This window comes from Podarcis raffonei, chromosome 6 (assembly GCF_027172205.1).
Source record: "Podarcis raffonei isolate rPodRaf1 chromosome 6, rPodRaf1.pri, whole genome shotgun sequence".
NCBI lineage: Eukaryota > Metazoa > Chordata > Lepidosauria > Squamata > Lacertidae > Podarcis > Podarcis raffonei.
The window spans coordinates 39,405,852-39,617,808 of NC_070607.1; the positions used below are offsets into that span (position 1 = coordinate 39,405,852).

The following is a 211,957-nucleotide window of genomic DNA, read 5'->3' on the forward strand; positions in this document are numbered from 1 at the left end:
AGATGTCTTCTAAAAGTTTGGTAGTTATTTTTCTCTTTGACATCTGGTGGGAGGCCGTTCCACAAGGCGGGTGCCACTACTGAGAAGGCCCTCTGCCTGGTTCCCTGTAACTTGGCTTCTTGCAGTGAGGGATCCGCCAGAAGGCCCTCGGCGCTGGACCTCAGTGTCTGGGCAGAATAATGGAGGTGGAAACGCTCCTTCAGGTATACTGGACCGAGGCTATTTTTCTAGAATAATAGCACTGATGACAGCACATGTGCAGAAGGCAGCCTAATGAAGCAGAGTTTGGCAGGAAGGTGTGTTTTGGGTGTAGAAATGCCAAACAGGTAATGTGCATTGGGCTAAGGCATCCCTGCCTCCTCTCTGGTGCGCACAACAGCATGCTTTAGGGTTCTTGCCCTAAATAACTCAAAACATGCTTCCTTTTGCTGGGCATGTCTAGAAGCAGATCAGAGTAAGCACTCCCCTGCCCCCATTTTTTGGTAAGAGTTTTTAATGGATGCTCATTACGGGCAAAACCCGATAGCTTTTCTTAGCCTGCACCAAGTTCAGCACCCTCACAGATGGCTTTGTAATAAAAGCCAGCACTGCCTAACAATAAAGCCTTCACAGATATAGAACACTACAAGGTTTGAGGCCTGGGCAGTGTCTGAGGCACAAGTGTGTTTTGCAATAGATCTCTTCAAGAGGCAGTATGGCGGTCAGCGAGAACTTGAAAGTGACACACACATTTTGCTTTTAAACAGTTTAATTTTCACAACCTGAGGGAAAATATGGGCAATTTTTTATATCACACTGTGAATAGCATCTGAGATAGCTAAAAGTGCCAGATGATGATGATGATTGATAATAATACTAATAAATAATGTAAAGGACCCCTGGATGGTTAAATCTAGTCAAAGGCGACTATGGGGTTGCGGTGCTCATCTCGCTTTTCAGTCCGAGGGAGTCGGTGTTGGTCCATTTACTGCTTTCTGGGTCATGTGGCCAGCATGACTAAACCACTAGTGGTGCACAGAGTACCGTGACAGAAACCACAGAGCCTTGAAATGCTGTTTACCTTCCTGCCACAGTGGTACCTATTTATCTACTTGCACTGGCGTGCTTTTGAACTGCTAGGTTGGCAGGAGCTGAGACAGATAAATGGGAGCTTGCCCTGTTGCACAGATTCGAACTGCTGACCTTCTGATTGGCAAGCCCAAGAGGTTCAGTGGTTTAGACCACAGCATCACCCACATCCTAACAACAACAACAACAACAACAACAACGTTTGTGGGATGTGGCGTATGAGCCACTCTTCCTTATTGTATTAATGTAATATTATTCATTTATTTATCTGTTGGGTCATGGCTGATATTAAGGAAGCCACACCACACTGACCAGGCCTGAGGTACCTAGAGGTAAGGGGACTGAAGTTCACTTCATTGTTTTCTAAGAGCCTCTGCTCTATACTGAATAAATTCAATACACAAATTTTCATAATGGATACCTGGCACTAGAGGGCACCAAACATACAAGACCTATACCAGTTCACTGTTTATGCCAATTTTTGTATAATACTGAAACAATTTTTTCCTTCAATTACGGTAGCTTTTGAGGGATTACCCAGATATTTGTGGGAAACCTAGTGACTTCAGGCAAGACTTGCTGCTCTTGAATATAATCCTAAAATAATATTAAATGCACCCACCCTTTGGCTGCCATATGTCCAGAGTTTCCCGGACACATCTGGGAATCGAGCTGAAAAATGGCATCCGGGTGGATTTTCGCTAAATTGACAGAATGTCTGGAAAACCCAGACATATGGCAAATAGGGCCATTTTAAAACAAAAATTGCTTTAAAAATCCCCCAAAACTTTAATTTGGGGGGAGATGTTACCTGAAAAAGCTCAACAAAGGGGAGCACATGAAAGAGGGAGTGAAGAGGGGGCAGGGGAGCAAGGAGCGCTGAGGCACACCTTGTGGGGGCAGCTGTTGCCTCCCCTCCCTCCCCACTTGGGAGGGCAAGCGCCGCTTCTTGTCTGAGGCAAAGCAAAGCCAGAGGCTCCTTCTCCTGCCGACCCCACTCCTCTCACTCGGTGCATTGGGTTTTAGTGCCAGACACCTCCACACAGCGCCAGGCTACCGTCCTCTTGGTCAGGGGTCGCTCCTTCTTCTCTGAGGAAGGGCACCAGGCGTTTTCCCTTGCTTCGCCCCGTTGGCACCGTGGGACATTTGCGTTTTCGCCCTCTGAGCCTTTTTCAGCTCCCTCTGCCACCTCAGTCAGAGAGCTCCTCGTGGCCAACCACCACTGTTGCAACATGAGGCAGCCAGGGCTGGATTTAGGTTTGCTGAGGCCCTAAGCTACTGAAGGTAATGGGGCCCTTTATATGTCCAGCTGTTCTTTTGTCAACAACAAATTGTTGCTGTTTTTTGTGTTCAGTATATGCTGTATGGTAATTTATGGACCTAATAGGTATCTAAAGCCATTTGCACATGTTGCCACACAACCAGTCCATGCAGAATGTAGACAACCTATATACAGAAATGAGCAAACCAGTGATATTTTAGGGAGCCGGCTAGCAGGCGGGGCCTATTACTTAGTATTTTTTCCTCTATAAGACTCATTTTTTCCCTCCTGAAAAGTAAGGGGAAATGTGTGTGCGTCTTATGGAGCGAATGCAGGCTGCACAGCTATCCCAGAAGCCAGAGCAGCAAGAGGGATTGCTGCTTTCACTTCTGAGATTCAGGATATTTTTTTTCTTGTTCTCCTCCTCCAAAAACTAGGTGCGTCTTGTGGTCTGGTGCACCTTATAGAGCGAAAAATACGGTACATCATAGGAGCCCACACAACACAAAACACTGTTGCTATATGTAGGTTTTTATTTGTTTTTTATCTTATATTTTGGAAATGTACATCCAGTTTTTTTCCTTTAATTTTTTTGGGGCACCCCCAAGAGAGTTGGGCCCTAAGCTATAGCTCGGTTAGGCAGCCCTTGTGGAGCCTTGCTCCTGTGTGCTGCTCTGGCAGATGAGCCGGGGTAGGGGGTGGTTTGAGGTGGCCCCCGATTTATTTTCATCACTGCATCTGTGACCGAGGCAGCAATGGTGAGAGCCCCTTTCTTCGCTTGTCGCCTTGGTCCTAAAGGATTGACTGGACGAAGAGCTTGCCTTGGGGGACTGGCAATATGGGAATATGGCCACCCTAATCTGGACGCGGGTGGCGCTGTGGGTAAAAGCCTCAGCGCCTAGGGCTTGCCGATCGAAAGGTCGGCGGTTCGAATCCCCGCGGCGGGGTGCGCTCCCACTGCTCGGTCCCAGCGGCTGCCAACCTAGCAGTTCGAAAGCACCCCTGGGTGCAAGTAGATAAATAGGGACCGCTTACCAGCGGGAAGGTAAACGGCGTTTCCGTGTGCTGCGCTGGCTCGCCAGATGCAGCTTGTCACGCTGGCCACGTGACCCGGAAGTGTCTTCAGACAGCGCTGGCCCCCGGCCTCTTAAGTGAGATGGGCGCACAACCCTAGAGTCTGGCAAGACTGGCCCGTACGGGCAGGGGTACCTTTACCTTTACCTTTTTAATCTGTCCACATGGAACTTGCAAACTTCCAACACTTTAATTGTAAAGCAATGGGCTTATTGGCAGGGTTCCTGGCAGCGGTGATTATATTTGATTTGCCAGTAAAGAAATATATCTTTCCAAGACCATTTTGCGCTCAATAATAATATATTCACTTTTTACCTGCTTTCCAAGATAGAGAGGATAGACCCGCAGAGAACATTAATGGTTCATAACTGGAGAGTTATGGGTAGATTTCCTGCTTATCTGGCAAGAATGCGAAAGCACAGAGCTATAAAGACAGATAAAATTGTCTCAGCTGAGCATGCTCTTCCAACTCAATTTCATAGAATAAGATTGCTTTAACAATAAGAAGTTGAAGATAATAGAGAAGTCGTCCCACTTTGTGATCTTAAAGAGAGGTAGGTCAATGTGGAAAATATCTCTAAGGGTGTGTTTTTGAAGCAGGAACTCAACATGGAGAGCCTATGATATGCCCCTCATATGGCACCGAGTCTCACTTTGATATTACCTTGGGGCTTGCAATACAAGCTTCTGCTTCTGAAGCCACATAGTGGAAATAATTGCTTCTTGGCAATGAAATTCTTGCCATCCTCCTTATCTTTTCTTGGTTTGTATTGTTCCGTTCCTTCTATCAAACTGCTTGTAGGTGTAGGGCTTGTAAGGCTGTAGGAAAAACAGGCACACTCTTAGCTCCCCCCACCCCCCGGTTCAGTCAGCAGAAGGCCAAGGGCACTGAGCGAGTAGCAATTTTACCAGCTCATACAAATATTTTATTTTCCTGCAAAAGCAGCTCCAAAAGCCAACATAAGGATGTGGATAGCTGGAGCATATGCTATATAGGTGTGACTGTTGAAAGAGCATGCCAGTGTCACTCTAAAGGGCAGCCCCACTTGGTCACATGAATAGCACTTTTCGCACTTGAAAAATGAATTTTAAAACGGGCACTGGTGGACCTACTGCTCAGAAAGACCATCAAGACTGGATGCTTTTAACATTATACACCTGGTCTCTGAGCTATTTCGGCAGGCAGAAGTTCCTTGGGAGGGGATGCTTATTACCTAATGAGGAGTCATATTGCTGATCTTGAAATTGACCAGAGGGCTTATTTCAACAGATTACATGCTTAATCTGTTTTACATTAAACTGTTCCTATTGCCATTGGCTGCAAGATAACATTTGCCTACAAAGCAGTTTTAGCTTTCTTCTGTTTTCAGTGTTATTTCCAAGGGTCCAGCATATATGACTAGGTATGCCCTAGAACAGATTAATAACACAGTGGGATCTCAGTTTACGAACTTAATCCATTCAGGAAGTCTGTTCTTAAACCGAGGCGCGCTTTCCCGGCCTCCAGCCGCCAGTGCCCTTCCACCGTTCAGCTTCTGTTCGTAGACCGAGGTAAAGTTCACTAACCGGAACACTACTTTTGGTTTTGCGGAGTTCTTATACTTCATAAACAGGGCTGTTCTTAAACCGAGGTACCACTGTATTCTTGCTGTGTTGAGGATGGACAATGCCATGGTGAGATTTGGGCTGAATATAGCTACCCTACTCTGCAATGGTCTGAGATGGTCTACCCTCAAAGATGGATGGATTCCTGAACGCCCTGGGGGGATTTCCCAGCTAATGTGGCTGGCACTCCTGTTAAGGCTCTTGTCTCACTGTGGGATGGGGAGTTGTGCTGAACACGTGACAAATGCTCCCGACTGGCCTTGCTTTCACTGTGGAGCATGTAGATCACCTTGGTACGGCAGTGACCTGCAACCAATGAAATGGGAAAGTTGAAGATTAAGTGGTTTAAGGCCTGGCCAAGAGAGCATTGCTCCGACGCTCTCACAGGCCTGCTATAACAACTTGATACAATATTGTTTTTAATCTTGTGTTTTAATGCTATAACCCACCCTTGGACCTTAGTGTGAAGTGCGGGTAACAAGTAAAAAAAATAACAACTTAGCAAGGGACAAAATTGCTAAGAATCAACAGTCCTTAGCCCATGCTCCCAAATGATACTCATTTTTAAGTGTTTGTTCCAGGAGTCTATTATGCCTTTTAAGGAAAAATGTCATCTGGGATGTATCTTTTCTCTTCTAAAATAAAGTTAGGCTTCTGTGCATTGGTGCAATATTGACTCTGCTCCAGTATTCCTCCAACTTTTTGCAAGTGAATTTTATTTCAAATCTTTGGAAGTCGTAAAACATTTTATTTTACTGCCATACATAAATGAACTATATGTTTTGTTACCTCCCACCCATATCACAGAAGTCAGCATTATTAAACAAACCAAAAGCCCATATACTAAAAAAAAAAAGCATAATGCAGGCTTCATTAAAAGAACTGAGGCACAATCCATTGGGAGGTTTTCCTGCCCTAAGCCCTGCCCACACCATGTTCAGACAGTTCCCATTCATCTCAACAGGGCTCAAAGCAAAGAGAACTTCCTAGCAGATTGTGCCTTTTTATCTTTTACATATAGCACTTACTTCCCTACCAGCTCAGTTGCAGGTTGCAATGCAGTTTTTGGCAGTACTATATGTGGCACACAGAAGAGTGCAAGTTACAAGCAGCAATCATGTGATCTCTGCCTTGAGCCACAGGGAGTGCAAAATATCTCAGTTATAGCTCATCATTCTTTATATCAGAAACATATGCATAAAAGGGCAAAAGCTGGGGTCAAATTGAAAAGAATGGTTAGGAACTGTCAAATTACACATTTTTGGTCAAAACTAAACTAGAACAATCAACAGATTTTGGTCACAATCCTTAAACAAGTCTAAAATGCTTTTTCAAGTTTAATTATGGGTGTGCAGTGTGAACTTCAGCATATTTTATCAAACAGAATGCCTCCAGCCTTTAAAGTGTTCTTCAGTTTTCTTCCTGGGACATTTTCTTAGCATTTCTTAGAAATATTACTAGCATTAATCTGCACACTGATGTGTAGAAATCCTTTAAAATCTTCTTCCAGGCACTATTCAAGGAACACCCATGAAAGTATTCCAGTAGCTTAAAGCACTTTGTGATTAGCTAGATCCAAACATAGCACATAAAACAAAGACAATAATCTTAACGAGACAAAACCACCTTTTCTTTGATTACTGTGTCACCTTTGACCAATTTAGCACATATACAATCAACATGAACGCTATTGCATTCTAATTGTATCATACAGTTTACATACATTCTACAGAAATTGCAGGCTTTAGATAGAAAATTGTCACTTTGTTTACTGATGACAATGACATTGCACTACATAAATTTAACTTGAGCCACCAGGTTTCTTTTGCTATATTGTCATTATAAATAATGCGTAGCCCTATTTGAAGTTAAGGTGCTTCCTTCTGCCTCTGTGCAATTAAGCTTTATACTGTACAAACCATCCCTATCACTGAACCAGCTCCCATGAGACAGCCCCTTCAAAAGGCTCATGCCTATCCATCTCAAGAATTTCTGGGAGCCAGCCTTTAAAACAATGGCACACACAAACTAAGGAGAGGCTGAAATTGACTTGTCATGATTGCCACTAACTTACAAATATCTATCCAGAGAGATTAGACAGGGAGGGTTGACATTTCATGATTAGAACACAGTTTACAATTAATTTCCCATGGGAGAATCTGATATTTCATCATTTAGAACAGCAGTAATTGAATTACATTTTTAATGTTTTCTGGAATGGCTGAAAAAAAAAAGAATGAACATAAGTAAACCATGAATGAGATGAAAAGCCACTCTGTAGTTATCTCTGTGCATGAGATGGGATCCAACGATAAGCTAATTTCTTTCTTGTGTATAAGCTAATTTTTGTTTCAGTGACTTTACTTCCTATTGGTTGATGACAGTTCTGGGCAAAGCAGGAGCCAGGAAGCACATTCAAAGGAAACCAGGGATGAATGGGGTTGGGTGGGCTTAAGGATTTCACAATTAGTTTCAATGACTAGGCAAAACGAACATCTACAATGGATGTAAACAGCACAGGCAACATGATTAATGGTGTGCTAAATTTAGACAGAGTTGGGTTTTCATCCCACACAGGATTGTTTTATAGCAGCTCTAGCAATGCTCAGAAATAAATTGCATCCAGCCCAGATTGAATTTGCAGCAAAATCTCATGACAACACTGTTAGTGTTACAGTCCCTTTTTGGCGCTTCAGAATTGCTACAGCTTGCTCATGAGTCACGCCTTCCAGAGTCTCTCCATTAACTGCTAAAATCTGATCGCCACGCTTCAGTCTGCTGTCATCTGCAGCTGCTCCCTGAAAAAAACCAGAAATGGCACATCAGAGGCCAAGCAATTTGATGGGGCTTAATTAAAGAAGAAGAAAGAGAGACATACACAAACCACCCTCAATGGTGACATTCCATTATCATTATTAATGCTTCTCGGGGCATTTGTGGCCATTAATGCTTCAAACACTTCACAGATGATGAGGAAGGGGGGTGGAGAGAAGATTCTGCTCTAGACCAGCCTGCCCCCACCTCCAAGATTAGGCGTGTCAATGGTACTCCCTGCCATTTTTGTTCTTTTTTGATAAAACCAAACAGAACAAGATCAAATCAACTGAATACTGATTACTGACTGTAATAAAGAGATTGAAGAGGAAATCAAGCGCACATGTAGGTGTGTGTGTCCCATATGCCATCAATGGTATAGAGGCACACATTCATTGCTCTAGACCTGGTAGGCTGCCAACTGGGCCATGCAGTGTTTGGAAATGAGATCTTTCCATAAGGCCTGATGCACTTCTGAGAGCCTCTCACTGTGTGGGCTAGTTCTTGCATATTGCAAGTATCCATAAAGTTGTCCTTTTGAGATTCTCACACACACACCCCGCATCTTGTGCTGCTGATTTAGCTTTCCAGAGATTGCTATCGGCCACACAGTGGCTAGCCATCTGCTTTTAGGGAAGGGCGAGGAGAACTTCCTTTGCTGCGCTATTACTCAGCAGGCTGCTGTTAGCAGAAGCACCACTTTTCAAAAGATGTGTACTGATAGCCCACATAAGAACTCTGGAAGGAATAAGTCATGCATCATAGGATAAAGATTTGCACACATGGCTTCAGATCACAGACACACAACTTGTTGAAAATGTGAACTGATGATGTAAAATTGTCCCACTTTTTTTTAAAACTAACACAATGCTGGCCAAGTAGGTCAGTGTTACCAGCTTTGCAAGATGAGATAACTGATGTATACTATTTGTGTCAGTTGCTGGGTGAATCGTTGAGTTGCTAGGTCACAACAAGAGCCCCCCTCAAGCATAGCATTCCAGGGGGCCATGGCAGGACTCCTGATTTTTTTTTATAATTAATGTCTAAACTAAGTACCTGAAGCTGTGCTAACCAGATTGCAAACAGTGTCCCATTTTCTAATACTCCCCTTTTAACTTTTTTCTTTCTTAAAAAAACTGATTGTGGGCATCTTTACATGTTCTCAGCTCTCCAATATTCCACATGCCTGTCCATTTATAATTTCTTGACAGAGACATCTTTTTTTTAAATGTCTGTTTCGCATTTCAGATTCTGCACATCTAAGCAAAGATTGAAACAAGATATGCACAACGGGCTGTGCATAAAATCTGATGCAACCTTGTCATATAATGCCCCAAACGGTTCAATTGGGAGTAAGAAACATGCAAATACGGAAAATAATGCAATGAACAAAGAATATGATACACCAGATCAACAAAGAGTAAAACACCCAGAAACAGGTACGTGAACACTTATTTGAATCTTTAAGTGGGAGAGGAACAAAGGATACACTTGATGCCAGAGGTATCATGGTGAACTAGGAGTGACGATAAATGCATGGCTGCAATTAAAACGCATGGCTTTGAAAAATCAAAATAGCAGCTGTGTAAACTTCTCTCCTGGTAACAGTAGCTCGGGAAGGGATTTGCACTGGTACCAGAGTTAAACCTCCCTTTCCCATGCGCTGAGATCTCAATTCTGATCAGCTCCTCCCCACAGCTGCTATTTTAAAAAAACTTGACATGTTATCACACATTAATTGCGAATTGGACCTCAGACTGGTGCTTTTAAAGGGGCCTTCAGCATCTAACTTAGGAAAATGACTTGTCTTCATTCCAAAAATGAGAGCTTGAGAGCCCAACACCTTTCTGAACTTTAAAGGGTGACTGTAAACACACCTTACATTTCAAGAACCTTTCCCGCTAAGAACTGTACATTGTTAAGGGTGGGGAGTGGACTGTAGCTCTGTGAGAGCTAAATTTTTAGCAACAGCCTGCTGGGGGTGTAGTTCCAATTTTCCAAGATATGGAAACTCACAGACTGCCCCCCACTTTCCCTAATCAAAGAGTGGCTTTGATCAAATTAAAATGAAATTAGTTGTTACAAATGTATTTTGAAGCAGCGAAGATACATGCATAGGTTCATCTTTTCTTGTCGATTACCTTTGCAAAAATGGTCTTGACATAAATAGGGAGGTCTCCATGGGGACTTCCATAGCCCCCTACAATACTAAATCCCAATCCATCTGAGCCTTTCTCCAACACAATAATCTTAGGCTGAGGTGATCTGGAAAACACAGCAAATGCCACTTAAAACAGAGCTTATTTAATAAGTGGAAAGGTAACCTAATTGAAACGGCTGCACACTGTCAGATCAATGGTGTGTATTGATCTAGTTGGCAGTAGCTCTACAGGGTATCAGGCAGAAGAGCCTTTCCAAGCACTGATATTGGAAAGGCCAAGGTCTGAAATTCAGATCTTGTGTACACAAAGGATACGCTCCACCACTGAGCTACTGGGCTTTCTCACGAATTAGCTATGTGAGACTAGTGCTGGCTCTAGGTTTTTGAAGGACCTTTGTAAATATGTCCTCAGTGAGACCCCTCCTTCTCACTGATGGCAATACTGTCCAATCCTTTGCACTACACTTTCCCTCTGGGCCTAATCCTCTCAACTTCCCAAAGTTGCACTCTAACAAAGACATGTGAAGGATACTGGTCTATCTCCTCAGTCTTCTCACTGGTTACATGCTGAGAGGGGGCAAATAAACAGACAATGACATCAAGGAGGCTGACACTGGGTTCCTTGCTGGAGAAAATAATAATAATAATAATAATAATAATAATAATAATAATAATAATAGTAAATTTATACCCCACCCATCTTGCTGAGTTTCCCTCAGGAAGTATGGGCCTCAGGAAGTGCCCAATGATGGCCTATAATAGAGCTGTTAAGGTTTCCTCCACCTCTGACTCTATATGCTTTTGTCAGCAGCATAAGAGGTAGGCATTGGCCAGTTGAACTTTTTCTCATCAGTGAAAACTAGAAAATGTTTAACTACTGATGTTTTTAGCTGTTCACAGAGGAGAACCATGGCATGAAGAAAGCTCACAAAAAGTTGGCAACACTAGGATAGCAGGAGTGCATAAGTGATTTGCTTTGCTTGATGCATGTACTTTTCAAAACAATTATATCTAGCAGAAACCTGTGCTCTGCTTACAGCAGGCAAGGACTAACCTATAGATTGTTGAATGGTATTGAAGTGAATTGCTACTCAGAAGATCCAGGCTGGAAGGAAAGTGGTTGTATGAAAGATGTTTGTGGCCCTGTGATTCCACAGTATATGTATTTTAAAATGAAGCTCACTATCTAAGAAGTGAAGCTACTAATGATGGCAGCTACAGATGAAAGAAGACAGTCCCAATATTTGTTTAACCACGACCAACGTGGAAGAGAATAATACCAGGGCAGCCCCCTTTGGAGAGGAGGTCAGCAAACCGCAAATCTTGAAGTTTTGAGATGTGCATCTGACTTGCAATGGAACCAACAGCAGAAATGAGCCCCCCCCCCTTTAAGGAAATAGATAAAACACCAATTGCTGAATTGGAATGTTTACAAGAAGACTGGGGAGTCATTTGATAAGAAATAACCCAGCACCATTCAATGAAACAGATGCAAAGAGTAATCTGAACTTGAGTTTTGGTGACTGGTGTTATCATGAATCAAAGGGGAGAAAAGACTAAAAGTAAAGCCAAAGAGAAACTTTATGGAGCATGCATCTACAAGCTTTTTCAGGAAGAGTGGGCAAAGCTGTTCTTCATTTAATTTCTCTAAGGGCAGATCATCTGGAATTGTAGTTGTCATAATTCAGCTCAAGCGAAAACGTAGCCAGATAAGGAGCAGAATCAACATGACAACACATCAGTGGAGGAAACTCAGGAGGATTGGTTGTCACAAGTCAATCAGAATAATAATAATAATAAAACCCTCCAAATCTTCTGGCAGCCTGGAAGATTTACATTTGCATATTTTTGTGTTATTAGCAATTATATTCAAGACTAGCAGCTGAAAACAAAAATGTTTACATAATCTATCAAGGGAAGAGGCTGAGGACAGCCAAGCATTTCAACAGGTGCTCTTGAACAACAAAAGCATATCTAACCCTTGTTCCTAAAATAATAGAGATGGGATGTATCATTGGGTCTACTGACATACAGGCAGGATACTCCCTACGCAAGTTCTAAAAAGAGCAGCGACCCTACCCAAAGTCTATACTAAGAAAAGGAGAATGATACAACCCATACCATGTAGGAAATTGCATAGTTGCTTATATGCCTAATTTATAGGGCTTCTTTTAGTCATGAAGAAGGGCAAGAAGCAAGGTAGGAGACTGAGGTCCAACCCACCCACCCTGCAATGCTCTGAAAACCCCACTGATTTTCTCTTTCTCTTGCTGATATACTCCTCCCCTCCCCTCCTTTCACAAGGTCTAGAGATCACATGTTGTATGAAAAATTCTTCATTGTGCAATACTTATTCAGAATCACTGGATAAATACAACCCTGACATTATTCAGACTGAAAGATGTCACAAGGAAGCAGCAAAAGTAAGATGCATAAGGCAAGAGGTACATTAAGGAAAAAGACTCCCTAAATAGAATAGAATAGATAATTTATTACAGTCGGAGACCAGCTTATAAAACACACTTGGACTCCCTAAGTATTTCAATCAAATGGACAGGGTGGCATTTTACAAGGAAAATTCCAGTGCATTTGTGGATCTTGACTACAGAGAAAAGAATCATCTGCCCTTGGTGTGATAGTCTATTAGATTTATGCATGAAGACTGATACTGCACATGCCTATTCAAATGTAAGCCCCACTAAGTTCGATTACTTCCAAGTAAGATGGTATAGATTGCAGGATAAATCTTTCATCCCACCGAATTTGGAAAATCTAACAATGTGTATTAAGCTACAATCCACCCCCCTCTACAATCCATTTATATGCATCTCCATTATTTCAGACAACATGGGGAAGAACCAAGATCTAGACAACACCACCTCAAATACTCAACATACCATAATGAAATCACCCCAGCTAAACCATTCAACTGGCTTCACTAGCAGCCATACCATCTGCTGCACCTAACTAATGGCAATTTTTGACAACAGCATGGAATTCAAAATTTTGGAGTTATGGAAGCTCAAATTGTTACGGCAACTTAAAAGCCTTTTAGCTATAGAAAACAAGGGACAAATTATAATGCATGCTCAAAGTCCAAAGTAATTTGTTAAAACTGATCGCAAGTCCAAATATCAATGCCATTAAACTGAGAGCATTCTCAACTTCTTCAGAGCAATGTTTTGCTTCCTCTAGAAAACTTAAGTATCAGCACAACATGCATACTTACTCTGGGTCTTCAGGATGGTTTTCTGTAGGTGGGCTAAAATTAGTGCTAGCAGTCATGCTCTCTAGCTGGCTGGCGATGGCACTGATGTTGGTGTCAGCTACAACCTGCAAGACAAAGTGAAAGTGACAAATCTATACATATATCTTAGCTAGCATATTATCAACCAGCAAATTCTGTATTCTTAGAAAGCCACTTTTCCTAATTAAAACGGAACTTTAACTGATGAGTGAATTGTGGAAGCACTCAAGACTGTAGCATTGTTAAAGCTAAGTGGATAAAGACATCATTTGTGCCTAGAGAGAAGGCTAATGAAAGCCATTTATATAACCTGGGACTCAGCTACATTAGTAAAGAAAAAGCGTTTTATATGCGTTATAACAGTGTGACACCAGATGGCGCTGTGGAGTCCCACCTTTAGCCAACGTGATTTCCCATTATGAAGTTTACAACACGTTTTCCAGAAACACTTTTTGTTGTGTCTAGATCTACCCCTATTCAGCTTTTCAAAAGAAAAGAAGGTATGTTTGCCCAGAAGTAAATCCCCTGAGTTAAATGAGATTTACTTCCAGTTAAGCATCTATAGGACTGCAGCCTGTATAAATGCACACATGTATGATGCTTATTTTCTTCTAGACTTGGAAAGCAAGTAGATGAACATATTAAACTCCTACCCCTTTTGCCTTACCTGTATTCATTGCAAGAACGCATTAAGCTTTTTGCACATGCTATTTTTGGACACAAAGATTAGCGAATCAAGAAGGGGCTCAATAATGCTTACCTCCAAGAAGAGGAACAGCATTAGAAAATTATCCGGCTACAGGGAGCTGGGTGTCAAATGACCACTCCTACAGGAGATTGTCTTGGCCAAAAGTCCTCTATGGGGGTTTTCTTTGCCTCCCCTCCAAATTTTATTCTTTTACATCTGTGTTGTTTTGCTGAAAGCTGCTTCCATGAAAACTTGGATTGGACTGGCCATAAATTGAGCTACTTACCAACTGGGGGGTAATAGGTTGGTTCATTTATAAGATGACCCAATGCAAGAATGGTGAAACATGCCTATCTCTAAAAGAAGCCAGCATGTCTTTTCACCCAATTAATGTATTACTGAGTCAGCTAATAAAAGGCTACTTTCTCCTCTGAGTGAAGTTGGTTCACATAAGAGAAGAAATCTAGTGGCATGGTCCAGTTTTGATATCCTAACCCTCAGTGTTCTTAAAATAAATGGTCCAGATTTCAGAATCACAGCGTATTGATTAAACAGCAGATAATATTTTATATGCTTGTTCTGTCTTACTCATAAGGCAGAATAATACTATAATTTTCCAGTAGGATGGGAAAACAGCTAAAATGCCCGTGCTTTGTGGTTAAAAACAACAGCAAAACCTGGCAGGAGAACATATCTATATTCACCCATCTGTGGCTGGCAGTAAGAGCATATCAAAGTTCAACAACCTTGCAAAAAGCTTCCCCTTATCTCATTACTACACCTGCAGACAGCTGATTAAATTAACTAGCAGCATCCAAACAGCGAGGAGGGATGAAATATTCCCCCAGGATCCTAATCTCCCATTTGCAAACAGCATTAACAAACTCCTTTGCCATCCTGCCCCAGGACGTATCGACTATAAAGCTTTCCACACCAGTGGATACAATTATCTGACCTTTCATAGCCAGTGACTATGAGGTGGTTTAGCAGATAATAGAATTACTTAATGATGTGTCACTCATGATTATCAAATTGATAGGATGAGTTCACTTCTGTGGTGCGAATTCATCAATGGGCAAATGAGAAGTACAGTTATTTAAAATGAAATATAACTATTTCCTATTCATCACATCCATTTTTTTTTGCTGATCTGTTTGGATACAGGAACGTAAACAAGACAAGTTGCACAATGACTCTTAAATGTCTTTTCTACAAAAAAAGATTTTTTTTTGGTAGAAATTTTAATTTTAATGCATATTTAATGCAAAAATTGAAAGTGAATAAATAACAAACAATTAAAATATGTGCATTGTATTATTTTTGTAGGTCAATTATTATTAAATAAGAACCATACTGCAGGGGGGAGAGGTAGCCTTTTAAAAGATGAATAACTGAACAATCTGCTTTTCTGGAAGTGTTGATATAACAGACATGTAATGAGTAACAGACATGTCATGAGCAAGCATATTTAATCTTGTATCCCCATAGAATCTGGTTTCCTGCCATTTTAAAATAATACTGTTCTCATTTTGGGGACAGTGTAGGTATAATCACAATACTTCTGGAGTGACAGCAGTAGTATGGTCATATGCCCAGCTCATGTCAGTGCTATTTTCTATTAACTTTCAAAGATGGAAACAAATGTCACTTCACTGTTTATTAACAACTATGGCATCTGCTCATAAAGTTCACCATCCAACTTCGGCTGGGATTTTTATTCTGGGCTTGTTCATGTGGTGATAATGGTGACCTCAGTTGCATTAGATTGGCTCTATCTATCAAAATTATTTTTGTTAATTTGCCAAGTTTCAGTATTTTAAAATCTTGCTTAGCACCTGTTACTATCATTAGAACCTATTGCCCTGAGCACAGGCAGGCCTTACCTTATCAGACTAATTTCAACAAAATCTACATAAAGCAGATATGCTCCCCCAAACCCTCTTTGGGCTCTTTTCTTAAATGGAGTTTTGCCCCTTACATTTTTTAAAAAAAAGATTCTGTAACGTTCTGCAAACATTTGGGTTTCCCTGAGAATCCTGATAAATTGCCTTCTCCAGAGGGCCCCATTTTGGCTACAATCATGGCAGCATTCACTATATGGAGTGAGTCTAACATAACCTCAGATAGCAGCTTTAATTTGGTCAGTTTACCATTTATTGCACTAGCAAAGGCATTCACGGATAAGACAAGAGCTAGAACAGGGGCAGATGAGGGATGTTTTTAAATCCCCATTTATATTCCTCCTGGAATTTGTGGTTTTGCATTCCTCTTTCTTGTGGAGTGGCACCAGTGCATTAGAAATTTGCCTTTCTTCTGTTTTGCTATGCATTCATAACATTTATTGTTCTGCCCCCATATGGGTTATTGCTGAGAATGAGCGCTTGTGTAAATTGCTTAAATCCGGGAGTGGGAGGTGGTGTGGTATTTAAAAGCGTTTAACTCCCTGTCCCATTATTTCCTTCCTTTATCACGGCAACCCTGTGAAATAAGTTTGGTTTTATTAAGAGCATGCCCATATTTTTTTTTTTTAGATGAGCTGTAAGCATGTTCATTAGCTCTACTAAGAAAATAAATGCTTTTCCATACAAACACGAAGGGAGTCATCTTACTAGATAACACACCTTTTCCCTTCCTCCTGCCAAATTAAGACGATAGATCAATTGTACTATCCAAGTACTGCCACTTGGTTGATAACCAGCCATATATAGCGGTTCAAAATAAGCAATGCTATTTCTCGTGCCCCCTCCTGCTTTGAAGAACAAATAAGGTTACAATGATTGGCAGCTCCATCAAACCTATGTAGCAAGAGGGGGGAATTTGTTTTTGTTTCAAAAGTGACAGAAACTGAAAGCCTAGATGATTTTTCATGTACAGCAAGAAGTCGTTCCCTCTCCCCCTCACAGTTTTATAGGATCATGTTCTCAGTGTGTATGGACAAGAATAAAGCACTCTTGAATGAAATAATTTCTTGCTTTCATCTTGCATAATTCAAATCAGCAAGAGCCTTGCCGTGCTGTGATGCCTTGCGCCACTGATGCTCAGCCTTTTCTTTAAAAACACCATTTATCTATCCTTGTGCAGCCGCATGTTCAATTTATCATCATACCTGCAGGATAATGCTCCCGAAAGCACTCTTCAGTAGATTAACTACATCAGCGTGAGACAGCCCATCCAAAGGCTGCCCATTAATACTGACAATCCGATCGCCAACCTAAAAGGAAAAAAGAAAAGTACAATAGCTACAGAAAAATTGCTGGCATTAAGGAAAATTGGAAAAAAGCTCAATGTTTCTTGCAAGTTCTGACTCTGCATACTCATGCTTCCCGGTTATAGAAAGACAATAGAGATCTGCTATATTTTCACTGATCATTGAGTACTTTTCATAGGGAGGATAAAACACTCCTCCTGGAAGTAGTAGAACACAAACAAAGAGCTCCTACTTCACTGATAAATTTTGGAAGCAGAGAATTACACCAAAACACATCCTAAGTAGCAAAAGCCTACAGCAGTCCAAGCACATGCATGTGGCGCACAAAAGCACATTCTTTCAATATGCAGCGTCATGAGAGAAATCACATGATCTCTGGTAGATAATATATCTGTGACCACAGATGTCAATGGGGTACATAGGAAGCAATACTTACCTTGAAGATATAGGGTTTAGTATTAATTTTCTGCAACAGCCTGTTTAATTTTCCATTTGTCTCACTTAAATAAAGTGTGACATAAATGGCATGACAGTTATCACTGGCCTCATCACCTCCACACAGAGTCCTAACATTCACCTAAAGAAGCAGGTCGACCCAAACAGTCTTACAGCAGATCCAGATGAAGTTCAGTCTTGAGGCCAGTTCACACAGTGAAAAGGCAGCTTGTTTCCCCACACAATCTTCTTCCTATACACAAATTCATCCCTGACATGTGATACGGAGTAGAGTACTACTGCTATCATGGAAATCGCTGTAGGGTACATATGTGTACCAGTGGTGCACACAATATGGCTCCCCATGTTCCCAGGATAAGTTGTTGTTTTCTGAGTGGGAAGAATTCCAGAGCTGTATAGTAAACAGTTGAAACGCCTCTCTGCGAGCTCTTTTTCTTTTAGCAAGAGTGCATGAACAGTTCAGGAAAGAAGGCACTTATAACTTATCTTGCTGTTTTTAGGTGACCATAATCTTTATGGTACTTATGCTTGCATCTTTACATCGCTATGGTTAAGTATATTGATACAAAAGCTACAAAGATATTCTACCTTCAAAAATAAAATGGTACTATTAACCAAATAGTAGGCACTAAATCTCGGAGCCATTTCAGGCAATCAAAACATGCTTCGGCTTTCCACGGGAGACATTTCTTTTTTTTTAAAAAAAGAGGTTATTTCTATGCATATCTTTACTGAATACCCTAAACATTTAGGGCCAAGTAAGACTTTCAGGATCTTTGCCACCCAGTGTATTCTTTGGGGTCCCTGGGGACTTGGGCTGTTTGCCATGGCTTGGGCTGTTTGCCAAAACAGCTGCTGGCACTTGGAAAGAGTTCCTATGATTGCAGAAGCTGAAAAATACATGGTGGCAATGACAGAAATAATTGCTTTGAACCTATGGCTGTACCCATGGATTTCCCGGGTCACAATTTAAGTTCTCTACACACATGTTTCATCAGGAAAGTCAAATAACATAGTGTTGAGCACATTTTAAGTGTCTGAAGTGGCTGCTCAATCACCAAATACTTGGTTAAATAGAAATCATCTTTCTTAGAGTTTGGCAGAGATGAAGGTACATAGAAGACACAATGGCCCAGTTTGCAGATCATCTTAAACCAGAGTTTAAAACTAACTATCATTTAATGTGAGTGAAACAAACTGCCAAATCACAAGCAGTAAGTCAAGAACAATACTTATGTTTTGTTTGGAGGAAACATGAGCCCTGGTCCAGATGACATGACAAGCCAGGCTTTGGCTTTGCTGTGCCTGCAGTGCAGGATCAGGGGTGCGACACTATGGGAACTTCTGAGCAGTGTGCACTAGCAAACTGCTTGTTCACATGACATCACAGTTTGCTTTGAACTATGGTTTAATGTGAAGCACAAACCAGGACAGTGGATCTAGCACAAGACAATCCATATGGGTTTTAAGTAAATTCATAGAGACAATTTGTGTTCTTTCAGCTTCCTTGCTTTGTTGAAATGGCAGATTGCATGACATGACTCACACCCTTGGTTCCAGAAACCAGAGTCCATTTAAAAGGCAATTTTCTATTATTACTCTTATACAATCTCTCACAGTAGTTGACACAGGTTGTTTTGCTAATCAGAAGTAAGAAAGAAGCACATTTCACAGTTGGAAATAGAATGGAAATGCCTGTCCGAGTATATCCAACAATATATAACCCTTGCAGTTTTCTTGGGGGGGGGGGGATAAAATCAGCAACAAGTAAATAAAGACAATATATATGGATAATTTTATATTTTTCACTTACTTTTAGTTTATGTGTACGTGCTGCTACTCCACTGGCTTGAATCATGGCGATGAAGATTGGAATGTCTCCCAATGGGCTTCCTTTGCCCCCAGCTATACTGATACCAAGAGCATCATTTGGACCCTTAACAGAGAGGTTAGCAACATAACTATTTGTGTTGACATCATTCAAGACATTTAACACATGGGCCTTAGTAATAAATAAAACCAAGCATGACAGTGATGCGAAATTTCTAGCAATTTCCTGTGCATCATTCAATATTGATTTAGCAACAACTAAGTCCAGGAGATAATCCTTATGCGTGTATGGAAAGCCTGTTCAATTGGAGAAGTAAAACACAACCTAAAGGCAGCCACTGGTTCTTTTATATGAGACTCCTATTGATCCACAGAACCCTTAATTTGGTAGCAACTCATGCACATAAGCTGTGGAAAGATGATGGCACATACATCACATACAAAGGCCACAACAAATACTACACCACTAGTAGGTATTAATATAATTTTACTAAGGATGGGTGAGCAAAATGGCCAAACTCTGTTTTGGTCCCATGTTCACATACAGCCCAAAGCGAGTTCATCACCTCTCATTAAAAAAAATAAAAATCTGAAAATAAAAGCTGAACATTTTTTTTTTAGAAACAAATGTAGAAATGTTTTGAGTTTGTTTTTTTTAAAGAAACAAACGCAGCTAACTTTTACACACGGAAAGAACCTTATGTAGCTCCTTTCACTTAAAATAAGAACTAAATGCTTTGAAAAGTAAGAAAAGCTACTCACTCTTGTTATTTCCACAGTCCTCGGGCTCATATCTGTCCCAACTAATAAAGAAATGAACAATTAATTTCTGTAATTAAGAGATAATGCCATCAGGAGATTATAGTCCCTGGTTGCCGTTTCAAAATTATCACAATTGTTTATTATCAAAATTGTTTATGCCAGAGCAAGAAATACATTATGCAACTGGAAAAGGACTTAGCGCCTGCCGTTCACCGAGCATGGAAGTGGGGAACCCATTATCCACTGAAGTGTGTTCAAGTGTATACCCCCAATAGACACAAGGTGACTGTTGCATATCTTTGCCCAGAGATGGTGATACAATATGGATGTCCTTTGCCTAACTTTTGCTTTATTAGGTTTGTTGCAAATGACAAATACTAGGGGTGTGCAACTACAAGCCTTGGTCTGGAACCTAATTCAGTGCTTTGGGAAACAGCAAGCCCTGATCTGAAACGCTTTGTAGGCTGACCAATGTAGTTTGGAGTCTGTCTGAATTTGCTCTCTGTCCTGATCACTATTGGGAGATTAAAAACTAGCTATAGGTTTTCTTGACAATGGGTGAAATGTGCAAGCATAGTTGCCCTTGCAGAGTGCATAAAGTCTGCTACCTTATAGGCAAATATTTTGGTCAGTGAACACCCCAAATAAATACCTTACAGTGCTTAACTACATACACTAAAATGTTCGTAACTAGAATTAATTGCAGATATATTGGGGGGGGGGGGGAACCATATAGCTGAAAAATTAAAGTCTTGCCGGGCTTTTCCTTCAGTATTTAGAAATGAGTTGGATATGCCAGTTGCCCATTACAAATTAAGTAGTTTATTGGGCCCTGAACCTTAGTAGGTAACAGCCAACTTTAGATGTTGCACAAAGTGGACTCAAAAAAGGAAAAACAGGACCTGGGCCACTTCAAATACAATGTGAGAAACTGTAATTAGCACATTAGGAACTCCTAATCATCTGCTCCATATTTCACAGGACTATTTCATATTTAGGAGTTATTGCTAAGAATTGCTTCCTTGCTACATACAGAAGTAAATACCTAACTGGGTTTTATAAATAAACAGAATAAGATGGCAGTGAACATTCAGCATAATTCACAGGGTTGTATTGGTTTGCAGGTTCTGTCCCATACCCGAGTTTCTGTGAGAGGAATCAGCAGACGACCTCTTAGTGCTGACAAAATTCTGTAAAGTGGAGATAACTGGAGCAAATGTAGGGTGAAAGTGGCTATGAACACTGTGTTGGCTTATCTGAAATGCAAAGGCAAAACCGGTAAGGATGAAGGAAGGAACCAAGTTGTATTTTGTATCTGCAGAAGCTTCCAGTCCTCTGGCAGGCCATCCCCCACACAATGTATTACAGAAATCCAAAATGGAAGTTATCAGAGTTTTTCTTGTTCAGTATCCATCCATGGCCTCACTAAAGAATGAATAAATAATATCTGCAAACCTGCTCCCCTCACTATGACATTGGATGAGAACTTCCAGAAGCACTGACAGATTGTGCTACTAAGAACTCTCACAGACAGCTGCTGACACTAATGTTCAACAGATAAGTCACATGGAAGCACTCGTTTTTCTTTTACATATGGATGCCCAACATCTGTGTTTAAAAAAGGTTCAAAGAGACTGGATGGTAGACAGACAACACAATTCTGCTTGGCTTCTTAACTAGACCAAGTAAGAGAGAATTTACAGAATAAACTCCAGGAAAGCTTTGAGAGGTTAGAACTCCTATGTGTTCTAATACAGCAAGAGTATTTCACCGAAACATTTCATTTGCCAACCAAATCTGGTGCCCAGCTGCCAAGTTTTAGCTGTGCAGTCTTGTGTGTGAAAAAATCGAAAACCTCCTCTAGCTAAACAGATTTTTAGGCCACAGAGTGCTAATGAAATTTCTGCAGAATCTGGATTAGTGCTCCTCAGGGTGCATGGAGAATTCATTAGCAGTAGCTGTCAGTTCTCTAGAGTTCTCTTCAAACTAGCAGGGAATAAGGCAAAGGAATAATACACATGTTGACTGGGAAGGTTGCAGTGCAGCAGTTCAGGTGAAGCAAAATTAGAGCTTGGCACTTGGGTGTCTGCGACAGAAGGGCACACAGGCTGGAAAATGACAGCAAGCGGAAACAAGAACTGGTGATAAATGACTTAGTTAACAATCTCCATGCTTTCCTGTGAAAATCCTAGCGATTGCTGGCCAGCTCTCTTAAGTCAGAATACAATACAGCCTTTTCTTTAGTATTGGCACATGTTATTTGCATAATGTTGATACATGACTTTTTTCAACTGTTTCCCACATATTTTATTGCTGAAAAGCTTGCTAGGCATATTGGTGGCTCCAAGTGGACCGAAGGGCAAGATAAAAGTGAAAACAAAATCTATTGTTCGCAGCCTGTCGGTGCAATTATTGATTTCATTTTAAAAAAGTACATGTGCACAGTAAAATTGCCCATGTATTATGAAATGGAATGCCAAGCCATTTTCTGTCTCTTAAGGTGGATGTATTGTCCAATGGTTAATACACAGACATATGGGTCACCCAAAATATTGAAACAACAACCTTGACTCTCTGGGTTACAACTATAGCTGGGCTGTAAGACCAATTTCCAGAATTACAAGGTCAAATCTTCACATCCTGAGTTTTATATCATCAGCTTCCCATTTCTTATTAATGCACCATCTGCCACTAACCTGACTGTTTTGAGATGTCTTCCGTGATGACAGCCAAGATCCAGCTTTCAGTCGTCCAATCTCTAGTTGTACAAGCCCTTGGGCACACTTTGGATATGCAAAGAAACATACAGCATTTACACCCTGGTGGCTTTTTAATTTCCCCCCTAGATATATTACCCCCACCCCCATGCAAACAATCATACTTTTGCCTAAACCACAACCACATGGTAACGTAAAAAAAAACACCGGTTTCCAGAAACCTTGCAAGCATGATTTAGTGCTCAAGAATACACTATGCACTTACCTTAAGAATTGTAGCAACCACCTCTTGTGAAGCATGCCTTACATCCTCCCCATTGACAGACAAGATCTGATCCCCTTGAATTAGCCTCCCATCAAGGTCAGCGGCTCCTCCTTTTACGACGTCAGAGATAAATACTCCACTTCCATTTCTAACAGTTGAAAAGAAGCACAGGCATTGCTGCACCACTAAAAATATTTTCTAAAAACAATTTGCACATTGTATGTTCTCTGTTGCTCTGCATTTTAGTCTAGGTATCTAATGATATCCCCCCCCCCCTTCTAGACTTTTTATCTGCTCTTATTCGATTTTTATGGTTGTACTACTGCTTAATGTGCTATGTATACTGGTAATTTTCAGTTGTGGGTTTTATTATTATTAACCAGTGGGATATAACTGTAACAAGCAAATAAATAGTTGTTAAAAGGTACATACAATTCCTAGGAATATAGGCATTTAGATATTGCTATCCAGGACAAGCTCCTGCCAACCTAGCAGTTCGAAAGCACATCAAAGTGCAAGTAGATAAATAGGTACCGCTCCGGTGGGAAGGTAAACGGCATTTCTGTGTGCTGCTCTGTTTGCCAGAAGTGGCTTAGTCATGCTGGCCACATGACCCGGAATCTGTACGCCGGCTCCCTTGGCCAATAAAGCGAGATGAGCGCCGCAACCCCAGAGTCGGTCACGACTGGACTTAATGGTCACGGGTCCTTTTACCTTTATCCAGGACAAGCAACACAATACAAATCCTGTCTTGAGTTTTAAGGAGCAGCTACTTGAATCACAGAAGAATTATAGAGTTGGAAGGGACCATAAGCATCACCTAGGCCAACCCACTGCTGCTCAATGTGGGGCTCAAACCCACAGCTCTGAGATTAAGAGTCTCATGTTGTCTACCGACTAAGCTATTCCTCTTAATGCTTGTTCATCAGACCACACACTGGTCTTAAAATGAAAACACTGGTTTTCTTATGTGGCTAAATCATTCTTGCTATCAGTGTACTCTCAGAAATCGATTTACGGCGGTCAACATTATTACTTCCATATTTTAGATAGGATGCTGAGAGACTTAACAGCTTGCCTAAGGTTGCCTCGTGAGTCAGAAGCTGAGGTGACATTTTGGAACATTCTGACTGGCAGCTGTCATTACACTACAGTAGCTCTCAGGTACTAGGTTTGTCCTCCTAAATGTAAAAGGAAAATCAGATTCAGGTATAATGCATCTAATTGCATGTTTCACCCTTCTACTTGTAGAAAAGCTAAAGGTGTAACCACCATTACAAATATTGCACCTGTTCTGAAAGAGCACATAATCTTTGCAGCTTATTCTGTGGAGGGATCTTCAGTTTAAGAGAAGACAAGGCTCTGTAACGTTCTGCACACAGAGCTATGATTAAGTGTAACCCTTACCGTTTCCCAACAATGCTTAGCCCTAAGCCTCTGCCCATTTTCCTTTGTAAGTCCACATGGAAAATTTCCAAATTCTCTTCATCTTTATAATGAGCTTCATCTCTATACACAACCAGTTGTACTTTCTGAGGCGTCTGTCTCAAGGCTGTTATAGCATCTTCATGGCTGGCATTCCTCAAGTCTATGCCATTAACCTAGAATAAAACAGCAGCATATTATATTCTTTGCTTATTGGATTTTAATTAGTCTAGCAAAGTAATACTTCAGAACAAATCACAATTTCTATCGTTAAAGAAGTCATGTGAATAAAGGAAGCAACACTTTAGCAGCATTTCATGCGCAAAATCATGTAGCCAGGAGGTCTGAAAGAGTCCCACTGCAAAATCCCAGAACTTCCACTCTATGCTAGTCATTCTTGTTCACTGATTAATACAATTTATTGTATTATTTCATTTTAGGTTGCAGTTGTAGAAAAGCAAGGTTAGAAGAGGCCAGATGTCCGCTAGCATACTATTGTCACATGCCACCCTGATCTCCAAACGCTGCAAGATTCCAGGAATACCAGGCACGCTGGGACCAGGGTATGTGTTTCCTTTTGGACAACGAGGCACAGCAGAATCTGTGGTTATTTACACATATACAGAACCTGTGCCTAGATGGAGAGTGCAGAGCATTCATATCCCGAGAGGGTCCTGTTCCTTCCACTGCTGCACCCTCAGATCCCAAACATTGTGTCTGACCCTCTCTGCAGTATAAAACAAGACAGCCTGCCTTGAGCTCTAGCCCCCACCCAGCTTGCAAAACTCACATTTCCCCTGTTAGCTTACATCATCTAAACTAAAATCCTACACCCTTTAAACCCCCATCGTCTCTTCCCACTAACACACAGCTGGAGGAGGGGCCCCACCCCTCCTGGTCTGGCATACCCTAGTCTTCACCCTCCTAACAGCTTTCTGGATGGGTCAATAGCTCGGCCATTAATATCTTTGTTCCTCCTATGACCCACACTCAGCTGGCTATCCCAGGCTGGCCTGGCTCATTAGCATAAGATGAATCCAGTGGAGTTTGGCACAGTTTAATAAAACCTTGATTAATTCCAATTTTTAATAAATCCAGGAATTATGGGGAGAATCTAGCAGCCAGTTTAGGGGATCCTTGCCCCTTCCCCCAATGTATAACAGTACTCTGTAATGTGGTCAATTACCTTTATGTTTACTACCTTAACTGAAGCAGAACCATTTTAAAAAATGATTGGTCATGAACATACATAGTATCCATTTTTAGTTTCTGATGACGTAAGAATTTTTAAGCATACATTAGGAAGAACTATCATCCATGGATCCTCATACAAGTTCCATGGGAAACTTTCTTAGCATTTTATAGTACAAATTCAGCATGTCCGAAGTCTATTCAGTAGAATACTTTTTGAAATATAGATTAATTATCATCATCAATCACCCACCCTTCATCCTAAGGACCCAGGGTGGGTAATAAATTTAAGCAACAATGATTTACACTAGCCACCAAAACAGAGGGATGTAGACTTAATATCTGCTTATGGTTTGGAGGGCTAAGACTCTTCATTTTTGTAAACATGTTAGAACATATATACCAGTAGCTGTTTAGCCATTAATTTGTAACCAGTGTTCTTTTTCTGTTAAGATTTAGCAATTCGATAATTTGAATCATAAGAGAATAATTTTTCTAGATTCCAATAGATGGCACACCAGACCACCACTGCAACTTTAAATTGCTCTTAAAACTAATGCTACAGTTAAAACATTTCAGTTTAATGAACAGAGTCAGGATCACTACTTTATTTTTAAACATTTTCTTTAGTTTTTACCTGGACTAATTTTCTGTTTGATTTACCCTGGTAAATCTAGTAACATGAATCAAAGCCCACAGGAGCCTGATTCCCGGAATTTCATTCTGGACTGGTAGCTATGTTCTTCTCTTAAACTCACAGGTCATGTAGTTAGGATAGATGGGATTATGCAGTAAACTTTAACTAGGGGAGTTTTGGTGGAGCACTGCAGCCCTCAGCAATGGTTAAATTGTATATAACTTTAATCTTGCATATTGTAAACTTCATATTGTATGTAATAGTATTTTCCTTTCTCAATAATTCATTCATGTATAATGTGCCCTTGATACTATTATGCTTATACTTTGTATAAACCAAAATGCATTCGCCGGTTTTCTGATGATGCATTTAAAATAAATCTTTCCAAACAGATTTTGGCCTATCGGTCACCACCCTCTTGCCCACCAGGCAAAATTAAAAACCTTGTTTTTATAAGGCACATGGATGTTGGCTTCCTTTAGATGAATAGCACTTGATTTCACCTTGAAATGTTGCCAGGTATTATCCAGGTGCCTCATCCCCTGTTTTCATCCCAGGACCGCAATGCCACTGGTTACATGATTTCTCTGGGAAACAGTGGAGAATATGCAACAGATACCCGATAACCCATTTTATTGTTGAACCTCTTCCGTACAAAAATAACTTTAGCCTTCATCATAAAATGAGCCACAAAGCCTGCTCAGCCTGTGCTGATCTAGCTCTCTGTGGTATAGAGAGATGGAGGGCCAGTGTTGGCTGAAGACTTTCGTATGTGAAGACTGCAGCAATTAGACATACACCTGACAACCTGCAAAATCTCAGTGCAAACATGCACTGTGAAAAGAAATATGCACATGCACCTAGTGATTTCAGAGAAAAATAAAAAGACATGCTACCTACAAGTACTGCAACCAGAAAGTATGGGGTGAGGCATGGGTGTGTATGTACATCATGGATGTGTGCGTGTTCATGTGCATACAGACATCCATGCTCATATGCCTGGCTTTGACAAGGCAAATCAATAAAACTTAAATGAATGTAGTGCTGTACGCTGAATTCTTACATGAGTTCTAATGGCCACAAACTGTACCAAGCACCAGGGCATGCAATGGCCACATACCTGAGACTCCAGGGGATTGGCGGTTTGTGGTCTGATACAGCCCAGTCTTTGGGCCAAATTCTGCACAATGTGGCCATTGGGGGACGCCAGAGCCTCTCCGCAGGGCCACACTGCTTGGTGGGCCCATTTAAATGGGCCAATCATAGTGAGCTGAGGGGTGTGCTTTCGGCAGCAGTTCTGGCTTCACTCAAGTTTGCCTATTCATTATACAGTGGTACTTCTTTTTTTCAAGCGTCTTGGAAGCCAAATGTTTTGGTTTTCAAACGCTTCCATTTTCGAACGTGCCCTGGAAATCAAACAGCTTCTGCTGTGTGTTTTTCTTTTTTCTCCATTGACTTTGCCGACCGCCCTTTGCGCCGCAGTTGTCAAACGTTCCGGAAGTCGAACGGTCTTCCGGAATGGATTACGTTCGATAGTCAAGGTACCACTGTAAGTTATAGGCCTCCCTGCTCAGATCATTGCAGGATTTTGCATCCACCTGCCCTGTTTCTGATTAGTCCACCCAAAGTTGAGTGAGCAGGTGGGGTGAACCTTGCTATGGAATAATCAATCACTGAATTTGGGACCAGGGAATAATTTTGTTCCTGCAGACCAATTGGCCAGGCTTTGGGTTTTTGCCTACCTCAGAGCAATCATCACAACTTTGGGCAGATAAGTCACTGGGTTGGATCATTAGCTTATTGTATACCCCACTAAAGCAAACTGGGAAAACGTGCTTCTGCCCAGGAGTCCACATGGCCACTGATGGACCATAGCACCCTTCCAGGTGACGGCCCTAATGGGTTCACCCTAATTTGATGTATGGCATAGGTTGACTCTCGATCGAAGTGGTTTTTTTAATCAACCAGCAGGAGGGTTGGTTGATACCCATTGCCTTCGTCAAAGCCTACCTACAGCTGTAATCAATAAAAGTTGTGGCCAGTTTCAATCCAATACTGATGTCCTGTGCCTTATTTCTACCCTTGGCTGGCCCTGCGCCACGCCACACGCACACGATTTTAGCACCTGGGTCTGCAAACATGTTTCCTGTATGGTCCATTAACAATTTATTGGTTGATATATCCATTCTGCTATTAATGACACATTACTGTGATACACAGCTGTTATTTAAGAATAGCAGCCAAAACAAGAAACATTCGGTGAAAGAGCTGTTAAGAGTAATTCCCAAGCAGCTCTCAATGTTTTCCTAACCTCCTTACATGGAAGCCCTAATAGGTGGACTGGGAATTTCTCTTGACTTGACAGTGAGGTACTTCTATCCACTCTGCAACCATCATGAATGGACTTCCTTTCTAAGCTACAATCAAACGCCAGCTTTTTTGCTAACCCTTCCTTACCTGACATCTGAATGCAAGACACATGAAAAATCAGTAATGTTCATAAAGTGGCTTGTAAAAAAAACACACCCTCAGTTGATATGAAGATGAGTTACGGAGGATAAAAACAGCTTCTGTTAATTTCAGTTAATAGCTACAAGATTTTAAGGGTTCAGAAATAATTTTAAATACAGTGGTACCTTGGGTTACATACGCTTCAGGTTACATACGCTTCAGGTTACAGACTCCGCTAACCCAGAAATAGTGCTTCAGGTTAAGAACTTTGCTTCAGGATGAGAACAGAAATCGGGCTCTGGCGGCGCGGCAGCAGCAGGAGGCCCCATTAGCTAAAGTGGTGCTTCAGGTTAAGAACAGTTTCAGGTTAAGTACGGACCTCCAGAACGAATTAAGTACTTAACCTGAGGTACCACTGTACTTAAATCAAAATGGGCTGGTTAAATAAAGTTTGAGATTTGTTATCAGTGGTTAAACTGACAGCTCATCAAAAAGAAAGATGGTAAATAGAAATAATTTTGTGACATATGGTGACACGTGATATAACATTTATCATCTCATGACACTAATGCCTACTGTCTAAATTTTTAAATCGAACATGAGAATGCTGTTGCATATCTGATGAAAAGCAAAAAGTTGTTTGGCAATGAAATTTATGTTTACAATATGTTCATAATTTGCATTAATATGTTTTGGCCTGTATTTTATATATTTGCAATGTGATAAATATACATATGCATTTTTTAAAATACAAAATATTAAAGAAATCTGATCAATAGATGCGTATGGATCTCAACATTTTAAGTAGATGAAGTAGATCAAATCCACATTATCTATTATTATTTAGAGGAATAAGTTGATTATTTCAGCCATGTTTCTTGCACAATGCATGGTTTTCCCTCTGAAAATATTGGTTTTGTATGGAACATAGAAATATTTGCAGAGTTAAATAATGAATCTTACCTCAAGGATTTGATCACCAGCCCAAAGTCGGCCATCTCTAGCTGCTGCTCCTTCTTCATATACTTCATGTATCACAATAGCATCCTAACAGAACACATAATCTCAGTATCAATGCTTATACATTAAAAGTAAGTTCCGAGACTACAGTCCAGAATGCAGAACTGACATGAAAATACTGTGACCTTTCCTATCATCATCATTTTCATGTACCCCACCTATCTGACTGGGTTGTCCCAGCCACATATATTACGCTGATGATCTCTTAACCATTGTTGTAAAATACCGAGTGTGTTACAAGATCACTCACAGAGCCACACATTTCCCAAGAACAACTATAACCACACAGTGGGCAACTTTAACCAGCTTCATACCATGCTTTCACATATTTGTTAAGGGGGAAACCGGATCAGTAAGTTTTAATCAGGGTTAGTATTGTTGAAAGAGGATGGAATTCACTTTGAATGGAACATGCAGTTCCATAGCCTCAAGGTGTACTGTGATTAGCAGCACTGGTTGCCAATTTGTTTCTGGGTCTAATTTGCAGTGCTGGTTTTGACATTATTTCAGACCTTAGGATTGTCATCTGAGGCTCTTCTTTGGGTGTCAATGAAATAACATTTCTCCCCTGAAGTAGTTCCTTGTCTATGGAATGCTCTCCCCAGAGAGGCCCGCTTGATTCCAACTTTATCAGCATTTCAGCATCAAACAAATATGTTTGGGGTGGTATTTAGCTGCCTAGAGTGGCTGGGGAAACTCAGCCTGATGGGCGGGGTATAAATAAATAAATTATTATTATTATTATTATTATTATTATTATTATTATTATTATTATTATTATTTCTGAGCATTTTGGCAGCACCAATGACTAGACATTTTTACTCTATGTATTTTTAACACGCTTGTGTATTTTTATTACAGCATTATGTCTGCCACAGCCACTAAGGTAAAAGGGGGTTTCTTCCTCTTTCCAGTGCAAGAATCCAGATTTTGGCTAACATTAGCCATAATTGGGCTAATTATTCTGTGTAATACTTCCACCATATTATACACAGCTAGGCATGAGTGAAATCTGAACTCCAAGTCAACTTGCATTTTTAGTCCTGCATGCTTAACTTTTATAATTTAATATAAACTTATAATATATAATTTAAAACCATGGTGTTATGAGTAATGGCTGTTTTAAGGCCTTCACAGGGGTGTTCAGCCTTGTACAGCGTGGCTGCAAGTTAAATCCACCACAATAAATGAATTTGAAAAATATATTAACTTTATTACCAAGGCTGGAAAATATAGGCAGCAGCAGATGTTGCTTTAGGGAATGTTTCTGTGATATACAATTATTGTCAGGAGTAGACCCCGCCCCAAAGGAGGGAGGGAGACACTTCAAACAGCATATTTTTTATCATTTCACCAGCAATGCCATTTGTTTTGAAATGGAATGCCACATACTCCCACGGAATATTCCCAAGCTATCAGTTTTAACAACCAGCCATACAAAATTGAGAAGGATGCACATACTCTGGAGGATAAGCTAAGAATTCAAAAACTGTATATAGAAACCGGAGAGCTGTGCAGATAGCAACAGAAGGTTAAATTTGGCAGGAAGAAAGAATATGGGAAGAAATGCAGGGACAAGTATAAAATAGGAATAAATGTCTAGGCAGCCACATTTCTGACGTTGGTTTAGGGGTTATAATGAGCAAAGAACTGAGCATCAATCAAAAGCATGCTGTATCATGACAAGGTCAACATCGTTCTAGCTTGCATCAACAAGAGCACTGCTTCTAAGACTAGGGAGTGCCTATAAGGTCATAAATTGAGAGTGCTGTCTGTGTCCCATCCTTGGTACTACAGGTAGAAATAAGATTCTTGACAACCAGGATGCTCATGTCACAAAGCTCTACTTCTCCATAACATTGGAATCAGGAGATTGTGAAAGCTCTGGATTGGCGTCTGAATACAGTAGACTGGATGAGGGCTTATAAACTATGCTTGAAGAAGGAGGCTCTTGGGTGGTTCCCAAGTTTGGGAACTATACAAGGTACCTGTTCTGGATGGGGCTGCACTCCCTCTGAAGGAGCACATGTGCAGCTTGGGGGTACTCCTAGTTACATTGTTGTTACTAGAGGTCCAAATGTCCTCTGTGACTAGGATCGACTTTTACCAGCTTTGCCTTGTTCACCAGCTAAAGCCATTCCTGGACAGAGATACCCTGCCCACTTTGGTCCATGCAGTGATAACCTCAAGACTGGATTACTGTAATGCGTTCTATGTGGGGCTGCCCATGGGTCTGGTTTGGAAGTTGCACAGGCTGCTCATCTACTACTGAGGCAGGTTCATGGTCCTTGCCTTGATTTACATAATTTACATCACCTGAACCATTATATCCTAGTTTGATTGTGGAGATAATCTGCAGGAGCACTGTTGGTCACTCCCCGAGTTGGAAAGGCTCATTTGACAACAACAAGACACAAAGCCTTTATAACTAGGATATAATGGCTCTCCCAGTGGAAATTGGCTCTACCGGTGGAAAGCTTTACCAAGAAAGATTCAGCAGGTAGTTTCTGTTTCAACTTTTAAAGGCCAGCTCACAACTTTTCTATTCTTCTTCTTCTGCTATTCTTCTTCTTCTTCTTCTTCTTCTTCTTCTTCTTCTTCTTCTTCTTCTTCTTCTACTACTACTACTACTACTACTATTTGCTGCCCATCTGACTGGGTTGCCCCAGCCACTTCTACTCCTAAGCAGGCAATTAAGAATAAATCTTTCCACAATAGTTAATTGATGTCTGTTTTAACCTCTTTATGTGGTTTTTACTGTACAGGTTTATGTATTTTTGTTATCTGCTTTGATCTTTTCAACAAAATATTGATTTATAAATAACTATGTTTTATCATGTTTTTACTGAGCCTTAAGCACATAAGCATGTGATAGGAACAGTAAAATCTACACAAAATAATGCTCCAGAGTGGCTTTCAGCAGCTAATTCTAATGAAAATGAACAGGTTTCATTTATTCAGTAACATGGAATTTGCTTTCTGTATAAAGTTATTCATCACAGGAAGAGCAGTCAGCAGGAGGTCACAGAATGTGCTCAGTTTTAAAAAACATTTAAAGCAAAATAGCACTACATCACTCAGGGCAAGGTGACATGAAGTGAGAAAGACATGGAGGAGGAAGAAAATATTAATATCCTTGCCTGAAAGCAAGTATTGTGATAAAGATATGGATGGAGTTGGGTTTTTTTGAAGCTTCCTCCTTTGCAGTCCCACTAACAGTATTTACAACCACTCTGCTGTAGCGAAAAGTCAAGGTCTCATGTCAAACTTCTGGTTTGTTTCTATGGCATGAGTGATCATGTATTCACAGAACACTGGATTCATTTGCAGTACAAATTACTGCTGAATGAAAAAAATGCTTAAGGCTGCATACAGGAAGAAGGTGTGTGGTCAAATTGCTAATGCATTTACCGAATTAAAAAAGCAGTTTAAATTTTATTAAGCATGCTCCCATAACTGTATAATTTTCACAAGAATAGTGAAAAATGCAGCTGGAATGGCCACAAAGCAGGAGACGGATTTCTCTTACAATCAGCTTTTCAGACTCCCTTGTTATATGAAAGTCGTAAGATCCAGTCCTACAGCCTAATGTTAGCTGTGGAGATTCACTGTTGTACAAACTATACTTTAGTCTTCAACAGGTGAATCAGGACCAAATACCAGGTTGCAGCTTGACCTAAAATGGCTCGTAGCTACAGCATTCCTATCATACAAACGAATGATTTTTTAAAAAAATTAAGAAGTTGGTGCCCAAATGCTTGTTTGGACTACTGAAGGTGGGCCCCTGGTCTCAAAAGGATGAAAATTGCTAAACTGTAGCTTCATGACATAACAATGGGCAAAAAATATGAACCATATTTTTCCAGTCTTCTGAGACATGCCTGTGGAGAGCAAGGAGGCAGCAGACAGGAAGCTGGTAGAAATTTCATTTCTCCTGTACAAAACATGATTATTTTGTAAAAAGCCCAACAATACCCAAGTAATATCATCTGATCAATCTGCATTTTGACAATAAAAGTCAAAATTTCAAAGAGGGATTTTTCAATGAAGAAATCTGTTAATCCATGGGAACAGTTTTCACATATTTCTAATAAGAACCTACATATGTTTTTACACCTCCAGTGATATTATGCAATTTTCACACTGATATTGAAGTTCACACTTTCAAAAGCTTATCTTTGGTGCAAAAAGCTATTATATTTAGTCTCCTGCCCCTTTTCACCATATACTTAAGAGAAAATCTAAGTGCACGTGTCTGGTACTCAACATTCATCAGAAAAAGGAAGCATCAAATATGCAACAGCAGATCAAGCAAGGTGCATAGTTAAGGTTAAGCTATGCTGCGTTAAGGGAATTTATGCGCAACTTAGATAGCTTTAAGAGGGGATTAGACAAATTCATAGAGGATAAGGCTGTCAAAGGCTAATGCTCATGATGGCTATATACTATCTCCAAGATCAGAGGCAGCATGACTCTGAACACCACTTGCTAGTGAATCGCAGCAGGAAAGAGTTATTGCCTTCATCTCTTTTTTGGGTGGGCTTTCCATAAGCATGTGGCTGGCCAGTGTAGGAACAGGACACTAGCCTCTGGGTCTTTGGTCTGCTCCAGCAGCAATCTTCTTCTAATGTTCTTACGAAGAGGATGGCAAGCAAATGAGGTTATGTGATTTGGTATATTGACTGCTGCTTTCTCTCGTATACATTTTAATTATAGCTGTTGCTTTCCTAGCCATATTATGTGCTAGCTAGCCAGGCTGAAAAGCCCAAATCAAATGGAGTGTATTCTTCATTTTCTATAACTTTTCACACTGAAATTTCTGCTAATTCTATATTTGTAATAGAATTCAGTTTTGCTTGCTTCAAACAAACCATTTACTCAAGATAAGGTCTATTCTTGACTTACCAACTAAAATGCTTGTTTGGAGCAAAACCAACCAAAATCGAATTAGTTCAGGCATAACAGCAAGTCAAAGATTACTCATAATGCATAGATCATTAATGGCTTACTGTATCTACCTAAATTACCATTTTTTATTATTGTAAGTCACATTGAATTCATTTTAATAGGTGGGAAATAAGCTAAATATATAAGCAATAAGCAGCTTCTTTTGTTTTAAAGACATGCACAACAGAGAATGCTTAGAATATAAGAAGGTGATCACACATCTACTCATACATATTGGCCATGACATGCTTTCATTAAATTTGTGGCTATATTAGTATCCACCAGTGTCCTTTGGAGAGATTAAAGGAACATCCAAGCATACACGTCAAACATGTATTATGGATTTTCCACATTTCTTTCCTTCATTGTACCAAAAATGGAGCAGCTTTGAGATTCATGAAAACTTGAAATAGTATTCCAAAACCACCAAACAACTTACAAGTGGTGTATCCTTTCCTCCTACAATACTGAGACCAAGGCCTGATCGCCCCTTGGAGATTTCTATAGTCATTTCTTGTCCAGGAACTATTGGGCATGTCGCTGGATCCACCAGAGGAAGCGGAAAGCCACCTGCAACAAATGATAAAATGTACCAGTGAACAAAAGCACAATTGCCAAACAAAGAAAGAAGCTGCACAGGAATAAACTCAGTGTCGAAATTTGGTGTGCACCTGCATCAAATTCTTGTGATTTGAGGTCTGCTGCTTTGGATGCAATTTCACAATTCACATGCAAGTTAATGTTTAGGGAAGGTGACACACCATTCTGATAAGCTAGGGCACTCGTTATATCTAGCTGCACACACATGCTTGCTCACACTCGCACATCAGATCCTCTTCTGGATCTTCTGCTACCCGAAAGGCAGTCAAGAGCTTGCTTTTCACCGCTGTTGACAAGTTTCTTCACTCATAATATTGGTTTATTCATACAAGTAGTGTGACAGAAGTTCACAATTATCAGCTGTGGCAACCTCTGTTATTTATTAATACATTATGGAATTTTGGTGACTGCAGAATTAGCATGGCTGAGATTTCTGAGCCCTGATCTCAGCAGTTATACTGCTCATGCATCATTCTTATGAGTGAAGGAGGACAACAACGCCTGGCCTTTCCATGCAGCAGAGTGAGGTGGTAGATAAAATAGGTTTGTCACATGAAATGTTCTAAGAAAAAATACATTAAATCAATTGCATGTAAAAGTAAATGGCATTGTAGCTGTTAATCTAGACTTTTAAATTAAAATAAAAGAAAACATTGCATGCTACTATCATGCTAAAAAGCTTTGTATTGAATGAAAGGTATTCTTCAGATAGAAGTAAGAAGTTCATACTTCTGCTGGTGAACTCTGTCTCTGAAGAATAAGAAGGTGCCGGAGCCAAAGATATCTTGTGTAAACTGATAGGGATTACTGTTGAAGACTTTGATTGCTTTAATTGGTTACGAAACTGGAAGGGAAAAGGGGGGGGGGAGAGATAAATCAAAGACATTGAACTGTTAAGCCTCCTAAAATCCAAACAAGAAGTTGAAACTACAGTACAGAGATTTTTTATATAGATCAAAAGTGGGGAGCATAAAACAACATTTAACAACTTTAGAAGTAATAATCTACTTACCTCCGATGCTGCAATTTCAAAAATTTCAGTCAGAGAACATACTCCTGAAACATTATTTACCATAAGGTTTAAGAGCTTTGGTAAAATCTTGACACGTGTTTTACAACAATCCCATGTTTTCCATTATTATTTCTGGCTGTTTTACAAGGTCATTTAAAAGCTTGCTATTATAAACTAAATAAAAGTGTACTTTTTCTGAGCTAAAAGAGGTCTGCTACAAGAGCCCACAACTGTACCTACTGTGTGGTAGTAAAAGCAACAAAGAGGGGCCACTTCATTGCTTCTACTGTCGCGTCTTTCAGCCATTTGCGATGGAGTTTGTCAGGACGGTTCTTAAGTCTTGACACTTATATTGGTGATGGAGCCCAGGACACCCCAGAAACCCTCTGTGATTTGCTTGCTGGGCATTTTGAGGAAGAAGTTGTTCACCTCTGTAGCGAGCTAGATGCCGTAACTGATGCAGCTTTGAGTCAGCTGTGCTTTGTGGGATCAGCTTTGGGTTTTGCAGCCTGATGACACTGACCAGGTGCTTGAGAGTAAGCTCCCAAGGATGTGCCCTCTTCACCCTTGCCTTTCATGGGTCATTAAAGCTAGATGGAAGGGGCATGAATGGGTGGGCCCAGGGTGTGATAAATGTCTTGCATTGGGGGGTGCACTTGCCTCCTTGAAGGTAGCATTAAGTAAGGACACCCCTGAAAGGAAGACCCTCCCTGAACTAAATAGCAAACAACTACTGTCCAGCTGCAAATATGGCCTTTGGGGGCAAGGTCCTACTCAAGAGGATTGCAGTCATTATTTGGGGACATTTTAATCTGGTTTCAAATCCAGATTTGGGATTGAATCAGCCTTCGTTACATGGATGGATGAGGGAAAGAGAGGGAAAAGGGGCACCACGCTGCAGCTCCTACTCAACCTCATACCAGCTTTGGATAGCATCTTCCTGGACCATCTAGGAGAGATTGGGGCCATGGTTCTGCAACAGTTGCAACCTTATCTCCAGAAAACATCACTGGATGCCTATTTCACCACCCCAACTGGCTTTTGACCTATGTGGTGCCATGGAGCACTGCATTGTCTCCAGTGCTATTTAAGAACTAGATGAAGTCATTGAGAGCTGTCAATAGGAAAATTGGTGTAAGGTGTTATCAGTACATGGATGTTACCAAACACTATTTCTCTGTTGACACTTGAATGAGGAAGGACTGAGAAGGCCCTGGATTGAGGTCTAGATGCAGAGGTTGGTTGAATGAGGGATAACAGTCTTATTCCTAATAAGATGGAGGCTTGTAGCTAAGTGGATGAAAATGTATTTGCCTTAGGTGTTTGTTTGCAATTTTTTAAAACCTTCTCCATTGTTTTTTCTCTCTGTCATTTTTACTTTTAAGTTCGTAAATCACCTTCAGAAACATGTTAAACCAGACTCACATATACATAATAACAATAATAAATTGTTAATAATAATAAAATAAATGAATAAGAAACCATTTGGAGTATAATACATACATTTTCTGTAGGTTGCTCTGCCGTTATTTGCTGGTTCTCTATCACCTGCTTGTCAAGCTTGGCACCGACATCCTATCAAAAACAACCCCCAAATTAAAGGTTTATCTGAAAGCAAAGACCTCTGCAAAGATACACACTTTCAAGTGTAACCTGTTTTATTGCAGCCCTCATTCCCTGAAATAAATCGCCCCAAACTGAAATACTCAATTCACAGTTCAATGCACTTGTAGACCAGATAGATTACTGGTCCGTGTTAAACGCTCTTCAGGTGAAGCTTAGTATCATATAGAATTAGGAATATATTGCTTATTTTTTTCATGTGGCTCATTTAAGATTAGACCTCTCTTACTACATTTAAGTCCCCCTGAAGGCCTACCTTGTCATCATTTTCTTAGACAGCAGGCCAAACTGAGAAAAGGCCATTTAGTGTGAGACCAATCAAAATCCAGTTTACTTCTTTGGGAACACAGCCAAGTACCCTAACTAGATAGCTGCTGTGTCTGTAGGAAAACTACCACAAAATGCTTATAATGCAGATGCCTCAATAAGGACAAGAATGCACAACTTAAAGAAGATGAACTGCAAAAAATGCTCCCTTTATTTCTTCAAACCTAAATATAACTAATTTGTCTGATTAAATGTGATACCCATGTTTGTGACATATTCTGTGCTTCTGCAGTTACACCTTTAATATGTGAATTTTGTTTTTAGCATTCTAAGATATTGCCTTTTGCAGAAGAATAACAAAAACACCCATTTATCCCTTATGGTTCGGAAAATAAGCTTGTAAAAAATGTTTGGTGAAATATCAGACATTAAAGGAGAATGAGGTAGACTTCCAATGTTCAAGGGATAGTAATTTTGTACTAGCTTGTGTATAGTAAGCTTTTCTTATTACACAAAATAAGCAATTTTCGAAGCACAACGTGAGACACCATAGCATAACTTCCAGACTTTGAATACAGTATGCTTATTCAAACAAAAATCCTGCCAACGAAAGCATCGTTTTCCACCTGCTTTTACAAAATATCATAACAGTGGGACAAAACAGATAAGTTAAAAATTGATGTTTAGTATTATGAGGAATGTTTAGTATTATGAGGAATGGTTGAGCTGAAATACTGAAAAGATGCCACAAGGAAAACATCCTTCAAACATTTGTTTCCCACACACTGCCAGCTGCGCCCTCCAATACTGTATTACACATGATTATATTTTAAAGAGACAGATTATGCTGCTGAAAAATAAAAATAGAAACACCCCACTGGATTTGTGTGCTCATCAGTATTTTATTTGTCACAGAAATATCGGGAAATATTAGTATGAATCTCTCCTTTGAAGCCATCAACTTCAGCTGATGCTTGACAGTAGGGCAGATTCAAGGACACCTGCCTTTCAGCATTAATAGTGATCAAGCTGAAAAAGCCTCCTGCTGAACAGAACATTTGATTACCCTGTATGTACAGTGAAGCAAAGTAAGAACACACATCTAAAAACCACACTGGAGCTATCACTCATGCTATTTCCCTGTTAAGTCAACACGGAAGGTTTAAAATCACTTGTTTATTGGGAAGGGAGAACCTTCCATCTGCCTCTTGTGCAATGCATCAAAGGCATACCCTTCAAAATGTAACAAAACATTTTCTTGGGTCACTTTTAATACATAACACAGCATTTCTACTAGTAGCATATACACTGTGAATGAAAGCCACAGTTGCATTTGTCTCTGCATGTACAAGTTCAGGATCCTTTTGAAGGTGATCGCTTGCAATTTAAAGGACCCAAGAACAGATGCCTTAGACTAGCAGCAGACCAGGGTGGAGAAACCTTTGGCAACTTCCATCAACCCTGATAATTGGTTATGGTGACTTGGCTGATAGGAGTCAGAGTCTAACATCTGGAAGGCCATAAGGTTCCCCAAGCCTGCAAGGAACTTTTTCTAATAGCTGCTAGGGATAGATGGATCATTATATTTCTGATCTGTTTCTGCTTGTCTGTGTTCAGCCCCAAATCCATTCCATCCCAATTCCACATTTCTCTGCAATTAAAACAACAACTGCACAACATTTGTAATTTTGTATGCAATCAAAACACTTTGTGATAAATACATTAAAAAATGTTATCACTGTGTGTGTGTTTCAGCTGAAAACTGTTTCATAAAATTCAGGGAGGAGTGACATAAAAAATACTTAAGTTCTGATCTGCACACCTGAGAGGTGCAAATCAGATCATTTTTTTTTTTTGTAGAGTCAAATTCCTCAAGGATTCTATTGTCTTCTTCAAGCCCCTATGAGCATAGAGCTCCTACTACCCACCTATGCAAAGTCCAAGCTGCACCAGCATGGAGGGAACTTTTACTTTCCCAAGCCAACAATGGAAAAGTCCAGCTTCACATAAATTACTGCTTCCTGAAGCCCACCTTTGTGATCCTTGATTCCATCATATTTTCCCATTATGATTATGGATAAAAGGCTAACATATTAAGCCAAAAATGTTCAAGATTGGGAACTGATTTTTTAAAATTTATTGTTATGTCTGAATATAGCCACTCAGAAGGCAACATTCGAATAGTATTGCAAAATAGGCTGTGCACAGAGGAAGAAAACAGAAAAACCAGCCTACATAATAAATTTCTAGGCATTTGTACTGTAGCTAATAGCCTAACTCTCATTTCTGGAGTCACTTTTTGCTGTCAGAGGTAAAACAAATGTAGACCAGAGGGAGGGTCTTTTCACCCTGGATTTTGATTTTTTCCCAGAGTGGGGAGCAGCTTGACATCCTTTTCTCGTGCCAGGGAAAGCTTTTAAAACACAGAAATCTCCCAGGCATTGGCTTAACTCCAGTTTTACCAGTCTATGGTCAGCTGTGCCGCCATCGTTTTAATTGTTTTGTGTCTAATTATTGTTTATTGTAAGCTGCTCTATAAGAGTACTTTTATAGATTGAATATTAAGAAATTTTATATGTTGAGGAAATAAATCCAAAGCATTTTGCTGTACTTTAACCACTTCCATTTGCAGAAGCTTTAGTATGTAGAAGTGTGGTGTAGTGGTTAAGAGCGGTAGTCTCGTTATCTGGGGAACCGGGTTCGCGTCTCCGCTCCTCCACATGCAGCTGCTGGGTGACCTTGGGCCAGTCACACTTCTTTGAAGTCTCTCAGCCCCACTCACCTCACAGAGTGTTTGTTGTGGGGGAGGAAGGGAAAGGAGAATGTTAGCCGCTTTGAGACACCTTTAAGGGAGTGAAAGGCGGGATATCAAATCCAAACTCCTCTTCTTCTTCTTCTTAGAAGGTAGCTGAAGACTTGCAACAGTGACCCGTTACTAGTCTCAAAAAGGGTTTGTGACAAATTAAAAACAGGGGTGTGCTGAAATGGCTTGCTCTCTTCTCTCTACAACTTATTCTCATTTTAGTCTCATCAAGGTATTTAGAGAGTGGCACGTCAATCAGTTTCTCATACACTGTGTGTCACAGTGCAAGCAATCAATGTCCTGCTCGAGGGTGGCCTTAAACCCTTTGGATCAAAATCTGTCAGAAGGGAAGAGAGCTTGACAGAGAGGTGAAGAAGTCTCCACAGGCTGCTCCAGCTAAGTGGGCAACAGGCACAAACTGGCCTGTGGGGAGGGACAAAAACAACATTAAACGCATGTTGCAGTTCCCGCTGGATTGCACCTTCCCCCACAGAGCCATCTACTGTCAACTGCCCTGTGGGAAGGATTCCAGAAAAGTAAGGGAGGCAGCCAGAGATAATATCAGGAACCCATGCCTGTTGCAGCTGGACTGTTTCCTCCTTTTATGAGGCTGTCTACCACCAGCTGCCCTACTAGGAATCCTCCTTATAATTTGCTCTATGGTGATACTGCTCATTCCTCACCCCCTCCCCTTCTCAAAATACACACTGGTGTTACTTATAAGCAGCAGTCAAAGGATTTGCAGCCTCAAAGATGGGATATAAATAGCTGTAATAAATACATGAAAGAACACTGACATAAAAAGGCTTCCTGAAATCTCAATAATTTTATACTATTCGTTTAAATCATAAATACAAAATACCCATAACTGTATGCCTAGCACGATTGGGTTGCCTTAAGTTGCTTTGACATAGAAAGCAGTTGAAATATATTGGCATGCTGAACAGCTGAGGCACTCAAGCATCCATGTAAAAATGTATTTCCTCAGTACTACCAGAGAACAGATGTGTGCCACTCTTCCTGACTGCCAGGTGGATGAATTCATCTATTTGAAATATTTGTATTTTACTCTTTAGCAAATTTTCTGGGGCAGTTCACAAAAATGAGATAATAAAGTGAATAAATAAAATATAAACAACAATACCTTAAAAAGACAAATACAGTGGTACCTTGGGTTAAGTACTTAATTTGTTCCGGAGGTCCGTTCTTAACCTGAAACTGTTCTTAACCTGAAGCACCACTTTGGCTAATGGGGCCTCCTGCTGCTGCCGCGCTGCCAGAGCCCGATTTCTGTTCTTATCCCGAAGCAAAGTTCTTAATCTGAAGCACTATTTCTGGGTTAGCAGAGTGTGTAACCTGAAGCATATGTAACCTGAAGCATATATAACCCGAGGTACCACTGTACATTTAAAAGCCTGAGAGTGCACAAGTGCCTGGCATTGAAAGGATAGCAATACTGACATCAGCCAGGCCTCTCTGGGCAGGCAGGGAATGCCACAAATAGGGTGCCACCAATGAGGAGGTTCTCACTCTGGTAACCAACCACTTCACCTCAGTTGGCAGAAGCACTTGAAGAAAAGCCTCTCAAGATTACCGCATTAGACATGCAGAAGGGCCCTTCAGCAGGCCTCTCTCTCTTCTCTAACATTCTCCGCAGGGAATAAATGGCACTATCAAAACACTACTAGGAACTTTATGCTAGATCTCATTAGCAGAGGGGTGTGTGGTGGGGGTTGAGATGATGTGAGTTTCAGAAGAGCAGAATTCATTATTTGAATTCAGAATTGAGACAGAATTTATCATATTGAGAATCTCACAATTCCTTAACTTTTTCAAATGTCAAGTTTTTAGCTCTTACAGTTATAGCTACTGTATACACTTGAAAATACAAATCCGGGTGAGTGGAAATAAAGAGGGACTTAGCAAGATCTCTAAACAGCTATGGTCCTCAATGCCATGCATGGTTCTGTGCCAGCTTGACATCATTTTATCCTCTCTGTCTAATTTACACTCACCAAAAGTATTATGGTTTTGATTGTTTGCCCCATCCCAACATGAGAATCCAAGGTTCAATTCTAACACACATATAGGGCACCAAAATTCAATTATAGTTTCTCTGCTGTTTGGGGCTAGTCTGTACAGTGTGCAAAACTGCACCAATGTCATTTCCTGCTTCTCTTTCCTTTTCAAGTTTCCCCCCCCTACTGGAACCTTGACTCTGTAAAGAAATTTGCATATTTCTTGCAGCGCATGCTTACTAGTTTAGTGTACACATCATCCGTTGAGCTTTTTGTAAGAAATTCCCAACTGGTATCTTCTTCACCACTTGCAGATTCGGTGGTACTGTGGTCCTGGTGAAAAAGTTTTGTTTTTGAATTTAGGAATGTGAATTTCACTTAAAATTTTAGCAATAAAACTACAGAATATATTTCTTTGGAGGGAGACTCAACAAATCAGCCTTGCTTTCATGAACAGTGTTCAACTGGTCATCTGGGCTATGGTCCACAAGGCTCTGGAAACACAAATATCCACATATGACCATTCAGATCACTCTTGTTTTCTGTCACTGCACTGCAATCCCAGCCTTGGCTTAGATGGCACATTTCCCACAAAAAAGCATGCTGTATAGAGGTTAGGAACCAAAAAGCAGCAGTAGGAAGAGAATAAGGTACAAAACACTGAGTATTTGGGTTTTTCACTCCTTTGCAGAGAACACACGTACATTTTCAGATTTTGGTCCACCAGCACAACAGTTAGAAATGTGTCTCAAAAGAAAGAAAGAAAGAAAGAAAGAAAGAAAGAAAGAAAGAAAGAAAGAAAGCTGAGATTCCCGGGAAGTTTAATAAATCCCAGATCCTGAACATGCATCAAATGAGCCACGCTCTGTACACTCACAAACTCTTAATAAAACAGCAATGGTTAACTGGCTGTTATGGTTTAGTTTTCTGCCTGAAGTTTTATTGTTGGTTTTAAATATATGTAAGTTTTTAAAATTCTGTAAACTACCTTGGGAACCAATTTTGGTTGAAAGGCAGCTTATAAATAACAGAAATGAAAAATAACAGGTTTTCAGAAGATGAAATCTTCCATTCAAATTAACTGGAAAGTATCCATAGCCTTCAAAGCCAGACTTTCTAGAGTTATCCCTGTGAAGTCTGCTCTGCTTCACTGTGTACACACACAGGGCACAGGGCACCAGCACACCCCACATCTTTAGTAACATTTTAAAAACCGATGGTGTACTGCAACATGATTAAACTATGGCATAATGTTACGTATTTCACCAAGTCATTACCAGAATAATGTTGTTTGGGTATAAAATACACACAAAGTTGGAAAAAAATGGTATAGAGTGAGAAATCACAAAAAAACTAAAGCAGAAGAACTGGATAATACAGTAGAAGGAAATACTTGACTCAATACCAGGTAACATCAATTCAGCAAAAAAATAAAATACAATCAGGGAAACAGTAATTATCCAGCAATTTACACACTACTCCTGGGTTATGATAGAAAATCAACTCTCTATAATAAAAATGAGAACAAGGGTATTTGAAGAGGGCATGGACCAATGTGAATGAAGGAGGAAAATCTTTTCTCTTATTTATAAAGTAACCATGCATTATCATTGGGCTTGCAAGTCAAAACAAAAGGCAACATAATAGATGCTCATTATCAAACTTCTGGAATTCCATATTATGATATTTCACCAATATAGATACACCATCTTTTTGGCCTGGCTTCCAAATAAGTTTGGCAGCAATCCCAGGGTTTCCTGACTATAGAAACCTACTTTCTCTGTGAGTCAGATACTGTTTTGTTTTCAATGGATGCTGGAAGAAACTGGCCATTCTCCAAAATGGTGGTTTTCCCAAAGGCAACTCAATGAGGTTCAAATGTGAAGTTGGCATAAGACCAGGTGTAGTTGTGTGAAGAGGTCGAAATGTGACCTGCAGTTTGTAGCCTGGCACATTTTCTTGAATTATTTGCTATGTACATAGGATTTTCCGGCTTTCTGATTGTCTGGATTGTGCTGTGGATGGCACTATTTTGAGACAGAGGACTTGTAAAGGTAAAAGGTAAAGGGACCCCCTGACCGTTAGGTCCAGTCGCAGACGACTCTGGGGTTGCGGCGTTCATCTCGCTTTACTGGCCAAGGAAGCTGGTGTACAGCTTCGGGGTCATGTGGCCAGCATGACTAAGCCGCTTCTGGCGAACCAGAGCAGCGCATGGAAACGCCGTTTACCTTCCCGCCGGAGCGGTACCTATTTATCTACTTGCACTTTGACGTGCTTTCAAACTACTAGGTTGGCAGGAGCAGGAAGCAAGCAACGGGAGCTCACCCCATTGCGGGGATTCGAACCACGAACCTTCTCATTGGCAAGCCCTAGGCTCAGTGGTTTAACCCACAGCACCACCCGTGTCCCTAGAGGACTTGTAGGCACATGCAATAGCTGCATTTTCTATGGACATATGCAAGGTCTACCTCTGGATCCACTCCATGAATCCATGAATTGTTAATATTCATTAAACCCAGAAGAAGAATGTTCTATTGTTGAAAATAGTTGTTACGTTCGGATAGGAATAAGTACAAGTGAAACTCTTTCCATTGTCCTTGAAAATTCACACTCAATTCTGCACAAGATGAAAAGTTCTACCTGATGCCCTAGCATTCAAGGGAATACCACTGTTGATATTTCTCCATCTCCAATGTCATGTTGACTCTAGCAACGTGATAGAAGGTTCCTGTTTTAATGGATGGCATGATCCATTAAAAGTGATAATTAGACCCTAATTTGGAGCTGGAGAGTTTGGATTCAAGTGTTTGCCTGGTGACTAATTTACAATTTTTGAGAAAGGTATTGCAGAGAGTAGCAGCCTTTTAACTCCAGACAGTCTTGAACAAAACTCATTATTATTTGGATCTGTTCTAGCCTGCCTTCCAACTGAGTTAGGAAAGATATGGCTGTCAGCTTGATGGATAACTTACATAGGGGAGTGCACAGGGCGAGGGCAACCCTGTGAGTTCTCCTGAACCTTTCTGTAGCTTTTGATATCATCAGCCATAGTATCTTGCTGGGCTGCCTAGCTGGAACAGTTTCTGAAGGCACAATGTTATGGAGGCTTTGACCCTTTCTGGAGTGTTGATCTCAGAAGGTATGTGTTCCTAGACTCAATGCCCAGGTGGTATTGATGGACAAGACAATTGTTTATGAGGAGCTTCTACAGAATGCAGCTGTGAGAGGACAAGGTAGATGCTTGGAGTCCACAACACCTATACTGTATCATTTGAATTTGCTGCCTATTTGTCTCAGAGCTTCATATAAAGAGATTGTGCTGACCTACACAGCGAGCCCCTTTATTCTCATTATGCCCTTGAACACACACATATGCATCAACAAGACCTAGGATGTCACTCCAAAAAACACTGAGGTTGCCCCTGTGTGAACTGGAGTGCTCCGTCCTTGGTTTTGGGAGAGAAAAGTGCTTCAGGTATCAGGTTTTCAGCATAGTTCATCTCTGTGTTTAATGTTTCAAACTTAAATAGAGCTGATTTTGCCTCACTGAAAAAATGCAGACAGACGTGCACAACAGTGAACCATGCCAGCTATTGCATTATGAAGGGAAATTCATGCTCTGTTGGCCTTCTGCTGAATGTTTTTTTCTAGAGTTTAATTAGATGAATGCCATGGTTTATATTAATCTGCTAATTATGATTAATTGCTTTCATTTAGGAAACACTAATCAGAAAGTATCTTACCTCAATGGAAGACTGGGAGCTGGAGGGTAATGGGAAAGGAGCAACAGCCATCTGGTTAAATGCATCATCATTGCTGAAAAACGAGCAAGGGAGAGATGAGAAGGAATCAATACATTAGACAAACTGCAAAAACATCTTCATTTTATCTTATTGGTTATTTTAGATACTCTTGCATTTATAATCCTCCTTTAAGGTGGTGTACATAGAATTTCTAGGTGGACTCCCAACTATGCACTGACCAGATCCAGATCTGTTTAGCAAGAGCAAGAAAATTGCACCTTCAACACAATAAAATACATAGCCCTGTAAAAATGTAAGGCATTTAGATACTGACCAAATAATGTACCTGTCTCTTTATTTTGCTTAAAACAAGGGGGCAAGAAGTTTAGCACTAAGAAACACATTGGAAATGCGTTGTAATTTGGAAAGCTTCCATATTTTAAATTGCATGCAAATAACCCAGCACCACTTAATAGTATGATTAGGGCTACAGTATTGCCTAGTGGGGCTGGCCAGCATACTGTTTTAAGAGGCCTACCTAGAGGCACATCAATTTCCTGCTTATGTTTCCTGCCAATAGCTATTTCCAACCGTGCTTTCAATACTGCTCTCTCCTGTAACGTTTACATAGAACGCTATGCTCCCATCAATTTTTTGTACGGTAATTTTTTATATCAACATCTATTTGCAGCTGCTGGAAGTGCACATTGGAGGGTTTGGAGAGAGGTGTGATCAGTATGCTGATGATACCCAACTATCTTTCTCTGTACAACTGAGCCAGTCGAGGCTGTGCAGGTCTTGGACTTGTGATTAGATACAGAGGTGGTCAAAGGGGGGCCAATAAGTTGAATGTAAATCCTGATAATGTATAGGTCTGGAAATCAGGGAGGTTTTCTGTTCTGGACAGGTTGCACTCTTGCTGAAGGAACTGGCATGTGACCTCGGAGTGCCATCAGAGCCATTATCATTGGAGACTCAAGTGACCTTTGCAGCAAGAAGTGCCTTTTACCACATTTGGCCTTGCCAAAGTACATAAGAACATAAGAAGAGCCTGCTGGATCAGGCCCATGGTTCATCATGCCTAACCAGATGCCTATGGGAAGTCAAAAAGCAGGAGCTGAGGTCAACAGCAGGCACCCAGCTTGTGATTCCCACCAACTGGCATTCAGAAGCTCACAGTGAAACAAGAGACCTCAAGACTAGAGGCGCTTTGTGTGGGGCTGTTCTTGAAGAAAGCTTCACTTTTGGTGGCTACACTTTTATCTGGGGTGTCCTGTCACAAATACGTAATACCAATTCTGAAAGAAATATACAGACTCTCTATATGTTACCACTTCAAGGTACTCCTATTGACTTACAAAACCCTATGGGGAAAAGACACCTGGGAGAATTCCTTATCCTGTCTATACCTGCCTGCTTGTGAAGATCTGCTGGGGAACCCTTCTTAGCTGAGCTATAATGGGAACATGAGAAGAAAGCCTTCTCAGTGGTGGCACCTAGTTTGGAACTCCTTGCCTTCTGAGATATGGATGAGGCCTACTCTTTAACCTTTCGATTCTTGCTGAAGGCATGGGTATTTGGCCATGTTTTTGGCGGCCTAAAGTACCAGCACTGATATATTTTTTTATTTGACTGGTTGTAACTATCCACATTGTTTATAGTACTGGTACGATGCATCTGGATTTGTTTTGATTTGTAAGCCCTTCTGGATTTGTATTTGTAATGAAGAACATATAAAAATATTTTAAATGAAGTATAAAACTTTGTAAATCAAAAGGATTACTACTGCTGCTGCTACATTTATATCTCATCTTTCCTCGAAGGAACTCAAGGGGGGGGTACATAGTTCTCCCCTCTCCATTTCATTCTCACAACAACTCTGCAAGCTCAGATAGGCTGAGAGACTCTGATGGGCCCAAGGTTGCCTGACTGAGTGAGGGATTTGAACCCTGGTCTCCCAGGTCCTAGTCTGACACTTTAACCACTATACCACACTGGATTGCCATGCCATGTTAAGCCCCCCCAACCGGCCTAACAAGGACTGATGCATTTTCTTCAAATAACTAGTGATGTAGTGCCTTTTTTGGGGGGGGGAACGATGACGCAGGGGTACGCATACCCCTAAACATTTTGTGAATCTAAGTTTGGCCTCATTGAGGGGCCGTATTTCAATATGAGTAGGAAAATGAGATGAAAGTACCCCTAAACATTTTTTTTTGGGGGGGGAAAGCACTGTAGTGATGTACTAATATAGTTGATAGAAACAGTTTCTGATTAAGGCCATCAATATTCTACTTTCAACCTCTCATATTCTTGTTTAGCACAAAACTTGATGGGCTGGGCAGCCACAAATGACAATATTTGAACAATGCATACAGAAGTGCACAGAATATTCTTACAGATAAATGATACTCAGCTGTACTTCACATTTCCAAGAACCTCCCTTTAAAACAGTGCAGCATGTTAAACAGCAATTTTCTAGCTCCTTTTGTTTTCCCAAGCATACAAACCAATTATGATGTAGCTCCTGCTGATGAGAATTAATCAGCATATCTAAAAGCTCCATAACCCCTGGTAATTTCTGTCTGGTGCCAATTTAGGTTTTGCCAGTTGTTGGGTTTAATTTTTTTAAAAAATATATATATAAAACTGCTAATCAGCACAAGTAACAAGGAAATCAGCATAAAGCATCCACAGCACTTGATGCAGCCTCTAATGAGATCTGTAAGCAGTGAAACAACTTCAGGCATTCTATAAAAGTCCTCTCTTTTGATTTAGGCAGCAAGAAGGCTTTGTGGCGAGTTCTGCACATACAGCAAAGCTATTCCCTTTCCCCAGCCTCTCCTAATCTTAGGGAAGGAGTGTGAAGAGCTGCAGTTTAAAGGCTGGGGAGTTGTTGGAAAATCTTGTGCCTCAGGGGGAAACCAGATATCTGAGCAGCACCTTTGCACAGTAGTTTAGGAAGGCTTACACAAGTTGTTTCCCCAGTCTTGAAAGTAATGATACTGAGTACAGAGAAATGCACAATGTGACAATGCAATGCAGGGTTGCCATTTCCAAAAGAAGTCCTGTGTAGGGAATGATGCATAGTAACTCCACCCTCAAGTGCCCTTTGGATCCTTGCCATTGTTTTGAGCAATTTTTAAGCACACCTCTGCCACCTGCCTTTCCTCATCACCATTAAATCTGCACCATAGGCAATTTTAGAAAGAGATGGTAATTTTTATTCATATAAAGCAACTCTCTCTGAGGTAAGAGAAAAAGAAAGAAAGAAAACTAGGTGAAAAGAGGTTGCCGCACATAATCTATTCCTGCTGTGACCGTACATATTCAACACAACTTTAGTCCTGCTTCAAAGGAGGTTGCTTCAAAAGTAATGGCGTGTTTTAAACGGCACCACAGAAAATAAATAAATGGACTTTTGTACTACCATCTCAGCAGCTGTAAAACAGAATATATTTATTTTACAATGGAAAGTAATGGCAACCTCGCTTTCACGATAAAGCAGGCCAGTGAGGGGGCCTGAATACAATGTTGGAATTACACTGCATGACAATAAAAACTCAGCACAAACGCAACCATCTGCCACAGCCTTTCAATTCCCAGTAGTACTATAGTAAAAAAAAAGGTGAATTTCCACATGCACGTTTCTCAAGTTCATAATCAGTTTGTGACTCCCATGTGTAAAATGATGATCACGGACACCAAATGCTATAATTTATCTCCAGGTGGAAGTGTGAAAAGCCCCCATCAAAAAGTCCCAGGTTTTAATTCATTTTTAAAAATACACTGGGAAAAGTGTGTGAATATGCATGTCAGCTAAAGGATCATAATACGATGGAATACATAGGATTTATTTCAGAAGTACAGGAACACAGGAAGCTGCCTTATACAAAGTCGGACCATTGTTCTATTTACCTCAGTATTATCTACATTGATTGACAGCAGCTCTCAAGGATTTCAGATGGTAAATTCCAGCCCTACCTGAAGATGCCAGTGATAGGACCCGGAAATATTCTGCAAACAAAGCAGGCGGCCTGCTACAGAGCAGAAAATAGGAGGAACTAAAATTCGAACTGGATCCAGTGGAGATCCTCCACAAATGGAAGGAATCCCTCAGTTAATAATGGCAATGTCCCTTCTGTTTGCAGAAGCGACTAGGATCTTTCTGGTAGAGGCTTCTGTCGACAGAAGGGATGGTGGAGGCACTTTTTACTAATTCCTCTTCCTCCTCTCAGTCCCCAGGCCACATCCTGCACTGTTGCAGAGGGTATGTCAATTCTCCAGAGCAGATTTTTCAAGGTCACAGCAGACTGCAGGGAAAAGGGACATCTTGTGAAAATCACTTCTCCCCTAACCCCTTCCATCTATTGCTGGAGCTCTGCTTTACAGATCTCTGCATCCAAGTGCCTATACTCTCAAATTTAACTGTATCTCATTTGCCTACTTTATCATCACAAGTGCCAGCTATTATTATACCCTGTGGTTCAGTATTTTATACCATACATATCCGTATAATGAATACAATGTTAATTAACTACAATATTTGGTTTGTTATTATTTAAATCCTAAGATATCCACGTATTGTCTTGGAATTTATCAATTCATGTCACATTTTTCAAAGTTACATTTTAACAGCTTATCAATCCATACCACATTTTTCAAAGTTACATTTAACAGCTGTTAAATAGATAGATGCTTCATCTATCTAAACAAGAAAAACAAGGAAGAGTGGCAATCCCATGCTTTAATAAGCTTAAGGTACAGAAGACATCAGGAAAAGAGTTTCTTTTAAGATCAGAGTTTTGTGGTTTACAAAACAAAACAAACAAAAAACTTGGGGCCAACTATGTACACACCATTTCAATACACACAAGTATACAGAATGGAACAAATGACCACACACAATGGTCCTTAGGCCTCCTTCAGACCTGTCATTCACAAAAAGTACTTTTCGCACATGAAATTTATAATGGTAGAGGCAACCTGAACTCAAGTGGCTATTATTACTTTTTATAGTGCTGATTTAATCAAGCTGAGAATACATGTGGCTCCAACGTGGACATTCACTCTCTCTTTCCAGAGCAGCTAAAACCCCAAAGCTGCTGAAATGCCCTTCCTGAGTCAGGGAGAAAACTGAAATCCCCCTGCCATGACCCTAGCCACTGCTGCTGCTGCCTCCTTCCTTTCCTAAAACTTCCTGAGTTACACCATCAGTAGCGAGAGGGGTTCTTAAGAGATCTAATTCATATCAATTTATGAACTGCTTTACTTTTAAGGCAAGTAGGACAAAACTCCCCCACACACACCTTTTGATATATAAAGGTTTGATTCCACTCCTCCTGGTTTTAAGTTTATTTTTAAATTTAAATTTTATGTTTATGTTGAGGGCCCTCATTAAAAGGCTATTTATATATGTGTGTGTATAATATATAATATTATATGGTGCTTTTTTTCTGGGAGTACGCATACCCCTAAACATTTTGTGAATCTTTGTACTTTTGTCCATTTAGTGTATTTATTTCCCCCCGATTTGAACTATAAAATAGTGATTTTCTTGAGTCAAAATGAGAGTAAACATTTTTTAAAGAAAAAAGGCACTGATATTATATATATGTAAAATTCAAGTATCTGTTAGACTGTTGTCTAAATAATTGGAAGAGGGGAAGAGAGAACCGCAATTCCTATGCAAAACTAACCATTCTTTATCATTGGCCCCATTTTATATTTATTTAAATAAACCAATCCAATCTTTCTACAGAGCAGGGCAATCGCCAACCCCACTTGGATCCAGTTTCATATATGATTTTTCTACTGTCTGAGCAGCTTTTCCCAGACACATTTTCAAATGCAATTAAGTAATGGAGAGTGAGCTGCTGTACACGACATTTAATTTCAGTAACTGAGAAAAGTAAGAGGCTGAAAGCAAGATCATTAATCTCCTCTGGTTGCCTTGCACTGCCAAGGATAACAACTAATTTTTCATTTTACTAGGTCTGCTCTTCAACCATCGTCACATATGGTCAAACTTACCGAGACTTTAAGATCCAGACACAGTGTTTCTAAGGTTGATTTTCACTTATAATGTATACGGAGCATAGATTTAGTCACTGCTTATATTTTTTAGAAAGCAGGGTCAGTAACAAACAGTGGGTACCAGAATCAAACTTCAGTATTCATAGGGTTGCCATATTTCAAAAAGTAAAAACCAGGAAACCCCAAAAGTTGTTGAGCTTTTTAGGAAATCTTCAAAATTATTCAGCTTTTTTTTTTACAAAAATGCCAAAAAGAAAAGAAACCCTCCTCCCCCAGATGTCAATTTTTCCCTGACCTATACTACAAAAGAAAACAAGGATGGATGTGGTATCATTTTCACTCTTGATCACCAGTATAGATGAACACAATTCTGAGATGGAGATGAGGCTACCATTCTGGCTACAAACCAGCGTGAAACGTATAAAATACACATTAAAAATTGACAAGCACCTACAGAAATAGCTGGTGCATGATGGTTTTCAGAATACTGTACTGCAAAATCTGATAAATGGCTGAACATATAATAGAAAACCATAATGTTAACTGCATAGGCAACAGATTTTAACAGTCACTGGCACATGCCACAGCCAAACTAAATCTGTTTGCCTTGAGGGGGAAACCATTCCATAATATCCAGCTAAGAAGAGAGAATCTGAACAAGTGTTAGTCTTCAAATCCTAAAACTGGGAAACACGTTTCCATGTTAATTCTGTAGTTGGTTGCCACAGGACATCAAAGCTTGCTTTAAAAAAGGTGTTGTTTTTTTACATACAGCAATAGCCTCCTCACAAAATTGTCCCAATGGTGTTTACATCAACACTGTAAGCTAAGCCAATATTAATATCCCTGCCTTACAGATGTGATAAGGGCAGAGTAAAGTGAAGCCTTTTAGTAAGTTCATGCCTGCGGTGATATAGATCAGCCAAAGGCAAGGTCTGGGAGAGATTAAAGGACATGCTTAATTGTTTGGCTGGCTGGTGTTCCTAGCGAACTTACCGTATTTTTTGCTCTATAAGACTCACTTTTCCCCTCCTAAAAAGTAAGGGGAAATGTGTGTGCGTCTTATGGAGCGAATGCAGGCTGCGCATCTATTACAGAAGCCAGAACAGCAAGAGGGATTGCTGCTTTCACTGCGCAGCGAACCCTCTTGCTGTTCTGGCTTCTGAGATTCAGAATATTTTTTTCTTGTTTTCCTCCTCCAAAAACTAGGCGCGTCTTGTGGTCTGGTGCGTCTTATAGAGCGAAAAATACGGTAAGTCCTCTATACATCCTACAATATTTCACCTCTCAGTTCCTTCTCCATTCACCATATTCCCATGCCTCTCATGTATAGTCTAATTTCTTTCCCCAGTCTCTTTCAAAATGTTATACCAGATCATATACAAAACTATGCTTCAAAAAATGCTTTCCACATCTATCAGGCTTGTCCGCTGCCTACCTTTACCCTGTGGCAGCCAACCTATTTGCATTCCACAGATGAGGCATCCCATCTGCAATGTGAGCTGTTTTGCTACCAGCCAAAGTGATGACAAAAGTCCTGAAATGGTCTTCCTTGCAGTGAACCAACCAACCAGTTTGCCATTTGTTCCCCAGTCACACTATCAGCAAAGGCCAAATAATAATAACATGGATCCTAAGAATTGCTAGTGGTGTTCTCACATAGCAGAATGGACTTTCCTGTCTAATTGCATTCCCTCATCTTCCTGGAAAACCTCTCTTGAGGGTCAGTGAGACCCTTCAGAATGGTGTTTGATTCAAGACAGGGTTTGGCACTTTCAAAAACTGGTAGAAAATGGAGACCTCCTGGTCTTCTCTCTCCTTCTCCATTTCCACACAAACACAAGCATCTTTCACTTGCACCAGGGCATCATTACATCCGAACTAACATGTCACAAATACATTTTTCTTCACCTAAAAATCTGCTGGGCACTCTACCTTCTTAAAAGATTGAATAAAACAATAGTCTCAGCCACAGGTCTAAAATCTAATTAGGCAGTACGCTAAAAGCTGAACTAAACACACAGTCAGCAAAGCTTATTGTAGCAGTAAAAGCAAAACATGGGTTTAGTAACTAAGCCGGATTCCAATCCTGTAGAGCAGGGATGGGGAAACCCTTTTCAGCCAAAAAGCCACATCCCCTTGGGGGCAACTTTCTGAGGGCTCCATGCTACTGATGGGTGACAAAAAAGCAGACAGGGCAAGTGATTATACAGCCACTGAAAAGTCAGAGGTTTATAAACATGCGCCTCTCCATCCAGACAAGCAAGGACACATTTCTTGCATGGTTTCGGGAGGAGACCTGTGTGGAGAGGGCCAGATAGAGGCCTAGAGAGCCACATTTGGCTACCAGGCCTCAGATTCCCCACCCCTAGAACCCATGGCGTGGGGTGAAGCACCTGCCTCAAGTGGTGGAAGTTCAAGAGAACTTCTGGCATGCAGCGTTGCTGCTCATCTTCCCCACCCCTGGGTGGAGAAGCTGAGTGAGTGGCAACACTATGAGGAGTACCCTGGCTCCCACCGAATACAGTGAGAGCTGGGGCACGGTAGCAGCGGAAGTGGGGCATGGCAGAGGGGCAGGAGGGGTAACTCCCATTTTGCCTCAGGTGGGGAAATGGGACAGGCTGCCCATGAGGAAATGCTGGCTTTCCTGTTTGTTGCCAGCTTGAATTACTTTCCTTGCTTTAAAGAACTGCCCAGGGACTGGAATGGCAAGGGCAAGAGCTAAAGAGAGATGTACTCCTAAGGTCAGCAGGCCTTTCTCTTCTTGTACCTGCTTTCTCTCGTATCATGCCAATGCTACCTTGTCTTTCCTCCTTTCTGCTTGTGTAATATACACAAATTAAAAAACCAAACCTGGTCATTCAGTTGCTAGGCAATGGCCTCCTGTTCTCTCTTATCACTTCTGGGACCACCCAGCAGTATAGACATTAATGCACCAACCCAACTGAGCTTGCATAAATGAGAGTATCAGATCCACCTGTAAGGAGCTCTTTCAAAAGGTTAAAATGCCACCAGCCGGATTCTTGGCAAGGAAGGAGAAACAGGAGGGAACCATTAAAAAACGAGCCCCCTGCGCCTCTCCTTGAACAGCTGATTGGCAGGGTCTTTCTGAAAGGTCTCCATGTGTACAACCCCAACTACCTGATTTGAAAGGTTAGCCGCCTGCCAAGGTAAAAGACCGAGAATTAGATTTAAATTGTTAACGGACAGAAAAGACAGAGGAGGATTCTCGGTCCCAAATCTGAGACTGTATTATGAAGCCTCGTGCCTTTGTTGGCTTAGAGAATGGGTCACTTTAAAAAACACAGATCTGCTAGATTTAGAAGGCTTCGATTTAAGATTTGGTTGGCATGCTTATCTCTGGCAGAATAAGGAAAAGGTGCATAAAGGCTTCTCAAACCACATTATCAGAGGAACATTGTTAGAAGCATGGGAAAAGAATAAAAAACTACTGGAAAAAAATACCCCCTGGTGGCTATCCCCTATTGACATATTAACTACCAAAAAAACAACCATGGAAGGTGAGAGATTGACCTATGAAGACCTCCTGGAAAGATCGGAAAGAGGATGGAAAATTAGATCTTATGAAGAGTTAAAAAGCAAATTAACAGGTTGGCTGCAGTATCATCAAATTAATGCCTTATGGAAGGAAGATAAAAAGATTGGAATGAATGAGAAAAAATCAAAGTTCCAGGTAGAGATAATAGAAAGTAAAACTAAACTGCTATCTAAAATGTATAATCAGCTATTAGATTGGGACACCAAGGACGAAGAGGTTAAAGAGGTTATGGTAAAATGGGCAATAGACATTGGATATAATTTGGATTTTGAAAAATGGACGAAGTTGTGGACTAAAGGAATGAAATTTACAGCCTGTACTGCCCTCAGAGAAAATATGGAAAAGATGATGTATCGTTGGTACATCACCCCTGTGAAATTGCAAAAAATGTATAAGACTGGTGACAAAAGGTGCTGGAAGTGTAAATCTAAAGAGGGAAGCTTCTACCACATGTGGTGGAAATGTGAAGAAGTTAAAAAATTTTGGGACTCCATCTACAACAAACTAAAGAAAATACTTAAATACACCTTTGTCAAAAAGCCCAAAGCCTTCCTTCTGGGAATGATCGGAGAGGAGATTAAGAAAGAAGATTATATAATGTTTCAATATGCAACTGTAGCTGCCAGGATTCTGTTAGCGCAAAATTGGAAAACCCCAAATACCCCGACCGTTAAAGATTGGCAAATTAAATTATTTGAGTATATGGATCTGGCAAAAATGACGCAGAACATTAGACAGCAAAAAGGTACAAGGTTTACCGACAATTGGTCTAAATTCATAACATATATGGAAACAAATTCTAGAGATATAAAAATCACAGTAGGTTTAATATAACCCTTGCGATGTGTTTACGTTAAAAAATGAAAAACTGCAGAATGGATTTAATATTCACATAACCCAAAACCGAGATGGAGGGAAGTCAAACGTTATTTATTGTTAATTAATGTTTGTTTTTTGGTTGGTTTAGGTGTTTTGTTTTGGGTGATGTTTTTTTTTTGTATGTGTTGGCTATTTTTCTTTTTCTCTCTTTGCTGTTGTTTGGTTATAGAAAATGAATAAAAAGTTAAAAAAAGAAAAAAAAGAAAGAAAGGTTAGCCGCCTGCACAGGACCTGTTTATGCACACAATTCCCCATCCAGCTGAGGCCATGGAAATGGAAACCTTCTTTTGAACACACTATACCTGCTGGCTAGAGTACAGTGATTGCCTTGCTTTTAACTGAATGGATATATGTAATAATCAAAATATGGCAACAAAGGCAAATAAATGACATGAACACAAATCGCCCTCATGGATTTCATCCAAGGAGTCTCCAGACTGGGGGTGGGGAGCCTTTTTTCTCTTGAATGCTGCATTCCCTTTAGGGCTAAAGTCAGGGGCCACATGGCTCCAGTAGGCAGAGTCCCCCCCCCCGTTCTTTTTCTCTCTCCATCTGACTTCTCCCTCCCCCTTCTTTCAAGTCCAATGGGCTGCTGAGGGAGGGACTTTGGTTCTTGCCAGAGGCCTGAACTAACCACAGAGGGCTTTACCATTCTCCTTCCACCTTCTTCATCTCCCCCAACCTCATTTCTCCTCTCCCACCCACCTTCTGTCCCCTGGGCTCCCCCCAATCACATGAAATTAGGCAAAGGGCTGCAGGTTCCTCATTTCTGTTCCAAACTGGAGCAATTGTGTACTGATTTAGGTTTAGATAATTCCGCCCCAAACCCCCCAGTGTCAGGGTATTTTCATGTCGTTTCCAGTTCCAGGATCTCTCTACTTCCGCACAAGAAGCCAGACATATGGCCTATACCAGTGGATAAGGGAGTTGTAGCTGTCCAGATATAGCCATGCTCCTACTCCCATTAACCCAAGCCAGTGTGGTCAAAGGTGAGGAATGATTCAAGTTGGAGTCCAGTGATAATATGGAGAGCCACAGCTTCACCTCCTCTGAATCAGGCTTGGCTTATATGAGAAAAAGGCGAGAGTCTGCTTTCATTTAGTTGTTTTCCCTTCCTACTTGGATCCTGAATTGCTCAAGGAAGTGACACAATATCCAGTTAGTTTAATATTGTCCAATCTTCCATTAAACTGAAGAAGAGCACCTTGTTCTGTTTTACTTGGATTGCCTTCTACCAAACCACCTTATGATCTGTTCTAATCTATCACACTGGTCTTCCATGACTTGCTAAAATATGAAAGTAATTTAATTTCGAGGCATTGACATATCAGTTTTCAGTAGACTCAGATGAGGGCACCACCAGAATGAGAGGTTACATCATGGGAAAAAAATGAAAGAAAGGGAACTGTGTGACAAATGAAGCACACTTCAGCAGCCCTCAATTTCATTTGAATACTGAATCTTTCTCATTTTGCGGCTCCCCCAAGTTCAGGCCACTAATGATGAGCACAAGAGTTAATGACTATGCCATTCTTACCGTATAAATACCAGCTTGACCTTTGACGGTGCCGTCTTAATGATTGCAGAAGCATTCTGGTGACTTCTTCCATACAAGATCTGGTTATTTATCTGTTTTATGAAGAATATTTGAGACAGTTACAAATTAAACAGTAACAAAAGGTTAAGTATTGTTTTCTAATTTTATTACACCATCAATAACTCTGAAGGAAATATCCTAACCTTCTTTTATGAAGCTTATCTTCAATATCAAGAAAGGAGAAAGTGAAGGAAATAGGCAAGGAGGGATTATTTTTGTTGCTTGATTTTCCTTGATTGCTCTTGGAGGAAGCTGATTTTCTAGGTCCATTTCCAATAGGGTTTAGGCCCAGTCTTGGCACAGAAATTGCTTTGACCTCTTTTGGGAGATGGCCATGAGAAATGTGTCTCTTATTCTCCTCAAACTCTCAGCGGCTTTTGATACCATTGACCATGAAATCCTTCTGGAGCGGCTGTCTGAGTTATGGGTGGGTGGCATCATTTTACAATGGTTCTGGTCCTACTTGGTTGGTCGTTTCCAAAAAACTGAAGCTCAATCCAGAGACTGAGACACTGTTAGTGGACAGTTCCCTAAACCAGATGGATGGGAGGTTGCCTGCTCTTAATGGGGTTATACTTCCTCTGGAGGAGTGGGTATGTGGCTTGGGGGTACTTCTGTATCCTTTGCTGTCAGCTTGAGGCTCAGGTGGCCCAGCTGTGCCCCTATCAGGACAAGAATAGCCTAACTACTGTTGTCTATGCTCTAGTAACCTCTAGGTTAGATTACTGCAACTTGTTATATGTAGGGCTGGCTCTGAAGACGGTTCAGAAACTTCAGCTGATGCAGAATTTGGTGGCCAGGCTGCACACTGGGGCAAGATGGTTTGAGCATATTATACTGCTCCTAGCCTGACTGCACTGGCACTACCAACCTTACTGTTCACTTTTGAAACATGGATCACTTATAAACACCATCTCCAACTCCTCAAAAAATTCCATCAACAGTGTCTCCGAAAAATTTTACACATCACTTGGGAAGACAGGCGAACTAATACCAGTGTACTAGAAGAAGCAAAGATCACCAGTGTCAAAGCAATAATTCTTCAACATCAACTTCGTTGGACTGGTCATGTTGTTCGGATGTCTGATTATTGTCTTCCAAAGCAACTACTCTATTCTGAGCTTAAAAATGGAAAGTGTAATGCCGGTGGCCAGCAAAAGAGGTTTAAAGACTCTCTCAAGGCAAACCATAAAAAATGTAGTATAAACACTGACAATTGGGAAACACTGTCCTGTGAGTGCTCCAATTGGAGAACAGCCTATACCAAAGGTGTCATGGACATTGAAGATGCTCGAACTCAGGACAAAAGGGAGAAATGATCTAAGAGGAAGGCATGTTTGGCAAACCCTCACCATGATCAACTCCCACCCAGAAACCTATGTCCCCACTGTGGAAGGACGTGTGGATCCAGAATTGGCCTCCACAATCACCTACGGACACACTTTTAAGACCGTGTTCATGGAAGACAATCTTACTCCGCTACGAGTGATCACCAAAGAAGAAGAAAGAAGCACTGGCTGACGATTAGTTTCTGAACCCAACGAAGTGCTGGTTTTGACCTATAAAGCCTTAAATGGTTCAGAACCAAAATACCTCAAGGACCAGCCCTACCCATATGAACTGACCTGGATCCTACAATCATGCCCCCCCCCCCCATGAGAGGTCCAGGGGTAGCAACAGGGGCCTTTTCTGCAGTAGCTCCTCATTTGTGGAATGCTCTCCCCAGGGAGGCTCACCTGGTGCCTTAATTCTATATCTTTAGGTGCCAGGTGAAATAATTTCTCTTCAACCAGTCCTTTGACTGAAAACATTCTAAATGTTAAATGTGTTTATGGGAGGAGACTTATTGGTTTGTTTTCATTTTATTATGTATTTTATATTCTCATTCTGCATTTTTAGCCTGGCATTAGCTACCCATGTGGGCAAGGGTGGTTATCAATTGGAATAATTATGCTACAACAACCTTGGGAGTTAAGTTTAGTTGCATGAACATAGTTTGCATTGTCTACCACTTCAAACAAAGCTACAGAATGAAAGAGAGATAAAAACTGCACACACTGTAGAATTGAGGCAGTAGAAATCCCATTTCCTGTGAACCTATTACAATGTCAAACCATATCAGACTTTTACTTTACATTACTCTTTTTCCCTTTCAGAAGCACAGATCAGTATTCTACAGGAGTCTTTTTAAAGCACAACTGCATTTTACTAAGATATTGTGCAAAAATGCATGAAGGGCAAAAACAGGCAGTGCCAAGCTCCGTCTGCTTACTGTCACAGAAGTCTGTCTCCATGTGAAGAAGGCAGCCCTCCACATGAAGCAAGATTGAGCTTTCCCTTACAAAACTTGTGCATTTAAAGCAACTTAACTGTTTTTCTCCAATTGTTATCAGCTGGAAGGCGTCGTCACAAATTGCTAAGCTCCCAGCTGTGTACTACAGTCTATTTTCCAAATTAACTTAGAAACCCTCTACCATCTACCCATGCCATGAATATCCCATGAACAGCAAGGTAACACCTACCTGCTAGATCATACCAGTGCTCAGTCTATTCAAGCTCTAACAGTTACTCTGAGCTGGCACTACTGGACAGTCATAAGTTGGCAACTTGACACAGCTGTTGAGTGCCTCAGTGTTGGATTTCAGGGTGCGGACATTTCCAGTAACAACCATAAGTATAGATCTTTGCTTGTAGAATGCAACCAGTGTGGGTTATTGGTCAGACTGCTGGACTGGGACCTGAAAGACCTCATTTCAAATCGCCACTCAGCCATGAAGTTTACTGAGTTATTCTTGGGCCAGTCACTGTCTCTCACCCTTTCCTACCTCACTGGGCTTTTGTGAAGAAAACTGTATATCACTATAGCTCCTTGGAGGATAGATGGGATATACGCATAGTAATAATAAGCAAATCTACTGATTTTTAACTGTAACTTTATAAATCATAAACACAAACCCAACCTGTGGCTTCTCTTCCCTTCCCATAAACTAATAAAAACCTCCAATTGCATAGCTTTCCTTACAGGCTTCAATGTAGGGATAGGAAAGAACCATGACTTACTGTAATGACAAAATCTGCTGCTCTAGGCTCATTACGAGAAACACAGATAAACGGGAGGGAGGTCACGGAGGAAGAGCAAAGCTCAAGGGAGAGTAAGATAAATAAATGGAACTACCAACTAGGCAACTAGAGTGGCTAAATTATTAACAAAGCCTAAAATAACATTTAACACAAGGAAAGCCTTAACAGGCAGCAATTTCTTAGTGGTGGGAGGGTGACATCATAAATATTTCGCAGAAGGTGGATGAGGTACAGAAGGTAATGAAAACTAACGAGTGAAATTTAAGGAAGAGGAAATTACAGCTACATGTCAGGATGTGGAAGGGGATTGGGCTGGAGAATTGTCTCCAGAGGAAAATGATGTTTTTCTTCTTCCTTTTTTAAAAAGCCCCCATTCCATTTAGGCTGAGAAATCAAGATAACTTATTGACTTCTGAGAGGAACATAGGAAGCTGCCTTAAGCTGAACTGGACCATTGCTCCATCCTGTCTCAATATTGCCTCCCTGCTAGTGGCTCTCCAGTGTATCAGGTGGGGTACCAGATAGCCTTACCTGATTACACCATGAATTAAACCTGGGGCCTTCTGAATGCAAAGGAGATGCTCTACCACTGAGTTATGGTCCCTTCCCTTCCCTGATAATTGGCTGTGCTGGCTGTGGCTCATGGGAATTGGGGGTCCAGACAACATCTAAAGGGCCACAGATTCCCCTTCCCCCCATGATTGTTTTCTTTGTCTTTATTTTCCAAGAGTATGCAGCACACCTATGTTTTAAGTTGATCACATTTCATTAGTGTGACCATTCCAGCTGAAAGACAACAAGCAGTTCTGCCAGCAAAAATTAATATTATTCAAGCTCAACAGATAAGCCAAATATAATTAACTGGATTTAAAAGCAGTATGCTTTATTTTTTTTAAAATGGAAGGTTGGTCAAAATAATTTCTCCATTTTTTTATTACCCTGTCTAGTTACTCTCCTTACAAACAGAACATAATCATCCTCTTTGTCAAAAGAAGTCCTTCTCAAAATGATTTGTACTCAGCATGTTCCTATACCATGGTGATAACTTATCTATTAAAATCCAGCTGATACAGAAATTCACAACAGCAGCTGAAATGTCAGGAAGTTTGGTGTTGAAAGTGGATTACAAATGCTGGATTTCCAAGAATGTAGGGCCAGCAGCACCCCAAGTTTAGCAATCAATCTGAATGAGGCGTTTGGTCAATATGATAGATCTTTCTGTTATTACTCACTTTCAGTAGAGGAGATATCATTCTAAAATGGTTCAGGTTCTAAAAACTGAACAAACAACTAGGTTTCCCTCTGCATTGCAGGGCAAAGCTCCTGAATTGTTCAGATGGAATTCAAAACTATACAATCTCCTGTCCTGCTGATGAGCATCCTGATGAGTATCTGAACAGATGCACCTTTGGGTTCATCAATCACTGACTGATTGGTTTGAAAAGCCTTAGGTAGTGTGAGATAATTGATGCCAGTGTAAATTCTTATGCTTGTCTAGTAGGCTTCGTTCAGTGCTGACACCAGTTTCTGGTTCATTGTGTGAAAACAGATCTAAGCAACATGGACCTGGCGTTTGGGTTCCTCAAGTAAGCCAAGAATACTAATTAATAATAATAAATCAATCTTTTTTACAGTATGCAACCCTTTGACTAGATCAGGGACAGAGAACCTGCAACTCCCATCATCCCTAACAATTAACCATGCTGCCTGGGGCAGATGGAGTCCAACAGGTTGCTCACTGCTGATCTAGATGAAACACTTCTTCATTTATAAGCTGAGAGGAATTTGTACCTACCACAGACAATGATTCTCACATGGAAGCTCTTCACCCTCAGTTTCAGGGGAATATGGTCAGGAGAAGATATTTAAGCCTCCACTTCTCTATTATTATTTTTTATGCCTCAGCTTTAACTGCACAGTAAAACGGGTCCCAAACTGAGCCTCATATTAATCCCTGCTACAAACTGTCTTCTTCTTACCTAACTGATCTTTTTTTTTTTGCCCCCCACTAGCAAAAAATTCATATTGGGGGATAAGTAATTTTAAGATTTGACTCTATTTAGTTAATTTTAAAACTACATGTGAGTAATGGTCCGTCATCTCCTCTGTTCTGGGTATGAAGACAATGTTATATCTGTCCAGAGTTTAAACCTTATAGTGAGAGAATCTCATCCTCACTGAAATATGAAACATCACAGGAATTGAAGGAGATGCCAAATTTGCCTGTCACATTTTCATGAGTGAAACAGACTTTTAATAGTTTTTCATTCCAGCAGAGAGAAAGGCAACAATATTTTACATCAAAACAAATCTACACATTATGTCAGAAGCATGTAATTAGAGGATCCCTAGGCACTGACAAATGTTTAGATTGTTTTCGCATTTCCTCAGGCATCCTTTTTTATTTTGCCAAAGCTGTGAAGTCACCAAGTAGGAAATACTGCATTAAAAATACAAATTATTACTGTGAGATATAACATTCTTGTATCATCTTCTTCTTCAACTATAACTACTATTTACTTCCTATTCAAGGGGTACATGCAAGTATTCACACTACCTCACATCTATTACCCCAGTAATGCTTACAATGGCCCAGTAAGGTAGGTTAGCATTAGGCTTCTGGGCAGATGGGGACTGAAGATAAGAGAAGAATGGTTTGTCTAAGTCCACCTAGTGAGTTTGTGGCTAAGGTGGGAGAGACCTAGCTCAGTGGAAGCAGGCAGGCTTTGTATGCAGTAGGTGCTAAGTGAAATCTTTGGCATTTCCTGTTAAGAGGCTCAAGCAACAAGGCTGGGAAAAACCTGCTGGAGGTCCAGGAGAGCTAGTAAAAGTCAGAGTCAGAAGGTTGGGGAACCTTTGTCCAGCGGATCAAATCCTCTGAGGGCACCTGTCGTATGATATTAGGTGGATTCAACCCCACTGGACAAAAACATGGGGACTTGCCTTTAATGAATTCAAACAGCAGCAAATGCAGGTCTCATCACAAAGGAAGTCGGGACTTCACTTCAGGTCATAAGCTCCTAATTGTTTATTAGCAGTGGAAATTGCATTCAGTGCTGTTTAAATTCCATGCTGACTGCATGTCCCCACTGCCTTTGGCATGGATTGGCTCCACCCAAAAGCAAGACTTGCATTTGGCCCTGAATTTAAACAGTGTTAAATGCAAGCCCCACAGCCAACAAACACTTGCACCCTCAATAATAATAATAATAATAATAATAATAATAATAATAATAATAATTTATTTATACACCGCCCATCTGGCTGGGCCACCCCAGCCACTCTGGGTGGCCCCCAAGACACATAAAAACACAATAAAACATCAAACAATTCTTCCCTGGTAGCTGTGACCACCCCAAACAGGGTTTACTTGGTGTCATATGGTGTCACATGAGTGTCAAGTAGGTGTGGCTAGCCAAAAACAGCCATATGAGCCGAACTGTCTGGCCTGGTGGGTCTAATCTGGCCACAGGTTGGAGGCTTACCACCCCTGGGGTAGACAATACAGGTGTAGGTGAACAAATAATCTCACTTGGTATTAGGAACATTCCTATGCTCTTAGCCATGAATTTGTCAGCTCACACTCACAGCCAATAGCTCTTTTAAACTCTTGCAATTAATTTGACTTTTCCTTTGGAATCCTATGTAACTAGGGGGTTGCATAGAATGGAGGCACCTCTCTCCGGCCACTGGATGTACAATCAATGAAATCTTATGGCAATCCCTTCCTTTTTGACCAACAGTAGCCCCCATCTAAATATACCACACTTTAGCTTGCTTACTAAGCCTTCAAATCACTGGACCAGTTGACGTCAAGTTGTATGTACAATAGCCGCTCCAAATAAAATATTCTTTTCTGGAAGAATTATTCTAAGTGGTTCCACATATGTGAAAATGTTTCATAGGATTCAGTCTCTTGAGACTTAAAAAATCTTTAAAAAACTGGGGTGAGTCATAGGATCTGAATCACTTCTTTGAAGTGGGGATGGTAGCTCTATTGCATTATTAGTTTGCATTCAACAGTGGGTTCCTTTGATTACTCTTACCTCTAAAAGTTCATCTCCAGTATGTAATCTTCCATCTTTCCCTGCAGGGCCATCTGTACTGATGCCCACGACAAAGATGCTCATGCGAGACCTGTCCTTATTGCCAGCCAGGCTGAGTCCAAGTCCATTCTTGTCCTTTTCAAGTTCAATAATGTGCAATTCCCCAGGCAGATCTGCATATCTTTGCCTGATTTTTTCTATTAAAGAAGAGAGACAAACACATACTTAGGAAAGTATTTTCAGTGCAACTCATTGGTTTGTTCCATTCATTTCCTGAGCTTCTAGTTTTGCAATTTAGTCACGCAATACTAAAAAGGTAGCATATTATGGATGAATTCTGCATACTGTCCCTTTATGTACTGCATCAGCCCATGCTGACCCCAATATGCCTCGTATTTTATACCACAGGAGTGCTTTGTTCCACAACATTTTAAGTCCTAGTTTCTTTTAAAAAAAAATCCCAGTCTGAACTATTGTTTGAAAGTGGCATCCAATAACAGCACAAGGTGAAAGCAATTAATCCATTCAAAGGAAAGAAATGAGATCATAAATATAGAACTGTACATTAAGCCTGCATCGCTGTCAGAGGTACAACTGTTCCACTGGGAGACTAGGTTAGCAGTACTGTACAATGTTAACTGTGAACTGTAAATGTTTCTATAGCAACAGCACACCAAAGAACAGCTTGACAGAGGAATAACTATCAAATTAAAGGACGGACATTGCTATCAAACCACAGGACAATGTTTCAATAGTTGAAAACTAATTCTGCATTTACAACCTGAAATTATCACACCATCTATTTTGCATCCATTCGTGCCTAGAGAAAGCAAAATTTGTCCTTAAAAAACAAAAACAACTTGCTTACTATGAAATAACATGGTATGGAGCAGCTAGTATTTCTATTTTCGTGTGTGTGTGTTTACATTGGAAAAAGGTGTGAGGGTGTGCGTTTGTGTCAGGATACACTGTGGCTCTTCTGATTTGGCAGGCCTGCAGCAATTGCAAGCCAACTATGTAAATAAATGCATACATAAGCAAATGCTTTTATGCAATGGTTTAGTTTAGATATTCAGATGCTTCTCTCTCTCACACACACACGCTGGTTGATTATGTTTTAATGACTTTTAAGATTATATGTTGTGGTTTGGTTTGGTTTGTTTGTTTATTTAATCGGTCCCCTCAAGGCTACTTTTAAGAACCAAAAGTTGAGATAAAGGATTTTATAAATATAATTATTGCAATTGCTGTATTCTGTAGGCCATTGCAGTTATCCCCATACCACTTGTAAGTGTGTGTTGGGGGAAGAATAATACTGAACATATAGCGGCATGCCTAAGATTATCCAGTGATAGCGGCAAGATTTGAAACGGGACTTAGGACTCAGCTACACAGCTGCAAATAAAACATCTTAAGTGCAATATACAATATGACACTAGATGGCGATGGTGAGCCTTATGGAAAATTCAATGTATTTTTTAAAAAAATACATTTTAAAAAGCATTTTCAGAACAGTTTTTTTATGTGTGTAGATTTCACCTCTATTTAGGTTTGCAACCTGTACTTAGCTGTATCAGCTCAGAACAGCTCCTAAGCTGGCTATTAATTTTGAAAGTTTGCTACATTTTTCTTAAATGGATGATTAGGCCAATCATATAGGATACAAAACTTAGAAAGAGTAAGCTTATTTTAATGACCAAATGGACAGATGCAGGTGTGAAACCCCTGGACAGCTCACCACCTAATGAGAAAGGCATTTCTTGCTCCTCACTGTTTAGTCTACTGAATGGAAGATAAATAGTACACTGTCACAGTGAACGATACCAGATGATGGGCCCCTGGAAAGAAATGGGAAAGAAGAAACCAAATGTCTGCACTCATCTGTACTACAAAGTGTGTGGAAGATCTCTCAGGCTGAATGTGGACCGAGACATAAGGATCAGTTGAATGCCTTCCACTTATTTCTTCTTGTCCCCTACCCTTCTATACGTGCAAAAGTGTTCAGGTTGTCAATTGCTTATAAAGGGCCCTGCCATAGGCTGTGCAGTTGTTGCTCATTTGTTCAGCGGAAACAAGACGTTTCCCTAAAACCCAATGGCTTTATTGTGCTTCTTCAGAACTCAAATGACACGAGTTTGTCATTTGGAGTGGGGGATTCAGGTACAGTCATACCTCGGGATGAATACGCTTCGGGTTAGTCAAATTCGGGTTGCCCTCCGCGGTGACCCGGAAGTAACAGAGTGCGTTACTTCCGGGTTTTGCCGCGCACGCATGCGCAGACCGTCAAAATGACGTCACGCACATGCGCAGAAGCACCGAAACGCGACCCGCGTACGTGCAGTCGTGTCTTGAGTTCCATTCGGGATGCGAACGGGGCTCCGGAACAGATCCTGTTTGCATCCTGAGGTACCACTGTATTCCTCTACCTAGTATATCTATTACTCTCGTAATCCGTATGTAGAATACAGTTGTACACTAGAGTCTAGTGACTAGATCATGAAAATGCACTGGGGTGAACTTTTGGCATTGCTGGCAATGTCTTACCACTTCCCTACACACCTCTGCGATTTGGCTGTTTGTGTGTGTGAGAGCATGTAAATGTCATTGGTGCCCATGTGATTTATTGATGTGCTAACTTAACTCTGAAGCATCATGGCAAACATACCACATCTATCTGTTTGATGCCTCTTGTTTGTTTCCTATTCAACTGCTCGTTCTTGCTTTTTTCAACCTCTTCTCCCCAAATCTGTTCTGCTGTTTTGGAAAACTTTGGGGGGGGTTGTTTTTATTTTTGAAATGTTTAAAATTCCTGGCATACAACTTCCATGCAGAAGGATCTAGCTGGCCACATCTCCCCAAACAACAAGGCTGAAAACAGCAGCATGACAAGGCTAGTGACTCTTCCCCTGAAATAGGAAGTGCTGATCGGATGTTGTTTTATTTAAATAATATCCCACCTTTCAACTTACAAAATGTTGACAAGGCTGCCAACAACACAATAATTAACAGCAGCAGCAATTAAAAATGAAAAGAAAAGAAGCATAAAAGCAGGAATAGTAAACTGTGGGTATATTAACAGCAATGGAATTCTCTAATAAAAAGCTTGGGAAACTTAGCATTTTTACACAGCACCTAAAAGTTAAAAAAAAATCAAATACACCGGGGGCAGGGGGCTGGAGCTTTCCACAACTGAGGTGCCACTATCAAGATACCAGCATCTTTGATCATCATCTGACTCTTTTGGGAAAGCACTTGGAAATGGTTCTCAAAATAGATCTTAAGGAATTGGAAGGTTCATACAGTTAAGAGATAATGGGCTACATTGCTGGATCAGGGCTGCTGTGAACATAGTGCTAAAAATAACATGTATTTTCTCCTGAACTTTGGAAAGTCCTCAGCTGCATCTTACCTCAATGGAATTATTGCTTCCATTGAAACATCTTGGAGGGAAAGCCAAGACTGCAGGAATAGGATTTTTCTTCCTTTTTTAAAAAAATTGTAACTTGAAGATGGATTCAAAATGCATTTATGTGTATCACTTGCTATTTCTCTAGCTAATAACTCACCACACAGCATGACACAATTGATCTAACTGCCTTGATTAAAATGTGTTACATTCAAAGTTATATTAGGGGACCTTCTGTGACATTTAGTTTAATAAATAATAGTATGTGTTTGTAAGGTAAAGGTAAAGGTACCCCTGCCCGTACGGGCCAGTCTTGCCAGACTCTAGGGTTGTGCGCCCATCTCACTCTATAGGCCGGGGGCCAGCGCTGTCCGCAGACACTTCCGGGTCACGTGGCCAGCGTGACAAGCTGCATCTGGCGAGCCAGCGCAGCACATGGAACGCCGTTTACCTTCCCGCTAGTAAGCGGTCCCTATTTATCTACTTGCACCCGGGGGTGCTTTCGAACTGCTAGGTTGGCAGGCGCTGGGACCGAGCAACGGGAGCGCACCCCGCCGCGGGGATTCGAACCGCCGACCTTTCGATCGGCAAGTCCTAGGCACTGAGGCTTTAACCCACAGCACCACCTGCGTTTGTAGGGGGGGGGTTATTTGGTTGTACGTCAGTGAGCAACACACATTTAATTCTATGTGCCTGAATTCAACAAACACCACTGAAAGCCTGTATTAAGAGCTCAGCTATGGAGTTGTATATAATGATGTTAATAAACTAGTTTGCTTACGAACTCTGGTGTGGAGTCTGAATTCAATACTCTATTGAACAGGCAAAATATGTACAAATGATTCAACACAAGCCTAATGTTCCATCTAAGATAAGCCTCGGAAAAATTACAGAAAAAATAGACAGATGCTACTATTACATTTACACACCTGAAAGAAGCAGGGCACGGCTAGCTTAATTTTTCTATTTGCCCAGTATCAGAAAAAAAAGTTGTTTGGCATAAATAAATGAGAAAAAAAGATAATCCCCTGCCCGCTCCTCCCTGTACTCCCTGCTCCTATCCAATCCTCAAGTTTCTTTTAGCCATCCTGCTCTATTTCATAGTCTGAGAGGCAGAAAGCAGAGGACAGAGAATGATATTCACACAATGGCATAGGAAAGTAGTGGCGTGGAATGCAGGTATTGGCATTCTAATCTGCAGTGGCAAGAAAGACAATGCATACGGAATGAGGAAGTGTAAACCAAGGGAAAGCTGCAGGTAGACACTCTGCTCACTGAGATAGGACTCGAGCAATCAAAAGGAAAACTGGAACCACTTTCTGGCCATTCCTCACTCACTCAGCCAGCACATATCAACTTGTATACAGCGGTACCTTGGGTTACATACGCTTCAGGTTACATTCACTACAGCTTACAGACTCCGCTAACCCAGAAATACTACCTCGGGTTAAGAACTTTGCTTCAGGATGAGAACAGAAATCGTGCTCCGGCGGCGCAGCAGCAGCAGGAGGCCCCATTAGCTAAAGTGGTGCTTCAGGTTAAGAACAGTTTCAGGTTAAGAACGGACCTCCGGAACGAATTAAGTACTTAACCCAAGGTACCACAGTATATCACAGTAGTATGCAATGTGTAGAAATCTGCACACAAATAAGATTTCTTTCTCCCCCCCCCAAAGAAAAAATTGATTAAGCACTTGTGTGAAGGACTATACTAATTACAAAAACAAAGCTACATTGGTCCATAAGTAAAGAACCCTCCAAAACCTGCACCCTGGACAATAACTTTAGTAGGACCAACAAAAATGATGCAAAATAGTGAGTGGACTTTTGAGTTGAAAAACTCTTTATGAGGCTAGATGTTACACAGAGCAAGAGTGGATTAGCAGGATGAGGGAGGGAACTATAAACTTAGCATGCTCTTTAAACCTTGATATATGCAGGCCTAGTATGAAGATTGCATTATGCATGCTGACAAGCTACTTCCCTTTTAAAAGTAATGTTTCTTCCAGCTGGAGCTAAATGCTACTAATTTAGAGTAATGGGAGGTCTGGACTGCAACAAGCTCCTCCTCTTACCAGTGCTTAGATACCTCTTGCAGGACAACTCTGTCCTCTAAATTACAGGTCAGAGTGCAAGCAAATCCTGGGGCTGTCATGATGTCATGAGCATAGCCAGGAAGGGGCAGCTGCCCCCCCAGTCAAGAAAAATACATAGCTAACTGAGGTTCTGACCCCCCCCCCGCCGCCAATGCATTGTGTCAGTTATGCAATCAACATACAAAGATTGTCTGGATTTTCCTGCTGGCTTTGTCTAACTCTAGGGTAGCTTGCTGGTTTTAGATTTTAACATGGATCGCATTTACAGGCAATCATTCTGTACAAATATTTACTGCCTAAACAAATGCATTGCAGACAACTTTCAAATCCCATCATTCTCATTTTTGCTTCCTTTTCCTCTTTTGGCGGTATTTTTTTTATTTTTTAAAAAAGAATTCTGCTTAAGCAATGGAAAGCCAATTAGTACCTGTTTTTGCAAAGAATTCCATTATCTGTTTTCATTACCAGATACTTTACACAAGGCAATTGCAATTCTGTTGTTATTACATTGCAGAAAGGATATTGAGTGATTTGCTTTGTTTTGCTTAGAGCCATTTAATATCTAGTCAATGGTATAGCTCACGTGAACATCAACTGACAAATCATGCAAAAGAAGTATTTTGTCAGACACTGAAGCATCACTTTCTAAAGCATCACATTTGGGAATAGCAAACATTCTCAAAAGATAAACATGAGCAAAAGGTGTTCTCCTCCCTTCATGCATTGATACACAGTTTTATTGGCAGGTAATTATGTTTCTGAAGAGCAAACATGGAAGAAAAACAAAAGAGGTTACTGTGCTGCTCTTAACATTTTCTGCTTCTATTTGCAGGGTTAATCTACAGTCTGTGCTTCATGTTGCCTTGTTTAACCCTGAAACACGTAATAAAAATATAGATTTCTGGATGTGCCTTAATAGCTCAGAAGCAGAAAACAAGTGAATGCCAAACATAAGTTTTAAAGCTTTACAATAGTTAAATAAATCCTGATTCTGACAAAATAACTTAAATGTTAAATATTTAGCGATAACGGCAGCAAGACTTTTGTAGCCTGATGAAAAGCTTTTGAGTTGACTGGGACTTCCAAAAATATATGTACTGTAAAGGATGACTGTGATGTTGACATCCAAGTCACATGATCTCTCAAACAAAAGATAAAGTTAAGTTCTCTGGTATTTGTTGAACTGCTTTCAAGATAAGGCTTTTGGAGCAGTTGGACAAGTGCAGCATTTTTTTATTTTAAAAAAGCAAACAGTTGTGTCTTATTATGATTAGTTAGAATAGCAAGACATTAGACCAAGGTCACCAACCTTTTTGGACTAGTGGTCCCATTTTGAACTCTGATGCAGATCTGGGGATACCAGCCACAAAATGGCTGCTATGCAGGGGACGTAACACAAAATGGCTACCACAGGGAGTGGGGCATAAGACAACCACCCATGACAACCTTATGCTTACCATGGGAAGTCAGCTATGTCCTGCTGGTCCTAGTTATGGAGATCATACACACAGTGATGCTTTTGCTGCCTAACAGCAACAGGGAGCATTCTTCAATATCAGGAATAATATACAAGACGGCCACATCACTTTTGTTTCGCACAATTGCCTAGAAGGTACCTACACGTTTTGCATAATAACTTTCTATCCAGGAGGGCTAGAGACTTACCTTTTTATAATAACTAACTAACTAACTAACTAACTAACTAACTAACTAACTAACTAAAAGCTTAGAATCTTGGGTACCTGCCCACACTGAAAGCCTTCATGAGCTTAAATTCTTTAGACTGTATTATATTCTCTTTTTTACAGTTGTGCTCAGCTGGGATCAGGAATGTGGAAGACACAATTTTAAATCACAAATACGCCTAAAAGCCAGGCAGCTCCAAGAGTTTCCTCCTTTTCCTTACTCTATCCAAGCTCCTGAAAAGGGAACAATCACCAAGAATGTCTCCCTTTGGGCTTTTGAATTACGCTAGACATTTGCTATGCAAGATGGCATTCTTGACTACTATTAAAGACTGAAAGAAGATACATGGCATCTTTTCATAGTAGCTGGAGCTCTAGTTATCCATGTGATACCGCTCTCCCCCTCCCCAAATTTCATAAAATCTCATTAGATCACTCTAATTTGCATTTGAGGGAAATGAATGAATCCTACTTGACCACAATAAAATTCTCTAATATCAATGGGCTGGAGGTAAGTTAAGGTAAGATGTATTAATTTATGAAATATTCTGTGCTATGTTAATGAGCATAAGTGGACTAACTGTCTGCCTCAATAACTAGCCTTCCATGCAGAGAGACAAGGGGGCATGGAATCACAGCACTGCTATTTCACGTTCTTCATTCAGTATTTATCCACCTTCAACGTGTGGCTTGCATGCACAATTACAGGACCAATCTTGCGTATCAAATGATTCATACCTTTCTTAGTTTCACTTCTTCGAAATGAGCACAGGGCTAATCACAGGGCTGTGAAGCTAGGGCATCTAATTCTCTGATTATAGCTTACAAGTCCCTAAATGGAGCATATTAAAAAGATGCAATTTAACAAATTGGGGTTTAGAATTTCCTTAGCACTGAAACAATGAGAAACAGAACTGTTCATCTTTCCTAATATCTCCCAGAACCTTATCTTAGGATAACACAAAATTTGAATTAAAAAATCTTGACAACTAACAAAAGAAGTAACTAACCCAAGAAAAGGCAATTTATGTTGCTCTCCTCCCTGTGACTTGAACATACAAGTAGCATACAAGAAGTTAAAACAGAAAATATAATGAAAACACTTGTCCTGCCACAAAGGCTCATGAGTTGTTCCCAAATATAAAATCAGCAAATGCTTGGAAGCTACTAAAAAACAACATATATCCAGGATACTTTTGCCTAGTAGCCAGTGGTGAAGCTGCATGCTCTGGCACCGGGGTCGGAGAGCAGACGGGCATGGTGTGCGTCCTGGGGGCACAGCACCTGGCGGGGGCATGGCGCCTGACACGGTGGGAGGGTGTGTGGCGTATGTCCGGGGTGGCGGCTGTGATGGTACCCCCCTCCCCAATGGTGCCGGAGGGTGCACCCCCCCATTCCTCCGCCAGTGCTAGTATCTTGATGAAACGTTCTTGAGATAGACAAGAAGTTGACAAGAGTTTGATTCTCACTTCTCTAAGCTTTGCAGGATTGCAGTGTAACAGGGCACTGTGACCCAATGTATTTCCCTTAGCATGAAAGCTAGAAGCTGCAGGGCAGGGAGGTGGGAAAGGTCACAGAATCACAGAATTGTAGAATTGGAAGGGACCACAAGGATCACAGCTAGTGACTTGGGGTCAGTAAACTTTTTCAGCAGGGGGCCTGGTAAACTGTCCCTCAGACCTTGTGGGGGACTGAACTATATTTTTTGGGGGGAAATGAACGAATTCCTATGCCCCACAAATAACCCAGAGATGCATTTTAAATAAAAGGACACATTCTACTCATGTAAAAACATGCTGATTCCAGGACTGTCCGCGGACCGGATTCAGAATTGGGCCAGATCCGGCCCCTGGGCCTTAGTTGCCTACCCATGATGCTAGTCCAACTCCCTGCAATGCAGGAATCTTTTGCCCAACGTGGGCTCAAATCCACGACCCTGAAATTAAGACATTATACTTTCTTTGCTGTTCTCATCAGGGACACAAACCAGAGAGTGTTTGTTGGCTCTGTATTTCACGAAAGGCCTGTCTGCTTAATGGGGTTGTGAACACCATCTCGTCTGCTTCCTAACAGTCCTGCCTTTCTTGCCTCTTTGATGCCACCTGGTCAAATGCCAGTGGGCCTTTGCTGCTCTTGCAAACAGGTCAGCTGCCTGGCACCAGACTTCTATGTCATCTGAGGACAAAATTCAGAACCCAGGAATAATGCATCCTCTGGATGCCATTGCAAGCTTTGAAAGACCTAAGCCAGGCAGGCTTGAAGGCAGTCACCATTTGTGCCTTGGAAGGTGACAGAAAATACAAGAAGCAGCATGCTCATCATCACGACTACCCGCTTCCCCCACATGTTTCCTTTCCTAAGGAGGACTGCTATCTCATACATATTTAGCTGTTCAGCTGGCTGCTTGTGAGCATCAACACAACTGCCACAATGCAAGAATGTTCTGGGTGCTGTGTTTTAAGAATGACAAAATGAACTGGTCAATGAAGATGATCAGCAGTATGGAAAGCAAATCCTATGAGGCAGGGTTGAAGGAGCTGTGTATGTTTAGCCTGGAGCAAAGAAGACTGAAGGGTGGGATCACAATCATGACAGCATTCTTCAATTATCCCAGGGAGTGTCACACAGTTGTAGCCAACTAAGTTCCATTCAAGAGCAGACTCACTGAAATGCATAGACCTAAGTTAGTCCTGCCTAATAACTTCAATGGTCTAGTCCAAGTAGAAATAACCATGGGTGAAACCCACATTCTCTACTGTCCTAGAGGGCAGGATTAGATCTAATGAGCTTAAGTTAAGTTATTTAGGCCTTTACCCACTCAGTTAACCACAACATCTGGGTGGTACGGGCAACCTTCTTGGCTATAGGAGCAGTTCAACAATCTAACTATTACCTTTCTGAAGACTAGACAACCAATTCTTGGGGATGATCTGTCTAGATTTCCTGCATGAAGAAGGAGTTGCACCTACCCTTTGATCCCATCTCCTCTGGGCATTTAGTTATTCATGCAGAGTAACAACTGCTGAGTGTAGAGAGCTTCCACACCATCAAAAAACCCTGCAGTGCTACATACTTAAAAATAAGGGAATTGGGAAGAAGAAGAAGAGTTTGGATTTGATATCCTGCTTTATCACTACCCTAAGGAGTCTCAAAGCAGCTAACAATCTCCTTTCCCTTCCTCCCCCACAACAGACACCCTGTGAGGTGAGTGGGGCTGAGAGACTTCAGAGAAGTGTGACTAGTCCAAGGTCACCCAGCAGCTGCATGTGGAGGAGTGGGGAATCGAACCCAGTTCACCACATTACGAGTCTACCACTCTTAACCACTGCACCACACTGTACACATTGGGAAAAGAGCTGCCTACATGTTTCTTATCCACTTCCTCACTGCTAATAAAGGAACAGATGCTTTAGGTACATTAGGAAAGAAACAGAGCAGGCTGATTGTTGATCACCATCCTGACAGCACTGATTAAATATGAGAATGATGAAGACATCCCCCCCCCCTTCCTGATAAAATCCTGCATTAATGATATAAGCAGCTGGATAAGCAGTTCCAAGGGCAGAATTGAGCTGAGAAGAGGAGTATTTTGAACAAAAAGACACACATACACGGTTGCCCCAAAAGTTCAAATACATTCTTAAGAGATAGAAATGCAAAATCCTCCCAAATTAAATGGTGAGAGCCCATATATGATTCCTACAATTCATCATCACTTTGTAAAGACAGAGGCATTAAGCTATTTAATTCACCAATGAGTAGTTTTAAAGAGAAAACGAGATTCTGAATTGCACAGAAATCTTCAACACGTACGATTACATATTCAGAGCACAAGGACCATCCAAAACAATTGCATACTGAATTAAATTGATGTTGTGAGCTGTCTTGGGGGACTAAGGAGATGCCAAGAGATGAAAATAAAACGAAGGGTTCTCTGTAAGTCAACAGTTTGTATTATCTTTAAATTACTAATTGACATTACAGACTATTTTATCCTATGCAGTTTAGATTTTTGATCAACCAAAAAGGGTCCAATTTTACCAATGTTATGTCTATATTTCTGTGAAATCAGAAAGGGTTTGGTCATTGCTTTGTGTCATAGCAATTGCCCCTGGGGAAATATCTATGAACACTTCAGGAGTAAACATTTCTGACCATGTAAAAAAACAACAATAGGGCAGACATACCCATCTGCCAAGCAGTATAACTTCTAATGACCCATGTCTGTCATCCTTGAGAAATCTCAGTGCATTCTGGCATAATCACTCAATAAGCCCTATGTAGGTCAAGGTGTCCTCAATGCCAAGGTACCACAATATTATTGTTACCAGAATTACTTTTTAATGAATGAAACTTCATCACAAATAACTAGACACATCCCTTACTATTGCATAGGACTACATGTTCCGCAAAGTCCCATTTGTTGAGAATTGAGAACTTAAGCAAATGAAATCCAGTGCATTGCAGTGCTCCTCATGCTACAGAACTCTTTGTTTTGCCCAGAGAGCACCAAGCAGTCAGTATCCTCTCTATACAAATAGTCTGAGACGGTCCAAGACAGGATACAAAGCCATGGTCCAAAGCCATGGTAATACTACACAATAGTATAGATTTTGTCATAATTTTTCTCTTTCTCCACAGAGCATCAGCAAGCATGTTCGGCAACAACGGTGATGCATTTACAGTGGTACCTTGGTTTAATCCGTTCCGGAAGTCTGTTCTTAAACCAAGGCGTGCTTTCCCATAGCAGCAGGGGACTTAATTTACAAATGGAACACACTCAACAGGAAGCGAAACATGTTCTGCTTCCAAGGCAAAGTTCACAAACCAAAACACCTGCTTCCTTTTTTCAGCGTTCTTAATCCAAGTTCATAAACTAAGCTGTTCTTAAACCAAGGTACCACTGTATTAGTATTTTAAACTATTTCAGGCTACCTTTAAGGGCAGTTTATAGCAAAGAATGCAAGACACACAAAAATCCTACAAAATTAATTCAAACACACACACACACACACACACACACACACAAACACACACACACATATATATAATCTAGCCCCAAAATGCAACTAAGAGTCTAGCAGTCTAATGAAATGGAACTCAAGAAATACAAATGCATCTTTAGAGGCTTCCTAATGGCCTGTAATAACCAGGCCTGGCAGACCCTAGATGGGAGTGCATTCCACAGGTAGGAGGCCACTGCAGAAGATGCTCTTCCCTTGTGCCCAGCAATCTGTTTCAAAGGCAGTCATGTGAGAAAGCCCCTTTTTGTGAATCTTAAAAGGGCAGGGTGGTTATAATATGGATAAAGATGATGCTTCCATTAGCTCAGACTCAAACTGTTGAAGGCTTTAAAAGGTTAAAACCAGCATTTTAAATTGAAGAATGAACGCCTTACCCCCAACCCCAGTTCTGGGTGGCTTCATCCCACACCATCTCAAATTCAAAGTCCAATATAGAGTGCATTACACTAGGCCACACTGGACATTACAGACGGAAGCAAAGTCAGATTACTCCAGATAGGTCTGAAGCTGGTGTTCCAGACTAAACTAGAAAAAGCTATTCCTGGACACTACCTGAGCTTCCCCAGTTAGCACTGAGTCCAGGAGGATTTCCCTAGAGTGTACAATTTAGTTCATTTAGGAGGAGTGAAACACTAGTTAAAACCACTTGTAAACCTCCAGTCAACTTAAGATAGTTTCCCTACCCACTGCTCTAACTGGATTAAGTCTCATCCTATAACCCTCGTCCATCCTATAACCACCTCCAGAAACTGGTTCAATAATTCACAGCTTCCCCAAGGTCACCCAGTGAGCTATCTGACTAAGTATCATGGTCCCCCTGGTGGTAGCCCAACACTTTAAACACCACATCTCTCTCATGTAGAAGGGACAGTCCAACTGGAACATGCCCTGACGGGCATGATGGTAGAAGACAATAACACAGAGGCATAAACCCTCACCAACCATAGTTGGAAGCTAGGCTGAAGAAAAGCAAGCAATTTGCCACTTGTTTCTCTTCAACATGGAGTCTACACAGGAGGAAATGGAGCTCAGGGTATAATGTCCTCAGTTACATGTTCTTTGAACCTAGTGGTGCCCCACAAAGAAATCAAAGAAAGGCCCTTCTTTGTGGTGAAGACTTTTAGCCAGATGTTTCGAGGAGAGGAGATGATACGGCCATTTGTTGGATGTGTGCTTCACCAGCTGCATTAGTGTTGTACACTGCACTACTGCTTATAAAATGACCGTTCTAAAAAAGTTTTGTTTGGTATTCTCCTCTAACCGGCCCAGGGATCTGTTTCATTAAGGGCAGGTTTATACACTGAAGTAAATAAATATAGCTATTAGAAAAGCTATTGGCCAAAATAGTAAACAACAGGTTATGAGGCAGCATGCATCTATGTGCTTGTGATGTGGGATGAACCGCAAGGAGTGTTTTCATGTCATGCTTGTGGGCTTCTCAGAAGCATCTGGCTGGTTTTTCTAAAAAAAAAAACAAGTTGCAAGATTAGCTACGACTTTGCTCTGATCCAGCAGCACTCTCACAATCTAGTATCAGATTGTCTTTCTGCACTGAAATCACTCTTTAATTCTGCTGTAATGCAGGTAACCCATCACGTTGAAAAACATAAATATGACACTTCCCAAAAAACTGAGCTGTACAAATTTGCAACATGACCTTTGTTATTGTATAGGTTACATCCAGTAACTGATCCCCTCTGCAGCGCCATCATTACTTCTAATTGTTTTCAGAAAAGATGCTCCTCAAAATACTTGATGAACGGCTTTTGACTAAAAGCGCAAAAAAAACCTGTGGAACCAAGTTTAATGGCAGAACATGCCATGTGTTTAATGCAATTTTGCTTTTCATTTGCTCAGGGTAGCCTACACATACCTGCAAACAGCTGAAGCACCAAACGAGATACAAATCCCTCAATAATATTGAAAGGAAAGCTATTAACAGCTCAGCAGCACTTTTTCATTTTATGCATTCCCAAATGAATGCGAAAGCAAAAGCATCAATACTTCATGCTGCTGCTGTTTAAGGTGAAAAAAACCCCTCCCTTTTAATAGCCAAGGCCACAGTGTATCATTTCATGCTTCACCACTGAAATTTTGGATTCCTTCAAGGAGGAGGAATTTTAAAAATGTGAAGAAAGGGGACAGATGAGCAAGCAGAAAAAAGTTTTCCCAAGGCAAATCCAAGGTATGGCTTTAAGGCACACAAATCCACACAAAATGCTGCTGGGAGTTTTGCTTAACAGGTTTTGTTTAATTAGTAAAATGTTCAGCTGTATCAGTCCAAAATGCAAACTGTGCTAATAAAATTAAGATGAATGGCATAAAAAGCGGAAAACATGCCAGATTCCAGGCAGCATGGAAAGTTTCTCCTCAGCCCTCATGAAGGGCAACCAGCAGTGGAGGCAAGTTCCCAATGGGACTTAGTAAGGGGAAGCCAGGGAGGCCAACGGTAGGTGGAGCGAAAGTCAATAATAAGCAGAGCTAGAGCAATAACAGGTAGAGCTAAGAAAATCTAGTTTCCCCTCCTGCAGAGTCTACAGTGGTAACGACTGAGATTAAGGAAGTTGACAGTCAGTGCTGCCAGCCTAGAGTGGACAAACATCAGGCAGGTTAGGGCAGAATAAGTTGGTGGAGCAGTACCCCACTGGCCCTAATAAACCAGCACCCACAATAAATATAAGGGAAATACCTGCCTCCCTATTATCCAATTGCCACTTCTCAAGGTAGGAGCCAACCTTAATCAGGCCATGTATCCAGCCTATCTGAATTCTTGTGAGATTTCAACCTACGTAATTCTTGTTTTAATGCGATTCTGGGTGATGTTGTGTTCTAAAGATCCATGGGCTCCTTGTCCTTCCTCTACAGGGGCAAAGGGACCATCTATTGTACAAATCCTCATCTAGCTATTTTAAGGAAGCTTTGATCTAAACCAATTAAAGCTCAGGCGGCAATATTCTTTATTAATTCGGATTTCATGTTTGTCGCATCCCTTCGGCTCTGGGAGGGCAACATCCTTTAGTCTAATGCATATCAGAACAATTTTGACTTGAAATGTTTTAAAATAAGTTTTCTTTTATTTAAACCACCAAAAGCCATGCAGCTGAGAATTAGAATTCATTATTAACTTATTTGCATATTGAAAATTCTACTTCTGATCACCGTCTTGACTCAAGTGACAACATGCAGGCAGAAATAACATAGCTTATTAAATTATGTGAACATAATACGATGGGAGCACTGATCAGTTTCGGCATAAAAGTTTTTCAGCTGTCAGATAAAAGCCATTTCAGTCGCTAATTATAAATGGAAGAGTTGAAATCATTGTGGTACATCACTGGGGAAAAAAGCAATGTTTTGAGGCACACTTGAAAGATCTCCCTCTAATATTAGCATAACGCTCCCCTCAACATATGTCATCTTTCCAGAACTATACATAAGAAGATGTTGGACAGCATAACAGTATATTCTGTGTGTTCTAAACAACAGCACTAGAGCAGATTTGTGAAGGGGAAAACGGTCAAACATAAAATAAAACATACACAATCAAAAACTACACCACCTTATTCATTGCATCAGGTCTAAAAATTAAAACTAAATGCCAGCACTGTTGTAGTAGAATCCATTGTTTGATTAAACTAAGCCCACAAACCCAGTAACAGACACTATAAGGGTCAGGTGCATTCACTTCCAAACCTTTTCACTTCCAAGAAAACGTAAAGCATACATTTTATTTGTCATCCCTTATTGCACAGCTGAATAGGTGGAACACGTCTTAATGGCTTATTAAGGAGGAATCTTAAGAAAGTTTTAGCTTTGGGCAGATTATAATTTTTGTTTCATCTGCAGTTGTGATCAACAAATCGAACAAGAAGTGCATTGTATCTAATGTTCTAAAGAACTCCCTGTTCCCCTGACCAAAAAATAAAAAATAAAAATACAGTGCCAAAAAGTTCGCAAGAGGAGGAAAGGCTAAAAGAGTAATTGCCTCAGAAATGTAGACCTGCTACTTAGCTTTAAAAATAAGTTCTTAGAAAGGGGGTTATGGGGGGGGGCCATGGGGACTGGCAAGGCAGAAGGCAGGGAGACCCACAGTAGATGCAGCCACAGCTAGAGGCAGATAAAGCTCGGACTAGTTGTAAGCCGAGAGGCTGGCAGGTGGGGGGTGGCTGAGGATGGTGGAGCAGTTGTCCACTGGCCCCAGTGGATCAGCCTCCACTGAAGGGAGGTGCATATGAACACCTCTACAGGAACAAACCCCAAAAAAGTACTTAGCACACAAGATTGCATGGTCCTACTGTAATGCTTTTTGGATTCTAGCTCATTCTGCTTAAATGCTATTTTCTTTCTTCCCCCAATGTATATCTGCAATGCCATACACATTGAACTGAGTGGATTTGGTTCTGAATAGACATGCATAGGACAGCCCTGTAAGGACGTCTAGCCCTGAATATGAAACTATTTCGATCAGTTTGACTGCAGACAGTAACCTGTATTTCGAGCATAGAACAATCACTAATGGTTTGCCTAGGTCAGAACAATAAACTCCTAAGTAAAGTGAAATGTTTGAACTACCAAAACATCACAGTACTTGTACTATTTCTCCCTTGAAATGAATTTTGAGGTGTGTGTACACTGTCTATTGGAAATTGACTGCACAGAGCTTATTCTGGGAAACTTGCTTACACCTCTCATACTTACAGTCCACAAACAGATTACTGTAATAATTGCAGGAGTTCCAGTACCATATGCATGGCTGCAGAACCACCACAGGCTTTGAAGTCTCCATGATCAGATTCTTATTGCAGGCATCCTGGGGACCAAGAGGAACTTTCTTTTTTGCAGATGCTCCCAGCTGCATGCCACCATGCTCAACCAACATTACAGGCACCTGCCATACAGACATTCTCTCCCACTGCAATGCTATAGGAATTATTAGCACTGCTTAAAGCAGGGTTGGGGGACTGGTGGTTTATCAGATGTTCTTGGACTACTACCTCTCTGACCGTTGGCCAAGAAAAAAGAGAGAGTAAGCAATGCAACAGCCACCCATCTACTCACTACTGGTGATACAAGATACGGAATTGTTAAAGAAACCTGGGTTCCCGGGTGCATTCTTTGTGCTCACAGCTGGAGCCTTGACTGCCTGTGCAGCCTTTCCTATCAGCTGGCCTCTATGCTTCTCTCCTAGCCAATCGGAAGAGAGCTGGAAGAGAGAGAGGCACCCAGGTTGCAGGGGTGGCTGATACACATTGGGACTGGTGGGACAGAAGACAGAGAGCCCAAATAGCAGGTGGAGCCAAAGCTAATGGCAGGCAGAGCCAACTAATTCTTAGTTTTGTCCCCATCTTCTGCCTCCTGCTCCCTGCTGAGTTCTACAAGGGGCAACACTGAGATTAAGCAAGAGAAGGATGCTGAAAGGCAGTGCCACCTTCTGGACTTAGCTTAAGGAAGAAGAGAGGCAGGTGGAGGCTGGCTGAGAGAAGGCTGAGGTTGCTGGGACATTTGCCCTAAGGGACCAGCCTCCTCTGCCCAAGTGGACCATGGAGGGAACTTCACTCCTCCAGACGATCTGGTAAAGAGGAAATGGGGCAGCTGTTGTTTCCCCAGGCACCCATCCCTACTTCTTCTAAAACATAGTGTAACTGAGTAAACTGAGTAAAGTAGTCCAGAATTTCTCTGGACCCAGGATTAGCAACCCTGATCACAGGGTTTTTGCTTCATCACAGGGGTTGTGCTGGGGGTTTTTTTGGTCATCTTTATTTGTTAACAATAACAAATATTTTATTTGTCAACAGGTGTGATCCTTAAATGTATGGAATTTGCAGGTGATGCCTCCTTAAGGTTGTGGATATGGATCACCCCATCACACCATTGGGTACAGTGTTATGTTCCAGTTGCGTTGGGCACGGGTGAGGGACCCCGTTGCTGGAATCACATGAGTTTTTCACAGCTGTGGTGATTTCCCAACACGACTCAACAACCTGGGCTGAGCAACCGTTCTGTGGGGCTGTCAGAAATGGGATGCTGAGCTTATGCTATGCCATTTGCCTCTGTGAAGCTGTATCCCATAAAAGATGAGGCCATTGTTGTCCCCATCTTGTGGTGTCTAGTATAGGGTCTTCACTAACCCCATCTATAAACCTGCCTCTGAACAACAACAGCAGCAGCAGCTTCAGAGGAAATATAAAAGCATGAACAGAGAGATAATGTTCAAATTTCTGCAATTACAGACAATATTCTGCAACGGGTTTTGCAGAACATAGTAAGGTGCTGGCAGATATTAAGTTTCCCTGCCTTGAACAGATTATATACTGTTCACATTTCCAAAAATTCCAGATTCAAAAACAGACATGCAGCAAAAATTTTGTAATATAATTTTCATAGCTGTGCTGGTTGGATAGATAAGATGTTTCTTACTCCCTCTGCAGTGCCATAGTGTTATTTGTAACAGGTACTGCTAAAAAGATGCTGTTTGGGGCCATGCATTCAGCTTACGTTTCAAAGCAGCCTCTGGAATGCATTAGTGGGATATTATAATTTATCCCTGATCAGGCAAATGCCCACACAACCCCCCTCTCCTCACCACCTGTTATGTCATCTCTCTAATTGCAAGTCACTGCAGTGATGCTAAGTGTTCCTCAGTGATAGAGTGCTGCTTCCCTAAGAGATTCCTCCTTTGTAGCTACCCAAAGCTACCTCTTTGTATACAGAATAAAGAGCTTCAAGTTCCACATATGCAGTGTTTGACAAAGGAATGGTTGAAGCAAAAAGAGAGGTGCCAAAAATGCCAAACTATTACTGTCATGTCTTTTATAGAGTAACATATTTAGACCCGAGACTTTTGTGTATGTGTGTATTTTAAACACACACACACTCGTGGGAGTTCATAGAAAATGTTTGAAACCTACTCACTATATATGTGGCTAGGGAGAGTATATCACATCTCCCAACAAGTAAGAAATAACGTTATAGTATAGCTACACTTTTTGGAAATAGCCTGTTTGTTTGTTTGTTTACTTGCATGCTGTTGCCCTTACACAATGAAAATGCTGAATGCTGGTTATTTCAACAGCAGCTTTTAAAATTGTATTCTAAACAAAGGCAAAATACATAAGGACCACCATCTGCACTCACATTTTAAAACTGCAGTTTGGTTACAAATAAGTAAGTTTGATCATTATAAGCAACTGTGAAAGATTTATGATGCTCTCAATTTTGACTCAAATGGATTTCATCAATGGTATCAAACTTAAAACTTAGCCAAATGCATTTTTTTAAAACAACAACAACACCAGAATTCATCTAGCCATCAATCCTTGCTACATGCAAGTAACTCAAAAGAAAAGATAAAATGCTGTTATTCTCATTTACTAATTCCCACTCATTATTAAATACTGAAAACGAGCTGCTGAAAATAAGTACAATATAGATAGATACTTTGCTACGTACCTGGGAAACCCCCTTGTACCATTGCTGTATCGCTATGCACTTGAAGGTATCTGCATTCCTGACAAACATTCAGATGCTGAGAGCAGCTCAAATCCTCATCACACACATAGACAGAAAGAGACTCGGAGCTCGTCTTTCTTCTGACGACCTTGGGCCTGACAGAGAGATTTCCCTCGCCTTAAGGGCAAGCTGTCAGTCCTCTTTCTATTGTGAGATGTGATCAATTATACTTAATTTCAGGCTTGCCCACAAGCCAAATAGTTACGCCTGTCAGCAAAACTGCCGGCATAACTATGCAGCAGGGGAAAGAAAATCCCTGGCTTCCCACATCTGACCCACTGACGCTCTACTGCTGCTAGTGCTGCTGCTGCTGCTGCTGCTGCTGTGTTGTTGCACTGCTGGAAATCACTAATATTCGAATGGCATCCCTGTCCCGAAACACAAGTCAATTTATACACAATGCTGCCCCTTTCCTCCTCAGCTAGCTACACAGCTGATGTGATTCTAAATGACCCGCTCTTAATTACAGCAAAATGGTTTATGACACCCAGTCACATGCATTTAGAAATGCATGTTTCTGGTTCCAATCATCAATGAATGCCTGTCAGCCTAGCAGAGTTTCGTAAGTATTACCTTTCGGTTTTCGCATTAAATGGGAGATGCAGCAGAGGATCATGTCTGCAACCCAGAAACAAAACTATCTGCTCTCTTGACATTGATCCAGTCCAAATTCTTATCATTGCCCTTCAGATTATAAGGCATTTAACTCCTTGTCAGTAAAATGCAGGAAAAGTGAGACATTTAAATCATTTTAAAAATATTGCTTTTTCATAGCAGCTAAATTTAATCACAAGCCTGCATAACAGTCATTCAACACTGAGATTTCCTATATATTATTTGCTCTAAATGCAGGGGGAGAATCTGAAGAACGTTTTCTAGGATTCCCTGCCCCTCCTATCCCAAAAGACATGGGCATGTGTACATTCATTGACATACCATCTGCTCAGTGTATTAACAGGAAAGGATTCAAAATGTTGTTATTGGTTACAACTCTCCAAATAGTTTTAGGGGACGACATTTTAAGGGTTCCAACACTGCCTCAGCAGCTGTAAAAATCTGTGCACTGGTACTTTAGTCATGTAACACTACAGAGACCGTGGCAGTGCGTGCTTGATGAAATCTTACATGATTGGACAGGAATATATTCTTGTATTCCACCGCCCTTTAAGGAAGGTATGATGGGAAAGGTCATTGAAAGAAAGAATAGGAACAAAGCCAACAAAAAATTACTTAGAAAAATCCATCACATGAAGATAAATGCACAGCATCAAAATTAAAACCCAAGCTCCTTGCTTACAACCCTGCTTTTGTGTCACTATTGAGAGAATGAAACATTTTGTAGTACGTTAAGAAAATCCAATAACTGAACAAAAATTAAATATCGAAAGTCTGTATTTTTCAGAGAGGTTTCTAAAGTTATTTTGCCTTGTCCACATCAGGTTCAGCAATGTTTGCTGGTGACTGCAGTGACATCTATTGGAGAGGTAGTGTTTGACTACAGACTCCTGTTCACTTTAGGATAGCTATATATACTGCTATTTTTTCCATCGATCAAATTATTTTCCCCTTCCCCTTTTGAGTCCTACGTGTCCAAAGAAAGGAAGAATTGGAGATATACTCTTCAATAACATTACCACACAGTCAATGCAAGTCAAGTGTCTGTGAACTAATACATGGTCAAATTCATATAAACATATAGCAAAATATACATACTATTGTATTGTGTCATGTACAGAAGAACATGGTTTTATAGATTTCTTCTAAAAAACAAAACATATCTAAGAATGGGCTTATTATTAGGCCACCTGAGGTGGTTTAAAAACATGCAGATGGGAATTCATCCAAAACTGTGTCAAGATTTGAATCTGCTGTGGGTTCAGAGCCTAGCATAGGGATTCAACCTGTGCACCACTAGCAAAATGAAAACTAGCTTGACCGGAAAAGAAGCCTCATAACAAGCTGAAGTCACATGGTACTCCTTGACCCTCTAAAGCAGGCATGGCCAAACTTGGCCCTCCAGATGTTTTGGGACTACAATTCCCATCATCCCTGACCACTGGTCCTGTTAGCTAGGGATGATGGGAGTTGTAGTCCCAAAACATCTGGAGGGCCAAGTTTGGCCATGCCTGCTCTAAAAGAAGGACCATGTGAACCTCCTCCAACTCCAATCAAAACCAGCAGCATGACCAAAGGTCAGAGATGATGGGAACTGCAGTCTGATAAGAAAAACTCATCTAGACCAGTATCCTGTTCTCACACCTCTGGGAAATCTGCGAACAGGACCTGTGTGCAACAGCACTCTCCATTTGTGATACTCAGTGACAGGTATTCAAAGGCATACTCCAACACTGGAGGCAGAACAAAGCCTTCATGGCTAGTAAACCATTGATAGCCTTGTCTGCCAGGAATTTGCCTAATTCTCTTTTGAAGTCATTGGAGTTGGTGATCATCGTTTGCTTCCTCAGAAAGTTAGAAAGGGATCTACCATGCATCTTCTGCTGTGAAGACTGAAGCAAATAAGTCAGTCAATGTCAAACTCCTTTTCCTCCTTTAGCATACTTCTGACATCCTTGTCAGTCAACAGATCAACTGCCTCCCCACGTGGGCTCGTTGGCAATATATGCAATAAATTTGTTACAAGTTTCTTTATATTTTTAGCAATGTGATTTTTGATTATTATTATAGGTGGCAAACATTTTGCATGCGTCCAGTTGATGCACAACCATGGACGTGTGGGTCGTTTTGGACCCAGAAGAGGGCAGAACGTGATGCAGAACATGGCAGGATTATATGTGCTCCACCGACACACACAGGAGCTAGGAACAGAATCTCCGTGCAAAATAGTCGGCACCTGTATTTTCCATATTTGGGGCAGGATGTGGAATCAGTCAATATGATGTCCCAATAGGCAAAGTTTGAGCCCAAACTTTTCATTTTAGAAATTTACTGACAAACTCACAAAAAAGCAAGCACAAAACAACAGCAGGAGCATTCAATATATTTTGAACTTAAGCTAGGCAAGGGGCTTGTTGGGAGCAGGGCCACACACATTTCCTGCAAATACTCCACAGCAGGCACTATAACTCTGCAACGGCTTGACTTTAACCCTAAAGGTGCGCTCCTCCATTGTCTCCTGAGGTAGAAGGATGCTGACAACAACTCTGAAACTGCAGGTGGCTCAGATCAACCTGCCCTGCCCTACACAGCAGCTGCCGGAGCTTTTGAGTGAATGCAGGGAAATGGCCAATACAGAGTTTGCTACAACACATACCTAAGCCATCCACCATCACTCCTTCCAATCCTACAATTGTCTTCCCACCCCCAAATGCAAAATGATTAAGTAAAAACAGACATTCGTTATAGCAAGAGACTCACACTATGTCCACTGTTGCTTGCTTGCTTTCCCACACAAAACAAATAAATAAAAAGTAGGAAGCACTCCCTGTTTTTCTTTGGTACCAGAGCAAGCTAAAATCTGCAAGATCTGACATTCAGTGAAACAATCCTCAGCACTGGCTACATAAATAAGAGAAACTAAAGCCTCGTTTGATATTAATCTATGGATACCATCTACCTCAGAGGACCCATTTTCATGAGCTTAGTGAAAAATACATATTTTTTCACATTCAAATTAAGAGTATCATAGGAACACAGGAAGCTGCCTTATACAGAGTCAGACCACTGGTCCATCTAGCTCAGCACTGTCAACACTGACTGGCAGCAGCTCTCCGAGGTTTTAGAAAGGAGCCTCTCCCAACCTTACCAGGGATTGAACCTGAGACTTTCTGCATGTAAAGTAGATGCTCCACCACAGAGCTATGGCCACTCCCTTTGGCAACATTTAACTGCAGTTCTACAATGTGCTTACCATACAACAATGCTATATTAGAAGGCACCATTCTATATAGAGCAACCCTATTCAGAAATTCAGTCGCTCTAGTAAAACTAAGTAAGACAACTCACCATCTGTGTAAGTGTCATCTTCTTCCTCCTCCTCCTCTTCCTCTGTCTCTTCAGAGCGGGACTTTTCTTTGTAAGGAGGTGGCAATTTCATGGGCGGTGGAGTTTCACTTTTCTTCTGAAAGAGAAGGGAAGCTCAGTACATTATGGAGAAAACCTACAGAGTTGCTTCCTTCTTCAGCTCAAGAAATCACTTATGGAAGCATATCTTGGATTTAAAAGTTTCAGAAGCTTCAGGTTCAGTGAATTTTTTGACTGATTCAAAAACAACACACACCCCACACACTATGTTTCTAAATCCGAACCAAAAAGCAGAAAATGCAGAACATGGATTTCTTAGTGGGTTCTGAACAAACACCACTACCCCACCCCGCTAAAGGACTTATCAATATACATACCAAAACCATGATAGCAGCAAGGTTTACCTTACTTAGCTGACAACATCAATTAAAAACACCCCCCCTTTTTTTGACAATAACCTTAATCCTTTTAATCTGTTTTTGATGTGCTGTTTTGATAATGCTCTACAGGCATTATAGCTTACAATATTTTACTTGGAGCTCATCTCCATTTCAGATATGCTATACATTACAAAACTTTCAATAAAATTCCATTACCTCACATAAATAAAGGCACTTTCGATAATGATGCATATAGTGGTGCATATCAGTCCCAAAGAAAGGAGCTCAGGAGTACTGCAGCAAACGCATCCAAGCATCTGTTTCCTTGGCTCCAAGTAACTGAATCATTCTTTAGCTGCACAGTTTTACTGAATTATGCTCAATTGCATCTCATGCAATCACAATGCTAATAGCTTGGTGCACTTTAGTAAACAAATGGTAAGTACCAGATGTCATGAGAGCAACGCAAATGGCCGGAAAATCCTTTTTCTACAGGAGAAAATGATTACCAAAGGTCCACATGCCATTTTTTTTTAAAGATCCCCACCCCCACCTCCTGCCAACGCCTGTAATAAAAGCAACCTCTTGAAGGATGTCACAATCTTGTATGAACCATCAGCATTTATACTAATATACATATGATTCTAAATCAGCTTGTGGTTTTTTCTTGTGTGTATATATATAAAACAAATTTCATTCAGCTAAAAATAAAAGCAGGTACAGTACTAAACAAAAACCAAAGTAATGTTAAAAAAGGCTTCATAGCAACAAAATTACAAGCAAAACTGCACTCTCTCTAAAATGAAAACCATTCAATCACATGAGCAATATAAAGAATTTCAGGCGTTAGAAGAAAATAAGACTGCTTGGGTAGAGTGCAAGGATATCTGCTACCGAAACCCAACAGAACTTTAAGGATAAATGGTATCTCATGTACTTAAAACTAAAATTCATTTGGGAGTCTCAAGTTATAATGAGTTACAATGGCAGGTTCCATTTTTTTCTACCTTAAAATTTCTCCTCACCAAGCTGTAACTCCTGTTTGGCTCTACAGGGTAAACTCCATTTGAAAACCGAAGGAGCTCCAGCCCAGAGTGATGGTTGGGTCAATGGGCTGCTATTCTAATAAATACTTATTTTGTGCAGTTATAATTTGTTAGTTGAGTTGGGTGTACCAATGGAAAATCTTGATAAAAACCTAACTAACAGATTCTCCTGAGTTTATATAAGCTTTAGTGCAAAGCTGATCCTTCAGGACTGTGACTGGGAGCCTATTGTAACATGTATTATTATACATATACTTGACTTCTATTTTAGCGCACAAGACTCAGCACACTGGGATTTTGTCAGTGAGATCTCTAATCATATGCCATCTCCAAAACTCATGTATGCCATTAGCCTTTAATCAAATCCTATGTGCCTGTGTGCCCTATTAGAACTTAAGTGATGGAGAGAAATGCTTACTGCTTACAATAATAAAAAAAAGAAACCATTAGCAGAACAACCACATTTTGCTCCTGTTATGAACAGCCAGGAATATTGCATAATTTAACAGTACAACTTCTACCCGCAAGGCTCATGGAAGATAATTTAAAACTTTATTTGGAAAAAAAAATGCTTGAGAAGCATCTTCACAATAAAATTGCTTTCTTAACTGGCAGCTTGGGAATACCCAAATGTTGAAAGGGGAAGTTGGCATTGCTATAAGGACATGGATTTGATGTACACAATGTAGATAGAAACTGATTAATGATACATGGACTTTCTTTAGTGATCAGGCAGAAAATATCTTCTCGGTGTAGCCTCTCATACCCTGAAATTTCCCTACAAAGGTATCAGGGATGGTAACATCAAGTGATGAATGTGTGTGTCTGAAATCAAAGACTCCTGGAGCACAGGTGGATTTAGGGGAGCACAACCAGTTCGGTCCCCCTTGGGCACAGAGACTCAGGGGCGCTGCAGGTGATGCCACAATTGAAATGGGGCTTGAGAGGTGGCACAGGGCCTAGTTCAGAGCTTCCTCAATAGAAATCAGGGCCCCTGAATTGATGTCTAGCATCACCATTGATGCTATCTATTTACCTGTAGTCACATTTGAAATCTTATGCGAAGGCTGGGGAGCTTCAATGTACTAGCCTATTAATATACATGGGTAAGTGCCAATTATTCTCTTACCTACAGGGAATGGTTGTAAATTAGTAGCAGATCCCATGCTCTGCATAGAAACAATTAACACCACCACCACCACTCCTGTCTAAAACCCTAGACTGAAACTGCCACTCAGTGTAGAAAATACTGAACTAGATGAAACAATGACCTGCATCAACTACATTCCCAATAAAGAACACCAGTTTGGAAGAATGCTTCACAGATTGAGACCCACTTGGAAAATGAGTAAAAGAAAGAAAGGAAAGAAACTGTAAAAAAAAAAACTTATTTCATAGAATCATAGAGTTGGAAGAGACCACAAGGGCCATCGAGTCCAACCCCCTGCCAAGCAGGAAACACCATCAGAACACTCCTGACATATGGCTGTCAAGCCTCTGCTTAAAGACCTCCAAAGAAGGAGACTCCACCACACTCCTTGGCAGCAAATTCCACTGTTGAACAGCTCTTACTGTCAGGAAGTTCTTCCTAATGTTTAGGTGGAATCTTCTTTCTTGTAGTTTGGATCCATTGCTCCGTGTCCGCTTCTCTGGATCAGCAGAAAACAACCTTTCTCCCTCCTCTATGTGACATCCTTTTATATATTTGAACATGGCTATCATATCACCCCTTAACCTCCTCTTCTCCAGGCTAAACATGCCCAGCTCCCTTAGCTGTTCCTCATAAGGCATCGTTTCCAGGCCTTTGACCATTTTGGTTGCCCTCCTCTGGACACGTTCCAGTTTGTCAGTGTCCTTCTTGAACTGTGATGCCCAGAACTGGACTCAGTACTCCAGGTGAGGTCTGACCAGAGCAGAATAGGGTGGCACTATTACTTCCCTTGATCTAGATGCTATACTCCTATTGATGCAGCCCAGAATTGCATTGGCTTTTTTAGCTGCCGCGTCACACTGTTGGCTCATGTCAAGTTTGTGGTCAACCAAGACTCCTAGATCCTTTTCACATGTACTGCTCTCAAGCCAGGTGTCACCCATCTTGTATTTGTGCCTCTCATATTTTTTTTGCCCAAGTGCAATACTTTACATTTCTCCCTGTTAAAATTCATCTTGTTTGTTTTGGCCCAGTTCTCTAATCTGTTAAGGTCGTTTTGAAGTGTGATCCTGTCCTCTGGGGTGTTAGCCACCCCTCCCAGTTTGGTGTCATCTGCAAATTTGATCAGGATGCCCTTGAGTCCATCATCCAAGTCGTTGATAAAGATGTTGAATAAGACCGGGCCCAAGACAGAACCCTGTGGCACCCCACTAGTCACTCTTCTCCAGGATGAAGAGGAACCATTGATGAGCACCCTTTGGGTTCGGTCAGTCAGCCAGTTACAAATCCATTGAGTGGTAGCATAGTCAAGACCGCATTTTACCAGCTTCTTTACAAGAATATCATGGGGCACCTTGTCAAATGCCTTGCTGAAATCAAGGTAGGCTACATCCACTGTGTTCCCTTCATCTACCAGGCTTGTAATTCTGTCAAAAAACGAGATCAGGTTAGTCTGACATGACTTATTTTTCAGAAATCCATGCTGACTATTGGTGATCACAGCATTCCTTTCTAGGTGCTCACAGACTGTTTGCTTAATGATCTGCTCCAGAATCTTCCCTGGTATTGATGTCAGACTGACTGGGCGGTAATTATTTGGGTCCTCTCTTTTCCCCTTTTTGAAAATAGGGACAACATTTGCCCTCCTCCAGTCTGCCGGGACTTCGCCTGTTCTCCAGGAATTCTCAAAGATGACTGCCAGTGGTTCTGAGATCACATCTGCCAGTTCTTTTAATACTCTTGGATGCAGTTCATCTGGCACTGTAGACTTGAATACATCTAAACTAGCCAAGTATTCTTGTACTATCTCCTTAGTTATTCTGGGCTGTGTTTCCTCTGCTGAATCATTTGCTCCAAATTCTTCAGGTCAGGCATTGTTTTCTTTATCGGAGAAGACTGAGGCAAAGAAAGCATTTATTTTTTCTTTACATATAAGGTACTATTTTAAAAAAAATAGCAGTGAAGAAGAAATAGAACATCACTTTAACAATGGTTAACAGTCAACAGTTACAACAAAACACTTAACAAGCCACAGAAAACTACAGGTACTGTTGATCACGCCAAAACATGCCTCTTGCTATCCCTCACACTTGAATTTAAGCATTTTGGATTCCATTTCTAAGTGAAACTACAAACTAGAACTGCTGTGAGAAAAAAGAATGTATAGGGCAGTATCCAACTAAATAGTTCTGTGGTTGTCAGTATTTCCATTTAGGCAATGCAAATTCCACTCCCTCTCCCCACACAACTACTGTACCCTCCCCCAAATCTGTTCTGGAAGCTGGGGGGTGGGGACAGAACAGATGGGGGAGGCAGGGAGAGAAAAGAGAGGAGTTCCATTGCACAGCCAGAAGTCCTTGCACTAATGGAACTACTTTGTTAGCAATTGGATATCTAGTTCTCTCCCTCCCTCCCTCTCTCTGTATAATCTACTTTTTAAATGGTTCTGTCTTCAGAAGATGAAGAACCAGGATATATGTCTTTTCACCTGTGGCATTAAATCTACCTCCCTAGCCTAGGCTCACATAGCTTTCTGCTATCTACAATACGAGGTAAACATACAAATTAATCTGTGTGTATCTCTGGCTGTTAATAGCTTGTCGAATGAAATGTCTTGGATCACTCTCTGTATTTACAATGAGCCAAAGCCCAGAGGCAAAGGATGAAATCATCACCTTGAACAAGCATGGCTGATTTCATTGCAGCCTAGACTGGAAAAATACTACTGCTAGTGCCTAGGAATGTGACACGTTTAACTCTCTCTGCTGGAGTGGGTCGTGTAAATAGTATTCTGGCTACTAGTAATTTCAAAATGTTCATTCATAAATTAATGTTCATTCATTATGTACACCAGTTCTATTGGAACAATCCCAGCAATAGTTTGATTGCCTTTTCATCTTTACTAGCTCACTGTAAACACAGGAATAGTTTATCTACTAGTTTGTTAAGATTCTTAGCTTGTTAAGCTAAAATCAAAGAATCCTGAGTTACCATTTTAGGGACTTTCCAAAGGGATAACTGCATTAGTCTGTTGCACTAAACAGAAAAAATAATTTGTGGCACCTTAATGACTAACAAATTAATTACGGTATAAGTTTTCATAGCCCAGAGTCTACTTGATGAGATGTATTGAATGTTATCTTAAATTGGATATTACAGTTATTTATATAAACACATCCTGGCCACAAACGTTATATACACTAGAACTGCATGCACACTTTAAAAGAGAGGGACAGAAAGAGAGACAGAGACCAGTTGCCACCACTAGACCATCTCCTGGGGTGTGGCTTCTCCATCTTCCACTAACTTCCTCCCCTGCCAAAAACAAAGCAGAGCATAACTACTAAACAAGCTTTGAGTATATGTATTCTACCAGCTCCCATGCACTTAAACCTTTGCATTTGTGAATGAGCTGTCAAATATAACAAATACATTATTACCAAAAAATGATTTTCATGTTCTAAAAATACAAAGAGGATGAAAATCACTAGTGACTCAAGTAATTAGCAATGATAATCTGGCCTGAAACCAAACATGGCCCATAGGCTCAACAAACAATAGTTCAATATTCTGATTTTCTGATGCAGCTCTGATACAGAAATCTCCAAAGGGAAAAAAATCCATTATTGGTAGGCAAGCAGAGTATGTCTTAAATTGTTATGTTTTATTTTATATCTTGATCGCCTACATGAAAAGGTGTACATGCATTTCATTTTACAGAGTTATAGTAGCAAAGAAAGAGATATCTTTCACAGCTTTCAGGAGGATTAGTGAACTCGGCTCTTCAACTGTAAAAATGCAGCGATCGGGAATCTAGAAGGTTAAAAGGGTGATACACTGCGAATGGATGGGGTTTTCTTCTTCTTCTTTTTTTCAGATGAGCTGCTACAGAGAATGAAAATCAGCCACGAATACTCTAACTACTTATTGGGGGTTGCTTTATTCAAGGTCCAAATCACAGCAGCATAATCTCCATATTATGCAAATGAGATATATTAATTATGCAAATCAGACTTGCTATTTCTGCATAACCAATTTGTCTCATTTTCGTGAGGCACTTCACCTCTGCTCCTGCCATGTTCTAGGAGAGACAGCAGGGGAAAACACAAGGGAAGGTCTTTACCTGACCATTATTTCCACTGTTAGAGGAGAGAGAACCTTCTGACTCCAGTCTTGCACCTCTTCAGCACTAACCCAGAAATAGAGTTGGAAGATGCAGAAAGACCCCTTCTTTGGTCTGCCTTCCTTCTGCATGCACACTAAGACTTCCTTCTTAATTAATATGAAAAAACAAGTTCCTTGGGTAGGATGGGAAAATCTTCTTTTGTAATAGCTACTGTGCAACTATTTCTTTTTCTAACCAAGCAACATCCTTAACTCAGTTAGGAAAATGAGATTTATTTCTATTCTTTTGAATTTATTCAGTTACATTCAATGAATGAGTACTCAAACTAAGCAGCATTTTTTTAAAAGAAACACACCCCATGAAACCTTATAACACAACACACTAAAATCCATTGACAAACACAAAATAAAAAGTAGTAGTAAATTTAAAAGCACACACAAATATATATATATATATATATATATATATATATATATATATATATATATATAGCCCAGATAGTAGCATCTACTCAACTGCCAGAAAAAGGTTTTCATGAGGTACCTTTACCATGGCGCGGTCCTAACCTTTGGTTTTATCTATCACCCTGCCAATTCATCCCCCTAACTTCAAGGCATTCCCCACCTCCATTATGATTTCCAATATATGCTTAGGGTTTGCACATGGGGATGATCTACACATCAGATTTGTGGATTATCGGGGGGGGGGAGGCATTACTGATGCCCTCCGCAGGCTGCCCCACCCCCGTGGATTCTCAGCTTTCAAAATAATTTTAAAACATGCCTTTTGGGATTTGCTTACCAAGCAAGAGCAAGGGGCAGGGAAATTTCAACACTATTTTAATCTGAATCCGTTTTTATTCTGTTTGGTTAGATATTAGCTTGTGTTGTCCACTCCAAGGCAGACGGAGCAGGTTATGAATCCCAAAACGTACTCTGAGGACTGGTATAGTTCCCTGTGATGGCAGCTGGAGTTCATAAAATGTTGGGACCTGATCCAGCGACCCCTGTTTTTCCCCAAATGGGAAACAGACACACAAACCCTCTAGAGTTAAAAACTAGTTGGAGTCAAATCTACAGACTTATTTACATTGGTCAAATTATGAGCCTAAAAATCAGCCCATGCATTTTCTTGGTTCACTCTGAACATTTAACTGAAAAGGCAAAAATTTCTTTAAGATTGGAACCCTACACTTACCTGGGAGTAACACCTACTGATCGCAGTGGGACTTGAATGTATAGGATTGAGTTGCAAATGGCTTGAATATAGACACCTCCCCCTCTTCAGCAAAACTGGTTTTTTTGTGACTCACTCAAATATGAACATTAATCCACATTTCTTTTTTAATTAAGCCGCTACTGAGTTATTGCTTTTAATGTTATCTCATTTTTATGCATGACATTATGAATAGCAGTAAAGTTCAATTGCAAGTATAAAATACATATTTTTATTTGCCTTTCCACATATACAAGCAAATCTACACACAGGCACACAAAATCTCCAGATATTATCCTTGTGTTTAAAGGAATTTCTCCCTGTGTCTTAAAATGGAAAAAAACTACCTTCTGTATCATGTATTGCTACATGAAGTTTATTTTGTAAGTGAGAGATAGCATCTGCAATACCTTTCCACAGTCTCCCTCTGGGTCTTGAACTTTGTGGTCCTTATTTTTCTTGGGGTTCACAATGGAAACTATCTGCAGAATACATTAAAAAAAATACATTGTTTATACATTCATTCCATACAACTGGGGGCCTATAACAAAGCGAGAAGCTCCTGCTCAGGATTCTAGACAGCCATCTTGTCTTGCAGGATATTACAAATCACTCCCTCCCCATCTGGCTTCCCATTCCACCCCAACTCAGCATGCTCAGTCCTCATTTGGCAGCTACCTTGTGCCTTTAAATCCCCACCCCTAAAGTTTCACTCTACAAAATTGCATGATCCACACAAAAGAGGAAGATATCAGCAGGCTTGGGAAAACTCTTTGTCGGCTATACAAGATTGGTACTCTGAAAACAAATTTTCTGTTTAGTACATATTGGAAAGACTTTAGGCTCAAGGGATATACTTTGTTCCTGCAAACCCTGAAATCCACCAAGCAGAGCCAAATCAAAACCAAGGCAAGAGATCGAGGCAATACAGAACTAAGGAAAGGGTTCGCCGGAGCATACATTCAGTCCAGTAGTTTGTTTTCAGTACTAGAACAGAGCTCAGTTTTACAAGAAAATCAAAGCTCTCCTGCAAAGAGGCTGGATGGAAGGAACCCTCCCGTTCATGGAAGGGTGCCCTGGGATCAAAATCATTATTCTGGAGGTACAGAAAAATGAGTGATAGTTCAGAATACAGTTGGTTAATCGGAAGCTGGATTTCTTGAAGAGCAAATGTGAGCACTCTTGACTATACAAACTGTGTACTAAACACACAAAGAAAACTATGTTCCACTAGAGCCAGGATAGGGAATCTGTCATCCTTCATATGTTGGGCTTCAGCTCCCAGCAGCCCACAGTCGCCATGTCCATTAGGAATGATGGAAGTTGTCTCCTAGTTTGAGGAAACCCAGAGGTTCCACATCTCTTTGCTAGAGACTCACTCAAGTCTTGGGCTAGGTATGGGGTGATTTTACATTCTGATGCTGTATTTGTTTGGCTGAATTTGTATTTGAAGGTTGCCATTTGCCTTGAACCCTTCGGTTCTAGGACAAGATGAGAAGGGGGGGGGGAAAGAGAGAGAATTTAGGTATTTTGTTTTAAAAACGCACACACCTTCAACAGCATGCAAAGTAACTTACTCTTGGAAGAGTAGACAAACTCTGAACAACAAACACTATGGGGTTGCCTGCATTTTTTATGGCTTCCACAGCTTCTTCATGAGTTGCATTCTGCAGGTCTGTTCCGGACACCTGCAGAGCAAGAAGCCTGTTTAGATGCTCTTCTGCACTGTTCACAGTACAAGATGCAACAGAAGCTCTCAGCCAGTAAAAACTAAGTGCCAGAAAAAAGGTCACCAAGAGGTTTACTATAGCAAATATATTTAACTAAATGAGTGAATCAAAATTGTCCTTAATCAAATCAGCACGGTATTCAGTCCATGACAATTGATGCATTCACATTTACAAATAATTGTCTTAAGACATGCAGGCATAAGAAAATGCATAGAAACAGTAGCTGGACAGGAACCTGGCAACACATGGCTCTCTTCCTCAACTGTGGTTATGTTGCTAAGACATTCTTTCCTTATGGTTGATTTCTTCTCGTTGACAAAGTGGCATGTTTCACATGGATTCATTTTGAGGAAGGAAGTAATGCATATTTGAGAATCTGCCTTTGTGTCAGAATTTGGACTTGGCGAGTCTGAGTAGTTTCAGTCATTAGTGATACGCACATATACAGAAAGCATGAACACAGGAATCCTGTATTAAATTGCACTTCCTGTATTTATGCATAGTATTAACACCTCCAGTAGGACTTCTGCATTCTCTCCCATAGGCTTAAGGAGCACACACATCTCCATGTGGAACCTGGGCAAACCCACCCTTCAAATATTAACCATGTGTGCAAATACAGAGCACTCAGCTCACACATCTTGAATTCATACATCTTGAACTCACAAATGAATGTTTACTATGTCTACTTACAGTTAAGGCTGATTTGATTTTCTGTTCAAAATATGCATTTAATGCTTGAACACATACAGCTAAGACAGGTGTGTACAGACGCAACTTTTTAAAGATACAGATGTTTGTCTGAACTTACCTCAAGTATTTTATCCCCAGTTTTGAGAGCTTTTGTTCGGCCTGCTGGGCTGTCTTCCAAGACTTGCTTGATAAATATACCTTTAAGCTCTTCTCCATTCTTTAAGCGTTTTATAACTGTATGTCCGCCAACAATACTGATGCCAAGTGGCACATGGGGTTCTCGAAAAATTTCAACACTGTAGAGAGTAAGACAATCCTTTGAACATGAGAGGTTTCAGTTACGTGATTTTTGTTTCACTCTGCAGTCCTGATGCTAATCTAAACATATTGTTCTTTGTAAGGTGTAACATAAGCCTTTTAAAACGAGAAGTGATTTGTATGTTATGTTATAGCCTGGTGGAAATTGCTGAAAAGCAGTCTCAGTATCTCCTTCTGATGAAACACGCAAAAGCAGGGAACTCAACCCACTCAGTGATTCCAGAAGGCCTCAGTCTGATGTTATAAGAGATGATGGTACAACCCCTGTCCTACGAGCAATAGAAAAGCCAGATGACAGCAACAACTGAATTTGCTTGCTGGAAACTAATTTAAAGGAAATGTTCCTGCATTTTATCATGATAAAGTGACACAAGAAGAACCCTGCTTGATCAGATCAAAATATTCACCTAGTACAGCCACCTACTCCCTCTTAAGTCTTCTGTGTACTGCATTATTTCCACTCTTCGCTATACATAGTAACAACATACCCAATATGCCCTTCTCTCTCCTTTCCATAGAGTTTGCATTCAGGGATAACTCTGTCTCACTGATTCTCGCATTCTACCAGGTTACTGATATACCCACTATATTTATGTTCTTATTTAGCATCTTACTCCCCAGCGCTAATTGGCTTTTATCCCATATATTAGTTTAGAAACTGCTCTGTAACCTTCTGGATATATATAAAAAAGCAGTCCACTTCTATTGCAGTCCAAATGAAACCCATTCTTTGTGTGCCAGATTTGCTTGTCTTACAATAGTCAAGAATGCCTAACAAATCTAGACCTTACACTTTTATTATATCCATACTTTGGAGAACCCTCATCACCATACACACACACACACACACACACACACACACACACACTGAACAAACACCTAGTAGGGTTACATTTAGAGTGAAAATATATACCGTATTTTTCGCCCTATAAGACACACTTTCACCCCTCCAAAAATGAAGGGGAAATGTGTGTGCGTCTTATGGGGCGAATGCAGGCTCCTTGGCTTCAGCGATAGCAACGCGAAGCCTCCGAAGCCTGCACTCCAGAGGCTTCGCGTTGCTTCTGCTGAAGCCAGGAGAGTCTGCTCTTTGAGGCTGGCGGTGGGGGAAAGCAGCGCTTCCCCCATCGCCAGCCCCAGAGGGTGGGGGGCAGCGGGAAGGCGCACGACGCCTTCCCGCTACTCTGCAACCCGGCTTGGAGGCTGGCGGTGGGGGAAAGCAGGCTTTTCCCCAAGGAGGGAGAAGGGACTGACTGGCAGAGTCCGTCCCTTCTCGCTCCTGTGGGCTTTTGCAGGAGATGGGGGAATTTCCCCACCTCCCGTAAAAGCAGGCAAAAGACGTGTGCTCTTTAAAGGGGCTGCGCGGCTTTGCTGGCTTTTCTAGGAGGTGGGGGAATTCCCCCACCTCGTAGAAAAGCCCGCAAGAGCCACGCAGCCTTTAAAGAGCGCGCAGCTCTTGGGGGCTTTTCCCCAAGGAGGGAGAAGGGACTGACTGGCGGAGTCCGTCCCTTCTCGCTCCTGTTGGCTTTTGCGGGAGATGGGGGAATTCCCCCACCTCCCGCAAAAGCAGGCAAAAGCCGTGCGCTCTTTAAAGTGGCTGCGTGGCTTCTGCTGGCTTTTCTAGGAGGTGGGGGAATTCCCCCACCTCGTAGAAAAGCCCGTAGGAGCCGCGCAGCCTTTAAAGAGCGCGCAGCTCTTGGGGGCTTTTCCCCAAGGAGGGAAAAGGGACTGACTGGCCGTTTCAGTCCCTTCTCCCTCCTGGTCGAAAAGCCCACAGGAGTCGCTCGCGGCTCCTGTGGGCTTTTGCGGGAGGTGGGGGAATTCCGCCACCTCCCGCAAAAGCAGGAAGAAGGTCTTCGAGTAGGGCACAGGCTGCGTGCAGCCTGTCCGCTGTTCCCAGAGCTGCGGGGGGGAAATCATATTTTTTCCCTTGATTTCCCCCCCTGAAAACTAGGTGCGTCCTATGGGCGGGTGCGTCCTATAGGGCGAAAAATACGGTATATATATTGCCAGAACAGAATCTGATGTACTGACAAAAGTCAGTTAGATTAAAGTTATTCTACTGGTCCATACTGCCAATAGATGCAAAAGAAAGGGGGGGATTTGCCCTGCCAGATTTAAAACTTTATTATGAATCAGCAGCTTTCTGTTGGTTGAAGGAATGGCTACTACTTGAGAACACAGATATTTTGGATTTAGAAGGGTTTAATAACATTTTTGGGTGGCATGCATATTTGTGGTACGACAAGGTTAAAGCTCACAAAGCTTTTAAAAATCATATTGTCAGGAAAGCATTATACAATGTCTGGACAAAATATAAGGATTTGTTGGAAAATAAAACTCCTAGGTGGTTATCGCCAATGGAGGCGAAGGCCGTGAAAAAGCTTAATATGGGATTGAAATGGCCGAAATATTGGGAAATTGTGGAACGAGAGGGGGACAAATGGAAATTGCAGAGTTATGAGAAACTAAAAGATAAAGTGCGTGACTGGCTTCATTATTATCAAATAATGGAGGTCTTTAAGTCAGACAGGAAAAATGGCTTTCAGGTGGAAAAATCAAAACTTGAGACAGAACTGTTAGAGTCCAAAACTAAGAACTTATCAAAAATGTATAACTTGCTGCTGAAATGGAATACACAGGATGAAACAGTTAAATCAGCTATGATTAAGTGGGCACAAGACATTGGTCATAACATTATGTTTGAAGACTGGGAACGGTTGTGGACCACCGGTATAAAGTTCACGGCGTGTAACGCCTTAAAAGAAAATATTATGAAAATGATTTATAGGTGGTACATGACCCCAGTCAAACTTGCTAAGATTTACCACTTGTCTGACAATAAGTGTTGGAAATGTAAAGAGAATGAAGGTACATTTTTTCACCTCTGGTGGACGTGCCCAAAGATTAAGGCTTTCTGGGAGAAGATTTATAATGAAATAAAAAAGGTATTTAAATATACCTTTCCGAAGAAACCAGAGGCTTTTCTCTTGGGGATGGTCGGCCAGTTGGTGCCAAAGAAGGACAGGACATTCTTTATGTATGCTACAACAGCAGCAAGAATACTGATCGCGAAGTATTGGAAGACAGAAGAACTACCCACCGTGGAAGAATGGCAGATGAAAGTTATAGACTATATGAGACTGGCAGAGATGACCGGCAGAATCCGAGACCAGGGAAAAGAGACAGCGGAAGAAGAATGGAGGAAATTTAAAGATTATCTTAAGAAACATTGTAAAATTGTGGAATGTTGAGACGTTGTGGATTTGGAAAATATGAGGTTGAATGCTGTAATCATTATGTAAATAGGAAAAGAAAGGTTCAAAATTCATTTATTAGAAATTAGGGAGGAATTGTTGATCAAAATTAATTAGAGATTGGAATGCAGTAAGGGGAGGTATGAGGAGGTCGGGAAAATCTTTTATGAAAATAGGGTTTGAAATTATACATGTGGTGTCTTTTGGTGTTTTGTGTGTGTGTATGTTTTTGTGGTGATTTGTGTTTTTATAATTTGTGAAAAACTAATAAATATTTAATTAAAAAAAAACATACTGCCAATAGAAAGACTTGAATCTAAGCGCAGACTGCAGGTCTTGTGTTTCCAATGGAAGTTGTAACTGATGTGCTTGAGAACACCAGCTAAACCACTAGGGAGCTCATACATGCACACACAACCCTGCACTTCAGCTCTTTGCCAGCTGCATTCAGCATGCAGGCCATATGCTGGGAAGCCCAGAAAGAAAAACTGCTGTCCAGTTGCCATCATCAACTAGTTTATCATTTTAACTATGCCGCTGGGTATCTTTAAAGTCTGTTCCCTACTTCCTTTCCTAGAACTCGTCATTCAGCATCCAGGTGAAATGAACTCGGGTAAGTTGGCAGGCACATGTTACTTTGTGAAACACTAGCAAATCCACACAGATTGAAAGGCAAACTAGGCATAAAAATAATAATCTGTTTTTGCCATTCAGTTAAATAAAACAGTTCTGATGCAGAGGTGCACATCTTTCAGAACCATGTGCATTTTCTCATTGTTTTTATCTCCAGTCCTCTTTCAACAGCACTTCCTGTCAGGTCCTTGGGGTGTTATAGATTCCCTCAAATTTTGGGGACTTAGTAGATAGACTCACAAGTATCCCAATAAGTTCATGACACAAAAAGCCCAGCATGCATGCACACACATCTCTTCTCTTCTTGCAACAGCTGGATGTAAAGCTACTTTAAATAGTGCTGGGATTCAGCTACACTGGAAAAGAAAAAGCACTTAATATGCATTGTATAAATGTAAAGGGACCCCTGACCATTAGATCCAGTCGCGGACGACTCTGGGGTTGCGGCGCTCATCTCGCTTTATTGGCCCCAATACTAAAAATTTGTCAAAAATGTATAACTTGCTGTTGAAATGGAATACGCAGGATGAAACAGTGAAGTCAGCCATGATTAAGTGGGCACAAGACATTGGCCATAACATTATGTTTGCTGACTGGGAAAAGTTGTGGACCACTGGTATGAAATTTACGGCATGTAATGCCTTAAGAGAGAATATTATGAAAATGATTTATAGGTGGTACATGACCCCAGTCAAGCTTGCAAAAATTTACCACTTGCCTGATAATAAATGTTGGAAATGTAAAGAAAATGAAGGTACATTCTTTCACCTTTGGTGGACGTGCCCGAAGATTAAGGCGTTCTGGGAAATGATATATAATGAACTGAAAAAGGTATTTAAATATACCTTCCTGAAGAAACCAGAGGCCTTTCTCTTGGGTATTGTCGGCCAATTGGTGTCAAAGAAGGATACAACATTCTTTATGTACGCCACAACAGCAGCAAGAATACTCATCGCGAAGTATTGGAAGACACTGTTACGAAAAAGGAGCAATGCAGAAGCTAGCTCCAGATGGCTGGAATGGTAAACAGGAAACTGATGTTATTGGAATGTACCGTGGGAACAAGAGACAGTGTACTGAGCACCGGATGTTAGCTCAGAGTGGCACATGACCCTGTACTGGAAGTACATGGGTGGAGTTTATTCTCTCTCTGCAGCTGGGAATCAGAGGGTACAGACGTGTTTTCTCTGTACTGGTGAAAGACAGGAATAAAGACATGTAAATATATTTCTGTCTGTCTCATTCCCCCCCCCCTGGAGATGGGAGGGGGAGGAGTGGTGTGTTCTTTTCACGTTTGAAAAGGATCGCCGAAGAGACCTCCCTTGATCTTGCCGGCAGACGCTGGCAGGGGAGGTCAACAAGGATTCAAGCCGGGCACCTGGAGGGTGGCCAAATTCCTAAGGGCTGGGACTGGCTCTGCTGGCTTGAAATCCGACATCTGGTAGCAGTGCCGATGGCTGAAAGATCCATGAGAATCTGCATGAGAGGTGAGAGGTCGATGAATCGTTGCCATCCTCTGCACCTAAGGAGATAAAGAAATGCGTCTGCCTGCAGCCAGAAGCTGAACAGAACAGACAGCTGGACACCGAGAGGAGTGTATGCTCAAAGGTATGCTGCATTTCGGGCTATTGAGAGTGAACAGAAAGGTTTGATTTTCTGTTCATGAGAGAGCTGCGTTTGAGAAAAACAGCTCTGAAAGAAAGGCTTGCATACCAGGGATTCTTGTGGTTAGATAAGGAATCCCGTCCTGAGCAGGTTGCTAGGCAACGACCGCAAGTACTAGGAAAGTTACTGAATGGCTCAAAAGAGCCCGGGAAGTGTTTTGATATCTGCGCAGAATGTGCAAGGATTTTGAAAACAGCCCAAAGGTTTGCCTGCCAGTGAAACAGTAAACACCCAGAAGAGAACTTTTGGTTTTTACTGGCTAGAAAGTGAAAGCAGGCTTGAGAGAGAAAGCACAGACTTGAATTCAGCATGGATTCCAAGAAGGCGGGAGGGTTGCCCTATCCCCCTCCCCTGACTAATGACAATTATTCATCTTGGTCTATAAAGATGAAGGCCCTGCTGCAGAATCAGAGGGTCTTTGACATGATTGAGAACCCCATCCCTGCAGCACCAACCCGAGGTTGGGAGTCACAGAATCTGAAAGCCAGAACGGCTATAATTCTGTGTGTGTCAGATGACCAATTGGTGCATATTCAGGGTTTGGAATATGCACGGGAAATTTGGGAAATGCTGCGAAGAACACATCAGAGGGATGCTGGTTCTTCAGCGTTGCTGTATTTTGAGAAGCTGACCAATCTGAGGCTTGCGCCTGATGGAGATGTTCAAGCGCACCTGACGGAGATGAAATATCTGCGCCAGCAGATGGTGGAACGCAATTTCCGTCTGCAGGAGGAAGTGTTTTGCTTCATGATGATCAACAGCCTAAATCGGACTTACAAAACGGTTGCCAGTCAGCTTGGTTCCCTCCCGGCTCAAGATTTGACCGCGGAAAGGGTGTCTGCCGTCGTGTTGAATGAACATGACAGACTTGCTGCACTGGAAGAAAAGGACAGGGGGAGGGAGGAACGGAGTTCTAATTCCCCCGCAGATGAAGCTACTGGAGAGAAAGCTCTAGCTTTGAACGCTGTCCGATGTTACAATTGTGGACAGGCTGGGCATCTTCAGCGGAACTGCAAGAAGCCACGTCAGCCAAAAGGAGCGAAGGGCCGCTCAGCAAAGCCTGAGGCGTCAGGCAAAGGTCACACCAAGACTTCGGTGAAACCTGGAAAAGCTTTGATGGCGAAAGGAACCATGCCAGATGTTGGGAACTCGTTTGTTATTGACACGGGAGCCACGGTCCATATGTCCCCACACAGAGAACTCTTTTCATCGTTTAAGAAGCAAAGCTTCGCTGTGAAACAGGCCAACGGTCAGGAGCTGGAAGCGGCCGGCGTGGGGACTGTCTATCTTAAGAGTCTGAACTTGACAATAAACAATGTTTACTTGGTTCCTGAATTGAAGTTCAATCTGCTGAGTGTTTCGCAGATTGCAAAGAAAGGACTGAGATTGTCCTACGATGCTGAGAGCTGCAAGATCTACAAAGATGGAGAGTTATTTCTTTCGGCCAGAGAGAAGGATGGACTATATTTGTTGACTTTTGCACAAAGTGATTACATGGAATGTAATTCATCTGTGTCTAACCTAGTTTCTCTTGCAGGTGTGAGCAAGAAGAAGACCGGAGTCAACAGAGCATTTCAGCGGGTGTATGCTGATGTGATTGGTCCTCTAGAACCATCTAGAGGCAATGCAAGATTTTATCTTGTGTGTGTGGATCATTTCTCTAACTATGTCTGGGTTTATGTGTTGAGAAAGCCACAGGAAGCCTTGGAGAGGTTTCAGGAGTTTTGTGACAAAGTTAAGAGTATGCATGATGCTAACATTGATTGTCTATTCACAGACGAGAAGCAGATTTTTCTTTTACAGGATTTCCAGAGGTTCCTGCAGAAGAAGGGAATAAGACACAAGATTGCTGTTTCAGCGGAAGCGTGGAACAGGGGTGTCTGTGTACGGGTGAACAGAGAATTGCAAAAGGGGATGGAAACGCAATTGCTAAGTTCACATCTGCCACATGAGTACTGGGCCGAGTCTCTAATGTCGTTCTGTTATACGAAGATGAGAAAGGTTTCAAAAGAGTTGGGAAGTTCTCCTTTTGAGAAACTGTTCCACAGAAAACCTTCTGTTGCCCATTTCGAGGTTTTTGGGTCTCATGTGAGAACAGAAGCTCCAGGTGGAGTAAAGAATGCCAGAGGCATTTTTGTGGGGTATGAAAAGGGTCTCTACAGAGTAATTTTGTCTGAATCTGGTCAGGTGATTCTCACAAAATTTCTAGAGAGTGCTCCTGAACAGTAGAGAGTGATAGTACACACATTTCCCACTGAGGACGATTCAGATGATGATGATTTTACTGATTACAGCTGTACTGAAAGTGATGACACTGATAGCTCGGAGAGCTCAGTTGTCACAGTCATTGAGAGGAAGTCTCACACAATGGATAGGCCTTCACAACTGAAGGATGAACCACTGTTTACCATTGGAACTGGTTCTCCAAAGAGTCCTGAGACTGGACCAGTGAGCAGAGAGGATCAGCACCTCATACGTAGGTCTGAGAGAGTTACAAAGGGTCAACCACCCAAGAGGTACTCAAAAGAGTTTGCTAACTTAGCTGTTGCATGTGTTGCTGTTGTAAACAACCAAGGACAGGTTGGAGCTGTGTCTAAGTCAGAGACAAAGACACAACAGAGAGTTGCTAGCCAAGGTAATGCAGATGCACTCATTCCTTGGAAACCAGACAACCAGAGAGGTACACTGGGGAAACCAGTGGCGGGGAGTTCCAAGGGTGGAACTGAAACAACAGAGGAGTGTTATGTGTATAACAACTGTTTGTTTTCTTCTCTGGATCACGCTTTGCTTGCCGCAACACGCATTGATTCTTTTGGGGGAGGATGTTACGAAAAAGGAGCAATGCAGAAGCTAGCTCCAGATGGCTGGAATGGTAAACAGGAAACTGATGTTATTGGAATGTACCGTGGGAACAAGAGACAGTGTACTGAGCACCGGATGTTAGCTCAGAGTGGCACATGACCCTGTACTGGAAGTACATGGGTGGAGTTTATTCTCTCTCTGCAGCTGGGAATCAGAGGGTACAGACGTGTTTTCTCTGTACTGGTGAAAGACAGGAATAAAGACATGTAAATATATTTCTGTCTGTCTCATTCCCCCCCCCTGGAGATGGGAGGGGGAGGAGTGGTGTGTTCTTTTCACGTTTGAAAAGGATCGCCGAAGAGACCTCCCTTGATCTTGCCGGCAGACGCTGGCAGGGGAGGTCAACAAGGATTCAAGCCGGGCACCTGGAGGGTGGCCAAATTCCTAAGGGCTGGGACTGGCTCTGCTGGCTTGAAATCCGACATCCACAAGACCTACCCACCTTGGAAGAATGGCAGATGAAGGTGATTGACTACATGGGACTGGCAGAAATGACTGGCAGAATCCGAGACCAGGGGAGAGAGACAGCGGAGGAAGATTGGAAGAAATTTAAGGACTATCTTAAGAAACATTGCAAAATTAATGAATGTTAGTATGACGCTGGTTTAGTACTTATGTGGTTTTCAGCTGTAACGGATAAGTAAAAAGAAAAGAAAGGTAAAAAATTAATTGAAACTTAGGGAAAGGATTTGCTGAATTAACAAATTAGAAATTGGAATACAGAAAGGGGAGGTATGAGGAAGTCGGGGAAGTAAGTTATAAGAAAATAAGGGATAGAAAGTATACTTGTTTTATTTTTGTGTTTTCTTTTTATTCTTGTCTGTTTCTATTTTTGTATTTTTGTATTTTTGTTTTGTTATGTTTTTATATAATTTTTGAAATTTTAATAAAAAGCTTTTTTTAAAAAAACAACAACATCTCGCTTTATTGGCCGAGGGAGCTGGCATACAGCTTCCGGGTCATGTGGCCAGCATGACTAAGCCACTAGTGGCGAAAGAGAGCAGCGCATGGAAACACCGTTTACCTTCCCACCGGCGTGGTACCTATTCATCTACTTGCACTTTGACATGCTTTCGAACTGCTAGGTTGGCAGGAACAGGGACCAAGCAATGGGAGCTCACCCTGTTGCGGGGATTCGAACTGCCAACCTTTTGATCGGCAAGCCCTAGGCTCTGTGGTTTAGACCACAGCGTCACCTGCATCCCGTATGCATTGTGTAAGCATTATAATAACACTGTGACACCAGATGGCGCGGTGGAGTCCCGTTTTTTCCAATCTGATTTCTCATACAAAGTTGACAACGTATTTAACTGAAACGCTTCTTTGATGTGTCTAGATCCAGCCCTGGGCAAGCATTGCTATAGAGCCACTTCACAAAATACAGTTCACCACTGAGAGTGTAAGCTCAATAGAGAGTTATAGCTAATTGCATGTCCATGATGAATGGACCTCTACAATATTTATAGGGACGTGGGTGGTGCTGTGATCTAAACCACTGAGCCTCTTGGGCTTGCCAATCAGAAGGTTGCTGGTTTGAATCCCCATGATGGGGTGAGCTCCCGTTGCTCTGTCTCAGCTTCTGCCAACCTAACAATTTGGTAGCAGGCCAGTACAAGTAAATAAGTAGGTACTGCTGTGGCGGGAAGGTAAATGGCGTTTCCGTGGGCTCTGGCTTCCATCACGGTGTTTTGTTGTGCCAGAAGCTGTTTAGTCATATTGGTCACATGACCCAGAAATATGTCTGTGGACAAACGCCGGCTCCCTTGGCCTGAAAGTGAGATCAGTGCCGCAACCCCATAGTTGCCTTTGACTGGACTTAATCGTCCTTTACTTTTTTATCTTTTACAATATTTACTTATTTAATAAACTAACTATACTGCTTAACTATAAGAAAAACCTCACAGCATTTTATAAAAAGTATAAAACAATGAGATTATCAGTAAAAACAACTATTTAAAAACTTCAAAAATAATTAAAATCAATGATAAGCTAAGAGCCAAATCAAAACACATCTCAGCATTCTACATATCTGGACACACAATACATGTGTTTTAAGGGCATACACCTTAGGGACACACACACAAAAAAACCCTAATGTGTGAACTTGCCCTCATTTAGAGGTTTGTAACTACCAGGAGCTTTGAATGCAAGTGGTATGCCTAGATAGCAAAACCTGCATGTAGGAATACACAGGTGAACCAACATTCGTTGATAATTTAACTACAATGGAAAACTGGCAAGTTTCTAAAAACAACAGGATTGATATAATAAAGCTTTTTCAGCAGGACATCTGCTAAGCATTAATTGTATCTGTAGTATTTAGCAAAGCTGGAATCACAACTACCTCAGTGCTATTCATGAATGGATTAAATAAACGGTCAAGCAAACAGTCACTGGCAAAAGATGAAAAGTTAAGGCAAGTATATACTCCACGCCAAAAGGCCTCAAATAATTTCTAAGGCAGGAGAAATGTTGAAACATTTATCAACATACGTTTGCGGTGTTCCCCAGTGACTGAAAACTGGAGTTTCTTCTCCTTCTCCTTCTTCTCTCTCAGGCAATTCACTAAATAAGTAAAATAAAAATAAATTTTAGCTTCCCACACTTTTCTGCTTCCTAACATTCATTCTTTGTGCTTCACACACCTTTACCACCTTATCTTCGCTTACAACAGATATTCAGCGGACAAAACAGATACATCTTTTATCAGTTAATAGTTACATTTTTCCATGCTCTTGGAAGTGAGCACACTCTGGCTTTGCACAACAGGGTGAGATATCCAGGTCCTCTTTAATAAAGCTAAAACCATCGAAGAAAATAGTTCTGCCTCATTATTTCAGTTCAGGCAAAATAAGGGTGTGCATAGTGTCACTGAATACAAGAGATGTTCAAGTATTTGCCTGAACACGAGAATATTCAAAGTATATTCGAATATACACACACCTCACACAATTGTGTGGAGGGTTCTACTCATGTTCAAGTGAATAAGAGTAAAGCTTCCTGCAGACCTTTGCCACTCAACACAGGGATAGCCTCAGACTAAGTGTGTGGGGCATTATGCGATGGAGATATGGATAGCATGCCCATCCCTGTCCACGGATCATGTGCTCAGGAACAATGTCTGAATAGGCCTACAGTGTAATTACTTGGTGACACGGGACTTGCTTGTATCTGGATGGAGTCAGGAGTTTCCCATTACTATTCTGCTCTTGTATTCTTTAAGACAGACAACAAAGTTTTTTTTGCACAGCTTTGTGAGTGATGTGTCTTCTAAACCTTCCATGACAATAAGCAAACATTTTTTAAGTTGAGAGTCTCTTCCATACCTTGGCAGCCCTAGTCGAAGAGAGGCAGAATCCAGGGTACTAGAATGGTCACAATTTTCAGTCTTCAGGTTATTTCTCTCGAGATCATCATCAACACATAGAGGAGCTTTCGTGTCATTTTGCATCTTGGTACCTGGCACAATTAAGAGATCAGTTATTGTTCATTGATGCGGACGTTGAGAGCAAAAAGGTACAGTGAATTAGAATAACTGACCAAAGTCATCTTATGTTTAGGCTGACATGTCTTGCATTAATTGAATGCAACAAAGGCAGAAAGATAAATCCAGCTGATATTTATTTATTTATTTGATAACTTACTCATTCCATGGCCATCCAAGATAGTATTTGGTTGGCTGTACTCTGATGCTCCAGGGAAACCTGAACTGTTAATTCCATTTTCTTTAGCCTTCAGTGAAAAAGGGAGGAAAAAACCCAGGCAATTCAAATTTGGAAATTTGCTGACATTGCACTATGTTACAGAGAGACGCTGAGTTTACTGGAAACTTAACTTTTAAAATTAATTCAATAACATGTTCTTATGAACATAAGATGTGACCATTAATTGAACCCTGCTGCCCAAAACCACAGTTATTGCAGCTGACATTGTTTACACTTTGTAGCATTACGCTTGCAGAATATCATGTAAGCCTCTTTATTGCGAAAATTCCTAATTGTCTAAATAATCAACCGCTTCAAACTGTGCTAGTTAAACCTGTGCCCCTCCAGATGCAGATGGACTCCATTTCCCATCTGCCCCAGCTAATATGGGCGGCTATGATGGGAGATGAAGTCCAGGAGCACCTGGAAGGGACTTGAGCTCCCCATTCCCGATTTAGATATCGGAGTTTGCCCTCAAATGCAAAACTCCCCAGCAATATCCGTAATGAACAGGTGACATCCCATCCTCATACTTCACATTAAAACTTGTTCCTACTTCTCTTGCTACTGTATATGCAAAAAAAGAAGAAGTACCTCTTTAGCAGCACCAAGGCCCATGTCAGAACTTAGTTCTTCCATGGTAGGAGGTTCTAGTTCCTTTGCCCAATGCCTTCCAGTTTCAGTGTGGATCTCACTAGATGGAGCCGGCTCTTTTACACCTGGTGGCATATAGCCAAAATAATCCTGATCCACATCATACTCATCATCCACCAGCATCTCCCGTTCTTCACCAAGATGAGCCTCTGAAGGCTTCAAAAACTCATGCATTTCCCATGACTCCTTATCAGCATCCACCTCATTCTGTGCAAGCTGAAACTGCCTCCCCAAATGCAGGATCGGTTCATCCACAAGTTCCTCTCTAGAGAAAGATTCAGCTCTGAAGTCCTGTATTAAATAATAATAATAAAATGAAAGTAGAGATTTGCAGTAGCCCTTTTAAAAGAAGGAGGGTGGAGAATTACTGTTTATCATAGTTGCATCCTGGGAACATTTTAGATTTTACAACTATTGCCTTTCTTGGGGGGGGCGGGAATCTATAAAACAATTTCACAATATTAGGAAAATGAAACTGTACAATAAAACACATACATAAAGCATTATTTTGTATTAAAAATAACTGAAGCACAGAAGTTCTTCTATTGGCTGAATTTGTAATAAAAGCAAGCTTTGGTGAATTCCAGGGACATGTGGAATTTGATGGGACTGCAGCACAACTCCATGCATGTTTACTTGGAAGTAGGTCCCACTTGGTTCCTTGCGTTTAATGCCAGATTAAATTAAACGTTTCTATTTCTGTTCAGAGGCTGAAAACTATGGCTGGAATGGAAGTATTCCACTCTGGATGTCACAGCAAACTACAGCTGATATAAAAATGAGGAAGGGAAACAGAAGCACGTGAACAGAGGAGAAAGTAATGAGCGCAAATATTTGGTTATGATGCAGGACCAGGGCCATAGTATTAATAGCAAGTAAGTCAGAAGATGCTGCAACACATAAGGCTATGGGGCACTGGAGAAAGAAGGAAACCTATTTTGCCTGAGAGGCTCACTGCAAATTGTTAACCTATATGTAGCCAAAAAAGGTGCTCATTTGTGTTCTACTATTCTTCTTGACGCTACCAGCATAAGTTTGACCAAACTGCGGGAGGCAGTGGAAGACAGAAGTGCCTGGCGTGCTCTGGTCCATGGGGTCACGAAGAGTCGGACACGACTAAATGACTAAACAACAACAAAATTCTTCTCAAATGCACATATACTCTATCAACAGAATGCTGAGAGCAACTTGAGGAGCAGAATGGAGCGGGGATGGGGATATCCCTCATTACCCAGATGCTCCTCATGCTGTTACTTCAGGAAGACCTTGAGCCAGCTTTTCATCTGGCTGTTTTAGTCTATAAAATGAAGTTGGGGGCCAGATCAAAAGGAGGTGGGGTTCCAATTAATATACTATGCTGCAGGGATAGAAAGAGACTACTGTATATGGAAAAGAAGCACAAGGCAATTCAATTTACCTCACAGTAAATTTACCCTCAAGGCCTAGTGTTATACCTACCACAACATTCACGAGAACATTATGAAGAACACTGGATGGCCAAGCCTTTTTGCTCGAATAGTGGAATTGATCAGAGTAGATGATTTAGGGATGTGTACAGTAAAGCTATGGTTTTGCCAGTAGTGATGTATGGAAGTTAGAGCTGGACCATAAAGAAGGCTGATCGCCGAAGAATTAATGCTTTTGAATTATGGTGCTGGAGGAGACTCTTGAGAGTCCCATGGACTGCAAGAAGATCAAACCTATCCATTCTTAAGGAAATCAGTCCTGAGTGCTCACTGGAAGGACAGATCCTGAAGCTGAGGCTCCAATACTTTGGCCACCTCATGAGAAGAGAAGACTCCCTGGAAAAGACCCTGATGCTGGGAAAGATTGAGGCACAAGGAGAAGGGGACGACAGAGGACGAGATGGCTGGACAGTGTTGTCGAAGCTACCAACATGAGTTTGACCAAACTGCGGGAGGCAGTGGAAGACAGGAGTGCCTGGCGTGCTCTGGTCCATGGGGTCACAAAGAGTTGGACACGACTAAACCGCGGGTGGCACTGTGGGTAAAAGCCTCAGCGCCTAGGGCTTGCCGATTGAAAGGTCGGCGGTTCGAATCCCCGCAGCGGGGTGCGCTCCCGTTGCTCGGTCCCAGCGCCTGCCAACCTAGCAGTTCGAAAGCACCCCTGGGTGCAAGTAGATAAATAGGGACCGCTTACCAGCGGGAAGGTAAACGGCGTTCCGTGTGCTGCGCTGGCTCGCCAGATGCAGCTTTGTCACACTGGCCACGTGACCCGGAAGTGTCTCCGGACAGCGCTGGCCCTCGGCCTCTTGAGTGAGATGGGCGCACAACCCCAGAGTCTGTCAAGACTGGCCCGTACGGGCAGGGGTACCTTTACCTTTACCTTTAAACGACTAAGCAACAACAACAACAACAACAACACAGTTGATCTTGAGAAAAGGTTCAGTTCCTGATGGAAGCAGGAAACACTTCCTGTTCCCCACCATTTTTTAAGAAATAAAAAAACTCTATGCACCACTACTTTAAATTTAACAAAAGAAACAGTCAATAAATACCTTTGGAACTTCAAGGCATATTGAGTTCACATCATTGATTGGTTCTTGAAATACAAAACTTTTGGCAATACCCTTGGGATCCACAGTAGAAGAGGTCCCCTGCTGATTATTTCCTCCCTTTAAAAAAATAAGACACTAATCAGGAAAATATAAATGGCCAAACTTTTTGAGAAAGAGAATGGCAAGAAACTAGCTTGCAGAGGGGCACAGCTGAAAAGTAAGCCAGAAGGAATGCAGAAAGTAAACTCAAGAGACACAAGTCATACGAAAAGTACAGAGTACAAATTTTATGGTAAAATGTTAAATGTCCTGTTTATACTTGGGCTCTCGGTGGTCTCCTATCCAGGGGACTGACAAGGTCCATCAGTATTTAGCTTAGGCAGTCTACAACATCAGTTATTCCAGGATCACTTGACTGCATTACAAACTTTTAAAACACTTGATTAAAAAGTTAAAGCTATGTAAATATGTTTTGCTTAAGCCAGTGAAAATCATAGATGATGATGAGCTTAGAAACTGCCCTGCTGTTTTTCCTAACTTTATTTATGTAGTAACTTACTGAAAGCAATAAGCCAAAGTAGAAGAAATAAAATTAGTGCAACATAAGGGTTTGGGTACCATTTTTATCTTGCCCATATGTCTGGCTTATTGGTTTGTTTTTGCTGTTTTCCTCACATTTCACTATATTTTTCTGTATTCTTATACACACGTACATATTACTAGTTTCCTATATCTAGCTTATATAATAAGGTGCAGCATGTTAAAAAGCATCAAATCCAGAACCAATCATATCAGAGCCTTTATAAGCAGCCATATGGATGAAGAACATAGAAGATGTACTCAGAAGCATAAAGCCAGTAAGTAACCAATAAACAATATGCATATACAGTGGTACCTCTAGATGCGAACGGGATCCGTTCCGGAGCCCCGTTCGCATCTAGAAGCAAACGTAACCAGCGACAGCACGTCTGCGCACGCACGCGTCACTTTTCACCGCTTCTGCACATGACGTCATTTTGAGCGTCTGCACATGCACAAGCGGCGAAACCCGGAAGTAACACGCTCTGTTACTTCCGGGAGCGCAACTCGAACGCGCTCATCCCGAAGCACATTCAACCCGAGGTATGACTGTACTGACATTGGCCACATTTAAATGATAAGAACCCCCAAAGGCCCATCTGGTCCAGCATCCTCTTCTCACAGTGGCCAACTAGATGCCTATGGAAAGTCCACAAGCAGGACACGAGAGCAGAGGGAGTCACCTTATTTATTTATATTGTGATGTACAACTGGTATTCAGAGCCGTATTAATTTGACAGCCTTACACTATCTATTTTCTGGTATTTGTAACACTGCCCAGTACTAGACTTGGGGGGAAACTGTAGAAAATGGCAGCCAAGGTATTCAGGAAGGGCTGCAGCTTAGTGGTAGAGCATCTGCTTTGGACGCAGAATGTCCTAGATTCAATCCCCAGGCAGAGTTGGGATGAATTCTGTTGGGCTGCTGAGAGTCAGCACTGAACTAGAGGGATCAATGAGCTGACTCGATATAAGGCAACTTCTTAAGTTCCTAGGTGCTTATCACCCTTTCTTCTAAACTAAAATCCCCAAATAATGTAACCTGTCCTCATAGGGAACTGGTCTAAGCTTTGTGTTCTGAACCTTTTCAAGCTCTGCAATATCCTTTTGGAGGTGCAGCAATCAGAACTGTACACAGTGCCAAGTACAGTCAGACAATAGATTTATATAATAGCAGAGTACTATACTGACAATTTTATTTCCTAAGGATCCCTAACACTGATTTTGCCTTTTTCACGGCTACAGCACACTGGGCCAACCTTTTCACTGAGCTTCCCTGGTCATTTACCTCCAGTTCACAGTCCAGAACTATATATATATATGTAGGTCAAGTTAATACTTTTTGTACCAATGTGCACTTTATCCTTCCATTGTATCACATATCTTTCCATTAAATCCGAGCTGGGAAAGTGTGATTGGAACAAGCCATGGCTTAAAGCTGGCTCCATATCCTGGCTGGTGTGGAAGCCATTACTCACAGTTTCTCAGCTTGAATGTAATGGGAAGCAATGGGAACTATGACTTCCTAGCTCCATTTTGTGCTGGTGCATGTTGGAAAACAAGCCCCCTCCGGAGAGACTGGCTCCTCTCCCAGGCTCCCGGGCTTGCTTACCGGTGATCTGCCCTGGCTGCTATCTCCGCAGTCCAGGAGATTGAGATAGGCGACATTTCCCAGCGTGGAAAATGCACACCCCCTTCCCTCCTTGCATGCCAGCAGGAGAAAAGAAGATAGTCAGAAAGTCTTTCTACATCTTGTTTATTTTCTCACTGTGCAACTCTACAAAAAACATGTCCGAACAATTCAGTGTTCAGCAAGCAAGTGGCAAAGACTTCCTTCACATACGCAACAGGAAGGTCTCATATTACACACTGAGCAAATGAAGCCTGTGAACTTCTGGGAAGATTCTTTCCCACAGCTAGTCACATCATGTGACGTTTTCACCAAGCTGCCAGTTTGCAGCTGCGTTGCTCTCATATTGTAACAGTGCAAATGGAGGAGCAAAGTGGCTGCATGTAGGTGCAGGGTGCTCATTCATATCATGGTTTATTTGATCATCAGAGAGTGAACATTATGCCAGTAATCTGTGCAGCAATGCACTCTCTCTATTCTTGAACAGATTAACCCAAATTGCCCCGTGTCACAGGAGAAAAAGATTGCATGAGACATCCTACACCAGAAGTACTTGTGCTACGTAAAAGATTCAGAAGAAATAGCTCAGTAAAAGTGGGCAAGACTGCATGATGACAGGAAAGCCCATTAAAAAAAAAAATCTTGCCTGGAGAAAGTCAGAATTTTGAATCCTATTAATCCAAAATAATGTGGCTATCCTAAACATAAAGTTCTCAACAGTGGCATCCTCCTTTAATTAAGGAGACTGGTTAAGACATTCCTGTTTGTACACGACTTTGATTTCACTACTGTCTGCGATTTTATCTTGGCTGGCTGCTGCTGTGCTTTAAAATCACTTACGCTGCAAGGTATTGAACTAAGTCAAACCCAGATTAGATCTACTGAAATCAATGGATCTAAGTTGTATATTTTACTGAATTTTCAAACTGCATTGCAGCTAACAGGGTGATTTCTAAAATAAATGGGAGACAGAAATCCAAACAAGTCTTTAGTATAAATCAAGACTCAAACTCTCACTCCAAGAGTATCAAAGAAAAATGTTTCTTTTCCCTTCAGCACACCACTTCATAAGATATGCCATGCTCAAAGAATTTAGCAGGTCAGGCCTGGTCTGTTTCTTGCAAGCCCCAGCTGGGTTGCATAGGAAACTCCACTCAAACTAGTTTTGCTGAATTTGGGAGGTTACATAACATAAGATGACCAACCCTTACCATCAAAGGTTTACAGATCCCAAGGTGAACTTTTCCTGGTGGCACAGATTTCAACACCTCTACAGCTTCTGCCAGAGTAGTATTGTGCAAACACATGTCATTGACAAAGACCAGACGGTCACCAGGGAAGAGTTCGCCACCACGCTCAGCCACTCCATTTGGCACCAGTGAACTGACCACAAATGCTGCCTTGGTTGGATCTAAGGGGTCCTGAAAAATAAGCAAAAGAAACGGTCATTTTTAAATATAGATAGAAGGAATGCTTCCAGACAAGCAACATATATATATGTCCATCTGCAGAAGGCTTCCATTACTATTTGGGCCACAGAGTTGAAAAATTCTAGAAGGAAAAGCAGCAAAATGACAAGGTTTGCCAAATGATAATAAGAATGTCACGAAGGGAGGGGAGAAAGAGCGCAAAGACTAGTGTCAGAGCACATGCATTTCAACAAGGAAATGTGGATATGACTAAAAAAAAGGACTGGAAGAAAAACATGGCAGGCAAGGCTACTCAGATATTCTACAATATTGTACATTGTCATCTCCACTAGAAAGGACACATGGCAAACAGATAATATTTTGGGGAACCAAATCAAGACACCCAACAGTAGACACAGACATTCACCAATGTGACAGGAATAAACAGGGAGTGGTTCTTTTATTCTGTGGAAAGACCAAGGTACAATAAGCAACAGCACTTTGACTTTAGCATGGTTTTCTAAGAACCTAATTGCAACAAAAAATGCCCCCTTTATAGTTATTATTTCAGGATAAAGAGACAGTAAAGGGATGTGGAAGCCAAATTCTATTAGTTCTGAGGTGAGTCAGCAATTATCTACCCTCTCCAAAAATAAAATAATAATAAATCTAATTAAGAGCAGAATCGAAGCATACAAATATTCAGGGGATAAAATGAGGAATGCATTTGCTATAACTACGCTACCATTCTCAAGCAGAGGGAGCTCTTGTATAGGAAGAGAAGAGAAGCTACATAATGGGAAAGATTAATCAGCTAGAAATGGCATATTGCTGCACAGAGAAACTGGTCTGTCCCCCAAAAGGTTTGGATGGCAATATAGTTGCTGAAAGAGAAAAACCTACAAATCTAGTTTATTTTATAAGGCAAGCAATAAAAGATTCAAAAGCCACATTTTTGTTCAAAGACCCCAGTTTTTCACCCACAGGGTGTTAATGTATTAAATTAATAAATATATACACAAAACAAGAACACTCCATTATTAGAAATGAAGAATTTGCATTCAGAGCACAATCTAAATCAGGGTGGTCTAACATGTGGCCCTCAATGCCTTTTTTAGCAGCCCCCAACAACATTTCACACACATAGACCCCTTTAGCCTTTCCAAAGCCAGGTAAGTAAGAGTACCCCTGCCTCCTTTCCAAAGCCTATTTACCTGTTTTCCAGCTTTGGGAAGAAGGTGGGAGGCCTCTAGGACCCTGCCAGCACCTCACTTAGCCAGCTTTGGGAAGGTAGCACAAGGGCTGGGAGAGGGCTTTACATTTTGGCCCACCTTCCCCCCATCACCCCCACGCAACAAAGCAACGTGCAGTCCATAGGTTCCATGCTGACGCAGGTGGCGCTGTGGTCTAAACCACTGAGCCTCTTGGGCTTGCCGATCAGAAGGTCGGCAGTTCAAATCCCTGCGATGGAGTGAGCTTCTGTCACTCTGTCCCAGCTTCTGCCAACCTAGCAGTTTGAAAGCATGCCCAAAGTGCAAGTAGATAAATAGGTACCACTGCGGTGGGAAGGTAAACAGCATTTCCGTGAACTCTGGCTTCCATCATGGTGTTCTGTTGAGCCAGAAGTAGTTTAGTCATGCTGGCCACATGACCTGGAAAGCTGTCTGTGAAGAAATTCCGCCTCCCTCAGCCTTAAAGCAAGATGCGTGCCATAATCGCCTTTGACTGGACTTAACCGTTCAAGGGTCCTTTACTTTTTCCCCTTTCCCCCCCTTTTTTTACTCTTGTGGCCCACTTGGTATGAAAAGTCGAGCCACCCTGATTTAGATGCTTCCAAAAAGTTATTACTTTGGTCCTTCAAGCCTATATCTCACTTATTATTCCCAAGTAGTTTCAAAAGCAAATAAAAAGGTCTTAGAGCACAGTGGCATGTTCTGCAGTTACCAGTGCTTATTATGTACCAGATTTCATTTTCTTTCTGAACCTGGTGGCAGGTTTTGTGTAGGACTAATATCTGGGGAAACTCAGCCAGATGGGTGGGGTATAAATAATTTATTATTATTAATTATTATTATTATTATTATTATTATTATTATTATTATTATTATTATTAATATCAGGTGCCCAGGAGCCATAACAATAAGATGGATTTATTAGACCTAAAGTAGATATTTCAGCATTGGCCAACAGAGGGCACTTACAGACCAGCAACAAGATCCATCACTAAATGCATCTGACGCTCTTAGCCAAAAAGTGTGTATGTGTGCAGGGGGAAGATTTACTTGTTTAGCCATCAGATTAAGATTTTTCATTATTATGAAAGGACTGTGGACCACAAGGTTAGGAAACAGCAAGTGAAGGGGCCTCAGTGACAGCTCAAGGCAGTGCAGGAGAAATCAAAACAAGATGGATGGACCTTGGTGGGCTCAGGCACAGGCCAGTGAAGAAGTTAAGCATGAAAGGGCATCAAGATGAGCAGTGGAGGAAAGGTAGAAAGGTGTAGTAAAGAGAGAAGGCAACAGAAGGAATAGGAAAGGGAACCTAGAGGGCTCTGCTAGGGTATGGTGCAATTGGTGATGGAGCATTGTGGCCACCGCCAACTGGGTCCAAGGGTGGAGCTGGAAACTCTGAGAATGAAGATTGCTTTAATGTTATCCCAACTAGGAAACCCAGCTGACATGAAAGTGGAAAGAGCAGCAATGACTTCAGATTCAATAGCTAAACGTCTCCGGGGAAGACTCAAGATCCTTGAAGGGCAGTGGAGGAGAAGGTGAACTTTATCTGATCGTGACTCTATTCCCAGTCACCCCCAGTGCGGGGAACAAACTCTGTGACAGAGCCCCAGCAATTGTGCCCTCCATTTTTTATTGGGAATTGTCAGTATCTCTCTTTAACCAGTACTTTTTTTCAGCCAGAATGGAGTTCCCGCACCTTTGAGGTGTGAGCCATTGTCATTATAAGAGAACAAGGGAGGTGTTTGTGGTGAGTTCCAGCACTTCTTTTCCCAGAAAAAAATAGCACTGATCTTTACCATGTTGAATTGCCCCAGTAAGCCCAGGACCCGGAACAGTTGGCAGCACCTAATTACAGTGGTACCTCAGGTTCCCGATGCTTCAGGTTCCTATCACTTCAGGTTACAGACTCTGCTAACCCAGAAATAGTACCTCGGGTTAAGAACTTTGCTTCAGGATGAGAACAGAAATCGCACTGCCGCAGCAGGAGGCCTCATTAGATAAAGGTTAAGAACAGTTTCAGGTTAAGAACAGACCTCCGGAACGAATTAAGTTCTTAACCCGAGGTACCACTGTATTCTGTAACTACAGTTTCATTGAGAACAAGTTCTTGTTCACTGAGAACAAGTACCACATGCCATTTTAAGAAGCACATGTAAGAAAATGTCACAGATAAGTCAGTTCTCGCCATTGGCTTTCCAACTATATTAGCTTTGGCACTCCTTCGGCTCCGGGTTCAGACAAATCAGCTTTCTGAGAAAAGTTGGCATAATGAAGTCACAAAATACCTGCTGCCACAAAAATACCCAAATATAAATATATCGGAACTAACACTGAACAGAACAGCTAACAGGCACCAAAACAAATACATTTTCAGAGTCATTTGTCTGTACCATTTTAAGTTACCACCAGAACACTTTTGCTAGGGTCAGTTTGTGTAAGCCACACATTTTGCACTGCAGAGCCAAGAGAAACACACATCACAGCTCACAAAATGCATTGCATTTTGCAAAACATCATTTAGAGAATTAAACTATGAAGTTATTTCTTCAAACTCTGTTGCGTATTTTCCATTTTATTCACAAAGCTCCTACCCTTTCTTCATAGAAACCTTTAAACTCTATAATGTTACCAATTCTGCACTGATACAGGGCTGGAGCACCATGAGGCAATTTTAGTTTATACATGAGAAGTAGTCTTGCAAAAGCACCTGCAAATCATAATATTGCAAGTGACCACATCCTGAATTGCTAGGAAATTCACAGCGGTCACTCCAAAAGTTGTTTTGAAGATCAGTTCTGTGGCTGAGGAGATGCAGTCCTCATCACAGAGCCTGTGCGGAAGGGAGATATATAGGTAGTCAAGGCTCTGTAGCAGCTAGGTCATATTGCAAAGTACTGAAATCTAACAATAAAAATCTGAGAGCATGACAAAGTCATTAAAACAAGGTCAACACAAGAAAATCACAATCAGCACAACAGGGAGCCAGAGTCGGGCAAAATAAAGCAGTCTTAACAGACCATCTCAAAATCATGAGAGAAATTGCTGACTGAATCTTTCTGGAAAAGGAGTCCCATTATATGGGTATCTGGATTGAAAAGCTCCTCTCCCAGGTCTCCACTAAGTGCACCTCTAACACTGGAAGAGTCATTATCTCAGTCCTACCTACTCCTCATGGGTGTTGCAAGAGAGAACCTTTTATGTTGCCCTGAGTTCCTTAGACAAAAGGCAGGGAACAAATCGATTACAGTGGCTTCAGGTTACAGACTCCACAAACCCAGAAATGGTACTTTGGGTTAAGAACTTTGGGATGAGAACAGAAATTGCGCGGTGGCGGTGCGGCAGCAGCAGCAAGAGGCCCCATTAACAAAGTGGTACCTCAGGTTAAGAACAGTTTCAGGTTAAGAACGGACCTCCAGAACGAATTAAGTTCTTAACCCGAGGTACCACTGTACAAACAAAGCCACCTGAAGTCTCTGGGTGATATTCAATTAAATTGTTGCTCTTGCGCAAGGATTAGCACTAGTGCAATGGAATTTCCTCCCCCTGCACACACCCCATGCAATTCCCAAATCTGCTCCAGAGGCTTGGGGAAAACCCCAGAACAGATTTAGGGAATATGTTGTAGGGAGAGGGGAAGAATGTGCAAGGAGAAATACTTGCAGTGACAAAACAGTTTGCTTAGTGCTACACTGAATACAACCCATCAAAATTACCCAAAGGACTAGTTTTCATAAAGACTTCTGTGGTAGCTGCTGTGTACAGTGAATTCCAGCAGCTCCTACTTACATGCAGAGCTAACTGCATGAAGGCAGACCAAATAAAATACAATTAAAAAATAGCACACTGATCCTCCAATGGTGTTCCATGAGATATGTGCAATGATCGTCAGTGCATAGCCCTCTCAAGGTAGCATACCCTCCAACACTCAACACAGGGAAATAGGGACACACATCTTTCAGGGCCATGCTCACAGCCCCCAAAACAGGTGTATTTCAGGCCTGCGCCCTTGCGGAAGCCAAAACAAAACATCCCAGGAGATAATCAGAAGCCAGAATGGCTCCTGTAATTCCAGGATGTCCCGCTCAAAGCAGGACAGCTGACGAGCATGAGGTAGACCCAAGGTATTATGACTCTGAGCAGTAACCATATAGAGGCCTTGGAGGAGGATATATCTGAATATATCATATATATCTGGGGCAGGAAAACTGGATCCAGCCAGGAGGCTGGATTCTTAATTCCCTCATTGGCCAACTTTGTTTTTGCTGTTGCTTCTCCAAAAGCAAGTTACGTGGAATAAACAAGGGCAAGGTCTATCCTGAAATAGTACATCTCTTGACCACTCTTACTGAAAGATTGTTTTATGGAAAATGACTTTGTAGGAACAGTTTCAATCTGTCACAGATCTACAAAAATGTCTATCCTGCTGCCTATCACGAAAACAAACAAGCAAACAAGAAGCCCTCACACTGAAGGCAACAGATCTGAAATACAAATTACAGTGAATTCCAACCAAGCCTGTTGTTGTTGTTTAGTCATTTAGTCGTGTCCGACTCTTCGTGACCCCATGGACCAGAGCACCTCTGTCCTCCACTACCTCCCGCAGTTTGGTCAAACTCATGCTGGTAACCTCGAAAACACTATCCAACCATCTTGTCCTCTGTCGCCCCCTTCTCCTTGTGCCCTCCATCTTTCCCAGCATCAGTGCCTACTCTTCTCCAAAAGTTTGGAATGAGAGAGAGAGAGAGAGAGAGAGAGAGAGAGAGAGAGAGAGAGATAGAAAGGCAGACCCCCAAACCCACAAGGTGAACAGAAGCCAACCCCTCTAGATAAGAATATAAAAGTGCTGATTTACCACCATGACAGTGATACAACCCTAAATTGCATAAATGTATTCAAGTTGTTAAACTGAAGGGTGTTTTAGGAGTAGTGGAAGGCAGCATTTGGAAAATAAAACATGGGTATTTATTGATCTGCAGTGGCGAGTACAGCAATGAATTTCATACGCTTGCTATACATCTGGCATTAATCAAGACTTCTGTTGTAGAAAATGTCAGTAAAGATCCAGAGAAAGAAACTACACAAAGAAGAAGAAAAATAACTGCAGGGAGAATTGGCAAAAATCGTTGCCTAGTCCTAACATTTTTTCTTTCTTTCCTTTTTCACTTGGTGGCCTAAAATCCAGTTTCGATTTGTGGGGTTGAAATAACCTTTTCAAATTTTCTTCATCCACCCTCTCTCAAACCAAAGACCTTCTAACTGAAAGAAGTATATATACTAAAGTAAAAAAGGCTATCCAAGGAGACATACTGTACTTTAAAGCAACTCCTTAGGAACAGGAGCCTAATCCTTGCCAAGATTGGCAATCCCACTTGGCCCAACTACAGATGCTTTCGGAAATCATATTTAACTGGTGTCAAAGCAGCAACAATAGAATTATTGGTGTTCCTGTGGCAGATGTTCAAATGCTATTTTAATCTGGTAATCATTTGGACTGGTTTGCTATGGGAGAGATTGTCAACCATGTACATTTGCCGAATGAAATCCCCAAATTCATTCATTCAGAGGACCAACGTATTTGATTTTCACCAAAAAATGTGTGGTTTAAAATTGCTGTTCATGTTACCAGTAGTCCCAAGCACAACACAAGTGAAGTATTAAGTAGTGGCATGATAATGTTGGATTATTGCCGTAACTTATTCTGCAGAGCTTGCCTACGTGTGAGTGTTTATATATAGCAAGCAGTAGCTGCATGGAACACCAGCAAATCAAAGTGATATCTGTCAGTCTTTAAGATTGACATAAGATTTGCAAGCCACCTCCCACTTCCCTTTTAAGATCAGAGCAAAACCGTCTGTCAGTTATGTTTCATTACAATGATGTCACATGATTGACAGGTGGGGAGCCTTGCCACGTGTCAGATTTGGTGTGCATGTCAGATGTTGGTAAGGATCTGACCCAAGGAGCCAAAATGGTTCCCCAACCCTGTCTTATATATCTATCTGTTGGGGGAGAAATCCCACCAAGCTCACTGGGGCTTATTTCCATGTAAAGATGCATAAAGTCTGCAGTCTTAGAAAGGGAGGGGGGCAAGTGAAAGCATGAACTGAGCAAACATATGAGACAGAGGGTGGTCAGATGCAAAACTAGGCAGGCGGCTTCTGCAACTTTAATTGTTGTATAGAAGTGGGAACCTGGTTTTCTTTTCAACCTGAGAAAGTGAGGTATTGATGGGCTATACAGAGCAATTCTCTGCAGGACTATTCAGAAGTAGGTTCAATTGAGTTCCTTGGGGCTTACTCTTATGTAAGCATGTATAAGCAACTCCCCACTTATGTGGGTGTTACGTTCCGGTGCATGATGCGCATAAGTGGGAACACCCTCTTAACACCCTTTAAATGCCCTCTGCCACTCCCTCTCCAAAATACTACTCTCCAAAATAATAATAATACTGTACTAAAAATATCCACAACTGGAATTAAAACTCTGGGGCCGGCAGGAGTGCTGCTGCTGCGCTACCAGGTGGCGAGGCTGAGGGGCCTAAAGAAAAAGCCCTGCTGTGCCTCCAGTCTCTTCTCTGCCCTCACTGAAGTCCTCTTCAGGCTATCTCTTCAGCCTCTCTCCAGCTCTCTCATTCCATTTACAGGTATGAATTAAACTAATTATATACACAATCATGCACAAGTGAAGAGATGCCTGTATATGACCGCAGCCTATACAGTACATAGTTTCTTCGGAAAGTTACTTCTCTCCAAATCCTACCACTCTGCCAAACGTGGAATGGGTTTGTGGAACCATTTTCTTCCAGCTTTACCTATTCCCTGGTTCTGCCTACCATTTGGTGACATGCCCTCTGACCCACCAGGCCCAATGGGCACCTGGATGTTGCTGCCCTCTCTACAGAGGGCATGTGATGATTAAAACAGCCCTCACATATTTGCTGGATTGTTTCTGAAAGGTGGATGAAAAAGTACCTGGGGTATTTGCCAGGATTGGCATGACTAAACCAAGTTGTAACATGAGATTCATGAAGTGGATTTGATCCAACATTCATCGGCCACCCTGATCAAAAGCCAGTTTACTCAAGCTACATCAGGGCTATTTTCATACCTCAAGAATAAAATCGCTTTCCACTCAATCCATTTCTTCCGTCTAGAATCAATTCCTGAATATCTTCCAGCCATCCTTTCAAACAGGCTTTTCTAAAACCACCTGCGCCTTTCCTCCATCCAAGCTGTGTGCTCCCTTCAGGCCAAAACTTCCTTTAGTGATATTCCATATCCTTTCCTGGGCATTTTTCTGCGCCCCCCCCCCCCCCGCAGACCTGAAAAATCTCAGGCCAGCTGTCCTTGTAGAATTTTATACAAATCTAAAACCAGTGGATGAGATTTTTGACATTGCAAACCTAAAGCCAGCAGCAGACACTATAAAACCCGGAGCGTTAACAAGGGAAAGAAGAACGCTTGTTTCAGCTACTGATCCGTTAGTTAGTAGTCAAACCTTGGCTCTGAGTTTTATATCCTTTTCGATATTATAAACTTGAGGAAGCCTAGGAAGGAGAAGATACTGCCCAAGTTACCAAACTGGTAGAACCAGCCTGAGATCCCAAGAACATTGCATCCTTGATATGCATCTAGTAGCAACAAGTGCAAATAGACAGGACAGAATGACTTTGAATTTGCCCCGCAAACAGTGAGCAGATAAAAAAAAAATATGGAAGCAACAAATCAACCGCTGAAAAAGGATGAAGGTTAACACCATACTTTTAAAGCTCTATTACACAACTTTAAAAGTCCTGGAGAAACCTGGGAATTGTACCTTGTTAAGGGTGCTGGGGATTGTGAAGCCAGGACCCTTAACTAATTAGAATTCCCAGGATTCTTTGGGGGAAGCCATGACTGTTAAAATGGTGGTTTTAAATGTATGGTGTGAACGAGACTGGCTTCCATGCTTTAATGGCACCTCTGCTCCTTATGCTAATAATTGCTGCTGTTGTTGTTGTTGTTTAGTCGTGTCCGACTCTTCGTGACCCCATGGACCAGAGCACACCAGGCACTCCTGTCTTCCACTGCCTTCCGCAGTTTGGTCAAACTCATGCTGGTAGCTTCGAGAACACTATCCAACCATCTCGTCCTCTGTCTTCCCCTTCTCCTTGTGCCCTCAATCTTTCCCAACATCAGGGTTTTTTCCAGGGAGTCTTCTCTTCTCATGAGGTGGCCAGAGTATTGGAGCCTCAGCTTCACGATCTGTCCTTCCAGTGAGCACTCAGGACTGATTTCCTTAAGAATGGAGAGGTTTGATCTTCTTGCAGTCCATGGGACTCTCAAGAGTCTCCTCCAGCACCATAATTCAAAAGCATCAATTCTTCGGCGATCAGCCTTCTTTAATTAGGTAAAGGTAAAGGTACCCATGACAGTTAAGTCCAGTTGTGAACGACTCTGGGGTTGTGGTGCTCATCTCGCTTTACAGGCCGAGGGAGCTGGCGTTTGTCCGCTTCCGCTGACAGTTTTTCCAGGTCATGTGGCCAGCATGACTAAGCTGCATTTGGCAAAGCCAAGGCAATGCAAGGAAACGCCGTTTACCTTCCCGCAGGAGCGGTACCTATTTATCTACTTGCACTGCGTGCTTTCGAACTGCTAGGTTGGCAGGAGCTGGGTCTGAGCAACGGGAGCTCACCCCATCATGGGGATTCGAACCACCGACCTTCCGACTGGCAAGCCCAAGCGGCGCAGTGGTTTAAACCACAGTGCCACCCGCATCCCAATTACATAAGGGCAAAGTTGTTAGAGAACTGTGTGGTTAACAAAAAGATTTAAAGCTGGAACTTGGGCAGAGCAAGCAATAGAGGATCTTACCAAAGAGCATTAAGAAACATAAATCAGCCTATTAATAATTTTGCATGCAGAAAAGTTCCAGGTTCAATCCCCACCATCTTTAGTTTAGTGATAGAAACAAGCCCAGCAATGTTTCAAGTATTATTGATTGGTGTTGTATTATGTTGAATGATTTGATAATATACCTGGCTTTACCATTAATCCTACAGCTAAATGCATTTTCCACAGAGCTTAGTTTTCCATACATTAAGGATAGTGCCTTTAACATATCTGATCGGACAGAAATTGAATAAAAACAAATGTGAAGCTGTTGAAATTGTAGACTAGGGAAAATCGTTAGAATTTTAGGCTGGAAACTAAGTGAAAACTTGCCAAACCATACACACAGTAAGAGCACTACATATCACATTTGTGCGGTCAAAGTATATTTATAAAAAAGCTCATTTATCTTTCCAGTTCTATAATCTTATTCTTGACCAGAGATTGAAACTCCAGTCTGGATCATATCTGATTTCCAGACTTCTAATTTTTGAGGTTTGTTCATTAGAGACTTGTTTTCTTTCATAGACTCCATTTTGTGGAATGTATGGTAAATAATTGATTTTTACCAAGATTACTAATAAGCAAAACACTTGCATACTGTTGGCAAATAGCATCCATTTCTATAGCACCTTCTGTCCAAAGCCCTTTATGAACTTCATATGAAAAATAACTTTAAGTCTACAGATCAAGTAAAATGAAGTCATCTATGAATTCGCCAGCAACACTACATAAAAGTTAGTTAGGAGGTGAGCTACTCATCCAAACAGAATGGTGGAGTGAAAAAATAAGGGAGCCAGAGAATATTACTCAACCTAGAATTTGGCCAGAATATTAGATTTAACACCATCCCACATTTAATTACCAGGCATGGGGGAACCAGCAGATGTAGGTTTGTGCTGCATCTTGCAACACCACAAAAATCCTGAGTTATCAACTGGCCTATTGGTTCAGTAGATTAAATTAAAATTTATAGGTCACCTAACACAAATAATGCATCCAAAGCAATTTATGTTATATAGACAAAAACATGCCAAAGAAACAACATAAAACTTTAAAAATACATCAGTCAACATAAATAAACAGTGAAGAAACCATCAGCTAAAAGCAAATCACAAGCTCTAAAATGTTAAAACTGTTCCCATTGAAAGTACTGCAATCCAGGCATAGGGCTACACGCCTAATTAGGCACAGCATGGGCTCAAATTTAGCCTGCAAGGTCATTTCCCCAAAACCATTGCACCTCCCCCCCAAGCGGGGCAGAAGCTTCCCAGGCTTTTGGAAGGATGTGCCAGGGGAACATTTTGGGGACTAGTCTAGCCCTAGTTCACTGACCGCATACCGCTGCTTCTGACATGTCCTGCACCCCCTTCCCTCCCTCACACTGCTTGGACATTTCCTTTCCCTCCCACCCTGGCTCCTGCCACACAGGTGGCACTAAACCACATAAACCATTGGCCCCTTCTCCTGGGTCAGCCTCCACCACCACCCCTGTCTTTGCCTGCCAGTCTCTGGCAAGGTATTTTCACCCACACAGAGGCAGAGTTGGGTCACCAGCCTAAGCAGGTAGAAAACATTCCCTGGCATGGAGATCACCCATGCCTCCATGACAGCGATGAATCCAGAATTATGCCAAAGCAACCTTCTTTCCTGTATAAAAGTCATAAAGGACCCAGAGTACTGATATAGAAAGGGAGTTCTCTGAAAAAAATGATCCAATACAAAGGAGAGCACATACACATCTCCTCCAACCACCCCTTATTTATCAGGAACATGCCCTGTTTTTTAATCCCTGCCCCTGGTACATCATCCTCCCTCAAGGGATGCCTTTTGTTTTGTTTCTTTTTTTCTTTTTTAAAACACAGTATGAAATGGTACCATCCTTATCTCTAGAAGTGAAACCCTTTAGTGGGTAGCTGGTTGCATCCCCAGATGGGTGCACATGTCAGTAACGGCACAAGCATGAAGCCCTGAGGTATCATGCAGTACATAGCCTGACACTTCACACATTGCTGATGTCAAGGTATACAGTATACAGTGGTACCTCGGGTTACAAACACTTTGGGTTGCAGACTCCGCTAACCCGGAAGTAGTACCTCGGGTTAAGAACTTTACCTCAGGATGAGAACAGAAATCGTGCGGCGGCAGCAGGAGGCCCCATTAGCTAAAGTGGTACCTCAGGTTAAGGACGGTTTCAGGTTCAGAACAGACCTCCAGAACGAATTAAGTACGTAACCAGAGGTATCACTGTATTTTGAATTGATAGTATCCTATATTTACCATTATTTCTTTTGCCAAAAGAACCACTATCGTGCTCTTGGCTTTATCCCCACCCCAATAAATTTGCTAAGCAAATGAATAATGCCGGAGAGCAAAGAGCCTTCCGTAAAACAATCCTTGCCACAGGAATAGGCACATTGCAGGCAAGTCCTCATTTTCCCCTGTGTGAAGCTTTGGAGGTCGTGCACATAACATGCTGGACAGCCAACTGTCCAGCAACTAAAATTACACTCTAAACTGTAAGAACGTTTCAAAGGTTTATGCAAAATGGGGGAAAAACAACTGCAGATTCTTTCCGACATCCCTATAAAACTAAAGCCTACAGGCAAATTATTCCCAAACCACCCATTTTGGGATTCCCTTCGCCTTCCAAAAGCTCATCTGGTATTGCTCACAGTTAAGAGCAGAATACTGGAAAAGGCAGACGAGTGAGGAACGGCTAAGAATTCCAGAAATACAGAAAGCCTCAGATATGGCCTTTGTTCTCCCAGTAATAAACCTCTGTCCTGCTTTGCAAAAGTGAGTTTTACTGTGTGTGATTTATTATGTAATTACAGCAAAGAGATATTAGAGCTCATTAATTATCTCACACAGTATAAAACTTTTAAATTAAGTTATCGGCCATACAAATGTCACAACGGATGCCATTTACTCACTTTAATATATAATGATATATTGCAAATGCTGCTGGAAAGAGCAGATATTTTTTCCAGTAAGCTTTAGAGGCAAAACATATGGTCCACCCTTTCCATTTGGGCAGTTTCTCTGTAGCCACCCTTCCTTCTGTCTAACTTTGTCTGATATGATGGCCCAGTTCACACAAACACCACAGCGTACAGACAAAACAGTCTTTGGCTGAGTGCATGTCTGCAGTTGTGCAGAAAAGCCAGAACGAGCCAGCCAAGTTACAGCTTACAAGGAGTGCCCAAAGGGCCAACGGCTACAGTGTAACATAAATAAATTAAACATTTTATGTTTTGCCATGTTTTTCTATTAAACAACCATAGCAATATTAAAACCACCAAAAATAAAAGCGCTGCTGAAAACAGAAGCAGAATATAATACTTCATAGCCCTTCAGACTTCAAATTCCTGACCAATCAGCAACATCAACTCAATATCTAAATGTTGCAATAGAGCTAGCTTGCATGGAAAACAAGTTGATATTGAGTGGGCAGCCCTGCTTCTAGCAGATATCAATCTGGTATCTGAAGGCAAATACATTTATCATAGGATCTCATTGGGTGGTCAAAGATCGCTTTTTTAATAGAAAAATAGGTGTCGGTACTAACAATGAAGTTGTTACAGGAAGTGTCACACTTTTTAACAACAACAAAAAAGAGGTGCCAGTACTGTGTACCCTTGAGTACCCTCTTGAAAACATGGGCTATTCATAACAGAGCTGCTCCCTGAATTACCCCAAATCTGGATGCTCAGAACTTTAAGTAGCTAACCGCCATCTTGAATTGAGACTAGTAATCAGCTGAGTAGCTCATAACATTAAACATGCTTATAGCAGCTAATACCAGTCAAAACCTATTCTGCTGAATTTCAAATGTGGCTCCACATAGAGCAATTACAACATCTAATCTGGAGGTAACATAAACATCTACAGCAAGGATATGGCTGCAAGGATACACCAAGAATAGTGTCTAACATTGAATAATTTCCCCCCAGTAGTTTCATTTTGTTTTCACTGATTAGCCATTAGCCATGTTCCCCCACCCCTGCCCCAGCTATGCAGTCATGAGAATCACTGTGACTGCATTCATATAGCATCTCCTCCAATAGTCCCTGGAAGCTGGAAAAGAAACATTTTTTTCAGAGCCCTGACTCAGGGAAATCCCTACCCTCCAATCATTCCAATTTCCAAGACGCATCTATGGTCTACTGCTACCAAGACTTCCAGCTGATTGCAAAAACGGCAGTGCCTCAGCAGCACCAAAGGGTCCTTGTGTGGAAGCAACCTTGGTTACAGACCGGGGGGAGGAAGAAAGAGGTTAATAAAAAATACATTTAAAAGCATTTGTAAGAATATGGCTGAGAAGGAAAGAGAAAAGCAGTGCCTGTAATTTTTTGAGAGAAGCTATTATGTGCATTATCCAATATATACACCCAAGGTGGTATCATAGGGCAGGTTAGTGCTTAGAAAGCCTTTGCTTATTAGATGCCCTCTCAATGCTTTGGACTACAACTCCCATCAGCCCCTGTTTTATAGTCCAGAACATTGTGTTGGTGAACGCTGGCTTACAGATTGATGGAAGTGGAGACGCAAGTGCAAAATACTAGAGGTCAGGTAAGCATGGGCTAGGTCAGAGATGGAAAACATGTGATCCTTCAAAATGTTGGACTCTCAGCTCCTACCAGTCCCAGCAACCATAGCTAGTGGTGTGTGATGATGGGAGTTATAGTCCAACAACAACTACAGGGCCACAGGTTAGCCATTCCTGGGCTAAGGCAATAATTTAGTTTTCTGCGGGTCACTCCAGTCTATTATAGAAGGGCCAATTCTAGTTGCATATATTCATTTGCCCCCCTCCCCCATGGCCTATCAAAAGAGTTACTGTGACTGAATATACCTCATTAATAGATATGCACCATAAAAAGCTTAGTAGCTCAGCAAGGACACACTGCACTTTATAAACCAATATCTTAAAATGATGGAAGATCTAAAATTAAATGGCTTACAGCCCATTTCAAATAATTCAAATTTAGCTGCATCCTATTCCTTGCCAATGTATTTGCATCGGTAAGTAAATAAAAACTGTTATTAAAGCCTCCATTAATTCTGATCATACAAAAATATAAAAGCAAGTCTGCATATTATTGCCCTCTGCAAAGGATAGTAGGTAGATCTACTGCAAACATTTGGGACCCCCTCCTAAATGTAAAATATGTCAAGGGGGGGAAAACTTTTCACAAGCACGTCTCAAGTATTTGTCTTGAATCTGTCCCCATTTTGTGTCTTATTTTGTAAAAGTATTATAGATTTCTATATCCTTTGACATATTTGTCTTATTAAACAAAAGCATTTAGACAGCACTCATATACGCAGTGTGTTACGGCAAACAGTTAACTACATTCCTTAGTTGGAGCCTTTAAAAATATCATATTGATGACATCAGCAGCGTACACTATTTTCTATTCCTGGTAAACTTTGCTCAGACAAATGTTAGTTTCAACTATTTTCAAAATGCAACAACTTTCATTTTACGCTAACAAAATTGAGCTTTTATGGAGATTGTGCACAAGCTTTCTGTAATTACCAGAACATTCTTTGTTACAGATTTCTAAAAAGGGGACAGTTTCACTATGATGTTCAAACTTGATGTCACCATTTCCAGTTCTGAAATTCTATTATTGTCCTCACTATTTTCTCCTAAATAGCACAAAGCTTTCCTTTGGCTTGTTATTCTTTCTATAAAAAAATTAACACAATATTCCTTGGAACAGGAAATAAATTATCCAGTTCAAAACTTTTGAGTTTGCTATTGAACTATGTAATAGTATTCATACAGCAGCAATAATAGCAATTTTTGAAGCTAATATAATACCCTGCTTGCAATGACCATACAAAGTTACTTTGCACTGAGTCAAGCCATTGGCCTGTCTAGCCCAGTGATATACTGCATATCATGATTTGCAACAGCTCTCCAAAGTAAGGGGTTCTTTCTGAGGCCTGATGTCCCTAAACAATACTGAAAAAAACTACTTAGATAAAGACACCCCTGTCTTTTAATTGTGAATAAAGCAATTTTTCAGATTGAGCTATAAATTGTATGAAGTAATCCAGTCAGGCTCCTTAACAGCGGAAGGGAACAACTGAGAGAGGTAGGAGAAAAGGAAGCAGGACTGCAGAGAAAAGTTGATGTTCATTTGGAGCATCACCCCTTTTTCCCCCAGTGCTCAGCTCAGCTGATCAGCGGGAGGGAATGTTGTGGACCATGTAAGATTAGGCAGTAGGCAAGAGGAAGCACATACTGCACACTTCTGAACTAGAGATAGAAGCCAAAGCATGCTTCTTAGAGATTATTATTGTTGTTTATTAAATGATGGCTGCTTCTTCTTCTGCTTCTTCCTATTATTATTTCACTACACCACTCCATAACAATGGATAGTAGTTTTTATCAGCTATTTAAAAACAGCTCATGTATCTACACAGAAAGTTTTTGAGACTAAAAACAAAAACTGCAAAAGAACCAACTCAGCTCTTTGCTAATATGCAAAGATCATGTCAACAAAACGTACAGGGAATACTAAGGCACAACCGTAAATGCAATAAGGATCGAAGGCAATTAATCATCACGGATGCACAACATACCTGGTAGTCCAAAATGCTGAATCCTAAGCCCATCTTAGTGTCTTTTACAAGTTCAATGACATTGACTTCGGAAGACCAAAGTTCTAGCTCCACCTCTTCCTCTTCTTCTTCCTCCCTTGGTTTCACCTGAGAAATAAGATATAAAGCTTTTTCCCCCCGTTGATAAATTTATCCATCATATGCAAACTGAAGAGGGTGCCTGGACTAGAATTTAAATCACTCTGTGAAACTAGGTATTGGCTAAGGTCGCTAACCTTCAATGGTTGCATTAGATGCATAAAAGTAAAAGGGCACAGAGAGGAAAGCAAAAAATAAAATAAACCTGGTATGCAAAGGAAGCTAAGAGTACGGCCTGTGATCTTGGAGGCTCCTGGGTCAACACTTAACTTTGCCAGGAACCCTGTAAGTGGCCACTGTATCTTGCATGCCATCTTCCTCTATAGGATAGTTGCAAGGATTACTATCCGTAAAGTGCTTTGAACGATCCAGAATTCATAGTTTTAAATAGTAGGGGCAAAAGCACAAAGGAACAAGGCCATAAAATATTCAGTCGCATGATCCCACAAGGCTTTCAGTAGAAAAACAAGGGCACTTCTAGCTGGAGACTCTGAAAGGCAATGTTATGACTCCTTACACTGAAAATCTGAAAGAGGTCCCATTACCAAAAGTCTGTATACATGAAGGTAGACTTAAATATGTACATGGTTAAAAAAGGAAGACCTCACCAAGGCTTGGTAAGCCAAAAAGCATGACAGTAGCCATGCATGAATTAATTGTGCCTGTTTTGCTCTTCCCTACTTATACTTATACTTCCCCACTTATACTTATATTTCCCCACTTATAAGAAACAATCCACAATCCCTAGCTTAGTGCTACATAAGAGCCAGGGATCGCTTTTGGCTTTGCTCCAGATAAACTGCGATCTGTAGCCAAGGTTTCGTTCTTAGCTTATTATCTGTGATTTATTAGAAGCGAAACAAACTACAATCCCTGACTTAGACGTTACACAATTATTATTATTAATTAAATTTATACACTGCCCTTCATCACAGCATCTCAGGGATGTTCGCATTATAAGAACAAGGTAAATAGATTCAGAAAGCATATTCTGTGGTATTACTCAGAGACAAATGAATGTATACAATCAGTGTAAAACCATTGTTTTAAAAGATCTGAGTGGCCACTGATAAACTTGTATATTGGCATTGCACTGCCAGTTAAATGGAACATTTAACTTAATCACTAAGCTATCCAAAGCAGGACACTGGTACATCAAGAAGATACATCATTATGGAGCCATGGAGCCAGAAGCAAAAGTTTACTTTATTACAGAACACTGAAAGACAAGGTCTGTACTTCTGGAAAAAAATTTAAACTCAAACTGTATTCTTCCAGTTTGCATCAGGTCCTTTGTTCACAAGATGGAAGTAATCAGCTAATGGGGAAGCTGAGACTAGGTATAATTCAAAGCTTTTGCTCCCTTATTAAACTGAAGAATGATGAATGGGATGTACACCGTCAGCATGTCGGCCCATTGATTTACATACCTTGTATCATTAGTACAATGATGTTTCCAGCTACCTGCCTAGATAAAGCCACTAGGAGTTTCCAGTTACAGTGAAAGTAGTAAAGTCACAAACATGAAATATCTCTCAGGGAAGATGCATTTGTTAAAGTACTGCTGTAGCTTTGGTTCAAAAGCACACACTCAGCTTCATAAAATTCAAGGCAGTGAAGCCTGAATTTCAGATTCTGATCAGATTCATTGTTCACCGAGAAAAGGCAAAAAAGAAAAAAGGCTGTGACCATCGTTTTCTGCACTATGCACAGAAGATATATGACTCCCCTGGTGGAATGTTTGGAATTGCAGGCTGTGATCCAGCAAAGCCTGTGGGAGAGTGGCAAAATGCTTCTGTGCTTGCTCTCTCTTTCTAGTAGTAGCTACTGGGCTTCCTGAAATGCTCTTCTAAAGGGTCTCCTCATTTTTTGGGTGGGACTGCCACTGTCACCTAAATGGAACTTTAAAAAATCACCTGTGATTTACACTTTGGATCCTGACACCAGTGTTTGATTTCCCCTCTGCTTACAAAACACTACAATTAACAGGGCTTTTGCAGGAAAGGGAAGTCACAAGAGTTTTAAAACCAGGATAGAATGGATTTAGAGTGGAAATCTAGAACCCTTCAACCACTATCTAGACTGTTTTGGTAGACCTAATATTCTCCTTGATGAATTTATAGTGCTTCAACAATACCTCCATTTCCTTTCTCTCCCACATCATCTTTCTTCCATTCCTACTATTGATTTGTCAATCCCTGTCCTGTCTTGAGAACACTTCTATACAGTCGTACCTTGGTTGTCAAACTTGATCCGTTCCGGGAGTCCGTTCGACTTCCAAAACGGTTCAAAAACCAAAGTGCAGCTTCTGATTGGCTGCAGGAGCTTCTTGCACTCAATCAGAAGCAGCGGAAGCCATGTCAAATGTTCAGCTTCCAAAAAACATTTGCAAACCAGAACACTCACTTCTGGGTTTGTGGCGTTTGGGAGCCAAAACGTCTGAGTATCAAGGCATTCGAAAACCAAGGTACGGCTGTATTCTGAAAAGTACCTAGTTCCTAGTTGAGCCTAGAGGGCCAATAAGAAGTAGTTACAATTTTAGACCACTACATTGTTCAACTGCAACTACCTCAGCTGTTACCACTTGGGCAAGGAGAGTTACTAGACCGTACATTCATGGCTAATTTAAATCCCGCTGAATACAATGGGGCCACATCTGGATCCAACCCATTATCTTCCGAAAGTCAAGGTACATCTGTTGGCACCCCCTTCACCTTTTCTTTTCATGTTTCAAAATGTTATTGCTTTACCTTTGGTTCTGGAGAGCAAGCAATAATGGCTGTGGGCTCGTCCACAAAGGATTCTGTCCCATCATCAAACAGGCGCCGGCAACTAACCAGGGTAAATGGAGGAGGCACTTCCTTAAGAAAAGAAACTGCCTCACGGCGGGATTTTCCATAGAGCTGAACACCATTTACCTATGACAAGAAATGAGAACATACATGGACTTGAAGGCAACTGATCTGGTTCCACCCTAAATCATACTTTTATTTTTTAAAATAAATATTTGTAAAGGGGATATGTGTATGAATTAATACTTATTATCACTTTTGAGTTGTATCTTTGCCCTTTTGGTCCTTCCAGGCTGTGATGCATTATGGTTTAATTTTATTCTTCTTATTCTGTTTGTGTGTGTGTGTGTGTTTGCACTCATGAAAGGAGTAAGTAATCAGTTGCTTTTATCTCAGGGGTGGGAGACCTCAGGCCCAGTGGCCAAAAGTACCCCTCTCCCCCAGTCTCTCAATCTGACCCTGGAGACTCTAACACTACCTCCTGCCCAGGACACACCCCTTCTTCCCAGACCCCCCCCCAACCCACATCAGTTCTGCTCTGTGCCTTACTTGAGCCTTTTTGTCTGGCTGGCAACATGTCCTTGAATCACATATGACAATTCTTCCCACTCGTGAGGTTAGAGAGGATGGTGTAGGTACCTCTGACTTCTGTGTGGGTAGAAGGTAGCCTACAGGCTAAGCATCACACTGTCGCTCCATGCATGTTTGCCCCTGGCCCCATCCACCACTGCCATGTGTTCCTCCACCCACCCAAAGGAATGAAATCCTTGGGTTGAAAAAGGTTTCACACCCCTGACTGAGCCTCACCTCCAGCTCCAGCACACCAGTTCAAAGCAAATCTCTTAAAGCAGTCTGAAACATTTCTATATATATTATCACATTTGTAGCCAGTCCTCTTTTCAAAATTAAGACTCATATACACCTTCCTCACAGGATGAAACACATCTGAATAGGATTGCAATGCCCCTTCTCTAAATCATTCTGAATAATTCTGAATAATTCTCTGAATATTCTCTGAATAATTCTGAATCATATTCATTCTACACATTTTCTTCCTTCCTTACTACTAAGTGGCCAATTTCCAAACAAAACAATGGTCTTGAGAAGGACAGCAAAGAGGAGGAATGGTAGTTATGGACTGACTCCTTTTCAGCCAATGGACATTCTCTTGCATATCTTATTAATTCCAACGGCCTGTCTCTCGATTGTAGTATCAGTGGTTTGGCAGCGCTGTTTTCTTTGTGAGTTTGTTACTTTTTTCTGCCCATTACAGCTTTTATTTAATGGAGTGCATAACCTGGTTAATTTTTAACATGTGCTCTAGGCTAACAGGGGGTATATTTTAACCAAGAGACCAGTTTATTTTTTTAAAGAAACTCAAAACTGGAGGAGTGGGATGAAAGAAATGTTTCACAAGCTCTGGACATAGTTGTGGATTTGGATAAGTAATGTATAGACAGAATCCAGGCTTATATAACAATAATTCACTAACAATTAAATCATAGCAAGGCTTTATTACTTCCATACTACAGTTTTGGTTGATTGTCAATATATTTCTCCCCCCACCCCATGTCCTTTAAACCTTTGGCACTCAGCATTTCCTATAATGAATGTTGCAAAAGGAAAAACAAACTGCATTGATGGGCATGAGTTTGTGACATAGTGAATTAAATGATTTAAAGGAGGAACTGCTTACATCTCCTATGGAAAACCCAAAGGCCTAAGACTTCCAGAGTTAAGCACACACTTTCCTGCCCTCCCCTTATAGCTTTAATTTATGTTAATACTCTTCGTAGCTATGTAGAAAGGTACTCTGATGAGTCTCACCCACATGAACACTAGTAAAACACTGGAATGTGACTAAATATCACAGCTACATACAACGTATTGTCTACAAACTTTACCTCTAGTAGTTCATCCTCCAACTGCAATAAACTGAGTTTGGCAAACGGACCATCAGAAGCTATTGAAGATATATAATGATGTCCTTCAAATGTATCCAGTTCCACCCCCAGTCTCATTGTGTGAATAGGTAGGAGCTGTTGAAAACAAAGCAGTGTGTGAGTAAGTAGCAGCTGTTAAAAAACCAAAATGTATGGTATTTTATCAGCTTTTCCAGTGACTTGGACCTCTAGGGACAGGGCCTCTTGGGAGCATGCTAGATGACAGAAGTCAATTGATAGATTTGGAGAACTTAAATATCTCAAAACAAGGGTCATAGACTACACCTCAGCAGTGTTATCTATAGCTTCAGCAGTTTTATTGCTTAATGTCTAATGGCTGCATTCAGACATCACATTAAACTATGGTTCAGTGAAACGTGAGCCTCCACCTGGGTTTGCATGCTCGACCTTCCCCTCTCCTCCTTCCATGCAGCCAGAAGGAGGAGTTGACAAAATGTAGTTAATATTGTGAGATTCAAACAATCCAACTCTGGTTTCTGAAGGAGGTTTGTTTCAAATAACCATAATAAACATTTCCCACAGCTCCAGATTTGGACAAAATGGCAAAGTGGCAGGAAACCAAAAGCAGAAGCCAACACCCATCACCTGAAAATCTCAGATGATCAAGAAAGTTATATGTTTATTTAGGCTGATGAGATGTAGTTGGTCAAATGAAATCCAGCAAAGCAAGTTGGCATTGGTCTGTCCTTTTGCAGATTGCATACTAACTTTGTGTAGCTTCTTAAAGTAAAGTCTACACTACAGCCTAAATTCCTCCCAGTTGGTAGTCAAGGTGAAGGTTTGATTTACAAAAAAATGTTTCTAGCTTGCATTCTTCAACAACTCCTGTCCTAGCAATCAATAAGCCAAGACATCGGCACAAAGCATTTCAAAGAGCAAAGCTGCTAAATACAGTACTTGACATCTAACCAATATATTTAATTCTGCACAGACTATCATTTGAAAAAGGAAGGACAGAATAGCTTCTTGGGACAAATTCATGTCCAGCACATAAAAAGAGATACAAAGGCGGAATTTGCCCAAACTTTCAAATATAGTAAGTTCTAAGTGGGTGGTTCATACCCATATCTATTTACACTCCTAGCGTGTTACAGAAATAGAAAAAGGGACGACTCAATACCTTTGAATATTTCTGTAGCTCAGCATCATCTGTGATTGGCATGTCCACAGTTGAAACCTAAAGAGTAAAAAGGAGAGATTCCATGGGTACTCATTAAAGCATTATATTTATTTCAAAGTCAGTGGGCTAAACAAAGTAAGTGTACAACAGATGTAAAATAGATAAATCATAGCAATGCCCCTTTGTGGAGAGGAGCAAGAGTGCTGATCATTCTACATGTATATTACAAGGACAATGGTGTATGGATACAGTTGTGCTGCTCCTATAAACGTATTATGACCCTACAGGTCTTTTAAATGGTCTGGGCACATCTGAAGGTGCAGCACTGCTAACAAGAAACAGGTGTGGATCTAGTCAGCTCCACCAGGGACGACCAGGGACCCCATGTAAAATAAGGATATAATAACAATTTCTTTTAAACCACCTTGAAACAATAAATCATACCAGCAGTAATTCTGGAATGTCAATGCATTGCCAGTGGTGGTTGAAACGAAATTCACACACACTTTTTCATTCGAGCTTGCTTGCGTAGAGATTAAATTGCTTGTGTAGAGATTAAATGCGAGGTATCACGATGTGTTGCACTGTACACTTCGCTCATCAGACCCTACCCCTCATCAGAAACACAGGCGGGACAGGGCCTTTTCAGCTGTGTCACCAAAATCTGGAACAGCCTCTGAAGAGAGATGTCTGCTGGGACCTCTTGCTGTTCATTTTCAGACAAGACTATTTTACTTCAGAAATTTAGATAATAACAGCACTTTAACATTGTGCATTGTTTTAAGTGCCCAGAATATTTGTAAGGCAGATATAATACTGATAATTAAATTAACGATGCCACTTCCTCATCAAGTAAAATAAGTTTTTGTATAGTTTCAAAAAGCTACTTACAACTCACTGTAAAACTAGTGTCTGACTTCAGTCATGGGGTTAGGAAAATAATTGACTAGTTTCATATATATATTTAAAAAGGGCAGACAAAACCTGAGTATCATGGGGTCACCTTAATTGCTTTCAAAAAGTCCAATCAACTATAGAGCATTATTTATTGGAAGAGAAAGCTCTTAGTTGATCATTTAAATAAAAGGAGAAATATCTAGTGGATAGCTAGCAGCACTAAGAAATAGTTTGAATTGATCAGATGGGGTTAAGACAACTCCAATTCTTTATTGCCTGCACTGGCAATCAATTTGCATCTCAGTTCAATTCGAAGTGCTTTTGACATTTAAAACCCTACATAGCCTTGGACTGCAATGTTTTAAGAATTGCCTCCACACGTACGAATCTGCCTGACAGCCACGATTGGGGGAATTACGGAAGGGTGGTGGCAGAAAGGACGTGGACCTTTTAAACTGTGGTGCCAAGACAGCAATACCCTTCTAAAGGAAGATCATCTGGCACCATCAAACTCCCTGGCACTTTGGCAGACAATGCCATCACTCCTGCTGTGAAAAATATTCCCAGAGGTGCATTCTCCTACAGTCCCCCTTGACTACATCACTGAAACAAAGCCTTCCCTTTACTAGCAAACATCTTCCGGTATTGCTCTTTGAACTTTGATTGCTGCTGTTGCATCTTCTAATGGTATATTTCACACCATTCACGTCTTTGGTAATAACATTTTACTCAACATTCTAAATGTTGCGTTTTGTTTACTACCTTGAGTGTTTGGGGTTTTGTTTTGTTTTTTAAGTTGTAGCTAGAAATGCAGAAGATAATCACCCTCGTTAATTTGTAAAGAATATTAAACTTACACTAAATATATATCACAGAAACAAACGTATATGAACAGCATACCGTAACTTCAAAGTCAGGTCCCAGGAGTTTTTCCCACTTGGATTTTAATTTGTTTTCTGGCAATTCTGGAGCTTTCCCTAGATGCAACAATTAAAATTTAAGACCAGATCTTGAGAACTGCATCCCCCCCATTGCATATTAATAAAGACCAACATATCTATACCTACATCCATGTACAAGAAGAGTGTTACCCTGGGACAGTAGTGGGGAGGGGGCAGTGCACTCCTAGCTTCCCAACGCTGTGCACTGATGCCGAGGGGGGGAGGGAGAAGGCAGCAGGGAGCTTTTCAGCTGCAAAAACAGCAGCAGGAGTACTGGATTGGCTCCACTGCCATTCCTGCTCCTGCCAAGCTCCCTGTAGTCTTGGCCCTCCCCAATCTGTGTAAGCAGCTGCGACATGCAGTTTTGGTAAGCCAGTAAGCTGGCCACTGCTAACCCTGCATACAGGAAAACTGTAGAATTCTGCCCTGTAGAGCAGAACATTGCAGGAGAACAAAGCATTATCCAATGCTGTTTGTTTTGTTTCAAAAGTAAGGACAGCAATTGTTGTGTCAATGAGACATGGGCGCTGCATTGTTTCGCTGCATCAATTGATCATTCTTGGCTGCAAAGTTCAGTTCAATTAACTTAGAAGGACCAGATGACATTTATAAAAGCTGACTGGGCCATCATTCACTTGCAGCAACTCCTCATCAAGGACTACATCTACAGAATGCACTCATGAACTTTATACATTTGGCAGACGTAGCAACGTACGGTTCTGGTTGCCTCAACTCAAAAAGGATATTGCATTGATGGGAAACGTGCAGAAAAGAGCAACAAGAATTATCAAGAGGTTGGAGCAACTCCATTTTGAGGGGGAAGGTACATAAGGGGAACATGATGAAGGTGCATAAGGTTATGCATGGTACAGAGAAAATAGGCAGATAAACATTTTTCTCCCTCTCTCATAAAGCTAGAAGCTGTACCATCCAATGAAGCAGAATGCTGGGAAATTCAGGACACACAAAATAAAACCTCTTCACACAGCACATTGTTAAAAGTATAGAATTTACTACTACAAGAGTGATGACCAGCAACTTGGATGGCTTTAAAAAAAGGACTGGACAAATTCATGGAAGAGGCTAGCAGCTGATGTGTTCTACCTCCACTGTAAGAGGAAGTACTTCTGAATACCAGTTGCAGAGAATCCTAAAAGGGGAGAGCAGGGCTCTATTCAGGTCCTGCTGGCAAGCTTGTCATAGGAATCTGACTGACCAGAGCGAGAGTAGGGTGATGGACTAGGCAGGCCTTTGGCCTCATCCAGCAGAATTCTAATTATAAAAGCCTTGCTGGCTTAATCAGGCCAGTGAGCCATGTGAACTTCAGCTTCAGTTCTGAACCAGCCTTCCATGGGAACTTGGCTATCTTGACATTTATATCTTTTCAGCTTTCTTACTTATGCAACCAGAGCGGTATTACAGCCATGTAAGACAATTTGACATGGCTAGACAACATAAAAATGGCTGGCTGCCCTGCATTTGACCCCAGCCAGAAGCTCAGCATACTTATAAAAAGTTCCTTCCCTAAGTAATATTTAACTTGCAGAAGTCAAAAACTCCCACAGGCAGACAGAAAAGTTCAAGTAACAGTGGCACCAACAGGAGGATAAGTTTACCACAAGCTATTTTATTTTATGGCTTATTTTGTTACCATTTGGGACAAGTAACAGGACATTACATATGAGCAGCACTCCACGTTCCTGAAATCCTAATGCATACTGCACTTACTTTAATGCTTTTCCATCTAAAACCACATGCATTATTTTGTTATTTATGTTTTTAAAACATACAATGTCACATTAAATAGAACTACTGCAGGAAGGATCTGTTTAAACAGAAAATCAGCCAGTCTTGTCTTGAGTCTTTAACTTAAGAGAATGGTTTTGCTTTCATTAGAAACAGAGAACCACCACAGCATGTCAGTGTATAGTGTTTAATGACATCCTAAGATATCAAGGTAGAAGTCATGTATTTGAAAGTAAATCCCACAGAACTCACTTCCAGGCAAAAACACACATAGGGATTGGATTGCATGCATTTCATCTTCATTGATAATCCTTCAAACATTTGAGCAAAGGGTCATTTTGGAGGACTCCCAAATGACACAGGCTAGTTTTTACCTTTGCTACCTGGTAAGAATTTATTCAGATGCACTGAGCTTCTAAGACTCCATTGTGCCTTTTGCATGACCCTGAATGTCCAAGATAAATAAACAAAAGATCTCTGCAAGGCCACAGTGAAACTTAAGATTATTTCTTTTACTGAACTATATCAAGATTCTGTATCAAGAATCTTGCATGGGATTCATTTTTATGAAAGCAAGTTCCTTTGAAGGCAGTGTTATCTTTCCTACACAGCCCTATGTAAACTTTTGGAAGAACATGTGTGCAGTTTTATTAAATGAATTGTAAGCTAGCTGCCATTGAAGCTTTGTGTACACAACGCTCTGAAATATGGAAACATATAACTGAAGACATACGGTTGCAAAGTCTCTCTAGGTATGCATCCTTAAATTGCACTCCTATCTACACTTATGTGGCTTCATGTAGATCTTAATAAAGCATTGTCTGTTACACCAAGCCTTATGACACCGTAAGTCAATGCACATGGAGTTGAACTAGCGTTTCTTTCAACCACATTCTGAATATGGCCAGACAGGAGTTAAACCATTGGAACACCTGTCAAGACTCCCCAACCAGATGCTCTGAAATAATGGTGCAGTCCACTATGGGGTCAGATAACTTTTCTGGACCAGATCTTGGGGTCATTCAGAGAAGCTGAACGGTGGAAGATTCAGGACAGACAAATTGAAGTATTTCTTCACACAGCACATACTTAAACTTTGAAATTTGATCCCACAGGGTGTAGTAATTGCCACCAGTTGGATGACTTCAAATGGATTTTAGACCTACAGGATCAGAGGCAAAGTGCAGTCTGTGGCACAATGGGTCAGTGCATCTGACTGTTAACCAGAAGGTTGGTGGTTCGAGCCCATCCAGGGACAGCTGTGGACAGGAATCCTGCATTGCAGGGGGTTGGACTAGATGATCCTCGGGGTCCCTCCCAATCTACAATTCTATCATTCTAACCAATGAATCATACTGATGCTCAGGTACTCGTCTAGAACCCAACAAAGGGTTTCATGCAAACATCATATTAAATTATATTTCACTGACTGTACCAACATCATTGTAGCTGTTAGGGCACACCACTGTTTAAATCTATTCAGGAATTTGAATTAAAGCTTAGCACAATCAGACCTAGAGAAAAAACACATTTTATAAAACACACTTTTTACATTAAGTTTGAAAGGCGTTTCTAGAGTTTAGACAGGGCATTAAATTAGGGGCGTTTTACTTTAGTGCTATTATAATTAAGTGCCTGTCAGCATTTCCAATATAAGTACCTATTTTTGGAATTTAATTTGGCCATTAAATTCTGCTCCAGGGTGAACTTTTATAGACAGTGTTTTAGTATCAACCATGTTTGAAATGAAATGACTGCTTTTAGCTCTCAAGCACGAAAGGTAAGTGAATATATTTACCAGTGTGAAAACACTTTTACATTCCTGTATCCTAAATGGTTTTTACCTTTCTGTAATAAAATAAAATTTTACGAAATGACAAGCCTACAGATGTAGAATCGCATGCCACAGACCACTTATTTTCTTTTAAAATCATTCCAATTAGCCTGTGAATGCCCCAAAATGGTGAAAACTGACGAAGTCATCACAACTTGTCAGCTGCAGCAGAAAACAAGGGTTCCAGCAATTCTATAACTGCAGCATAATGCGTCTCGTGTACAGATACAAAGCTTCAAAAACAATAGACCCAGTTTTTAATGTGCAACAACAAAAAATATCCTGCTGTTATTAGGCCAAATTAGGCTGCTGCTAAAATTAATTGCTCAATATCCCCCTCTATTGACACTCATTTGTCCTACTACTATTTAAAGACCATATATGATATGGTTGGCAAACAGAAGGTTAGTGTAGCAAGTCTCCTCCAAAGATATATCACTTACCAACTGCATGTCGTTTTTGCTTCCTTTCGTTTTCAGAGTTGTCTTTTGGCTTTAGAAGTTCCTCGTTATCACTATCTATGGTAGTCTCAGTCTCCACGACACCAGCCAAGGATAAGGTTGGCATATTTGGCTGCTCTGCAACTGTTCCAAAAGTTTCCAGTCAACTGCGCAATCCAAGGATCGTATGCAAGAAGTGTACTTATATAACCTTTTAGATAGCAAGCTCTCTCTACTCTACCTACCAAAATAGTAAAGAAATGGGCTTGCTCACCCCAAGAAGTTCTTAAAAGAGTAGAATTTATTAGAAATTATTTATTCCAGAATTTATTAGAAATTATTAGAATGCTTATGATTGAAAAGAAAAAAATAACATGGTTGTAGGAAGATAAATGGTTCCACAGTAATCAGTACCTTATATTTAGCACAGTAAATATAGTTACATTATAGCATTTTGAGAGCTCTGCTGTTTATGTGTTAATTTCTGAAAGGCCCCAAAACTAACAGATTACCAATGATGTTCTCAGTACTGGAGTATGTTGCTTTTGTTGTTTATTACCTACCCTTCACTCCAAGGTACCAGAGCAAGTTACAATGTTAAAACACAATATTTAAAAGAGTTTAAAATAACTTACAATCACAAAAGAAGGTAGCTCCTAAAAACCCAAAAAATTCCAGTGTCAAAAGACAAAGTAAAGAGTTGTGTCTTCAGCATTTGCCGGAAGTTATACAATAAAGCTACCAGACTAACCTTTGTGGGGAACAAGTTCTGCCACACAGAACGCCCTCTCCTGAACCCCACCACCTGAGCTTCTGAGGGCAGAGCAAATACCAAGAGGGCCCACCACACAGCCAATCTTAGCACCTGAGGGGCTCTGTAGAGAATGAGACTTTCAGGTTTGTAGGGCGCTGAGTTGTTTAGGGCTTTAAATACTCCTAGCCCCCAAGGGCACCTGAGCCTCCAATGACAGAGTTAAATCCAGGAGCATCCCCCAAGCTGCAAACTTGGCTCCTTCAAAGGCAGGCTGCCTCCACACCTCCTGGACACAAGAACTTGGGACACAAAACACCCTTTTCTTTTCAGGATTTAGCTTCAGGTTATTGGCCCCAATCCAGCCTATCACCACCTCCAAGCACAGGTATAACACCTCAATATAAAATGGATCGTTATTGATGTTTCTTTTTGTTTGTTTGTTTGTTCTATATGAAAAAATAAAGTTGTGTGTGTGTGTGGCATAATATGATCTGAGTTACTACTGCAATCTGTAGTAACCGTGGTTACCCTCAAGTGAAGTCCCACATAAAACCTTTAAGCATGTACTCAGAAGAGTTTAAGAAAATGACCAGGATGAACTGGTTCTGCAGGAATGACCAGTCATGTAAATAAATAAGACTGTACCACAAGTACAAAAATGCCAAGGTATTCAGTGAAATAAATGCCAAGGGATTTTCATTGGCTTAGAAGAACATTAGGTATAGTTAAAGAAGAGCTTTACCTCTGCCTAAGCCTTTTTCTGAAGAGAAAGCAGGAAACAACGGTTTCTTTCGAAGCAACGCCAAGTGTACAATCGGGCCTGTATTTCGCAATGCCTCCACCACCTCTTGGTTGGTATAATTCTGAATGTTGATCCCATCAACCTAATACATAGACATGTATGACACATAAAATTGGTTTCTAAATGGAAATCCATGTCAGAAAGCAAGTTGCTTGAATGATAACACCAGTTAAGGCTAATTACAGGGCATTTCTAAATCCGAATATGAGCCTGGTTGCTCATATTAAATAACATTACTTAAGTTCAACAGGGCTCCCTATCAACCCAGACACGAAAAAGCAATTTATTTGCTTATTTATTAAATTTATTTACCACCCTTCATCACAGGGCAGTTCACAACATAACACAACACAACACAACAATTGGTCAGTTGCGAGACTGTGTGCATGAGTGAACACATTCTCAGATTATATGGGATCCTTGCAACTAAGAGTTCTGGATTTTTCAAATAAAAGTGCAGTGGTACCTCGGGTTACATACTCTTCATGTTACATACGCTTCAGGTTACAGACTCCGCTAACCCAGAAATAGTACCTTGGGTTAACAACTTTGCTTCAGGATGAGAACAGAAATTGTGCTGTGGCAGCGCAGCGGCAGCAGCGGGAGGCCCCATTAGCTAAAGTGGTGCTTCAGGTTAAGAACAGTTTCAGGTTAAGAACGGACCTCCAGAGCGAATTAAGTACTTAACTTGAGTTACCACTGTACACAGACAAGGGAGAAGTTGACATCTGTCAGCTTCCCATCTATCTGCATTCCTCTACACCATACTCTATAGCATTTCCCAGAGTCCTTCAACCCCCAGAATAGACTTTCAGGAAACGGCAGTGGAAAGGGGGAGGCAAAAAAAGGTACCTTTCTATAAATATGAGTTCTGTTCCTTTCACAGAAGGAACGTGAGGATCCAAGCCATTATCCTATACTATCACACATTGCATTTTCTGCAGAGGTGAACTTGCGGTCAGTGGTCATGCCATTTATATGCAGCTGCAGCCACCAGGGAGTGGTGGGAGGGAGCTGCATGTGACTGATGCAGTCATGTGGACAGCACAGACTACATAGGTCTTGAATGTACTTTGCTGGCAGGGAAGTTTTACATAAGGGAAAAGTCACTCGCATTTGATGGACGGCATGTGAAGGGGATTCTCAGCCAGCAAATAATCTGGAACAGATTATTTTATGCCTAACATTCTCAGATTTTACACCAGTAATGTTTTGCAAAGTATGATTCTACAGCCTGCAAAAATAAGACTTAAACTTACAGCAATAATTCTGTCATGGACTTTTATTTGACCGCTGTGTTCCGCAGCACTGTCAGGTATTATGTTTTTTACAAAAATCCCTGAAGAGTCTGCTTAAAGAAAAGAAAAAGAACACTGTTACTTGTTAATTCTGCATTTAGAATGCGTTGAAATTTTACAGATTCCAGCAAAGAGTCCATTTTGTGGGCTTTCTGTAGCAAAAGAGAAAATGTCATATAACTCACCTGTATCAGAAACTCCTGAATAGCCCACAATTGTTATACCAAGACTCTGTCCATCCTTCTTAGTCAACTGAACTTCATGAATTTCATTTTCCTAGGAAATAAAAGCATGTTTTGAAGCTTGAAGTTTCAGATTATAAACATCTGTATTAAGCACTTCTCCAGCTTCTGCCATGAATTCCCATAACTCATCTCCCAACTGGATGCTTCTTTGGTCCCAGAATCCAAGGGCAATATGCTTTTGCAATCTCAGTCCACAAGAGGTTTGCTATTTTCATAGCTTCAGTACTGAAATGAATTCTTCTAAAGTGTTCCTGTTGCTCCTAAAAGTGGCTACAACAGATTGTCAAAGGAGTGGGACCTAGCTCAGGCCTATGCAATAGTCAAAGGATCCAATACTCTTCCAGGTTTTTAAGGAGCCATGATAAATTCTGACATTTGCTTTTCACACAGGAGTAATTTCAAATATGCAATTCCCCAACATGAAATTGAGGTGGCAAACGCAGTAAGGCATTTTGCCACCTTAGAAAGGCACATGAGTTTGTCCAAAGTAGGATACAAAAGGTGAAAATAGCTGTAAAAGAGTGGTTACATACATATATGGGACAAGGTGATTTAATTTAATGGATAAGCAAGAATGTGATATGTCCAAGATAAAGTGAGGGTAAAGATGGAAGAAAATAATCAACCGCAAAGCCACACTGCCACTAACAGCTTAGAACAAAGTGATAGTGCAATTCAATTAAAGTAGTTAGATATCTTCTAACTAATCATATATGTAAGGTCCTGGTACTAGGAAACGTCCAACATGTTGATCCAGAAGACTATCTCAAGGCTACAGCAACATGGGCACAAAGTCAAGAAGTTATTGATGCCTCTTCCTCCTCCCGTCAGTAAAAATGCAATAAACTGGATGGCGTACAAATTTGCTGCCTGACATGACATCCCAAACCAGCTGCCTCACCCTGGCTCCCTTGAACTTCTCAGTCCAGGCCGGAAAGCAATCATATTGCATGAAGAGGCCGAAGTCTCAACAAACTCCATCTCTAGCAAGCAACTTATTTGGGTCCACCACGGAGTTCCTTGAGGTTAAGGTGATTAAGTCAGAAGAATGGCACTGGGGCCGAGATTACACCTTCTCTCCTTTCATCTGAATATTGTTTCATTATTCTCCAGAGGCATCATTAGACTTAAAATGGATTTGGAATCAGAGTACAAAAACTGAAATCACCTCAGCCAGGGTCATCCCCAATATACCAGTATTTTACAGCCCTAAATGAAGCAGCAAATGCTTCTTTCCTAGCCAGGAGGCATGTTCATAGTACCCAAGGCCAACCAGCCAATCTATTTTGGCACCTGAGGCAGAAAACCCCACATGCAGCTTTCCCCATCCCTGACAGTAAAAATTGTCATAATAATGAACGGACAATTAAATAGCAATTTGCTGTCCCTTTCATGACTCCCCAAAGCAGTGGTCTGCTATCTCATTCTGTCTAACTGTGGGGCAACAGGGCCCACAATACAAACCCATGTTTCTAAGAGCCATGTCCCCAAATATCTCACGGTAGTAGTTGAGAAGGAACAGAAGCGGCAGCAGTGAAAAAACCACACCACAGGGCAGGAGAGAGATCTCTGAAAATATTCCATGCCTAAAAAGCACAGTAGCAACAGATGGAATTCGAGCACAGCTTTGCTTACATTTCAAGACCTCCTGCATACTTTGAGTAGCATTAGTTTATTTTAATTACTCAAAACTGAGAAGGGCTTTTGTTTAAACAAAACACTTTAATGTGATAAAAATTAAAGATTTGTTAAAACCATATTTGTAAGATGCATTTTTAGCAGCAAATGTATTAGTGTAGGCTACAAGGACTCTAGTACATCATTACATTACCCCTGGAACTTAAAACAGAGGGCTGTGTCAAGTGCCAAACCTCCTTTTGGATAAATTTCTAAATAAAGGGCTGGATCCAGACTTTATCGTGCTTAGATTAGACCCACTGAAATCAATGGGACGTCAGTCCTACATCAGTCATGAGTAACGTAGGCCCCATTTCTTTTAATGGGTCTACCCTATAAGCATTATGACTAAGTTTGGATCTACTCCTAAAGTCTGAATACCATCTTTTGCATTGTTTTTGGTAGGTGAGGTTAAGCAGCTCTGTTGGGGGACTGTCAGTGGTTAGATCAGTGGTTCCCAACCTTTTTTTGGCCATGCCCACCTAAGCACCTCTAAAATCCTGATGCCCCCTTCCTGTGACATATAATTCTCATTATTCAAAAAGTGAACTCCTATCCACATGGAGGAAGCCAAAAAGGCCATTCACTGTTAATAACTCATTCTCAAATTGCCCCCCTTAAGAATCAAATTGCCCCCCTGTGGGAACCATGGGGTTAGATGAATCTAATTAAGTAGTCTGATTTTTAACATTTTGTTAACTTTCCCAAACCTTTAGATGGGCTATAAACCAAATACGTGAGAAGGGTCAGATTTCACCCCCCCCCCATGTATACACCTATATTACATAGGTCACAAGTATAATGGTAGAAGAGATTATCCCGCCTACTTCTGTCATCATAAATAGGTTTATAAGATTAACAACAACAAAAGATGAGGCTATTAAATAAAAGTGAATCTAACAATACTTTAAAGAACATTAAACCTGAGAGAATAAGGATTTTGCCCAACAAATATAAAACAGCCGTTATCAGGGCTAGGTGAGCCTCTGAGGGGAAGGCCTTCCCTAATAAGGGCATCCACTTCAAACAAATCATGTCCAGTTGAGGCAGAAGGAACAGCTCTGGAAAATGAAGGGAGCTCAGCTATAGGGAAGTAGTAAATAATCTTCTGCTCTGTGATAGCAAGAGAGTCTGTGAATTTCTACAGTGGAGGTGAGTGGTGGTGGAGGTGGAGGTGGCGGTGACTGTTTTTGGAACATTTGCTGAGATGCACCTTGAGGGGGGCAATTATAGCCTTGAAATATTGTGATCTATACAGAGTTTTCAATCGTGTATTTGCTGAAGAATGCAACTCGTGGAAGAACTGCAAAGTATGAAGATACTCACCGTTCCAAATCGCCTGTCGTGAAAAGGAGACAGCATACCAACAGGCTGGGCTACAGGGGTTGGCGGTGTCACTGTTACTTCACACGTGGGGTCTCTTGCAACAACCATCTTGACACGGTTCCCACAGTTTCGCAACACTTGAGCCACTTGTTCGCTACTCATTCCTTGCACGTTTGTCCCACCAATTTCCAAGATGTGATCACCAGTTCTGAGCCTGCCATCCTTTGAGTAGCAAACATGGCTTTACTTTTGCATAGTTTTAAGATTTGCAACTAAAGTATAATTAGGCACTGCCAAACTATAACTGCGTATTCCCCCTCCCCCCAAAAATGCCTCCAGACTGGGAAAAATGCTATCAAATGAAGCAATGCAGCACCAAATGCTTCTTTGAAAAGAAAAAGTCAAGTATTAAATATCCAATTTCTTTAAAACCTACTGTACCACCAGCCACTTCTTTGGTTATTTCATAAGGGCAAGGGGGCGGGAATTAAGAAACTACTACAGAAAAATATTTGTAGTTTTGCAACTTCCTATAGAAACTGGTCTATTAAACAGAAAAGCAAATGGAGGGGTTTGGATTTAGTGCTCCTAGAAAAAAGTATCTTAAATGCCACACGCACATTGCAAGACCATTTATGTTTAAGGAATTCTACATACTTTCCACCAAACTATATTTACAAGCCAGATCACTCTCGGGAAAAGTAAATAAATTATAGGAGTGATTCTTAAACCATCATTTCTTTGCGAGTAAAACATTTCAGATAATGTCTCAAGACAAAGCACCAAACCCAAGTCCATAAACCGCCAGACATGCATGGAGAATTTGACAGAAAAAATCAGATACACTTTCCTCTCATAAGTGAACATTCTGGCTTCTGCAAAGGTTCATAATTCAGATTTAGTGGATATGTCATTTTTCAGACTTTACATGGACTAACAACCATCCACACATGAGCTCCAGAACACCAGAAGAGCGGCTCAGACAAGTATAGAGTGGTTACTTCTGCAAGATGGATGCATGCAAGATTTCTTTTTGTCATAGAAGTAGCTGGTGTGATCTCCCATGAGCTGGTCCTCTGCTATTACACTGCCCATGTGGAACAGATTGTTTGTGTGAGCAGCTATTTGCCAAAGTAAACTCCCCAAGCAAACAATGTCTCAATATCAGTGCTGGCTCTTCCAGTCAATGGCCTTTTTTCATGTCAAGGCAAGACACAGTATGGCTTCCTGGGACCGTGCTGGCTTCCACTAAGGAGCTCACACCTGCTTTGTTCCTCTCTGGGGGCTTCTTAGCACAGCATGGAACAGCAGCTAAGCCAAAGTTTTTCTTAGCATGTTGTCTGAACCTGGGATCGTTGCTCAGGTCTCTCCTCCGTAAGCACAGGACAAACCTTGGCTACAAATCATGGGTAGAGAGGAGAGACCTTAACCACAAAGACTGGTTCAGATGACACACTAAGCCAAACTTTGGCTTGGCTGGCTGGCTGAGGTAAAAAGTCCACGAATGAGCAAAGAAAGTTCAATCCTCTCCTTGGGAATCATCATGTTCACCCTATGCCATGGTTTGGCTTAGCGTTACGGGTGGATGTGGCCATTATCTCTTCCTCCTTTTCTTTCCAAATTTAACATAATTACTCTCCTTTTTGTACTGTACCCCTATTCTTAGTCACTCAAGACTGCTGCAAATTAAGACAGTATGACATATGCTTTTGGATGCCAAAACATTTTGTTCCTTACAGCAAAACAGGTGTTCCAAAGGCACAAGAGAAAAGCATTCATTATAACAGACAGTTTTGTAGAGGGGGCAGAACAGCCAACTTTTAAAATTTCAACTCTTCAAGTCTCCCAACTTTCATTTATATTATGAATTGGAACACATCCTATAATCTGTCTCTTTTCCGTACATTAATATTAATAAAGTGAAACAGAGCCCTCTTTGTATCCACAAGGTTAGAGGCAGCAAGTTTTAGTCAAAGTTGCACTGAAACGCCAATCCCAAAAGGTGTAGCATCCTTTAGTGCCAGCTGAGGGACATGGAAGCACAAGAGGTTCATAATTTCTAAAAAAATAGACTCAGGGTCTCAATTTGTATCAAGAGTGCACAGTCAGCTGACTCCAAAACCCACAGCCTGTAAAGCAACTTGGGTTGTTGCATGAAGATTCACAGCTCTGTGATCATGTAGGTACCTTCCTGGCATGATCAAGCTATAGGCGGAAGCACTAACAACTGCCCTGGACTAGAGCCAGGGAGACCTGTATCCTATTTTTTGCCTGATCTACCTCACAGGGTTGTTGTGAAGATAAAAATGATGCAGGGAACTATGTAAGCCACTAAAATTACTTGAAAATGTCATAATTAAATAGTATTCCTATTTGAACTCATATTTATTATTCTGGGAATCTCAAGCATGAACGCTCCAGATTTGCAAAGTCCGGAGAGTTCTGTGTAAGAGAGCTCAAATACAACATAAGTTGTATTAGTTCCATAGGCACCAAAACAAATAGGATTCGTTTACAGACTTTCTTGCTGCCTTCACAAACATCACCAAAACTTAGTTTTGAACAACTGGTAAGCCTCATCCGCACACATTCGCAGCAATATCCCAACCAATTTCCAGTTTCTCAGTAAACTATTGTGTTGTGTACTGCATGCAAATACAGCAAATTAGGTTGGTAGAATCAAAATCTGATTGGCTAGGAAACCTCTGTGAATAGAGGGTGAGAGATATATTTATATTGTAAACCACCCTGTTATCTTTGAAGGGTGGTATAGAAATTTAATTAATATTAATAATAATAGTTAGGAAGACAAACAGGGAGGATGGGAGCAAACTCACTGCTGTTAGTACATGTAGTGATTAACTGAGTTTGGCATAATGCATGAATACAGCTTTGTGTTGCTGCTCTCCAATACTTTAAGTCTAATGGTTAACATATTACTGATCTTTAGATCCAAATGGTACACATGTTTTCTAAATTCCCTTTCTTACTGTGGCATACTTGAAAAACCATTCATCTGACTTGGAACACAGACACCGTCAACATTTAAAGTTAGTTATCCTTGCCCAAGCTTTAGTCTTGCTTTTATAGATACTGACTCTTGAGTCTTGAATAATATCAGTCTTCTTTGATCATAATAGGCATGTGGAAATAAAGGCCATGGACTGGAGTCAGCACTTCTGCCCAAATACTGTCCTCTCCCCACAATGGAATGAGCAGCACGGCTAGGATTGTGCTTGCCACTCACTTTGCTAACAGCAGTAGTGAGAAAAAAGTGGAAAGAGATGGGTATAACTCTGCCATCTTTCTCCAGTGTCTAGTGAAAGGAAGTACAGATTAAGCTAGGCAAGGGGTCTCCAACTGGTTGCATCAATCACCCACCACCAGCACCTGCCACTCTTTAAAATACAACACCTTAGCTTGCTTGGAAATTCCAACTGATAACTATTGGATGTTTTGTTTTAAAGAAGGACACAGTACAAACCAGTTACCTTATCTGCCAGACCTCCAGGAACAACAGTCCTCACCACTACGCCACTTGACTTTCCTCCTACAATTCCGAAACCCAATCCTGAGCCATCGTTAACCAGCTCTACTTCCTCAACATGGCCCCAATTGATCTGGAAGAGGCAGAAGATGAAAGTCTGTTTATCATGATACTTTTTGTGTATGGTTATGTTTTTATATTGTAAGCTGTCCTATGATCTTTGGATGAAGGGTGGTTTAGAAATTTAATAAACACTAAAAAATAAGAATGCACAGCACACACAAAGTTTATAGAACACAGGAGATAGCATTTGAACTCAATGGGTTACCAGCTAGTTACTTCCTACAAAGCAGTTTTATTATTTTTACAACTCCATTTGAAGTTGCAAGGTTGTTCCAAGAGAGTTGCAAGTTGACACATACATCTAGGAATATGGTTTTTTTTAACTGCATATTTAGTCTGATCTACATTTTATCTGTGTGGAAGACAAAGACACTAATCATACGCAATTTGTTGAGCATTGTAAACACTGTACAATGTGTTTTAAGATGCTTGTAATTCAAAACTCAATTCTGACAAAGCTGTAACTTACCATTTCAAGTGAATTAACATCACTTAAGGAGGTTGAGGTCCGACTGCTTCTCTGGGTTGGCTCCCTAGCCACAATCAAATGTAAGGAACCTGTGGCTTGCTGGAGCAATATAATGGCCTGTTGATGGGAAATGTTCTGATCCAACAGGGTGTGATTAATGGCCAGTATTTGGTCATTCTCCTTTAATCTTTGATCCCTTGGATAAAGCAAACAAAATGCTTGAAAAGAGCATGGCAGCATCTTCATAACAGGTTTTCAAGGACACAAACAGATATGCGGTGGGATAGAGAACTTCCTTCTCTAATAGTATTGAGGTTGGCTAGTGCAGTATAGTGAGAAAGCATGAGTTGTCCCTAGTTTGTATCTCACTTGTCCATAAATTCATTAAAGTGAGCACTATATCTCAGTGCCCACCTTCTGAATCACAGGAATCATGATAGGGCTCCTTGGCTGCTCAAGTCTAAAATGAATGCTAAACGTTATTATCATTATTGGCTCATATGCTTTCATTATACAGAGCCACCCTTGGCAGGCGGCTGTCCATAATGCCCCTGTACTCTGCTTCTAGTGCACTGTGGTGTCCAGTTCACATCCACTAATCTGTGGCAGGCTGGTGGGCAAGATGTCTTGCCTTACAACAAGGCGATTTGACAAGACAACTCTTGGCTGTCTTGCAGCTCTAGGGTCCTGGCAATGCCAATAGTATTTAAGAACAATGGTTTTAAAGAACAGCATAAAGAATGTCATACCCTTTATTCAATTTGTGTTATTTTTATGAGCTTTGACAATATGAAACAAGAATCTCACCTGGCTGCTATGCTTCCTGGCTGAACTTCCTTGACAAAGATACCGGGTTCTCCAAGACTTTGGTTTTTAAGAGCAACCACACTAAAACCAAGGCCTCCATTAAATGGCTTCTCTATTGCAATATTTTCTATTTGCCTGCCCTAATAAATGAAAAATAGAAGCAATTAACTTACAATATTCTATTCATTTATCTTAAAATACACCCCCCCAAAAAAAAACTAAACAAGCAAAGCCTATTGAGAACCAAATTTCATGTATGGCTTCAACTTGATGTCATTACAAAATAATAACATTACATAGAATAGTGAAATTGACCACTAAACTAGTCCCCTTATCGCTTAGCCCGGACATTGAGGTCCTCCACCGAGGGTCTTCTACTGGTTCTCTCACTGCAAGAAGCAAAGTGACAGGGAACCAGGCAGAGGACCTTCTCAGTAGTGGCGCCCTCCCTGTGGAATGCCCACCCTTCAGATGTCAAGAAAATAAAGAATTACACAACTTTTAGAAGACATCTGATGGTAGCCCTGTATCAGGAGTTTTTTAATGCTTTTATTATGTTTTTAGATAAGCTGCCCAGAGTGGCTGGGGAAACCCAGCCAGATCGGTGGGGTATCAATACTATTATTATCTGTGTTTTTTTCATGGGGGTACGCAGGGGTACGCACACCCCTAAATATTTTGTTAATCTTTTTAAATTTTGTCAATTTACTATATTTATTTTTCCCAATTTGAACTATAAAATGGTGATTTTCTTGAGTCAAAATGAGAGTACCCCTAAACATTTTTTTAGAAAGAAAGCACTGATGATGATGATGATGATTACTACACACTTCCTGAGTTTTTACAAAAGGAACACTGAATGCATGCAAGAATCGAAGAAAATGCCACAAATTCAAGGTTTGGCAAGAACCTGCTCAAAAAATACTTAGAACATGAGCTTTCTATTACTTACCATTATACAATTATAATGCAACCCCCCCCCAAAAAAAATACACTTGCATGCTTTGCTGTACAAATGTAAAACTTAAAAACCAGAAACATTTGGAATTAATTGGATGAGCAATATATATTTAGTTTGCCAATGGTGCTGTGCCATACCTTTGCCATCCTCTGGATTGCCAAATTAAACTCATCAACTCCAGGCTTTGGAACTAGAGGAGTCATCTGATTGTTTTGGTTGCAAGTCATATAAAGGTTTCCATTAGCAAGAGAATTTTGATCAGCGTCAAACACCAGCAAACCTCTCCTGGTAAAATCAAAATCCACTGAACGATTTGGAGGCATGTAAGCGAGCTGTGGATAGCAAGGGAAGACATTAATTTACACATATAATTGTTTCTCCTGCCACTCGATTTGTGAGTAAGCGCTTCTTATTTATCTCAGGAGTGGCCAAATGTAGGAAAACCTCTAGGAAAACTTCAAATGTTAGGTTCAAGGCACGATAGCCGGCAGTTTGACCTCTGATGTTAAACCTTTGTATAACATTAGTAAGAGATCACAGAGTGGGGGGTGGGCCTCATGGTCTTCTATTTATTATCTATTTTAGTTACTGAATTTCTATCCCACCCTTCCTGCAAAAGGAGCCCACGGCAGGACCCAACCCCAGACATAGAACATAATTGTCTGAAGGCAATTAGTGAGTGATTTAGTAAATCCATGATAGATTACAATGATGATAAATTTACCATAGAAGTGACAAAAGATCAGCATTCACCCCAAGCAGATACATAGTGTAAATATTTCGATGAATATTTCATTAATTCATTCATTTCAATGAATATTTCATTAATTCATCCCTCAAACATAACCACCAGCATTGCTAAACTTCACAGTCTTTAACTTACTTGTTCTTTCAGTTGCTTGATTGACTGCTGAAGAGTCAGCATATGATTAAACAAGGGATTCTTGAGTGTATTGTACAGGAAAGCCAGATTATCGATCTGTGAAGTGTCTCCTCTCTCATGTAGCTTCAATAGCAGACGCTCCAAAATCCGCAGCACCTGCTGCTTATCTGTGGGATTCCATAAAAATCACACATTAAATGCCTGCTTTGAAATATTTGATTATTTGACCAAGAGATTCTTTTCCAGAGATGCCTACCTGCAACAGGATTTTCTGGCATCTTGGCTTATCTGTGCTGCAGTAGTCAAAATAATCTGCATTTTAAAATAAAAGTACAAGTTAAGTTGAGGTCAACATGTTTCTTTGTGGAGCAAAGATGTCACACACACACATAATACCTGTAATCATTCTCAAAAGCTGCTTCTTAAAATCCCACATTCAATCAAAATGTTTGGAGATCATAGGGGGATTACTATTGTGATAAATACAGTTTCTTCACTAACAGCACAATCTTAACCATATCCATTAATAAGCAAGTCCAATTGAATTCAGTGGAGCTTACTTCCAGACAAGAGGGGTCAGGACTGCAGCCTAAAGCATTTAAAAGAAAAAAGATTCCCCAGCCACAAAACAATACGTATTATCCAATATGTATTATTATTTAGCATAACACAAACAATGCTGAGAAGATGTGGCTATTTAGCTTCCTGCTACCTATAAACATAAAAGGGACCCAGCAAATTCAAAAATTTACACCCCTGCCATATTCTCCCATTATACGAGTTTAAATTCACATTGGATTACTGTTGGCCTCCCTGCTTTGGCACTCTTCCAAGTGGTGCTACAGCAGTGCCAGCCCTATCATTGGCGGCAGAATGAGGCAGCTGGTTTGGGATGTCACAAAAAGGCTTCATATGATTATTTAATTTATTACTATTGTATTTTACTATCAGGGAAGGTGAGAGGGGGTTTTGGGATTGTTCTGCCTTGAGTGGCAAAATAAACTTAACTGGCTGTGGCTATTTTGTGCATGGATTGCGGGAGGGCACACTTTGCTGTTCTGCCTTAGGCGGCAAATGTCTTGGCAGAGCCATGCCTGCCGCATCCAATCCTAGCTGCTTATTGCCAAGAGCAGGCAGAGGCAGCAACAGCTTAGGTTCTCTCTCTCTCTGGACAGACCCACTTGGCCCAGTCTCTTCCACAAAGCTGCCCAAAGGCAGTTCACAAATGACAGGAGATGTGAACCAGTGCTCACCCTGGGAAGCCCTGCTGGACCTAACCCTCCCTGTGTCACCAGCCACAGAGAAAGGGGCAACTAGAGGAAGGTGCAACACAGAAAGGGTCAACAAGAAAGAGAAGGGGGGCGGAGGCTCCTTACAGCTCCACTTGTTCCCTTTGTCAGGAGCGTGAGACACAACTGCCATCGGCAGGCAACTCTCTGAGCCCAAGAGGGAGAAAGACAACATTGGTGCTGCTGCCACTGCCCACTGTAGACAGTGGTGCAGCACAGGGAAGATGGGCCCCTTGTCCTCAGAGAGGCACAAAGCTCAAAGCTCAAATTCCACCAGCAGGGGTGGCTGCTAGACCTCAGAAACAGGTGGTGTGAGGTCAGTACAGGTGGGTCCACTCTCAACCTGTGGGTGGCCTCACAAGCCCCACCAGAGAGGCTGTGTAAAGACATGGAGAGACAGGAACTACTCAAGCAAGGTGCAGCAGCTAGTCAGGGGCCAAGGTGTGGGACCTGTTGCGCCATGACTGAGAGTTACAACCAGGCTGAAAATAGCTTTTCACCGCTTCTCCTCCACCCTGTCTTAGGTTTTGAACTGTTTATGTTAAAACTTTAAACAGGACAACTCCCAAGGCAGCCACCACCATGCAATAATCAAAACCCCTCGCCGGAGCCAAAACAAGGAAGTCCAGTGGGTATGGAAGTTTGCAGTTAAAATTAGAATTTCAATTTTTGTATTGTTATTAAATCTTTTTAGCCTTGGATAATTAGAAGGAAAAGCACGAACTGGGAACAAACTCCACAGAGATTTAAATCCCAGCTCAGGGCTCTGCAAAGCAGCCCAGCCCGAAGTGCGACAAGTGTTTTCGACGAAACTTAGAAACATCCAGGAAGTAAGTGGAGGGCGTCCTGTAAATGCCCCGCCGGTTGCTATTCCAGCGGCTGCGCGCTGCTTCTCTTTCCCGCAAATGACAGGGGGCGAGGAGAGGGTCGCCTGTTCCTGGACCCCCTCTTACCTGGTCTCTGCGGGGGGAGGAGAGCTCTGCCGCGGCTGCCTCTTTCGGATCTTCCACTCGCTCTTACCTGGGCGGAAGCGAGAGCCTGGATTCGAGCCGCGCCTCACCTGCAACACAGGAAGCTGGCAGCAAGGGGGAGCCGTGCCTTAGGCAAGGAAACCAACGCCGGGAGAGTCCGGATCTGGAGGGGAAGGAAGGCAGAGAGAGCGGCAGGCAGCAGGCGGCGAGGTTTCGCCCCGCTTGATTTCCGCGCGGTGTGAACCAACAAGCCCAAGGGCCGCGGTGAAGGCACTGGGGAAGGCACATAAAGAAGTGGGGAGAGACATAGAAGGAAATAATCCAGGGGTTGAGGGGGGGCGTGAAAGAGAAGCAAGATGAAGGGGAGATAAGCGAGAGGCGCCAGCGCGCCATTAATTCCCGACACGTTTGAATACGCGGCAGTGGCGAAAGAAAATCCAGCTGGTTTAGCAGTAGCTGTTGATGAAACCAGCAATATGCTCAACCCAAAACATGAAGAAATCATGAGTCAGTTTATGGGTTTTTTAAGTTGGGAAAAAAACCACAAGTCATATTTAGCTTTTACTTATTATTAGAACTCGGGATAAATAGTTCTTAAACTTTTCCTAAACGGACAGGAAATAATGAAGTTGCAGGCAGCCAAGTGTCTCAGAGATGCATTCTCAACTCCAGGATAGTTCACGTTAGTTATAAGAATCTTCTTAGCTAAGTATTGTTTTGCTGTTATTAATTACCTGCCCTTCACCAGGGCAACCCCCGGTAGAGCACATGGACACAATCTAATCTGGTAGAGCATGGAGTACGGTGGCAAGTCATCTCGGTCTAAAAGGGTCTGTAGCACCTGTGCCTCCAGTGGCAGTGAATCCAGGAGCAGGGAAGTGGGGTTGCAATCCTAAATTTACTTACCTTTGAGAAAGCCCCATTGAATTCAGTAGGGCTTACTTCTGAATAGACATGGTTAGGGTTGCAGCCTTAGTTACTACACAATACTCTTCTCTATATTTTTCTATAAAGTTAGCTTAAAACATTTAAATGCATGCTTACCAATCTCTGTTGCCAGTGAACCTCTTCACCCCTTTGGACCTAAAAAATACCTAACAGAAATTTTCAGCAGGTGAAGCTTTTTCTTATTATGATATACAAATATCCGTTTTGCGTGTGCATGTGAAACTGCTTAATTTCGGTGAAAGACCCCAGAACCCCGTTAGCTTTTTATTTTATTTTATGCAGCCTTTAGAGGTTGCGACTGTGGATGGAAGCGAGAGGAATCTATCAACGAGATCGGAAGGGATTCTATGCCTCCCTGGGCTTCTTCGGGAGCAGGGTTTCCTAAACTGGGTCTCCAGCTGTTTTTGGACTACAACTCCCATCATCCCTAGCTAGCAGAACCAGCGATCAGGGATGATGGGAGTTGTAGTCCAAAAAAGCTTGAGCCCCAAGTTTGGGATTCCCTGTTCGGGAGGAAGGGTGGGATATAAATTGAATAAATAACACGACACAGGCATTAATTTGTGAGCTTGGCTTTATCCTTTGTTCATACTCTACATTCACGTTTATTTTATGATCCTATCAACCTCTGACCACCGCACGCGCTTTCGTTTTGAGATTGGGAGGGGGCTGAACATTTTAGTCAAGTTTCCGCGCTTCAAAGGGATCCATCTTAAGTAAGGGCAGCCGAGCTTCCTTTCGCAGCTTTGTTAGGAAAGCATCCATCTTTGGAAAAGGCACCCGGCTTCCCGTTTCGCCGCCTGTCTGTTTACCGGGGAGGAAATTATAAGGAACGGAAGCCATCTTTGCTATGGGAAAATGAAGGCTTCTCTGGAAGAACAGCGCCGCTTCTTCCGCCCCATTTCTAGGCCCGCTGGCCCTTTGGGAGAGGCGTCAACGCTACTAGATAGGGCGAAAACGTCAGCTGACCAGGGGGCTCGTTTTCCAACATGGCCGCCTGGCAGGAGATGCCGCTGTCAGGGAACAAGAGGAAAAAAGGCGGCGTGATCGCGCTCTGGTCCTTGGGAACCTTGTGCTTTGCTTGTCTCGCGGCGCAGGGCGCGGCGGGCGGCGACCCTTCTCTGAAGTGCGAAGACCTGAGAGTCGGCCAATATCCTGAAGCTGTGCGGAGGGCACCCAGCAGCGCCTGGTTGCCATGATGATGGGCCTTGCAATGGGTTGGGGAGGGCCGTGGGGCTGCCCCTTTTCCCGGCAGAGCTCCTGCGATTTAAAACACCCGGTGAGGTCTTCGCACCACTTCAGCTGCATGCTGGGCAGAAGCTACACCTGTTGAATCTTTTGTAGTCTTAAGGAGCACAGTAGCTCTGCCATACACAAAAAAGTGGCAAGATATGGGGGGAAATATATGTTTAAACCTCATGAAGTGACCTCATCAAGCAAGGCTCTCTGACATCAGGCAGTGATCAGGTGTAGAAAAAATATTTAATCTAAGTAAAAGGTATAGGACCCCTAAGTAGGGGAAGGGTTACCCCTCTTTTGTTTGCCGCTGTGCTAAGATGTATTTGAAATGGTTTTGGGGTGACATGTAGTACAATCACTTTATTTGAGTCTGTGATGTGTTGGATTAAAGGAATGCTAATAAAATTAAGCAGAAAAAGTCTAGTTCAAGAATGGAGAGTTTGGCTCTTCAGATGTTGTTGCACTCCAACTCCTGTTAGCCTCAGCCAGCACAGCCAGTGGTCAGGGATAATGGAAGTTGTAGTCTAGCAACATCTAGAGATCCACAGGTTCCCCACACCTGTTCTAAACAAATGGGCCGCCTATCTGAGGCTCCTGGGTCATATTTTGTTGTGGATAAAAGTACAACATTTAATTGGTTTAGCAGAGCAAGAAAGCCAGGATATTAAACTATGTTTTAAATAACATATTTTTAGACCATAGTTTAATAGCATCTTAATTTGTTATGAAACTGCTAACTGCCATTTCTGGATTGGATAAAATGGGAAACTATACTGAATAGGTTTAATTGTAGTTCATACAAAGGGCTGTCTGGGTACAAGCAAAAATCTTCCTCAGATTTTGGCTTATTTAAACCATTATATGATTGTCTGATCTCTTCCATTTTGTTTATCTCACATTATTAGGAAGAGATAGATAAATACCAGGAAACTCTGTGTCTCTTGTAAAGCCTAGTTAAGCACTTTGTTTTTCAAATACAAAGTTTATATGTTTATATACCCAAAATATTAGTAATAAGAAGGAAAACAGGCCACTTCCGCCTGTAAAATCTTAGGCAGATAAAAACAATTTATCGTAATTTACTGTGTTGTTATTGTTGAACACTTAACATGGGAGTTCAATTTATACTTGTTTTCCTTAATTATTCAAACATATATTTGTGAAGATCCTAAAATAGACAATGAAACACAAGAACCTTTGAACTGTACAAATCACACTGCTTATGGTAAGGAGTTTAGCAATAGAATGCTTTTAGTCTAGCTACTGGTGCATATTATTTGACTAAATGCTGCTCATGATAAACACTAGTTCCCGCACCCCATATTGATCATGTATAGTGGTGATCAGTAACACTGTGTATGGCACAATTTATAATTGAATGCATAATTGGTGTATTTATTTACAGTGGTATGTGAACCTCTTTGGTCCACAACCTTCTATGCACCTTGATAGTCTATGTTATTTGTACTTCACAGTCTTGTCATATATATTTTGTTTAGCACAGCATAGTGTCATAGGCGCAAAGAAATTTGTTTAACTATTTTATCATGCTAGTCATTACTTTATAATGTTAATTCAGAAAACTTTAACTTGTATATTTCCACTTTTTCCAGAAAATATTTTATATTAAATCTGTAGTACAGTTGCATTCTTCTATGTGTAGTATTAGCTATCTTGATAAAAACATGCATATCTTTATTTCACTTGTTCTGTATTTGAGGCCTTTCCCTGGAGTTTAGTGCAGAATGCTTTTTTTTTTTGCCCGCAGTCGCCTGTCTTCCAGCACCAAATATTACTTGCAAGAATTTATTTGGGAATGAAACCCAATTTACTGGAAAGGAAATTGGATTTTACAAGCCTATAGAGTGTCGAAACGTGTAAGTGAATATTTTTGTTCAATATATAATGCCACCACTTGTTGTAAAGCTTGGCTAAATTAATTATAAAATATACTTCAGCCACTTCCTTAGCCTGAAGTGTGATTTAGCCCTCTTCCTTCTCAGCTCTATGACAGGAGAGTGTAGAGGAGTAACACATCAGTTTTAAGAAATTGTAGTAAAACTGCTTTCCATCTAAAAGGTTCAGGCCCAGTTTTGGCACAGAAACTGCTTGGGTCGCCTTGTATGATTACCTCTGTCAGGGGAGAGACAGGGAAAATATGTCCCTGTTAATTCTCCTTTACTTCTCAGCAACTTTCAGTACCATCAACCATGGTATCCTTCTGGAGTGGCTGTCTGCGTTGTGGGTGGGTGGCACTGCTTTGTGGTGGTTCCAGTCCTACTTGGATGGTTGTTCTCAGAGGGTGATGCTTGGGGAGCGTTGTTTGGCTCTGTGGATGCTTCATTTTGTGGTCCTTAGGGTTTGATTTTATCCCCCATGCTGTTTTAACGTATACATGAAACTACTGAGTGGGGTCATCCAGAGGTTTGGAGTATGTTGTGAGCAATATGCTAAGAACCCACAGCTCTACTTCTCCATTACATTTGCAGGTGTGGCAGTGGATGTCCTGGACTAAGGTCTTGCCTTGTTAATGGACTGGATGAGAGCCAAGAAACGAGCTCAATCCAGAGACCTAGACACTACTGAATGGGTGACTCCTTAGACTGGATGTATGAGAGGTTGCCTGCTCTTGATGGGGTTACTCTCTCTCTGAAGGAGCAGGTAGAACAGCTTCCATTGCTGTTCCTTGAGGCTCAGGTGACCTCAGTGGCATGGAGTGCCTTCCATCAGCTTTGGCTGCTGACCCAAATGCACCCTTATCTTGGTAGAGGTAGCCTAACTTCTGTTGTCCATGCTCTGATAACATATAGGTTAGATTACTGCAACATTTTATATTGGGGGGGGGGGGCTGCCTCTGAGGACAGCTCGGAAACTTCAGCTGGTTCAGAATTCAGCAGCCAGATTGCTCACTGGGGCAAGGTGGTTTGATTTAACAAATTGTTTTCATCCACATTTCTCTCCTGTTTCTAGAAATGGTTACTCCTACAAAGTAGCAGTGGCTCTGTCTTTATTTCTTGGATGGCTGGGAGCAGATAGGTTTTATCTAGGGTATCCTGCGTTAGGTGAGTGATTTATCTTCTTAGTATTAGGCTACCTCTATGGCTCACTATGCATCAAGGCAGTATTAAGAGCAGGTGCCATTCATACTGTAAACAAAGATGATTACACTGAAGATTATGATGTATGTGTATTTTTGATCACAGCTAGAATGTGAAGTAATGATAAGTACAATTTGTGACCTAAATTTATGCCATGTATATGATGAATAAGCATTAAAACTCAGTTGGTAGGCTAGTCAAATTAACCACCGTATTTTAAAAGTAAATATTTTTCGCAAGCCTGCCATTTCAGATCACATTGTGAAGCTTCTCCATTGAATTCCATGTTTACAAGCCATGCCTGCTTCCTAGGCATCTGTGTATCAAAGAGTAAAAAGAGGACTTAATAAATCCTTGGGCTTTTTCCTCTTGCCCTCAGCAGCCTTTCTTAAGAGAATTCTCAGTCAGGCATTAGCCCCTTAGTCTGTCCTGCCCTTGACCACACTGAAAACTTACTCACATGATATGCTCCTCAATCTTGCCTATAATCCTGATAGATCTACATTAATCACATAGCTTTAAATATCCTCTTTCTTCTCTCCTTTCTTCCCTGCTCCCAAATTTAAACTACTTTTGTCATTTTGATACCCTTCTTGGCTGTATACCCTGTAAAATTAGAGTATTCCACAGTCTTAATACTGTAGTTACTAAGAAATATGAGTTGGTATTTGATCCTCAATGTGATCTGGTATAAGTCATTTGGCTTAGGCTTTGTCTGAAAACATTCGTAACTTGGTAAAAAAATAATCATGGTTTTAGTATAGCAATCTGCCTGATACTATGCATGCTTGCTGAGGAGTAAATGCCACTGAGTTTAGTGTGTTGAGGCTATGCTTGTATACTCATTTATCCAAATAAATAGGACTTTTGAAAAGAATCAGGGTAAAAGACAACAAAAACAGCCAATGTGATTGACAACACCCACTCATATGCTTCACTGAGGTCAAGGAGTTAAAAGGAGTTGATGAAGTGGATGTAGCCTACCTTGATTTCAGCAAGGCATTTGACAAGGTGCCCCATGATATTCTTGTAAAGAAGCTGGTAAAATGCGGTCTTGACTATGCTACCACTCAGTGGATTTGTAACTGGCTGACTGACCGAACCCAAAGGGTGCTCATCAATGGTTCCTCTTCATCCTGGAGAAGAGTGACTAGTGGGGTGCCACAGGGTTCTGTCTTGGGCCCGGTCTTATTCAACATCTTTATCAACGACTTGGATGATGGACTCAAGGGCATCCTGATCAAATTTGCAGATGACACCAAACTGGGAGGGGTGGCTAACACCCCAGAGGACAGGAACACACTTCAAAACGACCTTGACAGATTAGAGAACTGGGCCAAAACAAACAAGATGAATTTTAACAGGGAGAAATGTAAAGTATTGCACTTGGGCAAAAAAAATGAGAGGCACAAATACAAGATGGGTGACACCTGGCTTGAGAGCACTACATGTGAAAAGGATCTAGGAGTCTTGGTTGACCACAAACTTGACATGAGCCAACAGTGTGACGCGGCAGCTAAAAAAGCCAATGCAATTCTGGGCTGCATCAATAGGAGTATAGCATCTAGATCAAGGGAAGTAATAGTGCCACTGTATTCTGCTCTGGTCAGACCTCACCTGGAGTACTGTGTCCAGTTCTGGGCACCACAGTTCAAGAAGGACATTGACAAACTGGAACGTGTCCAGAGGAGGGCAACCAAAATGGTCAAAGGCCTGGAAACGATGCCTTATGAGGAACGGCTAAGGGAGCTGGGCATGTTTAGCCTGGAGAAGAGGAGGTTAAGGGGTGATATGATAGCCATGTTCAAATATATAAAAGGATGTCACATAGAGGAGGGAGAAAGGTTGTTTTCTGCTGCTCCAGAGAAGCGGACACGGAGCAATGGATCCAAACTACAAGAAAGAAGATTCCACCTAAACATTAGGAAGAACTTCCTGACAGTAAGAGCTGTTCGACAGTGGAATTTGCTGCCAAGTAGTGTGGTGGAGTCTCCTTCTTTGGAGGTCTTTAAGCAGAGGCTTGACAACCATATGTCAGGAGTGCTCTGATGGTGTTTCCTGCTTGGCAGGGGGTTGGACTCGATGGCCCTTGCGGTCTCTTCCAACTCTATGATTCTATGATTCTATTCTATTCTATGAAGCAAGTGTGTGTGTGTTTGTGTTTGTTCCTTCTAGGATTCTTCATGGCTTGAGATGAAGTCAGGATAAATCAGTGTTGTCCCAATTGATACCAGCAATCAAAATGATTGGCAGCACCCTATCAAACATACACAACAAAACTGAGAAGGGTCTGGGAAAATATCTACCAGTCCAAGAAACTTTTTTTTAAAAAGAGAATTCATTCACATGTGAATATCATAGGCTTAGAAAATAGGTTAGTAGACATTTCAGAGATATTAACTTGTGTGGAATCATAAAAAAATCTCTTAGAGCCATTTTATCATGGTTTTTGTCTTCACAAAATGACTCCACATTAGAAAAGCTTTTCCGTCTTGGCATGAAATGTACTGCCAGACATCAGTACTTGGGCATATAAGGCGCCTGTCAGGTCCCTAAAATGCAAGCAGCTCTACAGGAAGACTTCCCTGACTGTTGCCTCAGCAGAAAATGCTATAGAGGTAGAAGACAAGTATCTTTTAAAGAATTGGCACATGTTGCTTTTCTGTTATTTTTGCATTTTTTCCCTGTTGCCAGTAAATATTTTGGTAGTAGCTGGCCTTGCTGTTTTGAGACACTGTTGGCAGGAGTGGTGCCTGTGCTTTTATATGCTTGGCTAAAGATGTTTTAATTATTTATTTGCCCATATTTTTATAAGTGTAGCAATCCTCATGTACCCATTTGGAATGAAACCCATTCAGATTATAGAGTGTCATTTTGGTTTTTCCCAATGGAATAGCAACCCATTAAGTCTGTCATTCTTCTTCATGTTAGACAAATAGACAGTTCTGTGACTCCAGTGTATTATTACAACGCTTACAAATACTCTGCTCTCCCATGTAAGCAAATGTAGTTTGTTCCAAATCTTTCCTAAATTGCTACAACATTGCTACTATATTAACACTGTTCTTTTTTTATCACTTTTGTCTTGGATTGGAAGCTGTTTGGACAGGGACCTGGCCATAGCATTAAATGGACTAGCATTAGATAAATATAAAATTCTCAACGGCCATCTTCCATAATATCAGGGAGCAAGTCCCTACCAATCAGTTTAATAATAATAATAATAATAATAATAATTTTTATTTATACCCTGCCCTCCCCAGCCAAGGCCGGGCTCAGAGCGGCTAGTTTAGAGGGTTTTCTTTCCCCCTTATACTTTCTGTACTGAAGTCATTTACATGTAGCTGTCTAAATTTACAGCCTGGGGGTGATATCTACTGTCATACTTGGAGTAGACCAATTAACATCAATGAATTTAAGTCACTTAAGTCTATTAATTTCAATGGGTCTAACTCTTTACTTAGTTGGAGATCACCCTGTGTTTGTTTGTGGCCATTCCAAGTTACCCACCGTATTTTGCTAATTGTAGTGTACCAGTCAAAGCCACATCTCTCCCTGCAAAAATTCTATTTGGGGGGGGGGGTGTATGTGTAAAGTAAGCACTGAAAAATGACTTCTTGGCTACACATATTCTTCTTCAGGATAACACTCAAGGGCTTCTAAGGAATTGAAAGATGTTTTATGAAGGAAAATATATCGTTGTCTAAAAACTAACACTCTAAACCTTTTTATGCTCTTCAATGTATGATTGTCACTTAATTCACAGGTTTATTAAAGTTCTGCACAGTAGGATTTTGTGGAATCGGTAGTTTAATAGACTTCATTCTGATTTCAATGCAGGTAAGCTTGCAACATCAGAATAAAAGACATTGGCTAGGATCCAAAAAGCTACTTAGATTTCTGCAAGGGACTTGTGCTAGCCCAGCAGAATTCTCCTTTCCCCCCATTTGAACAGCTGATTCCCATGCCATGTCAATAACTGCTTTTAAAACTTTCCTCAGTTTCAAAAGCAGTTTGCTATAGGGCTGTTCTGTTTTTTAAAGAAGATGTTTTACATTTTTTTTTATTCCAGCAGCTCTAGTTTATTAACACTTAATTTATTTTTGAATAGTAGGAGTTATATAACAATGAAATATTTGTATCATTTCCGAAAGAGGCCCCTGGAACACAATTTTTCCATACCTTAGTCACTGCTGGGAAAAGTGAAATCATGTGGGAGGTGGGTAGAGAGGAGGGGAAAACACTAATAAAATATATGAAGCCTGGCAGTCCAGAAAAGTGTGTGAGAGAGGTTCCTAGATTTCAGATTTCTTTTATTTATTAAAGACTACATATTCAGATTGTTTTGTTCTGAGGCCAGTCTTCCACAATTGGGAGGATTTTGCTTTCCATTGTTGTAGTATTAGTCAGCTTATAGACCCATGCCACCTAATTTTTACTTATAACCTATGTTACATACAGGCAACTCCCCATTTGCACACATTCAAGCCATGCGCGACTGCTGATGCGCACACCATTTTCAGCTCTGGAAGGGGGTAGGGCAGACTTACATGCATCCCGCCAACACGCACAGTGCCTTGGAATGCAACCCCTGCATAAATGGGGAGTTGTCTGTATATAGTTGAGAACCACAAAGATAAAGCCACAGTATCTGCTAGTCTCAAAATGCATGTTTTGCTATGTGATCTAAACCAAGCACTGCCAAATCATATGAGCTGATTTAGCCTCCATGTATTTCAGCTTGAACAGCCGGCTAAAAATGTTGACTTAACCTTTACCTATCTGACTGATGTTCACTATTTCTTGACATCATGCTCTCTTGGTCGACATGTAATAGCAAGTATGAGTAACATGTTCTATATTCAATCTGTATTAATATGCTCCACCAAGCATATTTCTATGTGACTGAAGAGCCAGAACCACACAAAAAGAAAGTAAATTTTAAAATGTATTAAAACTAAATAACTGGCACATTGTGAGAAATTGTAAATATCCATTTAAAATGGCGAAAGCATGAGATGAATAAACAGAAAGTTACATAAAAGTGATCATACTACAATAGATGTAGTAATGGGGCTACTACAGATGCTGAAGAGAAGAAATAGGAAGTGTTTGTATTAACTATGTGAGATAAAACAAGAAATTATAAATGAAAAATGAAATATAAGAAAGCAGTTACCCTAATACCCTCCCTGCAGTCTAGCTAACTCAAAAACAGTAGGAAAGTTTCACTTTATTATAAAGGTATTCTGAAACAATATACAAAAAGTTACTTAAGATTTTAAAGCAAGTAAATTAAATGTATGATACAGAGATATGTGTTTCCCAAATATTGAGATAGAATTAAGGGCTTTACGGAATAATGAGTAAATAAATGACTTTAAATTTGGAAAATATTAAGCAAAGGTTTATATCTACAAGAATTGCTATGGTAAGGGCTACTGGTTTCTGTTGGAAATATTTAGCTAAAATAATTCATAAGGTTTAGGGGAAATAAAAAATAGAATGTAAAAGGAAAAACCCTAGAAAAACTATGAAGCTACTCCTGGAAGCACGTTTCCTCGTCTTAGCAAACAGACAACCTACTCTCCATCTCCCCACACCACCAAGCTAGCATGCCTTCAGGGAATGTGCTGTTGAGGAGGGGGATGCCAATTAAGTTAAATGTAAGAAAATAGGAGGGAGAGAGAGAGAGAGAGAGAGAGAGAAGCCCCCTCCTTGGTAAAGTCCACTTCTTTATGGGTTTCACTAATATAGAGCCCCTCTCATTTCAAACCTCCTGACACAATCCAAATACTTTGCTCATTAAAATTACTCTTTAATTACTTTAGGCCTTGACCCAATATTCAAAATTTGTGCCTCTTTCTTTACTTTCAGCTCTGAGTCTTTCAGCTTTCCTTATCAGAACTATGTTATAAATTCTGCCCAAGCCTGGAAGAAGATCCTTGAAACCACCTGGTTCCTAGCTAAGATTGTACTCTCCTTTCTCAAACTAATTGCCCCAAACAAAGGCTTCTATCTCTAAACAGGGAAGAAAATATTTGTTAACATAAAAATAATCTTGTAATGTAACAAGCATATAGTATAAAGGCACACTCCTGGGCAATTAGTGGAAAACGGGTGAAGACATCACTCACCACAAACTTGAGTACCCAGTTCATATCTTACACTCCCCTTTCATGCCATAGTTTGTAACTGGGGCCCTTTTCCTTGAACAGTTGCTTCCTGGTTTAATTAACAGAGAAATAGGTAACTCTTAAACTGTGAACAGGAAACTTGTACAATCAAAAGGTACCCCAAAACAGAAATAGATGGAAGTAATATTTTATTCCAGTCCCAATTAAACAAAAAATCTGTATTGTTCCAGCACAGGTTTGAATGGATCACAGTGATAAATCCTCTGTTTCCTTGTTTTTAATTAGAATTGGGAGAACCATAATTTGCTCATCTGCAGCCCCGTTGGTGCTGCTATCAGAGAGCTGTCAACCATCCAGACACATATCTTCAAAGGAAGATATAGGGCCCATCACTGTGTTTATCTCAAAGTTAGAATTGTAGGAAGAATTATCCCTGTATCCAATTATGCTTTCTCATTAAAATATTTGACCTAGGCATAATAATAATCATGGCTTACTGGAACCAAACTTTTGTTCATATGATCTACTCCTGTACAGCCCCCCAGAACCCAGAAAATAAGTTCAAAAACCAACCAGATCCAACCATGTTGTTAAAATTTTAAAGACAAACAACGTATTATAATATTAATATTTTAATATATATACTTTGCCTTTTTTCCTGACAGGGACTCAAGGTGCCTTACAGCTAAAATAGAAACAACTTCCATTCATTTGAAGGGATTTGCTCTACCCTCAAATTCCACACCTCTTCTTGAACCACAATATCATAAAACATAGAGGTGTAATGCTAGTAGGGTAGGTAAGGAATCCTGGGGTGGCAGATAGAACTTAAACTTCAGGACCAAACAATTAAGTTGCTATCAAGCATAGTTATAGACATTTCCACTCTGTTTTTGACACTTGGAAGGTAGGTTATTAATTTTTGGATGTTAACTGCCAGTGATTACAGTTCTCTGGCTTAAAATACAGGAAGGGTTTGTGGGGTTTGTTTTTTTTAGCAGTGGGGCTTAGAATAGATGAGTTTTGGACCTGCCAGCTAATGATTAAAAATAACTTTCAAGGTTTAAAATTATTGTACGCCAGAAATATAATACTCATGGATTCAAGAGGAGTTTTGGCAGAATAATTTCATGTATTGACACATTTCTCAGTTTGCCATTACAAAGGAAGAAATACATGTTTGTGGAAGTTTTATACAATATAGAAATACAGACATTAAACTCCTTGATTTAAATCTACCCATTCAGGCTCCTCTCAGCTTCTCTGTTCAGCTATGTTAGCACTTAGGTAAAACTGATGTGACATTAAAACTCCTAGAACATAATTTCACAGCATGGGAGGGGGAACTGTAATTATGAGCCTATCCTATATAATACTGAACTTAATCCATTACAATAGTGTGCTTGAAACTGCATGTTGCCATCATAGGTATAAATGAATTTGTGAGGTTTCTGGGATGAATTGTAAACACCTGCCAATTAAACATTTTAATGCAAAGATCAGATTTTTAGTTGGGTCAGCTTTTATATTAAATTAAAGAAAGTTGAGGATGAGAAGGATGTTTACAAAAGGGAATGTTTCCAGATTATTTTGGCACTATGTTTTTACTTCCTAAACAGCCTTAAATGGTTGCTGAAACTGTTGCTTAGTAAAAACATTTGATTGTGCTTGACACTTGAAGAGCTGGTTCTTTTAAACACAAAACAGTGTTTCTGAATTTCCTAAACACAGATGTTTGTGGAAACATGTGTCAGTATTCACATGTAAAGGTAGTGTGATTTCCACCCTATTGTTGAAACTTCAGAAAATGTCAGCAGTGTTATAACAATTTATACATGCTACTGCATATTCTCCTGTAGGAATCTTGTGGCTTTTGTTTGCTTCTAAGTCTCAGCTGCACCTAAAGATTCATGCGCCCACCACCTGACTGAAACTAAGCAGGTCTCAGTCTGGTTAGTGCCTGGATGGGTGACTGCCTGTAAACATTCTTGGGTTCTGAGCAGGGAGAATATATAAATGAGTCACCCGACAAACATTTAAAAGAGAATTCCAGTCATATTTGTTTTGGAATAATAAGCTCTAATAAGTAGTTTTAGCTCTAATTAGAGGTTTTATGTCTTGCTGGGCTAGGGTAATGGTTTTAATAGATTCTTTTTCATATATACTGTTCAAAATCGTATTTTGTTTTATTTTTGTTCAAAATGATTTTAAATATATATATATTGTAATGCATTCTCTTTTAGATCGTTGGACCTTCTGATGGCTCTAGTTACATCATAGATTATTATGGAGCAAGACTTACCAGACTGAGTATTTCTAATGAGACATTCAGAAAACCACAATTATACCCTTAAACATGCCAGTAAGTGCCTTGATTTGGGTATGTTAAAAATTCATTAATTGATTAATAACTATTACTCTTGTAAAATGAAGTATGCATGGCACAGAGGAGTCGAATGCTTGTTTCCTGTCATGTAACAGAAAACCAGAATAACTGCACAGTTCCATGATCTTTTTGTAACCAACCCCCTACAAATTCTAGGGAATTTTGTAACTAATGCAAGAGTATCTCTTTTTAGTGTTCAAAACTGCATTCACTCATCACATGCAACTTCCCCTCACCTATGATAAGAACACACAGCAGTGCAAAGACTCCAAACTCTCATTTGTCTTGTGGTTTGCAGAAGGTAGAAACAATGTGATTCTCTTCTTAACAGTGGCAGAGGAGGCTGTTCATTACCTTCTCCACAGTGAACCAAGCCAATATTTGTGGATCTCACTTGAAAAGACAGCAAGATGCAGTTTTTGGCAAAAGCAATGTTTAGTTACCCCACATTTTGCCTCCTCTTTCCTGTAGGTGGAGCCAAACCCCATAACCAAATACCTTATGCCTATTGAAACAAGTGCATTGCAAAGGTCAGGTTATAAGCTCAGCACTGATCCTGTCTGTGTTTAGCCTACAAGGAAAGCCTATATAGTATTGTCTGCTGCTGTGTTGATGCATCAAGTTTCTAGACTATTCAACAATTTCAAAGATTATCTTCCATTAGTATAATTACTATATAAATCGCATTTTGAAGAAGTTTGCAACATGTACTTTAAATCTACAACTGAATTGTTCAGTAACACAGCAATCAAATTGGGATCATGTTCATTTTTAAGTTTTCCCACTAGCAAAAGTAAAATTAAGAAATAGCATGGAAAACGACTGTGCTCTGAATTTGTTTTAGTTTCATAATTAATATGCCAATACCCTGGCTTTCACTCCAACACATGTATATGTGTGGCAACTGAAAGGGCTCATGACTTGGCTGCCTCTAGACCTTCAAACCCTATATATATTTTCTGCAATCACAAATGGAGCTGTTTATATGCGTGAAACTGGCATATAGATGAACTGGCATTGGTTCATCTTCACAAATATTGTCTACTCTGGCAGCAGCTCTCAAGGAAAGTTTGTCAGTTAAAGATCTCAAGCAGGTATCCTTGCCACCCAAGTCACCTGAGATCCTTTAACTGAGCATGCTGGTACCGCTAACCTTCATATCCTCGTGGTACCTTTACCCCCAAACAGGCGCATGGGACAACTGAAGCAAACTAGCCATAAAAATTCTAGTTTTCTAGAGTGACATCCTATGTTCCTGACAGGTCTGTCTTATGCACTGAGAAAAGGCACATTTTATATGAAATAGGGAGAAGGCTTGAAAACACACATGGGACTCATGTACCACCTGGTAGTCTGGTTCACATATCATGTTACGGCAAAGCATGGCTTAATAAAAATGTGCCAGCTCCCAGGGAAGAGATCATGGCCACTTTGCTCCTCCCTACTTGTTTTGCTGCTGTGCTAAGCTGTGGTTTGGCTTAGCATTCAAACTCAAGCTCATGACTTAGCTGTCTCTAGACAAATCACAAACTGAAACTAAGGTTTGTCCTATGGTTTTTACAGCTCATGGTTTGTCAGGGAGAGCTAAATCATGAGCCCAGTTTCAGATGGCACCCTAAGCCAGGCCACAGCTTATGGCAGGAGCAAAATGACTGGGGAGGAGCACAGTGACTGTTTTCACCAGGAACCCACCCATTGGCTCATTTGTGCTAAGCCAGTGAGTTCTTTGGCTCAGTTGGTGCCATGTGGTTTCCCAATACAGTTGAAAACAGCCGACAGATATTTCTCAGGATCATATTAAATGACTTCCATATTAAACTTCTGTATTGTAAGTTTGCAGGCATGCAAGTTTGCAACTTCAAGCGATCAGAATGTATTTGTATCCTGCAATTACAAATCGTACCAAGGATACCATTCATTTGCATTGTTTTCCAGTGTATAAAAGTTTGCTATTGAAATGTGTCTATTTCCTTGCTGGTTCACAACCAGGTGACAAGAAGTAGGTGATTTATAGCTGTCTACTAGCTCACATATGCATTTTGCTGCTACTGGTGTTTATCTCTAGGGTATGCAATAGTTTAATGTGCTTAGCTATACTTTAAGTCAGAGTTTGTCAGCATGTACCCTCCAGATGTTACTGGACTACAGCTCATATCATCCCTGGCCATTGGTCATGCTCACTAGAGTCCAGCAATATCTGGAGACACCACAGTGGCTATCCCTGCTTTAAGCTATAGACTGACGTAGAGCAAAGAGGAAGAGGCTCAGAAGTCAGCTAATCTAGCTGCCACCCATGGGCAGCTATGTTAGCTGACTTCTGAGCCTCTTCCTCTTTGCTCTGCGTCAGTCTATAGCTTAAAGCAGGGATAGCCACCCAGCAGCAGCTGTGTTCTACAGTAGTATCCCAATGACAAGCCCTGGGAATGAACATAGATAAAAGGTATGGTTGGAAGAGAAGATGCAGCTCATGTCTATCCTATAACCAGCCTTATAGAATTTTAGTCCTATGAAAGGGAGCAGAAAGGAGAACAAAAGTGAAGAAAATCCAAGCTCCATTCTTGCTGCAAATGGGGGGCAGCTGTTGTTCAGGCTTTGAGGGGGATGTGTGTTTGACTGTGCTGTTGCAGAGGGGACTCAAGAGGCTACTATTGTGCTCTGGGTTCCTGTGGGACAAGAGGCAGCTTCACAAACTGTCTTTCATTTATGGAAGCTATACAACCACTCATGCTTTCCCAGTGACAGGAATTAATCATTTAATACTTTGATTTCTTCCAGAGTTCAGCCGAACAATAACTAATGGAAGGGGTCTGCCTTCAAAGGACATGATTTGATGGAAGCATCTGTGTCATCAGTTGTCTCGTTGTCTCTGCGCATGCCAAAAAGCAGAAGACAGCTTCATCATACACAGGCCATGGTTTGGCAATAACCATAGCCCTGACAAGAATAGGACAGTGACTTTGCTTTTAAATTATTTTGTTAAATAAGAATAAACAATGGACATAAATTATGGAGAATGCATCATGAATTACTGCACAATGGACTTAATACAAATTGCATAAAAACTCTGGAAAGCGTATGTGCGAACATAAAAGTAAAGGCAGGAAGAAATGACCTCAGATTCAGCATCCCTTTCCTGACTGCTCTTTAAAAGCAAGAGGAGAAGTCAAACAAAAAAATGTTGTTTTACAGATGTACCAAGTTCCAGCTCATTCATTCTCTCCCTCCCTTGCATCAAGTACATCCTGTACTTTTGGCAACAAGTTGACTGGATATTTAAAAGCTGCGAACTGCTCTGAAAGTTTCACATAGTGGGTTATGGGCCATGTGTGTTTGATCAAAATTCAATTACTGCACTGTGCCAGGCTTGGAAACCTATCATTGCAAGTTATGAAGTATGACGAAATAAGCTACTCTAATTGGTTCAGTATGGGGAGCAGTCTCAACCAAGCTTGTTATGATAAATAGCTTCCTGTGTTAAAGGTTCTCTGGAGCTTAAGTGTCTTGGCTCACCTCCTTCAACAGAATAAGAATATTGTTCCCTAGGAACACTTACATCACTGTCCCTCTCCCCAATTCAGAGCTAAATGTTTGTAGCATTTTCATCTTGCTGTTCGTGAGGAATATAAACAATGGTCATTGCTGTCATTTCCCTTGTCTTCTTTCTGTCACTTTTTCCAATCATAAAGCATTTTTGCTTTTCCCAGTATGAAGAGAGGTATAAAAAGTCTCTTAATATTTCAGCACAACTACCGTTGGCAATTTCACTTTTGTCAGCTTTGTTGCCACCTGGAAACTGTTGTTTAAAGTCAAGTCCACTTCATAAGAGCTAAAATAAGAGGGGAATGCACTGTGTCTCTAAGCCTACATCAGCACTTGTTAAACGAGTTGCTGAAAGAGCGAGCTCAGTTACTGACCTCATAGTTTTACTTATGGAAGCAGTGTCTGTTCTCTTATTCTCACAATAGCCAGCTGTGAAGGAACAAGCCCAGAACAACCCCTGGCTAGATAGATAGATAGATAGATAGATAGATAGATAGATATAGTCGGCAACAAGAGTCTTTGTAAAAAGATGGCTATCCAACACTCAGCCGTTTTAGAAGGATTTAAAACTGTTTGCCTGCCATTTTGTTAAGAGGAAGCTATGGAATATATATGCCTTTCCTTTAGTGGTTTGACCTGCTGGACTCATTTACGTGTACAGGTCATAATGTGGTCCTCAATCTTCTACGTTTGATAATTGAGCTTACCAAGTGCTGTTATCCAGTTACCATTTGTTTTCTGAGCTTTGATCTCATCATAGCTTGCCATAATATTTAAATGTCCTGTTTAACCTTCTGCTAAGAGATGTGCGTAATGCTGAAGTCGGCATTTCCAGTTTATGCTAGATCCACTGCAAAAAAAGAGAAATGTTCCATTTTAAAAAGCAATCTCCTTAGTCATCACTTAATCAAGCGATGACTAAGTGCAGCAATACAAAATTAGGGGGAGGAAAACTTGGTACAATAAATTTGAGTATCTACGTCAGAGTAGGATGAGAAATAAACCCTGCCGTTGCTTTTGTAAATCAGATGTGATCAAATACTTTAGGATGGGAGGAGGGAGCATGTTAAATGTCCTTAGCTTGAATATTGAACTTTGCAGATTTTTAAGATTTATTTATTTTTTAACAATAGCAGGTAGATGATAGTAATCATGTTATGGCTTTTAATAAAGTTCTGACAAGAAGTAACTTTACCTTTAAAAATAGAATGTGACTGCAGGCACTTATGCTAATCTTCCTTTTGGCAAATCAGCTTTTTTTGTATTGAATCTCGCTTGATTGAATAGCACTGGAGCTGCCAGAGTAAATGCTATTATCAATGCACAGTAATTAAGGAAATAGTCCTTGTCACTCGAACAGCGTCCAGGCTGTGCCTGCTGTAATAAAGTTAAATGATAAAGAAATCTCTTTAAATAAAGTGCAGCTACTGGAGTGTGGTTACTTCTGAAATGCAGTGGAACAATGCAGTGGAACAATTACTGGTGATAGGAAAATATGCCCACTGAACACAATGAGAATGTAGACTTCCAAAACATATAACATATAGCATTAAACAATTAATCTTCTGATTTAAAGCTAGAGAACCATGTTTTAATCCTCCAGCTCTCAATATTGACAAGCACAGAGCTTTTTTCGTCTTTCCTGCACTTATATCTTTTCAAGGTATAATACATGGTTATTAACAAAGTGTACCTGGATTTTGTCAAGCTGACTTGTACTCTGATATCTAACATACCATAGTCTATCTAGGGTATGAACACCTCCTGTTTAAAGGTTAAGGAATTTAGCATGAGATACAACTAACTGATACTAGCAATAATTGGGTGTCACTCTTCTGTGCCAGTTTTTGCACATCAAATGCTTTTCCTTCACTACAACAGCTAAACACAAGCTACTAAAAAACTACCTAGAAAGCCTCTACTTCTTCTGAGTCATAGTTTGAAGAGACTATTCCTAGTTAAGGTATTGGGATTGCTGTCTAAATTCAAAGGGATTCCAGTCCAAATTAAAGTTAAAACTGGTAGTGCAGGAGTTCAGAGTGACAGTTAACCATACTTGCAGAAATACAATGCAACTAGTAGTTTAGAAGTGACAGTGACATAAAAACTAGGTTCAGACTGAATCTAGACAGCAGGTTACCAGGTTGCCACGCATTATGCAAGTGGTAGTTCAGGTTAAGGAGCGAAGCAAGGGCTTGTGCTAATGGAATGATGCGCTGTGAAATAATTTGCAGGGCACGATAGCAAAGAGACTGAAGAGAAATGAAAAACGTTAGGAAGTATGTTACATACAGTAGAACAACATAGCACTATGTGGTATAGTGGTTAAGAGTGGTGGACTTGTAATCTGGTGAACCAGGTTCACTTCCCTGCTCCTCCACATGCAGCTGCTGGGTGACCTTGGGCTACTCACACTTCTCTGAAGTCTCTCAGCCCCACTCACCTCACAGAGTGTTTGTTGTGGGGAAGGGAAATGAGAATGTTAGCCGCTTTGAGACTTCTTCAGGTAGTGATAAAGCAGGATATTAAATCCAAACTCTTCTTCAGTGTGTTAGACTAGCAAAACTAGGGAACAATATTCTCTGTATCAGTACTTGGATTTTTCTGAGGTACTCACTGCTCAGGCAGTGCAGTGTATTAATTATTTCTAAATTTGCGCCTATATACACAAATTAGCTTTTGCAAATCCGCATCCCCATTTTTATCACAATGCAGAAGTGGCCACCCTGCATCCGTACATGTCATGGTGATGTATCAAAAGCTACTTCCAGCACATTTGGGCACCTCTACATTATCCTTTGCTGCATTTTCTCTGTGCCACACACTGGAACAATCTTCTCTCATTCTATGCAGGAAGGAAAGCACATGGCAACAGCAACAAGCATGGTTATTTAGGAACTACACTATTCAGAGTCTTTTCATTCCAGTTAACCAACTCAAGTTATTTGAAAGCATTTTTTTCTGGCATATTCAGAAATTTGCAGGCATGTGTAGCAGAGCTAAGGAAAAGCTAAAGGACCCTAACCTTCCAACAGACCTCATTAATGCCTAAAACACATAGGCATGTGAGTGTTTGAGCTGTGGTAGTTGCCAATTCTTTGTTCTAGAAAGCCACAACAATGTCCTTCAGTACTGTGCATTGCAACTTAAGCAGGGGTGTGCCAATACACCTTTAAAAAAAGAAGAAGCTGGTTTTAAAGTTGAGACATGCCAAATCTGAAAGTAGATGCTCTCCATGTTGCAGAGACTAGATGCACATATTTCTTTGTTGCTTCAAGGACAAAGGAAGCACTCATTCAATTAGAAGAGACATGGGGTTATGGCATAAAGCTTCGTTCCTTCGATAAAGAAAATTCTGGAAGACGAATGTTGACCTTAAGTCACAATAAGTGCTGTTAAAATAATGACTGTACTGTAAGTCTAAACACACACACACACACAGCTCTACTGCTTTATAGACATGCAGAACTTTATCCCTTATATGGCTACCCTGCCCAGCAGATACCAGGGGCCATTATGTAAGACACAAAAGAGTAAACTGGACTTGGGTGTTGTTTATCCTAAATGTTACCAAACACAAACGGCTCACTCAAATTGCTGCAGTTCTTCTACAGATGGGGCGGCAACCAAAGCCATCAAGTAAAGCTTCATTTGAGTCACAGCTTGCTAGGTCAGGATTCGGTCCTGAAATAACTATTTACAAAAGCCCGCCTTTTACTCACCTGCACTACACACTCTCACACACCGAAGATGATAAGGCAGGGATGGTGAAAAATACCAGCCGTAAGGCATAAGTGTATATAATCATCTTTAGACATTTTGCACCTGCAGCAAACTAGTAAATTGATTCTAACCCTCTCCCTGTGCATTTTTGTTTTAACAGCATGTACCAATAGAATAAAAGAGCAGCCTTCTGGATTGGGCCAGTGGTGCCATCTAACCTAGCACCCTGTTCCGGCCAACCAGATGCCTGTGGGAAGCCTACAACCAGGGCTTCCTGAGGTTTCCAGAATCTAGTATTCAGAGGTATTACCACCTTCAACCATGGAAGCAGAGCACAGCCATCATGGTTAGTAGCCTTATTCGCCATGAAATTGTCAAATCCTCTTGTAAAGCCGTCTAAGTTGGTGGCCATCACTGGCTCCTGTAGGAGCAAGTTCCATGGTTTAATTATGAACTGCTTAGTATTTTCTTTAATGTGTCCTGAATATTCCAATATTCAGTTTCATTGGATGTCCACAAATCCAAATAATTAGCCCAACTTCTCTGCAATCTCCTTATGCTCCTTGTGTCCTCTTTGTTTGCACAAGACTTCCTTTTTATTTTTGAAGGAAGCCTTCTTTTGACTCTGTTCATCAACTGCTTTGGCAAGCTCTTGGCCCTCATGGTACCTTTCCTCATCTTCGGTATCCACTCCAGATGAGCTTCCACTATTGTGTTTTTAAACAACTCCCAGGCATTTTGGAATGATTTGACCCTCTTGACTTTGCCTTTCAACTTCCTTTTTACCAATCCCCTCATTTGGGGGAAATTTCTTCTTTTGAAGTCAAATGTGACCATGTTGGATTTTCTTGGCAAATGGCCATTTACATGTACGTTTAATTTAATAGCACCATGGTCACTGCTCCCAATTAGACTTTGGAGATAAGAAAATGCTGCCCTTCTGAAATCTGCTACCTGCAGCTACTGCTTCATGTAATTTCATGGTCACATAGTCCTATTTGATACAAGCATTTCTGGTTAGGATGATGTTTGTTGAGCACATTTTTCATAAAACTGCAATCCAATTCCAATTCTTAAAAGTCCTCACTTATTAAAACTTATTGCACTGCATTTGCTTGCCTCCTCTTACATCCTGCAGTCCTTGAGAGAAACATAAGCAAAAACACAACACAGGAATGCTAGTGATGGACCATTACTACTATCTAACATTGCCATTGCTCAAAATATGCCACCTTCTCCCTTCAATGTACTGTCCCAGGCAGTCATTTAAATTGCCTAGTGCAGTACTCCCCAATTGATGCTCAAGATCAATTGTGATTCTTGATTGTAAATCAGTCAAAGCAGTAGGACAGCAGAATATTACCTTGATTGTCCTATCTTTGTTATGGAGATTCTTTTTCTAGCTGGCCTGTGAAGCCATTTACCCCAAACCATGCCCATTTGTCCATCAGCTGGCATCACCCAGTTGATGGGAAAGGAGTGGGGCTCAATTTCATTGGGTACCGATTCACTAGCTCATTCCCTGTGGAGAATGCTTGGGTGAAGAAGACCCTCATAGCCAACAAGATTGAACCTTCCACTCATCTGCAAGAAATTGAGCTAAACATTTGCTAAAATGCACTGGTGAAACAGACCCATAACCCCAACTCCAAAGGACAACTCTGACGGGTGGGATCACCTACCTATCAGTCAGCTGCAGACAGTATCATGACGTTAGAAGGCAGACAGATCAATAGCCCTGCCGACCTGTCAACATTGGTCCACGAGCAGGGGTGGGGGGAGAGATAAAGATCTGTCCTGCCAGGCCAAAAAAGTTCCCCAGCTCTGTCTTAGAAGTGTTTTCCTAAAGTTTTTTTGTACTTCTGCAATCTCAGTTACCCCAAGTCTGTTGATAACTCTCTCTTGTTCATGGATGGTGTTGTTTGGGTGCAATCATTCAAAGACTTGATTACCACCAGCAGGTAGCTGCTATGTTAGTCTTTTTCAGCAAAAAAAAGTCTAGTAGCACCTTAAAAACTAACAGATATTATTAATATATGAGCAAGAGTTTTGTGTTGTAAATATTGCACCCCACCTTGATAATTTGAATGAGTTGGTGGAATATATATAACGTGAAGTACTTCTCTTCATTGTTCCAGCCACTCCATTCTTTTCTCTCCCCCCCACCTCCTGCCACCAATTTCTCTACACCCTCTCCTAATAGCTGGTCAGCATTCCATGCCACAGAGCATGCTCAGTTCTCACTGGGCTATTTTTGTCTTCCTAAGCAATAGCACTCAGAGAATCAAACTGAAATTAGAATACAGGACTGCTTTTCTCTCTTCCTGTGGCTTAATGGCTTGCTCAAACTAGGGATTTGTTTTGAACAACTACATTATTTGCCTAAATTGTTTAAATGTTGTAGGATTTTAACTAGTCCATTTGGAGAAAAAGAAGCAGCTATTAGCATCTCAAATCTTCACTTAGATCTTCAGCTGGTACCAGGATTGTGCAGCTGGATGTGAAGACACATAGGAAAGCAGTTTCCAGCCTATCATCCAGGCTTTGATGCATGTACCATGCAACAGACTCTTTGGTTCAGGAGGTTAAAAGTTATTAACTGAAAATCAATTCAAATTATATATATATAGAAAAGAGAGGCCTTTTGCCGCAGTACACAATTCACTCCCCACAGATAGCTTTCCCCTGCACTGCAGGGAAAGAAAGCTGCAATATTTGCATGAAACCAGATATCTAAAAAAAAACAAGGCACAGAAGCAATACAACTTGTAAGTGCCATGTGAGGCTGTTTAGAATGTTTTGGTAACAAAAATTCAGGTAACTGAACAAGCTAGTTGCAGAGATTTATGATTACCAAGTGGTCATATTGAATGAAAGGCATTACATGAAGCTGGATAAACAAGTCTTGACAATTGGCACTGAGAAAATGGAGACTTTAAAAGGAAATCCAACTGTAAAACAACACAATGCAGTCCGTGTAATTAAAAAAAAAAGACAAATAATTTTAATTTTCACCCAAACACATAATTCTCCCTGAAAAACCATGGGAACTGTAGTTTGTTAAGAGTAATGGACACTGTAGCTCTGTAATGGGTAAACCACAGTTCCCAGGAAAATAATGTGCTTTAAACGTATGGTGTGTATGCAGGATAGTTAACACAGGTGTGCATCAGTTGGATGTATACTTCAATTAGTCTTCCTAAGTATTTGAAATATACTTGAGTGTTGCCTCCGCCGCAAAGTCCAATACATTTTGCTCTTCAGAGCAGAACCCAAATGTCCCCCAGCCCCCTTGCTAGTGCTAACACTTTTCATCGAATCATAGAGTTGGAAGGGACCCTGAGGGCCATCTAGTCCAACCCCCTGCAATGCAGGGGTCTTTTTGCCCCACATGGGTCTCTCACCTACGACCCTGAGACTAAGAGGCTCATGCTAAGAAAAGCCTTTCTGCACCATTCAGAATCAATTCTTTCCTTCCTCAACATGCTGCCCTCTGAAGCAGATCACTTGACTATCTTGCAAGGCTGGACTGACCTTGCATGCCATCCCATACTGTCTGTTTTATTTTAATTATTTATCTTTGCATAGGGAAACTATAAGCAAATTTTGGGGTGTTTTTTCTTTCCCTCCAAACGAAACAAGGCCAGGTTTTCCTTGAAAGGTGCTTGAGAAACCTGCTTCCAACAAGCAACAAAGTGATCATGAATCCTTGGGCAAATAATTTTGCAGGGACAGCATGCTCCTCCTCCTCCTCCTGCCCATAGTATCAGCACAGGTGATGCCAAAGCATATCACACCTTTTACAGATCCTTCTCTGTCTCCAGGGCACTTCGAAGGACAGCTTGCAAAATTACTAGAGGGCCACTAGATGGCAGCAAATTAACTCTTCAAATGCCAGAGGATGCTTTATTTATTGAAAACTTCCTAAGGGACAGAAGAGTGCAGGGGGGGAAAGACCTCCCCTTTGGAAGAATTGTTAGCAAGCCTGAAAGTAGTTCCTCCTTATTTGGTTTTACATGGGGCTGCTGGCAAGCAGGAGCACATAAAAGACCAAGCAAAAGTGTCCACAGGCATGTCGCAAAGCAGTCTTTGTGCTTTCCTTCCCAACAGCGGCACTCTGCCCTGCTGGAAACTTATGGGAACCCAAAGCTGAGCAATTTTCTAAAGTGTCTTTGCACTAATTCTCCTAGTGGAGATTTACAAATGTGCTCTTTGCATTGTAGATAATTTTCAACATTATATATGAGGCTGTTTTTTTAATTTCTCGTTTTCCTTAAAGATGGAATATTTAAGTTGATTTTAAAAGAATGCATCTTTTTTAGTTTAGTTTTCCAAACCTTCAGTGGAGGTTCTCCAGGTAATTCTCATGTCTAAAATTATCTTGAAATGTGTGTGAAGAAGGCCCAGAACACAAAGCTACTCCCATGCATGAGCTAAAGGGAACAGGGCTGGTCTCCTCACCTTTTCATGACAGCCCCCAAAGCTCTGTTTTAAAAATACTTTGGGAGGCAGAGGAAGTTTTTGCAAAAATTGGAGAGGTTGGGTTGTGCTTCTGGATTTCCATCATAATTTGAGCATTGCCCCATGGGTCCAGAAGTAGTCTGCTTTAAACATGCCATAATATGAGACAGACAGTAACCCTTCCACATATTACATTATAATAGTTCAATGCTGGGAGCAACTTAGGAGCATGTCTGTGTTCCAAACCTATTGCCACTTTTGTTTGGTCTATATCTATATATCACCACAATAATTAGCATATGTGTTATAGTCAGAAGAGGAAGATGTTTTGTGGTCATAATTTATTTCTACTTTTGTTGCCACATGCTATTTCTCATAAAGTAAATCCCTAGGGATAACTGTAAATACCACATTAATGACAAATCACTGATGATGTACTTGCCACTTAGATAGATTGAGTTAATCAATATGTCCTCTGTCGATACAATGTAACCTACATTGCCATCAACCACATGTCATTCCAATGCAATGTTGCCATATAAGCACATTTCCCTCCATATTTATACACATGATTATGCCGTGATAGCAATAGGACCCTCCATTGGCCTATTTATTTTATTCTACTAAATGGCTGGACAGTCCATAATTTGCCAGGTTAAAAGGCCTGTAAGAACGCTCGATGTATCTTTAATTAATCAAAATCTTTAAAGAAAAAAAATAAGCATAATTACTGGATGTCCTTTCTGCAAATCATACCAGTCCTACATAATATTAGCAAGACAGGTTAAATTTCTGATTGCCCAAATGCTTTGAATGTACCTATGGCATTTGGATGAATGAAGTTGTAGAATATATTCAAAGAAGTAGTGGTGCTGTGGTCTAAACCACTGAGCCTCTTGGGCTTGCCGATCAGCAGGTCAGCGGTTCGAATCCCTGCAATGGAGTGAGCTCCCTTGCTCTCTCCCAGCTCCTGCCGACCTAGCAGTTCGAAAGCATACCAGTGCAAGTAGATAAATAGGTACCGCTGTGGCGGAAAGGTTAACGGCACTTCCATGCGCTCTGGCACTTGTCACGGTCCTCCGTGCACCAGTAGTGGTTTAGTCATGCTGGCCACATGACTCGAAAAACTGTCTGTGGACAAATGCCGGCTCCCTCGGCCTGAAAGCGAGATGAGAGCCCCAACCCAATAGTTGCCTTTGACTGGACTTAACTGTCCAGGGGTCCTTTACCTTTACCTTTTTATGTAGAGTAATAAAAACAAAACAAAAGCAGATAGTGAAGAACTTCAAATGCATCCTTCCAAACTGAGGGGCAAGCACTGAAATGGAATGGAAGCAAGTGGAAAGTGATGCACTTCGGAACAAAAAAAATCCCAACTTCAAAAACATGTTGATGGGGTCTGAGCTATCTGAACAGATATTGGGGTTGTGGTGGACAGGTTGATGAAAACATAGATCCTGATAAACAGCCTGCAGGAAAAAGACAAAATCCATTTTGGGAATCACCAGGAATTGAAGACTGCCAATATCAAAAAGTCTATGCAAACTCATGGTACAACTACAGTTGGAATTCTGGGTATAGTTCTGGTCACCACACTTCAAAGGGGATATTGTAGAGCTGGAAGAGGTTTGTAAGAAGGACAAACAAAATAATCAAGGGGCTGAAGTAACTTCTCTATGAGCAAAAGTTACAAAGCAAAGCAGCCACCAAGGACTACCACTGGTTGTAAAGACACTTTAAATTTTGTAAAGGATGGACTAAATCTCAGTGGCAGAGCACAGAATGTCTTAGTTCAATCCCTAAAGAATCATTTAGCAGGTTAAGGGAGAGGTGCTGCAGTCAGAGAAGACAATACTTAGCAAGGTAGTCTGACATAGTGTAAGGTAACTTCCTGTGTAGAAAATAGCAAGACAGGGACAGAACTATGGACACCTTGTTTTATTCAGTGGTACTGATGCTGAGGACCAGCAGCATTGATCTTACATTATGAATTTATATGTTGATCTTACATTATGAATTTATATGAATTTATACCCTATCACGATAATAATAAACCAGCTGTGAAGAACACAAAGAGGCAGTCATGGTCATGCCCAAATTGGATGGGATACTCTACTGGATTTAAAATTTCTATTTTAAAGCTTAATTTTAGAGCCACTTCTAGAGGAGCGTTCCAACTGGGAAACAGAAGGCTTTTTGAATTTTTAAAAAGAATTTGAACCGGGATATGGGGCTTAGTGGGGCCTGTTGATGAATCTTTGGCACTCAGGCCTGTGACCTTCCTCTCATACATTTGATATAACTTAACAGCTGAGACAACCTTGCATGAAAGAAACAAAGCATAAAACTGCCAGTCTCACCTTAGTGTGTAGCCTTTGAGTAAGCACAGGCCCTTTTTCTGCACTAAAGAAGTTAGGAGGAGTACAAAAATGGCTCTGTAAATGATCTCTGCCAGCTGGCACTCTATGGCACTGTTTCCCCTTAACTTTGCAAAATATCCTGTCCAGAGAATTAGAAAGCACATTGATGGGTCAAGAAGACAAGGTCAGAGCTGATGGCTATGGATAGCTTTACTGTGATAGTAGTGAGATAGATAGCATAGCTTGTTTTTTATCTATCATCTATCATCTATCTATCTATCTATCTATCTATCATCTATCTATTCTTACTTTCTGAGCAAAGTGTTGGACTGTATGGTAATGTTTTAGCAACATGTTATCTGGATTCTTACCAGTCTGGCTTCTGATCCACTTTGAGACTAAAACTGCTTTGGTCACTCAAACGATCTACACTGAGAGATGGACAGGGCAAGTGTGAACCTCTTGATTCTTCTGGAACCCTTCACAGCTTTTGATTTTCTTGGATCTCTCCATAGCTCCATCTCAGTCATGGTAATGTTCAAGATGCCTTCAAGCAGCCTTCACCAATCTGGTTCCAGCCCTCAGATCAGCTTGGTACATCTCTTTTCTGCTCCTTCTCCAGCTCTATGCTGCTACCTTTATCTTCTTCAACATCTCCCTTTCTTAAGTGGGAATGTATATTACTGCTCTTTCCGCATCTTCTTAGATCCCAGTGGAAGTCACAGGGCAGCCTTTCCTGATCCCAAAGTGCAAGGGAGCCCTTTGAGGATACTGTAATGCAACCTCCTCCTTGTTGTTATTGTTGTTTTTCCATATTAAATATTTTGTTCCCTTGAGCTTTGATTAAAAGCCTTTACAGAGTGCTTATGACAACAAAAACTCTTCCTTTCCCAAGCTTCTTAAGCACTGATGAAGCAACAAACACTTTGTACCCAACACAGCATATGGTTATTGTTTGCTATAAGGACATAGTGGCCCATTACTCCATGGAAGATATACAACACACACACAATTTTTTGTCAGAAGAGCATTTAACTTTTTTTAAAGTACTGGTGTACTTTGCAAAATCATCCTCTCTCTTCCCAACTTCTTCCAAACCCCAATGTGTGGTTTCAGTGGCTTCTGCTGTAATAGGCTGAAATGTTTTGCATATGATATTATTTAGTTTGGGAGTCTGGTTCCCATTTATGTTGTATTTTTGCACTGACTCGTTAGTCACAAAACACTGACACGTTGTTGTAAGCATGCCATCTTTTCCCATTGTTTATATGCAAGTGCTGAGACTACAATGATTTATTTATGTTTTAATTAAAATTTGGTGAATAGACCAGTGATTCCGCCCCCCCTTCAGCATGCCATTTCTAATTTGTGGCCTCAAGGAAAAAAATCAATAACCTTATACCATTTATATTTTTATAGTTACCTCAGGCATTTGTAATGCAGACCTGCCATTCACCTGCATTCTAAGTTGCTCGCCACTCAGTATAAATCTTAAAAAAGCGGGATGGGGTGGGGGGAGGCTATGTATTTCTGAATCACTTCCATTCACTGTGAGTAAAGGAGAAGAGAGATGTGTGTCACACCTTTCCTTCTCTTGTCAAGGTGCATGACTAAAATTAATATAGTAAGCAAATTGATGTACTGTAAGTTTTACAACACCTGACTGAATCATTAACAGATGCTTATAATTTTAATAATTTAAGCCCATTGATCCGTCTCCCCTTCTCCTTGGGCATACCCAAATTAACATGCAAACCACAGGGTCTTCAGAAGAAAAACACACAAAATGTTGTGATTTTATGAGGAAATGATGTGTTTGATTCAGCACAGGCTCATAAAGGATCAGTGAAAATGTGTGGGGTCAATATGTTTAATTGTGTACAAAGCTAAGTAATCACTTCATAAAGGCTCCCCCACACACATAGGAGCAGGAAAATGGGGCAGGGAGATGGACATGAATGTTCAGATGTTCACTGTTATTATGATTGTTACGGAGAAAGGCTGAAGTGTTAAAGGGAGATCAAAAGAGGAGGCTTCTAGGCAGGCTATAAGCTAGGGCTGGCCCAAAACATCTGAGGCAGAGTAACAAATAGTACTCTCCCCACAAAAGGCCAGTCAAGTTATTGAGGTGCCTGGGGGAGAAAATCTGACAAGCAAATCCCCCTAGCTGGAGAATTAAGCAATCATAATGAAGCCTTAGATTAGCAGTACCCGGAGGTCCAGCGGTCCGCCAACCCCGTGGCCAGAGGGGAAAAACAATTCCAGAGACTTCTTGGTCAGAGAAAAGAGATTTATTGCAAATCTGTGCACAGAGACAGTCAGCAGAATATAGTTTCTGAAATCTGACTGTGTTGTTACCATGTTCAGCAAGCATTTTTATACCTGAAAGCATTCACCCTCCTCCCATACCTCCCCCCCAATATTTGCTGGCTAAGGCTGCTAGCTAAGCACTTCCTCTGCTGGTTAAGCATTTTCTCTGCTCAGTAAGCACCCCCTCCCACCTTCTTGTACACGTGTCTTTCTTTTGCTAGCTAAGCATTTCCTTCGTATCTCTTCTTATCTTGCATTACTTAAAGCAGAAGTAAAGCAGGAAACATCTTGCTAGTGGTTTTTAGTTGACAGCAGTTTTTGGCTAGGCAGGAAACGACCTTCTGACCTGTAGCTAGCATCAGCAGTTTCAGATAGCTGGTTAGACAGGAAACGGTCTCCTGACCTGTCTGATTTAGGCTTTGCAAATAACTGCATTTTTGAGTTTGAGCTTGTGTAGCCATCCTAACAGAGTGCCGGAATTTACTATGTGTAGATAATATTAATGATTAACCGTTCCCCTCTCCCTTCACTCCCTCCTCTTCTTCTGAACAACCTAATACTTAGGTTCGTTCTGGGGTATGGGCCTATACTCCCTCATCACAGCGATGACTGTGGGTCCTAGCTTCCGTGACAGGAGTCTTTGCATCATTTGCTGCAAGCATTGCAATAAGCAGGGGATACAGAGGCAAAGAAGCAAAAGGATTAATAGCGGTCCTGCCAATAATACTATAACATTCCTAAGCCAACTGCCATCAGGGAGCCAGGAATATAACCAACCCCATAGATCACCTCCTGTAGTTTTCAGCGGGTTCCTGGCTATCATTGTTTCCATGTGATCAATGGTGACTGAAATATTATCTAGGACATATCTATTTTATTGCTGAAGGGCCCACTGATACTCGTGCTCTATCAGCTGCCTTGCTTTTTGGGAGGTTGTGTCCCACCTCTCTGAGGAGGAGCCTATTATCTTAACCAATTTTCCCACCTGTCCTTGTGGATGCTTAATACTCTCATGATTTCCTCCCAACATACTGTATCCGAAAGGGGCTTCTCCCTCTACATATATTAACATATACCCACAGGAATATATATATCCACCCTTGCAGAGGCCTGACACACGGAGTGACCATATCAAAGAGTTCTGGCCCCAATATCAAAAGTCCTGGCGGTGCCTCAGAATTTGCTGGGGGAAAAAAAAAGTCTCTACGTTGGGGACGCTGCCCGCGGGCGTCCCTCCCATCCACTTGTCCAGTCGTCTGGCGCTCTTCTGGAGATGGTTAGCTTCAGAGGATCATCAGGATTTGGTGTAACTGTCCAATCTAAAATAGCCTTCTTCACTTAAGTGTGGTGGACCCAAGGGGTGAGGTCAGCAACTTTAACAGCAGTGGGCCTGGGTCCACCTGTTAGAAAGAGAAAAAATCTCGGGAGAATTACTGCACATAATTATTAAACTGCACATTTTGACTAGCATGGGGGGGGGTTATTGCAAAACTGAGTGGACAAAAGCTGGTCCATTGTCAGATCCTATTGACCTAGGTAGTCCATAGCGGGGAATGATCTCCCTAAGCAGGCACCTGGTTACTTCAAATGCCTTTTCAGTTCTGGTGGGCCAGGCTTCAACCCATTCTGTATACGTGCAGGTCGCCACGAACAGGTAGCGGTATGGTCCACAGCGGGGCAATTCAGTGAAATCCACAACAAGGTCTTCCATGGGTGCAGTTCCACTATGCTGAATCCCCGGGGGAGCCAAGGGTCCGGTTCTAGGATTATTCTTTAGACACAGCAGGCATTTCCTGGAGATCTGGGCTGCCAGTTGATAAAGGTGGGCTATATAGAAGCACTGCTTCAGCTGTCTGGTTGTGGCATCTGGTCCCATGTGGGTGGACTCATGGTATCTCTGAACAATCTGCCGAGAAAGGGACTCTGGAATCCATATTCTGTCATCATGAGTAAGGTACCATCCTTCTTTGGTTAATGTCAGTTCCTGGGTGTCTGCAGTGTCCTTTTCCTGCTTGGTATAAGCTGGCTTGTCAGCGGTGCTTAAAATTTCTTCTGGGACCAGGGCTCCAATAACTGACGCGGGAGCTGGTTCCCTGGCTGCTTCCTTGGCCACTCTGTCTGCCAGTCAATTTCCTCTGACCACTTCTCCTAGTCCAGTTTTGTGTCCATAACAATGGATAACTGCCACTGCCTTGGGCTCCCATACAGCATCCAGAAGGTTCAATAAGGCTTGTGGGTGGGCCACCTGGCTTCCTCTGGAGGTAAGCAAACCTCTCTCTTTCCATAAGGCTCCATGGGCGTGTAAGGTCAGGAATGCATACTTAGAATCAGTATAGATGTTTATCTTCTGTCCCATTGCCAGGCTCAGGGCTCTGGTAAGCGCAGTTAGTTCTGCCAGCTGGGCCGACGTTCCAGGCGGGAGTGACTTTGCTTCAATCACTTGGTCTTCCAAGGCTACCACTGCATAGCCTGCCTTCCGCTGTCCAGCCTTAACAAAGCTGCTTCCATCCACAAACCATGAAGGCCAGTGGGGGTTTGCTTCATCTTTGAGGTCAGGCCTGCTAAAATATTCTTCATCATCTTTGCTTGGGAGAGGAAATAGGTACCCTTCATGTCAAGCAGAGCTGGGACTGCATGCGGGGTCACACAAACAGTGTCTTGGCCAAAAATAAATTTGTCTGCTTTGTTCAGTAGGGTGGCTACTGCCACAACTGCTCTCATGCACGGCGGTAAGCCTTGTTCTGTAGGCGTCAGGCGCTCAGATAGGTATGCCACTGGCTGTTGCCAGCTTCCCAATTTTGGCACAAAACCCCTTTCGCTGTCCCTTGGTCCTCATCCACGAATAGAGTAAAGGGTTTCTCAGGGTTTGGGATGCCAAGCGCTGGGGCTTGCTGTAGTGCCCTCTTCAAATCCACGAAGGCTTGCTGTTGTTCTGTGTTTCAAACAAAGGGGTCTCTCTCAGTTCCTCTGGTTGACTCATGTAGAGGCTTGGCAATGATGCTGTAATTAAATATCCATATCCTACAAAATCCTGCAGACCCCAGAAAGCCACAGAGTGCTCTGCAGTTCTTTGGCTCTGGTATCAGGATAATAGCCTGCTTCCTTTTTTCACTGGTAACAAAAGGGTGTTCCACTGTGATTGGCATTGCCTCAAGATCCTATGTTGGAGCAGTCGCTCTAGATGCACCTACACTCCTTCAGTCGCCCTTCGTGGGATGGGATACTTATTTACTGCAACAGGATTGACAAATGGCTTGGGCTTCACGATTATTGGTGGGATATTCTTTGCCATTCCTGGGGGGTTCACTTGTTCCAGAATACTGGCGGGGATGGGTCCCTCCTCTTCTTTTATTATCATGAGGCGCCAGTACTCCCTCAGGGGTGCCTCCACAACCAGTTCCCCAAGTGACATAGTGGACAATGTGGCTTCTCCCGATGGCTTAAAAGTAATTTGGGCTTGCAACTTTACCAACAAATCTCTTCCTAATAATAGAATAGGGCATTCTCTCTTCCAGTGCCCTTCCTGTCGGCAGATGGCGCACTGATTCCTCCCCAGACGGCTTCGCCCTCCTCCCCGGGCACTTCCTCTTTCCTGAGGGGTGGGTGTGGTAGCCTGTAATGCCGTCAACTTCCTTGTTTGATACTACTTCAACATCTATTCCAGCCCATGATCGATGCACCCCTCATGCTTTTGGATTTTTTCTTTTGGCGAATATTGGACGCTGCCTGAGCTACAAAGGCAGCCTTTATAATGGGGCGTTGGCAATATCATCTGGGTTCTCCTCAAAGGTAGGGTTCTAATTTCTCCAATTGCACACATCAGCACTTGAAAAAGGCACATGTTGGACTGTATAAGTGCAAGGTGGTGCTTCCCCACCCTGTCCTGGGGGGCTGGTGGGTCATACACTCTGCGTAGAGGCATCATTGCAGTCCCACCCTTTTTCTGTGCCTTATGGGACTTATAGAGGGACGCACTGGTTGCTGCTTCTATCCATTCCTTCTGCCATTACTTCCCTTGTGTTGGGAAACATCCTGCTGCTGCCAACAAATGGGAACTAACATCCACTTCTTTCGCATAGGGTTGTACATACTGTTGCAATCTCAATGTCTGATACTGTGTCCACATTTTTCCTTTCTTTGCTAACTCAATTAGTCCCTTCATAAACTCCTCATCATCCTCTTCCTCTTTGCTCTCTAATTCATCAACCTTGGAGGGTTCAGGCTGAGGGCCGGCTCCTCCCTGGTCCTGGGGCCCTGGGCCTGGGGGATTCGCTAGAGGGGCAGCTGGTGGAGCATAGGGTGGCGGCGGTTTAATGACTTCCCCCCTCCTCATCTTCTGGGTCTGGTATCACCGGGGGCTTTTCTGCCTTCCCTGCCGGTCGAACTGTACAGATTGTATTTCGTGGGGCGTCGCCTTGGCAGGCTTTCAACCACGGTGGATTCTTTTCTACATTGGTTTTCCAAGTAGAAATATAAGGGATCTGGTCTGGGTGGACGTTCAAGATATTTTGATATAGTGGGCTGATTAGTTGCAAATCAAAGCTCCCCTCCGAGGGCCAGTTAGTTTGTTGGGGCCAATCAACTTCACACAATGTCCTCATCCTCTGTCTTCTCAATTTGAACCCCCAATCATCATGCTTTGTGGCCGCTTTCCAGTTCTTTAAAAAACATTCCAGAGGACTACATTGGCTTGCCCCAGACCCCATTTTTTTTTCTTTTTCAGATACCCCGCACCTAATGGGCTGTAAATTCTTTCACACTCCACGCACTACAGATTGTGACCTGCCGAGGTCGCCCTGGCAGAAAATGCACAACCCTGCAATCGCTCGGCCAAGGGGACGCTAAGCCCCGACCCACACTTGACAACAATTCAGTCACTGGGGTATCCGACATGCAACATATAACATACAAATCACACCATTATAATTTCAACATGCAACACACAAAACACACCAATACAATTTCCCCTCTGTTTCCCTTTTACCCAACCTTACTGGCGGCACTCTACTGCAATCGGCCAGTTCCCTTCCTGGCGGCCCTCTGCACAACCAGGTGAGGCTTGATCAGACCTCGCCCCCCTTTTCCTTGGGGCCCACGCCCTTTCCCTTGGGCTTACCGTTTTCCGCTGCGGATTCCCTCCTTCGGCCGTCCTCTTTTCTCTCCCGACTGGGTGTCTCGGCTCAGGCACAGCGTGGCGATCTCCCCCTACGAACTGGCAGGGTGCGCGCTGGAGATTGCGAGCGCTGGTCCTGGTTGCTCACCCGGTCGAGTCTGGCCCCTCGGTCCACCTTTCGTGGGGTGGGGACCCATCCCGGACGAGCCCCCAAAACTGAAGCCTTAGATTAGCAGTACCCGGAGGTCCAGCGGTCCGCCAACCCCGTGGCCAGAGGGGAAAAACAATTCCAGAGACTTCTTGGTCAGAGAAAAGAGATTTATTGCAAATCTGTGCACAGAGACAGTCAGCAGAATATAGTTTCTGAAATCTGACTGTGTTGTTACCATGTTCAGCAAGCATTTTTATACCTGAAAGCATTCACCCTCCTCCCATACCTCCCCCCCAATATTTGCTGGCTAAGGCTGCTAGCTAAGCACTTCCTCTGCTGGTTAAGCATTTTCTCTGCTCAGTAAGCACCCCCTCCCACCTTCTTGTACACGTGTCTTTCTTTTGCTAGCTAAGCATTTCCTTCGTATCTCTTCTTATCTTGCATTACTTAAAGCAGAAGTAAAGCAGGAAACATCTTGCTAGTGGTTTTTAGTTGACAGCAGTTTTTGGCTAGGCAGGAAACGACCTTCTGACCTGTAGCTAGCATCAGCAGTTTCAGATAGCTGGTTAGACAGGAAACGGTCTCCTGACCTGTCTGATTTAGGCTTTGCAAATAACTGCATTTTTGAGTTTGAGCTTGTGTAGCCATCCTAACAGAGTGCCGGAATTTACTATGTGTAGATAATATTAATGATTAACCGTTCCCCTCTCCCTTCAATAAAACAAATAATTACCCATTTGCTGGTCTTTTATAACACCCCAAATCAGGCCTCACACTGACTGCTGCTAAAACCTTGCACCCTTTTGCCATATTCAATGAGCTCCTGCTCCACAGCTTACCTCTTTTTGCAAAGAGAACACCTAAAATACGCTCCTGCTCCTAGCAGCTGAAAGAGTCATGGGACGGGGTCAGTCAGAGACACTTTTGCTGCCTGAGGCAAAAGAGAAATTGTCCTGAAGAGTTACATCAGAGATAGGGACAGAGGTGGACACAAAGGCCCCCAGCAAGGCAGGCCAGTTCCTGTTTAGAACTTTGCACCATTCAGGTTGTCAAGGGAGGCAGGATCAAATCACCTTCCACCCAAGCCTATATAAGTCTTAGGTAGGTGATCAAGCCAAGTCTCAAGGCTTCCTGTCCCACAGCTATGAGTGAGCCCACTTCACCTTTGATTTGGGGTCCATTCCACTGGGGGAAGTGTGTTTGTGCCACCAGGCCTTTGCAATTGTACTTACTTTCAGATGCTTTACTTTTAGAGATGAGAGGCAGTGCTTTTTTTCTTGGGGGTACGCAGCGGTACGCATACCCCTAAACATTTTGTGAATCTAAGTTTGGCCTCATTGCGGGGCAATATTTCAGTCTGAATAGGAAAATGAGAGTGCCCCTAAACATTTTTTTTAGGAAAAAAGCACTGATGAGAGGTATTATGACATGGGTGAAATGCTGATTTTGACAATTTTTATTAAGCTGTGTGGGATATAAGTGCTCTCTATCTGTGTGTGAGGGGGGAGGGGAGAGAGGTGCTAAAGATAATGGTGACTCCACTGTGAAATAAGGCCTTTGAGGTGAAGTACATTGCTGAAATAAAATTCTCACGACCTTCAAGAGCTAAGGCTTCAAACCTTCTCTCGTCTTTCTTGCTCGTTAAGTCTCTTGTAGTTGTTTATTTTCCACATGTGCATGAGATATGCTGGCTGAAGAAGCTTGTCACATGCATCCCAAACCTCCATTTGTATTGCAAAAGTTTCTTCAGATGATTTATAACTCTGTCATAATCACGATCCTACAGAGAGGCAAGGCAAGCCGTCTGTTTCCACGGAAAGTAAAAGGCTGGAGATAGGATTTTCTGATAAACACCTCTTCTTCTCTAAAATATAACCGCTGAAGTAAGCCTTTATTTAAAATGATTCAGTATAAAAGACAAGTGGAGTTACACATTTTTAGATTTACTAAACCGACCCAAAGCCCAAATCAGCTCTTCCTTCTTCACAGGGTAACATACTGGGAGATTTTCACTGACAAATCACTCTCCTGACACTTTATTTTCTCACTCCTCTCCCTGACTGTGAGATCACTACCAGCCAATGGACAGTCTCAAACAACACAACTTCTTCTGTCAGGTTTTGCTTTTCAGAACTGGTGGTTGCAACGGTTCTGTAAATTGCATAGAACTTCGTGTTTGGCTCTCCATGGCATTACAGGGTTGGTTCAGACACAGCTCTGGGAAGGGCGGATGGACGTCTGAGCAGGCATATTCATAGTTACAGGCAGCTTATGGGGCTGCTGGGAAGCAACACAACCAGCTGTGATTTCATCCATTCACGCATCTGAACTCAGCTTGTGAAGCACAACTTTTTGTGGGGAGAGAAACAAGAACCCCCCCTTCACTCTCAAGTGTCCTATAGAGGAACTGGGGAGCTTCACATCCCTATAGATAAATGGAGTGGCATCCATATACTTCACAGTTTTTTAACGACTCCAGAAGAACACCAGAAAGTAAGAAAGCAATTGGTGATTGGAGGCCAAGTTGGCAGAGCTTTAAGAACATCATCCTCTCTCGTACAGTCCATAAACATATAATTCCCTTCATTTCCTGAAGCATGAGAACACACCGGTTGATGAATATGGAGATAGTCATGCTGTTAGGAACGTAATTGGTGCCTTGAGTCTCTGACAGGCACTTTTAATAAATTAAAACAAATAACTGAGCATCAAGACGTGCTGTGTATTGCAATGCAAGCCTAGGTGCTGCGCTCCACATCCCCCCACCCCCACCGCCCGACTGCGTCATGGCTCAGAGAGAAACTCCTGATATCTTATGTAAATGTGTATTAATTAAAGCACTTTAGCAATGCAGAATATTGACCTAATAGGCTGTAATGGCTCTGCTGGAGCAATTACTATCTATCACAGAGATATACATTTACAGAGTTATTTTTTTCCTGGAATGTGCATTATTGGTCTGATGGAGATGAACAGTTTCTTCAGAGCTGTTCTTGATTATTGTGCAGAGACCTTGGCCAACTGGTGCCCTCCAGAAGTTGGAGACTACAATTCCTATCAGTCCCAGTCAGCACTGGTGGGAGTTGTAGTCTAAAACATCTGGAGGGCTCCAGGTTGGCCAAAGCTGGGGTAAATACTTCTTGTTTCTCAGATCACTGACATGACTGACTTCCCTCTAGTTACTCTGTCAAGCAGGTGATGGGCTTAATCTAACCACTGTAACTCACAGGGCAGCCTTAACCCATCAGATGTTCATTTATTTCATATTATTTCCATAAAGTAGTATGAAACATAGGGACATTATTATTATTTTTATGTCATAGTTTGAGTTTTATGGTCTGATCCTCAAATTAGTTAAGTCCATAGACTGTTGCTACCTTCTTCTGGCTGAAATTATTTAGTGTTGTTTAAAGAATCACACCTCTCAGCCCTTCACTGGTAGACGCAGTCTATCCTATGCTGCCATATACTAATACTTGGTTCATCTACCTCAGTGTTGTTTACACTGACTGGTAATGGCTCTGTAGGGTTTCAGTCAGGAGACTTTCCCAGCCCTACTTGGAGGTTCTGGGGATTGACCAACCTTCTGCACACAAAGCAGAAGGCTCTAACATTGAGCTATAGGTTGTTTTTTGTCCCTTAACATTTGGGACATAATCAGAAAAGCCACTTGGAGCAATGCTTTGGGGTTATATATGATGGCAGCTGACCACAAGGGTCAACACTGATGCCAAAATCCAACATCGCCTTAGCTCTGCGAGCGTGGCTTTCTCCCAATTGAAGTGCAGAGTGTTTGAGGATCGGGACATTCACAGGGAAACCAAAATGCTTGTTTACAAAGGTATTGTACTACCAACCTTACTGTATGCTTGTGAAACATGGACCACTTATAAACGACATCTCCAACTTCTTGAAATATTCCATCAAAGGTGTCGCCAAAAAATCTTACACATGTGTGAGACAGGGGTGTCACAGAGACAATATATATACATCACCCCAAAAATGTGCCTGCAACCAGCACTGAATGCACATTATCATGCAGTTGTGTACCAATACTTTAACAGGCCAGCATGAAGCTGCAAGACAGGAGTTGAAGGGGGGGAGTTTCAAAATTGGACAGTGCTGTTGTTACTTTTGAGGATGGACTTCAACAAGACACTGAGCTGCGACTTGTCCCAAATAAGCTTGTGGATCCCAGATGAGGACACCTTTTTGAAAACTGATAATTTGAGATAATTCTTTCACTCTCTCATTCATACACATAAACTCAATGAAGAAGTTTTGTACAATCTATACATGAAGTCAACCCACAGTTGGGGTTAAGTCAATTGACTGCCAATTATTTCCATGAGATTAAATTGACTGAATAAATTTATGGATTTGGGGCTTTTAATGAGTATCTGAAGCAACAAAGTTCACAAAGGTAATTAATATGATTCAGGTTTTCACTGAAGCAGATGAATGCCCTGATTCAGTTAATGAATTTCAAATGGGCAAGGCATCTCAACAGTTTAGCCCAAGTCATTCCTTTTTTTCCTTCTAGCTTTTGTCCTGTTTCTAGAACTTTTATACTATTTATGCAACAGTGATATGTCTAGTTCCCTTGGTTTCAGTTTCTCAGTTTATTCTGGCTCTGATCCAGCTCAGCACTTAAGCAGGTGATTTAATTTAAGCACATGAGTAGCCCCAGTGGTTTCAATGGTTCATTCACAGCCTTTAAAAGTTAATTGAGTCTGTAGGAATCTAGTTGAACCAGAGCCTCAAAGACTGCCTCAAGGCCTAGACAAAGTAAATGGGATGACAGATATCATAGTTTCCTTCCATTTAAGTTATATACTTAAGTGCTTAAATATACTTCTTATTCTGGCTATTTATGAACTTTGTAGTTCAGGTGATCTGAAATTAAAGAACATGTATACTGCTGTGTATTTCTGCATACTGATTATATGTAGGAGCCAACCACTTAAAGTAATGTTATACGATAAGCTCAGCCCCACTCAGGTACCACAGGGGCTCATATTTCAACAAGAGACATTGCTAATACCTTAAGCATGAGTATAGTATTAGTGGATTTGTCAAATTAAGCCAAATCTTTTACACAGCCAAAGGGACGCCATTAGGTGGACCCTGTCGTTCATACAATGTAAATTACGAGCATTTTTGAGGATCCTAAGTTCCCTGATCAGTTAGGGATCAGAAATAATAAACGTGTTAGTAGGTAAGAAAGGAAATTACACCAAACACTCAAAACCTATAGTTATCATAAGTACAAAAATGTTTGGGCCTGACTGATTTGGGTCAACTGAAACAAAATGGCAGCCACCAAAGGAATGTCCACATTACACATGTGGAAGCTTTGCCTAACAAGGTTCTTAGTCCATGCACCGTCTTGAGGCCTGCAGCATTTGCACACCAGTTATCTATGTTCCCAGGCCTTGTGCATGCCTCTAAGAACTCACACTGGCAAGCAAGTGTTACAATAATTAAATAAATCTAGAAAATCTAGAAATGCAGTAGGAATTATAAGGTTGAAGACAGATTACGTATGCTCATGGTCAATAAAATCCCATATTGCAGGAGGAGGTGGAAACCCCAATATATGTATCTGGGACAAGGACATAGTCTCCATACTGTTATGGGTTTGTGGGGTGTGAGACACCCTCAATTTATGGGTCCAATAAAAGTTAGAATTAAACAAGGTTTGGGGAGATTCAGCCTATGTTAAAAATACAAGCCAGGCCAGCCTGGTGATAGCTCACTGAGTGTGGTTCCTTAGGGGAACAATGGTAATGGCCTGGGAGGTGAGGCATTAAACTAGAACATTAACAGGCAAATAATATGCCAGCCAGCAAATGGCTGGAGCCCATCCTGAACTAAGAGATAGTTAGCAGAGACAGAAAACAGAGTTTGGAGTTTCAGAATGGCAGTGGGTGATGATGTAATCGGAAGGAAAACATAGCTGCATTTTGCAAGAAGGAAGAAACCTCATCCCACAGGATATGAGAAAACAAGACACAGAATTAAACCAGCCTGCAAAACCCTTATGAAGTTGAGGGCAAGGACAGGAAACAGAGATTGCAGGATCCCTCATGAGACGTGGAAGCCTGTCAGAGTATGAGAAGAATATGACAGAGAAGTTGATGTGGCTTGGCTATTATTCATGATCAATGAATCATGGGATAACAATCCCAACTACAACCTGAAAAAGTCAAGGACATGTAACTTACGGATGTCCCAGGGCTGCTATAACTCCTCCACCCCATTTCAATTATTACTGCTGAATGTGCATTATTTATGCATTCTTCCAGGCCTCCACTTTTTCATTATACTTTACCGCCTTTGTGGCACATATACCTGCTTTGCATGCGCTTGGAAATATGCACGATGCAACAGAATACAGGACCCAAAATATGTGATCAAAAATACACCCATATTTTACCAAGTTCCTAGTGATAAATCAACATGCAAAAGGTTAACGTACCACTTTGTTCACAATAGTTTTTTGTTGTTTGGGAGGAGAGGAGAAGCTAAAGATGCATCAAAGTTAAGCTCTTTTAAGTTTCATTTCAGTCCAGCAAGAGAATGTTATGCATATGCTTCACTTTTTGAAATCCATTGTGGTTACAAAGTGCTGAGCCATGGCTGAATGAATTTTCCTTGATAGTGCTTTGCTTGTCTATGGCTATGTGTGAGATCAACTGTGAGATCCAGAGTGATCTGTCTCACTTAGCACCATATCTAGTAAACTGGTCTTCACAACTGGTGCTGAAAAGGAAAGGAGCAATCTACCAAACGCTGACCTTTCGTAAGGTCTGTTGGCATGAATACTGATCCCTCTTTCAATAAAATTCCAAGGAACTAATTGAATTCCTGAACTTGTAACTGGGGTCATTGATGGATTCGGACAAACGGAAAGATAATCCTTTCCTCCCTTGATCCTTCTCTCTTGATGGGGAAGATAGCTGATTCAGGAACAGGGATGCATCTTATATTGGGTGGGATTGCACTCTCCCTCAAAACTCAGGATCACTGTTATTCTCTTCGATTCCTCTCGATGTTTAGGTCATGGCTCTAGCCAAGAACACTTTCCCCAAGCGTAGGCTAGTTTGCCAGCTGCTCCCATTCCTTAAGAAGAACGACCTGGCCATTGTAATTAATGCCCCAGATTAGATGTCTGCAATGTATTCTATGCAGGCCTGCCTTTGAAGGGTGTCCAGAAACTATAATTAGAGCAGAATGTCGCTGCCAACAAGGTCAGCTGGTTTGGAACACATATAACACCAGTCCTTCAACAACTGCATTGGCTAAGCAAAGTATTGGATAACTAGCACATATAACATTGTTATCTCTTGTGTAGTTTACAGAAGCAAGAGGTAATCAAGACCACAACAATGAGAAACGGCATCTAACCACTTTTTGCTCAGATGAAACATGTGCTTTCCTATGCTTCCTATGCTTCTAGAGACTGATTTCCCCATTACAAATTGTTTCCTGCTTGGTTAAAGACAGTAGGAAACAATTTGTAATGGGGAAATCAGTCTCTAGAAGCATAGGAAGCATAGGAAAGCACATGTTTCATCTGAGCAGGGCTTAAACAACAACATGCTCAGAGGGCTCATGACATATTGTGATACCAACTCCCTCAAAATCAATTTCGCCAAAACCAAAATTCTTACTTTTGGCACGAAAACTCGGAAGCCATACTGGAATTTTGAGGGCCACTCTATTGAATATTGTTCAGCATTCAAGTATTTGGGCATCACTTTTCAGCATGGGCTTAGTTGGTCAGCTCACCTAAATATGACCATCCTGGCTGCCCGTAGAACCATCAAAGCCTTGGAGAAATTCTTCTATGCAAAAGGCGGCCAGTTGGTTCCCCCAATCAGAAAAGCGTTTATCAGCAAAGTCCTCCCGATGTTACTGTATGGGGTTGAAATCTGGGGGTGGAATCTAAAAACACTACAACGGCTCGAGATTCTACAAAACTCTTTTGCACGAAAGTTACTGGGCCTCCCCAAGGGCTTGGTTGCTGCACAGTTAAGAACAGAACTGGGCCTCCCCTCTATTGTTGCGAGAGCCCACATTAGAATAATTAGTTTTTATTGTAAATTAATCAAAGCCCCAGGCTCCCTACTAGCCAGGCAAGCCTTTTTAACTTGTGCTCATAACAACAAATGGTCCAAGGCCATGGAGAGTATCACGGCACGCTACTCCCTCCCAGATCTTGACACGCTGTCATCTTGGGACCATCATAATATCCGGGCCTGGATTCTTACAAGAGACGAGGCCATGGACCGGGCACAGTCCACCACAGCTCGCCTCTCCAAGTGGCTCCCTAAAGTGAAAGTGGTAATATCACTTGCCAACTACTTGATAGACCTGACGGAGCCCAATTTGAGAAGAGCGTTTACCATGGCCCGTTTCCATTCTATACCCACGGCCTTCTTGCAGGGGATTTACTTTAAGACCCCCATTACTCAGCGTCTATGTCCATGCACAATGAATGAAGTAGAGGACTTCATACACTTCTTTTTCTACTGCCCTATTTATGAGCTAATAAGAACTAAGCTCCTCCTCTTGATCCCGCCCACCATCACATCTAAGGAAGACTGTTTGAAATCGCTTCTTGTGGATGCAAATCCCCAAATTTCACGTGGGGTGGCAATCTTTATAGTGCAGGCTTTGAAACTCAGGGCTACACTGATTGGGTAGTGTGTCCCAGACCTGGACCTGTTTTAATTCTTTGTATTACCTTTTTAACCTAATGTGCCGAGCCTATTTTGGGGCCATTATATGTTTTATATACATCTGCATTTTAGATTCCCGGCGCTGGCAACTAAATTTTTACATTATTGTTTTAGGGTAATTTAAATGTCACAATGCCAGTAATATCGTGTGAATTTTGTTAGGTTGCTTCTCTCTAGCATTTTTGTCTTATCCTGCTATGGCTGTATGCTAATGCAATAAAGGTTTGATGATGATGATGAAATTGTTTCCAATTTTCTGGTACCCACCAGAGGCACCCAGAATGCATACACTACAATGAAAGTACACTATTCATTATCTCTTAATGTGCTGGATTAATTTCCATCCTGCTCTTGCTTCACTAGGGTGGTCAAAATGTGTGTCGTTATGTATTTCCATTGAAGCTTCTACTCAGATGTCATTCACAGAACTTTAAGTCTCAGATATATTTTCATTTGCAGGAACAATAAGACATAGGCAAAAGTCATTTAACAGTCACAACTTGCCCTTTTGTTGTTTCTCCTGAACCAATTTAAAAGGCACCAAAAAGAAGGACACTTCGGGAAGTATCCTACAGTCTCCGTGAGTTAGTGAACTTTAATAGATACTTGATGAGCAATTAAGATATTTCATTGAAGCTTTCTGATACCGTGAAAAAGTAGAGTAGTTTTCCCTATAGAATCCTATAGTGGCTGTCAGGGGCTCAGGAGCAGAAGCACAGGGGAGAGAGGAAATGGAGAGCGAAGGGGAGGAATCCGAGGGCAGCGTAGGGGAGTATGACAGTGACCCGAGAGATTCCATGAGCTTCTCCAGCGAATCAGAAGATTCCCAGAAGGGGGCGCCGATGGTGAGGGCAAGGGGGGTCCCAGGGGGGACGCACCAGAAGCAAGGGGCCAGCGGGGACTCCCAAAGCAGCAGCGGGGGATCAGGACCAGCTTCCCCACCAGAGCGTAGTGGGGGGGAAGAGTCACATGTGTCAGGACCAGCGTCTCCTCCAGCGGGGAGAGAAGATGAGTCAGGGCTGACCACGCCCCCATCGGAAAGTGGGGAAACGGAGGGGAGGTCAATTCCAGCTAGCCTCCCCGAAGGGGGGAGCAGTGACAGCAGCAGTGTAACTGTCAGAAGGAAGGTGGCAGGCTGGGCGCGCGCGCCAAGTTCAAATGTACAGGCGCGCGGGACAGCAGGAAACCCGGATTGGGAACCAGGTCCTAAAGCCCGACGGAGGGAGGGGGAAGATTCAGGGGACTCAGCGTCAGAAGAGTCTAGGAAGGGCGAGACCCAGACGGACAGGCGGACCCAGAGGAGGAAAGAACAAAGGAAGAGGTGGAGCAAGGCTAGAGTCTTAAACTGGTGTCAGGGGGGAGGAGATTCAGACGGAGCTTCGGCGGTCTAGAGTTTGTTTTTTTTTTTTATAATATTTTTATTCAAGAATTTTTCCATATAAACATAACATACATAAACATACAAAAACAAAAACAGAAACAAAACAAAAAACATGTACCATTTCATATCCTAATTTCTTATACCTTCCTTCCCCGACTTCCTCATGCCTCCCTTTTCTGTATTCCAAATTCTTGTCAATTACTCAGCAAATCTTCCCTTATTTTAATTTAAGTTTAAACTAACCTTCCTTATTCTCCTTGTCTTAACCATTACTAATAGTAACCATTTACTTTCAATCCATCATCATTCTAACTTTCATTAACTTTGTGATATTTCTTTAATGGCGGTCTAGAGTTTGAGACATAGGGCTGCGCGCTGCGGCTGTGGAAGTGAAACTGAACTTCAATAAAGACTTTTATACTTAACAACGAAGCGGCGTTGGTCCTTTGTGAGCTGGGACCTAGGGCAGCTCTGACAGTGGCCTTCAAATCACTTTTTTTTAAAAAAAGCAGTCCCTTCCCACAGGCTTTCAATATAACAATACACGACAGAAAAGAAAAATGGACTGGGAGGGAGGTTGAAGAAAGCAAACTCAGGTTCAAGTTCTTAGTTCCAAGCTGCTCTAATGACAAGCTCCCCATGCTCCCTTCTCATCCCTCCTGTGCTGCCACTGATGTAATATATGTCCCAAGTATACGGAGGCTGCTTGCAATTGCTTTGTAATAACCTTGTGTTAATACTTTATACATGGGCAGTGACACTGTTGCTGCTGGAATAACCAGGTGAATAAGTAAATAACTATTCAAGCAAATGGGAAAATAAAAAAAGAAGATGCCACTACCTTCAGACTCTAGGCACTACTATATTCCAGATGACATGGAACCTTATGCTTTTGCTGAACAGGATCTTCTCATGAGCTACCAATGGCAAAAAAGTCATGCATTCAACCCTCAATACCTGAAGTGCTTTGCAATTTCCAATACTGAAGGACTATTATTTTTGCTGTTAGCATGGCTCTACAAAAGCATCCCTTCTGCTCTTCAGACAACCACCATTTAGTAGGTACATGTCCTAACATTGAATGGGCACACTCTGAACACCTCCCCAGGCCCAAACTAATTCAGATTTGAACTTCCCTCCAAAATTGTTTCATCAGGACTGTCAGCAGCAGCTGGCCAGGTTGGGCACTGAAAACTGCATTGTTTAGACAGGCCTTTGCAATATTAATTTCTCTATTAACCAAACAGTATTTACTGGCATTTTAAATCAAGTTTTCATGGATGCTTTTATTTTGTTATATTTTGTAAGCTGCATGCTGCCTTGATATGCTTTTATGCAAGTGTGGATTATAAACCTTTCAATAAGTAAATAAATCATATCATAGCCAGGGTGTGTGGATTCCATTATCTTGCAATCCTTTGTGCAGAATTGTGTACTAGTTGCAGAACTTAGTATCTTCATAGCCTCTGCTTCATCCTTTTAAATAGCAAGTTTATAGTCCAAAAAGCTGTGAAAATAGGCTTGTAACCCTATGGATCTCTCAGAAACCAGAGGGAAACCTTTCCAAGGGTCATCCTTTTACCGTCCTATTTACCCATCTTCATAATTAAACGGGAACAGAACCATTGCATATGTAAATTGCCATAAATGACTTGGGCTGCAGAACTGAGAATCAGTTTTCCTTGGTTCAAATTTTTTTCAGTGCCAAGTATGTAGCAATGATGATACTGATCACTGGCATCAGGATGGTATTACTCACATCCAAATGAACATTGACACCTTGCAGAGAAAGCTTTTGTCCATTGTAAATTACACCACCAGGTTTAATTTGCTCCCTAAATCAAGCAGTGTATTAATCCTCCATAGAAAACATGTTTCAGTTGCACAAACAATATTTAAATGCTATGATAGAGACATCTTTTATAAGCATTTGTAACAAGTTCTGCAGAAACTAATGCACGGAGCTATAATTAATAGAAACACCAAGTGCCAGCTAAAGCAGAAAAACTCAAACATCATAAATCTGTCCTCAGCCCTCCTGCATATACTGATGGATGGTTACTCTGTGCTTACATATTTCACAATCAATAATTCAAATACAGGTCCTACCCTATTAAATTTGTCATGTTTATAAATAAATACAATATTTAGCTGACTTTCACATAAAACTCTCGTATACTTCATTCAGTAACCAAAATATGCCATTTTTTGAAAGAGAATTCCCCCCCTTCCCAGGAACACCATATTTAGCATCTGGGGTGTGTGTGTGGGGGGGGTAAGGATCACACAAATCAAGGCTGCCTATTGAAAATACTTCATATCATTTCCCCCCGTATAGCTGACATGCAAATCTACCCCAAACCAATCTCTTTTAATGTACAGTAAGCACACTTAAGGCTAAGGATACCTAGAGTTTATCAAAACCAGATTGGCAGCTGGGCAGATGAAATCGAACACAATATTGAATGAAATGGTGAATTATTTACACTGAGTTCTGTAGTTCTTTGTGCCACTCAGCAAGATCACATCTCTCATTGTTATTCAAGCCCCCTTTTTTCTCCTGTGAGAAAAAGGAGTACATGGGAGAGAGATCCCTGGCTATTGGCCTTGGGAAGCTTCCCTTCTTGGTTTAATTATGCATTAAGAATATTACTATTGGAATTTAACCATTTTAATTAAATATACACACAAAGGAAATAAATAACGGTGAACTGTGATTGATTCTCCCTCCCAGTTATTTCATTTACCTTCTGCTTTCACCTTTTGATTATTTGACTTTGTAAAGTGTCAAAAGTTAAGAGAGTACCAAATTGGCTTGACTGTTGTCTGGGGCTTCTACTTATTTGATATTTTCTTCAGAGCTTTGTTGTTTTGGAAAGTGTATGAACACGATTCCTGTGATTTTTTGTCCATTTGTAATTTAGGATTTCTCCAATTACAGTTGAAACAGTTTCAAAACCTAAAAACCCAGATTGCCAGATAATTGCAACAGCAATTTGCTATAGTACAAAAGCCCAGATGCTCCTGATATTCTCTGGCTTTTTACATCTTCGCACTGCTGAACAAAGCCAAGGGAACTATTCTTGGCAAGAAGAAATCCCCCCCCCTGACAGGTAGCGATCTTTATTTTGCTAGAACTTTTTGTTCACCTAGTTTGGGTGGGGCAACAGGGAGGGTATTCAAACTGTCACACAAGGCCCAAGTTGACTCAGTGACACAGAAGGCCTATGCCCAGCTCCAGTTCATTTGACATGTACAGCCAATTTTGGACCAAGATAACCTAGCTACAGTAACCCATTCTCTGACAGCTTCCTGGCTGGAGTACTGCAATGTGCTCTATGTGGGATTGTCCGTGA

The 211,957-nt window shown here is 41.3% G+C and overlaps 2 protein-coding genes and 1 long non-coding RNA gene across 8 annotated transcripts; 2 read left to right on the plus strand and 1 right to left on the minus strand.

The window, feature by feature from the left end:
- Window positions 1-5,706: 5,706 nt before the first annotated feature.
- On the minus strand, window positions 5,707-163,549 carry PATJ (PATJ crumbs cell polarity complex component). 6 transcript variants are annotated; one of them, XM_053392225.1, is made up of 45 exons: window positions 162,990-163,546; window positions 161,004-161,059; window positions 160,748-160,914; window positions 160,002-160,196; window positions 158,904-159,043; window positions 158,097-158,292; window positions 157,509-157,637; window positions 154,018-154,239; window positions 150,955-151,045; window positions 150,731-150,822; window positions 149,412-149,553; window positions 147,919-148,059; window positions 143,855-143,931; window positions 142,058-142,114; window positions 140,878-141,012; window positions 138,932-139,099; window positions 136,065-136,190; window positions 119,162-119,371; window positions 115,743-115,859; window positions 113,165-113,515; window positions 112,511-112,598; window positions 112,193-112,325; window positions 111,360-111,431; window positions 100,250-100,427; window positions 99,286-99,396; window positions 98,119-98,190; window positions 89,774-89,885; window positions 66,092-66,288; window positions 58,905-58,996; window positions 46,894-46,966; window positions 43,391-43,483; window positions 37,943-38,014; window positions 36,157-36,271; window positions 35,267-35,397; window positions 29,824-29,907; window positions 24,564-24,757; window positions 23,157-23,304; window positions 22,871-22,957; window positions 21,313-21,430; window positions 20,175-20,215; window positions 19,396-19,518; window positions 17,025-17,129; window positions 13,213-13,316; window positions 9,964-10,087; window positions 5,707-7,806 (listed from the first exon to the last, which is right to left on the minus strand). In XM_053392225.1, the coding sequence occupies exons 2-45, from the start codon at window positions 161,023-161,025 to the stop codon at window positions 7,660-7,662; spliced, it is 5,592 nt and encodes a 1,863-aa protein (XP_053248200.1). In that variant the 5' UTR covers window positions 161,026-161,059; window positions 162,990-163,546; the 3' UTR covers window positions 5,707-7,659. The 6 variants fall into 6 exon arrangements, with proteins under 6 accessions (XP_053248200.1, XP_053248199.1, XP_053248198.1 ...); XM_053392224.1 differs by having other exon boundaries at window positions 89,774-89,888; window positions 150,731-150,819; window positions 162,990-163,545; XM_053392223.1 differs by having other exon boundaries at window positions 89,774-89,888; window positions 162,990-163,545.
- On the plus strand, window positions 9,053-21,393 carry LOC128415678 (uncharacterized). Its single transcript, XR_008331036.1, has 3 exons — window positions 9,053-9,261; window positions 19,402-19,530; window positions 21,299-21,393. It is a non-coding gene; the product is annotated as an uncharacterized LOC128415678 (long non-coding RNA).
- A 1,249-nt stretch (window positions 163,550-164,798) lies between the features above and the next one.
- On the plus strand, window positions 164,799-180,460 carry TM2D1 (TM2 domain containing 1). The gene is given in 8 exon segments (XM_053392229.1): window positions 164,799-164,937; window positions 164,940-165,105; window positions 166,346-166,419; window positions 166,963-167,071; window positions 168,165-168,256; window positions 172,059-172,132; window positions 176,673-176,791; window positions 179,591-180,460. Coding segments are annotated over 7 exon segments (750 nt in total). The 5' UTR covers window positions 164,799-164,813; the 3' UTR covers window positions 176,784-176,791; window positions 179,591-180,460.
- Window positions 180,461-211,957: the final 31,497 nt, after the last annotated feature.

What these genes read in the sequence shown, in the direction of transcription:
- PATJ (XM_053392223.1), bottom strand. Translation starts at nt 161,025, where the DNA reads ATGCCAGAAAATCCTGTTGCAG. An exon ending in GCTCCCAGTCTTCCATTGAG is followed by an intron (nt 43,484 to 46,893) that starts GTAAGATACTTT and finishes CTTTTTCACCAG; the next exon opens with GACCACAGTACCACCGAATC. An exon ending in GACAGAGTTCACCAGCAGAA is followed by an intron (nt 35,398 to 36,156) that starts GTATGAACTTCT and finishes CATTTGTTGCAG; the next exon opens with GTGGCTTTCCGCTTCCTCTG.